Source organism: Microcaecilia unicolor, chromosome 3 (assembly GCF_901765095.1).
Source record: "Microcaecilia unicolor chromosome 3, aMicUni1.1, whole genome shotgun sequence".
Classification (NCBI taxonomy): Eukaryota; Metazoa; Chordata; class Amphibia; order Gymnophiona; family Siphonopidae; genus Microcaecilia; species Microcaecilia unicolor.
In genome coordinates this window covers 235,666,495-235,884,921 of record NC_044033.1, presented here as the reverse complement: position 1 = coordinate 235,884,921, position 218,427 = coordinate 235,666,495, and the positions used below count along the sequence as shown (strand labels likewise).

The following is a 218,427-nucleotide window of genomic DNA, read 5'->3' as shown; positions in this document are numbered from 1 at the left end:
GCCTTTATTTTTTCGATTATCGGCCGAGGGTGTACATCTCTGCTCAGCCAATAACCACGCCCAAGTCCTGCCCTCACCACGGCTCCGACATGCCCCCATAAACTTTGTTTGTACCTGCGACGGAGTGCAGTTAAAAACGCCTGAAATCGGCTTTTGATTATACCGATTTGGGCACTCGCGAGAGAAAGACGTCCATCTCCCGATTTAGGTCGGAATATAGGCGTTTTTCTCTTTTGATTATAAGCAGGATAGTGGTCAATAATAAAATTTTTGGTGACATATTTTTATTGGAATGACTGTGGATTGACTAGGTTTCTGAGACATCCTCTACTCAATGGGAAAACAATACAGTAACACTTGTGGACTAGTTAGGAAAGGCGGTGAGATTTTGTATTCTGATATATATATATATTTTTTTTTTCTTCTTCTTCTTTTGTATCTGGGGAAATGGAGGGCTATATGATTTGCTCATAGTTGGAAGGAGCTGTAGGGGGAACTGAACCTAGTTCTCCTGGTTCACAACACACTACACTAACCATTACACTGCTTCTTCACTCTAGGATTCATTAACTGTTAATATGAAAATTGAAATTTACTATTTACTGACAGCGGTTATGTGTGTATAAAAGAAGTGATGAGGCAGACAAAAAGTGGCTGACCAAAAGAAAGCCTGGTCCAAATCCTACTGCTGCTCCTTGTAACATAGTAGATGACAGCAATAAAGATCTGAATGGTTCATCCAGTCTGCCCAACAAGATAAACTCGTAGCCTAAGGTATGATGTGGTACTACATATGTATGCTTGATCTTCATTTGTCTTTGCCATTTTCAGAGCATGGACCGTAGAAATCTGCCTGGCACTAGCCTTGATCTCCAACTACTGAAGTTTTCATTGAAGCCCCACTCCAGTCCATTCAAATCTGTCAAACTACGATCAGGGCACAGATCGCAGAAGTCTGCATGGCACTGACTTTGCTTCCCAATTACTGGTGTTTTGCCGTCTTATCACTGTTAAGCTTGTTTAGTTCTATGGCTTCTGTATAGGATTCCTTTTTGTTTATCCAACACATTTTTGAATTCCTTTGTAATTTTCATTTTCACTAACTCCCGTGAGAGGGTATTCCATATATCTACCACCCTCACCATAAAAAAGTATTTCCTGACATTATTCCTGAATCGGCCCCAAACATTTACCCCTGGATTCTATATAGTGTGACTGGAGTTGCATGCAGAAATCAAGTCGTATTCTGATTTGCATGTGCAATTTGATTATCTTAACAAGCTAATCTGTGCCAATAATTGCCACTTACAGGTAATTATTGATATTAATTGGCATTAATTAGAATTTACACACAGAACTTGCTAAGCATATTCTATAAAGTTTTGTGCATAAATTCTAAGAAGCAGAATGGAAAAGGGCGTGTGGTCATTGGCGTAGACTGAGTGGGTTGTGGGTATTTCTAAAATCTATGTGCACTGATAGTCACCAGCATTTACACTTGGCATAAATACCTGTGACTAAATTTCATCACTTGGACAGGCGCTAGGAGTGTTCTATTAACTGCACATAACTATATATATATATTTTAATGCAACAGTACTTTGTATTCTATTAGGGTGTAAAAGTTATTTTCTGCCATTAGAGGACTGTATGCTGAAACTCAGTGCTCCGCTCTAACATATAGATTATTACATCTGCAAAACACTTTACAATAATAGTAAAAGTGCTAAAAAGAAAAGAACTTCATAATTTAGACAGAAAAGAAATAGAGAGAGTACGTGAAGAAAAAAGAAATAAAGCTGTAAAACATTGAGTCCCCAATACTCAAAAGCCACCACAAAAATCGTGTGCGTCTAGATCTGCAGTTGAAGTTACCGAATACTTAATAGTGAGCAATACTTAAAGGAAATCGGATGCAGATGAGATGCACAGAAATTCTGCAAGCGGCTTGGTAGGCAAAGCATCTAGCACAGGTGCACTACAGTGTCTCGGTAAGTGTTGATGTTATATGCATGCTCAGAGTGAAGACGCCAACCACATCATAGGCGTATGCTCTAGATATGCGTCCTACAACATGATATCATGGGGTGTCTGCTTGTTCTATGACAACAGTACTGTTGCATGTGACAAGCACAAACACACATATAATACATATACATGGCACATTTAACACATGCATACAAGCACAATTTAAAAAGGCATGCAGACTTTTCCACCAAGAAGTAACCCTCCTGCAATAACATCTCTAGACTCACTCACCCAATAGCAAGGAGGGTGTACTGGAACCCACTCACACAATAGTGAGGAAGTCATGCTGGAATAGAGCCAGGAAAAGCCCTGGTTAAAGTAAAGTACTTTCTGGAATCCCATGTTATCCTGCCACGCCACCCCCAGTGTTTCTGCTGGGCATCACTTGAGTGAACTGAGTGACACGGTAATGGAGCAAGGAGAATCTGGAGCATGTGGGACCATGGTCCAGGAGTCACAGTAGGACTGTGACAATTAGGCTAATTGCTGTCTAGGTTTGGCAGCCTAGGAGGCCCATCATTGGGTGGTTTCAACTTAACCGGCCAGCGCTGAAGTTCAACTTAGCTGGTTAAGTTGAAACCAGCCAAAAATAAATCGAATATTCATTGTTGATCCCTGGAAATGGCCCTACATTTAATATCCGAGCTCAGCGCCAACAGCAGGAGTTAACCCGGCTAACTCTCGTAGTCTGAATAATGACCCCATAATATTTAAATGTACTTTTGTGTATCTTTTATTGTTCTCTGCCCTTGATAAGAGCAGATTATAAATAATAATACATGAAATTAAATGAAATTTATGCAAGTAAATGACTTCTTAAAGAATACCAACTAGCAGAAAAAATAGAAAGCCATTATTTCGTAGTGCGTCTACTTTGGTGGGCATGCACATGATTGGGTGAGGTACCCGGGTACATGTATATATTTTGAATTCTGTCATTTACATATATAAATGCTAACATCCATATATAAACATTTATACCAGCTATAGGGCTGGTGTTAGTGATTGTGCCTTAAATGTGTTCATATTTTCGGCCATATAATTATAAGTAGAATATCTGAATATCAGGGAATTTTGGTGGCGGTCACTTCAGCTCATAGAACAGTTCTCCGCAGACATGTAACTTTATCCTAAGTTGGAGTTCCATCTTAATCAGTCAATTGTTCTACCAACATTCTTACCAAAGCCCCATGCCCAACCTGGCAAAAGTACAGTAGACACCTTGGAGTGCAAATGAGCCTTGGTCTTCTATATGGAGTGGACTACAACCCATAGACAGTCCATCAAGCTTTTTGTTTCTTTTGAGCCAAACATGATGGGGCAGCCATCATAAAATGTCTTTATCCAGTTGGCTAGAGAACTTCATCTCCTTCACTTACCTCCAGACTGGGCTGACTTTGGAGGATCATGTGACAGTTCACAGTGTCAGATCCTTGGGTAAGTTGGTAGCCCACTTGAGATTAGCCTCCATTGTGAAGATTTGCAAAGCAATGTGGTCTTCAGACCACACACTGACTTCTCATTACTGCTTTGAACAGAATACCTGACGTGACATTCTGTTTGGTCAGATAGTCCTGCAAATTGGTTTTGGTATCTAGAATCCAACTCCACCCTTTTAGGCCCATTTGAATCTCTTCCAGGCTGCACTTTCACAAAAGGCTGTATATAAGTTAAGGTTGATTGTGTTTTTGACTTTTCAGTGAGTCCAAGAAAAACAACAGATGCCGCTGTAGTACAGATGGAGATTTTATATGGCTTTGTGTTCAATTGGGCAAATATTGAAGAGTGTGATTACCCCTGATAAAGGCTAGTGCCAAAAACTGGCCAAGTAGGGTTTTGTTTGAGAACACTCAGTTGTTTCCTTCTTTCCTGGACAACTTCTGCTGTGAGAATGGATATCCTGCTTATCTTTGGAAAAAGCGAAGTTACTTACCTGTATCAGGTGTTCTTTGAGGATGGCAGGATAAGTATTCTCACATACTCTCCCTCCCCAAAAGTTGTTTTCTTCTATCTATATTTTAGTACTGATGATCCTGCTCTCACATGTAGAACAAGAAGGTACCCACACATGCGTGGTGAGGCACTGACAAAAGAAGTCATATTACGCTGGGCAGAATCTGCACCTGAGCTCTCTCAGATGGTGTCACTCACATGTGAGAATATACGTGTCCGCTGTCCTTGGAGAACGCATGCTACAGGTGAGCAACTTTCTTTTCCACCAGAGGCAAAGGAGAGAGAAGTGAATTACTGAGAGTGAAAAGTATTGTAGGTGGAAGGGGGAAATAGGATTTGAATGCTGGCTTCCCTAACTCTCATCCATCTCATCTAATGGCTAAATATTTGCCCCAGTGATTATTTTCTACATCTATTTATTTTTACAATTTATTGATTGTAAATTAATATTTGAATTCTGTAGTTTATCATAGTTAAAGGCACGGGGTTAATAATTTGGTTTAATTTTGCTGAATGTTGATGTACCTTAAGGAAAGTTTAAAGAAGAGGATGTGAAGTAAAATCAAGATATTCCCTGACCTGTGGATAATGGTATTTATCCTGGACAGGTCAGAAAACTCACTTGATTTCTCAGCTGGAATACCTTCAATGACAGCAGTCAGTAGTCCAGATGTTTTACAGATGTAGTTGGGGATCTCAGTGTCCATTCCTGACAATATATTCAAGGCAGCTCTATACATTAAGAATATATTGTAATAAGGGTCATAAACACAGAATACTAGTGTGAGGTTAGGTAACAGTTCTGAGCTGTTTTTAATTTCCTCCTTGGAGACACAAAGTCCAAGAAATTGTAATAATCCAAGGATACAGGACTTTAAAGACAATAAATATCAGATAATATAAAATTAGCATCAAACTGAAAGATACAGAGGTATTGCCATTTGTAGTAGACATGAGCAAAATAGGGTTAGGAGGGTTACAAATAATGTTCTTCTCGTGCATATTTGTCAAACAACAAGATGTGAAATTGTATGCTCCAGGTTAGGAAAAATTAAATGCATTTCTTTCCTCTCTCTCTCATTTTTCCCATATTTGCTCTGTTGTTCAGCAAGGCGAGGTGGCATGAGTGGAAGTTCCCAGTCCCCATTCCCTACCAAGAAAAATGGGGCCAGACCCATGGTGGAACTGCTGAAAGTGTTAGTTTCATGAAGATGTGTCCCAGAGTGAGAAGAGCAGACTCAAGGAGTAACAAAGGAAGGGATGAGCAAGAAATGAAAGAGAAAGGGAAGAGGAAAGGAGGTGAGATTAGAGAAGAGAGGGAGTAAATGTTGGAAGAGGGGAAGGGAGAAATAAGGACGAGAAGGAAAGCAGGAAGGGACAGATTTGTACTCTCAATTCCTTTCGCAATAGTCCCTTGTGGAGGAGTAGCCTAGTGGTTAGTGCACTTAACCCTCCATTGCCCCAGGTACAGTTATATACCTGTATACACTATGTAAACCGCTTTGAATGTAGTTGCAAAAGAAAACCACAGAAAGGCTGTATATCAAATCCCTTTTCCCATCCCATCCCATCCCCTTGAATGCCAGCCCTTCTTGCACTCATACTACAGCTGATACGATTAATGAGAGATCTAGGACAAGCAGCAGACTTCGCAGTGAAGAACAAAAAAAATGGTCTACTCAAGTGTAAGAAATTGTTCTAAACAAGGGAGTATCCACTTCTGAAAATTCTAGTTCATCTATGAAAGATGAGTTTTTTATTCCTATCTCCACAGAGCTGAAGGAAGAAAAAAAGCAATACAGGGTAAGGGGACAGGAGACGAGTAGAATGTACAGTAAAACTGCAGAAAGAAGTCCTTGGTTCCCTGCTAAAAATGGTATGGAGTAGCTTCTTGCTGATACAGATTCTGATAGATCCCCATTTCAGGGATTTCCATTAGAAACTTCAGATTTTCAGAGTGTCTTAGTTTATAGTTCTTTTGTGGTTTCTATGTTACCTTTACTGGCAGGCTGGCAAAAAGGACATACAGATTAAAACCAAAGGGAAGAAAAGAATGCCAAAATTTCAGATAGGACAGAACCATTCACAGAAGTTCATCCATCACCAAACCTGAAAGGTGGTGAATTGCAAACAAAGTGGTTCCATACCATTGCATCTTACAACCTATCAAGATAACAATACAGAAGATAAAGGTTTGCAGCCAGCATGCCAAATTGCCAAATGTCTTACCTGACAAGGGTCTACAAAATGTGGTTGAAAACATGCTAAGTGTTAAAGAAGAACCCACCACAGATAGAACAATATTGGAAGATTAAGAATGATGCATCTGGCAGCTACCGCCTCCCCCCCCCCCCCCCCCCTAAAAAAATGAAAGAAAGGCAGAGACGAAGTATCAGAAAACATCAGAGCTGTGAAGGCATTTTTATTTAAACATCTATTTGAAAAAGTGGAGGGATAGCACTGTATGTTAAGGAGGGCCTTGAATCAAATAGATGAAAATTCTGCAGGAAATAAAACACATCTTGGAATGCCTATGGATTGAAAGTCGATGTGTAAAGGGGAAAAGGATAGTGATAGGAGTGTACTACTACTACTATTTAGCATTTCTATAGCGCTACAAGGCATATGCAGTGCTGCACAAACATAGAAGAAAGACAGTCCCTGCTCAAAGAGCTTACAATCTAATAAACAAAAAATAAAGTAAGCAAATCAAATCAATTAATGTGTACAGGAAGGAGGAGAGGAGGGTAGGTGGAGGCGAGTGGTTACAAGTGGTTACGAGTCAAAAGCAAATGTTAAAGAGGTGGGCTTTCAGTCTAGATTTAAAGGTGGCCAAGGATGGGGCAAGACGTTTGGGCTCAGGAAGTTTATTCCAGGCGTAGGGTGCAGCGAGACAGAAGGCGCAAAGTCTGGAGTTGGCAGTAGTGGAGAAGGGAACAGATAAGAAGGATTCATCCATGGAGCGGAGTGCACGGGAAGGGGTGTAGAGAAGGACGAGTGTGGAGAGATACTGGGGAGCAGCAGAGTGAATACATTTATAGGTTAGTAGAAGAAGTTTGAACAGGATGCGAAAACGGATAGGGAGCCAGTGAAGCGACTTGAGGAGAGGGGTAGTATGAGTAAAGCGACCCTGGCGGAAGACGAGACGGGCAGCAGAGTTTTGAACCGATTGGAGAGGGGAGAGGTGACTAAGTGGGAGGCCAGCAAGAAGCAGATTGCAGTAGTCTAAACGAGAGGTGACAAGAGTGTGGATGAGGGTTTTGGTAGAGTGCTCAGAAAGAAAGGGGCGGATTTTACGGATCTTGTAAAGAAAGACACGACAGGTCTTGGCGGTCTGCTGGATATGAGTAGAGAACGAGAGAGAAGAGTCAAAGATGACGCCAAGGTTACGAGCTGAGGAGACAGGGAGAATGAGAGAGCCATCAACAGAAATAGAAAATGGGGGGAGTGGGAGGTGGGTTTGGGGGGAAAAATAAGAAGCTCGGTTTTGGTCATGTTTAATTTCAGGTGGCGTTGAGACATCCAGACAGCAATGTCAGACAAGCACGCTGAAACTTTGGTTTGGATTGCAAGGTGAGATATCAGGGGTAGAAAGGTAGATTTGGGAGTCATCAGCATAGAGATGGTAGGAAAAGCCATGGGATGAGATTAATGAACCAAGGGAAGAAGTGTAGATAGAAAAGAGGAGGGGACCAAGAACAGAACCCTGAGGTACGCCGACAGGCAGAGGGATAGAAGTAGAAGAGGATCCACCAGAGTGAACATTAAAAGGGCGGAGGGAGAGGTAGGAAGAGAACCAGGAAAGGACACAGCCCTGGAATCCAAGTGAGGACAGGGTATCGAGAAGTATGCTGTGATCAACAGTGTCAAAAGCAGCGGAAAGATCAAGAAGAATAAGGATGGAATATTGACCTCTTGATTTTGCCAATAAAAGGTCATTGGAGACTTTAGTAAGCGCAGTTTCGGTTGAGTGGAGAGAGCGAAAACCAGATTGTAGTAGGTCAAGAATAGCATGTGAGGAGAGAAAATCAAGGCAGCGGTGGTGAACAGCACGCTCAAGTAATTTGGAGAGAAAAGGGAGGAGGGAGATGGGTCGGTAATTAGAGGGACAAGTAGGGTTGAGTGAAGGCTTCTTAAGGAGAGGTGTGACCACAGCATGTTTAAAGGCAGTAGGGACAGTTGCAGTGGAAAGTGAGAGGTTGAGAATGTGACAGAAAAAAGGAATAAGAGCAGGTGAGATGGCATTATGAAGGTGGGTGGGAATGGGATCAGAGGAACAGGTGGTACATTTTGAGGAAGAAAGGAGAAGTGTAGTTTCCTCTATAGTAACTTCAGTAAAGGAGGAAAAGAGGAGAGAGGAAAGGAGGGGAAGGAGAGAGAGGGGAATGGACTAGTGGAGGGAGAGGTGGTGAGGTAGGGAATTCAAGGTTTATCTTTTGAACCTTGTTGTGAAAGAATTCAGCAAGGGTCTGAGGAGATAATGAAGGGGGAGTTGGGGGAGGGGGCACCTTGAGGAGAGAGTTCAATGTGGTGAAGAGAAGTCGAGGGTTAGAGCCAAGAGAATTGGTCAGTTGGATATAATAATCCTGTTTGGCGCGTAAAAGAGCAGATTGGAAGGAAGTCAGCATGAACTTAAAGTGTAAGAAATCAGAACCTGGCCAGGATGAACAGATAGCTGTAGAAATGTTATCAGAAATTAGGGAGGCTAACAAACTGGGCAACACAATAATAACGGGTGATTTCAATTACCACTTTTCCGTTAAGGAATCTGTAAAATCCAATATCAAAATTTATAATCAATTTTCTACTTTATATTCTGTATCTTTCGGGATGTCATTAAATTTCTCCAAAGAAAATGTCAAAAATAGTATCTGAGAAGTGGAGAAAAAAGACTTCAGTGGATATCGGAGTCACTCCTATTTGTAAGGACAACACCTTCAGAATTGTAGGAGGCTCTGTTCAATCATGAGTCATAAGAAAACTCCAGTACCCTGTGAATAATAATAAATGACAAATACCTTCTATAGATACAGAATGAAATAAGTGAAGCTAAATAATGATGCCATTTTTTTGAAAAGTGCCGTAGAGTGTGAAGCGGCGGTGTTGAAAAGTTGCTTGAGAGGAGAATTATCAGGTTCTTGAAAATTAAATTATTCACCTTTATTTCCCCTGATGCAGCCTAGAAAGGTGAAACAGGTTGCCCCTGTTACAGGAGCCAACAAGAGGAGGAAAAACTCTAGACCTAGTCCTTAGTGGAGCACGTGATCTGGTGCAGGAGGCAATGATGATGTGGCCGCTTGATAACAGTGAGCATAATATGATCAGATTTGATATTGGCTTTGGAGTAAGTACACACAGGAAATTAAAAACATTAGCATTTAACTTTTAAAAAAGAAAACTATGATAAAATGTGAAGAACGGTGAAAAAAAAACCTTAGAGGAGCAGCTGCGAAGGTCAAAAATTTATATCAGGTGTGGATGCTGTTCAAAAACAACATCCTTGAAGCCCAGGTCAAATAAATTCTCTGTATTAAAAAAGGAGGAAGGAAGACCAAATGACAGCTGGCATGATTAAACAGTGAGGTGAAGGAAGCTATTAGAGCTAAAAGAAAATCCTTCAGAAAATGGAAGAAGGATCCGACTGAAAATAAGAAGAAGCAACATAAGGAATGACAAGTCAAATGCAAGGCGCTGATAAGGAAGGCAAAGAGGGACTTTGAAAAAAAGATTGCATTGGATGCAAAAATACATAATAACATTTTTTAGGTATATTAAAAGCAAGAAGCGAGCAAAAAAATCAGTTGGTCAGCTAGATGACTGAGGAGTAAAAGGGGCACTCAGGGAAGACAAAGCCATGGTGAAGACATTAAATGAATTCTTTGCTTCAGTCTTCAACAAGGAAGATTTGGAAGAGATACCGGTGCCAGAGTATTCAAAGCTGATGAGTCAGAGAAACTGAATGAAATCTCTATAAATCTAGAAGATGTAATGGCACAATTTGACAAATCGAAGAGCAGCAAATCACCTGAACTGGATGATTTTCATCCCAGAGTACTGATAGAATTGAAAAATGAACTTGTAGAACTATTGTTAGCAATATGCAATTCATCTTTAAAATCAAGCATGGTTCTGGAAGATAGCTTTTCTGTGCTGTGGCCCCAGTGCCGCCAAGTTTTCAAAATGGCAGCCATTTTAAAAATACAGCGGCACTGCACGTGGCACAGAAGCGCAAAGGAAGACGGAAGAATGGCAGAGGGCAGGAAAGTATGGGATTCTTTCCTGTTCACGCAGCCTTAGAGGCCAGTACACCACCAGGGTGGCCTTAAATGATCAAGGTAGGTCTTCATCTTTGGAGGGCTTAAGTGTAGCACAGGGTAAGCATTGCAGTTTCTGGCGCCCCTTGAATGTTGGCACCCCCCTGCCATGCATACCATTCTTACCGCATTCTGCCGGCCCTGTATGCAGCTACTTTCTCTGTCTCTAGAGGGTTCACAATATAAGTTTTGCACCTGGGAAAATGGAATATTAACAGGCTCATTTTCAAAAGAGATAGACGTCCAAAAAGTGATACAAGTCAGCATTTGGACGTTTATCTCACACAAACATCCAAATCAGTGTATTATCAAAACCTCTTTTTGGACGTCTTTCTCTGAAGTCCCTCAGAAGGACATCCAAATCTCAAGGGGGCATGCCAGCGGTGTTTTCAAGGCAGGACTTGGGCATTCCTAAGATTTGGACATCTTTCAGCCTTAATGGAACAAAACAAAAACATTGAAGACTAAAACTTAGGTGTTTTGAGCTAGACCCTGTTTTTATAAAAAAAATAGCTGCAGTGGGAATTGAGCCCACTTCCCTGGGATCAAGGTCTGCTGTGCTAACCACTAGGCTATTCCTGTACTCCACACAAGAAGTGCCTCAAATGACCAGATGACCAGGGATCACCTTGCCTTACTCCCCCAAATCACACAACATTTTTCCAAACAGCATTTTCAAAAGGAAAAGATAGACTTTTGTTTTTTTAAATAGAAAATGACCTTTCCTGTTCTGATTTGGATGTTTTACAAAAACTTCCAAATTCAGACTTAGATGTCATATCCAAAAATGGCCCTTGTGCATTTGACTTGCCCAAAGTCATAAGGAGCAGAAGTGAGAGTTGAACCCATGTTGCCAAGATCAAAGCCTGTTGGAAGTCTTGTTTGAAAATGGACCACATAAAAGGACGTCCAAATCACAAGAGGTCCATAGCATTTTCCAACAGAAAAGATAAACGTCCATTTTCTTTTGAAAATGACCTTTTTTCCTGTTTGGAATTTGGACGTCTTTTTAAAATGTCCAAATTCTGATTTAGACGTTTCTTTTGAAAATGCCCCTCTAAGTGACTTGCCAGTGGTCACAAGGAGCTACAGTGGCTCATGGCTGAGGAAGGACAGCTGGCATTCTAAAACTACCGTTTTGGCCATTTGCAGGGAAACTGTTAAATGGGAAAGGTTGTGTATTGCTCTTTACTTTGAGCAGGCAATCATGAATCCCGCTTCTGTGCATACACCAGTATCCCTCTACCCCAGCAGCCATCTGACCCCGATATGAACAGAGGACTGAATTTACTAGTACAGCTCCGGATCCTAGCATTGCTCCCCTGCAGGTGTGCCGGAGAATATAACATAAAAACATAAGAGTAGACATGCTGGGTCAGACCAATGGTTCACCTAGCCCAGTATCCTGATTTCCAAACAGTGGCCAAGCTTCCATGTGCCTTTCCAGGGTCTCCTGCACTAGGACATTCTGAGCAGGCTCCTCTTCTGTGCATATGCTCCAGCTCCACTATTTACAGTGACTGCTAATTGGTGCTTTCTGATGTTCCAGGCTACCTCAACTAGACCCATGGTGCCACCTTGCACACCTCTGCAGTTACTTCCAGGTGTGGTCCTTTGTTCTGTATTTGGTGAAAGTCTGTCTGTGTTTTGTGTTTTAAGAAGTCATTTAAAGATATTTTATGTATGGTAATAATATTGGGTAGGGAGATCAGGGGAGGGGCAGGGAGGAGAGGGGATTAGATAGAGGGTCCCTTTCTTAATTTATGACCTGGGCTTCAGCTATTCTAACACCAGCTCTGGTTGTGATTAATGGAAAGAAAATGATCAGGTAAGACATATTTTTTCCATACACATTCTCCTAACACTTGTTTAAAAAGTGTTAACGTGTTAAAAAAACTTTTATTAACATAAATGTGTGAAACTTCCAAATACATTTCCTGAATTCATGGAAATAGTTTGCAAATGATGAATTAAAACCTCTGAATTCCCTAACTTGACAATACATTGCTCTTATAGTGCATGACATCAACAATTTAACTGGCTGAAATTAAGAGTTGGCACTGTTAACATAATCCATAGAGGCAAGACCATTATCTATATAGGTAGTAGGACTGAATCTACTGATAGGGTGGTGACCTCACTGATTTTACGTGTTTAACTTAGGCCAGGGGAATAAATCTGTATCAAGCAGATTTGTTTTAATTATTACAAAAGCCTTGTAGTTAAATGTGGGAAAGATGGGGTGCAGGATGGTAGTAATAGGGATCAGATGTGCAGCTATTCAAGGTGCTGGATTTCCAAGGAAGGAACCCACTAGATTGTCCTGGAGAGATGCCTTGTAATTAGTCACGCTCTAACAGGAATCTCAGATGTATGCAAGGCAGTAAAGACACAATAACTGCAGGGTCGCAGAGAGGGAGGGCAGGGGGGACAAAATTCCCGGGCCTCCAAGGGGGGCCTGGCGCCGGGGTCAGACCACCGGCGCTGCAGTCCCCGGTCTCACCTGCCTGCCCTCGGCTCCGTCGACAGCCCCCTCTATCTGACACCGGGCCCCCTGCATCAAAATCGGCAGCACCTTAGATCCGTTTGGAAAGGCAGATCACTTCCCTTCAGGCCTTCCCTGTGTCCCGCCCTCTCGGAAACCGTAAGTTACATCAGACGAGGGCAGGACACAGTGAGGGGAGGCCCGAAGGAAAGCGAACTGTCTTTCCAAACGAGCTGAGGCGCTGCCGATTTTAATGCAGGGGGCCCAGTGGTGGACGAAGGGAGGCTGTTGACGGAGCCAAGGGCAGGCAGGTGAGACTGTGGACTGCAGCGCCGGTGGCCTGGGAGCGGGGCAGCGGCCTTGCCCGGGCCCGGATTAGTCTCTCAGTGGCCCTGAATAACTGTGCAGAGTGTATGGGCTTTTTTCATCTTTTTCTGTTATCTTCACCTGTATTACAATATTGTGTTATACTGTGATCCACAAAAGCATGCCAATCAAATTAATATTTGTCTTTAAGTTAATGAAGCCAAAGGATCCATAAGGTTATATTTAAAAGAAACAATCTATATTTCAAGATAAATGAAGCTGTCAAGAGCAGATATCCCTTAAGGATGAACCTCTGAGCATCAGGGCCCAACAGAGACCACATGATATCCTCACAGGCATTGGAGCTCAGCTAGAAATAGAGTGGTCACCTCTCAATATACATTAAATTATGCAAGCTTTTGTTATCCTTTTTGTGTGTATATGCACAGGTCTACTTCACTGCAGTTTAATACTTAATGCTTTCTGCACATCACTCAAATATTTAGTTAGATAGCACCATCAGGAACCATACAGCATCCCACACCATGCCCAGCTGTTACATTTGGAGTGGGAAGAGTGAACGTTATCACAGTAGAAGCTGTTTCACAGCACTAAAAATGGAAGCTCATCTGGTTCTGATTGTGTTGATGCTTTGTGACATCCTGTGGAAGACGGCTGAGTGTCAGTGCACACTTGGAAACTACCGATCAACAGAGCTACGACCAGGCTACCAGAGGGATGGGGACATCATGATTGGGGGACTTGTAACTGTAGAAATCTCTTTTCCATTTCATCTTCCATCCTTCACAACTGTTCCCTCATTTGTTGTATCTAGCTAGTAAGTAGAATTATGGCTCAGTTTCTACATTAGACAGGCTTGTATTTTTTTTTTGTTAGTCACTGGCATGAACTGCAAATATAACCTGATTACAAGTTACCAATTCTCTCACATTAAGTATGAGTATTTTTCGTTGAAAAGTACCCTGGGGAAAAAGGACCTGCTAAGAATTTCATCTCTTTATCGATAAATATTTTCCCCATAAAATCATTGTAAAAATACACTACTGGATATGATGTTGTCTTTCTCAATCTCTCATATCTTTAGAGCAGATAAAATGTATTTTTTCATGTGTGTACTTCTTCCAATGAACAGATTGAAAAGTTTTCAGACAGCTTCAGATCCTGGGTAAACATATTGTGAAAAGTGACCTCCCCATGTTTTTCCAAAGCATGTTTGCATAATGTTGCTGTTTACTATTGAACTACTTTAAATATCCACCATACTCTCCAAGAAAGAAACAAAAAATCACATCTTTTCTTTTTTGAGGTTCTCCCCTTCTTAATTCCTTTGACATCCATTTAAAATTCAGCTTTTCATTTTTTTGAAAACATTACTTGTTTGTACCTTATTCATAGCATATAAGTATGTGAAAACTTGCATTGTATCTTCCTTTTGCTTTTCTTCTTATGTCGAGTCTGTCTTTATCTCCTTCAGCCCCTCTGTGTGTAACTTATTCTTCAGACAATACACCATTTTGCTTACTTTTGTATGAATTACCTCCATCCTTACTTTCCTTAAGTGCAGAAACTTGACAGCACATAACAAGTGAAGTGTTTGCCTGTATATCCCATGAAACTAAAAACACAGTATCTGTGCATTAAGATTTAGGGAAGTTATTCATGTGAACAGATTATTCAGGCACTGATTTAGTAACCAGAGGGTTTTCCTGTGAACTGTCTGCTATTCTCCAGAAAAGTCAAGTAGAGTTACCCATAAAAATAAATTGGATTACAAACTTTTGTATGAAATTTTAAATTAGTCAACTTCATTGAAGTTTAGTGGTCTTCTCCCACCTCATCTCCTCTTCCTCCTTGTTCTTACCCCTTCCTTTCTCTTCTTCCTCTTATGACCTCCCCCTTCCTTTCTCCTTGCCCTCTGGGACACATCTTCACATGTGGCTGATGTGAATTTCTAGTTGTTCCAACATGACTCTGGCCTCTTTTTTGTTGCTGGGGATTGGGGATTTCTACCTGTACTTCCAAGCATGCAATCTACCCTGATACCACTTCCTCATCCATCCTCCTTTGGTTCCTATATAATCTTGGGAGGAGAGTTTATTTTCAAAAGAGAAAAATGTCCAAAAGTGTCACAAAGCACCATTTGGATGGATTTTTTTCTCTAAATATCCAAATCGTTAAAAAAACCTGTTTTGTGGACATCTATCTATGCATTTCATCTGTAGTGTGTCCAAATAACAAGGGGGTGTCTAAGAGGTGTTTTAAAATTGAAATTAGGGTGTGCGTAATACTTGGATGTTTTATAACATAAAACCAAAACATCTAGGGTGAAATTTTCAACTATTTTGGTCTAGACCTGTTTTTTTTTATGAACAAGACACAAAAATGTGCCCTAAATGACCAGATGACCACTGGGCTCAGGGATTACCCCTCCCCTTACTACCCTAGAGGTCACTGACCCCCTCCCACTAATTAAAAAATATGAATAAAAATAGTACCAGCGGGCGGCCTGAAGGGAGTGCAGCGTGGCTGTTCAGCACAGACCGTTTCCTTGAGCAAGCTTACCTAAGGAATGCCGAAGAGAAAGGGCAAGCGGGCGCCTGGCTCTGTGGCGCCTGCAGGGCCTGCTTCAGGCACGATGGACCGCTTCGTTGTGGTGGGAGGAAGTCAGCAGAGTTCGGGTGCCTCGGTGTCGGGAGGGGCGGAGAGAGGTGAAGCGTCCCTGCCGCTGGAGACGGAGCTCAGCCCGGAGGTGCGGGATCCGCCTCCCATGCCTGCCTCGGTGCGAGATGCGGCCGGACAGGGTCTCCTGGCCTCCGAGGAGGGGGCGGAGGGCCCTGGGGCAGGACCCGGATCGGGTATGAGAGAACAGCATGCCCTGGAAGAGAGAAGGTTCAGCATGCCGGGAGGCGGTGCTCCGGGGGGAAGGCTGTTGGAGGAAGGGACCGGTCTCACCATGGGGTCTGTAAGGAGCGCTGCAGAATTATGTAAGTCTTCGCTTTTGCCTAAACCGCCGAATTTTACTTTGGAAACAATATGGGAGGCGTTATTGACATTGGAAACTTCTCTTTCTAAGAAGATGTTACTTTTGTCACAGACCTCGCAGCTCCCATTAGAGACTATTACTACTATGGGACGGCAATTGAAAGAGGTTGGAGAAAGATCTGAGGCCCATGAGTTGGCCATTAAGTCAGTTCAGTCGGTGCATGCTACCATTATTAAAGAGAATAAATGGTTGCATGGGAAGATTGAGGCCCTGGAAAACCGGCAGAGGGCTAATACTCTGCGCCTGATAAATTTCCCTAAACAACATTTGACTGCACCAATTCTGACTTTTAAAAAATACTTCTTGGAAGTGTTGAAGGTGCCGGAACCAGCCTGCCCGCCTATCTCGCAGATATACTATTTGCAACCTTTTAAACGGGTGGTGCAGGGGGAGCAGGCTGGTGTTGGGGAGTCTGCTGTGCGGTTCGACACCTTGGACTTTATTAGGGAGCTGGAGGGCGAGGAGGAGCGGCAGGAGCGCGCTACTCTTATTGTGACATTTATTTCTCATTTTGATAGAGACCGGATTTTGAAGTTGTTTTTTAAATCTCGGAAGGAAAAGTTTTTGAATGTTCAAGTTAGGATGTATCCTGATGTGACCAAGGTAACGCAGAAGAGGCGGCAAGCTTTTCTTAAGCTGCGCCCTACTGTGTTTCAGTTGGGGGGCCTTTTTTGGCTCAATTAGCCCTGTAAATGTGTGGTGAAGATGGAGGCTGTGAAGTATGTGTTTTTTGAACCCTTGCAGTTGAAGGCGTTCCTGGACTCCAGGGGGGGCGAGGGAGCCCCTTCTCTGTCACCTGGAGCAGAGATAAGATCTGCACCTCAGTTATAATAATCCTCTACAACTCCTTTTGAGTCGTTTTGTTTGTATCTCCCTAGTATGGGGGGGGGTTTGATTTCCTATTCTTTTCCCTGAATGGTGGCTTGGGTTGTTTAGGTGAGGACTAAGGAAGGAGGCGGGATTGTAATTGTATGATAGGTTATTTCCTGTTTATTATGTATGTACTGCTCTCCGTTGTTGTACAAGAGGTGTTCTTGGTGTGTATATGAAAATATAATAAATATATTGAAATATAAAAAAATAGTACCAGCTTCTATGACAGCCTTAGATGATATAGCATGGTCCATCAAGCAGCATACAGGTCCAAGGAGTAGTGTGGTTGGTGGTGGATGAAGTGCACTGTAGACAAGAGGCCCAGGCCTATACCTCTTACTACCTGTTATACTTGTGGTGGAAACTGTGAGCCCTCCAAACCTCACTAGAAACCTACTCTACCCATATATACGTGACCCCTTCACTCATAATGGCTATTGTACATAAGTACATAAGCACTGCCACGCTGGGAAAAGACCAAAGGTCCATCAAGCCCAGCACTTTGTCTCCGACAGCAGCCAATCCAGGCCCCAAGAACCTGGCAAAAATCCCATATTTAATAATGATCAATGGACTTTTCCTTCAGGAATCTGTCCAGACCCCCTTTAAACTCAGCAAGGCCAGTTGCTGTCACTACCTTTCCAGCAATGAGTTCTAGAGTCTAACTACGCGCTAAGTAAAGAAAAACTTTCTCCTATTTGTTTTAAACCTACCACATTCTAATTTCATCTTGTGTCCCCTGGTTCTATTATTGTTAGAAAGTGTAAACAAACGCTTCACATCTGTCCGCTCTACCCCACTCATTAATTTGTAGACCTCTATCACATCACCTCTCAGCCACCTTTTCTCCAGGCTAAAGAGTCCTAGCCGTCTTAACCTCTCCTCATAGGGTAGTTGGCCCATCCCTTTTATCATTTTTGCCGACCTTCTCTGCACCTTTTCCAATTCCTTTATATCTTTTTTGAGATGAGGCGACCAGAACTGAACACAATACTCCAGGTGCGGTCGCACCATGGAGCGATATAAATGCATTATAAAATCCGCATGCTTGTGTTCCATCCCTTTTCTAATAATACTCAGCATTCTGTTCGCCTTCTTAGCCTCCGCATCACATTGAACTGAAGATTTCAACGTCCTATCCACGATGACTCCCAGTGATGTACAGTTGGGAGTAGTGGGTTTTAGGTGGGTTTTATAGGGCTCAGCAGACAAGGTAAGGGAGCAATGATGAGATGTATATCTGGGAGCATTTATATGAAGTCCACTGCATTGCCCCCTGGGGTGCCCATTTGCTCTCCTGTCATATCTGAGGAACCAGTCTACTCAAAATGTTGGCCCCTCCTACATCCCAGTGGCATGATTTTGTCAATTTTTAACTTGTGCATTTTTTTTTTTGAAAATTGCCTGAAAAGATAAATGCATAAAGACAAAACTTTGTTAGAAACAGTTTTTTTTAGGAAAAAAAGGCAGATTTTTATCTTTTTTCAAAAATGAGTTTTCTCTTATTTGGAGTTGGTACGTTTAGCTCAAAACATCCAAAGTCTGACTCATATGAACTATCGAAAATGCCCCTCCATATTGTTGGTTCAGATGCATATGTATAGGCAGAGAGAGAGAGGTGCTAGAGTCTAGTGAAAATGGGTGTGTGAATGAGGGTACAATGTGCATTTACTTGCTATGACCTGATTCATGGCTAGAATGGAAAAAATATTAGAAATACAATTAATTTGTGGTGAACCTGGAGCATGCACGCGTTGGTCTTTGTCATCAGACCAATATGTAAAGCTTGTTACAAACAATGCTTCAAACCCTTATCCTAAACCTATTTTACTCTTGTCTAACACTAATGTATGTGATTCTGTATCTTATAGTTTGATGCTAATTTCATATTAAATGACATTTATTTCCTTAAAGTCCTGTACTATTGAAGTATTACAACTTCCTGGCCTTTGTGTCTGCGGTGGAGGAGATTAACAACAGCTCGGAGCTCTTACCCAACCTTACACTGGGGTTCCACATTTATGACCCTTATAACAACTTATTACTAATGTATACAGCTGCCATGAGCATATTTTCAGGAATGGACACTGAGATCCCAAATTACATCTGCAAAACATCTGGACCACTGGCTGCTGTTATTGAAGGTCTTCCAGCTGAGCTTTCGAGCCAGTTTTCCAGCCTCTCTAAGATATACCACTATCCACAGGTCAGGGAGCATCTTTGATTTCACTTCATTCAACCTTCCTTAAAGAACATCAACCTTTAGCAAAATTAAACCAAATTATTATCCTCTCACCCTTAACTGTGACAAACTAGAATTTAGATGATGATTCGGAGACAAAAGTTTGTAAAATGAACTACATGTTCAAACTTTAAGACCAATGTGATTAATATGTATGATGTATAATTTGAACTCATGAGTATAAAATTATTCTCAGTATAATAAGAAGTCTGAGAGGGAAATTTGTTGCAAGTTTCATTATAACTAATTTATTTTCTTGAATGAAACAAATCAACGTATCAGGTTGCATGATTCTACTTCTTGGAAACTGTCACGTGGGCAAGCTTGTGTGGTCTGGATCCCATTTATGGCAATTGGTTTAGGATGGGCTAGAGAGGGCTTGATAGAAATTCCAGTAATTTGGAATGTAAGAACAGGGCCAGACAGACTTTACTGTTGATATACCTAAAATGACAAAGTGGGCTTTGAAGGCAACTTCTGTACATGGAACCTAAGAACAGGGTTGGGCTAACTTCTATGGTCTGTGTCACAGAAATGCCAAGAGAGACAATAATCAAGTATATCATATTCATTTTTTTTTGTATAATCAGGAGTTGATAATGAATGTCATTTTTGGGCAGACTGGATGGACCATTCAGGTCTTTTTCTGCCATTATTAGTATTTTACTATACTACTGGCTTTATCATGTCACCTGTTTTCTCCTCCACTCTTTACAGTAGAATTAGGCTCTAAGTAGTTGATATATGAATAAAATGTGATCTTTTCATGATAAAGGTGATGATAAATTCCATCTTTTATTTTCAGCAGATTAGTTACACCTCAGGGAATCTTGTCATGAGCGACAAGGTTGAGTTTCCTTATTTCTACAGAACTGTACCTAGTGATCTGCACCTCTGTGCTGGGATAGTCAAACTACTGAAGCATTTTGGCTGGACCTGGGTCGGCATCATTGCATCTAGGGATGAGAACAGCATGAGGGCTGTGCAGATCCTGAGAGAAGGGATTGAGCAGAGTGGAGGTTGCATTGAATTCATAGAAACCTTTAGTCAGTCCAATACTCTGCTGTTTCAAGATATGAAAAATATTTCTGAGATCATCCATAAATCTTCAACTAAAGTGATTATTTTGTATTGTAATAAAGACTTCACAGAGGCTGTAAGTTATACATCCATTTGGGAAGCACCTGGAAAGGTCTGGATCATCACAGCTGAAATGGAATTTTTCTTGCCCTCATACTTTATTGATAGAAAAAATACCTTAGCTTTCACCGTGGGAAAGAAAATTATTCCAAATTTTCACAAATTTCTCCGTGAGGTTAATCCTTCAATATTTCCAAATGATTCATTCATAGAGATGTGGTGGAGGGACCTGTGTAACAACAAGTGCCTCAAAAGCATCCAAAGATCCTGCAGCAATGTTAAAACATCTGCCTACATCATACACTGTGACATCATAAACTCTGGGGACAGCTACAATGTATACAATGCTGTGTACAGCCTGGCATATGCACTGCATGACATGATCACTTCTAGATCTGGAAATACTACCATATGGAGTGGAGAAAGTGAGAGCTGTTCTGATGTTTTGCCATGGAAGGTAATATCCTATGTTAGAGGAATGTTATAGTCAGAAAGAAGAGATGCTATATGTTTACACAGTGTGAAAGGGAAGCACGATGCAGTGAAGTCTGTATATTCACACAGATGCTTCATGTCAAACATCATGGACATGCAGCTAATTGCAAAAAGTAAAGCATGGTTCTTTTATTTTTCAAGCTAGTAAATTGTAGAATTATATACCTGTACAAATTAAATTTGGATGATTTCTAGCTATATACAATTCCGTAATGGTTTGAAGACTTATCTTTTTAATAAGTATTTGAATGAATAATTTTGTAGGGCTTTCTTATTTCTATATGTGTTTTTTTTTGAAATTATGTAACCCGAATAGATTCTGTATTGATATTAGTGGGATATAAATACCTTGAATAGAATGAAATAGAGATATTATCTTAGAAATGTAAACAATCTAATAAGATGGCATTAAATCACCAGTTTGTTTCATGTTTTGCCTGCTCAGTTGTCATGTCCCCTACCTCAACGCAAGCGGTGTCCTCGGGCTATGCGGGGGCAGTGGCGTAGCCAGAAGTCAATTTTTGGGTGGGCCAACAGGTTGGATGGGTGGACACTAGACAGTGGTGTGCTGGTAAATGTTTTAACAACAGGCTCTCTCCCCGGTCCACCTCTGCACCCCCCCCCCCCCCCCCCCGTCCACCTGTGCACCTCCCCTCAAAATTGCAGAGCTGGCTATAGCCGGGGAGAGATCCTGGGGGGGGGGGGGGGGGGGGGGGGGGGCAATGCATTACTCTCTCCAGGAAAAAAAAGTTAAATGATCCCAGGTTCCAATTTAATTCATGTTTAATGTGGGATAAAATGCCATAAATAAGTAAATAAATAAATAAATATAAACTTTTAATGTTGAGCACCTGATTCTGAAAGTGGACATATTCCAAACACTATAATGAAAATAAAATGATTTTTTTTCTACCTTTGTTGTCTGGTGACTGTTTTTCTGATCATGCTGGCCCAGTATCCGATTCTGCTGCTATCTGTCCTCTTAACTCCGTTTCCAGGGCTTCCTTTCCATTTATTTCTTTACTTTCCTCCTTTCTTCTTCATTTCTTGCTCTATATCCATAAGTAAAAGCTGGGTCCTCCGCAGACTTGACTGTCCAGTGGATCCAGCTTCTGCCTATTTTCTTCATCCATGTGCAGTTTTTCTCCTCTCTTCCTTTTCCCTCATCTCATCTCCTTCCTCACTGTTCCATCCCCTCCATCCATGGCCAGCATTTCTTCTCTCCTTCCCTCTCTTCCATCCATGTCCAGCAACTCTCCTCTCCCCTGTCCTTCCCTCCATCCATGTCCAGCAACCCTCCTCTCCCCTGCCCTCCCCTTCATACACCCATGTCCAGTAACCTTCCTATCTCCTCTTTCCTCCCCTCCATCCACGCATGTCCAGCAACTCTCCTCTCCCCTCCAGCCATCCATACCTAGCAATTCTTTTCTCTCCCCTGCCCCCCTCTATCCATCCATACCCAGCAATTCTCTCTCTCTCCCCTTGTCCCCTCCATCCATCCATCCTCAACAATTCTCTTCCCTCCCCTGCCCCCCTCCATTCATCCATACCCAGCAATTCTCCTCTCTGCCCTTCCCCTATCCAGCCATATCCAGCAATTCTGTTCTTGCCCCTTCCCCCCTCTATCCATCTATACCATACCCAGCAATTCTCCTCTCTGCCCTGCCCCTATCCAGCCATACCCAGCAATTCTGTTCTTGCCCCTGCCCCCCTCTATCCATCTATACCATACCCAGCAATTCTCTTTTCTCCCCTGTCCCCTCCCTCCAGCCATCAGCGATTCTCCTCTCGCCCCTCCTGCTCCCATCCATGTCCTGCGATTCCACCTGCCCGCCCGGAGCCCTCTTCTCCCCCCCAAAAAAATTTACAGTGCAGGCTGAGCTCCGTTCACGCATCTGCCTCCCTCACTCTCACAGCAGCGCTTCCCAAATGCTGCCCACCGCCGCCACGATCGCAGGATTTACCTCCCTCCGTCTCAGCAGCAGTGGTAGCGAAACATACACGCTGCCTCTTTCTAACTCTATTTTTTTGCCTGCTGGAGAGAAAATTGTTGGTAGGGACCATTTGGTTTATAGTTCAGCAGATTCTGCCGCTTCTGGGTTAGAAGGAGGCAGCGTGTATGATTCGCTACCGCTGCTGCTGAGATGGAGGGAGGTAAATCCTGCGATCATGGTGGCGGTGGGCAGCGTTTGGGAAGCGCTGCCATGAGAGTGAGGGAGGCAGATGGGGGAACGGAGCACAGCCTGCTCCCTCCACTCCGCTGCCTCCACTGCTGGGTGGGCCTGAACCAAAACTGGGTGGGCACCCGTGGCTACGCCCCTGGTGCGGGGATCCCATCGACATGCACACTTGACTGGCACTGCCCTGAGCCATGTTTGTGCAGTCCTTCTCTGGGTTTGTTCAGAGAGTGGTGGTTGCAGGCTCCTTGATTGCTTTGCTTCCATGCACCTGGGTCTGCCCTCCCTCTGCCTGGCTTCCCTTGCTTCTCTCCTATTGGTCTTCTAGTTCCTCCTTCCCCTGCTCTTGTCCTATGGCTGTGCTCCTTCTCCCTGCTGGTTCCTGCTGATGTCAGACGCCAGCACTTTATCAGCTGAGCTTTTCCTGGACTCCATGCATTGGCTTCTACTTTGGTAGGTGTTACTTGCTCTATAATTTGCTTCTTATCTACTTGTCCCTCGTTGCTGACTTTGCCTGTACCTGGATTACTCTCTTGCCTGTTTTTTGCCTATTGACATTGCCTGTACCTGGATTACTCCCCTGCCTGCTGCCTGCCTGTTGACATTGCCTGTTCCTGGATTACTCCCCTGCCTGCTGCCTGCCTATTGACTTTGCCAGTACCTGGATCACTCTCTTGCCTGCTGCCTGCATGGCCAATACGTTCACCACCCCGCTTCCAGCTCCGTCTCGTAAGTCCTGCGGGCCGCCCGCACCTAGGGGCTCAACCTCTGGGAAACGGCGGTCAGCGCAGGTGAAACCCGGGGTTGTTTGGTCGCCAAGCAGAACCTGGTCTGAGTACCGGGCTCAGCAGCACTCTACTTGGTACAAGAACTCACCAGTCTGACATCAGTGATGTTAAGTTGAAGGACTATGTGTGCATGATCTGATAGTGGGATACTTTCAATACTGGAGTGGCATGTTTTATCTAAAAAGGAGTTGGATATAAAAAAATAATCTATTCTGGAATATGAATTGTGTGGTAGGGAATAAAATGGGTATTACCTCTAATTATTGTGCATAAAGTGCCAAGCATCTTGTACATGTAGCTGTATCATTACATCATGTAGAGGTGACCAAGCCTTAGATTCTTTTGAAAGGATATACAGATTTTCTATCGCTTTCAGGATTTTGAATTATATTAAAATTTTCCCCTATTCACTTTCATTAGATATTACCTCAACAGCAGTGTGAAAGAAATCAGGAATATCAGAATTAGGAGCATGTATGTTCATTATGATGAAGGGGTTGCCCCTGATAGTGACTACTCTATTTTTTTGCCTGCTGGAGAGAAAATTGTTGGTAGGGACCATTTGGTGTATAGCTCAGCAGATTCTGCCACATTTAAATCCTGAAAGAGTATAAAATCTGGTGACAATTTAGACACAGATAATGATTTTTTTTAATGGGGTTGTTCAGTCTAACATTCAGTGAAATGAAGGTGACAACCATTAATATAAAATATTATTGAGGATAACTCCACTCAGTTGTGTAGTTCTATAGAAAAATATGGGATATGATAGAAAAGCATACCTTAGCAGTTGAGAATATGAAAGAATATTTGTTAAAAATATAACAACATGCAATGAAGCAATATACAATGTATAAAGCATTAATTGATGAGACAAAGTGAAAAACAGCCACCTGAGACAGACCTCTATTAGATGGAATGACAGTGAAATAAATTCTTAATTAACATAACAATTACAATCTTAACAGTTTAGTTGAATGAGTGAATATGAATATTGGAAGAATTAAAAATGGAGCATATTTGCACCCATATTAAATTATAATAATTATAACATAATTGTGAATAGCACCTTATAATAATAAAGCAATTATAGTTGCAATGTATACTCTCCATTTACTAAGCTACATTAACAGCTACCACTCGGCAATGCCAACACAGCCCATTCAAAGTGAATGGGCTGTGTCGGCATTAGAACACCGCCAGCTACTAGCATGGCTTAGTAAACAGGAGGGTTAGATAGTTAATGAGATGTAGCATTATATAATATAATATAGAATGACAAATATAAACTATGCAATTAAACTTAGTGGGGAACCATAAAAATTCAGAGGAATCTATTTTAATTATATTTTTGGAAAAGTTATTCCTGATATCCTAGGTCTTCAATTTATTAAGGATTTTGAGCTGAACTGGGTACACTTTGTTTTTGTTTTTTTAAATGTATATTTATTCATGTCAATACGGTAGGTGCTTGCATAAGTTTACATATAGGTTTGTTTCAGTACATAGATCATCACCAGTTATAAACAAGTGTTACCCAGTCACCAGGAATATCGCAACCACGTATTGACTTTTATGTTTCTCACTCAACGAACCCAGCCAGTCTCTCTCTTGGCCCCTATCCACTACTCCAGTCATACCCACTTACTTACTTACATACGTGTATAATTACAAGGATCAACAGGCATTCCACCGTGCATTCATCCTCTCTCTTCCCCATTCATTTCCCTGCCCTCCCATCCCTCCCGCCCTCCCCGTCAGTTTGCAGTGTTTGAGAGTTGTGTTGGTTCAATATCTCAAGAAGTCGCTGCCAGACCGTCGCATACTGTCTGTGATTCACACTCAAGGCTCGTGCATAGGACTTATGTTCGAATTTAGCCACCTTGGTCACTCTTGAAACCCAACATGCAAAAGGAACAGGCTCCTCAGATGTCCAGAACCGCAAGATCGCTTTTTTAGCCACCAAGGTTGTTATGTAGGGGAAACGCCTTTGAGGCTGTGCCAACCCCTGTGACATCAGGAATGACTGCTCCCCAGGAGCAGTGTGGCATAAGACCACTCCAGGGTGAATCGGCATGCCTGATTAAGTACAGGGAATATTCTGTTCCAAATATCTAGTTTGGGACACTCGAGAAAGGCATGCAGGAGTGTCCCATAGCCATTTTGGCATCTCAGACATTGATTGGATCCCCACATTTTCATCTGGGCCCCCTTCGCCCTCAAAATATATGCTCTATGTATGATTTTGTATTGTGTCTCTTGCAGATCCGCCGACTTGACCATCTCATATAATGTGGCAAACAGTAAGTTTGAGTATTGGGTATTCCATCTCTGTATGACGGTGTCAACGGTGCTCTGTAGGGGTATTTCCCTGTGATCTAGCCTAAGCTGGTCTTGGCCTATACAAGCCTATGACATCTTGGTATAATAAGATGGCTGCTGCAACATCTATGTGTCAGCAAGATCCAGCTTCAGCTTGTGGAAAATCACTGACAGGCTTGCTAAAGCCAAGGACAGTCTGTGTTCTAAACACCCACTTCTATCACCCTGAGAACGGAGTAGGGAGGCAGACATGGCTCCAGAAGTTACCATTCTCCAAGGTCACAAAACAAAGAACTCTTCTTGCCATGTACTGAACTGGACAAGATCACAATTGGTTCCTACCGTCACCTGACCGAGAGGGATGGGGAAAGCGGGAACAGAAGTAAGTTAATGAGTCGGGAGACCCTTGGAAGAGGGGCAACTGGTAAGAGGACCTGAGAAATCCAGCAAGGCTCGGGGTGAGCTAGAGACTTTGTATGATACCAACCTCGTGACCTGCATCCTGGTGCAAATACCTGTGGCAGAGATATTGGCTCTGATAACCAAAGGAGTGACGGGAACCTACGTGGGCTAATAAAGACCTGCACTACCTAAGACACCGACAGCTAAAATAGCGTCTGGGGAGATTCTGCTCTGGTCTTATCTGAAGCCGTCATCACGACAGCGTGGTAAGATCACAGTGATATATTTCCTGGTCTGGGGTTAGGCAGTGGTTTTATCTAAGTACGACTGGTTTATGTCAGCTCTTGGTCAGGGAAAGCAGCTAATGTGTATTTTGCATAAGATGTGATAAGTTTCATAAGGATTATTAGGTTATCATTTGTACTGTTCTAATCATTACCGTACTTAGTCTCAGGATAATCAGAGTGTAGTTTAGACAATATATTTTGGTAGTGCTCATATCAGTAAGGGATATTTTATTGCATAAGCTAGCGCAGAGTATTTCTATTTTCTTATCCATAATAAAGCTAATATATATATATCTATCAGCTGTGTCTTTCTTTTTCACTCTACACACCAACACCTGGAGAGGTGCCAGAAGCAAGATTCCTGTATCTCACCCTAGACAGAGCTAGTGAGTCTGTTAGGCAGACTTATGCATCAGGGAATCTTGGTATAAGTAATCTGTGGGTACTTGTTGCCCTAGGTATTATTTATCTCACCCTACAGCTCTCCGGGCCTAATCATTTCAATACTTTATACCAGGTAGTCAATCTATTTCCCTCAGCTGTCATGTTCGTGATTATAGGGTCAACCGCCCCGTACGTCCCCTTCAACCCATATTTCGTTCTCACTTGCTGCCAGTAGTGTCTAGCCTGCAAATATGATAACGTGTCCATTTTGAAGGCCCCATTTCTCTTTTACTTGTGCAAAGGATAGGAACTGGTCTGTACCCAGCGCAAGCATTTTCCCCATACTAATGCATCCCATTTTCGCCCACTCGGGGAAGGGTAAGAGGCCCATACCAGGCTGGAAGTCCTCATTGACCTCCAAGCGCAAGAAGGGTGACGCATTTGGGCTTCGTTGTTGCCGAGTTCTCCACCAGCACCAGGCCACCCATATTGGTGCCAGGAAGCTTAGCTGCATATTATGTGGGGTGCCTAGCCCAGCAGGTGTGTGCAGGAGATTTATAAAAGAGTATGGCGCACTCTATCCCTCCAGCCATCCTTGGGGTGTGAACTGATGGGTCCCCGTAATGCCCTCTGAAACAATCCTCATTAATGTTGCCAAATTGTACAGCCGTAAGTCGGGGAGGTTGAGTCCACCCCCTTCTTATCCAAGGCCAATTTGGGATGCCCTATGCGTGCCCCTCGTCCCCTCCATGGAAAGGAGCATATTATGGACCTAAACAGTAATTCATCTTTCCTTTTAATCCAGATTGGGATAGCCTGTAATGGGTATAGTAATTTGGTCACCATCTTCGTCAAAGCCACTCTACCGAACAAGGATATTGGGAGATTTTTCCACCTGAAACACAATTTCCGTATTTTATCTATCGGTTCTAGGATGTTGCATCTATACATCTCTGCATGTCAGATGCTAAGGAAGATCCCCAGATAGCGTATAGGGTGCTTTACCGGAGGGATGGGCATGTCTTGAAGTCTAGGGTCTGGGAATCCCCTCCCAGTGGGAGGAGTTCCGATTTATCACAGTTAACCCGAAGTCTAGAGATATCCCCAAATTCCTTTACTAGAGTAAGCGCCTTCGGGAGGTGTGTTGTGGCATCCTTAAGATAGAGCAGTATATCATCTGCGAAAAGGTTAATATGGATATCCTACCTTCCCACCCGGTCCTTCTATTTGATCGCTTTGGCGGATTTTAGCAGCTAGGGGTTCAATGACCAGAAGAAATAGGATAGGTGATAGAGGACATCTCTGTCTCGTCCCTCGTTGTAGTTCGAAGCTCTTTGTCAATTTATTGTTTATCATTAACTGCGCCTGTGTGCGGGTATAGAGAGCCCCGACCCATGCCAGAATTGTGCCCTGGAGCCCGTATTTCCCCATAACCCACACTGCCATGATATACTATCGAATGCTTTCTCCATGTCTAGGCCTGCGATGGCTTCTAGTCCCCCCTCCCCCCAAATGTGTGTATTGCCGCCAGTGCACATATGAGGTTCATGGAGGCGTACCGGCCGGGTACAAAGCCCACCTGGTTCTCGTGTACAATGGATGGGAGAAAGGCGTTCAGTCGGTGAACCAGAATGACTGCCAACAGTTTGACATCTTGGTTAAGGAGAGATATGGGATGATAGGAACCCACCTGTGATGCGTCTTTCCCTGGCTTAGACAATAAAACGATGTGGGACAGATTTTGGTGTTGCCCCATCCCATCCTGTCCCACCGCATTGTATATGTTACTCAGGGGTTGTGCTATGAGATCGGCTAAAATATGATAGTATTCAGGCCCGAACCCAACAGGGCCCGGGACTTTAGTTAGCTTCAGCTGTTTAATGCCAAATCTGACCTCTTTTGTTGTTATTGGCCTATTTAGTGCCTGTACCTGTTCGACCTTTAGCCGTGGCAGATGCAAGTCTTTGAAAAATTCATCCCTCTTGTGTTCATCTAATTCCCTTTCTTTGTATAGAGAGCTGTAATATTGGACAAACTGGGCCATAATTCTGTGTTCTGAGGTGTATTGCCTACCTGCTCCATCTTTAATAGATGTGACAATTTGCCTCTACCTATACGGTCTTACCATGTTAGCCAGTAACTTCCCTGCCTTACTTCCCCACTGGAATAGTTTGTATCGCTAATAATATATATCCCTCTCAGCCCTAATACTCAGCAAATTATCAATCTGCCTTCTAACCTCCATCATGTTTTGCTTCAGGGCCCCATCTAGTCTGGAGACATGATGCCTCCTGAGAGCCTGGTAGTCCTGTGATAGCCTTAACAGTTCTGCCTCCTGTAGTTTTTTCTTTCTCGATGTGTAGGCTAGTATATGTCCCCTTAATACCGCCTTGGATGCTTCCCAGTATGTCACAAATCCCACATCCGTTGTGTCATTAGTGAAATGGTATTCTACCCATTTTTCTCTCAAATAGGTTTTGAACTGGGTATCATTATATAGCGCGGGCGAGAATTTCCAGACACTATCCATTGGGTCTCTCACAAATGATAGGCGAAGCATGATTGTTGAGTGATCAGATAGGGAATTATCTATGATTTGCCCCTCTCGCGCCACAGGGAAGAGTGGCTGTGATATTACTACTTCTACTACTACTTATCACTTCTATAGCGCTACAAGGCATACGCAGCGCTGTACACCATACACAAAAAGACAGTCCCTGCTAGAAAGTAGTCTAGTCTAGAGTATGCGTTATGAGGGTGAGAGTAGAAGGTGTAATCTGCATCGTGTGGGTGCAAAGTCCTCCATATGTCCACCAACCCCAGTTGAGTTAGCAAAAAATTGATTCCTTTGCTCCCCTGATCTCGACCCCCTCTTTTTGCTGGCTTACAGTCGATTGTGGGGTTTGCAAGAGTATTTAAGTCTCCTCCCAAAATAAGCTGATAATCCAGATGGGGTATCAGTTTAGCTACTATGTCTGAGAAGAATCCATGACTATATGTGTTAGGGCCGTAAACGTTGCACAAGTTAAGCTTCCAGCCCAGAGCTCTCCCAGCAGGATAACGTATCTTCCCTCTTTGTCTTGAATTATTTTGTGAGTGTGGAAGGGGAGCTGCTTATCTAGTAGTACAGCCACTCCTCGTTGTCTATTATGAGGAGGATACCACTTCTCCTACCAATCCCTGTTTCAGTTTATGATGTTCAGTAGTGGACAAATGAATTTACTGGAGGTAGGCTATATCCATATTTCTAGATTTCAACCACGTTAGTATTTTTGTGCATTAGACCGGCGAGTGTATGCCATCCACATTGAATGACACCAGTTTCAAGTTAACCATAACCAACATGCATCCTAATGATGTACAAGCTGACTTTGTTTGCCATCCAGCAGGTCTCCCAGCTAAACTGACTAGATTGTCCCTTATGTCCTCTAATACCCTGCAACCTTGCACAACAGCCACCTCTCCCTGCTTCTGTCTGATCTCGTTTCCTCCCCTGCAAACTCCTTCCCCCGTCCCCATCAGCCCTCCTGTAACAGAATCTTCGGCTAAGTAAATCAGGAGACAAGAGGCAAATGGTTCCGAAGACAAGGCAGCTTTATTGCTAGCAATGAACAGTACTGAGTTCAGCCTCAGGATACTGCGTCACGAGCGCCACATGACACTCGTTCTTATATATAATCTGTTTCCCTCTATATACTCCTGGCTGGCTCGCCAGAAAATGTAACAGAATCTTCGGCTAAGTAAATCAGGAGACAAGAGGCAAATGGTTCTGAAGACAAGGCAGCTTTATTGCTAGCAATGAACAGTACTGAGTTCAGCCTCAGGATACTGCGTCACGAGCGCCACATGACACTCGTTCTTATACAGATTACTGGTCATGCGCATAAAACGCACCATACATCATACATACACATGCGCAGTACAGACACATGCGCAATACATTAGTAGTTCTGTAGTTCTCACAGAGAAAAGATACGTCAGTTTCATAGCTTTCATAGAAATTGTTACTTTGCAAGAAATGTAACTTATTGCAGTGTTCCAGTACATTTACACAATACAGCCTCTATGCATGGATCACGAGACTGCGCTGGCAGAGCCAGCTGCCTTCCCTACAACCCTAAATTGCTGACTACTACAACTTGTTATCTAGCTGCTGGTTAACAAATACATACTACTAGTAAAAGTCTAAACTGCACAGGTTTAAGTCTTAGTCTAGGTTCATTATATAAAAGCTGAGGGTTTGGTACCCAGCAAAGGTGCAAGTGTGAATGCAGAATCCAAATATAAAATCCTGTTAGTGCAAAAGTCCACAAAAGTCCAGATAGAGTAAACAGTATGTAACGCTGTTCATCTAATGCGTCTGCATCCTGTCTCAAACAGTCATCTCTCTAGCTAGCAGGAGCTGACAGTTGATGGTTAAGGCATAATACAAGAAGATGCAAATGTTCAGTAACCATTCAAGTATAAAAGTATGCCACAAAGAAGGCAAAGTCCATAAGTTGTGTGCAAAGCTTGAGGTTGTCCTGTCAATCTAGTGATGGCTGCAGGCCGTGTACAGTATTCGCTTGTCCACTCCTACAATTCCCCCCTTTTGATACTTGAACATCCGTTCTGGTGGAGAGTATCACCTTCATGAGCCCTAAAAGGGAAGAGAGAGACAGGGACAGTTAGAAAAGGGAGGCAATAAGAGAGCCCTAGGCCCTTGCGCAGCCGTTGGTTACTTCGCCGGGGTCGAGACGGGGGGTCCCTAGTGGTTTCCCCCCCCTTTGTAGCCGGACTTGCGCTATCACAAGGGTGTCGGCCCGTCGATCGCCTCGGGAGAAGAGACTTCAGCTTCATCAACATCGGATTGCGGTATGGGGGAATACATCTGGAGGGCCATGATGTGGGCGGCTGCACGCCGATCGGCAATGGTTTCTATGGTGGAACGGAGACATCTGAAAACAAAGGGAAGAGACAAGGGTATTAATAAACAGGACAACAAGAACAGGCCCCCCATGACAAAAAGGCCCTTGAGGCTCCCAGAGGTAGGCAGCCAGTCGGTTAGGGAAGAAGTCCAATCCCAGGCACTGTTCCAGGTTTGGACAGGGACATGGGCCAGCTTCACCATTCGGTCGGTGATATCCTTGATGACGTGACTCTGGTCGTCGATCTGAAGGCAGCAATTGCTGAGGTTGAATTTGCCACACACCCCGCCCTCCTGGGCCAACAGGTAATGAAGGGCAAGGCGATTTTGGTACACCGCGGTGATCAGCTTGGTGTTCTGTCGTGCCAAGACGTTGAGAGCCAGGGCTGAGTCATTCGTGAGTATTTCAAGCACTGCCTGCAGACGGATGATGCGGTTCAGCATATAGATAGGGGTGCGGTATCCATACGTGCCATCCTCCGCCCAGGTGGCCGGACCATAATAATGAATTATGCGTTCCGGCGGCCACTCGTTGTCCTTCCAATCCCCTATCCGGACTTTGGTGCCACGGGTGGACCGTCTCCGTCTATTTCCGGGTCCCTGTTCCATGTAGAGGGGAATACCAAGTGTCTCGCCCACCCGAAGGGGCAGGAGGAAGAAACTGGGTCGGACTGTGCCCAGGACGCAGGTGCCAAACCAGCGGGCCGGGAGCTGTTCGTAGGCCCTGCGGCCGCATATGTAATAGTAGCCTTCCGGGGCTATCCATTTAAGGGAGGCGTTACCCCCGTGTGTCCACGTCGCATTCAGAGTGGGTTCAGTCCAAATGGGCATCGGTATGGGCAAGTCGTCAGTTTGCCACCAGGTGGTCCGGCTGCCATTATACTGAATGACTCCCGTGCAGGCCGGGTCACTGACAGGGACAGAGTACTGTTTGGAGGGAGCCCGGCTGACACACAGAGTGCCTATAATGTTCGTTCTCAATGCCCATTCGTAAGGGCGCGGACGTTGTGGAAAGGTGATGTTAGTGGTGTTCAGAGCATCCCACATATGCTGGTGGACTTCCTTCGCTTCCCAGGGCCATTGCTCACCCATGTCGGTGCCACCGCAGACAAAGCAGTTAGTAACTCCAAGGGAGAGGGCAATGTTCTCAGCCAGATTGAGGAACATGTTCCGGGCTTCTGGGGAAACAGGAAACTTAGTAGCTACTTCCTCTGCGCGAGCGATTTCATCGAATACCTCCTGGAATCCAACGATTGTGGTCTGATAGTGCATGGGAGGTTTCTCTTCAAGGCTCTGGCAGATGGTGATATAGGTAAGCGGATCCTTCCCGGCCCCGTCAATGCCAAGACCCCAGGTTTGTTTCCAGGGGATTCCGGGTCCTCAGAGGGGCCAATCCAGGAGCACAGTGTTGCCGGGACCCCGACGGAATTCACCCAGACCGGCGCATCCGGGATATCCGCCTCCCGTGTAGGCGCACACTCGCTCCCATCCCGAGGCCCGGGTGTCTGCCCCACATGGTATCCACGCCCAAGGGGAACCATATCTCCAATCTAACGTTAGGGAACAAACATACTTGTGGTTGTCTGCATAGGACTTTCGCCAGCTTTGGCTTCCGCACTTATGAGACCAGGGATGCTTATCCATGGCAGCACAAACGTCAAAGGTGAGGGTGGCCGTAGTTTGCACACCGGCAACAAGGACGCGGGTGGAGTTAACGTAATATAGGATGCCATCTCCCTGGACCCCGGTAGACGACGTGATGATCCGCCCTCGATATGCTTGGCCCGGATACTGAGGAAGACCCACACTCAGGGTGACATTATAGTATTTGGGGGCTGAGGGAGAATGGCAGACAGTGCGATTCTTGTTCTCAAGGCATCTGTGGAACTGCTGGGGACCATCCGGGGTAATAATGACACACGAAGCAAGGGGGTAACAATCCTTCTCCGGGGGCTGAGACTGGTGAATGAGGGTGGTAACTAGGTTATACCCTCCAGCCGTTCGGTGACGCACCAGGCGCAAACACTCGGTACAGTTCAGACTGAGGGCGACCGGCTCCACCGGGACTGAGCAAAGGTGGAGGATGCAGAATAGTTTGAACATCATGGTTGATGGATGAGGTATCCGAGCTGTTGCAGTAGGAAGAGGACGAGGCTTAAGATGACAGCTCCAATAAACAGTGAACCAAAGACGCAGTATGTCCAAGGGCTAAGCTTCTGACTAGGCATGGACCTGGTTCACTTCCTCTTCAGGGTTAATCGCAGTGGAGCGTCTGGGTGGCTGTGAGCTGTCCAAACTGTGGGTGAGCCGTCGGTAGGTGCAGCTGGCTTCAGCCTGGTCCAATGTATCCACACGGGGCTTCCTGCAATTTTAACAGCGGTTGGGGTGGTTAGGAGAACAAGGGAGGGCCCCTTCCACTTGGGCTTCAAGCAGTTAGATTCGTCCCATTCTTTCACCCATACTTCATCTCCCACCCGAAACTGGTGTGTAGGGCTGGTAAGGACTAGGGGGCCTACACTCTCTGTGTACTGTTGGATGTCCTGCACTACCTCGCGTAAAGCCCTGAGCTGTTTTACTAGGGAACTCTAACCCTGTATCTGCAGGGAGTCGGGGAAGGAAGGCAGAGGTGGTGGCCTAGCGTACATCATCTCATAAGGGGTGAGACCTGTAGCTTTTGGCGTGCACCTAAGATGCAGCAATGCTAGTGGGAGCAGGTCAGGCCATTTGGCTTTAGCTTCTTGGCATAGTTTAGCAAGCTGGTTCTTCAGGGATCGGTTGGCTCTCTCCACTACCCCGCTGCTCTGGGGTCTCCAGGCACAATGTAGCTTCCAATCGAGGCCCAGTCTAGTACTAAGTTGTTGGGTCACTTCACTGGCAAATGCAGGCCCATTATCAGAGTTGATCTGTTTAGGGAGCCCGTATCGAGGCAAGATGTGGTGAATGAGTAAGGAGGTAACTTCTTTAGCCATCTCTGTCCTAGTGGGTACGGCTTCAATCCATCCGGTATACGTACACACCGCCACGAGGACAGCTTTGTAGCCCCGGGCTGGGGGCATGTGCGTGAAATCTATCTGGCAGACGTGAAATGGGCTGGTGCCCCGAAGGATGTGACCAGGAGCAGGACCTGGTCCTGTCCGTGGGTTGTTCCGGGCACAAGTTGTGCATTGGCTGGAAGCATTCTTGGTCCAGAGGGATAGTTTGTTGACATAATAGGTCTCGAGCAGGCGACCCAAGGCGTCTCTCCCCAGGTGGGTGCGGTTGTGGGCTTCCCTGACCACCGTCCAGGCCAGGGCTTCGGGTATCCATATTCGGCCATCCTGTAGTACCCACCATCCATTTCGCGATTCCAGGCCCTCTTGCCGGGCCCACTCTGTTTCTTGTGGGGCATAGATGGGGGCTTCTGTGGGGAGATGGACGAAAAGCACGGGGTCAGAGGAATGAGGGAGCTGACTTGCCCTTTTTGCTGCATCGTCCGCCCGTTGATTTCCCCGGGCGATGGGGTCCGTCCGGCCTGTGTGAGCCCTGCAGTGTATCACAGCTACTTTCTTTGGTTTCCATACAGCTTCGAGTAGTTGGCAGATCTCCGTGGCATTTGCGAGCCCTTTTCCCTCAGCTGTTAAAAAACCTCTTTCTTTGTACAAGGCACCGTGTACCTGGAGGGTAAGGAAGGCATACTTGGAGTCAGTGTAAATATTCACAATCTTCCCTTCGGCCCAGAGGACAGCCCTAATGAGGGCGATCAATTCGGCTTTCTGGGCTGATGTTCCGGGTGGCAGGGCCATAGCCTCGATCACATGATCCTCTGATACAACGGCATAGCCAGCTTTCCGGATTCCTTCGATCACTTGGCTACTTCCGTCCGTGAACAAGGTGATTCCCCCTTGCCAGGGCTGATCTTTTAGGTCAGGTCTGCTGGAATGTACAGTGGCCATTACCTCTGCACAGTCATGGAATGGGGGTTCCGGGGCTGGGAGAAGGGTAGCAGGATTGAGGTTGGTGGTGTCCTGGATTTGCACCTCCGGGTTCTCGCACAGTAGGGCTTGGTACTTGACTAGTCGGGAGTTAGTCATCCATCGGGGCCCATGACTCTCGAGCAGGCCGCGGATGGTATGGGGCGTAGTCACAAGGAGCGTCTGGCCAAAGGTGAGCTTGTTGGCCTCGTGTATCAACAGGCATGCAGCCGCAATGCTTCGGAGACACCCCGGCCAACCTCTTGCCACATTGTCCATGCCCTTGGAAAGGTATGCTACAGGTCGTTGCCAGGTGCCAACCATTTGGGTGAGGACCCCAAGTGCCAATCCCTTCTTCTCGTCGACGAACAAGTGGAACGGTTTAGTCACATCTGGCAATACGAGCGCTGGTGGGGCCACAAGGGCCTCTTTGAGGTCCTGAAGAGCCTTCAGTTCGTGTTTCTCCCACTGGAGGGTCTGGCCCTCGAGTTCAGGTCCCTTCAGCTTGGTGTACAAGTCCTGGGTCAAAACAGCGAAGTTAATGATCCAGATCCGGCAGTATCCAGCTGCTCCTAGTAACGCACGCAGTTCTTTCTTATTTGCAGGAATGGGTTGGTTGCGGATAGCTTGGGTACGGGGTGTACCGAGCCTTCGGGTGCCTTCTCGGAGGCGAAATCCCAGATACTCGACTTCGATCTCACATATCTGGGCCTTTTTTCGGCTGGCTTGGTACCCTTGAGCTTCCAAGGTTTTCAAGAGGTAAAGGGTAGCTTCTGCACAATCCGTGCATGCTTCCCGGGCTACCAACAGGTCGTCCACGTACTGGACGACCGGCCCATACTCGTCCTGGTAGATCTTCAAGTCTTGGGCAAGTTGGTCACCGAAGAGGGTAGGTGAATTCTTGAATCCCTGGGGGAGCCGGGTCCATGTGAATTGCTGCTTACTCCCAGTCTGTAAGTCTTCCCACGTGAAGGCAAACAACTGCTGGCTAGCGGCAGCAAGAGGGATGGAGAAGAAAGCATCCTTCAGATCAATGACACTATACCACTTGGTTTGGGCTGGCACTTGGGCTAGAATGGAGTATGGGTTAGGTACAAGGGCAACTATGTCAGCCACCTGGTTGTTGACCTTCCTCAGGTCCTGGACGGGTCTGTACTCTGATGTTCCTGGCTTCTTAACGGGCAGCAGTGGGGTGTTCCAAGCAGATCTGGCCGGTTTAAGGACCCCTTGTTGAAGGAGTTTCTGTAGATGCGTTTGCATACTAGGGGATGTGGTACTGTCCTTGGTTGACAATCTGGGCATTTGGTTTGAGTTTGACCCAGATGGGGATGGCGTTGACAGCAAGTCTGCCGGGGTTCACTTCTGCCCACACGCTGGGCACCCCAGCCATGAGGGTTCTTCTCTGCCGTGCGAAAGGGGTATCCTGGCAATAGCGGCAGTCGTCAGGGCCAGCGAATAAGGGGACGTGCAGTCTCCATTCTTCTTGTACAGGGCAGATAAGTGTTACTGGCCGGTCTTCAAACTGGGCTTCTACTTCTCCCGTAGCCTTAAATCTTAGGGTGGCTTGGAGCTTGCACAGTAGGTCCCGACCAATGAGGGGGACTGGACATTTGGGGATGTCTATGAACTGGTGAGACATCATCGTCCCTCCGATTTGGACATGGCGTTCCTTTAGGAGCGGGGCAGTGAGGGATTTTCCAGAGGCTCCCACAATCGGTATGGTTTCCTTCATGGGAGGGGCTATGACAGTGGTGATGACAGATCGTTGGGCCCCTGTGTCTAATAGGACCTTCATTAGTTGTGTCCCCACTCGGATTTCCACCAGAGGGTCAGTGGGGACTCTGCCCTCCCGGTCACTTCATGCGGGATAGCCCCGGGCTGCGTCAAGGGCCATTTGCCATTCCTGTTGCTCAATGTGTCCCCGGCCGCGGCCTCGGCCTCGCTGTCCTTGCCTGGGGCCTCGTGGGCGGTCGACGTCCGCCCCCTCTCGATTCTGATCTCGTGGTTTCTCCGGGCAGTCCGCCCACCAGTGCCCTTCTTGTCGGCAGTTGGCACACTGGTTCCGTCCTATAGGGGATCGCGTTCCTCTACCCCTTCGGCACCTTCCTCTGCCGCGCGGTCTTGATCCCAGGCGCTCTTCCAGCACCGCGGCCAGTACGTCCGCATTCTCACGCATCCGTCTGCTTGCTTCTTTTCGAGCCTCGGATTTCTCCTCCTGATCGTGGTATCCGAACACACGATCGGCTATGGCCTTCAGTTGGCTTATACTCATCCCCTCAAATCCTTCAGTCTTCTGGAGTTTCTTTCTTATGTCCGGTGCTGACTGACTGACAAAGCTCATGACCACTGTGGGGACATTTTTTGGATCTTCGGGATTTATTGGGCTGTGTCTCCTAAACGCTTCCATCAGGCGTTCTAGGAAATCCCCTGGGCTCTCATGCTTTTGTTGGACAACGTTGTGAATTTTTCCCATATTAGTAATCTTCTGTTTGCCTTTTTGTAGGGCCGCTAGATAGGCCTGCTGGTATTGACGGGTGCGGTTTTGACCATCCTCCATCCGATAGTCCCAATCAGGACGTGCGGTGGGCACCTCCCTTCTTAAGCGGTCCTCGATCTGCGCTTCATCCGGGTGGGCTCTCCGGACCGCTTTCTCCATATTCTGTTGTAGCAGGCGGCGTTCTTCAGTGGTCAGGATGTGGGCACTCAACTGCCTGAGATCACCCCAGGTTGGGTTGTAGCTGTATATTATGCCCTCCACCAGTTCTACAAGTTGTTCGGGTTTTTGGTCATAGGAAGGCCCATGCACCTTCCAGTTATATAAGTCGGCACTAGAGAATGGGACGTGACTGTAGACTGTGGACTTGATGGGCTGGCCTCCCGGGGTCGGAGTGTATGTTGTTGATTGTCGGATCGGAAACAGGTCGGTGACATCCACGCTCTTGCTTGGAGGGAGGGTACTTATCGGGCTCGACTGGGAAAATCGGGTTATCGGTTTAGTAACCCTCTGGCTCTTCCTGGAGGTTCCGGGGCCCGTTGATTCGGGAGTACTTTGCCGGGAAGTTTCTTCCGTGTCCGACTCTGGGCCGGAGACCTCGGCGTTATTCTGGCCCTCTGTCAAGTTCGCGAGATTGGGATATATGGGGCTATAGGGAGGGGGCGCTGCCTCCTCCTCGTAGGCCTCTACCGTACTGAGTATAGGGGCCGTCGGAGGAACCTTTTCGGGATTCTGGGGGCCCTGAACTTTCCCTCGGATTTCTTTCGGAGGTCTTGGTCTTGGGAGGGTACTGGAAGTACTGGTAGTACGGGGCGTGGCCTCCGTGTTGGTAGTACAGGGCGTGGCTTCAGTGATGGGGGTGTTCCCTACGGCCTTCGCGACGGCCACGGTTACCGGGGAGTTGGGAATATTGGGCGTGGTATGGGCTTTCAGCTTGGTCTTGCGACCCTTCCTCTGACTTATCACCATAAGGGCGGCCTTTTCCACCTTGTGCTGGGCCCAGACCAGCGGGTTCCGGACTACATCAAGCCACCCCTCCACATATGGGATATCCTCGGGACAGCCTGGATTTCCCTCAACTATAACCACATTCATGACTGCCGTCACTTTCTCGTATTCGAATGACCCTTCCGGGTGGCCAATCGACAAATCTCCCTAACCCGGGCCACATAAACTGACATCGCTGTATCATCCCAGCTTTACTGCATTGTTCCTGGTCGAACACTTCGCTAAAGTGTTCCGTCATTAAGTCTAATGGAGTAGACCCACCCCCGCCCATCCTAACCTGAGTGCCAAAGGATAGGAGACAGACAAAGGGGGAAAGGGGTGGTGGAGGAGTAAGGGGTCTCGTTCCACCGGACACAAAAGGGTCAACAACCGGCCTGACCGGAATGCGGTCGCCCGATCCGAAACTGCAGGCCCACTCACTCAACTTTCATACTCCACAAGAAACCCTCCCGTTCGGTTCCTTCGCAGGGCCTAGTGGGTTTCGGGACCTAGTCCGTATTAACTGGCCAAGAGGGTGATCAAGCCTCTTCTTCGACCCTTTACCCAGAGTATACTCGCCTGTCCGCCGGAGAAGGAAAGAAAAAGAAAAGGTGCCTTGCCGGAACCACACGGCCCCACCGCCAGTCAGCCGGCGTCTATCAGCCCTCCTCCGGGAGATGGATGCTGAAATCAGCAGTGGCCACTTACCACCGTCTCGGAGGGGGGGGGGGGGGGGGCCGATCACCCGACCTGACCGTGGCGGGGGAGGGGAAGAATATAATCTGTTTCCCTCTATATACTCCTGGCTGGCTCGCCAGAAAATGTAACAGAATCTTCGGCTAAGTAAATCAGGAGACAAGAGGCAAATGGTTCTGAAGACAAGGCAGCTTTATTGCTAGCAATGAACAGTACTGAGTTCAGCCTCAGGATACTGCGTCACGAGCGCCACATGACACTCGTTCTTATACAGATTACTGGTCATGCGCATAAAACGCACCATACATCATACATACACATGCGCAGTACAGACACATGCGCAATACATTAGTAGTTCTGTAGTTCTCACAGAGAAAAGATACGTCAGTTTCATAGCTTTCATAGAAATTGTTACTTTGCAAGAAATGTAACTTATTGCAGTGTTCCAGTACATTTACACAATACAGCCTCTATGCATGGATCACGAGACTGCGCTGGCAGAGCCAGCTGCCTTCCCTACAACCCTAAATTGCTGACTACTACAACTTGTTATCTAGCTGCTGGTTAACAAATACATACTACTAGTAAAAGTCTAAACTGCACAGGTTTAAGTCTTAGTCTAGGTTCATTATATAAAAGCTGAGGGTTTGGTACCCAGCAAAGGTGCAAGTGTGAATGCAGAATCCAAATATAAAATCCTGTTAGTGCAAAAGTCCACAAAAGTCCAGATAGAGTAAACAGTATGTAACGCTGTTCATCTAATGCGTCTGCATCCTGTCTCAAACAGTCATCTCTCTAGCTAGCAGGAGCTGGCAGTTGATGGTTAAGGCACAATACAAGAAGATGCAAATGTTCAGTAACCATTCAAGTATAAAAGTATGCCACAAAGAAGGCAAAGTCCATAAGTTGTGTGCAAAGCTTGAGGTTGTCCTGTCAGTCTAGTGATGGCTGCAGGCCGTGAACAGTATTCGCTTGTCCACTCCTACACTCCCTCCCCTTGCAGCCCCACCCTCCACCCACTCATCCATCTCATTCACACCTCCCCTGCCCCTCCCTCCTCCCTCCTTCCCCTCACCCCTGCTCAGAAGCCCTACACATCCTTCCCCCTCCCTAAGAAACTCACCAGAACACTAGCCCCGCATCTAACCTGCTATCTAGTCAAAAACAGTAACTTTGACGTTTGCCACTTAACTCCGTATGAACCAAACTTTGGGGTTTCTTTCGAGTTTAAATCAAAAAAGTCCACATGCTCAAGCCAGCTTCCATGGCAGGGTCCGTCTTAGGTTCCAGCGTGAGGGGCACCCCTTTGTGTAGTGTGCTGTCGTCTCATCAGCCATCTTTGTCCTTCACACTCCGAAGTCCTAAGCATAAAGGGAACTTGTTGCATTTGGAATGTGCAACCGCTTCAACAATGTCCATCCGAGGTCGCATCTCGAAAGCATACACCCAAAGTACTCTGATCTATCCAGGCTCTGTGTCCGGTTCCTGTGCTTCTCCTCTGTTGAGGCGATTCAGGAATGCTCGCACATCTGCCACTTCCGTCAGCAACGTCGCCTGGCCCTCATGCCAAATCCGAAGTTTAGCTGAGTATAGGAGGGAAAAGCGTACCCCTTTCTTATATAGTGCGGTGCATGTTGGTGCCATCGCTTTGCGCAGCATTGCCACCCTTGTGGAGTAGTCATTAAATAGTATCAGACGCTGTCCCTCATATTCCAGAATTGATTTTGTGCGAAAGGCCTTCAACAGCTGTTCTTTCTCCAACCAGTTTATAAAGTGAGCAATTGCGGTCCTGGGCTTGTTCTTGCTCTCCCCTAGCAGTCCAATTCGATGTATTTGGTCGCATTGAAAAATCCTCTCACCCGTCTCCAGCCCCAAGTTTTCAGGCAGCCAGGAGCTGAAAAAATGGTGCAGGCCTTTATCATCCATCGACTCCGGGGGTCCCACAACTCTAAGGTTGTTTCTCCGGCTTCAATTTTCTTGCTCCTCTAGCCTTTCTCTGAGTGCCACCGTTTCTTTCTGTAAGCTCTTTTGGGCAGGGACTGTATATTCTTCATGTTCAATTGTGAAGCGCTGCGTACAACTGGTAGTGCTGTATAAATGATTTGTAGTAGTAGTAGTAGTAGTTCGGTGATTTGGGCCGCCATGTCATGTGATTCATCTTCCTGAGTCGACACCCGTTGCTCCACCGCAGATATTCGCCTGGCATGGGAGTCTAATTTCTCGTTGATTTCTTCTACCGTTGCTTGTATTTTATTCAGTCTGTCTTCTAAAGCCATGGTGACCGTTCGTGATATCTCCTGTGCCCATTCACCTGTTTGCTTCTCTGTCAGTGTTTGCCGGGGAAAGCTGTCCGCCATCTTAGGTGTGCTTATGCGGGAAGCGTCTTTTAGGCCCCACTGGTTCCTCGTGGGTGTTACTTCTGTACACCGCTTCTTTGGTCAACTTCAATGGTCTAGTAGTGATCTCCCAACTTTTCGTTCATCAGATCCGTGTCTGAGTCTGCAAACTACTTGGTTAATGGCAGGTTTGTGCAGATTCTTTGTGGAGCTCTTGTTTCTGCAGCTGCTCAGGTGGCAGGCATCATGTGACCCCCTGGGTACACTTTGTCCCAGCATGATAAGTTCCTAAGGCCTATTGTAATGAAAGTGCTGAGATATACACAAGGCACGGAGATTTTACAGCATGCCAGAATGAAAGCGCCATTGAAACACAAGGGCAATGTTCTACACTTTCACACACATTTGAACATGAATACCATGAAGATCAGAAATCAATTTCTTGCTTTCAGACTCAGACTTCAGGAGATAAATGCTCACTTTGCTCTTTTTTTTCCAGCACGAATGTGAATCTCTTACAACAAATGCACAAAGGAATTTATGCATCCCGACGCACTAGTATGGTATAATATTAAGATAAGTGTGGAGAAGGTTTATCAAAAGTGAAGATTCTAGACTTCAATAAAATAGCTTTGTTTAGATGGGGGATTACCTCAATGAATTATTGTCTGGATGGGAATATCTGAAGTAGTTGGAAAGCAGTGGTTAAAACTGAAAGGATCTATTGTAAGAGCTATTGTAAGGGCAACAAACCTTTTTGTAAGGAAAGTAAATAAAAGTAACAGTGCTGGGACTGCTGCTTTTTTTTTTCTTTTTAATTTTATATTATGTTTTTTATTAAAAGGTTTGTCATACAGATAATACAAAAGTAAACACAAAATCAAACAGAACCCCCCCCCCCGAAATAAACACAAAAAAGATCAGCATAACATAATCAGAGTTCCATGGCAATACCTGGAGACAAATAGCAGGGATACACAAGGTCAATGAGTGCTATGTGGCTCCTGACAAAAGAAGTCTAAATGAGCCCAGGTCCTCAAAACAGACTTAATGTTTCGACGCCTATGGGCCAAAATTGTTTCATATTTCCTGATCACGCATACATAACTCCACCATTCATTATAATTCAGGTACACACTATTTTTCCAATTGGAGACAATTAAATGCAAGGCAACAGCTAGCAGTATGTTGTACAATTTCTTATCAGACTCCAAAAGAGAGATAGTAGGACAAGAAGCTCGTAAGATCACAACCTCATAAGTGAGCACAGTGGACTCAGGCAAATGAAAGATAAGACACATTTTTGTCCAAATAAGTTGCCAGTAAGCTCTGACGTTTTTACAGAAGAAAACCATATGCGCCAGTGAACCATCTCTTTCCTGACAAGACCAGCAATTGAAGTTGACACTCTTAGTAATTCTGGCCACTCGAGCAGGAGTCCAATAGGCTTTGTGGAAGATGAAATATGAGGATTGGGATAATGCTGCTGACTTCGTGGGACACATGGAGTTAACCCAGAAAGTGGACCAATCAAATTCAGTCGCATCCAAACCAAATTCCGCTTCCCAAGACATCCTCAATGGAGCAACTGCATCGGCATATAGATCCTGAAGTTTTTTATATAGCAGAGATGCCTTCTTTCCACCTGATGTAATGGTGTGACAAAAAGAGATAAACTCTAAAGGATTCAACATAAGTGAATTGGAGACCTGACAGGTTGAAATATATGTGGAGATGTCCTTCCATGTGCCAGAATCTAGTAAAGAAACATTATACAATGCAGACAGAGCAGCAGGCGATAACAGAGTACCAGCAACATACAGTTGCGACAGCTGCCATACACCCCTCTCTTGCCATTCCGCTGTTTGAGACTGCAGGAGACCAGCTGGAAAACCAGAGTTATACCAGAGAGATATATCCTCCAAAGAGATAGCACAGATTCCAAGACCAGCTCTAAACGTACGGATATCAGAGGCAGAGGCTTTTAACAGCCGAATGTGTCTGGTATAGGGGTACAAATCTGCATACGGGAGAAGTGATAAAGGGCAAGGATGCACCAACGCTGCCTCAAAAATCTGCCACCGAGGCATGAGATGAGATAATTCCCTTTGGAACCACCTTAAAGACTGGGCAAGCCGAAAGGCCTTGTGATAGTATTTAAAATCAGGAACATTAAGACCTCCCAAGTGTTTCGGTAACTTAAGGTTCTTGAGCGCAATGCGGGGAGGCTTTTGCCTCCATAAAAACTTAATTAGGAGGGAATCAAGCTTGTTGTAGAGTGAGTTGGGAAAGGAGAGGGGGGTCATACTGAAAATGTAATTTAGCTTTGGAGCTAGAACCATCTTGATAGCCTCTACCCTCCCCCACCACATTAGATAAAGCGGAGACCATATATTTAGGATAGAAGCGGTTAAAGATAAGATTTGGTCCTTAATGAGGAACAGACTTTGATCGACAGATTTGGAATACCATACTCCTAAATACTTAAATTTGTGAGGCTCCCAGGAAAATGGGTATTGAGATACCTGAGATCTATGCACTAAGGAATTGAGCGGCATTATGGCTGACTTAGACCAGTTTATTTTATAACCAGACAGAGAGGAAAAAGAATTGATTACTTCCAAAACACTGGGAAGAGAATTTGGCGTGGTATATAGCAAAATATCATCAGCATAGATGGAAAGTTTAAACATCTCCCGTCCAACAGAGACACCAGAAATATGTGAATGAGCTTTAATAGCTATAGCTAGTGGCTCCAAGGCAATGTTAAAAAGGAGAGGTGACAATGGACAGCCTTGTTTAGTGCCTCTTCTGAGAGGAAAAAAGTGAGAATTCAAGTCTTTGCTTAAAGCCCACCTCTTCAATGCTGCGTTCGGCACCTAACCCTTAGCGTTCAGTGAATCCAGACTGCCCCAATTTGACTCCCCCTATCGGACCGACCGTTCACTTGTCCATTAGATTGTAAGCTCTTTGAGCAGGGACTGTCTCTCTTTGTTAAATTGTACAGCGCTGCGTAACCCTAGTAGCGCTCTAGAAATGTTAAGTAGTAGTAGTAGAATTATTACCGCTCACTGAGAACGAGGCCACCGGATTAGTATACAAAACTTTAATCATTTTAATAAAGGATGGGCTAAAATTAAACCAAGCCAAAACATGAAACAAATAAGGCCATTCAATTCTATCAAAGGCTTTCTCGGCGTCAAGTGAAACCGCTAGAAAAGGTTCACGAGAGCCCTCAACATGCGCCAGAATATTCCAGAAAAGTCTAGTTATCACTAGCTAATCTATCTACCGTGAACCCATTTTGATCCCTATGGATTATATCTGGAACAATATGTTGAAGGCGGAGAGCCAAATTTTTTGCATAAATTTTGTTATCTATGTTAATCAGAGAAATAGGTCTATAATTCTCAGCTTTGGATGGGTCTCTGTCTGGTTTGGGTATAACAACAATCGTGGATTGGTGGAAGGAGCCAGATTGACCCTCATACAATAAGAGAGAATTATAGAGGGCTTGCAGCTTGGGCGCCAGAAAATCTGCAAAAACCTCTGATAAAATTCTACAGTGAAACCATCATTTCCAGGCGACTTTCCAGGAGAAAGAGAATGAATGGTATCCTTATGGGAGAATGGTTGTTCTAAAGCATGATTTTGAGAGACATCTATAAGAGGCCTATCAAGATGGTTCCCAAATTCCCCAAAGGGCCCCGCAGAAAATTGAACTTCAGAGTCATATAATTTGTTGTAGTACAATTGGAATTGCTGGGCAATGGCATCATCTTTGACATGTATGACCTCCGAGGAGTCAACAATTTGCGAGATCCTATTCCCATTGGAGCCGACTCTGTGGGTGCTGTGGGTGCTTGAGCACCCCCAATATTGAGAAAATTCCTTGTATGTGTCCAGGGAGGGGTTATTTGCATTGGGCTTAGCACCCCCAATAATTTTGAAAAGTTGGCTCCTATGCCTATTCCTACTTCTTTTAGTTTTCAGGTACTGCGCAAGAAGGTGGCTTGCTTTATTACTCTCAGCATACAATGTGGATTTATGAGCATGAATGAGGTCCAGCGGCTCCTTTGAGAGAGTGGTATTTAAATCATATTTTAATTTCTGCAAACTCAAAAGAGTAGCCGGGTCATTATCTACAATAAACTGATTTTCCAACAGCTTAAGTTTGGCAGTTTTCTCCAACAGGTCCATTCTGCGCCTACGATTGGCCTTGCCAGAATAACTAATGATATGACCTCTGATAGTAGCCTTGAAGGCATCCCACCACAGGAGAGCTTTATGCTCCTCTAGGAGATTAAAATGAAAAAAGTCATCCATTTTGGATTGTATAAATTGAATAAAAACATCATCCTGCAACAGCATGGATTGAAATCTCCAAGACGATTTACTCTGGACTGGTAAGATATCAGCTAACTGAAGAGATACTGGCGAGTGATCAGAGAGAACTCTACTAAGTATCTCAGAATTACATACATGAGGTAGTAAATTGGTGGAGATTAAAAAGTAGTCAATCCGTGAAAAACTGCCATGAGGAGGAGAGTAAAAAGTGAAACCCAGACCTGTGGGATGGAAAACACGCCAAGGATCTAGAAGACCCAGGGTTGTCTTAAGGTCCTGGATCTTATAGAGAGCTTGGATTTTCTGTCCAGAAGAGGATCTTGCACTTGATTGAAATCACCACCAAGGAGGATATGGTCAGATCCAAAGGAAACAATCTCAGAGATTACACTGTGAAAAAACGAGGGAGTGTCGGAGTTTGGGGCATACAAGTTTCCTATTAACAACTGGGAATCCTGCAATTGTAGGTGCACCAATATCCATCTTCCCTCATTATCAGAGCATTGCTTTATAATGGAAAGGGAAAGTGATTTACGCGCTAGAATTGCAACCCCATTCTTTTTAAATGCAGCAGAGGAAGCAGCAACAAGAGAATAGAACTGATCCTGGAATCCAACTACATCCGAGGCCAAGAGATGAGTCTCTTGAACTGAACAATGTCAGCCTGCAGTCTCCCGAAGTACAACAATACCTTCTTACGTTTTATAGGATTGTTTAATCCTTGCACATTAAGAGAAATTATTTTCATTCAGAAAAAGAAAAGTGCAAGTGCAGTGGTAGAGAATATAAAAACTAGAACAGCAGCGGAGAATACTGCAGGGAGAGAAAAAAAAACTACTTATGACAAGAGAAAGAGGCAATGGAGTGACAAATGGTACCAATGGAAGTGCAACCTGCTAGAAAAATCAGGGACCAACAAAAGTACCATTGGGAATGCACATTAACACATTGAACATGCAGTGACTATGTTAATAAAACTATGTAAGCCACATTGAGCCTGCAAATAGGTGTGACAATGTGGGATACAAATGCAACGAATAAATAAATATTGCAGGAGAGAAAAATCCACCTGACAAAGCAACATGGATGACAACACAGGAAATGATACCCAAGAGGGCTCAGACCCTTGGAAAAAGGCACCATGGTAAGCACAGTATGGAAGAGAAAAGGCAAATCAGGCAAAGAGCCTCCAGCAGCACTGCAATAAAGACCCACATACTCAGTGTAGTGAGATGAGACATGAATAACGAGAGTGAAGTTACAAGTATGGGTGAGCATATGAAAACTCTAACTAAACCATCCACAACACCTGCAAGAAAAATAACACTCAAACAGAGAAAAGACTTGTAGTCACAGGTATTGCCATGGAAATTGCATAATAAAAACCATATGAAACATAATTCAAACAGAAAATAACCCCTGAGAACAGAACAAACAATAGAACAGTTGCAAGCAACCATATAATAACAAGAGATCATGGGAGTGGAAAGGAGAGCTGAAGACCACCCCTTCTACAAACAAGAAACTAAGAACTAACATCAAGCAGGAAAAATAAGCCAACAATGAGTAGAATATAGCTAAATAGATTCAGTTCTTCAATGAGTCCAGAAAGGAAGCCAAAAGCTGTGGGTCATCAAAACTTCTGGTGGTGTTGTGCACCGTCACTCGCATCCGTGCTGGGTAAAGAAGCCCATACTGCGCTCAGAGGGCTTTCAGACGATCCCTAAACTGCAGGAAAGCCTTTCTTCATTGAACCGTGGTTTTATTCAGGTCTGGAAAAATAAAAAGTTTCGCACCCTCATGGGCAAGTGGAGCCTTAAATTGAGCTCTCTGCAGGATAAGTAACGCTGTTGGGTACCGAACGAATTTAATCACTATAGGCCGTGGCGATTGTTGATGTGGCCGTTTAAAAGATGGCATTCGGTTGGCCTGTTCAATTTCCAACCGTTGTTCCGCATTAATGTCCAGCAGTTTCGGCAAAAAGGTTTCCAGGAAGGTGCTCAAATTGAGACCTTCTGAGTCTTCCAGCAAGCCAAGCAGCCTAATAGAGTTTCTTCGTAGCCTGTTATGAAGATCTTCGACCTCCCTTTTTAAGAGATCCATGTCCCGGGCTTTCTTTTGTAGATCGAGGATCAGATTTTCCTGCCGCTCGGTTTTGCTCTCGAGCACCGCGGTGCGAGTCTCCTGCTGCTTTTTAACATATTTATAAATGACCTAGAGATAGGAGTAACTAGTGACGTAATTAAATTTGCTGACGTCACAAAGTTATTCAAAGTCGTTAAATCGCAGAAGGATTGTGAAAAATTACCAGAGGACCAAAAGAGACTGGGAGGCTAGGCATCTAAATGGCAGATGATGTTTAATGCGAGCAAGTGGAAAGTGATGCATGTGGGAAAGAGTAACCCGAATTATAGCTACGTCATGCAAGATTCCACGTTAAGAGTCACTGACCAAGAAAGGGATCTAGGTGTCGTCGTTAATGATACGTTGAAATCTTCTGCTCAGTGTACTGCTATGACTAAGAAAGCAAATAGAATGTTAGGTATTATTAGGAAAGGAATAGAAAACAAAATGAGGATGTTACAATGCCTTTGTATCGCTCCATTGTGCGACCGCACCTCAAATATTGTGTTCAATTCTGGTTGCCGCATCTCAAAAAAGATATAATGGAATTAGAAAAGGTGTAGAGAAGGGCGACAAAAATGATAACGGGGATGGGATGACTTCCCTATGAGGGAAGGCTAAAGCGCCTAGGGTTCTTCAGCTTTGAGAAAAGGCAGCTGAGAGGAGATATGAAAGAGGTCTATAAAATAATGAGTGGAGTTGAATGGGTAGACATGAAGCATCTATTTACGCTTTTGAAAAATACTAGGACTAGGGGGCATATGATGAAGCTACAAAGTAGTAAATTTTAAATGAATCGGAGAAACCTTTTCTTCACTCAACGTGTAATTAAACTCTGGAATTCGTTGCCAGAGAATGTGGTAAAGGCATTTAGCTTAGGAGAGTTTAAAAAAGGTTTGGATGGCTTCCTAAAGGAAAAGTCCATAGACCATTATTAAATTGGACTTGGGGAAAATCCACTACTTCTGGGATACGCAATATAAAATGCTTTGTACATTTTTGGGAACTTGCCAGATATTTGTGACCTGGATTGGCCAATGTTGGAAACAGGATGCTGGGTTTGATGGACCTTTGATCTGTCCCAGTATGGCAATACTTATGTACTTAAGTACTTACATTAAACTATTAGAGCAAAAATAGCACTATTACAATTGTAGGATAGAGAAACAAAAGTAAAAGAAGAAATGTAGGCTAAACTTATCTGCTCACAGCTGACTGAGGTACCGCATTATGAATTAGTATTATTGAATTAGATCCAATACTCTGTAATGCTTTTCTATCATATATCTGGTCAGAACTATCATTTGCTTATTTATAAATTCCAGCTTAAATCTCATTATTTTGAATTAGGTAATGGCATGGGGTGACAGGGAGACTGGGAACTCAGCAGCCTCTTAATTTCTTGTGACCTTCTGCTTTTTTTTTGTATGAATTAGTACAGTTCTTTCGATTGATGGTATTTTTTTCAATGATTTTACTTTGGATTTCATGTTTTTATGTTAAGCTGTTAGACCTGCTTTTGATAAACAGCATAGCATATGGAAACAATAAACATAAGTCTTTTATTTAAATTAACCACCTTGTTTACTAAATCACAGTAGTGGGTGTAGCATGGCAATGCCGGCATAGTCCGTTCAAAGTGAATGGGCTGCGCCGGCATTAGCGCATGGCAGCCACTAACGCAGCTTAGTAAACAGCGGGGTAAATGTTTATTGAAATAAAGCAGTACACATTACCCCCCCAGATTCTATATATGGTGACTAAGTTTTATTTATTTATTTGGATTTATCACCTTTTTGAAGTAATTCACTAAAGGCAGTGTACAGTAAGAATAAATCAAACAAGAGCAATAGGCAATTACAGCAGTAAAAATATTCAAATAACAATACAAAGTATGGCATAATATACTACTTACAGTGTCAACACAATATGTAATAGAACATTTTAATTGACAGTGAAAGGTATAAGCAAACATGGAACATACAGATAGGTGGGAGAATAAGAAGAGTTAGATAGTAAGGTGACTAAGTTGCACATGAGGTCAGAGCAGTGGTGTGCTGGTAAATGTTTAACAACAGGCTCTCTCTCCGGTCCCCCTCTGCGCCCCCCATCCCCCTCTGCGCCCCCCGTCCCCCTCTGCACCCCCCCCCCCAAATTCCAGAGCTGGCTATAGCCGGGGAGAGAGCCTGGGGAGGGGGGTGGCAATGCATTACTCCAGGAAAAGAAAATTAAAATGATCCCAGGTTCCAATCTAATTCATGTTTAATGTGTGATAAAATGCCATAAATAAGTAAATAAATATAAACTTTTAATGTTGAGCACCTGATTCTCAAAGTGAACATATTCCAAACACTATAATGAAAATAAAATGATTTTTTCTACCTTTGTTGTCTGGTGACTGTTTTTCTGATCATGCTGGCCCAGTATCCGATTCTGCTGCTATCTGTCCTCTTAACTCCATTTCCAGGGATTCCTTTCCATTTATTTCTTTCCTTTCCTCCTTTCTTCTTCATTTCTGGTCCTCAGCTTCTGCCTATTTTCTTCATCCATGTGCAGTTTTTCTCCTCTCTTCCTTTTCCCTCATCTCATCTCCTTCCTCACTCTTCCCTCCCCTCCATTCATGTCCAGCATTTTTTCTCTCTCCCCTCCTCTCCTCTACCCTCCATCCACCCATGTCCAGCGACCCTTCTCTCCCCCTGCCCTGCATGCACCCATACCCAGTGACCCTCCTCTTCCCTGCCCTCCATGCACCCTACCACTACTACTACTATTTAGCATTTCTATAGCGCTACAAAGCATACGCAGAGCTGCAGAAACATAGAGCTTACAATCTAGTAGAAAAAAAATAAAGCAAACAAATCAGTTAATGTAGAGGAAAGAGGAGAGGAGGGTAGGTGGAGGCAAGTGGATTCAAGTGGTTACGAGTCAAAAGCAATGTTAAAGAGGTGGGCTTTCAATCTAGATTTAAAGATGGTCAAGGATGGGGCAAGACGTAGGGGCTCAGGAAGTCTATTCCAGGCATAGGGCGCAGCAAGACAAAAGGAGCGAAGTCTGGAGTTGGCAGTAGCGGAGAAGGGAACAGATAAGAAGGATTTATCCAGGGAACGGAGTGCACGGGAAGGGGTGTAGGGAAGGACGAGTGTGGAGAGATACTGGGGAGCAGCAGAGTGAGTACATTTATAGGTTAGTAGAAGAAGTTTGAACAGGATGCGAAAACGGATAGGGAGCCAGTGAAGTGACTTGAGGAGAGGGGTAGTATGAGTAAAGCGACCCTGGCGGAAGATGAGACGGGCAGTAGGGTTTTGAACCGACTGGAGAGGGGAGAGGTGACTAAATGGGAGGCCAGCAAGAAGCAGATTGCAGTAGTCCAAACGAGAGGTGACAAGGGTGTGGATGAGGGTTTTGGTAGAGTGCTCAGAAAGAAAGGGGCGGATTTTACGGATGTTGTAAAGAAAGAAACGACAGGTCTTGGCGATCTGCTGGATATGAGCAGAGAAGGAGAGAGAAAAGTCAAAGATAACCCCAAGGTTTTGAGCTGAGGAGACAGGGAGAATGAGAGAGCCATCAACAGAAATAGAAAATGGGGGGAGCGGGGACGTGGGTTTGGGGGAGAAAATGAGAAGCTCGGTTTTGGTCATATTTAATTTCAGGTGGCGTTGAGACATCCAGACAGCAATGTCAGACAAGCACGCTGAAAGTTTGGTTTGGGTGCAAGGTGAGATATCAGGGGTAGAAAGGTAGATTTGGGAGTCATCAGCATAGAGATGGTAGGAAAAGCCATGGGATGAGATTAATGAACCAAGGGAAGAAGTGTAGCTAGAAAAGAGGAGGGGACCAAGAACAGAACCCTGAGGTACGCCGACAGGCAGAGGGATAGAAGTAGAAGAGGATCCACCAGAGTGAACACTAAAGGTGCGGAGGGAGAGGTAGGAAGAGAACAAGGAAAGGACAGAGCCCTGGAATCCAAGTGAGGACAGGGAAACGAGAAGTATGCTGTGATCGACAGTGTCAAAAGCAGCGGAAAGATCAAGAAGAATGAGGATGGAATATTGATTGACCTCTGGATTTAGCCAGTAATAGGTCATTGGAGACTTTAGTAAGCGCAGTTTCGGTTGAGTGGAGAGGGCGAAATCCAGATTGTAGTGGGTCAAAAATAGCATGTGAGGAGAGAAAATCAAGGCAGCGGCGGTGAGCAGCACGCTCAAGTAATTTGGAGAGAAAGGGAAGGAGGGAGATGGGTCAGTAATTAGAGGGACAAGTAGGGTCGAGTGAAGGCTTCTTAAGGAGAGGTGTGACCTCAGCATGTTTAAAGGCAGCAGGGACAGTCACAGTGGAAAGTGAGAGGTTGAGAATGTGACAGATAAAAGGAGTAAGAGCAGGAGAGATGGCATTAAGAAGGTGGGTGGGAATGGGATCAGAGGAACAGGTGGTACATTTTGAGGAAGAAAGGAGAAGTGTAGTTTCCTCAATAGTAACTTCAGGAAAGAAGGAAAGGGAATGAGGGGAAGGAGAGAGAGGGGAACGGACTAGTGGAGGGAGAGGTGGCAAGGTAGAGAATGCAAGGTTTTTCTTTTGAACCTTGTTGTGAAAGAATTCAGCAAGGGTCTGAGGAGATAATGAAGGGGGAGTTGGGGGAGGGGGCACCTTGAGGAGAGAGTTCAATGTGGTGAAGAGAAGTTGAGGGTTAGAGCCAAGAGTCAGTTGGATATAATAATTCTGTTTGGCGGATAAAAGAGCAGATTGGAAGGAGGTCAGCATGAACTTAAAGTGTAAGAAATCAGCAAGGGCCCGAGATTTCCACCAGAGGCGTTCAGCGGAGCGGGTACAGGAACGTAGGTAGCAGATATTAGAAGTCAGCCAAGGTTGGGGTTTTGTACGCCTTATAGGGTGGGTCATCAAAGGTGCAAGAGTGTCTAAGGCAGATGATAGAATATTGTTGTAAGAAGAAATAGCCTCGTTGACAGACGTAGATGGTGCCATAGTTGAGAGGAGGTTTGAAACATGGGAGGATAGAGATGAAGGGTCAATACCATGAAAATCCTAGATAAATTACATAAGATAGGACGGGACTGGGAGGGAGGAGATTTAAGTGTGAAAGTTATAAGATGGTGGAAGAGCAGAGGCAAGGAAACTAGAGGGTGAACAGTTGGAGGAGAAGATAAGATCAAGACAGTGACCATTTTGATGAGTGGGGGAGGTGGAGCATAGTTGGAGGTTAAAGGAGGATGTTAATGCGAGTAACTTGGAAATATAAGAGTTAGAAGGATCATTAGCAGGAATATTAAAGTCACCAAGGATGAGAGAGGGGGAGGAAGAATCATGGAAGAAGGCAAGCAAGGCATCAAAGTCACTGAGAAAGGATGAAAGGGACTTATCAGGGGGACGATAAATGACCGCTATTCGAAGAGGCAGAGGAGAGAAAAGGCGGATAGAGTGGACGTCAAAAGAGGAAAAACAGTGAGATTGAGGTGGAAGAAGGGGTTGAAATCTGTAGGAGGGAGAGAGAAGTAATCCAACACCGCCCCGCGGCCAGCAGGGCGAGGAGTATGTGAAAAAAGATAACCGCCATAGCAGAGGGCTGCGACTGAAGCAGAGTCATCAGGGCAGAGCCAGGGTTCTGTTATGGCGAGGAGGTGACGTGAGATAAAGAGGTCATGAACATATGGGAGTTTGTTGGAGATAGAGCAGGCATTCCAAAGGGCGCAAGAGAAGGGCAGAGAAGAGGGGAGTAGAGGAATAGTGATGAGGTTAGAGAGGTCACGGTGAGATCTGTAGAGTTGGGATAATAGTTAGTGAGGAGGGCCAAGATTGGGATTTATGTCACCGGCTGAGAGTAAGAGAAGGAGTAAAAGAGAAAGGAGGAGAGTAGGAGAGGTGTGGCCATGAAGGTGTCGAAGGTGAGAGGTATTTAGGTGAAATGGGGAAGGCAAAATGGAAGGAAGAAAGTGATGAAGATTAAAAGCTAAGAGGGAGGAAGAGGGTAGGAGAGATGGTGAGGTGATAAAGTCGATGGATGGGCAGTGAGTTCCTGTAGTGGAGAGAAGTAGGGGGTGAGGGAAAAGATTAGGAAGGGACAGGGCAAGGAAGAGAATGTGTATAGGGGCCATAGCGTGATTCAGAATTAGGTATAATTGGGTGAGGTCAGTAGTGACTGGGAGAAAATAGATGTAAAGAGAAAAATGCAACGGCGCGCGGCACCAAGAGCGGAGGCCCTGAGTGGATCGGAGTGGACCTGGGAGTCACCACGGAGAAGGCTGTAAAGGATATGCAGATGAGCTGCAAGTCCTCCACAGCACCTGAAAGGCAGCCGGTGGTAAAGCTGGGCACCTCTCAGCTGAGGAAGGCTTACCAGGGGTTAGGCTGAAGCCAGCATTCCTACCCCTGAGGGTCGCCTGATCCTAGCCAAAACGCACGTGGAAACCCTGGCACTTGGAGCGAGGGCCCTGGGAAGATCAGGGTGGACCTGGGAGTCACCCCATATACAGCTGTGAGGAAATGCAGAAGGGCTGCAAGTCCTCCACAGCACCTGGTGGGAGCACTGGGCACCAAGAGCGGAGGCCCTGATTGGATCAGAGTGGACCTGGGAGTTACCCCGGAGAAGGCTGTAAAGGATATGTAGATGAGCTGCAAGTCCTCCACAGCACCTGAAAGGCAGCTGGTGGTAGAGCTGGGCACCTCTCAGCTGAGGAAGGCTTACCAGGGGTTAGGACGAAGCCAGCATTCCTCCCCCTGAGGGTCGCCATACCCGGCGACCCTCCTCTCCCCTGCCCTGCATACACCCATACCCTGTGACCCTCCTCTCCCCTGCCCTGCATGCACCCATACCCAGCGACCCTCCTCTCCTCTCCCCTGCCCTGCATGCACCCATACCCAGTGACACATCTTTCCCCTGCCCTCCATCCACCCATGTCCAGCAGTGACCCTGCTCTCCCCTGCCCTGCATGCACCCATACCCAGTGACCCTCCTTTCCCCTGCCCTCCATCCACCCATGTCCAGCAATGACCCTCCTGTCCCCTGCCCTCCATCCACCCATGTCCAGCAGTGACCCTCCTCTCACCTGCCCTGCATGCACCCATACCCAGCGACCCTTCTCTCCCCTCCATCCACCCATGCCCAGTGACTCCCTTCTCTCCCCTGCCACCCCTCCCGAGTTGTTCACCGGTGACTTCTCCTCTCTCCCTCCAGATCCATCCCTCACCGACCTGTCCTTGAATTCTTCAGGGCAGGCAGTCTTGCCTGCCCGCTACCAGTACTGACTCTCCCCTGCCAGTTCGTGCTTCAAAATGGCCGCAAGACTTCAGCAGAACCGGCAGGGGAGAGTCAGCGCTGGTAGCGGGCAGGAAAGACTGCCTGCCCCGAAGAATTAGAAGAGTCAGGTCGGTGACGTGAGGGATCGGAGCGGGCGATCGATTGATCGGGCGGGCGGAAGGAGAGCTGGCTCACACTAGGGAACAACCGGCTCGCACGTCGGTACAAAATTTAACAACCGGCTCTTGCGAGCCGGCTCCAGCACACCACTGGGTCAGAGAGATGGTTAGCATATAGATAGGTAAGAGAGTAAGAAAAGTTAGAAAATAAGGTGACTAATTTAAGGAGACGTGCATATGAGGTTAGAAAGATGGCTACATTTTATATCAGCTAGAATAGGAGTGGATAAACATGACCTGCTGCAGTATGTGTGTGAAACTAAATGTTAGTTACTTCATCCATTAAAGGCCTTGTCAAAGAGCCAAGCTTTCACTTGCTTCCTGAAGTAGAGATAGTCTTGGGTTATGCGGAGCCTTTCAGGCAGTGCATTCCAGAGTGTGGGGGCTGCTCCAGAGAAGGCTCGCTTGCAGGTATCATGGTTAGTGATAGTAATGGCGTGGTGTCCTTTGCGGTGTGTAGAGGATCATCCTATTCTTCACTCAGGCCAATTTCCTTTAAGGGCCTTGAAGATCGAAGATCAGACATAGAGTTTTAAATTTAGCCCTGTATTGTACTGGTAGCCAATGAAGTCTTTGTAAGAATAGTGTGATGTGGTTCCGTCACTTGCAACCTTCTATGAGTCTTGCTGCAGCATTCTGAATCAGTTGAAGCTGGTGCAGGCCCTTTGTAGTCAGACCATTGTATAGTGCATGGCAGTAATCCAGTCTTGATGTTATCATGGCATGCACAACTGCAATAAGAGTTACCTTCTCGATGTAAGGAGAGAGACAGCATAACCGTCGCTAATAGTAGAAGCAGCTCTTGAAAGTTGCTTGGATTTGGGGAATCAGAGTAAGTGTTGAATCTAATTGTATTCCAAGGTTCCTGAATTGTGATTTGAGGGGGAGTTCGTACTTTCCAAAAGAGATTTTGATGTCAGGTATGTATCCACTTGTGTTAGGGACAAAGAGAACCTCGGTTTTACTTGGTTTCAGGCAAGGTTTGTTGGGTTTAGCCCATTTTTGAATTGATATTAGACAGGTAATCAGTTTATTCAAGGCTGTGGGTAAGTCAGGTTCAATGGGTATGAGTAGCTGCACATCATCCACGTAGATGTAGAACTGAGTGTCCATTGACCGAATCAGCTTAGCAAGTGGCTTGAGGTAGATATTGAACAGAATAGGTGACAGAATCGATCCTTGTGATACCGCACAGGCCAGTGCCCATGTTGGCGATGAGTTGCTGCCAAACATTATGCATTGATGCCTGTCTGATAGATAGGATATGAACCAGCAAATACTGTTCTACTGATACCTGTTTCATTCAGTCGTGTTATCATGATATCATGATCCACAGTGTCAAAAGCTGCTGAGAAATCTAGAAGAACTTACATCGAAGCAAATTCTCTGTCTCGGTTTCTGTGAAAATCATCTAGCAGGAATACAAGAACTGTTTCTGTTCCATAACCAGGTTGGAATCCACATTGACACGTATCTAGCCAGTTTCTCTCTTCTAGCCACTCATTAAGTTGAACATAGACTGTTTGTTCTATAAGTTTCCCTAGAAATGGGATGTTGGATACTTTCAAGTTTGTCCTGGTTAAGGTTGTTTTTCTTTAGCAAAGGGTGAACCACTGCCCTTTTTAATGCTGTTGGTAGTTGCCCATTAGAAAGAGAGGCATTCATAATTTTTGTGGGGCTTTCTATGAGGCCTTTACTTGCTTGCTGCACTAGCTTTAATGGGCAGGGGTCAAGGGAGCAGGTAGTTGGTTGAAGGTCTCTTAGGATTTTGTCAAGGCTCTCTTCTGGCATTGGGTTAAAAGTGTCCCATCTGTCTCTGTCAGGAGGGAGTGAGTTTGTGCACTCCGGGTGGGATTGTCTGCAAATCCTGGTGAAGACTTTTAATTTTGTTGGCAAAGTATGCAGCAAAATCATTGCTGTTCAGTTTAGACTGGGCAGGCTGGTTCTGTTGTGGGGGTTGCAGTAGGCTGTTTACTATATTCAAGAACTGCTTGGTTGAATTGGCAGCCTGTGGAATGCATTGAGAGAAATATTGCTTTTTGGTTGCTGTTAAGCCTTGGCAGTACTTTGTCATGTGCTTCCTACAATTTAGCCTGTCTTCATCCAGGCGAGATTTACATGCAATTTTGGCAGTCGAGTTGTACACATATCTTAATTAACAATCATTCAGCACCAATAAATGGACCCTATCAAGAACTTAATGACACTAATTGCCAATAATTAGAATTTATGTGCACACTTGCTAAGCGTATTTTATAAAGTAATACTCATAAATTCTGGAATGTGGAAAACAACAAAGCAGATTAGTGGTAGATGTACACAATCTTTATTAATAGAATTGCATTAAAAACATAAATGCCTGACACAGGCTGTGTTTCGCCCAGCAGGGCTGCGTCAGGGGCTACTGAATGATCCTTACTATGAAATTCTTCTAAAAACATGTTTGTTCCAACAATGTTTATCAACTGTTCAGAAGTCAGAAAAAACCAGCTCAGATCAAATTTGTATAACTGAGAGACGACCCGTGATACAGCCAGCATTGTATGGTAGAAGATTTCCCTGGTGTATCCTGTTTGACTTTGCCACTTACACCTGTGTCGGGCATTTATTTTTTTAATGCGATTCTATTAATAAAGACTGTGTACATCTACCACTGATCTGCTTTGTTGTTTTCCACTTTGGAGTTTGCAAATCGTTTGCCTTGCTGATTTTTGGGATACTCATAAATTCTTCCATGCGGATCTCAAAAGGGGGATGAGCAAGGTTGTGTCATTGGCAGTCATGGGCATTCCTAAAATTTATGAGGGTCTTTTACTAAGGTATGCTCACGTTTTTGGCTTGTGCTAAAATTGTGGGTGCACTAAACGTTAGTGACACCAATGCATTCCTATGGGCATCTCTAACATTTAGCGCAACCACAATTTTATCGTATGCTAAAAACATGAGTGTTCGCCTTAGTAAAAGATTCCCTATATGCAGTGCTATAGAATATTCCTGCTCTGCGCCTTTAGGTGTAGGAATTTACTTGGCGTAAATAGTCATGCCTACATTTAGTCACAGGGAAAGGTATTAGGCATTGTCTAAAAACATGCTGAACTTTAGACAAAGTTATACATTTCTATTAGATATATTTTTTTCAGTGCTGATTTTTTAGGTGACAAAAATACAATCTAGCCCTACATGTATATTGTAAACACTGCCAATAGTAGTGACAAGGGACCCCTTTCAAAAACAAGCTCCACCCTAATGTTGCTTCAAAATGAAAACATGTCTGCTAAATCAGGAGCAGTTTGTATTGCTTGAAGTTAGGAGTGTATCCCTGCACTGAGCTTCACTAACAAAATGTTTTCTCTTTTTCATTAGCTTCATCATTATCTGAAGAACCTCCACTTTAAGAATGCTCTGGGGGAGGAAATCATTTTTGATGAGAATGGTGATCTCGCCATTGGTTATGATATTATAAGCCCAGTGTTTCTACCTGATGGGACACGGATTAAAGAAATTGTTGGAAGTTATAACCCTTATGCTCCACCAGAGCAGGAATTTACTATCTATGAAAAGGCGATGACGTGGGACAGCACATTCACCGAGGTCAGATTTCAATTCAATTTAAACTCCTTGCTCTTAGCAAGGATATGCAAAACAAAAATGTCCATTTTTAACTTTCCTGTGTGGTTTACTTTTTTATTCAGGTTTTTTTTTTTATTTCCATTTTTTTTAGTCACCTGTATTGTTTACTGGATTGATTGCCTTATTCAGGGTTTTGATTTTTCATTTTTGGGTCAATGTCATCAATAGTGCACCCTATTATATAATAATCTGCACTGTTATTCAAACAGTGCACAGTATTGGTCAAATAATGTGCCTTATCTCTCCAAATTATACAGTATAGACTAAGGGCCCTGTTTACTAAGCTGCGCTATAAGGATATAGGAGGGTGTCTCAAGCATTAGCACATGCTAATTTTTAGTGCGTGCTAAAAATGCTAGAGCACTTAGTAAACAGGCCCTACATTCAGTAAATTGTTTCATTGACACAGAAAAACGTATACATTGAGCTCTATTCTATAAAGGGTATTCACACATTATAGACCAGCTCTTAAGTGCCTGATCTGTGACAAATTTAATGCGCTTGCATTCTCAATATTGAACATATTCCTTGACTGTCCATGGTGTACAGTGCTGCGTATGCCTTGTAGCGCTATAGAAATGATAAGTAGTAGTAGTAGTAGGTGTAGCTGCCAGAGCTTAAATTAGATGTGAATTGGGCTTACTCTATAACCAGGTGTGTAATTCTTATGACTGCCCCAAAACTCCCCTAAGTACCCCCCTTGAAATTACATGCTACAGGAGTTACATGCACATTGCTATAGAATGTGATATACGCCCTACTTCCAATTTAGGCCAATAACTGATTGTTAGCCAATTATTGGTGCTGATTGGCTCAATAATCAATTAAACTGCACGTGCAAATTTGCTATGCGTGCTGATTTCATGTTCAACTGTAGTTGCCATATATATAATTCAAGGTATATGTACCTATTCAATAATATTATGTGCTATAGAGCAACAGTGCTCAATATTGAGCAATAGGGCACATTATTAAGCAATAGCATGGCCAATTTGAGCAAACGTTGGCTCTATTTGAACAATAATGCTCACTTTCAGTTATCTAGGCCCCAAATTATAGACAATTTGTATCACCCCTGAAGTTCTAGTGCCATTCATTGAGGGGCCCTTTTACTAAGGCACACCAAAAAGTGGCCTGCACTGGTATAGGCGCATATTTTGCAATGTGCAGATCAACTGTTCACCACACCTAGAAAAAAGGCATATTTTGGCATGCGTTGGTCACATGTAGGCGCCTATGCAGCTTAGCAAAAGGGCCCCTGAATGCATAGTGACCATAGCCTGGCTGAAACTGGTTTATAACCATGACCACAAAAGATGTGGAAGTTTGAAACCAGGTCATCAGATCTCGTACAAGATCCAAGATACTTGTATTTGTGGTCAACTATCTTACATCACAGACTGCCTTCAGTCAGGTCCAGGTCTGGAATGTGAAATCAGATCGAATTTCTCAACAATAGGTGTCTTGAGAGTCTTAAATGTCACGGTGAAGTGGAAGCTCTAGGATTACTTGGATCCAAGCAAGTAAACTAGCTGTGGTGCTCCATTGACAAATGTTTGATGGGCTAATATTACTCATCATTGGTAGCCACTGAGTATTAGTAGGACACAGAGAGGGTCATTTTCGATAGAAAGTCTAAATCAGAATTTGGACATTTTACAAAAACATCCAAATTCTGAACAGGAAAGAAGGTCATTTTCGAAAAAGAGAGATGTCTATCTTTTATGCTCGAAAATGCAATGAATGTCTTGTGAATTGGACAATTTGTGATATGGATGTCTTGTTTTTTGGTCCATTTTCGAACAAAAGACATCCAAATGCAAAACATCCAAAACAAAGAAGGAGTGGCTTAAAGGTTAGTGCAGCGGGCTTTGATACTGGAAGCATTGGTTCAATTTCCACTGCTCCTTGTGACTTTGGGCAAGTGAAATGCACAAGGGGCATTTTTGGATATGATATCTAAGTCCGAATTTGGACGTTTTTTGTAAAATGCCCAAAATCAGAACAGAAAAGGTCATTTTCTACAAAAAAAGTCCTGTTTGGAAAATTGTTTTGTGATTTGGGGGAGTAAGGGGAGGTGATCCCTAATTCCCTCCAGTGGTCATCTGGTCATTTGGGGTGCACCTTGTGAGGAGTAGCCTAGTGGTTAGAGCAGCAGACCTTGATCCTGGGGAAGTGGGTTCAATTCCGACTACAGCCATTTGTTATAAAAACATGTCTAGCTCAAAACATCTAAGTTTTAGTCTTGGACGTCTTTGTTTTGTTCCATTAAGGCTGAAAGATGTCTGTCTTAGGAATGCCCAAGTCCCGCGTTGAACACAGCCCTGGCATAGGCGCTGATTCCGTGGGTGCTGTGGGTGCTCGAGAATTCCAAATATTTTGACCCATCGGAAGTTCCCTTTCCCAGCCAGCCTGACCTGCCCGGTGCCCGCCCTCTTCTCCCACAACAGTCATAAGTACATACAGTGGTGGAAATAAGTATTTGATCCCTTGCTGATTTTGTAAGTTTGCCCACTGACAAAGACATGAGCAGCCCATAATTGAAGGGTAGGTTATTGGTAACAGTGAGAGATAGCACATCACAAATTAAATCCGGAAAATCACATTGTGGAAAGTATATGAATTTATTTGCATTCTGCAGAGGGAAATAAGTATTTGATCCCCCACCAACCAGTAAGAGATCTGGCCCCTACAGACCAGGTAGATGCTCCAAATCAACTCGTTACCTGCATGACAGACAGCTGTCGGCAATGGTCACCTGTATGAAAGACACCTGTCCACAGACTCAGTGAATCAGTCAGACTCTAACCTCTACAAAATGGCCAAGAGCAAGGAGCTGTCTAAGGATGTCAGGGACAAGATCATACACCTGCACAAGGCTGGAATGGGCTACAAAACCATCAGTAAGACGCTGGGCGAGAAGGAGACAACTGTTGGTGCCATAGTAAGAAAATGGAAGAAGTACAAAATGACTGTCAATCGACAAAGATCTGGGGCTCCACGCAAAATCTCACCTCGTGGGGTATCCTTGATCATGAGGAAGGTTAGAAATCAGCCTACAACTACAAGGGGGGAACTTGTCAATGATCTCAAGGCAGCTGGGACCACTGTCACCACGAAAACCATTGGTAACACATTACGACATAACGGATTGCAATCCTGCAGTGCCCGCAAGGTCCCCCTGCTCCGGAAGGCACATGTGACGGCCCGTCTGAAGTTTGCCAGTGAACACCTGGATGATGCCGAGAGTGATTGGGAGAAGGTGCTGTGGTCAGATGAGACAAAATTGAGCTCTTTGGCATGAACTCAACTCGCCGTGTTTGGAGGAAGAGAAATGCTGCCTATGACCCAAAGAACACCGTCCCCACTGTCAAGCATGGAGGTGGAAATGTTATGTTTTGGGGGTGTTTCTCTGCTAAGGGCACAGGACTACTTCACCGCATCAATGGAGAATGGATGGGGCCATGTACCGTACAATTCTGAGTGACAACCTCCTTCCCTCCGCCAGGGCCTTAAATTTGGGTCGTGGCTGGGTCTTCCAGCACGACAATGACCCAAAACATACAGCCAAGGCAACAAAGGAGTGGCTCAGGAAGAAGCACATTAGGGTCATGGAGTGGCCTAGCCAGTCACCAGACCTTAATCCCATTGAAAACTTATGGAGGGAGCTGAAGCTGCGAGTTGCCAAGCGACAGCCCAGAACTCTTAATGATTTAGAGATGATCTGCAAAGAGGAGTGGACCAAAATTCCTCCTGACATGTGTGCAAACCTCATCATCAACTACAGAAGACGTCTGACCGCTGTGCTTGCCAACAAGGGTTTTGCCACCAAGTATTAGGTCTTGTTTGCCAGAGGGATTAAATACTTATTTCCCTCTGCAGAATGCAAATAAATTCATATACTTTCCACAATGTGATTTTCCGGATTTAATTTGTGATGTGCTATCTCTCACTGTTACCAATAACCTACCCTTCAATTATGGGCTGCTCATGTCTTTGTCAGTGGGCAAACTTACAAAATCAGCAAGGGATCAAATACTTATTTCCACCACTGTATAAGTACATAAGTACTGCCATACTGGGAAAGACCAAAGGTCCATCAAGCCCAGCATCCTGTTTCCAACCATAGCCAATCCATGTCACAAATACCTGGCAAGATCCCAAAAACTCATCTTACCTCGGGGTCCCGGCAGCAGTAGTGAAAAGAGAGCAGGCTCGGTGCCTTCTCTTCTCTCTCAGCTCTGGTCCCGCCGTTGCGGAAACAGGAAATGAGGGTGGGACCAGAGCTGAGAGAGAAGGGAAGGCTGAAGCGCCGAGCCTGCTCGCTTTTCACTGCTGCTGCTGGGACCCTGAGGTAAGATGAGTTTTAAATTCTGGGCGGCACGCAGGAAGGCGAGGGCAGAGAACTGTGTGGGAGGTCAGGTAGAGGTTGGGACTGGCACTCGGAGGAGATGGGGGCCTGGAACTCGGAGGGAGGGAGGGCCTGGAACTTGGAGGGAGGGGGGCCTGGAACTCAGAGTAGAGGGAGGGGGGCCTGGAACTCGGAGGAGAGCGGGGACCGAAAAGGGGCAGGTGGTGTTTGGGGCGAGATACTGGACATGGAGGGGAGGGGGGAGCAGAAATCGTTGGACATGGAAGAGAGGGCAAGGGAGAGATGAGACTTGTTGGACATGAATGGAGGGAGGGGAAGGCAGGGGAGAGAGGAGAATTAGTGAATGCTACATACCTGTAGAAAGTATTCTCCGAGGACAGCAGGCTGATTGTTCTCACTGATGGGTGACGTCCACGGCAGCCCCTCCAATCGGAATCTTCACTAGCAAAGACGTTTGCTAGCCCTCGCGAGCCCATGCGCGACTGTCTTCCCGCCCGAACCGGCTCGTGTTCGTCAGTCCCGTATATAGCAAGACAAAGACAAGGGAAGACACAACTCCAAAGGAGAGGTGGGCGGGTTTGTGAGAACAATCAGCCTGCTGTCCTCGGAGAATACCTTCTACAGGTATGTAGCATTCGCTTTCTCCGAGGACAAGCAGGCTGCTTGTTCTCACTGATGGGGTATCCCTAGCCCCCAGGCTCACTCAAAACAACAAACATGGTCAATTGGGCCTCGCAACAGCGAGGACATAACTGAGATTGACCTAACAACTTATCCAACTAACAGAGAGTGTATCCTGGAACAGAATAAAAAATGGGCCTAGGGGGGTGGAGTTGGATTCTAAACCCCAAACAGATTCTGAAGCACCGTCTGCCCGAACCGACTGTCGCGTCGGGTATCCTGCTGCAGGCAGTAATGAGATGTGAATGTGTGGACAGATGACCACGTCGCAGCCTTGCAGATCTCTTCAATAGTGGCTGACTTCAAGTGGGCCACTGACGCTGCCATGGCTCTAACATTATGAGCCGTGACATGACCCTCAAAAGCCAGACCAGCCTGGGCATAAGTGAAGAAAATGCAGTCTGCTAGCCAATTTGACAAGGTGCGTTTCCCCACAGCCACTCCCCTCCTGTTGGGATCAAAAGAAACAAACATTTGGGCGGACTGTCTGTTGGGCTGTGTCCGCTCCAGATAGAAGGACAATGCTCTTTTGCAGTCCAATGTGTGCAGCTGACGTTCAGCAGGGCAGGAATGCGGACGGGGAAAGAATGTTGGCAAGACAATTGACTGGTTCAGATGGAACTCAGACACCACCTTCGGCAAGAACTTAGGGTGAGTGCGGAGGACTACTCTATTATGATGAAATTTAGTGTAAGGAGCAGTGCTTTTTTTGTGCCGGTACGCAACGGTACGGCGTACCGGCACCTTTTTTTGCCCGCCCCGCCCCCCCCCCCCCGCGACACTCCGGGCGAGTCCTGCACTTAGTTTTTTTTTTTTAAGACTCAGAACGCGCGAACGATGCAGCCGGCAGCGATTGAAAGAGGCTGTCTGGGCTGGCGTCTGCATCGGAGCTTCCCTCACCCTCTGCGAGTCCCGCGAAACAGGAAGTTGTAACAATGAAGGCGGGACTCGCAGAGGGTGAGGGAAGCTCCGACGCAGACGCCAGCCCAGACAGCCTCTTTCAATCGCTGCCAGCTGCATCGTTCGCATGTTCTGAGTCTTAAAAAAAAAAACTAAGTGCAGGACTCGTCCGGAGTGTCGCGGGGGGTGGGGGAAGAATTGGGGAGAGAGAGGGAAACCAACAGAGGGAAGGATTGGGGACAGAGAGAAAGAGGGAAACCAACAGAGGGAAGGATTGGGGAGAGAGGGAAAGAGGGAAACCAACAGAGGGAAGGATTGGGGAGAGAGGGAAAGAGGGAAACCAACAGAGGGAAGGATTGGGGAGAGAGGGAAAGAGGGAAACCAACAGAGGGAAGGATTGGGGAGAGAGGGAAAGAGGGAAACCAACAGAGGGAAGGATTGGGGAGACAGGGAAAGAGGGAAACCAACAGAGGGAAGGATTGGGGAAAGAGGGAAACCAACAGAGGGAAGGATTGGGGAGAGAGGGAAAGAGGGAAACCAACAGCGGGAAGGATTGGGGAGAGAGAGAAAGAGGGAAACCAACAGAGGGAAGGATTGGGGAGAGAGGGAAACCAACAGAGGGAAGGATTGGGGAGAGAGGGAAAGAGGGAAACCAACAGAGGGAAGGATTGGGGAGAGAGGGAAAGAGGGAAACCAACAGAGGGAAGGATTGGGGAGAGAGGGAAAGAGGGAAACCAACAGAGGGAAGGATTGGGGAAAGAGGAAAACCAACAGAGGGAAGGATTGGGGAAAGAGGGAAACCAACAGAGGGAAGGATTGGGGAGAGAGGGAAAGAGGGAAACCAACAGAGGGAAGGATTGGGGAGAGAGGGAAAGAGGGAAACCAACAGAGGGAAGGATTGGGAAGAGAGGGAAAGAGGGAAACCAACAGAGGGAAGGATTGGGGAAAGAGGGAAACCAACAGAGGGAAGGATTGGGGAGAGAGGGAAAGAGGGAAACCAACAGAGGGAAGGATTGGGGAGAGAGAGAAAGAGGGAAACCAACAGAGGGAAGGATTGGGGAGAGAGGGAAACCAACAGAGGGAAGGATTAGGGAGAGAGGGAAACCAACAGAGGGAAGGATTGGGGAGAGAGAGGGAACCAACAGAGGGAAGGATGGGGAGAGAGAGGGAAAAACAGATGGAAGGATTGGGGAGAGAGGGGAAAAACAGATGGAAGGATTGGGGAGAGGGGAAAACAGATGGAAGGATGGGGAGAGAGGGGAAAAACAGATGGAAGGATGGGGAGAGAGAGGGAAAACACAGATGGAAGGATTGGGGAGAGAGGGAAAACAGATGGAAGGATGGGGAGAGAGAGGGAAAACAGATGGAAGGATGGGGAGAGAGAGGGGGAAAAACAGATGGAAGGATGGGGAGAGAAAGGGGGAAAAACAGATGGAAGGATGGGGAGAGAGAGAGAGGGAAAACGGAAGGATGGGGAGAGAAAGAGGGAAGACGCTGGATGGAAGAATGCAGAAAGAAATAGGGGAGACACTGGAAGGATGGGGAGAGAAAGCAGAGCTGCTGGATGGAAAAGGGGAATAGAGAAAGACTGGAGAATAAGAGGAAGGGGCATGGGGAGAACAAGGGTGAGGAAAAGATGAAAAGCCACAGGTAGATGAAGGAAATTAAAGAATGGATAGTAAGAATGAATTAAATCTGGACAGAGAGAGAGCCTGAAAAATATTGAAGAAAGCAAAGAAAAAGGAGACAAAAATGACAAATGGCACAGAAGAGTTAAGCGAAAACAAAGGAAAGCAGAATCACAGACTGGGACCAATATGGAAAGAAAAACAGTCACCAGACAACAAAGGTAGAAAAAATCATTTTATTTTCATTTTAGTGTTTGTAATATGTCCAATTTGAGAATTTACATTGGCTGTCTTATTTTGCACTGGGTATACTGGAGCTGTAAGAGCTTATAGAGATTATTTATCATGAAAAAAAAATCACGTTATTTTTTTCTCCTATAGTACTATAATATTTTCAATGATGTCTGTTTATATGCGCCATGGCTGGTATAGGGGGTGTGGTTAATGTGGGTGTGGCTATCATAGGGGTGGAGCCATATGTGGTGACCCCGCCCATAATGAGTACCGGCACCTTTTTTTCTACAAAAAAAGCACTGGTAAGGAGCATGGGCTACCAGGGCCTGAAGCTCACTGACTCTACGAGCTGAAGTTACTGCCACCAAGAAAATGACCTTCCAGGTCAAGTACTTCAGATGGCATGAATTCAGTGGCTCAAAAGGAGGTTTCATCAGCTGGGTGAGAACGACATTGAGATCCCATGACGCTGTAGGAGGTTTGATGGGGGGCTTTGACAAAAGCAAACCTCTCATAAAGCGAACAACTAAAGGCTGTCCCGAGATCGGCTTACCTTCCACACGGTAATGGTATGCACTGATTGCGCTAAGGTGAACCCTTACAGAGTTGGTCTTGAGACCAGACTCAGACAGGTGTAGAAGGTGGTCAAGCAGGATCTGTGTAGGACAAGAGTGAGGATCTAAGGCCTCCTCCATAAAAAGGCAAACCTCCTCCATAAAAAGAAGTAACTCCTCTTAGTGGAATCTTTCCTGGAAGCAAGCAAGACAAAGGAGACACCCTCCGACAGACCCAAAGAGGCAAAGTCTACGCTCTCAACATCCAGGCCGTGAGAGCCAGAGACTGGAGGTTGGGATGCAGAAGCGCCCCTTCGTTATGGGTGATGAGGGTCGGAAAACACTCCAATCTCCACGGTTCTTCGGAGGACAACTCCAGAAGAAGAGGGAACAAGATCTGACGCGGCCAAAAAGGAGCAATCAGAATCATGGTGCCTCGGTCTTGCTTGAGTTTCAACAAAGTCTTCCCCACCAGAGGTATGGGAGGATAAGCATACAGGAGGCCGTCCCCCCAATCCAGGAGGAAGGCATCCGATGCCAGTCGGCCGTGGGCCTGAAGTCTGGAACAGAACTGAGGGACCTTGTGGTTGGCTTGAGATACGAAGAGATCTACCAAGGGGGTGCCCCACACCTGGAAGATCCGGCGCACTACTCTGGAGTTGAGCGACCACTCGTGAGGTTGCATAATCCTGCTCAACCTGTCGGCCAGACTGTTGTTTACGCCTGCCAGATATGTGGCTTGGAGAAACATGCTGTAACGGCGAGCCCACAGCCACATGCTGACGGCTTCCTGACACAGGGGGCGAGATCTGTGCCCCCCTGCTTGTTGATGTAATACATGGCAACCTGGTTGTCTGTCTGAATTTGGATAATTTGGTGGAACAGCTGATCTCTGAAAGCCTTCAGAGCGTTCCAGACCACTCGTAACTCCAGGAGATTGATCTGTAGACCTTGTTCCTGGAGGGACCAGCTTCCCTGGGTGTGAAGCCCATCGACATGAGCTCCCCACCCCAGGAGAGACGCATCCGTAGTCAGCACTTTTTGCGGCTGAGGAATTTGGAAAGGGCGTCCCAGAATCAAATTGGACCAAATCGTCCACCAGTGCAGGGATTTGAGAAAACTCGTGGACAGGTGGATCACGTCCTCTAGATCCCCAGCAGCCTGAAACCACTGGGAAGCTAGGGTCCATTGAGCAGATCACATGCGAAGACGAGCCATGGGAGTCACATGAACTGTGGAGGCCATGTGGCCGAGCAATCTCAACATCTGCCGAGCTGTGATCTGCTGGGACGCTCGCACCCGGGAGACGAGGAACAACAGATTGTTGGCCCTTGTCTCTGGAAGATAGGCACGAGCCGTCCGAGAATCCAGCAGAGCTCCTATGAATTCGAGTCTCTGTACTGGGAGAAGATGGGACTGAATAATTTATCACAAACCCCAGTAGCTCCAGGAGTCGAATAGTCATCTGCATGGACTGTAGAGCTCCTGCCTTGGATGTGTTCTTCACCAGCCAATCATCGAGATAAGGGAACACGTGCACTCCAAGCCTGTGGAGCGCTGCTGCTACCACAGCCAGGCACTTCGTGAACACCCTGGGCGCGGAGGAGAGCTCAAAGGGTAGCACACAGTACTGGAAGTGACGTGTTCCCAGATGGAATTGGAGATACTGTCTGTGAGCTGGCAGTATCGGAATATGCGTGTAAGCATCCTTTAAGTCCAGAGAGCATAGCCAATCTTTTTCCTGAATCATGGGAAGAAGGGTGCCCAGGGAAAGCATCCTGAACTTTTCCTTGACCAGATATTTGTTCAGGGCCCTTAGGTCTAGGATGGGACGCATCCCCCCTGTTTTCTTTTCCACAAGAAAGTACCTGGAATAGAATCCCAGCCCCTCTTGCCCCGGTGGCACGGGCTCGACCGCATTGGCGCTGAGAAGGGCAGAGAGTTCCTCTGCAAGTACCTGCTTGTGTTGGAAGCTGAAAGACTGAGCTCCCGGTGGGCAATTTGGAGGCATGGAGGCCAAATTGAGGGCGTATCCTTGCCGGACTATTTGAAGAACCCAACGGTCGGAGGTTATAAGAGGCCACCTTTGGTGAAAAACTTTCAACCTCCCCCTGACCGGCAGATCGTCCGGCACGGACACTTTGATATCGGCTATGCTCTGCTGGAGCCAGTCAAAAGCTTGCCCCCTGCTTTTGCTGGGGAGCTGTGGGGCCTTGCTGAGGCGCACGCTGCTGATGAGAGCGAGCGCGCTGGGGCTTAGCCTGGGCCGCAGGCTGTCGAGAGGGAGGATTGTACCTACACTTACCAGAAGAGTAGGGAACAGCCCTCCTTCCCCCATAAAAATGTCTACCTGATGATGTAGATGCTGAAGGCTGCCGGCGGGAGAATTTGTCGAAAGCGTTATCCCGCTGGTGGAGCTGTTCTACCACCTGTTCGACTTTTTCCCCAAAAATGTTATCCGCTCGGCAAGGGGAGTCCGCAATCCGCTGCTGGATCCTATTCTCCAGGTCGGAGGCACGCAGCCATGAGAGTCTGCGCATCACCACACCTTGAGCAGCGGCCCTGGACGCAACATCAAAGGTATCAAATACCCCTCTGGCCAGGAATTTCCTACATGCCTTCAGCTGCCTGACCACCTCCTGAAACGGCTTGGCTTGCTCAGAAGGGAGCTGGTCCACCAAGTCCGCCAGCTTCCGCACATTGTTCCGCATATGGATGCTCGTGTAGAGCTGGTATGATTGAATCTTGGCCACGAGCATGGAAGAATGATAGGCCTTCCTCCCAAAGGAGTCTAAGGTTCTGGGGTCTTTGCCCTGGAGCGCCGAAGCATACTCCCTAGAACTCTTAGCCTTCTTCAGGGCCAGATCCACTACACCAGAGTCGTGAGGCAACTGAGTGCGCATCAGCTCTGGGTCCCCATGGATCCGATACTGGGATTCGATGTTCTTGGGAATGTGGGGATTAGTTAGTGGCATGGTCCAGTTCGCCAGCAATGTCTTTTTTAGGTCATGATGCATGGGTACTGTGGACGCTTCCTTAGGTGGAAAAGGATAGTCCAAGAGCTCAAACCATCTCAGCCCTTGGCTCATCCACCACGACCACCGGGAAGGGGCCGGCCGTAGACATCTCCCGGACAAAGGCCGAGAAAGACAGACTCTCGGGAGGAGAAAGCTGCCTTTCAGGGGAGGGAGTGGGGTCAGAAGGAAGGCCATCAGACTCCTCGTCAGAGAAATATCTGATGTCCTCCTCCGCCTCCCACGAGGCCTCATCATTGGTATCAGACACAAGTTCACGAACCTGTGTCTGAAGCCGCGCCCGTCCCGACTCCGTGGAAACACGGCCACGGTGGGAGCGTCGAGAGGTGGACTTCCTGGCCGGCAGCGACGAAGCTCCCTCCGCCGACATCGTCGGGGAGTCCATCTGGGAGGCAGCCGAAGCCAGTATCGCAAGCGGTACCGGTACCAGGGACCTCACCCCGGGCAAAGGGCCAGCTGTCGCCTCACTCGACGGCACCGGTGGCGCAGGCACCCCCGGTACCGGAGAAGGGCATAACAGCTCTTCTAGGATGCCAGGAAGAACGTCCCGGACATTCTCGTGCAGAGCAGCCGGGGAGAAAGACTGAGAAGCCGGTGCAGGCGTCGAGGTCAGAATCTGTTCCGGGCTCGGAGGCGGTACCGGGCTGTCCGGGATAGAGCGCACCAACACCTCCTGGATGGAGGGTGAGCGGTCCTCCCGGTGCCGATGCCTGCTGGGTGCCGACTCCATCGGCGACCCAGAGCTCCCAGTACCAAGTCGGGAAGGTGACCGGTGACGATTCTTCTTCGACTTCTTCGAGCGAAGCATATCTCCGGAGCTCCCCGGTACCGATGAGGAGGACGTTGAATTCAGATGTCGCTTCCTCGGGACCGGGGCCGAAGATGGTCGATCCCGGGGGTGCTGTACCACAGGAGCCCTCAGGGCAGGAGGAGACCTACCCGAAGGCTCACCGCCACCAGCAGGGGAATGGACAGCCCTCACCTGCAATCCAGACGAAGCACCACCGTCCGATGACATCAGCACCAGCGGGGGTCCCGGTACCACCGACGCCGACGCACTCTTTCGAAGTCTCGGTACCGACGATGCAGGAGGAATACGCCTCGATGCCGTCGACGCCGATGCAATCCCCGAAGACTTCGGTGCTGCCAACGCCGATGCACACGACGAATCCCAAGATGCTGTTGCCGTCAAAGCGCTGGAGAACAGAACGTTCCACTGGGCTAATCTCTCTACCCGAGTCTTTTTTTGCAAAAGAGCACAAAGACTACAGGCCTGCGGGCGGTGCCCAGCCCCCAGACACTGAAGACACGAAGCGTGCCTATCAGTGAGCGAGATTATCCGGGCGCACTGGGTACACTTCTTGAAGCCGCTGGAAGGCTTCGATGACATGGGCGGAAAAATCGTGCTGGCGAAATCAAAATTCGCGATGATGACAATAGGCACCGAGAAAAAAAGGGAGAAAAACCCGTACGGGCGACCAACAAGGCCGCTCCCGAAAGCGAAAGGACACTTACACTGGGAAAAAGCTAGAAATACGGGAAAAAAGGGAACCTTCCTCTCTTTTTTTTTTTAAACAAACACAGAAAAGTAGAAACGCGAAAGACGCGCAAAGTCTTCTGAGGGGTACGAAACGGCGGCAAAACACAACCGTCCCGAGCGCGGACTAAAGAAGACTGATGAACACGAGCCGGTTCGGGCGGGAAGACGGTCGCGCATGCGCGGTGCGCATGAGCGCGCGAGGGCTAGCAAACGTCTTTGCTAGTGAAGATTCCGATTGGAGGGGGATGCCGTGGAGAATGCTGGGCATGGATGAGAGGGGAGGGTAGGGGAGAGAGGAGAATTGCTGGATATGAATGGAGGAGAGGGCAGGGGAGAAAGGAGAATTGCTTGATATGACAGGAGGGGCTCTTTGCATATGTATAACGATAGTGATATGCACCCTTTCAAAAGAGTACACACTCTTTTCATGATAATGCACCCATTCAAACCAAGAGTGTTGTCCTATTTGCACTTAGTGTACAGTATTCTGTAAGAGTGAACATTCAGTGATTTTGTTCTCATGACAACAGCATTGCCAAAAGAACCAAATGAAACAAACATAACTGTAAAAGACATGGAAAATGAAAGGAAACAAACACTTTTGGCTGCCCTTCCCTATTATGCAGTGCTCTAATGAGTATTCCGCCGCATTCTGTATAGATCGCTAATAGTTGGATATGCAAATTTGGGCATAGATAGCAAATTTGTGTATAAACTAATTAGCCAATTAAGCGATAACAAGCCCTTAGTTGGCAGTAATTAGGAGTAGCTTATGGATTTGCATTCTGCCCATTTCTGTAACATGCATGCCTGAATTTCACAGCATGCAACTCCAAAGGGAGTGTGGCCATGGGGAGGGAATGGACAGGTAAAGGGCAATCCCATAAGTTAGCTACAATGTTATAGAATACCTACATTTGCACACCTAATTGCCATCGGTTGGGTTCCAGTACCAACTTTTCAACAGGTGTAAATGCTCGCGCCCAAAGTTAGGTGTGAAAGTTTCTAGAGGAGATCCAGGAAACTATAGACCGGTGAGTCTGATGCTGGTGCCAGTCAAAATGGTAGAGACTATTATTAAGGTCAAAATTACACAGCATATTCAAAAGCATGGATTAATGAGACAAAGCCAACAAGGTTTTAGTGAAGGGAAATCTTGCCTCACCAATCTACTACATTTCTTTGAAGGGGTGAACAAACATGTGGATAAAGGGGAGCCAGTTGATATTGTGTATCTGGATTTTCAGAAGGTGTTTGACAAAGTACCTCATGAAAGACTCCAGAGGAAATTGGAGAGTCATGGGATAGGAGGTAGTGTTCTATTGTCGATTAAAAACTGGTTAAAAGATAGAAAACAGAGAGTAGAGTTAAATGGTTAGTATTCTCAATGGAGAAGGGTAGTTAGTGGAGTTCCCCAGGGCTCTGTGCTGGGTCCGCTGCTTTTTAACATATTTATAAATGACCTAGAGATGGGAGTAACTAGTGAGGTAATTACATTTGCTGATGACACAAAGTTATTCAAAGTCGTTAAATCACGGGAGGACTGTGAAAAATTAGAAGAGAATCTTACGAGACTGGGCGTCTAAATAGCAGATGACGTTTAATGTGAGCAAGTGCATAGTGATGCATGTGGAAAAGAGGAAACCCAAATTATAGCTACCTTATGCAAGGTTCCACGTTAGGAGTCACGGACCAAGAAAGGGATCTAGGTGTCGTTGTCGATGATACGTTGAAACCTTCTGCTCAGTGTGCTGCTGCGGCTAAGAAAGCAAATAGAATGTTAGGTATTATTAGGAAAGGAATGGAAAACAAAAATGAGGATGTTACAATGACGTTGTATTGCTCCATGGTGCGTCCGCACCTCGAATATTGTGTTCAATTCTGGTCGCCGCATCTCAAAAAAGATATAGTGGAATTAGAAAAGGTGCAGAGAAGGGCGACAAAAATGATAAAGGGGATTGGACGACTTCCCTATGAGGAAAGGCTAAAGCGGCTAGGGCTCTTCAGCTTGGAGAAAAGGCGGCTGAGGGGAGATATGATAGAGGTCTATAAAACAATGAGTAGAGTTGAATGGGTAGATGTGAAGATTCTGTTCACGCTTTCCAAAAATACTAGGACTAGGGGGCATGCGATGAAGCTACAATGTAGTAAATTTAAAACAAATCGGAGAAAATGTTTCTTCACTCAACTTGTAATTAAACTCTGGAATTCGTTGCCAGAGAATGTGGTAAAGGCGGTTAGCTTAGCGGAGTTTAAAAAAGGTTTGGACGGCTTCCTAAAGGAAAAGTCAATAGACCGTTATTAAATGGACGTGGGCACAATCCACTATTTCTGGGATAAGCAGTATAAAATGTTTTGTACCTTTTTTGGAATCTTGCCATTTGTGACCTGGATTGGCCACTGTTGGAAACAGGATTCTGGGCTCGATGGACCTTTGGTCTTTCCCAGTATGGCAATACTTATGTAGTAACCTAATATTCTCTAAAGGTCAATTTATGCAGAGCATCTGTTACAGAATACTGTAATAACACTCATTATTTCAGTGCCTATCTTTAAGAACATAAGAAAAGCAATACTGGGTCAGACCAATGGTCCGTCTAGCACAGTATCCCATTTCCAAACAGTGGCCAAGCCAGGTCACATGTACCTGTCAGAAACCCAATTAGCAACATTCCAAGCTACCCATCCAGGGCCAAGTAGTGGCTTCACCCATGTCTATCTCAATAGCAGAATATGGACCTTTCCTCCAGGAACTTGTCCAAACCTTTTTTAAACCCAGATACACTAACTGCAGCAATGAGCCCCAGAGCTAAATTATTCATTGAGTGAAAAATATGTCCTCCTTTTTGTTATAAAAGTATTTCCATGTAACTTCATTGAGTTTCCCCTGGTCTTTATAATTTTTGAAAAAATTTATCCCATTATGCGCAATTCTGGACCCCCACATCTCAAAAAACATATAGTAGAAAAGATTCAGAGCACTACAAACAAAATGATTATAACATTGCGCTTAAGTGCCTAATTTATGTCATATTTAAGGCACATGTATTATGCCTGCTGCATCCAGGTGTAGATACCAGAGCCTAAATTAGATGTGAATTGGGCTATTCTATAACTTGGTATGAATTGGGCTTATTCTATAACTAGATGTGTAACTCATAGGAATGCCCCAAAACTCTCCTAAGCAACCCCCCCCCCCCATGAAATTATATGCTTTAGGAGGTACATGCACATCATTATAGAATGTATTATATATTTCCAACTCCCAATTAAGGCCAATAATTGATTGTTAGCAGTCAATTATTGGTGCTGATTGGTTCATTAATCAAGTGGCATACGCAAATTGGCTATGCATGCTGATTTGCATGTGCAACTGTAGTTGCCATATATAGCATTCAGGGTATGTGTGCCTAGTCAATAATATTACGTGTTATAGAACAACAGTGCTTAATACTGAGTAATAGGGCACACTATTAAGTAAAAGCGTGGCCAATTTGAGCAATCATTGACTCTATTTGAACAACAATGCTCACTTAGTTATCTGGGCCCCAAATTATGGAACAATCTCCCACTCTATGTATGTAATCAGTTCTCTTTTCCTGCCTTCAAACAATCCCTGAAAGACTATCTGTTCTCTATGGCTTTCCCTCTCTCTTCTTGATGTCTTGATCAATCTCGCGTCCTTTCTCCCTGATCTTCCTTTCTACCTGTATCTTTGCTTTTTTATGAATTGTAAACCACTTCCTGTGTGTTCTAGACCATAGTGGTATATCAAATATGCTGAAATAAACAAACAAACAAACAGATGCTTATCATTCAATAAGCCAGTTGATAACAGAGTCTGATGCAGTGTACAAAGCCTCAAGACCACCAGGTAGACGTGTGAGTGGACGTGTATTTTTGATGTATTCCAATGTCTGGTAAACAGTACATAGACAGTCTGGATAATCTTTAAAGCTCTAGTGCTATTCATTGAATACATACTGACCATAGCCCGACTGAAACTGGTTTATAACTATGACCACAAATGATGTGGAAGGTTGAAACCAGGTCATCAGAACTTGTACAAGATCTGAGTAACATGTATTTGTGGTCAACTTTTGCACCACAGACTGCTTTCGGTCAGGTCTGAGTCTGGAATGTGAAATCAGATTGGATTTCTCCACAATAGGTGTCTTGAGAGTGAGTTGTAAATGTCATGGTGAAGTGGAAGCTGTAGGATTTCTTGGATCCAAGCCAGTAAACTACCTGTGGTGCTCCATTGACAAATGTTTGGTGGGCTAATATTACTCATCATTGGTAGCTACGGAGTATCAGTAGGACACAGAGAGGGACATAATCGAAAGGGGTGCCCAAGTTTTCCTGAGGACGTCCTTGTAGGACGTCCTGGCGAAGGGGTGGGGAAACCCGTATTATCGAAACAAGATGGGCGTCCATCTTTTGTTTCAATAATACAGTCGGGGACGCCCAAATCTTGACATTTAGGTGGTCCCAAGAGTTGGTCGTCCTTATACTTGGTCGTTTCTGATTTTTGGCGATAATGGAAACTAAGGATACCCATCTCAGAAATGACCAAATGCAAGCCCTTTGGTCATGGGAGGAGCCAGCATTCGTAGTGCACTGGTCCCCCTCACATGCCAGGACACCAACCGGGCACCCTAGGGGGCACCGCACTGGACTTCACAAATTGCTCCCAGGTACATAGCTCCTTTACCGTGTGTGCTGAGCCCAGCAAAACCCACTACCCACCACTGTACACCACTACCATCGCCCTTACAGGTGAAGGGGGACACCTAGATGTGGCTACAGTGGGTTTCTGGTGGGTTTTGGAGGGCTCACATTTACCACCACAAGTGTAACAGGTAGGGGGGATGGGCCTGGGTCCGCCTGCCTAAAGTGCACTGCACCCACTAAAACTGCTCCAGAGACCTGCATACTGCTGTCATGGAGCTGGGTATGATATTTGAGGCTGGCATAGAGGCTGGCAAAAAATATTAAAAAATTTTTTTTAGGGTGGGATGGGATTAGTGACCACTGAGGGAGTAAGGGGAGGTCATCCCCGATTTTCTCCGGTGGTCATCTGGTCAGTTCAATCACCTTTTTGTGGCTTGGTCGTAAGAAAAAAAGGACCAGGTAAAGTCGTCCAAGTGTTCGTCAGGGACGCCCTTTTTTCTCCATTATGGGTCAAGGACGCCCATGTGTTAGGCACAGCCAAGTCCCGCCTTCGCTACACCTCTGACACGCCACCGGGAACTTTGGTCGTCCCCTCGACGGAAAGCAGTTGGGGACGCCCAAAATCAGCTTTCCATTATACCGATTAGGGCGACCCTGTGAGAAGGACACCCATCTTGCGATTGTGTCGAAAATAAGCCTGTTTGTGGAATTTAGCAGTTGTACATCAAATTGGCACACTACTCCAGCAAAGTGTAACAGATAAACAGAGCACTTGTTCTCAAAGGGCTGGTCCAACGATTAGACATGACTAGCTAGACATCTAGGAAGTCAGCTTCTTCAGGGCAGCAAAAAACATGTGCAGTCAAAGCAAATTAATAGGTTCTGACAGCTAAGAAAACTAAAAAGCAAATTTGTTAAAAAAGGGGTACATTTAGGATACTGACTCCCAAAATTAGGCCCATAAATCCTTTGATAATTACCCTATCAAATTCTACACAAGGAAGGGCTGCATTTCAGTATGCATGGATAGGCTGTTGTTTGCATGTGGCTAACGACAGAGATGTGCATTCCTTTCAAAAGAGTACACACTCTTTTCCTGATAATACCATTGAAAGAATTGTGGAAAAGAGTGTGCATGATTTCAACATAAGTGTTGTCCTATTTGCAAATAGTTTGCAGTCTTCTATATGTCACGATTGTGGCTGTGACCCCTCCCAGACTTACCTTATTTCTGGGGGTCAGCTTCTGTGCTGGCTTCTATTTCTTCTCTCTGTCCTTTCTGAGCTAGCTCTGTCTCTCTGTGCTGGCTGCTTCCAGCAGCATGACTCTAATTGCTTCACTATACTGCAGCTGTGTGGGTTAAGCCTCTCTGTGTTTCAGTATGCTGGCTGCCTGTGTCTGGTAGTTGTGACATCATCAGGCAGGGCCTTGATAAGGAAGTGGTGTTCTTCTCTTCAGGGCAGTGTTGCCAGGTGGGCGGTTTTACCGCCCAATTGGGCGGTTTTCCGCGACCCGCCGCGGGAAATTTTTGCCCGCGGCGGGTTGCGGTTTTTTGGGCTGGTTTTTGTGCTTCGGGCGGTTTTTTCGGCCGCGGGGGGGGCGGGGTTAGTGACGTTTTTGGGTGGGGTTAATGACGTTTTGGGCGGGGTTAGTGACGTGGGAGGCGGGGCCGATGACGTGGGAGGCGGGGCCGATGACGGGGAGGCGGGGCCGATGACGGGGAGGCGGGGCCGATGACGTAAGAGGCGGGGCCGATGACGGGGAGGCGGGGCCGGTGACGTGGGAGGCGGGGCCGGTGACGGCGGGGGCGGGGTTTATGACGGCGGGGGCGGGGGTGATGACGCGGGGGTGGAGGTGTCAGGGGCGGGGTTTGTGTTTGGGCGGTTTTTGGGCTGTTTTTTGGGCTCCAGTGGGCTGGAAAAAAATTTTCCACCTGGCAACCCTGCTTCAGGGCCTTTGCAACGCTTGCTATAGGTCCAGGTTAGACGGGTTACCATATGGCTCCAGAAAAAGGAGGACGGATTGAGCCAGCCGGGTTTTACTTCCATTGCTTTCCATTGAAAACAATGGAAGTAAAACCCGGCTGGCTCAATTACTTCCATTGAAAGCAATGGAAGTAAAACCCGGCTGGCTCAATCCGTCCTCCTTTTTCTGGAGCCATATGGTAACCCTAAGGTGTTGGTACAGTGTGCACCTTTGACTTATGTGTTTAGCTTCCCTGCTTTTTCCTTGTGGCTCCCCTGCTTTCCCTTTTGGTGCTGGTAGAAGCACTTCTGTTTTGCTGTTAGAGGTACTTCTGGTTTTGGTGCTGTTGGAAGCACTTCTGCTTACTGCAGTTAGAGGTACTTCTGGGTGTGGTGCTGTTAGAAGCACTTCTGTTAGTGGAGTGCTGAGGAGCACTCCTGGTAGTTTGGTGCTTAGGAGCATCTTTGTTAGTCTCTGTGTTTAGCTTCTCTGCTTTCTCCTTGTGGCTCCCCTGTTTTCCCTTTTTGGTGCTGTTAGAAGCACTTCTGTTAGTGTAGTGCTCAGGAGCACTTCTGTTAGTGTAGTGCTTAGGAGTACTCCTGGTTGTGTAGTGCTTAGGAGCACTTCTGGCTGTGTAGTTCTTAGGAGCACTTCTGGTTGTATAGTGCTTAGTAGCACTTCTGTTGGTTTAGTGCTTAGGAGCACTTCTGTTAGTTTGGTGCTTATAACTTATATGGGTCAGGGGGTGACCAAGGAATTGTGTGTGTTCCTGGATTGGTGGGGATACAAATCAAATTTGTAGTGATCGAGAATTTCTGGCCCTTAGCCCTATCTCTGAATGTACATTTTCTTGTCCTGTTCCCTTCAGTTCTCTGTGAATCCAGGCAATTTTTGTACACTGCCTTGCTGTTTTGTACTGAAGGGTGATCAAAGCAAATAAATTAAACTATTTGCCAATACTTTAAAAATTAACAGCATTAGCTAAGGGATAGATTTACTAATGTGCACCAAAGTAAATAGGGCCCATTGCATAATGTAGAACTTCTGGTAAATAAATGTGTGTTAGTGTTTGCTGATGCTATAATGCATTTTGGTATTGGTAATTCTAACCCTAAATTTCATAAAAACAACTGATATACTGACATTTGAGAACAATTGACATAACAATTTACAGCATCAGAAGAGAGAAGGACAGTAACAGACTACAAACTCATAACAGAATCATAACTAGAAATTGCATGTACGATACAAGAAAGAGAAGGGCGGGGAATGAGTAGAACCACATCAATATTGGAAAGACAAGGCAATTAAAAACAGCAGCACAAGTCCAGTCCATGCTCTTTCAGTTTGCAGAAGGAACAACCACAATGTTAGTATGAAATGATCTTTGCCCCTGGTACAAAATAAGTACCTGAATATATGTAAACCGCTTTGAATGTAGTTTAAAAAAAACTCAGAAAGGCGGTATATCAAGTCCCCTTTTCCTTTAAAAACATTGAAGACAGTATGGAATAAGTAATATGTGAAAGTAAAGAGGCTGATTAGTGTAGGAGGTCTGATGGGCCAACATAAAAATGTTGAATTTAATCGTACTGGTCATCAGGAACCAGTGCTGTTCAGTAAGTAAAAGGGTAGCATGATCTGACCTCAGTATTCTGTAGCAGTTGAATACATCTTAAAACATAAAGCGGAACACCATCTGAAACAGTTACAGTAATTTAATTTAATTTTGGCATTTATAATCCGCTTAACCATCAAGTTCAAGGTGAAGGACAATCACACATTATAAGCAGGTACTTTCTCTGTCCCTAGAGGGCTCTAAGTGGTTTAAAATCATGCATGGATAAAGGTCTCGAGTGCTCTAGAGACCAGAAAAGGCAAGTTTAGCTTCATTTGTCTTTATTTGAAATTTCATAAATAAAAAATTTTCTAAAAATGGAATAATCTTTTCAATGGGGTGGAGCTAGGATGGGGGCGGAGCTAGGGTGGGTGGGGCTAGGATGGGGCCCCACCAAATTGGTCTGCATAGGCCCCGCACTTGCTAAGACCGGCCCTGGCCATACTAGCAGAGGAAGTGACGTCAGAGCTTTGAATGGCTGCCTTGATCTTTAGCTCCCGCTCCTCCTTGCTAATAATCAGCATCATTGGACATTAGCTGCCACTTTTGTGCCAATTTCGAGCACGGGAAAAAAATAGTGTTTCCTATGGACAATCATGAGTAAGCTGCCTTCATCGGGGCGCAAGGATCCTGAGCGCTTTTCAACTCGCTCTATGGGTAAGGCCTCTCAGCGCCATGTTTCTCCGGCTCTCCCTTCTCGCTCCGATTCGGATTCTGCAGTTTCAATAGCAGATGCATGTACGTCGCAGTCCAAACACGTTTCATCAAAATCTTTGCAACAGTTCTTAGTAAATATCCAAACCGAGATAAAAGCCTCTAAAGATAAATTTTGGATAAAATAGATGTCTTGAGCGTCGACCTTAAAGAATTGGGTGGGCACGTGGAGGAGTTGGAGGCTCGTGCCTTAGACCAGTCGGAACAGATGGCTAACGCAGAAGCTTGCCTGGGAAGATTTGAAGATCGGATGAAAGATTTACAGTACAAAATGGACGACCTTGAAAATCGTGGGCGGCGTAACAATTTGCGATTTCGAGGTGTCCGATAACGGGGCCGTGGAGAACGTATCAGTAATAGTTTGATCACTGTGTGAGCAATTGCTGGGAGAAAGAGGGGGCGCTGCTTCTATTGTGATAGAGAGAGCAGATCGCACTTTGGGGAAACCCTGAGAAAATCAACCCAGAGATATTGTGGTCAGATTTGCTAACTTCACTGATAAAGAAAATCTTCTTCAGAAAGCTCGAAATTTCCCCAATTTGAAGTTTAACAAAACTAAGGTTTTAGTATACCAAGATTTGTCATCATTTACTCTATCTCTATGGCAGGCTATGAAACCTGTTCTGGACATTTTGTCTAAGGAGTAAGTTAACTATCATTGGGCCTTTCCATTTGATTTATGTTTTTCAATACAGGGGAAGGCGTATAGACCCCGAAAGCTGGAGGAAGCTTGTAAACTTTTGCAGGACACCAACATGACTGAATCTCTTTTACCCAAACACTTTATGGCTCCAAGCACCAAGGAGAGGCTTCAGCAGTGGCAGAGGGTATCTCCGAAGAGAAAGAAAAAGCTGTAGAAGGCCCGACTTGGACTTAAAATCTTTTGATCTGTTCGTTGCCTTTAGTTGGAGCCTTTCCCATTGCTGGATTTGGACTTGTAACTGTACTACAAAGGTTTTTTTTTGTTTTGGTGGGGTAGCGCGCTGTAAGATTGTCTGAAAGGGGGCTTGTGGGGTACAATGGTGGCTGGATAGAAGTGAGTGGGGTGAGTAGCGGGGTTTGGGTGGTTCATTCGGAGCGTGGCTTGTTTTCTCCTTGAACTTCCCACTCAGGTTTCCCTCTGTTGTGGATGTCTGCTTGGTGGTTAGGGTGGATTAGGGGGCAGGGGGTTGTTGGGATTGGAAGGGGAGGGTGGGTTAGAAATAGTACGAGATGTGTGAGTTGCGAGAGGACTTGGGGGCAGGGGGGGTTGGGAGGATGGGAGAGCATTAGCAGGTGTTGACACAGGGTCCGTTAGGCTAGTTTGGATGTGTTTAGGTTTGTCAGCTGGTGATTCACAACAGAATTTACCCTTATCTTTATTGTAAATGACAGCATTAAAGGTTTTTTCATATAATGTTAAGGGGTTGAATTCTCCCCAGAAACGCCAAAAATTGTTTAAGGAACTTTTGCATCATGGCCCTCAGGTTGTGTTTCTGCAGGAGACCCACTTCAGGAGAGACCACGAGTGGTTGCTGGCTCATCCTCGTTATCCCCATGTGTTCTGTGCCTCGGCAAGCGATGGCTCAAAGAAAAGAGATGTTGCGATTTTACTGCACTCTTCTTTACAGGTGACGGTGGAGCACATAAAACGGGATCCTGCAGGTAGATTTTTGCTTTTGACACTGAATATAGATTCTAACCCAGTAGTGCTGGCCTCAATCTATGCGCCAAATCAATCTCAAGAGGTGTTTTTTCAAACTATTTGCTCAAAGATTCCTGTTACGCAAGCAGCTCACCTGATTGTTGTGGGAGATTTTAATTCTACCATTCACCTGACAATGGATACATCTGGACCTCCTGTGGCAAATGATTATAAGATTTCAGGTGCTTTCGCTGAGTTGGTAAGAGACCTGGGTGTAAGTGATCCCTGGCGGCTATGACACCCGGGTGTTCGGGACTACACCTTCTATTCACATTCCCATGATACCTATTCCAGGATAGATTATATTTTCATAGATATTCGTCTGGCCGAAGGGAGCCTTGAAACGGGAATGGGACCCATTAAAATATCTGATCATGCACCGGTCTGGGCGGCCTTCCCTTCGTTTGGTGATGAAGGTAACGATACAAGATGGACTCTTAATACTTCTGTTACCACCCCTCTCGGCTGGACTGTAGTGATGTGCTCCCAGATACCTGATGGTTGTAGTCGTGGCGAATATCCAGGGAACACACACTCACAGCCGAGGGAGTGGAACAAATAAACTAACCTCGTCCTTTACTCTCAAAAGAATAAAGGAGGAAAAGAAGCTAAATTTAGGATTTCTGAACTGGAAGAACCGCACCTTTAGGTTTACAAATTATCTTTTTCTTTATTGAATACAAATGCAAGCAAATTTTCATTCAAATAAACTCAAATTAGTGTGAGGCTTAATAGAATTGCCATAACATATTCAACATTCAAATGTAGTTATACATGTATACCCTTAACTTTTTCTGTTTCTTTCAACAAAATCACCTAAAAAGGCAGAAAAGGACCTTTTCAGATAAATATTTAAATTGTCTTAAAATCAGATATTTGTTTTCATACTCTTTCCTTGCTATTGATGTCAGAATTTGAGTCTTTATAGGTATTATGGATGTTTGTACAAGGATCTCACTTGAACCCAGAACACTTAAGCATGTCAGGAAAACATGGATTTTTTATATTTGATGTTGTTCTGTTCTTTAGTTTTCTCTTAAAATGTTGTAAACCAAAAAAAAAACGTATATGTCCTTCAACACCCTTTGCCAAAGTCACTTAGCTGTGGTTGAATTTATTTAGGTGAGGTCTTTCTTGCATTGGAGCTCAGCTGGAAATCCGGCAGAGGTTAATTCACCGATCTCTTCTCCCTAAACTTCACTTATAAAGAAAATAACTGGGTGCAAAACCTTACAACTCCCTGTTTGTCCAGGAACTGGTGACAATTAATCAGTTCTCAATACTGAGGCCAAACTTTCTAATTGAAATAAAATAAGATAAAGGAGGACTCACTTCACAGCCTATTTCTCACTGTTAATTCCCTATTCTAGGGTTGCAGAAGACTTATACACTACATTCAGGGATCTCACACAGTAACCCATTCCATATTGAAATGGTAATTCAACATTCCCTCTCACAGACTTCACATATAAACATAACATTTCCCTGCACAGCCTGTATCAGATCAATCTGGAGAATAGAGCACACTCAGACAACAGCAGTGCTGGATTTTCTTTATTCTGAACTCAGATTCCAAACCTTGCTTGCACTGAACTCAGAACTCTCACAAACAACACACCTTCCCCACGGGATGGTGTAAAAGCCAGATCTGCGGGATCCCCGGGATCTTCCGGATCCACGTACGACCTTAAAAACGGAGCTCGTGGAGCGCGTCTGTGTTTTGACGGTGGTGCGCGTCTGTGTTTTGACAGCCGCTCCGCTGCTGTTTACAGTATGCAGATCCCGAGGATCCCGCTGTATCCGGTTTTTACACCGTCTTCACCCTTTACGGAGGTCTGGCAGCAGCGCCACAATCCTGCAGGAGGATGACTTCACGGGGCTGGAGGCCCTGCACGCCCCGCACTCTCCCCAGCACTTCCAGGGGCACATGGCCAGTCCTAGGGCGCGTCACTGACTGATCGGCTGCTGCACCTAAACAAAACCTGCACCAGTGGCAGCAACTTAAACTTTCATACTCCCAGCTAAGCTTAAGCTGCTTGCCCCTAATCCCCAAATCATTAGAACAGGGTGATCCAGCCCTGTTTTTTTCACACTTGCACGCAGGGAAATGTAGTTCCTATTTGCCAGCGGCATAGGAGCCAACTTTTTAAAATTATTGGGGGTGCTAAGCCCAATGGAAATAACCCCTCCCTGGACACATATAAGGAATTTTCTCAATATAGTTCCGATCCACTCAGGGGCCTCCGCTGGCCATTGGAGCCGACTGTGTGGATGCTGTGGTTGCTTGAGCACCCACAGAGTCGACTCCAATGGCCAGCGGAGGTCCCTGAGTGGATCGGAACTACATTTCCCTGCGTGCAAGTGCGAAAAACCAGACCTGGAGCTCCATATTCAGACGGATTGGGTGGGGTGGAGAAACTCTTATTGCTCCCCCACCCAAAGAAAACACCCATACCAAAAATTCTGAATCACCCCCCCCCCCCCCAAAAAAAAAAAAAATAGAGGCAAGCATTTAAAACAAAAAAAAAAAAACAACAAATCGTTGCACTCTGCCTCCTGTATGCACACACACCAAAGCACATTTTCAGAAGTATTATTACCTGACTTGTCACATACGTGTGCACAGGAAAATAGTAATGTTGTATTATGAAAACGCAAGACTTTCCTACAATTACTATATTCTTGCAAAATGTCTATCTTCCTACTGTTTCAATTATTGCAATCACATACATTTGCATGTTTCCTTAAAAAGAAAAAAAAAAGCTTTGTTTCCCTTTCCCCGTGAAACTTTTAACATTTTGTTAACCAGGAGCACTCCCGCAAACTATGAAACCAAAGGCACACTAAGTAAACTTTTCTCTCTAAATGGGCTAATAGCCCCAAATGCAGTCCAGTGGTTTTCTTATATTTTGTTCTTCTGATGTCTTATACTGTGCCACAACTGAAAACTCTTCTCTCCTTGAGGTTACATGAGGGAACATGGGATAAGTTTATCTGGTCCACAGGAGAGTTGAAGCTGGTCCCCCAACAGCAGCCATGTCAAAAACAATAGCAAAGTAGATTTGCATTTATTTGGGCCTTCCGATCCAAAAAGACCAGGATCCTGCTGTATGTGGCCCGTCTAATTGAAAATATACCAGGATCCTGCTGTTTGTGGCCCCTGAGATCGCATAAAAAGACCAGGATCCTGCAGTATGTGGCCTTGGAAATGAAAAATACACCAGGATCTAGAGGTGTGCTGTCCCTCTGATCAGAAATACACCAGGATCCTGGTATATTTCGCCCTCCTGCACGAAATACACAAGGATCCTGCTGTTTGTGGCCCCTGAGATTGCATAAAAAGATCAGGATCCAGCAGTATGCGGCCCTGCAGATCAAAAATACACCAGGATCTAGAGGTATGCTGTCCATCTGAACCCAAATACACCAAGATCCTGGTCTTTTCGTCCTCCTGCGCGAAATAAACAAGGATCCTGGTACTTGTGGCCCTTGACATTGCAAAATACACCAGGATCTGGCCGTGTGCGGCCTTGGAGATCAAAAATACACCAGGATCTAGAGGTATGCTGTCCATCTGAACCCAAATACACCAAGATCCTGGTCTTTTTCGCCCTCCTGCGCGAAATAAACAAGGATCCTGGTACTTGTAGCCCCTGACATTGCAAAATACACCAGGATCTGGCCGTGTACGGCCTTGGAGATCAAAAATACACCAGGATCTAGAGGTATGCTGTCCATCTGAACCCAAATACACCAAGATCCTGGTCTTTTTCGCCCTCCTGCGCGAAATAAGCAAGGATCCTGGTACCTGTGGCCCCTGACATTGCAAAATAGACCAGGATCTGGCTGTGTGCGGCCTTGGAGATCAAAAATACACCAGGATCTAGAGGTATGCTGTCCATCTGAACCCAAATACACCAAGATCCTGGTCTTTTTCGTCCTCCTGCGCGAAATAAGCAAGGATCCTGGTACTTGTGGCCCCTGACATTGCAAAATACACCAGGATCTGGCCGTGTGCAGCCTTGGAGATCAAAAATACACCAGGATCTAGAGGTATGCTGTCCATCTGAACCCAAATACACCAGGATCTTGGTCTCCTTGGCCCATCTGATGAGAAACAGAGCTCAGTCTAGATGTATGCTGCCCCTCATACAATGAATACAGCTGGATTTAGGTGTGAGCAGCCCTTCCAGAAAATTGTACACATATACTACTACTACTACTACTACTACTACTTAACATTTCTAGAGCGCTACTAGGGTTACGCAGCGCTGTACAGATTAACATAAATTGACATAAAGGACAGTCCCTGCTCCAAGGAGCTTACAATCTAAAGGGCGAAATGTCAAGTAGGGGCAAGTCCAGGTTTCCTGAATAGAGGTATGATGGTTAGGTGCCAAAGGCGACATTGAAGAGGTGGGTTTTCAGCAAGGCTTTGAAGATGGGCAGGGAGGGGGCTTGGCTTACGGGCTCAGGGAGATTATTCCAGGCATGGGGTGAGGCGTAGCAGAAAGGGCGGAGCCTGGAGTTGGCGGTGGTGGAGAAGGGTACTGACAGGAGGGATTTGTCTTGAGAACGGAGGTTACGGGTAGGAATGTAAGTGGAGATGAGGGTAGAGAGGTAGGGAGGGGCTGTAGATCGAGTGCATTTGTAGGTTAAAAGGAGAAGCTTAAACTGTATGCGGTACCTGACCGGAAGCCAGTGAAGTGAGGAGAGGGGTGATATGAGTGTACCGGTTCAGGCGGAAGATAAGACGTGCAGCAGAGTTTTGAATGGACTGAAGGGGGGATAGGTGGCAAATTGGGAGGCCGGTGAGGAGTAGGTTGCAGTAGTCAAGGCGAGAGGTAATGAGAGAATGGATGAGAGTTCGGGTGGTGTGCTCAGACAGGAAGGGGCGAATTTTGCTGATGTTATAGAGGAAGAAGCGACAGGTCTTGGCTATCTGCTGGATATGCGCAGAGAAGGAGAGAGAGGAGTCAAAGATGACTCCGAGGTTGCGGGCAGATGAGACGGGGACGATGAGGGTGTTATCAACAGAGATAGAGAGTGGAGGGAGAGGAGAAGTGGGTTTGGGAGGGAAGACAATAAGCTCGGTCTTGGCCATGTTCAAGTGGCGGTTGGACATCCAGGTCACAATGTCGGCTAAGCAGGACGATACTTTAGCCTGGGTTTCTGCAGTGATGTCTGGTGTGGAGAGATAAAGCTGGGTGTCATCGGCATAAAAATGATATTGGAACCTATGGGAGGAGATTAGGGAACCCAGGGAGGAGGTGTAGATTGAGGTAAGAAGGGGTCCAAGGACAGATCCCTGAGGAACTCCAACAGACAGCGGGATGGGGGTGGAGGAAGAACCCTGAGAATGTACTCTGAAGGTACGGTGGGAGAGATAAGAGGAGAACCAGGAGAGGACAGAGCCCTGGAACCCAAGTGAGGACAGTGTGGCGAGAAGTAAGTTATGATTGACAGTGTCAAAAGCGGCGGATAGGTCGAGGAGGATAAGGATGGAGTAGTGACCTTTGGATTTGGCAAGGAACAGGTCGTTGCAGACTTTAGATAGTGCCATTTCCGTCGAGTGTAGGGGGCGAAAGCCGGATTGAAGTGGATCGAGGATGGCGTGAGAGGATAGAAAATCGAGGCAGCGGCTGTGAACGGCGCGTTCAAGTATCTTGGAGAGGAAGGGTAGGCGGGAAATGGGGCGGTAGTTGGAGGGACAGGTAGGGTCAACTGATGGTTTTTTGAGGAGTGGTGTGACTACAGCATGCTTGAAGGTGTCAGGGACAGTTGCAGTGGAGAGAGAGAGGTTGAGGATATGACAGATGGGGGGGTGACCGTAGGAGTGATGGTGTTAAGTAAGTTGGTGGGGATGGGGTCTGAGGAACAGGTGGTGCATTTCGAAGAGAAGAGAAGATAGGCGTTTTCCTCTTCGGTGATATCAGGAAAAGAGGAGAAGGAGGCCTGGGTTGGTTGGTTGAGGGAGTGTGTTGTAGGGTGAGGAGGAGGAGAAGATGGTTTGGAGGTGAATTCGAGGTTGATTTTCTGCACCTTGTCGCGAAAGTAGTCCGCCAGTGCTTGAGGAGAGAGTGAGGGGGGGGGGTGGGAGCAGAGGGCACTTTGAGGAGGGAGTTAAGGGTGGCGAAGAGACGACGGGGGTTAGAACTGAGGGAGTTGGTCAATTGGGTGTAATAGTCCTGTTTGGCGAGGAATAGGGAGGACTGGAAGGAGGATAACATGAATTTATAATGAATGAAATCGGTGTGGGTGCGAGATTTCCTCCAGAGGCGTTCAGCCGATCGGGTGCAGGAGCGAAGGTATCGGGTGCAAGGGGTCAGCCAGGGCTGGGGATTAGTACGCCTCATGGGACGGGAGATGGACGGTGCAAGGGCATCGAGAGCAGAGGAGAGGGTGGCATTGTATGTGGAGACAGCCTTGTCGACAGTCTCGGAGGACATGATAGAAGGGAGGAGATCAGAGATAGTAGAGGATAAGGTGGGAGGGTCGACCGCCTGGAGATTCCTAGAAGTATTGGTTAGTATTGGGCGGGACTGAGGGGGAGGGTGATGAAGTGTGAAGGTGATCAGGTGATGCAAACAGAGTTTCTGCTGTGTGTAGCAGGTACAGTAATTTTTAATGCTGTTTTGCTGATTTAAAAATTTTATGTTATATGTTCATAGGAGAAGCTTTAAAATAAAATACAATTTTGTCAAATTTTAAAAAATGACACACATAGGCATTAAAACTTTTGCAAGTATTTTTATAGAGGACTCTCTTTATTGTCATCATAAAGAAAAAGGCAGGCATCTAGCGCTCCAATGAAAACCACAATGCAGCACTGGAAATAACAAAGCAGCTTCGGCAGTACTGACAAATATATTTTGAAAATAACCCTCCCTCCTTCACAGACCCTTGAAAATCCACCAGCCCCCTACAACTCCTCTTAGACCTTCTTCCCTCCCTCCCTCCCCCCACCCCCATCCCCTTACAAGAGAGAAGGCAAATCTACTTTGGTATTGTTTTTGACAAATGGAGATGGCTGCTGCAGGGGGACCGGCTTCAACTTCATAGTCATACCGTCTCAGGTGGACCAGATAAGCTCATCCTATGTCCCCTAATTTAACCTCAAGGTGATAGCGATAAGAGTTTTCATTTTGGCACAGTATAAGTCATCACAAGAACAAAATATAAGAAAACCAAAGGATTGCATAAAGAGCTTATAGCCCATATTTTTATTTGGAGTTATAAAACCACTTGCCCCTGAAACATGTTCCAAAACAGAATAATCCATTTGTGTATCTAAAAAACATAGTAACATAGTAAATGACGGCAGAAAAAGACCTGCATTGTCCATCCAGTCTGCCCAACAAGACAAACTCATATGTGCTACTTTTTGTGTACCTGTCCTCTTCAGGGCACAGAACGTATAAGTCTGCCCAGCACTATCCTCGCCTCCCACCACTGGCTGGCTCTGCCACCCAATCTCGGCTAAGCTCCTTAGGATCCATTCCTTCTGAACAGGATTCCTTTATGTTTATCCCACGCGTGTTTGAATTCTGTTACCGTTTTCATTTCCACCACCTCCCGCGGGAGGGCATTCCAAGCATCCACTACTCTCTCCGTGAAAAAATACTTCCTGACATTTTTCTTGAGTCTGCCCCCCTTCAATCTCATTTCATGTCCTCTTGTTCTACCGCCTTTGCACCTCCGGAAAAGGTTCGTTTGCAGATTAATACTTTTCAAATATTTGAACGTCTGTATCATATCACCCCTGTTTCTCCTTTCTTCCAGAGTGTACATGTTCAGGTCATCAAGTCTCTCCTCATACGTCTTGTAACGCAAATCCCTTACCATTCTCGTAGCTTTTCTTTGCACCGCTTCACAGTGGCGTACCAAGGGGGGGCGGTGGGGGCGGTCCGCCCCAGGTGCCAGTGGGTGGGGGGTGCTCCGCTCCCGCCGCCTCCCGTGGCTGTTCCCGCGGCGCCGCACATTTAAAAAACCCGCGAAGCAGCGTCGCAGGCAGCGCCTCGTGCCCTGCTTGTAAAAAAAAAAAATCAAATCAAATCTCCTTCCTCCTTCTCCTCCTCGTCTTGACGTTTGACGTCGACTCGGGCCTTCCAATCAATTTGATTGGAAGGCCCTTGTCGACTTCAAGACGAGGAGAAGGAAGGAGATTTGATTTTTTTTTACAAGCAGGGCACGAGGCGCTGCCTGCGACGCTGCTTCGCCGGTTTTAACGGGACTGAGGTGGGGAAGGAGAGGGGCGAAAGGGACTGGGGTGGGGGTCTCAGACAGGGGAGGGGAGAAGGGGACTGGGGTTGGGGTCTCAGACAGGAGAAGGGGAGGGGAGAAGGGGACTGGGGTGGGGGTGTTCAGAGGGGAGAAGGGGGCTGGAAAGGGGGGCTGAAAAAAGGGGCAGAGAGAGAGAGAGAGGGGACAGATCCTAGATGGAAGGGGGAGCGAGAGGGAGGGCAGACTCTGGATGGATGGGAGAGGGAGGGGGCCGGAGGGCAAATGGTGGATTGAAGGGGCAGAGAGAAAGGGCAGGCAGTGGATGGAAGGGACGGCAGAGAGGGCAGACACTGGATGGCAGAGAGAGAGAGAGAGTGAAGACAGATGCTGGATGGAAGGAAGACGGTGAAAAGAAGATGAGGAAAGCAGAAACCAGAGACAACAAACTGTAAATAAAATATATTTTTTTATTTTTTTTGCTTTAGGATAAAGTATTGTAGATGTGTTAAATGTTTATAATAGAACATGTAAATAAGGTAACCTTTTTATTGGACTAATTTTAATATATTTTGACTAACTTTCGGAGAACAAAACCCCCTTCCTCAGGTCAGGATAGGATACTGTAACAGCACTATACTGTACTGACCCGAGGACGGAGGTTTTGGCCTCTGAAAGCTAAATGTATTAGTCCAATAAAATGGTATTATTTTACTTTCTATATTTGTTTTATTTCTATTTGTTAATTTGTAAAGTGGTGATTGGTACTTGTTAGTTTTTTTCAAATTTACATCTACTGTCTTTATATTTTGCACAGTACTAGGGGACAGTTTCTGTTTCTGTGGTGTTGCATTGTATGGAGAGTCTGGCATTGGGGGTTCAGTTTAATTTTTGTCTACATAGAAAGTTTATGATTACTTATTCTATAGTGGATTAGGGTGTATCTGTGTTTGTGAAAAAGACATGGCTTTCAGTTGGCATTGACTGTGCAGGATCTACGATCTGTACTATTCTGTCTGGTTTCGTTTTACAATAGGTGAATTGATGTTCTAGTGCTCACTGTAGTGTTTAAGATGCTTTCCTTTTCCTTGTGTGACTCGTAGAAATGACTGCTTATGGTATGGTAGAATTGCTCTATAGGTCCTGAGTGTTTTGTATTCTCGGCATGCCTAGTACTGGATTTGGGGGGGGGGGGGGAGGCGTGTTAAAAAATGACCGGCCCCGGGTGTCAACTACCCTAGGTACGCCACTGCTGCTTCAATTCTTTTTACATCCTTCGCAAGGTACGGCCTCCAAAACTGAACACAATACTCTAGGTGGGGCCTCACCAACGACTTATACAGGGGCATCAACACCTCCTTTCTTCTGCTGGTCACACCTCTCTCTATACAGCCTAACAACCTTCTAGCTACGGCCACCGCCTTGTCACACTGTTTCGTCGCCTTCAGATCCTCAGATACTATCACCCCAAGATCCCTCTCCCTGTCCGTACCTATCAGATTCTCCCCGCCTAACACATACATCTCCCGAGGGTTTCTATTCCCTAAGTGCATCACTTTGCATTTCTTCGCATTGAATTTTAATTGCCAAACCTTAGACCATTCTTCTAGCTTCCTCAGATCCTTTTTCATGTTTTCCACTCCCTCCCGGGTGTCCACTCTGTTGCAGATCTTAGTATCATCCGCAAATAGGCAAACTTTACCTTCTAACCCTTCGGCAATGTCACTCACAAATATATTGAACAGAATCGGTCCCAGCACCGATCCCTCAGGCACTCCACTACTCACCTTTCCCTCCGAGCGAATTCCATTCACCACCACCCTCTGGCTTCTGTCCGTCAACCAGTTCCTAATCCAGTTCACCACTTCGGGCCCTATCTTCAGCCCTTCCAGTTTATTTAAGAGCCTCCTGTGGGGAACCGTGTCAAAAGCTTTGCTGAAATCTAAGTAGATTACGTCCATAGCTCGTCTCTGATTCAATTCTCCTGTCACCCAATCAAAGAACTCAATGAGATTCATTTGGCACGATTTCCCTTTGGTAAAACCATGTTGTCTCGGATCTTGCAACTTATTGGCTTCCAGGAAATTAACTATTCTTTCCTTCAGCATCGCTTCCATTACTTTTCCAATAATCGAAGTGAGGCTTACCGGCCTGTAGTTTCCAGCTTCTTCCCTATCACCACTCTTGTGAAGAGGGACCACCTCCGCCGTTCTCCAATCCTTCGGAACCTCTCCCGTCTGCAAGGATATATTAAACAAATCTTTAAGAGGACCCGCCAGAACCTCTCTGAGCTCCCTCAATATCCTGGGGTGGATCCCATCCGGTCCCATGGCTTTATCTACCTTTAGCTTTTCAAGCTGTTCATACACACTCACTTCCGTGAACGGTGCTCTATCCACGTCAATCTCATTTATACTTTTTGCAGTCCATCGCGGTCCTTCTCCAGGATTTTCTTCTGTGAAAACGGAACAAAAGTATCTATTTAGCAAATTTGCTTTTTCTTCATCATTATCCACATAGCGGTTCGCAGTATCTTTTAGTCTCACAATTCCCTTTTTAGTCATTCTCCTTTCACTTATATACCTGAAGAAATTTTTGTCACCCCTCCTTACATTTCTAGCCATTTGTTCTTCCGCTTGCACTTTCGCCAGACGTATCTCTCTCTTGGCTTCTTTCAGTTTCATCCTGTATTCCTCCTTGTATTCCTTTTCTTTAGTTTTTGTGTATTTCTGGAACGCCAACTCTTTAGCCTTTATTTTCTCAGCCACTTGCTTGGAGAAAGGCAAACTTCTACAAATATATTCCATCGTCTTTATAAACACCAGGCTTCTCAAGGCAGATTACAACCAGTTAAGATGAACCCATCAGGAAACAGAATATTCTCCGAGGACAAGCAGACTGACTGCTTGTTCTCACTGATGGGTTGACGTCCGACGGCAGCCCCAGGTCCGGAAATCTTCCTAGCAACAAAGCTTGCTAGAGCCCTTGCACGCACGTGCGTGCACCACGCATGTGCAGCCGTCTTCCTGCCCGTAGCGCGAGCGTACAGACTAAGTCTCTTTTTTTCCGCGGTCAGGGTGGCTGTTTTTCAGCTGCTATGCGCCTCAGAAGAGAGCCCTCTTCAGCGATTTAGCGTTTTTCGCTTTTTTCTTGTTTCTTGTGCGAGTGCACTTGCGTTCGTTTTCTTAAAAAAAAAAAAAAAAAGAACCCAAAACAAACTTTCCTTTAATTCTTAGTTTGTCCCTGTAAGTTTTCTTTCGTTTTCAGGTGCAGCCTTGTTGGCCGCCCGTATGGTTTTTCTCCCTTTTTTGTGCCCTTCTTTGGCACCATCGCGGGTTTTGATTTCGCCGCCGCTGTTTTTCTGTCGATGACATTGAAGATTGCCAGCAGCTTCAAGAAGTGCACGCAGTGCAGCCGGGCAACCTCAGTCATTGATCCACAAGTCGTGTATTCAGTGTCTTGGGGCTGGTCATCGCCCCAACGCCTGTACTCTGTGTCTTAGCCTTAAAAAGCGGACACAGGTGTTGAGATTAGCCCAGTGGGAACGTCTGTTTCGAGCTGTGCCCGGTCCTTTGGAGTTGACGTTGGCAGCGGTACCGAGGTCTTCGGGGACAGTGTCGATGGCGGCACCGGAGAGTGCATTGACGTCAGGAGCGCAGGTAATGGCTGTCCAGAGACCATCTCACGCTGGCAGCAGTGAACCATTGAGTGGGTCTCCACCTGCCTCAAGAGCGCCTGCGGTACAGGCCCATCGGGACCGACCTCTTTCGGACCCGACCCCAAGGAGGCGTGTGGATTCCACGTCCTCCTCATCAGTACCGGGGGGGGGGGGGGGGGGGTACCGGTGACGTGCTTCCCGTCACGGTACCGAGAGCTGCGGGACGCCGAAGGATTCGGCACCCGTGAAGCGTCGACGCTGGGAGGACCTCTCACCCTCCATTCAGGAGGTGTCGATGCTGTTGGATTATTTGTAGTAAATAATTAGCAGATTTTAGTACACACAGCTTCAGCTTTAGAAATGTTAATTTCTTTCTTCATCTCTCTCTCATTCACCCCAGAATAATTCACTGCTGAGTCACTTTAAAGTTGAAGTAACAAAACATCTGTTTACTCACAGTTTGTAGTTAGATTATAATCAGACAGGCTTATATATACATAATACTATACATTTGTATTATCAGCTCCTTCCATGTGCTTAGATGGTAATGGATGCTCACACCACCATAGATCCTCTCAGGTTAGGAGAGATCATGAGCTCCATGTGCTCCATGTGCTGCATCTGCTGTGTCTAACCCCCACAGGAAGTTGCATAGCTGTGTGACCTCTCTAAGTAATTCACATCAGAGGTCACAGAGTAATCACAGAGAAATAATAGGTGACAGGCAATGCATGTAAAATACAATACATTCCAACAAACCCCTTCTCATGCATAACTGTCATGCAATTATTTATTCATACAAAGTCCAAGCTTTATACGCAGATCCTCAAAACGTTCTCTGGGTAACGGTTTGGTCATGATGTCAGCTGTCATCTCACTGGTGTGACAATAGTGTAGACTGATGACCCCTTCTTTCGCCAACTCTCGCACGTTGTGATATTTCGTTGCGATGTGCTTGGTGCGTGACTGAACCTTGTCATTCTGTGACAGTCGGATGCAGCTCTGATTATCTTCCATTATCTGGATTGGTCTCTTTTCAGCTATTCCGAAATCCAGCAAAAGTTTTTCAATCCACATCAGTTCTCTGCACGCTTCCGATACAGCCACATATTCAGCTTCTGTAGAAGACAAACTCACAATACTTTGTTTATGACTGGCCCATGAAATTTGTACATTTCCATACATAAACACATATCCACTTGTGGATTTATAATCAGAATGATCCCCTGCCCAATCTGAATCACAGTAACATATTAGTTTTGGATTACTATTGGCTGAAATCTTTAATTTACAATCAATGGTACCCTTTAAATACCTTACCATCCTTTTAACTGCAGTCCAATCTGATTTGGTAGGTGAGCTGACCCTTCTGCTCAAAATTCCTACTGCATTTGCTATATCAGCCCTGTATGTGGTAGTTAGATATAAAAGCTTACCTATGGCTGATCTATATTGGATGTTATCTGGTAAAGGTTCTCTTACTGTTTCATCCTTCAGAAAATCAGTGATCATGGGAGTGCTTACAACTTGGGCATCTTGCATACCTAAACTTTCAATAAGCTCATTTATTTTCTGCTTCTGGCTTAGAAGATAAGAACCATCATTTTGTTTCTCAATTTCTATACCAAGATAGTATGACACATTTCCAAGTTCTTTTATCTCAACATTCAGGTTTAAATATTTTACAATGTCCTTGTACTCTTGCTCACTTTCGCTTGCAATGAGCAGATCATCAACAAAAGCTAAAATGTATGCATATTGTCCATTTGTGCACCTTGTGTACAAGCATTTATCTGCTTCACCTTGCTTAAATCCTAAATTTGTCAATATTTCATGCAATTTGTCATTCCAACATTTTGCACTTTGCTTTAATCCATAAAGACCTTTGTTTAATTTACACACTAGCTGTCTTTGTTTTGTATTTATGAAACCTGTTGGCTGTTCCATGTACAAGTCTTCAGTTATATCTCCATGAAGAAATGCTGTTTTCACATCAATGTGGTTGACTTGCATGCCTTTTGAGACTGCAATGCTCAGAAGTGTTCTAATTGTCGTGTGTTTCACTACAGGTGCAAACACTTCATCAAAATCTTCTCCATATTTTTGAAGATATCCCTTTGCGACTAATCTGGCTTTATACCTTTCCACTTTTCCTTGTGCATTCCTTTTTAACTTGAATACCCATTTGCATCCTATAGCTTTCTTGCCAGGAGGTAATTTTGTAAGAATCCAAGTATTATTTTTATCCAATGCATCAATTTCTTCTTGTGCAGCTTTATGCCATTCAGCAGCTTCTTCTGCTGGCATTTTCTCAATCTCATCCCATGTTAAGGGCTCTTGAGCTTCTGCTGACTTTGTTAGGTAAGACAGTCTTGGGGGTGGAACACCTTTGTTTTCCCTGGATGAGCGTCTGACAACAGGTTGGTCTGACCTTTCCGCATCCTCTAAATCTGAGAGTCCTTCTCCAATTGATTCCCCTTCTCCAACTGTACTGTCTTCTTCAATGATCCTTTCTGTGTCTGCTTCCTCTGCCTGTTCCTCGTTAGATACAGGTGAGTTGCTTTCAGACATCTGCCTTGGTATGGCATTTATATACACTGGCATGTCTATTATGGTTCTAGTTTCATATTCTGGATGATAAGGCTCATCTGGGATAATCCAGCCTTTATCAACCCTTTTGTTTTCATCAAAATATGTAACATGTCTTATGCCAACAATGCCAGTTTTCAGATTCAAAATTCTATATCCTTTGTGTCCTGGAGCATAGCCAACTAAAATGCCCCTTTCTGTTGTGGAATCCAGCTTATGCCTTCTTTGTTTTGGTACATGAGCATATGCTGTACTTCCAAATGTTCTTATGTGTGACAGGTTTGGCTTCCTACCATGCCATGTCTCATGTGGTGTGCGCTCAGCGCCTTTAGTTGGCATTCTGTTTTGTAGGTACACTGCTGTGAGAATGGCTTCCCCCCATAGTCTTTTAGGGAGATTGCTATCTGACAGCATACATCTGGTCATTTCCACAAGTGACCTAAATTTTCTCTCTGCAACAGAATTTTGCTCTGGTGTATAAGCTACTGTTGTGATATGCTGAATGCCTTCTTGTTCTAGAAATGTGCGCATGCTTTGTGAAGTGAACTCACCACCATTGTCGGTCTGAAGAACCTTTGGTTTTCTTTCAAATTTATTGCTCACCATGGTTACGTATTTCTTCAGCATGTCTGTGACTTGACTTTTTTCTTTCAGCAAATAGGCCACACAGTATCTAGAGAAATCATCCAAGAATATTAGCACAAATCTGTTATTTCCCAATGATGGGATATTAAACGGTCCACATAAGTCACTGTGTATTAAGTCCAGCACTTTATTACTCCTATTTCCTGTGTATGCAGGAAATGAGGGTCTCACACCTTTTTGAGTAACACAGTCTATGCATTTCTCCATTTTACCAGCATCTGCACTGATTTGAATGCCAGTGGCTAGTTGCTTACTGTAAAGATCCTGGATCACCTTAAAATCACGATGTCCCAGGCGGCGGTGCCAGATTTCCAGACTACATTTACCATCATTCTTCCTTACTTGCGCCATATGTGAGGCTTCACCTGAAATGCTCAGTTTATAAACATCATTATGCATAAAAGCTTCAGCATACACTTCATCATTTTTAGAGATTGTGCACTTACTGTTTTCAAAATGAATCACAAATCCCTTCTTATCTAATGTAGATACACTAAGCATATTGCAAACTGCTTGGGGAATATACAAGACATCACTTACAGGAATTTCTGTAACTTCATTAGACACTTTGCATTTTAAGAATCCAATCCCATTTGCTTGGATCTTAGCAGTCCCTGCGTTTGCAGTTTTAAGAATACCTTCTTCTGGACACATTTCCTGAAAGAAATTCTTACAATTGGTTAAATGGCATGTGCTCCCCGAATCCAAAATCCAAGTACTTTCATTTGAATTATTATTTACCATAGTCAAAGATTTTTCTGCCATTAGAAAGCCCTTGTGTTTATCTTTGTCCTTCATACATTTCCTGGTTTGAAAATTCTTTAGTTCCATTGGCTTAGGTGAGCTAGAGGGAGTGTTTTGTGTTTCCTTACACCATTTAGATACATGTCCCTCCTTTCCACATGAGTAGCAAATCAGCTTGCCCTTGGGTGGAGTTTTCCCATAGCTCCGCCTTCCTCTGTTCTTTGCCAAGAAATTTGTTTCATTTCTCTCTGACTTGCTTTGAGAACACATCTCCTCAGAATCATTTATTATGCATTCCTGCCTTAGTTTTGATGTTGCCTGTTCAAAAGATTGCCCTTCAATGGCCTCATTTACAGACCTAAAAACATCAAACTTCTTTGATAGTGAGGTAAAAAGAAATGCTCTTTTCAATGCATCACACATGGGAATTCCAGAAAGTTCTAGCTTTTGAAATGAAGACATAAGATGCATAATGTGATCATTACATTTACTTTTATCCCTTAATTTGGTTTCATTCAACTCTGCCAACCAAATTGGTTGCTGCTTTGCATATGTAGTTGCATACATAGTTCTCAGTTTATATAAAATGTCCTTTGGTGTATCTTTTCCCTCCACTAATATGGCTTGTTTCTCTGAGAGAGCTTCCAAAAGCATGCACTTCACATAATAGTTTGCATTGTCCCATTCAGCCATATTTTCAGCTGTTCTGTCTTGGTCTAAGCATATATTTAATCTTTTTGCTCGAAGGAGACATATGAATCTTAGTTCCCACTGCTGATAATTAAACTCAGTTAATCTAGGCACCTTGAGAGAATAGAAAAATGGTGAATTTCCTCCCTCAGCCATTTTCTTAGCCTTCTGTCTGCTGTGTGGGGGGAGAGAGAGACAGACTGAATCTTTCCTTTAAAACTTAAGAGAAAAAATGTGGCCTTTTTTTCTGCCTGGTAATATTTCTCTTCTTTTTCAATTCCTGGCCCCTGGGCCCATAACCCTTTTGTTGGATTATTTGTAGTAAATAATTAGCAGATTTTAGTACACACAGCTTCAGCTTTAGAAATGTTAATTTCTTTCTTCATCTCTCTCTCATTCACCCCAGAATAATTCACTGCTGAGTCACTTTAAAGTTGAAGTAACAAAACATCTGTTTACTCACAGTTTGTAGTTAGATTATAATCAGACAGGCTTATATATACATAATACTATACATTTGTATTATCAGCTCCTTCCATGTGCTTAGATGGTAATGGATGCTCACACCACCATAGATCCTCTCAGGTTAGGAGAGATCATGAGCTCCATGTGCTCCATGTGCTGCATCTGCTGTGTCTAACCCCCACAGGAAGTTGCATAGCTGTGTGACCTCTCTAAGTAATTCACATCAGAGGTCACAGAGTAATCACAGAGAAATAATAGGTGACAGGCAATGCATGTAAAATACAATACATTCCAACAGATGCGCCAGTCTCTGGTCAGCCCGGTACCGCCTCCTCGCCCTAGGCAGATTCTGGCTTCGTCTCCTGTACCGATCCCACAGCCTTGCTCGACAGACACTCTAGACGAGCGACTCCGAGCCATTCTTCCAGGGATTCCTTATCATCAGCAGCAGATGAATCCATTATGAATGGGATGTATCAAAGCAATCCCTAGATAGGGTGGGAACAGGCCACACCACGCGCAAGCACTTGTGTTGCAAAACGCGCATCCCTCCTGGTGGCCACATCCAGCCTGTAATGTCGGGCAAATGAGAGCTTAGAGGCCCACGTTGCTGCACTACATATCTCTTGAAGAGAGAGTGCTCCCGTTTCAGCCCAAGAAGAGGAAATCGCTCTTGTGGAATGTGCCTTAAAGGCGTCAGGCGGAGGCTGGCCACACAGCAGATATGCAGAAAAAATAGCTTCCTTAAGCCAACGGGCTAGTGTAGCTTTAGACGCTGGAGACCCTCTGCGAGGACCTGACAAAAAACAAAACGGTGATCCGAGGTTCTGAAAGCATTTGACATTCGCAGATATTGCAACAGAGCCCTGCGTACATCCAGAAGTTGCAACTGCCCAAAGGATTCCGGAAACTCCTCCCTAGAAAAGGAAGGCAAGAAAATAGGCTGGTTTAGGTGAAACGCTGAAACCACCTTAGGCAGGAAGAAAGGCACAGTACGTAATTTTGACTCCGGACTCTGAGAACTGCAGAAATGGGTCTCGACAGGTCAGCACCTGGAGCTCAGACACCCGTCTCGCTGATGTAATGGCCACCAAAAAGACCGTCTTTAGAGTCACATCCTTCTCCAAAGCTTGCCTAAGTAGCTTGAAGGGCGAACACTGAAGAGCCTTTAATACTAGCCCCAGGTTCCAGGCCGGACAAGAGGCCCGCACGAGAGGACGGAGCCGAAGCACTCCTCTAAAAAAAATGTGCAATGTTCGGATAAGCAGCCAGGGAGAGGCCAGCCACATTCCCACGAAAACATGCCAAGGCTGCCACTTGAACACGCAGGAAATTATAGGCCAAGCCTTTTTATAAACCATCCTGCAAAAAGTCAAGTATCGGCGAGACAGAAGCCTGCATGGGTGTGATGGCTTTAGAAGCACACCCAGCCTCAAACTGGCGCCAGATCCGAGCATAAGCAATGGAAGTGGAACGCTTGCGGGCCTGCAAGAGAGTGAAGATAACCTTGTTTGAATAGCCCTTGTCTCTCAATTGTGCCCTCTCAATAGCAATGCCGTAAAACCAAAGCGGCAGGGATCCTCCATTGTCACCGGACACTGTGACAACAGGTTCGGTACCAGAGGCAAAGGAAGGGGAGCCTCCACCAGAATCCGCCGGAGGTCCGCATACCACGGCCGCCTGGGCCAATCCGGGGCAATGAGGACCACCACTCCTTGATGTAGCCGAATTCGCAGGAGGACTCGCCCTAGGCATCCAACTTCGCCAAGCGAGGATCTCTCCGTCTGCTGAAAAAGCACGGGACTTTGGCATTTGCACTTGACGCCATAACATCTGCTATGGGCGTCCCTCATTTGGGACAGATCTGAAAGAACACTTCGTCTGCCAGTTCCCACTCCGCTGGGTCAACTTGATGCCTGCTTAGATAATCAGCTTGCACGTTGCTCTGACCTGCAATGTAAGCTGCTGACAGAAACTGCCATGTGAGTCTGTGCTGATAATCCTGAGACAATGGAGACCATCGTTGAAGCAGGGAAAACTGCAGAGGTGTTATGTGCGCTCTCGCCCATGGCACCACTTCCAAGGTGGCCATCATCAACCTCAACAGCTGGACCAGGGCCCAAGCTCGTGGCCAGGAATCCTCAGGAGCAGACGGACCTGATTCTGAAGCTTGCACCGCCTTTGATCGGGTAGAAAGACAAACCCCAAGGCTGTGTCGAACCGGACCCCCAAATCTTCTAAAGAGGGGGTCAGGTGACTTTTGGGTATACTGATGACCCAGCCCAGAGATTGCAGTACTGAGACCACTCTGGCTGTTACATGATGAGCCAGTCATCGAGGTGCGGGTGAACCCGGATACCCTCTCGCCGGAGAAAGGCAGCTACTACCACCATTACCTTGGAAAAGGTTCGGGGAGCTGTGGCGAGGCCAAAAGGCAAGGCCCGAAACTGGAAATGCTTTCCCAACACCACAAACCGGAGAAACGGTTGGTACGGGGGCCAAATAGGAATGTGCAAGTAAGCTTCTTTCAGGTCCAGAGACATGAGAAATTCTCCTGGCTGTACCGCCACAATGACGGAGCGCAGGGTATCCATGCGAAAATGTCGCACTCTGAGAGCCTCGGTGACTGACCTTAAGTCAAGGATCGGTCGGAAAGACCCGCCTTTTCGAGGCACCACAAAGTAAATGGAGTAGCGACCGCAGTCGCGTTCGGCAGGAGGCACAGGGATCACCGCTCCAAGGTGCAACAAGACTTGTAAGGTCTCCCCTACCGCCGCCCGTTTGATGGCAGTACCGCATCGGGACTCCACAAACACGTCTATCACCGGGGCGCTGAATTCCAATCGGTACCCTTCTCTGATCAGGTCCAAGACCCACTGATCTGAGGAAATCTTGGTGCATTCCTCGAGAGAGAGGGAAACCCATCCTCCTACTGCAGGAATCGAGGAATGGGCCGGTGCGCCATCATTGAGAGGGCCACCGTTGCACTCCAGGCCGAGAACCGGCCGCTGTGGAACGCTTGTCTGAGTGAAAGGAGTTCCTCTGCTGAAAACGGGCACGTTGAGAAACCCCAGCAGAGCACCCCGGGTGATACATGCGAGCTTCACAGAAGCGAGGTCTTGAAGAGAAGGGCCACACAGCACCCTTGGAAGAAGGCCGCGGCCTATCCTCGGGTAAGCGCTGGGGTTAAGTGTCCCCCCAGGGCTTTCACAATCTTCTCCAGCTCCTCTCCGAATAACAGGTGGCCCCGAAAGGGAAGTTTCACCCGCCTGTGCTTAGAGGCCATATCAGCCGCCCAATGCCGTAGCCATAGAAGGCGGCGGGCCACAACCGCCCCAGACATCTGTTTAGCCGAAGCCCTGATCAGATCAAAGAGGGCATAAGCTAAAAATGACAGGGCCGACTCCATCCACGGTGCAACCTCAGAGTGGGACTCCGCACCATCCGTGGGCTGTGCCACTTCCTGTTGTAACCAAGAGAGGCAGGCCCGGGCAGCATAAGAACTGCATATACAGTAGATGCCCTTAAGGCAAGGCCCGAGATTTCAAATGACTGTTTCAATGTGGATATAAGCCACCGGTCCTGAATGTCTTTCAGGGCAACCCCGCCCTCTACGGGGAGGGTGGTCTTTTTAGTCACCGCTGTGACCAGTGCGTCCACTTTAGGCATCCCCAAAGGGGCCAAGTGCTCCTCACTTAGAGGGAAAAGCTGACCCATAGCCCTGGCCACTTTCAAAGGCCCTTCGGGTTCAGACCAATGAGCTGAAATAAGCTCTTGGATGGAGTCATGCACAGGAAAGGCTCAAGCAGGCTTCTTAGTACTCACCATCCTCAGATCCCCAGAGGAGGCCTCGCCCTTGGCAGGATCATCAATAAGAGGGCCTGCAAGGCGGCAGAAATGAGCGCTGGCAGCTCATCGCGGTGGAAAATCCTCACCACACTGGGATCATCCAGATCGTGGCAAACCAGTACTTTCCTCTGGCTCTTCAGACCAAGAGGCCCTGCAAGAACCCTCAGAATCCCCACAGCCCGACCGGGGGGGGGGGGGGGGGGGGGGGGGGAGGAGGGAAGTGCACACTCTCCGATGGGGAATTTACCCGTCAATGTTTTGCGTCCTTCCAACGCTCGGGGGAATCAGCCAGCCCCAGGATATCAACACCCGGGGGGAAACCAGGTAGCATCGCAGTGGCAGACACATGCGGCAGAGCTCTTTTCAGCATTAAAAGCACAAACTCCGAGGAAAAACACTCACCCTGACCCTCCGTCTCCGAATCAGGAGAAACGGGAACTGGAGCTCCTCTGGTAGCCTCTAACCGAGGCGTCCCCCTGCCCTCAGACCAGGGGCGTGTCTGAGGTTCGGCGGTAGGGGGGCAGGGGCTAGAGTGAGGGGGCACATTATAGCCCCCCCGGCCGCCGCCCCCCCTACTGCCGTTAACCCTCCCCCGCCGTCAACCCTTTCCCCGCCTACCGCCGTCACCTACCCCCGCGGTCCGCTTCCTCCTGCCGGTTTTTTTAAATATTTACTTCAGCTGGCGGGGGACCCCAACCACTGCCAGCCCAGCCGAGGTCTTGTTTAAGTTCTTCATCCTCGTGCTGTGAAAGCTGCATCCTTCTAGTTGGACGTTGTACTTCAGACTTCAGACTCCATCCAAAAACCGGTAGGAGGAAGCAGACCTCGGGGGTAGGTGACGGCGGTAGGCGGGGAAAGGGTTGACGGCGGTAGGCGGGGGAGGGTTAACAGCGGTAGGGGGGTCCAGGGTGAAATCTGCGGGGGCCCAGGCCCCTGTGGCCCCACGCAGATATGCCCCTGCCTCAGACTCCTCAGCATTTTTAATACAAATTACTTAACCTTCACCACTCAAAGTCTGCAATGCAAGTCAGCCCCCGACCACAACAAACCCACAAAAACCTCCATCCCCATCAAACGGAGTAAAGTGGTGGGGCGTCAGGTTGGACTCGTGGATCCCTTCAGTTCCCGATTCACAAACTGCAGAGCCAATTGGTCAGATGTGAAGGAGCATGTGAAATACAGCATTTCCCCTCATGCTGTATTTTCAAAGCAGCTGGGTATGGTAGCATAAAGCGGGCTTTCTTGTCTATCAGCGCTGTGCAGATCGGGTGGAATTTCCGCCTTTTTTCTTGTACGCTAGCTGAATAGTCCTGAAAAATTCTGATCTGGTCCCCTGCGTAGGTTAAGGACTCTCTTTTCAATCGATAGCCCTGCAGGATTTCTTCCTTATGGATATAATTATGAACTTTAATGATGACCACTCTCGGGCGCTGGCTGTTCTGCTGTGGCCTCCCAGTCCTTTGCGCCCTTTCAATGCAGAAAGGTCCTCTGCTGTTGTCGGATAGCGCAAATCCCTTTGGGAGCCATTCCTCGAGTACAGTACCCAGGTTCTTGTCTGGAATAGTTTCAGGCAGTCCTACCAGTCTAAGGTTGCTGCGCTGTTTTCCAGCTCATCCATTTTTTCTGCTTGGTGAGCCAGTGTAGCTTTGAGGCCTTTTACTTCCGGTTCCCACCGCTGCCATGAATCCTCCAAATCGGACACCTGTTTTTCTGCCTCCGCGGTACAACTCACAAGGTCTGCTAGCAATCCATCAAATTTCACCAGCCACCCCTCCAGTGCGGCGAAGCGCGGTTCCAGCACTGTGCTCACCGCGGAAGCAAACTGTGTCAGCCTCACTGCGCGGAGACCAGGCCGCCATCTTAGAATTGCTCCCAGGTGCCGCCATTTCTCGCTTTTCGCGCTTTTTCTCGTCGTTCCGGATGGCATGGATACGAGGAACTGTTCCATGCAAACTTTACTGATCCGGAGGAGTCCAGGTACCTTGTTGTGGCGTGTTTGAAGGTTTGTGGCGGGCAAGGATCGAGTGGGAACCTCGGAGGAGTTCTAAAACATGTCTACTGCTCCCTCCGCATCACGTGACCTCATGCTCCCTGGATTTAAAGGATGCTTATACCCACATCCCAATACTGCCAGCTCACAGGCAGTATCTTCGATTCCATCTGGGAACACAGCATTTTCAGTATTGTATGCTACCCTTTGGGCTCGCCTCTGTGCCATGAGTGTTTACAAAATGCCTAGTAGTGGTTGCGGCATCGCTGCCGAAGCTGGGAGTGCATATGTTCCCGTATCTCGACGATTGGCTGGTGAAGAGCACCTCGGAGGCAGGAGCTCTACAGTCCATGCAGGCGACTATTCAACTTCTGGAGCTACTGGGGTTTGTGATAAATTACCCGAAGTCCGAAAGCGGAGGTGGAGGTGGAAATTCACCGGGCTATCACAGGAAGACGAGTGAATCGGGCCCTTCCACGAGGCCGCCACCCGAGCACTATCCCAGGATCAACCCGACTCAGGCCTACTGACCAGCGTCCGGCGATCTCGCCCCAACCTGAACTACAAAAGGTACGCCGCTTAGGACAGGGGAACAAGCGAGAGGCCCGTCGAGATCAGACCGACACTGAAGCTGATTGTCCGGTTAGAGGCACAGCGCGAATCACCGATCGGGTTGCCTGTAAAAAAAAAAAACCCTGTTAACTCGAGGAGGTGGAATATCCCCTCCGGACGGGACTGTAGTCCCACGTAAGATGAACGCAGGCTGAACACGAAGACCCGGGAGCACCGAAGCCACGTGGAAGACGGGTGCTGGTGCTGGAGCCAAGACCGGGATCACGCCGACCACACCGCCTCTTCCCTCGATCTACACCCGCACTGCACCGTCCCACACAAATCCATCCAGCGCTGAACGCCACAGAAACAAACGCCGCTCCCTAATCACTGCCCAATCACCTGAACTTGCAAAGGAGCGAGGAGATCTGGCAACGGACAACGGAGAAAGTTGAGACCAGCACGGCGGGAAGACGATCAAAGTAAACGGGCAAAGAGCACCACGATCACCAACACAGCACGTAATAACTAAAATAACTGCTGCTTAGCTTGCTTTAATTGCATGTACTGCTTCCAACTTAATTTAAAAGACTATTCTTTGCTTTGTTTGCTTAAATTGAAAGCTCTAATGTAAGTGCCTTGCTTCGCTTTAAAGACAAGCTAAAGACATAGCTCTACACTTGCACTGCTAACAGCTTAATTTAAATGCAATTTATATAGCTTTGTACTTGCACTGAGAACAGCTTAACTTAAATGCAATTATCTCACTTGATCAGTATGAAATATTGATAAGCTTAAAAGCAACTGTAAGCTTACCTCGCTTTAAATGTAATTCACTTAATGTTTGCCACAGAGTCTTAAACACAGAGATGAACACCAATATAACACTTTTAACCATTCATTGTCTCACCCTACTCTTACACGTAAACACAATCCACAACCAAGACAACAATAACCCCATAGCTCACACATCACACAGCACTCACATACACACAATGCCCACTCTAAAGAACATACATTACAACCCACCCATAACACACCAACCCTATGTACAACCTAATAATAACTCACCAAACCAAAGACAAAATAACCAACCAAAAGGAAAAATCTCTGAAAATGAATACCACCAACAAAAAGAGGAAAGTAACAGAAACAATAAATACAACCACCGAAGAAACAGACAACTAATAAAAATAAACACATTGAACCACCCCACAGAACCACACCGCTCAATCCAATTAGGATACATCAATGCAAGATCAGCAGTAAGCAACTCAGTAGATATACTAGACTGGATCACCACAGATAAGTTAGACCTTCTATTCATCACAGAAACCTGGTTCCAGAGCCCCACAGACCCCGCCATCCTAGAAGCATGCCCACCAGAATACAAAATCACCCACTGGACAAGAAATGGAAAAAAAAGAGGAGGCGGAATAGCTATAATTTACAAACAGGAATTCACCCTCACAATCACGGGTGAATCTACCTTACCACAACTTGAACTTGCCTCGACAAGAATTAATCATCCAAACCTAATAGCACACCTTAATGCAGTCCTATTCTATAGACCACCGGGAAAATGGCAAGACTCCCAAACACAACTCATGGACTTCATCTCGAATACATGTGTATCTGCCTCAAACATCCTTATAATAGGAGACATCAACCTACACCTTGAAGATGACACCTCAACAAGCACACGAGAATGCAAAGAATTCCTAAAACTATGGGATCTACACGCACCATACAAGCAACCAACACACAAAAAAGGACACACACTAGACATAATAACACACAAATTTGACCCGGACCAAACTATCATACTTACTGACACTAGATGGACACCCACACTATGGTCAGACCACCATAAAGCAAATGTCTCTCTCTACTGGCGAAAAACACACATAAACACAATCAATAAACATGAGCGAACAACATACACCACGAGAGGAAAAATAGACCCCACAACATTCTGGCAACAGATCTACCAGAACGAATGGACAACAAGTGCTAGCACCATCCAATTCCTCCAAGAATGGGACGATCTATGCACAACAACATTAGACAAAATCGCCCCAATCCAAACTAGAACATCACACAGAAAAAAAGCAAATCCATGGTTCACCGAAGAGCTGAAAAAACTTAAAACACAAGTCAGGAAACTAGAACGCGCATGGAACAAAAAGAGAGATGAACAAACACTAAATGCCTGGAAACTACTTCGGAGGAAATACAAATACACCATAAGACAGACTAAAAGATCACACTACAAAACAATAATAGGACCAAACTACAAAGACACACATAAACTCTTCTACCTTGTGAACAAACTTCTAGACACCACACCAGTTACAAACAACAGCAAAGACATACCAGATGTTGACAACCTTGCGAAATACTTCAAAGAGAAAATCATACAACTACGACTTAAGATACCCACCAGCCCTATCGAATACATCACACTTCTAGACTGCCTAGACCCAGAAGCCGGAACATACCCAGCAGACAGAACCTGGACCGAATTCGAGTTAATATCAGAAGATCTCATCTCGGAAACTCTAAAAAGATACGCCAAATCCCACTGCAAACTAGACATATGCCCAAACAACCTTATGAAATCAGCTCCTCTACAATTCATAATAGACCTAACGAACCACGTAAACTTCATGCTACAAAACGGACTTTTCCCTAAAGAAAAAGGAAAAATCTTACTCACCCCAATACCTAAAGACGCAAAGAAAAACGCAAGCGAACTAACCAACTACAGACCAGTTGCATCCATACCACTAATAACCAAAATAACCGAAGGAATGGTAACTAAACAACTCACAGATTATATAAACAAACACTCAATACTGCATGATGCCCAATCAGGATTCCGGTCGAATCACAGCACAGAAACAGTATTGATTACCCTCATGACTAAATTTAAACAAACGATTGCAACCGGCAACAATATACTCCTCCTACAATTCGACATGTCAAGTGCCTTCGACATGGTCGACCACGGAATCCTATTACACATACTTGAATACTTTGGTATTGGAGGAAATGTCCTAAACTGGTTCAAGGGGTTCCTAACTCAACGATCATATCAAGTCACATCAAATTCAACCACGTCTGCTGCTTGGACACCCGAATGCGGAGTACCACAAGGATCACCCCTCTCACCAACCATTTTCAACCTAATGATGATCCCCCTGGCGAAACTCCTATCGAACCACAACCTCAACCCATATATTTACGCGGATGATGTAACTATATACATCCCTTTCAAACAAGACATTAAAGAAATCTCCAATGAAATCAACCTAAGTCTACACATCATGAACACCTGGTCAGATGCTTTTCGCTTGAAACTAAATGCAGAAAAAACTCAATGCCTGATACTCACGTCCCAGTACAACACGAAAGAATTCACCGCTTTAAACACACCAAAACTAAACCTTCCAATCTCAGAAACGTTAAAAATCCTTGGAGTCACTATTGACCGCCACCTAACACTCGAAACTCAAGCAAACAAGACAACCAAAAAGATGTTCTACTGCATGTGGAAACTGAAAAGAATAAGACAATTCTTCCCAAGATCCGTCTTTCGTAGCCTGGTGCAATCCCTCGTTCTCAGCCATCTGGATTACTGCAACTCACTATACGCAGGTTGCAAAAAGCAAATACTGAGAAAACTCCAAACAGCCCAAAATACAGCAGCCAGACTCATCTTAGGAAAACCAAAGTATGAAAGTGCAAAACCCTTACGAGAGAAGCTACACTGGCTCCCACTTAAAGAACGCATTACTTTTAAAGTGTGCACATTAGTCCACAAAATCATTCACGGTGAAGCCCCAGCCTACATGTCGGATTTAATAGACTTACCACCAAGAAACGCCAAAAGATCATCCCGAACTTTCCTCAACCTCCACTTCCCTAATTGCAAGGGCCTGAAATACAAAACACTGCACGCGTCAACCTTTTCCTACATGAGCACGCAGTACTGGAATTCATTGCCACGCAACCTGAAAACGATCCACGAGCAAAAAACCTTCCGCAAACTACTGAAGACCCACCTCTTTGAGAAAATTTACGGTAAGAACCAAAACACATAAAACCGCACTCACTGCATCACTACAGCCACTATGAATTCCCATCCCCTACCTCACCGTCTCATCCCCCGCAAACTTACCACACTCATACCTTACTCACAGAAAATGTATACCAAATGCTTGCCTGTTATTATATACCGCCCCTCCTGTTTCCCGCTGGTTCCCTCCAATGTATCACCCCTTTTAGTTTCCCATTCTTTCCTTCCAATGTCTCAATGATCTTTTCCATTTATATTCCTTGCTACAAGACTTGTCTCGCATAACGCTTCATAATGTAATCCATAACTGAGCTGTAACAAAATGTACTTCCAGTTTTCACAACGTATTGTAAGCCACACTGAACCCGCAAAAAGGTGGGAAAATGTGGGGTACAAATGCAATAAATAAATAAATAAATCTCCGCCCAGTCCAGTCACTCGAATTCATAGGAGCTCTGCTGAATTCACAGACGGCCCATGCCTATCTCCCCAAAGCGCGGGCGGAGAATCTCCTGTCCCTCGCCTCACGGGCCAGAGCGTCTCAGCAGATCACAGCTCGGCAGATGTTGAGACTCCTGGGCCATATGGCCTCTACAGTCCATGTGACTCCCATGGTTCGTCTTCACATGAGATCAGCTCAATGGACCCTAGCTTCCCAGTGGTATCAGGCTGCGGAGAATCTAGAGGATGCAATCCAACTGCCCACCAGTTTTCGCAATTCACTCCACTGGTGGATGATTCGGTCCAATTTGACTTTGGGACGCCCTTTCCAAATTCCTCAGCCGCAAAAAGTGCTAATGACGGATGCAGCTCTCCTGGGGTGGGGAGCCATTGTCGATGGGCTTCACACTCAAGGACTATGGTCCCTCCAGGAATCAGGTCTGCAGATCAACCTCCTGGAGTTGAGAGTTGTCTGGAATGTGCTATGGGCTTTCAGATATCGGCTGTCCTTTGAAGTTATCCAAATTCGGACAGACAATCAGGTTGCAATGTATTACATCAACAAGCAGGGGGGCACCGGATCTCGCCCCCTGTGTCAGGAAGCCATCGGGATGTGGCGCTGTGCTCGCCGGCACAGCATGCTTCTCCAAGCCACATACCTGGCAGGTGTAAACAACAGTCTGGCCGACAGGTTGAGCAGAAATATGCAACCACACGAATGGTCGCTCAATTTGAGCGTGGAATGCAAGATCTTCCGGGAGTGGGGCACCCCCTCGGTGGATGTTTTCGCCACTCAGGCCAACCACAAGCTGCCTCAGTTCTGTTCCAGGCTTCAGGCCCACGACAGGCTAGCGTCGGACGCCTTCCTCCTGCATTGGGGGAACGGCCTTCTGTACGTGTATCCTCCCATACCTTTGCTGGGGAAGACTTTGCTGAAACTCAAGCAGGACCACGGCACCATGATTCTGATTGCGCTCTTTTGGCCCCATCAGATCTGGTTCCCTCTTCTTCTGGAGTTGTCTTCAGAAGAACCGTGGAGATCGGAGTGTTTTCCAACCCTCATCACTCAGAACGATCTGAAGTACTTGACCTGGAAGGTCATTTTCTTGGTGGCTGTTACTTCAGCTCGTAGAGTCAGTGAGCTTCAAGCTTTGGTAGCCCATGCTCCCTATATCAAATTCCATCATAACAGAGTAGTCCTCCGCACTCACCCTAAGTTCCTGCCGAAGGTGGTGTCAGAGTTGCATCTGAACCAGTCAATTGTCTTGCCAACATTTTTTCCCCGTCCGCATACCCGCCCTGCTGAACGTCAGTTGCACACATTGGACTGCAACAGAGCATTGGCCTTCTATCTGGAGCGGACAAGCCCCCACAGACAGTCCGCCCAAATGTTTGTTTCTTTTGACCCCAATAGAAAGGGGGTTGCTGTCGGGAAATGCACCATCTCAAATTGGCTAGCAGATTGCATTTCCTTCACTTATGCCCAAGCTGGGCTGACTCTTGTTGAGAATTGGGGGGTCCCGAGCCCCCTCCAAGAAGGCTAGAGTGACCTTAATCTGACTCCATCTCTAAATAACACTAGTACTGGGGTAATCAGGGAGTTATTGCCTCTAAGGGAGACGTTAGGTCTAAGGAAAAGATACCAGCCTTATGACAAACTAGATTTAGATTACAAGTTATACAATGCAGCGAATGATAGCCTGATGTAGCAAAAGCATTTATACTTACAGCCTTTCATCATTAAGTGAAGCCCACAAATCATCATTTGGAATGAGGAGTTTATTTGCTAAGGTATAAGTCAAATCAGTGATTGACAACAGGCATGTACAATCAATTAATTATAGGAATATAATAAGCTGCAAACTGGGGTTAATTATTTGCTAATCTTTTATAATTTCTTTTACCAATTAGAGGTTTTACAAGGGAAAGCAATTAGGTAATTTGTCAATTCTGCTGGACACATTGGTTTCCCTTGGAGAGAGAGTGCCAACCCTTGTCTCTCTAACTTAAACCAGGAAATACCCTGAATTTTATAGGTGCCCTCAGGATATGGATAATATGACAGTAGATATACCTGATTGGATCTATGCTAATGTCATGGTTGTCACTGATTGGCTCATGCTTATGAGTAGCTTCTATCTTGCTAACATGGTTTTATCTTTAGCTCGCTTCTTAAGCAAGACCCTGCTCACAGGAAAGTCTCCCTCCTCTCTTGGACAGCTCCCTTTTTGTAAACACTTCCCTAGATACGGACATCCAAACATCAAAACATGGACATCTCTGTCTTATATCATCTTGTGATCTGACTTAGGATTTTAGCCATCAATTCCTTGATCTTGGCTTTTGCACTGCTTTTGAATGTCACACTAAATTCTAATGAGGCCTAGTCAGTGCCTTTTAGCAGTTTAAGCTGTTTAAGGTATGTAAATTGACCCACCACTATTCCAGTGGATGGATCCCAAGCGGGGACACATATTAACTTACAGGAAAAGCATGTCCTTGCTCAGCCAGTCATAGATTTTTAAACCAAGCTGGTATTTTTACAGCCTGAGTCCTAAAATCTGGCCTTCCAACCTTCCGGTGGGCATCCAGTGAGGGCCTCTTGCTGTACTATAATTATACACTCTGGAGGGTCATGTCACAGCTCATAGTGTTCGAGCCATGGCAGCGTCAGTGGCCCACTTTGAAGTCAGCCACTACTGAAGAGATTTGCAAGGCTGCGACGTGATCATCAGTCCACACATTCACATCTCATTACTGCCTCCAGCAGGATACCAGACGTGACAGTTGGTTTGGGCAGTCGGTGCTGAAGAATCTGTTCGGGGGTTTAGAATCCAACTCCACCCCCCTAGGCCCTGTTTTATTCTGTTCAGGCTGCACTCTCAGTTAGTTGTTCTTCGTAAGTCAATTATTGTTATGTCCTCGCCGTTGCAAGGCCCAATTGACCCTGTTTGTTGTTTTGAGTGAGCCTGGGTGCTAGGATTACCTTAATGTGAGAACAAGCAGCCTGCTTGTCCTTGGAGAAAGCGAAAAATACATACCTGTAGCAGGTATTCTCCAAGGACAGCAGACTGATTGTTCTCACCAACCCTCCTTCCTCCCCTTTAGAGTTGTACTTCTTCCTCTAATTTTGCTATTCACTTAACTGAGCGGGAGCGGTCGCGCACGGGCGGGAAGACAGCCGCACATACGCAGTGGGCGTGCCCCGCGAGTGGGACCTCCCGCGAGACTTTTGAAGTTTGCTAGGGAAACTCTTCCGGTTGGAGGGGGCTGCCGTGGACATCACCCACATGTGAGAACAATCAGCCAGCTGTCCTCGGAGAATACCTGCTACAGATATGTATCTTTCGCTTTATTCAATATCACAATTCCTCCTGTACAGTCACATAACAACATTTTAGGGTGAATAGTGTTCACAATTATCGAACAGATAGAGATAAGAGATTTCTGTTTTGGTACAGTATAAATCATGACACGAACAGAACATAAGAAAACCTATGGACTGCATTAGGGGCTTCTAGCTCATTTAGGCCCTCATGATCCAAAGCCCCGCGCTGTTCCGAACAGCGCAGGGCTTTACTGCATAGATGATCAAAGATAATGCATGCAAATCTAAGCAGCGCAATTATCTTTGATTATCATGTAGAAGTGCAGGCGAATTTTGCCGAGCATGCGCTCAGCACAATCCTCCCGCACTTGTTTGACAGGTCTGGGCTGTCAAAAGGCCAAACCTGTCAAACAGCCTGCCCCGAGGCCCGAACAATGGGGGCTGGAGGTCCGGTGGGTCCCCAGCCCCCCCCAAACCCCAAGAAAACGTTGTGGCCGCCGGCGGCCAAACCCTCTCCCACCCAGCGACGGGGGGGGGAGGGGGGGAGGGGGGGGCTGGAGGTCCGGTGGACCTCCGGTCCCCCCGACGATCCCACCCCCTCCATGTTCAGGGAGGGCTGGAGATCCGGTGGGTCTCCAGCCCCCCCCCAAACCCCCAGAAATTGTGAAGTGGCTGCCTCCGGCCAAATGCTCTCCCACCCTGCGTATCCCTTACATGGTCTGTTGCCCCGCCCAGCGCATCCCAGGATGCAATGAGCAGGGCTGGGTGCCACCATTTTGCGGCGGCGGCGTCGACTGGAAGAGGAGGGAGGCAGGCTGCGTCCCTCCTCCAACGAAAGGTAGGGGGGCCGGGAGGGGGGTTGTCACCACGGACCACCAGGGATTGAAAGGAGAACGCTGGGGGGGGGGGGGGAGGAGTTGGGTTGGGCTGGAGGTCCACCAGACCTCCAGCCCCCACCCCCTGTCACTGGGTGGGAGAGCGTTTGGCCGGAGGCAGCCACTTCACAATTTCTGGGGGGTTTGGGGGGGCTGGAGACCCACCGGATCTCCAGCCCCCCCTTCGCGTTTGCTTTGGGGGGGAACGGGGGCCTGCCAGCATACAACTGCATGCTGGACAGGGCTCACCATTCCTCCCCAATGATCCGCAAAATATAATGCCAGCTCGGAGCTGGCGTTGATTTTGCCGCGGCCAGCGACCCAATCTTTGGTGCGCTGGACGCTGATCATTGGGGGATGAATGCATTAAGCGCTGATTAGCATGCATTTGCAAGCTACTTGCGCTAAGAGCCCTGAAGTGCATTGTTTCAGGCGCTTGAGGGCTCTGATCATGGGTCGGCAGCAAACTCCGGCGCTAGTATGGCGTTAACAGCCTCTAGCGCCGGAGTTTGCTTTTGATCATGAGGGCCTTAGTTATGTTTAAGCAAAAGAGATCTGCATGAAATAAAATATTTATTTTTCTTTTGAGTTATAAAACCACTTGTCCCTGAAATATGCCTAAAAATAGAATAATCCATTTGTATATCTAAAATGTCAACATCTACATGACAGATGAGATGAAGATGTGATTCCATGTGCTCCAATTAAAGGAGAGTTTTTTATTCCATCTTTATAACACCAGGCTTCCCAAGGCAGATTCCAACAACAATTAAGATGAACCAATCAGGAAACAGGAGTTCTATGAAATTTGGCCATCTGTATCCAACTGGATTAGGTTTAGAATATACAGATGGACCATGCATAAGCATAACCAGTCCGTTATTTCTAATAATCTTTATTTATTTATTTATTTATTATTTATTTATTTGTTGCATTTGTATCCCACATTTTCCCACCTCTTTGCAGGCTCAATGTGGCTTACAATACGTCATGAGTAGTGGAAATGCATGAGAAAGTATACATTTTGCAAGTTTTGTCAATTGCTATTGTTTTGGTGAACTAAAACGGCGGCATGCTCAGTCTAGTCCAGGCAAGCTCCACCTACTGGCTTTAGTGGTCTACATAGGAAGAACCCGTATCCTGTTTTATTCAACCTCCGAGAAAAACAGATCCTGCTAAGTCCCGCCCCCTGTGACATGACGTTACCTTCCTGCGGAGAGGAACCAGTACGGGGGCTCGCCCCTTTTAAGGTGGACACGATTGTGCGCAAATGGGAGGGTCAGGGAGAATAATCAATAATCTCTAGCGCTAAATACAATCAACAGAGAAAACCAAAAAAAATTCGTCGAATAGATGTAAAATGTCCGTATGTAAATGACTGCCCGCAAAAAATGAACTTTTAAAAGCTTTCTGATCGAATCCAGGAAGATCCCAAGGATCCCAAGGATCCCAAGGATTTTCATTATCCGTTTTTTACCTTTTGCTGGTTCGGGCAAAGGGTAAAAAACGGATAAAATGGGATCCTCGGGATCTTCCCGGATTCGATCAAAAAACTTTTAAAAGTTCATTTTTTGGGGGCAGTCGTTTAGATACGGACATTTTACATCTATTCGCCAAATTTTTTTGTGTTTTCTCTGTTGATTGTATTTAGTGCTGGACATTATTGATTATTCTCCCTGACCCTCCCATTTGTGCACAATCTCGTCCACCTTAAAAGGGGCGAGCCCCCGTACTGCCGTAAATTTGATTGGTTCCTCTCCAGAGTTTTTTACCTTTTGCCGGTTCGGGAGGGTCAGGGAGAATAATCAATAATGTCCAGCGCTAAATACAATCAACAGAGAAAACAAAAAAAAATTTGGCGAATAGATGTAAAATGTCCGTATCTAAACGACGTCAAAAAAAAAAAAGAACTTTTAAAAGTTTTCTGATCGAATCCGGGAAGATCCCGAGAATCCCGCGTTATCCGTTTTTTACCTTTTGCCGGTTCTTCGTATAAAAGTATATGAAGATTTTGACTGAATAAATATGCAGGAAAGTAAAGGTTAAATTATTTGAATATACATACAAAGAACCTCCATAATACCTGCACTAGATACAGACATTTTACAGCTGCTTTGTTCAACATATTTTCTGTTTAAAAGCTCGCTGCAACTTTTAAATGCCTTACAAGGTGGAGGAGAAAAGACAAAATTGAATATCACAAAACAACTTCAAAAATTATTGTAGCTAGTAGAAACATCAATTATAAATTCTGTAGTTTGTGCTCATTTTTATTCAGTGTTCTATACCATACAGATGGCAGATTTCAGTGAGAATATTCTTTTTCCTGATCGGTTCATCTTAACTGATTGTAATATGCCGTGTGAAGCCTGAGGTTTATAAAGACGATGGAATATGTGGGTAAGTCACGCCCCCCTGGCCACGCCCCCTGTGACGTGACGTTGTCCTCTGGAGAGGAACCAATGAAATTTACGGCAGTACGGGGGCTCGCCCCTTTTAAGGTGGACGAGATTGTGCGCAAATGGGAGGGTCAGGGAGAATAATCAATAATCTGTAGCGCTAAATAGAATCAACAGAGAAAAGAAAAAAAAAATTCGTGGAATACATGTAAAATGTCCGTATCTAAACGACTGCCGAAAAAAAAATGAACTTTGAAAAGGTTTGTGATCGAATTCGGGAAGATCCCGAGGATCCCGCTGTATCCGGTTTTTACACCATGCCCCTTCCCCACAGACACAGCTTAATGGCTTCTTTTTTTCAAAAATCCAATTCACCTCTCAGTCCTTCCCCTGTGTCACACTTTAAATCCTTACACACTTTTAGGCTTTCTCATGTAGTACAATTCCCACCACAAATCAAAGCCTCTCTCACCCTAAAATGGTAGGCAGCCATGTGTCCTTTTGCATACAGACTCTCATGCCACCTTCCAGGACCTTAAATTCCCTTAGAACTTAACCATTCCATGCAGTGGCGTAGCCAAGGGTGGGCTTGGGTGGGCCCAGGCCCACCCACTTTGAGCTCAGGCCCACCAGTAGCAGCATAGCTATGATATGGCCGGCAGAGATTCCCAAGCTGAAAACTCCGAACAACTGTCCCTCTTTCATACCTTATAAATAGCAGATCTTCGCCTGCAGGAAGCAGCGACTAATACATACTACTTACACCAGCCCCACAGCCTTCCCTCTGATGTATTCCCGCCTATGCGCAAACAGGAAGCTGCATCAGTGGGAAGGATGTGGGGCCTACATGAGTAGTGTGTATTAGTTGCTCCTCACTGAAAATCTGAAATTTAAAAGGTGTGCAGGAGAGGAGGGATATTTGAGAGACCATATGGCATGCAGGCGAGAGGAGAGACCAAATCACCTATGGGATGGGGTGGGGCTCTTCTGCCCACCCATCTTGGGCCCAGGCCCACCCAAAATTGGGTGTCTGGCTACGCCCCTGATTCCATGCACTGCATGCAGAAACATATCTCTGTTTCACTCCAAACCAAATTAAATATGGTTTAAACTTTCTCACAGCTTTCTATTAGTACTGCTTTCTCACCCAGAACATCAGTTTACCTCACATGTATTCAGAAACACAACCATGGAAAAGGCAGTCTGGTTCATTTAAGTACTCACTTCTCAGCTCAAATCATCTCATTTTCATTCACTTTTACTATCCAAGTACCCTTTTCCAAGTCACATTTCACTTTAAACTCATAAAATCCATGCCTTAATTCTTACTTTTCATACACTCAGCATACGGTTTCTCTGTCTCACTCTCCATGTTCAGCCAGCCTTTTTCTCTGCTCACCCAGTCCCCCTACCAACTCACCCCCCCCTAGAGGTTCTGACATCACTCAACCAATCAGCTTGTCAGAGAAAGACAGTTTTTTTTCCTCTGATCTGTTTTGAATCTCCCTCCCCCATAGAAGTTACTGCAAAACTTCCTATATAGAGAATTTCTTTTTTTTTGAAAATATCTTTATTATTAGAAGAAAAGACATGTAACATTTGAACATCACATTCCGGCTCAATGAAGCCAACTATTTCCAATATTTCCAATATCTAGCAGCCGATAATAACCTATGAATACAATGAATACATTGACTACATGTGTCAGCTAACAAACCTTATTGTATAACCTTAACATAATACAACTTTCACAATGAGGCCATTTTAAACATAAATATATCTCCTCTGCCCTTCCCTCTAACTTTTTAGTTTATACCCGTCTAACCCCCACCCCGAGAATTTCTAGGTCAAATTTTAACCTGAAACAGCAAGGAACATTTTATAGTACAATCCCCACTTAATTATGGTTTATTCTTTGAAAAATAAAACCATATTTAAGAAACATCTCACACTTTCTTCAGTGAACTCCATTAACAATTCCCAAACTAAACTTTAAACCTTTTCCAGCCAGAACCATCCACCAAAACCCTGGAAAAGCCCCCCCCCCCCCAGGAAAAAACATTTAATATATGTTACCATATATTATTTGTTTTCTGGAATGCAGTGATTATTATAAAAATGGTCTTGCTTTTATTTTTTTATATTACTATTTCACAGATATATATTGAATACTGAGGTAGGGGCTGCCTTCATGACTGTCCAGAGTCAGTCTAAATGTGCCAGCATTGTCCAGTCCAACATACTATTAGCAACCAAGTTCATACAAACTTAATTATGTCCAATATGGGGGGGGGGGGGTTCCTTAAGACCACAGAGGAGGGTCCCTAAGACCACAGAGAGGGGGGGAAGGGGGTCCTCAGACCACAGGGGAGGGGGTCCTGAGACCTAACGGGGGACAGGGGAGGACACTCACTCTCACATACGCACTCGCACACACTCTCTCACAGACACACACCCATTCTCACTCTGTCACACACACACACTTACACATTCACTCTCTCTCACACAGTCACTATCACAGACACTCTCTCAAACATACACACTCCGCGGAAAACCTTGCTAGCGCCCGTTTCATTTGAGCCAGAAACGGGCCTTTTTTACTAGTGTTACCATATATTACACTTCTTTGCTGCGGGAACCTGAGTTACTTGCTGGGTATAGAAATGCATTGAAAGATCACTTGCAGCATAATGTGGAGGAGTAGCCTAGTGGTTAGGGTGGTGGACTCTGGTCCTGGGGAACTAGGGAACTGAGTTCAATTCCCACTTCAGGCACAGGCAGCTCCTTGTGACTCTGGGCAAGTCACTTAACCCTCCATTGCCCCAGGTACAAATAAGTACCTGTATATAATATGTAAGCCGCATTGAGCCTGCCATGAGTGGGGAAAGCACGGGGTACAAATGTAACTAAAAATAAATTTGTACTGGGTTTCTTCTCTAGGGGTAGTATGGGACATGCTGAAGGCTGTTACTCGGGGATATTTTATTCAAAAAGTGAGCCAAAAGGCACGATTACGGAAAGCAGAAATAACTGACTGCTTGTCTCAACTTCACACTTTGGAAAAACAACACAAAACCACTGGTTCGGATCATACTCTCAGGGAGTTACAGGCCGCGCGATTGCGTTTAGATGGTTTTTATTCTGAGCAGCTTCAGTTTCTTAACCAGCATCAATCACAGACCCATTATAGCCACAGTAATAAACCGGGGCGTCAGCTTTTCAGTTAAGTCAGAAGAGAGTGAACAGGACGATCTTTAAAACAGATAATGGAAAAGGTTCCTTTCTCACTACATCTCCTCGTCTTCGCCATCGTTTTCAGGATTTCTTCCATACTCTCTATTCAGTTGACACATCTTTTTCCTCTGCTCGTATTGATGAATATTTAGCAGCTCGATCTCTGCCTACTTTATCCCCTGAACAAGTAGCTTTGTTAGAGGGCCAGATTACATTAGAGGAGGTACATAAGGTTATCAAACAGCTTCCAGGAGGTAAGTCCCCTGGACTAGACGGGTTTCCGAACGAGTTTTATAAGACTTTCGTAGGGGAATTATCTCCACTTCTATTAGATATCCTTAATGAAGTGCGAGAGGGTAATCCACTCCCGAGTTCTATGATGGAAGCATGGATAGCGGTGATTCCCAAGCCAGGTAAGGATAAGTCCAACTGTGCATCATACTATCCAATCTTGGTTCTCAATTCTGATGTTAAAATTATGGCAAAGGTTTTGGCAAATAGAATAGCTTCGGTGCTGACGGTCCTGGTGCATCCAGATCAGGTTAGATTTGTTCCAGGCCGACAAGCTATGGATAATATTCATCGGGTGCTTAACTTATTACATCTTGCCCATCAGGAGGAGTTTTCCTTTTGCCTACTAGGACTGGACGCAGAAAAGGCCTTTGACAGAGTCCATTGGCCTTTTATGGATAACGTATTGGAAAAATTTGGGTTTGGCTCTCATTTTAGGGGTTGGATTCAGGCACTTTATGCATCCCCGTCTGCATGTGTGCAGATTAATGGCGGTAATTCTTCACTATTTCCTCTTGGGAGGGGGACGCGGCAGGGCTGTCCTCTTTCGCTGATGCTTTTTGCTCTAGTAATGGAACCATTAGCTGAGCAGTTGCGTTCTAATATTAATGTAACAGGGATCTCAGTGGAAGGAAATGAGTACAAAGTGTCACTATTTGCGAATGATATATTGCTTTCTCTAAGCCTTTAATTTCGTTCACCAACCTGCTACAAGTTTTAAGTGAATAATCTATGGTTTCTAGTTTTAAACTCAATATGGGTAAATCGGAGGTTATGCCAGTCGGCATATCACCAAACTTGTTGGCTTCTCTTAAAGATAAATTCCCTTTTCGCTGGGTTACCAGAGGACTGAAATACTTGGGTGTAGTTCTTACTCCTCAATTCGTTGATTTATTTTCTGCAAACTACCCTCCTCTTCTGAAAGAAATTTATAGAGATTTGGATCGTTGGGACCGGATGGGTCTGTCTTGGTTTGAACGTATAGCTACTTTAAAAATGAATGTCCTCCCTCGATTGATGTACTTATTTCAGGTCCTTCCCTTGAGATTGTCTCGATCCTTTCTTTCTGATATGCAAAGGCGATTAAACTTGTACTTTTGGCATAATAAATGGCCTAGATTGCCGCGTTCTCTTCTCTACTAGGACACGGTGAAGGGGGGTTTGGGAGTGCCTAATGTTGTTTGGTATTATAGGGCGGCCCAGGCCCGTTCTGACCTAGAGTGGCACCAGAACTCTCATCAGAAACTTTGGGTTAGACTGGAGCAGGAGGCTGTGGCTCTCTCTCTCCTTAGTAGGCTCATGTGGATCCCTAGGAAGTTCTGTAGAATTCCTTTGTGCATTTGCCCCTCGATTTCATCCACCTTATATTACTGAGATGTCATGTTTTCTAAGCCCGAAATGGTGCTATCACCTATTTGGATGAACCCAATGACTCCTCCGGGCATGGGTCAGGGGCTTTTTGCCCGATGAGCTTCGCTAGGTCTTACAAGTTAGGGTCAATTGTATGAGGGAGATGCCCTTAAATAGTTCGACATTATGGCGAAAGAGTTCTCCATTTTGCCGCAGGAGTTCTATGCCTATACTCAGCTGAGACATTTTTTATCCTCTCCCACAATTAAGACCCAGATACGTATAGAAAATCCTTATTTGGAAGATTTTTGTGAGGATTCTAGGGGCACAAAGGGCTTGATTTCTGGCTTGTATAAATATTTGAGATCATTGGCTAAATTTGCCTGTGCGCACCGTATAAGGTGGCAGGAGGAGTTGGGGATTGAAATCAATGAGGATGACTGGTCTCTCCTGGAGCGGGCTTCTCTAAAGGTCTCTATCTCTGTTCCTATAAAAGAAAATTGTATCAAGGTGCTGTACAGATGGTACCTGACGCCAGCATACCTTAGTCAAATTTATTCTCAAGTGTCAGCTTCATGCTGGAGGGGATGTGGGGCTAAGGGGACTATGGGTCACCTTTGGTGGACATGTGGGAAGGCTAGGGCCTATTGGAAGGGAATATAATATAGAGTACAGAGATGGATAGAGAGACCACTTAGCTGGTCTCCGCTTTATTTCTTGTTTTGCAAACAGCCCCCGGCCCTAAACAAGTCCCAATCCTTACTAGTGAGACATGCGATGTCTGCGGCTCGTGTGATATTAGCTGTGCACTGGAAGCAACCTTCAGTCCCTCCTATTACTAAATTATTAAACAAACTATGGTACATTTGTGAGATGGATAGACTTTGGGCAATCAAATGTCACACTCTAGCCAAATGGGAGGCTATTTGGAACCCCTTTTTGAGGTACTGTGCTTGCTGCCTGAGTTGATGTGTGGTGTAGTTGGATCCTGTGTAGTTGTGGATTTACGTGGGTTGGGGGGAGGGGGGAGGATTAGGGGGGATGGGTACATGAAAACTGTTAAAACACTTTGAAGTTGCACTTACTTTGTTTTACTTCAAGAAAAAATACTGTGTTATTCTGTGGGGGTATGGCACTCCTGGAACTTTTGGTAGTGTTGGCTAGATATGTTATTGCATATATGTTCTGGTTTGCTGTACTCTGTGAAGATGTCTTGACAATTGTTTAATAAAGACTTCATACAAATTAAAAAAAAAAAAAAGAACAGCCATACTGGGTCAGACCAATGGTCCATGTAGCCCAGTATCCTGCTTCCAACAGTGGTCAATTCAGGTCACGAATACCTTGCAGCAGGGGCGTATCTGCGTGAAGCCACAGGGGCCTGGGCCCCCGCAGATTTCGCCCTGGCCCCCCTCCCCGCCGTCAACCCTCCCTCGCTGCTTACTTTTACCCCAACCCCCGCCAGCCGAGGTCCGACCCGCAGTCTTCATATTTCGTCTTCCTCCGACTCCTCTGTGGCCATGCTGTAAGTAACGCTGCTGATTCTCTTCCCAAAGACTGCTTCAAAACATTCCATCATGACTTCTACCTCCTAATATCATCCATTATCCTTTCATTAATGTTTTTAGTCTCATGCATTAATCCAATGGTCTCTAATGTTTCTTAAACCTCACATGAACAATATTTGCTTTTTCCTCACCTAAAATGTAAACCACACTGAACCCTGGAAAGGGGGTAACAGTGGTATGCAAGAATTTATTTGAATTTAATTGAATTTTCATTTACTATGTTACTATGGCTGCTTAAAGATATGTTAATTTATCTGCATATTTTCATGCTATATTCAATAGTAACATTTATACTTATGATTTATTTACCACTATTTTGAGGGCATTCACTCAAGGTAGTGTACAGTAAGATAAGCCAAACATAAGCAATAGACAATTACAGTAGTAAAAATATTCAAACAACAATATAAAGTATGGTATACTAAGCTACATTATAATAAAAAAAGAAGAAAAAAGCTCTCATAATAGCTATGGCACAGAAAAAAGTACTTGAATCTATCCCCCTAACAAGCAGGAAACAGACCTGTGTCTAAATTTGTGGTAAATACACGCCTTGATACAGCGATGTTTTGTGAAACTGAGGCCTGAGTCGGTGTGCTTGGAACCCATGACACTTCTTTATCTATACCTGCATGCTTAAAAGTTAATTTCAACTTGTTATTATTAGTTCTTTTGATATGGATCCGCTCCTTTTTTGATTCTGTGGATTCTTTTAGTATCCTTTACCTTTTGAAACACAAGGGTTTTTCTGTCTGTGATGAGAACCCCCTCCGATGTTAGAAGAGCACTACGACTCTCAATGTGAAGCCTTATATATATAGTGAGATAGATTCAAGTACTTTTTTCTGTGCCACAGCTATTATGAGAGCTTTTTTCTTGTTTTTTTGATTACTTGATAGTATTGCTGTCTTTCTCTTTTGTGATATAATACTAAGCTACATTGCAAAGTCAACAAAATATGCAATAAATCATTTTAATAGGATAGGGTGTCAGCAAAGACAGAACATATAGATAGGGAAAGGGAAATGGGACTTGATATACTGCCTTTCTGAGGTTTTTGCAACTACATTAAAAGCAGTTTACATATATTCAGATACTTATTTTATACCAGGAGCAATGGAGGGTTCAGTAACTCACCCAGAATCACAAGGAGCTGCAGTGGGAATCAAACAACTCCCCCCTCCCAGGCTCAAAGTCCACTGCACTAACCAATAGGCTACTAAGATAGAGTAACAGGAGTAAGAAAATAAGATACCAATTTAGAGAAAGTGACAAATGAGGTCAGAAAGTGCTTTAATATTATCATAGCAAGGGTTGGAGTGGAAAAACAGTGACTAGAAAGTTAGTTGCTTCTTCCATTAAAGGCCTGGTTGAAACACCAACTTTTTACCTGCTCCTTGAAGCAAAGCCTTTCAGAGTGGAGAAGGCTCAATTGCAGGTGTCACATCATGGGATCTCCTTAGGAGAGGGTGTGGTTAAGGATACTCCTTGGGAGGACCTTAGTGACCTTGGAGGAGTGTAGAGGAAGATCCTGTTCTGCAAGTGCTCCGGGCCATTTCTTTTAAGGGTTCTGAAGATCAGAGTTTTAAATTTGGCCTTGTGTTGGACTGGTAGCCAGTGAAATTTATGCAAAAATGGTGTATTGTTGTCATATCACTATATAATTTAGCTTGCTGAATATGACGGCCTAACTTTATATAGATAAGTTAATAATATAAAGTTAGACTTGCTATTTCTGCAGTGTAATTTCATATCAATGGATATGTTATCTAGACAGTAGCTGAATGGTGTTGCTATTTGTGTAACATTAGACCCTGTTCCTGAAACAACCTTGCTGCATCCTTCAGATATCTAAATAAATTTGGGTTATACGAAGCCTTAAATGGCCATAATATATCCATTTCACAAGGTAACAAGTTTAAACAACAAACACCTATTGAACCTGAATGAAACTCACTCTGTATAAAGGTGATAGCTAAATGATTAAAGAGTAAGCAAACAATGGTGAGCAGATCCATTCGGTAAATGTTCAGTGTTAGAGGTAGAAAAGAAGGCAACAAAGACATCAACCAAAAGTCCTTTTCTCACAGCGCAAGTCTTACGAGGAGAGGGATCATTTCCCAATCAGCCTGAATGACTGATTCCAGGTCAAACTTATTTCATATTATTTATATTTCCAGTCAAAATAGAGCACATACTGACCGCTATATTCTACCAAATAGCTTGGTAAAGAGCTCAAAAACTAAAAGGGAAAACTGGCTCATATTTAGACAGAAAAGTAACACTGCATTTGCAAAGTCATAATCCAGTATTATGTCAAGTCATTCAGATTTTTTCTCAATCTTCAGATACCTCCAGAGTCCAGATGTAGCCCGAGTTGCCTTCCTGGTTTCAGGAAATTAACTAGGGAAGGAGAGCCTGTCTGCTGCTATGACTGCATCCCCTGTCCAGAGGGAGAGGTCTCCAACCAAACTGGTGAGCAAATTCATATTTTAATGTGCCAAGCCCATGGGCACTGTTTAGTCTCTATCAGGACTATATTCACAAGTATGTGAGTACATAAGTATTGCCATACTGGGACAGACCAAAGGTCCATCAAGCCCAGCATCCTGTTTCCAACAGTGGCCAATCCAGGTCACAAATACCTGGCAAGATCCCCAAAAAGTACAAAACATTCTATACTGCTTATCCCAGAAATAGATTTTCACCAAGTCTATTTAATAATGGTCTATGGACTTTGCCTTTAGGAAGCCATCCAAACCTTTTTTAAACTCTGCTAAGCTAACCGCCATTACCACATTCTCTGGCAACGAATGCCAGAGTTTAATTACAAGTTGAGTGAAGAACAATTTTCTCAGATTCTTTTTAAGTTTACTTCATTGTAGCTTCATCACATGCCCCCTAGTCCTAGTATTTTTGGAAAGCGTAAACAGACGCTTCACATCTACCCGTTCAACTCCACTCATTATTTTATAGACTTTTCTCATATCTCCTCTCAGATGCCTTTTCTCCAAACTGAAGAGCCCCAGCTGCTTTAGCCTTTCCTCATAGGGAAGTCATCCCATCCCCTTTATAATTTTCGTCACCCTTCTCGGTACCTTTTCTAATTCCACTATATCTTTTTTTAGATGCGGCGACCAGAATTGAACACAATATTCAAGGTGTGGTCGCACCATGGAGCGATACAAAGGCATTATAACATCCTCATTTTTGTTTTCCATTCCTTTCCTAATAATACCTAACATTCTATTTGCTTTTTTAGCCCCAGCAGCACACTGAGCAGAAGGTTTCAACGTATCATCGACAATGACACCTAAATCCCTTTCTTGGTCTGTGACTCCTAACGTGGAGCCTTGCATGACGTAGCTATAATTCAGGTTCCTCTTTCCCATATGCATCACTTTGCACTTGCTCACATTAAACGTCATCTGCCATTTAGATGCCCAGTTTCGTAAGGTCCTCTTGTAATTTTTCACAATCCCCCCGTAATTTAACGACTTTGAATAACTTTGTGTCATCAGCAAATTTAATTACCTCACTAAATAAATATGTTAAAAAACAGCGGTCCCAGCACAGACCTCTGGGGAACCCCACTAACTACCCTTCTCCATTGAGAATACTGACCATTTAACCCTACTCTCTGTTTTCTATCTTTTAACCAGTTTTTAATCCACAATAGAACACTATCTCCTATCCCATGACTCTCCAATTTCCTCTGAAGTCTTTCATGAGGTACTTTGTCAAACACCTTCTGAAAATCCAAATACACAATATCAACCGGCTCACCTTTATCCACGTTTGTTCACCCCTTTAAAGAAATGTAGTAGATTGGTGAGGCAAGATTTTCCTTCACTAAATCCGTGTTGACTTTCACGTCTCATTAATCCATGCTTTTGAATAAACTGTGTAATTTTGTTCTTTATAATAGTCTCTACCATTTTGCCTCGCACAGACGTCAGACTCACCGGTTTATAATTTCCTGGATCTCCTCTGGAACCTTTTTTTTAAAATCGGCGTTACATTGGCCACCCTCCAATCTTCTGGTACCATGCTCGATTTTAAGGATAGATTACATATTACTAACAATAGCTCATTTTTAAGTTTTATCAGTAATCTGGGATGAATACCATCCTGTCCAGGAGATTTACTACTCTTCAGTTTGTAGAACTGCCCCAGTACATCCTCCAGGTTTACAGAGAATTCATTAAGTTTCTCCGACTCGTCAGCTTCGAATACCATTTCCGGCACTGGTAGCTCACCCAAATCTTCCTCGGTGAAGACCAAAGCAAAGAATTCATTTAATCTCTCTGCTACGGCTTTATCTTCCCCGATCGCCCCTTTTACTCCTCGGTCATCTAGCGGTCTAACTGATTCTTTTGCCGGCTTCCTGTTTTTAATATACCTAAAAACTTTTTACTATGTGTTTTTGCTCGAATGCAATCTTTTTTTCGAAGTCCAGCCTAGTGGTTAGTGCAGCGGACTTTGATCCTGGGGAACTGGGTTTGATTCCCACTCCAGCTCCTTGTGACTGTGGGCAAGTCACTTAACCCTTCATTGCCCCAGGTACAAAATAAGTACCTGTATATATGTAAACTGCTTTGAATGTAGTTGCAAAATACCACAGAAAGGCAGTATATCAAGTCCCATTTCCATTTCCCTTTATCAGCGCTTTGCATTTGACTTGACATTCCTTATGCTGTTTCTTATTATTTTCATTCAGTTCCTTCTTCTATTTTCTGAAGGATTTTCTTTTAGCTCTAATAGCTTCCTTCACCTCACTTTTTAACCACACCGGCTGTCGTTTGGTCTTCAGTCCTCCTTTTTTAATACACAGAATATATTTGGCCTGAGCTTCCAGGATGGTGTTTTTGAACAGCATCCATGCCTGATGTAAATTTTTCACCCTCGCAGCCACTCCTCTAAGTTTTTTTTTTACCGTTCTTTTCATTTTATCATAGTCTCCTTTTAAAAGTTAAACGCTAACGTATTTGATTTCCTATGTATACTTACTTCAAAGCTAATATCAAATCCAATCATAATTATGATCAATATTATCAAGCGGCCCCAGCACCTTTACATCCTGCACCAGATCATGCGCTCCACTAAGGACTAGGTCTATAATTTTTCCTTCTCTCGTCGGCTCCTGTACGAGCTGCTCCATAAAGCAGTCCTTGATTTCATCAAGGAATTTTACCTCCCTAGCATGCCCCGATGTTACATTTACCCAGTCAATATCAGGGTAATTGAAATCACCCATTATTATTGTGTTGCCCAGTTTGTTTGCGCCCCTAATTTCCTTTAACATTTCTGCATCCATCTGTTCATCCTGGCAGGTGGACGGTAGTACACTACTATCACTATCATTTTCCCCTTTACACATGGAATTTCAATCCACAGTGATTCCAAGAAGTGTTTTGTTTCCTGCAGAATTTTCAATCTATTTGATTCAAGGCTCTCCTTAATATACAATGCTACTCCTCCACCAATTCGATCCACGCTATCACTACGATATAATTTGTACCCCGGTATGACAGTGTCCCACTGGTTATCCTCCTTAGATCAAGTCTCAGAGATGCCTATTATATCTAATTTTTCATTTAGTGCAATATATTCTAACTCTCCCACCTTATTTCTTAGGCTCATGGCATTCGCATATAGACATTTCAAACTATGTTTGTTGTTCCTATTTACATCATACTCAGTACTTGACAGTAATAATTTGCAATCTTTTGCCTCCTTTTTATTTTTATTTAAGGACACCTGCAGGCTTATTTTCGAAAGTGATCGCCGGCCATTTCCCGACATAAATCGGGAGATGGCCGGTGATCTCTCAAAAGCGGCGAAATTGGTATAATGGAAAGCGGCCTTTTTGAAAGCATCGCTGCTTTCCCGTTGCCTCGCCGGCAAAAGTTCAAGGGGGCATGTCGGTGGCGTAGCGAAGGCGGGACATGGGCGGGCATGGGCGTGGCTACCAGATGGCCGGCTTTCATGGATATTGGAAAAAAAAAGCGGCATTAAGCAGTATTTCGCCGGGTTTACTTGGTCCTTTAATTTTCATGACCAAGCTTCAAAAAGGTGCCCCAATTGACCAGATGACCACCAGAGGGAATGGAGGATGACCTCCCTATAGTCCCCCAGTGGTCACCAACCCCCTCCCACACTAAAAAAATAAAAATAAAACACTTTTTTGCCAGCCTCTATGCCAGCCTGAAATGTCATACCCAGCTCCCTGACAGCAGTATGCAGGTCCCTGGAGCACTTTTTAATGGGTGCAGTGCACTCCAGGCAGGCAGACCCGGGTCCATCCCTCCCCACCTGTTACACTTGTGGTGCTAAGTGTTGAGACCTCCAACCCCCCCCCCCCCCAACTCATAGTACCCACATGTAGGTGCCCCCTTCAGCCATAAGGGCTATGGTAATGGTGTAGAGTTGTGGGGAGTGGGTTTGGGGGGGATTTGGGGGGATCAGCACCCAAGGTAAGGGAGCTATGCACCTGGGAGCTATTTGTATTTTGTTTTTTAATTTTTAGAAGTGCCCCCTTGGGGGCTCGGTTGGTGTCCTGGCATGTCAGGGGGACCAGTGCACTACAAATGCTGGCTCCTCCCACGACCAAATGCCTTGGATTTCGCGGGTTTGAGATGGCCAGCATTTTTTTCCATTATCGCTGAAAAACAAAACCGGCGATCTCAAAGCTGGTGAACTCTGGCATTTGGTCTGGCTAAACCGTATTATCAAAAAAAAAGATGGCCGGCCATTTTTTTTCGATAATACGGTTCCGGCCAGCTGTTGCGCCGCTGCCAAAATAGATCGCCGGTGATCTATTTTGCCAGCGACGTTCGATTATGCCCCTACTGATCTACTATGGTCTCTTTTGCAATCTCAATATCAGGATACCCTATCTTCCCTGTTTCGGTAATATCTTTGAAAGATACCTTATCCCGAACCATGCGCTTTTGAGCGACTGTCAGCCTTCCCCCTGTTTCTAGTTTAAAAGCTGCTCTATCACTTTTTTAAATGCCTTTATTGAAGACCCAACATGGGCTAGCAAATATGTATCCATTCCTGCTTTTTCCAAAACATCACCAGAATTGAGACATCCTGATCTGGATGTCTAAATTGCAATCTCAGTATTCTATATAAAATGGGTCTTCACATGGCCTAGTGGAATACCTTATGTCTAATCCAAAAATATGAGCTGGATACTGCCAGCAAAACTAATCAGAACCTGATTGGATAAGATGTATGGAATCCTTTAAAAGCATCCATTTCAGGTACTTCTAACAAGTAATCCCAAAAAGCACACAGAGAAGTGGTTAGCAATATATAGAATAGCAAAAGAGGAAAATGAATGAAGAAACATGAAATAATATTTGTTCAATGCAGATATATAAAAACAGCACATAATTTTCTTCTAACCAACCAACATGACCATGTTTCACCCTATCAAAGACTGCATCAGGGGCTTAACATAAAACTGTACAATGAAAACATAAAAGTCCATCAAATAATATGATTTAACAAGAAAACTACAACTTAATACACTCTAAGAGCTAGATTCTACATAAGGTGCCTGAAAATTCCATGCAGAAAAAAAAATATACCTAGACATATTCTCTAATGTATACCTACATTTTAAGAATAGGTTTAAATTTCCATGCGGTATATAGAATACACTGACCAAGAGTCTACGCGACTAAACTTAGTCATGGTCAGTTACAGTAACTAAAACCTTGTGTAAATCCCAAGTGGGAAATGCCCATGACTTGCCTATTCCAGCCTATTCCACACCCAATTTTCAACCATGTGACTTAGAATTTAAGTGCACAACATTACAGAATACACATTGACAGTAGTGCACGGAAATTCAAATTTATGCCAATTAGTGCTGATAATTGCTTCTTAACATCCAATTGACAGCGCTGATTAGCTAGTTAACCAATTAAGTTATGTGCATTGTTATAGAATATGCATCAATTACTACACGGAAATTAAGGCATGAGATATAGAATCTGGCAGTTAGGGGGCCAAACTCTATAAATGGTGCTTTAAGTATTGGCACTGAAAAACCATGCGATTGACGTGATTCTATAAACTATGCCTAAAGTTAGGCATAGTTTATGGAATTTGCTCACGTGCCATTCTTACAACTAAAATTTAGGTGCACACATTTAGGCCACCTAAAACCATGCCTAAAAGCCTGCGCCTAGCATAGGTGGTGATCGGGTGTATTCCATAATAGTGTGCATAGTTTTTTGAAACACCCACATCCTGCCCATTCCACGCCCATGGCCATGCCCCCTTTTCAGCTGCGTGCAGGGCCGGTCTTAGGCCGAGGCGACCGAGGCGGCCGCATAGGGCCCCGCGCTTAGGGGGGCCCCTCGCGGTGCGCCTCAGTCAGCCTTGACCTAGTTCCGCCCGGGGATCGCCGCCACTCATCCGAACTGCCCGCCCTCTTCTCTCCCCCACGATCGATCATCGATCCCTTTCCTTTTTTGCTTTTAAATTTACCTCCAGTCCGGCAGCGTCAGTGAAAGCGCTCCCAGCCAGTAAAAGCGCTTCTCTTCGCTGTGTCCCGCCTTCTTCTGACATCATGACGTCAGAAGAAGGCGGGACACAGCGAAGAGAAGTGCTTTTACTGGCTGGGAGCGCTTTCACTGACGCTGCCGGACTGGAGGTAAATTTAAAAGCAAAAAAGGAAAGGGATCGATGATCGATCGTGGGGGAGAGAAGAGGGCGGGCAGGGGAAAGAGGGACATGGATGGGATGGCAGGGCTCAGGGAGAGAGGGGAATTGCTGGATACATGGGTGAATGGAGGGGGGCAGGGGAGAGAGGAACAGATGGGAGGGCAGGGCCCAGGGAGAGGAGAAATTGCTGGAAATGGAGGGGAAGGGAGAGCGAGAGGGGACAATTACTGGATGTGGATGGAGGAGGGAAGGGCAGAGAGGGCCAAGGATGGACTTGGATACATGGGTGAATGGAGGGGGGCAGGGGAGAGAGGAACAGATGGGAGGGCAGGGCCCAGGGAGAGGAGAAATTGCTAGAAATGGAGGGGAGGGGAGAGAGGAGAATTGCTGGATGTGGATGGAGGAGGGAAGGGCAGAGAGGGCCAAGGATGGACTTGGATGGGATGGCAGTGCTCAGGGAGAGGAGAAATTGCTGGAAATGGAGGAGAGGGGATAATTGCTGGATGTGGATGGAGGAGGGAAGGGCAGAGAGGGCCAAGGATGGACTTGGATGGGATGGCAGGGCCCAGGGAGAGGAGAAATTGCTGGAAATGGAGGGGAGGGGAGAGAGGAGAATTGCTGGATGTGGATGGAGGAGGGAAGGGCAGAGAGGGCCAAGGATGGACTTGGATGGGATGGCTGGGCCCAGAGAGAGGAGAAATTGCTGGAAATGGAGGGTAGGGGAGAGAGGAGAATTGCTGGATGTGGATGGAGGAGGGAAGGGTAGAGAGGGCCAAGGATGGACTTGGATGGGATGGCAGGGCCCAGGGAGAGGAGAAATTGATGGAAATGGAGTGGAGGGGAGAGAGGAGAAATGCTGGATGTGGATGGAGGGCAAATTGTTGAATTTAAGGGCTGGATCGGAACACTTTGAAGGCAGATGCTGAAACTGGAGAAAGGATAGGGACAGGGGGCTACAGATGGTAGACAGAACACATAAGGACACAGGAGGATGGTGGACATGGTGAGAGAAAAAATATCAAACGGAAAGACACTGCATAAAACAGAAGACACTGGGACCAAAGCGAATAGGAAAACTAAATGATCAGACAACAAAGGTAGAAAAAAAGTATTTTATTCAGAATTTATTAATTGGAATATGTCAGCTTTTAGAAATGTGCATCTGTGATATTTTGCATGTAAGTTTCAATTTTTCTAGTATTGCTGCATGCTGAGTCTGACTTCTTGAGGTAACTTTCCATTCAGTATTTTGCCTTCATATTTGTTGTGTCATGTGTTTTTCATGTGTGATCAAGGTACAGTATCCTGCTAGCGTGTAGTATTTGCAGCCCTTTTTTTTTTCACAAGGTAGTGTATTGGTGTTATAGAGCCTGGTGTAATTACAGTTCTGCCTTTCCATGCATAAGGTTGTAGCTCGTCCTGTCCTTGGAATTAGTGCTGTTATGGTTTGGTAAGGTTCTGACTGTGTTTTTGCACAAGTTTGTGTATAGTGTTTTGCAGTGGAGAGATTGTGTGTCCGCACCTCTGACCCCCCGGGGTTATGAGAATTTGAACTACTAATTGTGGACTTGAACTGAATAATTTCTTGGGAGGGGGGGTTCATGATAGCATTGTGCTTATTATTTCAATCAGTTTTTCTGTATAAGTTTAGCTTCATTTGTCTTTATTTGAAATTTCATAAATAAAAAATTTTCTAAAAATTGAATAATCTTATCAATGGGCGGGGGCAGGGCTAGGATAGGGGCAGGGCTAGGATGGGGCCCCACCAAATTGGTCTGCATAGGGCCCCGCACTTGCTAAGACCGGCCCTGGCTGCGTGCATTAGAATTTATGTATTCTATATTTTAGAATAAGTCTAGAAAATTGTACATGTAAATTCTAATTAACTGCTAATTGGTTAACTACCAATTATCAGAACTGATTGGCTTGTTAATCAATTAACCAAATTGGCGCACACAACTTAAGGCGCCCTTTATAGAAATTTGAGGGAGGGTGTATTAAATTATAGTTCTTTTTATTAAATCACTAGAAAAAAAGGCCCGTTTCTGACACAAATGAAACGGGCGCTAGCAAGGTTTTCCTCGGAGTGTGTATGTTTGAGAGAGTGACTGTGTGTGAGAGAGAGAGAGAGTGAATGTGTGAGCGTGTGTGTGTGACAGAGAGAGAGTGAGTGTGGGTGCGAGTGTGTCTGTGAGAGAGTGTGTGTGTGAGAATGAGAGTGTGTGCGAGTGTGTATGTGAGCCACAGTGAAGTGTGTTTCACACAGATACAGTGTGTGTGAGAGAGAGTGTGTGTGTGTGAGACACAGAGTGTGAGAGAGTATGTGTGTGATACATGCAGACTCTCTGCATGTATCACACACACCCTGGGGGGAGGGGGGAGGGGCGGCGACCTAGGGGGGGGGGGCGTGGTGAAGGGCTGAAACTGCTCCTCCAACGTTCCAATGTTACGAACGCAGCCAGAGACATTGGAACGTTGGGAATGCAAGATGAACATTCGATGAGCCTTGAGCCGGGCCCGCACTGCTGTTGCTTGGGATCTTTGGATGACGTCATCCGAGGCTTCAGTCCTAGGCACAGCCAATCAGAATGGAGGCACGGGCCCAGGCAGCTTCATGGAACGTTCATGGTGCAAATTATTATATAGGATACTATCTGATGGCATTTTATGTATTCATTATACAGTTTTATGTTAACCCCCTGTCGCAGCTCTTGTTAGGGTGAAATATGGCCATGTTGGGCGGTTAGAGGAAAATTGTATGCTGTTTTTATGTATCTGCATTAAATAAATATTATTTCATTTTTCTATGTGGGTCTGCTCCTCGTTTGCTCTTCTAAAAGATAATGCATGAATTCATCTCCAATAAGCTCATTGTTCATTACTCTTTAGTGTTTGATACTGTCTGTCAGTTTGAAGCAAGTCTTATTATAAGGAAAAACCATTGTCCTATAACTGATGCTATTTATGAGTTATTGGGACAATATTTTTCATTCTTAGATATGGATGCTTGTATGAAATGCCCAGAGGAACAATGGCCCAATCAGAAGAAAGATGTCTGCATCCCGAAAGTGATAACTTTCCTGACCTATGAAGAACCTTTGGGGATAACTTTGACTTTCATCTGCATTTTCTTCATTTTCATTAATACTGTCATCTTGGGGATTTTTATTCATTACAAGAACACCCCCATAGTGAAAGCAAACAACCAAGAACTCAGTTACATTCTCCTCATCTCACTCATGCTCTGCTTCCTCTGCTCCTTGGTTTTCATCGGCCATCCTGACAAAGTGACCTGTATTCTCCGACAGACTGCCTTTGGGATCAGTTTCTCCATCGCTCTCTCCTCAGTATTGGCCAAAACCATCACTGTGGTCACAGCATTTCATGCCACCAAGCCTGGAAGCAAGCTCCGGAAATGGATGGGTCCAAGGGTCTCACTTTCTATAGTCCTTTCCTGTTCCCTTATTCAGACTGTTCTGTGTCTTGTCTGGTTGTTCACTGCTCCTCCATTCCCATACCTTAATAAGAATTCAGAAATTGGAACAATACTAACTGAATGTAATGAAGGATCAATAGTTGCTTTTTACTGTGTCTTGGGTTACCTGGGACTTTTGGCTGCTATCAGCTTCATCGTAGCTTTCCTAGCTAGAAATCTGCCTGACAGGTTCAATGAGGCCAAGTATATCACCTTCAGCATGCTGGTGTTCTGCAGTGTCTGGGTCTCCTTCATCCCAACATACCTGAGCACCAAGGGCAAATACATGGTGGCAGTGGAGATATTTGCTATCCTGGCCTCCAGTACTGGACTTCTGGGCTGTATCTTTTTCCCTAAGTGTTACATTATTCTGTTAAGACCTGAAAGGAACAGCAGAGAATGCTTATCAAAATACAAGAATTATTAATATTTGTTTAAAGGATGGATTAATTTAAATATCGTTATCTTTTGTTGGGAAGTCGAAGTTGAATGTCTTTTTTTTTACCCAGAAACTACATCATTGGTTGAGACCATCCTAAATTTCACATATGTTATATTATAGATAAAATTAGATATTATACACAGTTTGAATATAAAATTAAGAAGATAATAGTGGTCAATAATAAAAGTTTTGGTGACATATTTTTATTGGAATGACTTTGTGTATTGAATAGGTTTCTGAGACATCCTCCACTCAATGGGAAAACAATACAGTAACACTTGGGGGCTAGTTAGGAAAGGGGGTGAGATTATATATATATTTCTTCTTTTGTATCTGGGGAAATGGAGGGCTATGTGATTTGCTCCTAGTTGGAAGGAGCTGACATTCTAAAATGACCATTTTGGCCATTAGCAGGGTAACTTTTAAATGGGAAAGGATGTGCATTGCTTTCTACTTTGAGCAGGCGATCATGAATCCCACTTCTGCGCACCCCAGCAGCCATCTGACCCCAATATGAACAGGGGACTGAATATAACATAAGAATATAAGAGTAGACATGCTGGATCAGACCAATGGTCCATCTAGCCCAGTATCCTGATTTTCAAACAGTGGCCAAGCTTCCATGTGCTTTTCCAGGGTCTCCTGCACTAGGACACTCTGAGCAGGCTCCTCTTCAATGCATATTGTAGCTGGGTCACCCATCCAGGACCCAGCCAGGCTTGATCCTGCTTAGCTGCTTCCTCCTCCACATGACTGTTGCCTTCACTCCACAGCAATCTGGCTCCTCTGAGCCTTGGCTCCAGGCCCTGCGAACTCCCAGGACTTCCTCCTCCCTCCGTTTCTTTCACAGAGGCACATTCAAAGCCCAATGTTTATAAGTAAGAGTTTTTATTTTCTTGCTTCAAATCATACAAAACATCCTTCACTCCAGGTTGTTTAGGCCAGCAGCCCAGAGCACAATTCAGGTTCAACACAGTCAAATTCAGGTTCAAAACAGTCCATATAACTTCAAATTCAGGTTCAAAACAGTCCATATAACTTCACCACTTTAGCTCAGATTACGTCACTTAGGGAACAGTACATTATCAGAGGGAAAAACCCAATAGCTGAGTAGGTTGCAGCCCAGACCTTTTGAGTATGCAACAGTCTACACAGTCTTTCTTGCACCTACTTACAGCATGGTTACATAGCTTTCTTCCCACCTGGTTCAGGCTGGAGTTTCAATTGTGCCCAGCTCTCTTTCTCTCCCACAGACTGCACCTGTTTCCTCTTTAGTAGAGAGTTCCCCCAGTGCCTTAGCCTCTCTCCTCCGGTCTTCCACCAGTCTCTCCAAGGTACAGCTAGCCACCCTCTTACAGCAGCTTTTTGGGTTTGAGCCAGGGTTCCAATCTCCATCTGTTCCTCCCCTAGCCCTTCAGTAATCTCCATTTTATCCTCCTCTCCAACTTCCCCCGCCCCCCATCTCTCCAGCTGGCCCTCATCACCTTCCTCAGAGACCATTTCCCAATCTTCTATCTCCTCCCCTAACTCTTGCACAGCCGGGTGGGGAAGAGAAGGATTCTGGGACTGGTAGTTCCTCCCCTTCTTCCTTAACCCAGCCAACCTCTCTGCCTCCGGTAGCCCAGCTTTCTGAATGTGGGTGTTGTGCACATGAAATCTGCCCCGTTGGGATTCCCCGGCTCCCTGTATCCCCTTTCTTCACGCCTTCCCGGATCCCCTTTCACCTGCACTCTCACAATATGCACTAGCTCCACTATTCACAGTGACTGTCCCGCCCTCGCGGAAACCGTAAGTTACATCAGACGAGGGCAGGACACAGTGAGGGGAGGCCCAAAGGAAAGCAATATGTCTTTCCAAACGAGCTGAGGCGCTGCCGATTTTAATGCAGGGGGCCCAGTGGTGGATGGAGGGGGACTGTTGACGGAGCCGAGGGCAGGCAGGTGAGACAGTGGACTGCAGCGCCGGTGGCCTGGGAGCGGGCAGGCGACGGCGGAGGGTGGCCTCGTCCGGGCCCGGCTTAGTCTCTCGGTGGCCCTGAATAACTGTGCAGAGTGTATGGGCTTTTTTCATCTTTTTCTGTTATCTTCACCTGTATTACAATATTGTGTTATACTGTGATCCACAAAAGCATGCCAATCAAATTAATATTTGTCTTTAAGTTAATGAAGACAAAGGATCCATAAGGTTATATTTAAAAGAAACAACCTATATTTCAAGATAAATGAAGCTGTCAAGAGCAGATATCCCTTAAGGATGAACCTCTGAGCATCAGGGCCCAACAGAGACCACATGATATCCTCACAGGCATTGGAGCTCAGCTAGAAATAGAGTGGTCACCTCTCAATATACATTAAATTATGCAAGCTTTTGTTATCCTTTTTGTGTGTATATGCACAGGTCTACTTCACTGCAGTTTAATACTTAATGTTTTCTGCCCATCATTCAAATATTTAGTTAGATAGCACCATCAGGAACCATACAGCATCCCACACCATGCCCAGCTGTTACATTTGGAGTGGGAAGAGTGAACGTTATCACAGTAGAAGCTGTTTCACAGCACTAAAAATGGAAGCTCATCTGTTTCTGATTGTGTTGATGCTTTGTGACATCCTGTGGAAGACGGCTGAGTGTCAGTGCACACTTGGAAACTACCTTTCAACAGAGCTACGACCAGGCTACCATAGGGATGGGGACATCATGATTGGGGGACTTGTAACTGTAGAAATCTCTTATCCATTTCATCTTCCATCCTTCACAACTCTTCCCTCATTTGTTGTCTCTACCTAGTAAGTAGAATTATGGCTCAGTTCCTACATGAGACAGGCTTGTATTTTTTTTTTTGTCACTGGCATGAACTGCAAATATAACCTGATTACAATTTACCAATTCTCTCACATTAAGTATGAGTATTTTCTGTTGAAAAGTACCCTGGGGAAAAAGGACCTGCTAAGAATTTCATCTCTTTATCGATAAATATTTTTCCCATAAAATCATTGTAAAAATACACAACTGGATATGATGTTGTCTCTCTCAATCTCTCATACCTTTAGGCAGTGCATTTTTCTAGCGAAAAAGGTGCCGGTACTCAAATGCCAGGTCACCCTTCAGGGGTGGGGTGATCACTGAGGGACCCACCCCACAATAGCCAGGCCCCCTGCAACCAGTCACAGAATCTATAACAAGGCAGAATTGGTGTGTAGAGCCTGAGCTCTTTCAATAAAACTTGGGGACCAGGGGTCAATTTTAGCAGATAATGGAAAAGGTGCTGGTACTCAGTACCCCCAAGTACCCCTTCAAAAAAAGCACTGCCTTTAGGGCAGATAAAAATGTACTTTTCCCTGTGTCTACTTCTTCCAGGGAACAGAGTGAAAAGTTTTCAGACAGCTTCAGATCCTGGGTAAACATATTGTGAAAAGTGACCTCCCCATGTTTTTCCAAAGCATGTTTTCATTTTGCTGCTGTTTACTATTGAACTACTTTAAATATCCACTATACTCTCCAAGAAAGAAACAAAAAATCACATATTTTGTTTTTTGAGGTTCTCCCCTTCTTAATTCAGCTTTTCATTTTTTTTGAAAATACTACTTGTTTGTACCTTATTCATAGCATATAAGTATGTGAAAACTTGCATTATATCTTCCTTTTGCTTTTCTTCTTATGTCGAGTGTGTCTTTATCTCCTTCAGCCCCTCTGTGTGTAACTTATTCTTCAGACAATACACCATTTTGCTTACTTTTGTATGAATTACCTCCATCCTAAGTCTCCTTTAGTGCAGAAACTTGACAGCACATAACAAGTGAAGTGTTTGCCTGTATATCCCATGAAACTAAAAACACAGTATCTGTGCATTAAGATTTAGGGAAGTTATTCATGTGAACAGAATATTCAGGCACTGATTTAGTAACCAGAGGGTTTTCCTGTGAACTGTCTGCTATTCTCCAGAAAAGTCAAGTAGAGTTACCCATAAAAATAAATTGGATTACAAACTTTTGTATGAAATTTTAAAATAGTCAACTTCATTGAAGTTTAGTGGTCTTCTCCCACCTCACCCCCTCTTCCTCCTTGTTCTTACCCCTTCCTTTCTCTTCTTCCTCTTATGACCCCCTCCACTTGCACTCTGGGACACATCTTCACCTGTGGCTGATGTGAACTTCTGCTAAAATTTCTAGCTGTTCCATCATGACTCTGGCCTCTTTTTTGTTGCTGGGGATATGGGATTTCCACCTGTACTTCCACCCTGATACCACTTCCTCATCCATCCTCCTTTGGTTCCTGTATAATCTTGGGAGGAGAGTTTATGGGGCTCATTTTCAAAAGAGAAAAATGTCCAAAAGTGTCACAAAGAACCATTTGTATGGATTTTTTTCTCTAAATATCCAAATCGTTAAAAAAAACAAACCTGTTTTGCGGACATCTATCTATGCATTTCATCTGCAGTGTGTCCAAATAACAAGGGGGTGTCTAAGAGGTGTTTTAAAATTGAAATTAGGGTGTGCGTAATACTTGGATGTTTTATAACTATAATGGAATAAAACCAAAACATCTAGGGTGAAAGTTTCAACTATTTTGGTCTAGACCTGTTTTTTTTTAATGAACAAGACACAAAAATGTGCCCTAAATGACCAGATGACCACTGGGCTCAGGGATTACCCCTCCCCTTACTACCCTAGAGGTCACTGACCCCCCCTCCCACTAATAAAAATATATGAATAAAAATAGTACTCACCAGCTTCTATGACAGCCTCAGATGATATAGCAAGGTCCATCAGAGCAGCATACAGGTCCCAGGAGTAGTGTGGTTGGTGGTGGATGAAGTACAATGTAGACAGGTGCCCCAGGCCTATTCCTCTTACTACCTGTTATGCTTGTGGTGGAAACTGTGAGCCCTCCAAAACTCACTAGAAACCCACTGTACCCATATATACGTGACCCCTTCACTCATAATGGCTATTGTACATAAGTACATAAGCACTGCCACACTGGGAAAAGACCAAAGGTCCATCAAGCCCAGCACTCTGTCTCTGACAGCGGCCAATCCAGGCCCCAAGAACCTGGCAAAAAACCCACATTTAATAACGATCAATGGACTTTTCCTTCAGGAATCTGTCCAGACCCCCTTTAAACTCAGCAAGGCCAGTTGCCGTCACTACCTTCTCCGGCAATGAGTTCCAGAGTGTAACTACGCGCTAAGTAAAGAAAAACTTTCTCCTATTTGTTTTAAAACTACCACATTCTAATTTCATCTTGTGTCCCCTGGTTCTATTATTGTTAGAAAGCATAAACAAACGCTTCACATCTGTCCGCTCTACCCCACTCATTATTTTGTACACCTCTATCATATCACCCCTCAGCTGCCTTTTCTCCAGGCTAAAGAGTCCTAGCCGTCTTAACCTCTCCTCATAGGGTAGTTGGCCCATCCCTTTTATCATTTTTGTCGACCTTCTCTGCACCTTCTCCAATTCCTTTATATCTTTTTTGAGATGAGGCGACCAGAACTGAACACAATACTCCAGGTGCGGTCGCACCATGGAGCGATATAACGGCATTATAAAATCCGCATGCCAGGGGCGTATCTGAGGTTCGGCGGTAGAGGGGGCAGGGGCTAGAGTGAGGGGGCACATTATAGCCCCCCCCCCGGCCGCCGCCGCCAACCCTCCCTCCCTCCCCCGCCTACCGCCGTCACCTACCCCCGAGGTCCGCTTCCTCCTGCCGGCTTTTTAAAATATTGCTTCAGCAGGCGGGGGACCCCAACCCCCCGCCAGCCCAGCCGCGGTCTTCTTTAACTTCTTCATCCTCGTCGTGCTGTGAAAGCTGCATGCATCCTTAGTTCCAGTTGGACGGAGCCTGACGTCGCAGTACATTGACGTTACAACGTGCTGCGACGTCAGACTCCGTCCAACTGGAACTAAGGATGCATGCAGCTTTCACAGCACGACAAGGATGAAGAAGTTAAAGAAGACGCGGCTGGGCTGGCGGGGAGCTGGGGTCCCCTGCCAGCTGAAGCAATATTTTAAAAAGCCGGCAGGAGGAAGCGAACCTCGGGGGTAGGTGACGGCGGTAGGCAGGGGAGGGAGGGAGGGTTAACGGCGGTAGGGGGGTCCAGGCCGAAATCTGCGGGGGCCCAGGCCCCTGTGGCCCCACGCAGATACGCTCCTGCCGCATGCTTGTTTTCCACCCCTTTTCTAATAATACTCAGCATTCTATTTGCCTTCTTAGCCGCCGTAGCACATTGAGCTGAAGATTTCAACGTCCTATCCACGATGACTCCTAGTGGTGTACAGTTGGGAGTAGTGGGTTTTAGGTGGGTTTTATAGGGCTCAGCAGACAAGGTAAGGGAGCAATGATGAGATGTATATCTGGGAGCATTTATATGAAGTCCACTGCATTGCCCCCTGGGGTGCCCATTTGCTCTCCTATCATATCTGAGGAACCAGTCTACTCAAAATGTTGGCCCCTCCTACATCCCAGTGGCATGATTTTGTTAATTTTTAACTTGTGCATTTTTTTTTTGAAAATTGCCTAAAAAGATAAATGCATAAAGACAAAACTTTGTTAGAAACAGTTTTTTTTAGGAAAAAAAGGCAGATTTTTATCTTTTTTCAAAAATGAGTTTTCTCTTATTTGGAGTTGGTACGTTTAACTCAAAACATCCAAAGTCTGACTCATATGAACTATCGAAAATGCCCCTCCATATTGTTGGTTCAGATGCATATGTATAGGCAGAGAGAGAGAGGTGCTAGAGTCTAGTGAATATGGGTGTGTGAATGAGGGTACAATGTGCATTTACTTGCTATGACCTGATTCATGGCTAGAATAGAAAAGATATTAGAAATGCAATTAATTTGTGGTGAACCTGGAGCATGTACGCTTTGGTCTTTGTCATCAGACCAATATGTAAAGCTTGTTACAAACAATGCTTCAAACCCTTATCCTAAACCTATTTTACTCTTGTCTAACACTAATGTATGTGTTTCTGTATCTTATAGTTTGATGCTAATTTCATATTAAATGACATTTATTTCCTTAAAGTCCTTTACTATTGAAGTATTACAACTTCCTGGCCTTTGTGTCTGCGGTGGAGGAGATTAACAACAGCTCGGAGCTCTTACCCAACCTTACACTGGGATTCCACATTTATGACCCTTATAACAACTTATTACTAATGTATACAGCTGCCATGAGCATATTTTCAGGAATGGACACTAAGATCCCAAATTACATCTGCAAAACATCTGGACCACTGGCTGCTGTTATTGAAGGTCTTCCAGCTGAGCTTTCAAGCCAGTTTTCCAGCCTCTCTAAGATATACCACTATCCACAGGTCAGGGAGCATCTTTGATTTCACTTCATTCACTCTTCTATAAACCTTCCTTAAAGAACATCAACCTTTAGCAAAATTAAATCAAATTATTATCCTCTCACCCTTAACTGTGACAAACTGTAGAATTTAGGTGATGACTCAGAGACAAAAGTTTGTAAAATGAACTACATGGTTCAAACTTTAAGACCAATGTGATTAATATGTATGATGTATAATTTGAACTCATGAGTATAAAATTATTAATTCTCACTATAATAAGAAGTCTGAGAGGGAAATTTGTTGCAAGTTTCATTATAACTAATGTAATCTCCTGAATGAAACAAATCAACGTATCAGGTTGCATGATTCTACTTCCTGGAAACAAGGTGAATTGCTGTAACTCAGCAGTTCTGAACCAGTGTGTCGGGCCAGAACCCAAAGCAGCTTTATTTTCCTTCCCCATCCTCCCTGCCATGGATCAAGAGCCTCAACTCTTCTGACCTCAGCTCCTTCCCTCTCTCCCATGACTCCTGCCCCCCCCCCCCCCCTTCACCAGCCCCCTCCACTGGTGGTCACTCTTCACCTCTTTGCCGGTAACAGAAGTCATAGTGAACAGCCTTGGCCAACCCAGAGCCTTTTCCTCTGCAGCTGTCCCTATTCAGTAATATGTAAAACAACCTTTCACCCTTAAATTGTATGGCAATCTTGATGTACAGAAGCTGATGGAGAGAATAGCAATGTATTGCCCCTGCCTTGTGAAGAAATTAATAAACAAAGGATATGTGGAGTTTGAGTTTCTGGAGGAAGGTCCCAGGGTGGGGCTCTTATTTCAGAATTTCATCAGTAGTAGCTACAGAGGTCACATGGGGGAAAGCTCCCTTTTACTCAGCAGTGTCCCAGAGAAGGGAAAATGGTAAAACTAGAGAACATGAATTGAGGTAGTGGGATGGTAGACTTAGGAGTAATGTCAGAAAATTATTTTTCACAGAGATGCCTGGAATGCTATCCCGAGGGAGGTAGACTACTACTACTACTACTACTATTTAGCATTTCTATAGCGCTACAAAGCATACACAGCGCTGCACAAACATAGAAGAAAGACAGTCCCTGCTCAAAGAGCTTACAATCTAATAGACAAAAAATAAATAAAGTAAGCAAATCAAATCAATTAATGTGAACGGGAAGGAAGAGAGGAGGGTAGGTGGAGGCGAGTGGTTACGAGTCAAAAGCAATGTTAAAGAGGTGGGCTTTCAGTCTAGATTTAAAGGTGGCCAAGGATGGGGCAAGACGTTTGGGCTCAGGAAGTTTATTCCAGGCGTAGGGTGCAGCGAGACAAAAGGTGCGAAGTCTGGAGTTGGCAGTAGTGGAGAAGGGAACAGATAAGAAGGATTTATCCATGGAGCGGAGTGCACGGGAAGGGGTGTAGGGATGGACGAGTGTGGAGAGATACTGGGGAGCAGCAGAGTGAGTACATTTATAGGTTAGTAGAAGAAGTTTGAACAGGATGCGAAAACGGATAGGGAGCCAGTGAAGGGTCTTGAGGAGAGGGGTAGTATGAGTAAAGCGACCCTGGCGGAAGATGAGACGGGCAGCAGAGTTTTGAACTGACTGGAGAGGGGAGAGGTGACTAAGTGGGAGGCCAGCAAGAAGCAGATTGCAGTAGTCTAAACGAGAGGTGACAAGGGTGTGGATGAGGGTTTTGGTAGAGTGCTCGGAAAGAAAGGGGCGGATTTTACGGATGTTGTAAAGAAAGAAACGACAGATCTTGGCAATCTGCTGGATATGAGCAGAGAAGGAGAGAGAAGAGTCAAAGATGACCCCAAGGTTTCGAGCTGAGGAGACAGGGAGAATGAGAGAGCCATCAACAGAAATAGAAAACGGGGGGAGCGGGGAGGTGGGTTTGGGGGGGGAAATGAGAAGCTCGGTTTTGGTCACATTTAATTTCAGGTGGCGTTGAGACATCCAGACAGCAATGTCAGACAAGCACGCTGAAACTTTGGTTTGGATGCAAGGTGAGATATCAGGGGTAGAAAGGTAGATTTGGGAGTCATCAGCATAGAGATGGTAGGAAAAGCCATGGGATGAGATTAATGAACCAAGGGAAGAAGTGTAGATAGAAAAGAGGAGGGGACCAAGAACAGAACCCTGAGGTACGCCGACAGGCAGAGGGTTAGAAGTAGAAGAGGATCCACCAGAGTGAACACTAAAGGTGCGGAGGGAGAAGTAGGAAGAGAACCAGGAAAGGACAGAGCCCTGGAATCCAAGTGAGGACAGGGTATCGAGAAGTATGCTGTGATCGACAGTGTCAAAAGCAGCGGAAAGATCAAGAAGAATGAGGATGGAATATTGACCTCTGGATTTAGCCAGTAATAGGTCATTGGAGATTTTAGTAAGCGCAGTTTCGGTTGAGTGGAGAGAGCGAAAACCAGATTGCAGTGGGTCAAGAATAGCATGTGAGGAGAGAAAATCAAGGCAGCGGCGGTGAACAGCACGCTCAAGTAATTTGGAGAGAAAAGGAAGGAGGGAGATGGGTCGGTAATTAGAGGGACAAGTAGGGTCGAGTGAAGGCTTCTTAAGGAGAGGTGTGACCACAGCATGTTTAAAGGCAGCAGGGACAGTCGCAGTGGAAAGTGAGAGGTTGAGAATGTGACAGATAAAAGGAATAAGAGCAGGAGAGATGGCATTAAGAAGGTGGGTGGGAATGGGATCAGAGGAACAGGTGGTACATTTTGAGGAAGAAAGGAGAAGTGTAGTTTCCTCAATAGTAACTTCAGGAAAGGAGGAAAGGGAATGAGGGGAAGGAGAGAGAGAGGGGAACGGACTAGTGGAGGGAGAGGTGGTGAGGTAGAGAAAGCAAGGTTTATATTTTGAACCTTGTTGTGAAAGAATTCAGCAAGGGTCTGAGGAGATAATGAAGGGGGAGTTGGGGGAGGGGGCACCTTGAGGAGAGAGTTCAATGTGTTGAAGAGAAGTCGAGGATTAGAGCCAAGAGAGTTGGTCAGTTGGATATAATAATCCTGTTTGGCACGTAAAAGAGCAGATTGGAAGGAGGTCAGCATGAACTTAAAGTGTAAGAAATCAGCAAGGGCCCGAGATTTCCGCCAGAGGCGTTCGGCGGAGCGGGTACAGGAACGTAGGTAGTGGATATTAGAAGTCAGCCAAGGTTGGGGTTTTGTACGCCTTACAGGGCGGGTCATCAAAGGTGCAAGAGTGTCTAAGGCAGAGGATAGAGTATTGTTGTAAGAAGAAACAGCCTCATTGACAGACGTGGATGGTGCCACAGTAGAGAGGAGGTTTGAAACATGGGAGGATAGAGATGAAGGGTCAATATCGTGAAGATTCCTAGATAAATTAGATAAGATAGGACGGGACTAGGAGGGAGGAGATTTAAGTGTGAAAGTTATAAGATGGTGATCAGAGGAGGGAAGATCAGAGGCAAGGAAGCTAGAAGGTGAACAGTTGGAGGAGAAGATGAGATCAAGACAGTGACCATTTTGATGAGTGGGGGAAGTGGAGCATAGTTGGAGATTAAAGGAGATGAAAAAAATGGTGACAGGATTCAAAAAGGCATGGGATGAACACAGAGCATCTTTAATTAGAAAAGTGATGGTATAAAAATCATAATTTAAATAGCTGTATGTGTTTTTATGTCACGTGGTGCTTAGATGGGAACTCTGACTATGAAGAGCTAAGGGGCAAGCATGTATGGTCTGGATCCTGTTTATGGCAAATCGGTTTAATATGGGCTGGATAGGGCTTTGATAGAAATTCCAGTAATTTAGCATATGAGGACAGGGCCAGGCAGTCTTTACTGTTGGTGTCCCGCAAATCACAAGACAGATTTGGACAGGCAGGAGTGGGCTTTGACGGCAACTTCAGTAGTTGAAACCTATAAGACTTCTATGGTCTATGTCACAGAAATGCCAAGAGAGACAATAATCAAGTATATCACATTCATTTTTTTTTGTATAATCAGGAGTTGATAATGAACGTGATTTTTGGGCAGACTGGATGGACCATTCAGGTCTTTTTCTGCCATCATTAATATGTTAACTATACTACTGGCTTATCATCTCATCTGTTTTCTCCTCCACTCTTTACAGTATGATTAGGCTCTAAGTAGTTGATATATGAATAAAATGTGATCTTTTCATGATAAAGGTGATGATAAATTCCATCTTTTATTTTCAGCAGATCAGTTACACCTCAGGGAATCTTGTCATGAGCGACAAGGTTGAGTTTCCTTATTTCTACCAAACTGTACCCAGTGATCTGCACCTCTGTGCTGGGATAGTCAAACTATTGAAGCATTTTGGCTGGACCTGGGTTGGTATCATTGCATCTAGTGATGAGAACAGCATGAGGGCTGTGCAGATCCTGACAAAAGGGATTGAGCAGAGTGAAGGTTGCATTGAATTCATAGAAACCTTTAGTCAGTCCAGTTCTCTGCTATTTCAAGGTATGAAAAATATTTCTCAGATCATCCATAAATCTTCAACTAAAGTGATTATTTTGTACTGTAGTAAAGACTACACAGAGATGGTAAGTCATACATCCATTTGGGAAGCAACTGGAAAGGTCTGGATCATCACAACTGAATGGGAATTTGCCTTGCCCTCATACTTTATTGATAGAAAAAACACCTTAGCTTTCACCGTGGGAAAGAAAATTATTCCAAATTTTCACAACTTCGTCCGTGAAGTGAATCATGCCATTTTTCCAAATGATTCATTCAAATCGATGTGGTGGAAGGACCTGTGTAACAAACAGTGCCCCAAAAGCATCCAAAGATCCTGCAGTAGTGATGAACCATCTTTTTTCCTTTTACACTGTGACATCATAAACTCTGGGGACAGCTATAATGTATACAATGCTGTGTACAGCTTGGCACATGCACTGCATAACATGATCACTTCTAGATCTCGAAATACCACCATATGGAGTGGAGAAAGTGAGAGCTTTTCTGATTTTTTGCCATGGAAGGTAATTTCCTATGTTAGATGAACATTATTGTCAGAAAGAAGAGATGCTATATGTTCGCACAGTGTGAAAGGGCAGCAGGATGCATTGATGTCTGTATACTCACATAGATACTTATTGTCAAGCATCATGGACATGCAGCTAATTGCAAAGAGAAAAGCATGGTTCTTTTATTTTTTAAGCTGGTAAATTGTAGAATTCTATACCAGTACAAATTAAATGTGGGTGATTTCTAGCTATATATAATTCTTTCTAGCTATATATAATTCCGTAATGGTTCAAAGACATCTTTTTAATAAGTATTTGAATGAATAATTTTGTAGGGCTTTCTTGTTTCTATATGTGTGTTTTTGAAATTATGTAACCCGAATAGATTCAATATAGATATTAGTGGAATATACTGTAAATACCTTGAATAGAATGAAATAGAGATAAAATCTTAGAAATTTAAACAATCTAATAAGATGGCATTAAATCACCAGTTTGTCTTATGTTTTGCCTGCTCAGTGATGTTAAGTTGAAGGACTATCAGGCTTATTTTCGAAAGAGAAGGGCGCCCATCTTACACAAATCGGGAGATGGGTGTCCTTCTCCCAGGGTCGCCCAAATTGGCATAATTGAAAGCTGATTTTGTGCATCCCCAACTGCAATCCATCGTGGGGATGACCAAAGTTCCCTGGGGCGTGCCTAAAAGATGGTCGTCCTCGACCGATAATGGAAAAAAGAAGGGCGTCCCTGACGAGAACTTGGACGACTTTACTTGGTCCCTTTTTTCTTACTACTGAGCCTCAAAAAGGTGCCCGAACTGACGAGATGACCACTGAAGGGAATCATGGATGACCTCCCCTGACTCCCCCAGTGGACAGTAACCCCCTTCCACCCTCAAAAAACAACTTAAAAAAAATTTTTTGTAGCCTCTATGCCATAGTAACATAGTAGATGACGGCAGAAAAAGACCTGCATGGTCCATCTAGTCTGCCCAAGATAAACTCATATCTTGAATTTGTACCTGTCTTTTTCAGGGCACAGACCGTATAAGTCTGCCCAGCAGTATTTCCCGCCTCCCAACCACCAGTCCCGTCTCCCATCACCGGCTCTGGTACAGACCGTATAAGTCTGCCCTCCCCTATCCTAGCCTCCCAACCACCAACCCCTCTTCCCCCCACCTGCTCCGCCACCCAATTTCAGCTAAGCTTCTGAGGATCCATTCCTGCTGCACAGGATTCCTTTATGCATATCCCACGTATGTTTGAATTCCGTTACCGTTTTCATCTCCACCACCTCCCGCGGGAGGGCATTCCAAGCATCCACCACCCTCTCCGTGAAAAAATACTTCCTGACATCTTTTTTGAGTCTGCCCCCCTTCAATCTCATTTCATGTCCTCTCGTTCTACCGCCTTCCCATCTCCGGAAAAGATTTGTTTGCGGATTAATACCTTTCAAGTATTTGAACGTCTGTATCATATCACCCCTGTTCCTCCTTTCCTCCAGGGTATACATGTTCAGGTCAGCAAGTCTTTGGTCATACGTCTTGGAACGCAAATCCCATACCATTCTCGTAGCTTTTCTTTGCACCGCTTCCATTTTTTTAACATCCTTTGCAAGGCACGGCCTCCAAAACTGAACACAATACTCCAGGTGGGGCCTCACCAACGACTTGTACAGGGGCATCAACACTTCCTTTCTTCTGCTGATTACACCTCTCTCTATACAGCCTAGCAACCTTCTCGCTACGGCCACCGCCTTGTCACACTGTTTCGTCGCCTTCAGATCCTCAGATACTATCACCCCAAGATCCCTCTCCCTGTCCGTACCTATCAGATTCTCCCCGCCTAACACATACATCTCCCGAGGGTTTCTATTCCCTAAGTGCATCACTTTGCATTTCTTCGCATTGAATTTTAATTGCCAAACCTTAGACCATTCTTCTATCTTCCTCAGATCCTTTTTCATGTTTTCCACTCCCTCCGTGGTGTCCACTCTGTTACAGATCTTAGTATCATCCGCAAATAGGCAAACTTTACCTTCTAACCCTTCTGCAATGTCACTCACAAATATATTGAACAGAATCGGCCCCAGCACCGATCCCTGAGGCACTCCACTACTCACCTTTCCCTCCTCCGAGCGAACTCCATTTACCACCACCCTCTGTCGTCTGTCCATCAACCAGTTCCTAATCCAGTTCATCACTTCGGGACCTATCTTCAGCCCATCTAGTTTATTTAAGAGCCTCCTGTGAGGAACCGTGTCAAAAGCTTTGCTAAAATCTAAGTAGATTACGTCTATAGCACGTCGATGATTCAATTCTCCAGTTACCCAATCAAAGAATTCAATGAGATTCGTTTGGCACGATTTCCCTCTGGTAAAACCATGTTGTCTCGGATCTTGCAGCTTGTTGGCTTCTAGGAAATTCACTATCCTTTCCTTCAGCATGGCTTCCATTACTTTTCCAATAACCGAAGTGAGGCTTACCGGCCTGTAGTTTCCAGCTTCTTCCCTATCACCACTTTTGTGAAGAGGTACCACCTCCGCCGTTCTCCAGTCCCTCGCAACCTCTCCCGTCTCCAAGGATTTATTAAACAAATCTTTAAGAGGACCCGCCAGGACCTCTCTGAGCTCCCTCAATATTCTGGGGTGGATCCCGTCCGGTCCCATGGCTTTGTCCACCTTTAGCTTTCCAAGTTGTTGATACACACTCTCTTCCATGAACGGTGCTATATCCATTCCATTCTCAGGTGTACTTTTGCCAGTCCCTCGCGGTCCTTCTCCAGGATTTTCTTCAGTGAAAACCGAACAAAAGTATCTATTTAGCAAATTGGCTTTTTCTTCATCATTATCTACATAGCGGTTCGCTGTATCTTTTAGTCTCACAATTCCCTTTTTAGTTATTCTTCTTTCACTAATATACCTGAAGAAATTTTTGTCGCCCCTCCTTACATTTCTAGCCATTTCTTCTTCCGCTTGCGCCTTCGCCAGATGTACCTCTCTCTTGGTTTCTTTCAGTTTCATCCGGTATTCCTCCCCGTGTTCCGGCCTCAAATGTTATACTCAGGTCCATCGCAGCGGTCTGCAAGTCCCTGGATCAGTTTTAGTGGGTGCAGTGGCCCCTAGGGTGCCCAGTTGGTGTCCTGGCATGTGAGGGGGACCAGTGCACTATGAATGCTGGCTCCTCCCATGATCAAATGGCTTGGATTTGGTCATTTCTGAGATGGGTGTCCTCGCTTTCCATTATCGCCGAAAATCAGAAACGACCAAGTCCTGGGACAACCATCTCTGTTGGGGAGGACCATCTCTAAGGTAGACCTAAATTTTCAGATTTGGGCGTCCCCGACCGTATTATCGAAACGAAAGATGGACGCCCATCTTGTTTCAATAATATGGGTTTCCCTGCCCCTTGCTGGAGCCGTCCTGCGAGGACGTCCCCAGGAAAACTTGGGCGTCCCTTTTGATTATGCCCTTTCACGTGTGCATGATCAGATATTGGGATACTTTCAATACTGGAGTGGCATGTTTTATCTAAAAAGGAGCTGGATATAAAAAAAATAATCTATTCTGGAATATGAATTGTGTGGTAGGGAATAAAATGGGTATTACCTCTAATTATTTATTTATTTATAGTACTTGTATCCCACATTTTCCCACCTATTTGCAGGCTCAATGTGGCTTACAAAGACCTGTTATGGCATTTGAGGATAAGAGGTACAATTGGTGTTACAAAGAAATCAAGGATGACAGGAAAGATCTAAGCAAACTGTTATAGAATTTAACTTTCAGAGTAAGGGTGGAGTGGTGAGGTGTGTAATTAATCTATGTGTTGACATGGTAGGCCTTGTTGAAGAGATAGGTTTTCAGAGATTTGCGGAAATTGGTTATTTCATTGATTGTTTTCACATTAGTTGGTAGTGTATTCCACATCTGCGTGCTAATGTATGAAAAGCTGGTTGCATGTGCTAATTTGTATTTTATTCCTTTACAGCTGGGGAAGTGGAGATTAAGAAATGAGCAGGCTGATCTTTTAGCATTTCTGGGAGGCAGGTGCACGAGGTCTAGCATGTAGGTCGGGGCATCTCCGTGAATGATTTTATGAACAATCATGCAGATCTTGAACGTAGCGCGTTCTTTAAGCGGGAGCCAGTGAAGTTTCTCTCTTAGGGGTGTTGCACTTTCGTATTTTGCTTTTCCGAATATGAGTCTGGCTGCGGTGTTCTGGGCTGTTTGGAGTTTCTTGATGATCTGTTCTTTGCAACCAGTGTAAAGTGCGTTACAATTGTCTAGGTGACTTACCACCATTGATTGTACCAGGCTATGAAAGATGGATCTCGGGAAGAAGGGTTTTACTCTTTTGAGTTTCCACATAGAGTAGAACATCTTCTTGGTTGTGTTCTTCACGTGGGTTTTGAGTGTGAGATTTTGATCAATGGCGACTCCAAGAATTTTCAGGTTGTTTGAGACAGGGAGGGAGACGTTTGGTGTGGTTATGGTGGTTAATTTACTTGTGTTGTGTTGTGTTGTGTTGTGTTGTGTTGTGTTGCGAAGAGACGGGGCATCCCATATTATTGAAACAAGATGGGTGTCCATCTTTTGTTTCGATAATACAGTCGGGGATGCCCAAATCTCATACTGGGAAAAGACCAAGGGTCCATCGAGCCCAGCATCTTGTCCACGACAGCAGCCAATCCAGGCCAAAGGCACCTGGCAAGCTTCCCAAACATACAAACATTCTATACATGTTATTCCTGGGATTTTGGATTTTTCCAAGTCCGTTTAGTAGCGGTTTATGGACTTGTCCTTTAGGAAACCACTTTTTAAACTCTGCTAAGCTAACCGCCTTCACCACATTTTCCGGCAATGAATTCCAGAGTTTAATTACACGTTGGGTGAAGAAAAATTTTCTCCGATTTGTTTTAAATTTACTACACTGTAGATTAATCGCATGCCCCCCTAGTCCTAGTATTTTTGGAAAGTGTGAACAGACACTTCACATCCATCTGTTCCACTCCACTCATTATTTTATATACCTCTATCATGTCTCCCCTCAGCCGTCTCTTCTCCAAGCTGAATAGCCCCAGCCTCCTTAGTCTTTCTTCATAGGGAAGTCGTCCCATCCCCGCTATCATTTTAGTCGCCCTTCGCTGCACCTTTTCCAATTCTACTATATCTTTCTTGAGATGCGGCGACCAGAATTGAACACAATACTCAAGGTGCAGTCGCACCATGGAGCGATACAACGGCATTATAAAATCCTCACACATGTTTTCCATACCTTTCCTAATAATACCCAACATTCTATTCGCTTTCCTAGCCACAGCAGCACACTGAGCAGAAGGTTTCAGTGTGTTATCGACGACGACACCCAGATCCCTTTCTTGGTCCATAACTCCTAACGTGGAACCTTGCATGACGTAGCTATAATTCGGGTTCTTTTTTCCCACATGCATCACCTTGCACTTGCTCACATTAAACATCATCTGCCATTTAGCCACCCAGTCCCCCTGTCTTGTAAGGTCCTCTTGTAATTTTTCACAATCCTGTCGCGAGTTAACGACTTTGAATAACTTTGTGTCATCAGCAAATTTAATTACCTCGCTAGTTACTCCCATCTCTAAATCATTTATAAATATATTAAAAAGCAGCGGACCTAGCACAGATACACAATATCAACCGGCTCCCCTTTGTCCACATGTTTGTTTACTCCTTCAAAGAATTGAAGTAAATTGGTCAGGCAAGATTTCCCCACACAAAAGCCGTGCTGACTCGGTCTCAGTAATCCATGTCCTCGGATGTGCTCTGTAATTTTGTTTTTAATAATAGCCTCTACCATTTTCCCCGGCACCGACGTCAGACTCACCGGTCTATAATTTCCCGGATCTCCCCTGGAGCCTTTTTTAAAAATGGGCGTTACATTGGCCACCCTCCAATCTTCCGGTACCACGCTCGACTTTAAGGATAAGTTGCATATCACTAGGAGTAGCTCCGCAAGCTCATTTTTCAGTTCTATCAGTACTCTAGGATGAATACCATCCGGTCCAGGAGATTTGCTACTCTTCAGTTTGCCGAACTGCCCCATTACGTCCTACAGGTTTACCCTGAAGTCAGTAAGTTTCTCCGACTCGTCCGATTGAAATACCATTTCCGACACCGGTATCCCACCCAAATCTTCCTCGGTGAAGACCGAAGCAAAGAATTCATTCAGTCTCTCCGCTACGTCTTTGTCTTCCTTGATCGCCCCTTTTACCCCTCGGTCATCCAGCGGCCCAATCGATTCTTTTGCCGGCTTCCTGCTTTTAATATACCGAAAAAAAATTTTACTATGTTTTTTTGCCTCTAATGCTATCTTTTTTTCGTAATCCCTCTTGGCCTTCTTTATCTGCGCCTTGCATTTGCTTTGACACTCCTTATGGGCGACCTCGATTTTTGCCGATAATGGAAACCAAGGACGCCCATCTCAAAGACGACCAAATCCAAGCCATTTGGTAGTGGGAGGAGCCAGCATTCATACTGCACTGGTCCCCCTCATATGCCAGGACACCAACCGCGCACCCTAGGGGGCACTGCAGTGGACTTCACAAATTGCTCCCAAGTGCATAGCTTCCTTGCCTTGGGTGCTGAGCCCCCCAACCCCCCTAAAACCCAATCCACACCTGTACAACACTACCATAGCCCTAAGGGGTGAAGGGGGGCACTTACAACTGAGTACAGTAGGTTTCGGTGGGTTTTGAAGGGCTCACATTTACCATCACAAGTGTAACAGGTAAGGGGGGATGGGCCTGGGTCTGCCTGCCTGAAGTGCACTGCACCCACTAAAAACTGCTCCAGGGACCTGCATACTGCTGTCATGGAGCTGGGTATGACATTTGAGGCTGGCATAGAGGCTGGAAAAAATGTTTTTAAATGTTGTTTTTGGGGGGTGGGAGGGGGGTTGGTGACCACTGGGGGAGTAAGGGGAGGTCATCCCCGATTCCCTCTGGTGGTCATCTGGTCAGTTCGGGCACCTTTTCGCGGTTTGGTCGTGAAACAAATAGGACCAAGTAAAGTTGGACAAATGCTCGTCAGGGATGCCCTTCTTTTTTCCATTATCGGCCGACGATGCCCATCTCTTAAGCACGCCCCCGTCCCAGCTTTGGTACGGTGCTGACACGCCCCGTGAACTTTGGTCGTCCCCATGACGGAAAGCAGTTGAGGATGCCAATAATCGGCTTTCGATTATACCGATTTGGGCGACCCGGAGAGAAGGACGCCCATCTCCCAATTTGTGTCGGAAGATGGGCGTCCTTCTCTTTCGATTATGCCCCTGATAGTATACTACTCACAGTGTCAACACAATACGTAATAGAACATTTTAATTGACAGTGAAAGGTATAAGCAAACATGGAACATACAGATAAGGTGGGAGAATAAGAAGAGATAGAAAGTAAGGTAACAAAGTTGCACATGAGGTTAGAGAGATGGTTAGCATATAGATAAGTAAGAGAGTAAGAAAAGATAGAAAATAAGGTGACTAATTTAAGGAGATGTGCATATGAGGTTAGAAAGATGGTTACATTTTATATCAGCTAGAATAGGAGTAGATAAACATGACCTGCTGCAGTATGTGTGTGAGACTAAATTTTTGTTACTTCTTCCATTAAAGGCCTGGTCAAAGAGCCAAGCTTTCACTTGCTTCCTGACTTAGAGATAGTCTTGTGTTATGCGGAGCCTTTCAGGCAGTGCATTCCAGAGAGTGGGGACTGCTCCAGAGAAGGCTCGCTTGCAGATATCATGGTTAGTGATAGTAATGGCTTAGTGTCCTTTGCGGTGTGTAGAGAATCATCCTATTCTTAAGGTACTCAGGGCCATTTCCTTTAAGGGCCTTGAAGTTCAGGCATAGAGTTTTAAATTTAGCACTGTGTTGTACTGGTAGCCAATGAAGTTTTTGTAAGAATAGTGTGATGTGGTCCCATCACTTGCAACATTCTATGAGTCTTCCTACAGCATTCTGAATCAGTTGAAGCTGGTGCAGGCCCTTTGTAGTCAGACCATTGTATAGTGCATTGCAGTAATCCAGTCTCGATGTTATCATGGCATGCACAACTGCAATAAGATTTACCTTCTTGATGTAAGGAGAGAGACAGCATAACCATCACTAATAGTAGAAGCAGCTCTTCAAGGTTACTTGGCTTTGGGGAATCAGAGTAAGTATTGAATCTAATTGTATTCCAAGGTTCCTGACTTGTGATTTTGTCAAGGCTCTCCTCTGGCATTGGGTTAAAAGTGTCCCATCTGTCTCTGTCAGGAGCAGAGGCATAGCCAGGTTTTGATCTCAGGGGGAGCAGGCTTTTATAAAATAGGCACCGGTTGGTGTCAGCTAGACAGCAGTGTCTGTGTTGTTGCTCAGGGGCTGTGGCGGGCAACAATTAATACAGACTGCCTCGGTTAAGTCCTGCCTACAAGGAAACAGTAAGTTACATCTGGAGGCAAAACACAGAAGAGGTCCCTGGACTGGCCACAGCAGGCAACCTGTCTTCTTAACTTCAAATAAAAATATTCAAATTGTGACCATCACCTTAGGAATAGCACAGCCAGTCCTTCCACTGCTAGACACCTTGTTTAAATCAAGATGGACTTTTGTTTGTGTAGTGACTCTACAGGAAGTCAAGAACACTAGTCTTGAGCATTTTTATTTTGGGTGGCCCTTGCCCCAGAGCCTACTTTCAAATAGGGCTAGACATTTTGTGAAATAACACAAACCCCTGCAAATAGACACCCAAAACCTATAAACTTACCACACCATAACAGCCCTAACCCATCTATGAAAAGAAAGTGCTAGAAAAATTACAGTGGAACCTTGAGAAGTGTTCCCTAGGTGATCCTGGAGTACACCCTTGCCATTCAGGTTTTCAGGCTATCCACAATGAACCTACATGAAAAAGATTTGCATGTAATGGAGGCAGTATATGCAAATCAATGTCATGCATATTTATTGTGGATATCCTGAAAACCTGACTGGCAAGGGGTTACTCCAGAACTGCCCTAGAACACAATACTTACCACACCATAACAACCCTAACCCACCTATCAGAAGACAGTGATATATATATATATATATATATATATATATATATATATATATATTACACTGGGCTCTTTTCCAGGTTGCCTTTCCATATCTTCTCTCGCCTCTTGTCTTCTTCCTTTCCTTCTCTACATCTGTCTCCAAGTGCACCATCCTTTTTTTCCTCTGCACCACTATTTGTCCTGTCCAGCATCTCCCTTCTGTGTCCCTTGTCCCTATCCTGCCCCCAAGTTTAGCATCTGCCCTTTCTGAGTCCCCATCTCCCCCCTTTTTCAGCACAAGCCTACCTGGTCTTCTTATCTCCCCCTTTCTAGCATCTGCCATCCTGGTGTCCCCACCTCTCTCTTTTTCTAACATTATCCTGTGTCCCCATCTCCCCCGCGCTAACACTACTACTATTTAACATTTCTAGAGCGCTACTAGGGTTACACAGCGCTGTACAGTTTAACAAAAAGGACAGTCCCTGCTCAAAACAGCTTACAATCTAATGGGCGAAATGTCAAGTTGGAGCAGTCTAGATTTCCTGAATAGAGGTATGGTGGTTAGGTGCCAAAAGCGACATTGAAGAGGTGGGCTTTGAGCAAGGCTTTGAAGATGGGTAGGGAGGGGGCCTGGCGTATGGGCTCAGGGAGTTTATTCCAGGCATGGGGTTAATAGGAGAAGCTTGAACTATATGTGGCACCTGATCGGAAGCCAGTGAAGTGACTTGAGGAGAGGGGTGATATGAGTATATCGGTCCAGGCGGAAGATAAGGCATGCGGCAGAGTTCTGAACAGACTGAAGGGGGGATAGATGGCAAAGTGGGAGGCCAGTGAGGAGTAGGTTGCAGTAGTCAAGGCGAGAGGTAATGAGAGAGTGGATGAGAGTTCGGGTGGTGTGCTCAGAGAGGAAAGGGCGAATTTTGCTAATGCTATAGAAGAAGAAGCGACAGGTCTTGGCTATCTGCTGGATATGTGCAGAGAAGGAGAGGGAGGAGTCGAAGATGACTCCGAGGTTGCGGGCAGATGAGACGGGGACGATGAGTGTGTTATCAACTGAGATAGAGAGTGGAGGGAGAGGAGAAGTGGGTTTGGGAGGGAAGACAATAAGCTCGGTCTTGGCCATGTTCAGTTTCAAGTGGCGGTTGGACATCCAGGCAGCAATGTCGGATAAGCAGGACGATACTTTGGCCTGGGTTTCTGCAGTGATGTCTGGTGTGGAGAGGTAGAGTTGGGTGTCATCAACATAAAGATGATCATGAGAGGAGATTAGGGAGCCCAGGGAAGAGGTGTAGATTGAAAAAAGAAGGGGTCCAAGGACAGATCCCTGAGGAACTCCAACAGAGAGAGGGATGGGGGTGGAGGAAGAACCATGAGAGTGTACTCTGAAGGTACGGTGGGAGAGATAAGAGGAGAACCAGGAGAGGACAGAGCCCTGGGACCCAAATGAGGACAGTGTGGCGAGAAGTAAGTTGTGAATGACAGTGTCAAAAGCGGCGGATAGGTCGAGGAGGATGAGGATGGAGTTGTGACCTTTGGATTTGGCAAGGAACAATTCATTGCAGACTTTAGATAGTGCCATTTCTGTCGAGTGTAGGGGGCGAAAGCCGGATTGAAGCGGATCGAGGATGGCATGAGAGGAGAGAAAATCAAGGCAGCGGCTGTGAACGGCACGTTCAAGTATCTTGGACAGGAAGGGTAGGAGGGAAATGGGGGTTGGAGGGACAGGTAGGGTCAAGTGATGGTTTTTTGAGGAGTGGTGTGACTACAGCATGTTTGAAGGTGTCAGGGACAGTTGCAGTGGCGAGAGAGAGGTTGAGGATATGACAGATGGAGGGGGTGACAGTAGGAGTGATGGTGTTAAGTAAGTTGGTGGGGATGTGGTCAGGAGAGCAGGTGGTGCATTTCGAGGAGGAGAGAAGATGGGCAGTTTCCTCTTCGGTGATATCAGGAAAAGAGGAGAAGGAGGCCTGGGTTGGTTGGTTGAGGGAGTATAGGGTGAAGAGGAGGAGATGGTTTGGTGGTGAATTTGAGGTTGATCTTCTGCACCTTGTCGCGGAAGTAGTCAGCCAGTGATTGAGGAGAGAGTGAGGGGGGGTGGGAGCAGAGGGCACTTTGAGGAGGGAGTTAAGGGTGGTAAAGAGACGACGAGGGTTAGAGCTGAGGTAATTAGTCAATTGGGTGTAATAGTCCTGTTTGGCGAGGAATAGGGAGGACTGGAAGGAGGATAGCATGAATTCGAAATCAGTATGGGTGCGAGATTTCCTCCAGAGGCGTTCAGCCGATCGGGCGCAGGAGCGAAGGTATCGGGTGCAAGGGGTCAGCCAGGGCTGGGGATTAGTACGCCTTGTGGGACGGGAGATGGACGGTGCAAGGGCGTCCAGAGCAGAGGAGAGAGTGGTATTGTAAGTGGAGACAGCCTTGTCGACAGACTCGGAGGACATGATGGAAGGGAGGAGATCAGAGATACTAGAGGATAAGGTGGGAGGGTCGACGGCCTGGAGATTCCTGGAAGTAGTGGTTAGTGTTGGGCGGGACAGAGGGGGAGGGTGATGAAGTGTGAAGGTGATCAGGTGATGGTCAGAGAGAGGAAGAGCTGAGGCGCAGAAATTGGAGGGTGAGCAGGTAGAAGAGAGGACGAGGTCAAGACAGTGGCCAGAATGGTGAGTAGGGATGGTGGAGCTCAGTTGGAGGATGAAAGAGGAGGTTAGCGTGAGGAACTGAGAAGCGCATGAGTCGGATGGGTTATCAGTGTGTATGTTAAAGTCTCCAAGAATGAGGCATGGGGATGAGGGCTCAAGAAAAACGGAGAGCCAGGCATCGAAGTCGGTAAGGAAGGAAGGGAGGGGACTTATCAGGGGGGCGGTAAATGACTGCAACTCTGAGTGGCAGCGGGTAGAATAGATGGATGGAGTGGACTTCAAAGGATGAGAAGCAGTGAGACTGCGGTAGGAGGAGAGGTTGAAAACTGCAGGACGGCAAACGTAGTAGCCCAACGCCACCACCGCGGCCAACTGGGTGAGGAGAATGGGAGAAAAGATAACCTCCGTGGCAAAGGGCCTGTTCGACTTTACCACTTACACCTTTGTCGGGCATTTATGTTTTTAATGCGATTCTATTAATAAAGACTGTGTACATCTACCACTGATCTGCTTTGTTGTTTTCCACTTTGGAGTTTGCGGATCGTTTACCTTGCTGATTTTTTGGATACTCATAAATTCTTCCATGCGGATCTCAAAAGGGGGATGAGCAAGGTTGTGTCATTGGCAGTTATGGGCATTCCTAAAATTTATGAGGATCTTTTACTAAGGCATGCTCATGTTTTTGGCGCGTGCTTAAATTGTGGGCACACTAAACATTAGAGAGGCCAATGCATTCCTATGGACATCTCTAACGTTTAGCACGCCCACAATTTTAGCGCGTGCTAAAAACTTGAGTGCGCCTTAGTAAAAGATTCCCTATATGCAGTGTTATAGAATATTCCTGCTCTGCGCCTTTAGGTGTAGGAATTTACTTGGCGTAAATGGTCATGCCTACATTTAGTCACAGGGAAAGGTATCAGGCATTGTCTAAAAATGTGCTGAACTTTAGACAAAGTTATAAACTTCTATTAGATATATTTTTTCAGTGCTGATTTTTTATGTGACATAAATACAATCTAGCCCTACATGTACGTATATTGTAAACACTGCCAATAGTAGTGACAAGGGACCCCTTTCAAAAACAAGCTCCACCCTAATGTTGCTTCAAAATGAAAACATGTCTGCTAAATCAGGAGCAGTTTTGTAAGGCTTTAAGTTAGGAATGTATCCCTGCACTGAGCTTCACTAACAAAATGTTTTCTCTTTTTCATTAGCTTCATCATTATCTGAAGAACCTTCACTTTAAGAATGCTCTGGGCGAGGAAATCTTTTTTGATGAGAATGGTGATCTTGCCATTGGTTATGATATTATAAGCCCAGTGCTTCTACCTGATGGGACACGGATTAATGAAATTGTTGGAAGTTATAACCCTTATGCTCCAGCAGAGCAGGAATTTACTATCTATGAAAAGGTGATGACGTGGGACAGCACATTCACCAAGGTCAGATTTCAATTCAATTTAAACTTCTTGCTCTTAGCAAGGATATGCAGAACAAAAATGTCAATTTTCAACTTTCCTGTGTGGTTTACCTGTTTTTTTATTCAGATTTTTTTTTTCATTTCCATTTTTTAGTCCATTTGTTATAAAAACATATCTAGCTCAAAACGTCTTTGTTTTGTTCCATTAAGGCTGAAAGACGTCTAAGTCTTAGGAATGCCCAAGTCCCGCTTTGAACACAGCCCTGGCATAGGCACCGACTCCGTGGATGCTCGAGCATCCCCAATATTTTGACCCGTCGGAAGTTCCGTTCCCAGCCAGCCTGACCTGTCCGGTGCCTGCCCTCTTCTCCCAAAACAGTCATAAGTACATATAAGTACTGTATATAAGTATTGCAATACTGGGAAAGACCAAAGGTCCATCAAGCCCAGCATCCTGTTTCCAACAGTGGCCAATCCAGGTCACAAATACCTGGCAAGATCCCAAAAACTCATCTTGCCTCAGGGTCCCGGCGGCAGTAGTGAAAAGTGAGAAGGCTCGGCGCTTCAGCCTTCCCTTCTCTCTGAGCTCTGGTCCTGCCCTTGCGGAAACAGGAAATGAGGGTAGGACCACAGCTGAGAGAGAAGGGAAGGCTGAAGCGCCGAGCCAGCTCGCTTTCCACTGCTGCTGCCGGGACCCCGATGTAAGATGAGTTTTAAATTCTGGGCGGCACACAGGAAGGCAAGGGCGGAGGACTGTTGTGGGAGAAGAGGTCAGGCTGGGGTTGGGACTGGCACTCGGAGGAGAGGGGGGCCTGGAACTCAGAGGGAGGCAGGGCCTGGAACTCGGAGGAGAGGGGGGCCTGGACCTCAAAGGAGAGGAGGGGGTCTGGAACTCGGAGGAGAGGGGGGGGCTGAAAAGGGGCAGGTGGTGTTTGGGGTGAGTTACTGGACATGGAGGGGAGGGAGGATAAATTGTTGGACATGGAAAAGAGGGCAGGGGAGAGATGAGACTTGATGGACATGGATGAAGGGAGGGGAGGGCAGGGGAGAGAGGAGAATTCGCTGGACATGGATGAGAGGGTAGGGTAGGGGAGAGAGGATAATTGCTGTATATGAGAGGAGGGGGAAAGGGGGAGAGGAGAGTAGGGGGAGAGGAGGGGAGAGGGGGGGAGGGGGAATGCACCACCTGTAAAAAAAAAAATTCAGCACCTCCAATCATTTTGAAAAGTTGGCTCCTATGAGCCCTGGCACACCCCCTTGAGATTTAGACATCCTTCTGACAGAATTCAGAGAAAGACGTCTAAAAATAGGTTTCAAAAATACTGATTTGGATGTCTTTGTGAGATAAACGTCCAAATGCATACTTATGTCACTTTTTGAATGTTTTTCTCTTTTGAAAATGAGCACGAGAGTGTCAAAAATGATCTATTTTGTGGAATTTAGCAGTTGTACATCAAATTGGCCCATTACTCCAGGAGAGCGAAACAGGTCAACAGAGCACTTGTTCTCAAAGGGCTGGTCCAACCATAAGACATGACTAGCTAGACATCTAGGAACCCAACTTCTTCAGGGCAGCAAACAACAGGTGCAAAGCAAAACAATAGGTTCTGACAGCCAAGAAAACTGAAAGAAACAGCACATGTGTTAAAAAGGGGTACATTTAGGATACTAACTCCCAAAATTAGGCCCATAAATCCTTTAATAATTACCCTTATTAAATTCTACACAAGGGAGCTGCTATTCGGTATTGGTATATGGGCTGTTTGCATATGGATAACGATAGTGATATGCACCCTCTCAAAAGAGTACACACTCTTTTCTTGATAATGCACCCATTCAAACCAAGAGTGTTGTCCTATTTGCAAATAGTGTACAGTATTCTGTAAGAGTGAACATTCAGTGATTTTGTTCTCATGATAACAGCATTGCCAAAAGAAAATAAATGAAATAAACATTCCTGTAAATGACATGGAAAATGAAAGGAAACAAACACTTTTGGCTGTCCTTCCCTATTATACAGTGCTCTAATGAGTATTCTGCCGCATTCTGTATAGATCGCTAATAGCTGGATATGCAAACTTGGGCATAGATAGCAAATCTGTATATAAACTAATTAGACAATTAAGCATTAACAAGCCCTTAATTGGCAGTAATTAGGAGTTGCTTATGGATCCGCATTCTGCCCATTTCTGTAACATGCATGCTTGAATTTCATAGCGTGCAACTCCAAAGGGCGTGTGGCCATGGGAAGGGCTTGGACAGGTAAGGAGCAATCCCATAAGTTAGCTGCAATGTTATAGAATACCTACATTTGCATGCTTAATTGCCATCGGTTGAGTTCCAGAACTTATACCAACTTTTCAACAGGTGTAAATGCTCGCTCCCAAAGTTAGGTGTGAAATGTACACTAACCTAATATTCTCTAAAGGTCAATACATGCAGAGCATCCTTTACATGTCCAAGTAACCCAGTATCGTGCTTCCAACAGTGGTCAATTCAGGCCACGAATACCTTGCAGAATCCCAAATTGTAGCAACATTTTATGACACCCATCCAGGGACAAGTAGTGGCTTCACCCATGTCTATCTCAATAGCAAAATATAGACCTTTCCTCCAGGAACTTGTCCAAACCTTTTTTAAACTCAGATACATTAACTGCACTTACCACATCCTCCATAATGAGCTCCATAGCTTAACTATTCATTGACTGAAAAATATTTCCTCCTTTATGAAATCCATCATCAATATTTTTGACCAATGGTCAAATCTTTACAGTCGATTCTGAAACCAGAGTACTAGGGGTCTTGCCTGGCTCTTCATTCGCCTTCGCTTCCCATATTAATCAGATATCAAAGAAAACACTATTCAAAATGAGACAGCTACATCTAGTCAGATCATTGTTTGACCAAAAAGCCTTCACACTACTAGTCCAAATATTAGTCCTACCTAACTTGGATTACTGTAACATTCTATTTCTTGGTACTAAGTGTCAATATCAGAAAAAAACTCAAATCAGAACACAGCTGCTAGACTAATATACAGATTGAATAGATATACCAATCTTTCAACTCATCTATACAAACTGCACTGGCTTCCCATAGTAGAAAGACTCAGTTTCAAAGCTGCTTGTTTAGTTTTTCAAATCCTTCGCGGCATCAATTGAACTGCTGACTTAGTCCACTTCGCTACATCTGATCCAGTCTAACAGACTGAAGCAAAAACTAATGCTACCATCACCATTCCAAAAGACAATTAGAAATCAGAAGATTTTCAGCTCTCAATTCCCTGTTCTTGGAGTCAAAATATGGAACTCACTATATATTCCCATCAGAACAGAAAACAGCTACCTCAACTTCAGGAAGTGGCTAAAAAACTTTCTCTTCCCAAAGACTGCTTCAAAACATTCCATCGTGACTTCTACCTCCTAGTATCATCCATTATCCTTTCATTAATGTTTTAGTCTCATGCATTAATCCAATGGTCTCTAATGTTTCTTAAACCTCACATTAACAATATTTGCTTTTTCCTCACCTAAAATGTAATCCGCACTGAACCCTGGAAAGGGGATAACAGTGATATACAAGAATTGATTTGAATTTAATTGAATTTTCATTTACTATGTTACTATCGGTCTTATTTTCGAATGTGTTCAGCGCCCATATTTTGACCCAAATCGGGAGATGGGCGCCCATATCGCAAAGGCGCCCAAATCAGTATAATCGAAAGCCAATTTTGGGCGCCTCCAACTGCAGTCTGTCGCGGGAACGAACAAAGTTGACGGGGGCATGCTCGAGGCGTGGTGAAGGCGGGACTGGGGAGTGTTTATCGGCCGAGGAGAGATGGGTGCCTTTGGCCGATAATCGAACAAAAAGGGCGGCAGAAGCGAGAATTTGGGTCGCTTTTGCTGGACCCTTTTTTTCATGACCCAAGTCCCAAAAAAGTGCACCAACTGGCCAGATGACCACTGGAGGGAATCGGGGATGACCTCCCCTGACTCCCCCAGTGGTCACGAAGATCCTCCCACCACAAAAAAAGAACTTTTAAAACTTTTTTTGACAGCCTGTATGCGAGCCTCAAATGTCATACCCAGCTCCCTGACAGCAGTATGCAGGTCCCTGGAGCAGTTGTTAGTGGGTGCAGTGGACGTCAGGCAGGCAGACCCAGGCCCATCCCCCCCTACCTGTTCCACTTGTGCTGGTTAGTTGAGCCCTCCAACCCCCCCCCCCAAAACCCACTGTACCCACATGTAGGTGCCCCCTGCACCCCTTAGGGCTATGGTAATGATGTAGACTTGTGGGCAGTGGGTTTTGGGGGGCTCAGCACACAAGGGAAGGGTGCTATGCACATGGGAGCTATTTTAATTTTTTTTTTTAATTTGTAAAAGTGCCCCCTAGGGTGCCCAGTTGGTGTCCTGGCATGTGAGGGGGACCAGTGCACTACAAATCCTGGCCCCTCCCATGACCCAATGCCTTGGATTTGCTCGTTTTTGAGCTGGGCGCCTTCGGTTTCCATTATCGCTGAGAACCGATAGCGCCCAGCTCAAAAACGCCCAAATCCTAGGCATTTGCCCCGCACAACCCGTATTATCGAAAAAAGATGGGCGCCCATATTTTTTCGAAAATACGGTTTGTCCCGCCCCTTCGCATGGCCGCCCATGGAGATGGACACCCACTTTCGATTATGCCCCTCCACGAGTGCTTAAAGATATGCTAATTTATCTGCATATTTTCATGCTATATTCAATAGTAACATTTATACTTATGATTTAATTACCACCTTTTTGAGGACATTCACTCTCACCGACCTTATTCAACTTAATGATGATACCCTTGGCCAAACTACTATCAAACCAAAACCTCAACCCATACATACAGTATACCACCTTTTTGAGGGCATTCACTCTCACCGACCTTATTCAACCTAATGATGATACCCTTGGCCAAACTACTATCAAACCAAAACCTCAACCCATACATATACGCAGACGACGTAACGATCTACATCCCATTTAAACAAGATTTAAAGGAACATCAACCAAAGCCTACATATCATGCATTCATGGGTGGATGCATTTCAACTGAAACTCAATGCAGAAAAAACCCAATGCCTAATCCTCACCTCTCAACATAATATGAACAACTTTACCACCATTAACACACCAAAATTGAACCTTCCAATTTTGGATACCCTAAAAATTCTTGGAGTTACCATTGATCGACACCTAACTCTTCAGAGTCAAGCGAAAAACACAACCAAGAAGATGTTCCACTCAATGTGGAAACTAAAAAGAGTAAGACCTTTCTTCCCAAGGACCGTCTTCTGCAACCTGGTACAATCAATGGTACTCAGTCATCTAGACTACTGCAACGCACTATATGCTGGCTGCAAAGAACAAATAATTAAGAAACTTCAGACAGCTCAGAACACTGCAGCTACAGTCATATTCGGAAAAACAAAATATGAAAGTGCGAAACCACTAAGAGAAAAGCTACACTGGTTCCCACTTAAAGAACGCATCACGTTCAAAATATGTACCTTAGTTCACAAAATCATTCACGGAGATGCCCCAGCCTACATGTCAGACCTGATAGACTTACCACCCAGGAATGCTAAAAAAATCATCCCGCACATTCCTCAATCTTCACTTCCCCAACTGTAAAGGTCTAAAATACAAACTAACGCATGGGTCAATCTTTTCCTACTTGAGCACACAATTCTGGAACGCACTGCCGCGCAGCCTGAAAACAATCCATGAATTAACTAACTTCCGCAAACTACTGAAGACCCATCTCTTCAACAAAGCATACCACAAAGATCAACAAATGTGAACTCCTACACATATATCCAGAATTGTCTTATAATATTTGCTTGCTACACTACTATCATGTTTCATCATTATCATGTTACCCAATATCCTTATGTAATACTAAATGTATATTCTCTTATATATTTCCACCATTCATGATGTATTGTAAGTCACATTGAGCCTGCAAAGAGGTGGGAAAATGTGGGATACAAATGCAATAAATAAATAAATAAATAAATAAGGTAGTGTACAGTAAGATACGCCAAACATAAGCAATAGACAATTACAGTAGTAAAAATATTCAAACAACAATATAAAGTATGGTATACTAAGCTACATTACAATCCAGCTTATAATCGAAAGACAAAAACGCCTATATTGCGACCTAAATCGGGAGATAGACATTTATCTCCCAAAAACGATTAAATCAATATAATGGAAACCAAAGTTTCAGTGCGTCCATGTCGCTCCTACGTTTACTTAAAAACGCCCAAATAAGGGGCGTGTCGGGGGCGTGTTAGGGGCGGTGATACGACGTGGTCGTGTACAACGTATAACAGATAGTGAAATGGCTCTGGTTGAGCGGGAAGACGGGCGTAATATGTTGGACCCGAAATAAAAGCGACCAGAGCAAGGGGGAAATCGTCTTTAGACCCATTACCGATTGTGTGTAGTTGGAGAGTGGCGAGATCGTTGGTGGAAGAGCTGAATTGGTGGTTGCAGAGAGAAAGCCGAGCGTGCTGAGTACCTGTGACGTTCGTCTGTGTGCCCTGCCTCTTTTGTGTCTTACCCTTTGACCTTTCCCTACTCCTACTCCTTTGCTCCATCGCCCCCTTCCCCTCCCCCTATCCCTCCCCATTCACTGTTCCCACGTGTATACTCTATTCCCTGACCTCCATTTGTCTCTGTGTTCTTGTACTGTTTGGCGAGTGAGTGGCCAGAGGGCGTGGTGGCTGGAAGTGAGAGATCTGTGTGTGCTGGTGTTTGACTACTAGTCCTAATACTTGCACTGGTGGTGGGGATATGGATGCACTTAATGCACTTGTGGCATGCATGCTACACGAAGAGGCCACCCACCGCAGGAGGTATTCACGGCCCCGAGTGTTTAGGCCCCGCACCACCTTCCTACAACTCACTGACCAGCAGTGTCTAACAAGGTTCAGGTTTGATAGGGCCACCATTCTTCAGCTGTGTGAGCAGCTGAAACCCCTCCTTCAGCCCCAGACACGTAGGAATAACCCCATCCCTGCCCACCTCAAAATCACTTCCTCTCTCTCTGTCCTGGCCACTGGGAGTTTTCAATCCATATTAGCTGCTAACACAGGGCTCACCCAGGCTTCTATTTCACACTGTCTCACCCAGTTCCTGGATGCCTTTCTAACTCACACCTCACACTACATCACTTTCCCCACCACCCCCCAGGCCCTGCACAACAACATGGCTGCCTTCTATGCTCTTGCTAGATTCCCCTTGGTCATCGGTGTGATAGACTGCACACACGTAGCCCTCAGACCCCCCCCCCCCCCCCCCCCCCCCCCGGCCACACGAAGCCACCTACAGAAATAGGAAGGCATTTCATTCTATGAACATGCAAGTTGTATGTGATGCCCAGGGGGAGATATTAGACGTGTGTGCCAGGTACCCCGGGTCCACCCACGATGCCTACATCCTACAGCACTCGGGCATCTTCCGCAGGTTCGAGCGAGGGGAGTTCATTGGTGGATGGCTACTAGGTAAGTGCAACATGCATGTACCCATACTATACCTCCTCCACTGGGCAACCCTCCGCTCTGGCTTCTTCCACCTTACTCCACAACCCACTATCCAAATCCCCCCCCCCCCCCCCCCCGTACCTGCTCCAAGCAATACACACTCATCTATCTCATTCTGCTTTTCTCCAAAGGTGACCGAGGCTACCCGCAGAGGACATGGCTCATGACCCCCCTGATCCACCCACAACCAGGGGCAGAAGAAACCTACAACAGGAGACATCGCAGCACCCGGGGGATCATTGAGCGGACCTTTGGTTTGTTGAAAAACCGGTTCCGCTGTCTGGACCGGTCTGGAAGAGAGCTGCTCTACAGTCCAGAAAAGGTGGCCAAGATCTTTGTGGGGTGCTGCATGTTGCACAATTTGGCCCAGCGCAGAGGACAGGCCCTCCCAGAGGAGCCACAGCCACCACCAGAAGAGCCCCCAGATGAGCAGGAAGAGGAGCCCCCTCCACCCTCAGCCCACAGAGCAGAGCTCAACGCTTACCAGCTTGGCATAAGAGCAAGACAAAGACTCATTGAAACAAGTTTTAGGTGAAAGTAAGTGTACATTTATTTATTTATATTAATTGCACGTGTTCCTGTGTTCACGCCGACCACCACCACCCCCCTCCCACCCTCACCATCCCCCTCCCACCCCCACCACCCACCCCTCCCACCAACCCTCACCCTACAGCATGTGCCATCACTTTCCCCTTCCCTTCCCCCATCCCCTCCTACCCCTCCCACGGCCTTCCTTTGCAGCTGGTGCTGCACGGGAAGTCTGTTCACACTCTTCAGAGGTGCTGCTCCCAGTGTCCTCCTCCGTAACCCCACAGCAGCCTGCGGCTTCGGCTGCACTGTGGAAATCCGGCCACCTTTTTGGCTGTAGGCTGGCCACAGGACCCAGAATGGGAGCAGGTTTGGTGGGTGCTGCAGGAGTGGGTGCGGAGGTGGATGATCGCAACGCCCACCTCTTAGCTGGTGGTTGGTGGTCAGTGGAGGAGGAAGTTGATGGCAGGCCCTGCTCCAGCAGCACGGCTGGAGTAGGTGCTGTGACCTGAGGGCGCAGGCGTTCAATGCTCTGCTCCAGCCGTTTGAGTTGCTGGAGCACCTGGTGGGCTAGGTGTTGTGCGTGGAGCACCTCCTGGTGGCCTTCGCGTTGCGCCTGGAGGAGTTCCTGTTGGGCTTGCTGCTGTGCCTCCAGTGCTTGCCGCTGCAGGTCTAGTTTCTGCTGCCGGTACTCCTCCAAGCGCACGTTGTGGCATAGCAACTCTGTGGCCAGCCGCAGGAGTTGCCTCCTTTGGCTGGATGGCCTCTGGCGAGGAGCTGGCCCCCTATATGCATCCTCCTCCTCCTCACCAAAGTCATCCAGTGCTGGAGGTGCGGCCTCTGCTGGTGGTGCTGGTGGAGGATGAGCCTGTACTGCAGGTTCTGCTGCTGCAGGTGGTGGAGGCAGAGGCTGGACTGGTGCAGGTGGTGGAGGCAGAGGCTGGACAGCTGGTGCTGCAGGTGGTGGAGGCAGAGGCTGGACGGCTGGTGCTGCAGGTGGTGGAGGCAGAGGCTGGACTGCTGGTGCTGCAGGGGGTGGAGGCAGAGGCTGGACTGCTGGTGTAGGGCGTTGGCCTTGCAGGCCACTAGGGCCAGCCTCCTCTGAGTCATCACCTGTATAGCACAAGAGTGAGGAACTGTGTTGGTGCAAATAACACACTTTTGTCTTTCAGCATTCATATACATTGGCATGTCCCCCAACCTGATGACCCAGCAAAGAGATGGTGAGGAGGAATGGAATTGACACCGGTGCGAAAGAGAGAGCCCCACAGGCAGCTGGGTAGAGGTGGTGGACGATCAGCCAAGAGAAGGACACCGCTCACAACATTGTGGACAAGCTGTTTGTTGTATAATTGTTAAATTGAAGAACATTTCAGCATGTGTTGTGTTACTACTGACTTGCTAAACTGCACAGAACTGCTTTATGACCCCCATTACAGGCTCCTTCAGTTGAATGCATGTGGCCCACACTCACTAGAGCACAGAGGTGACAGAAGGAAATAGGCACAGTTTGGTTATGGGAAAATAGGAGGGAGTAGTAGGGAAGGAAGGCCTCCAAAGTTGTGCCACAGTAGTAACCTACACACACCCATAGGAGCCAACTGGAAAGTATTATTGGGGGTGCTAAGCCCAGTGCACAAAACTCCTCCCTGCACAGCTACATGATCTTTCCTCAATATTGGGGGTGCTGAAACACCCACCGAGTCTGCTCCTATAACACACATGAACACTACCACTACTCAAATAGAGCTTACAATTAAATTAAGATGCGTACACAGGACAAGTAAGAGGAAACCCAATGACAATGGTAGGGATAGGGAGTAAGGGTACAGAGCTAGTGAGTAGGGGTTAGCAGGTCACAACACCATCATAAAGGTGGCCTGTTATTGTACATAAAGACAGCCAGAGACACTCCCCCCCCCCCCACCTCCCTCCTCCTGCCCCCCACTCCTCACCTCCCTCCCCCTGGCCCCAACTTCTATAACACAAGTGTACTGCAGCACAACAGATACCCCAACTGCATAATGAAACACCTACCTGAGTCCTCAGCCTGGGCCGAGGTGTCGAGGGAGCCAATCCCGTGGATGCCCTCCTGGGGTAGGAGGGAGTGCACCATCAGCTCCATGGGGGTGAGGTTGGCTGTGTCATATCCTGGGGGATTGCTCCCGCCTTCCTCCTGACATCCCTCCTCAGCTTCCGCCACTTTCTCTTGCAATCCTCCACGTCTCTCCCAGAATGGTACACAGCATTCAGGCTGTCCCGTACTGCCTCCCATTCCCGCTGCTTCGTGGTTGCAGCCAGCCTCTGCCTTGTGGGAGCAAACAGATTCCGGTGCCGTTGTTGTATCTCCTGCACCAGGAGCTCCACTTCACCGTCGGTAAAATTACCCTTCCAGGTTGGGGGCTGATGCGGCGGCATTGTACCAATGGGGTTTTCGAAAATACGGAGTGGGCATTTATATAGTCGCCAAACGCCCATTGACACAGGGGAATAGGCGTGTCTGATATGGGCGGGTTTTTTTCAATTATACACATAATTCCTAAGCGTGCCCAGCTCAGATAGTGATTTGGAGCACATGATTTCGATTATGGGTAGATAATTATGGGCGTCCCCACCTGCCTTCCCTTTCTCCATTGCCATCTAACCCGCCATTTCCTGCACTGGGACCTTGCCGGTTGTTCTTAAGAATCGTTTATAGGGTTTTACCCTCACTTATAATAAGGTTTGTGTTTGGCAATGTATGTTTGGGTACACCTGTGTATTTGGGGGTGGGGGGGTGGGATTATTGCTGGCCCTCAGCCACCACGCCTTCCGTTTCCACTCTTCCACATCCCGTGAGGCTCCCTTACTTTCTCCCATTCTCTCTGCCTGCTTGTAACAGGCAGTCTGTGGGGGCGACGAAATTCCTACACTCGCCCCAAATCAAGCACCCCTCGGTAAGGGACATTTCAATGAGGGACATGTGCAGCCAGATGATAAAAGGCGCACTACACAGTCTTGAAACAGACGTTCATGGTAAGCTCTCATTTGTCTGCCACCTCTTCTCTTTGTGCTCATAGTCAAGGAGTGTGCATTCACTGTATGTAGTCTGGAGTCAACTCTTAGCTAGCTCTCTTTTCACCAGGTTCCTGTGCACTGTACTGTGGGGTTGGCGGTCCTCAGTGGTGTGGGCCAGCTGTTGGAGCTGCTGTATTGGTTCCCGGTAGGTTCCATCTTCCTTGTTTATGTGGTGAACCCCAGTCCCCATTTATGAAGTGGCCACCCATTCTGAAGGTCCATAGGAGGGGGAGGGGGAATGATATATGCAATGGATGTGTTTAGCACATTATGGAACACCTTCCTAAATTCCTCCATAGGTAGGGAACAAGAACATTTTTCATAATTGGTAGCCTGGAAAATATGCTCAAGGTGGCTACAGGTACTGCCACTGAGGCCTTAAGACGTGGTGGTGAGGGAGAGGGTTCTGTGTACAGGTCACAACCCAAAGTACCTGCAGGTGGCTACAGCCTGGTGGCTGCTGTGGCCTAGTGGTTAGAGCACCAGCCTTATAATCACAAGGTTGCCAGTTCAATTCCCACCTAAGGCAAGTCACTTCACTGTCAGTTGGCTCAGGGACAAACTTTGAGACAGACCCGGAATACCTGAATGTAACACACCTTGATCTACTACTGGAGAAAGTGTGATCACAGCTGCAAATAATGAGCACCATTTTTATTTGTGCCCTTCTGTAACACAAGTATTACATTGCAACTGTGATGAAGTAACCATCCATCTAATGGGTTTCCCATTGTTTCCCCTTTTCACCTCAGCACTATATACCATAGCTGATGTATTGAATGTGAAAATATGAGCCAGCTGTTTGTAGGTCCTTCTTGGGCCCCCCCTCCCCCCCCCCACCAATGTGGCTTGTGGGTAAGGATGTCTGGCCATCAGACAGCAAACACTGTGTATGTGCTACCTGGGGTTATGTGGACGTGTCTACTTGGGAGATCACACGTGCTACACAATTAATCTCTTATTGATGGCACTCTGTGTTGTGGGTCAGTATGGTGGAGGGGACGGAGGGAAAGAGGCTGGCTGGCCATTTGTGTTCATGAACACTAATATCCATCCAACCTCCCCGGCCCACCTCCCCTGCACATATGGCCATGCAGGTTGGAATGAACAGGTGGCCTTCTGTATGGCCAACTTTCTCACACATACATCAACTTTCTCATTCACACTGCACATTTCATGCTATGCATATTGCTGCCTGCTTCCTCTCAACTCAACAGCACCATTTGCTTATATGTAATGCACAAGGGAGACAAACACACAGACACCCTGATAGTTAAAGTGTAACAAAAACATTTATTTCCCCCCCACCCCCACCCCTACAAAACAACCCCGAACAATGCCCTCCTCCCCCCCACAACTCCCCACAACCCCAACAATTCCCCCCCTCCACACAGAACCCCAACAATTCCCTCCCCCCCCCACACCCCCAACAATCCCCCCCAATTTAAGTCAAGGGCGGGCACGCCCTCTGAGTAAGGCCCTCTGTAGCAGGGCAATGAGCAGCCCCAGCAGTACCCTTAGTGGGCCCTGGAGCTGCTCATTGCCCTGCCGTAGGGCTCGGACCTCCTGCAGCAGCTGGTGCTGGCCATCTACCAGCTGCTGCAGGAGGCGCATCATGGCACCTGCGCCTAGGGCTGCTGGAGGTGGGCCACGGGCTGGAGCTGGCCCAGGGGACGGAGCAGACCCAGGGGAAGGCGGTGGGGTAGGTGATGGAGCTCCCGCAGGGGATGGGGATGGCCGAGGGGAGGGAGAGGGCTCTGCTGGTGGTACAGGTGGGGAGGGGGCCTCCATATAGTCCTCATCTATTACGAGGACCCCCTCCTCCGAGCCCGACGACTCCTCCTCCTCCGCCTCCTGTGCTGGGGCCGCCGCCTCCTCCTCCTCCTCCTCCTCTAGGTGGCTTTCCTGGCCTGGATCCTGCTCCTGCTCCTCCTCCTCCTCCTCCTCCAGGTGGCTTTCCTGGCCTGGATCCTGCTCCTGCTCCTCCTCCTCCTGCAGGTGGTGGCCCTCCTCCTCATCAGCGCGCTCGGCTTGCTGCTGGTGGAGCCCTGTGTATGTAAAAGGAGTGTGATTGAGATCAGCACATACAACATGGCTTGCATAGTGCAGTAGCTGGGTGGCCTGAGATGGGGGATGGGCCACGGTGTGGTAAGGCGTGGCCTATGCCCATGGGGAATGAGTTGCATCAGATGACATGACAAAGAACCCTGGAACCTCCTCTGACACACACCACACAGGACATGTTGCCATACCACATTCATTGCTGACCAGCATGTTTGCATTGTGAGATGCGACAAGGGGTTGATGGGCAGTTGTTGTTGGTTTTATTGGTGGGGGGGGGGGGGGGCAGTGGGAACGGTGTTGAGCACAAAACGTTTATGTGAGTTAGGCCATGACATCCACTAAAAGTAGGGCCTCAGGCAGGTCTACCAGGACACACTAATCAGCCACCCCAGAAAGGGGAATAGTAAAGTGAGGCATATCATCTCATTCATCTCAGGGGGATGGTCGGAAGTTGCAGCCACACTCATGGGAGGACCCCTGCAACCTGCATTCTTGATCTGGGACAGATATGTTATTACTTACTAGTTGGCTATTAGCCACATGGGAATTGATATTGTACAGCACATTCGCATTATTCAAGACGTGTATTTACAAATCTGTAAAGGTGTCCTGTTTTTGAATATTTACGCCGAGCCCTGAGGTGCCGTCGCACCGCCCGGATGAGCTCGAGCCTCTCACGCCGCACACGGCGGAACCGCCTCCTCAGGGACTCAAGGTCCCGGTGCACTCCGAAGCGTCTGTAAGATATAAGTTTGTAGAGCAGGGGTCAGGGGGGGATGGTCCTTTTTGTCCTCTGCACACATTGATTTGTTATTCAAATAGCAGAGAGAGAGGGTCAACAGTGATGGGGGGGGGGGGGGCACCTCCATTGGTACTGAATCATAGGAGCCACCTTTTTACCATTTTGGGGGGGGGTGCAACCCCCAGTGGAGATTACCCCTCCCTCCATACATACAAGGCATTTATTTTATATTGGGGGTGCTCAAGCACCCACAGCAGCCACCGAGTTGGTTCCTATGCAAATGATGCCATAGAGGTGGCCATGAGGCCAGAAAGTACCGTTTGTATGCATTATAATGTATGCTTGTAAAACTACTTTCTATGTGTTATCATTACCATGTTATAAAGTACGGTATACGTTTAATTGGTATCATGTTTCCACTATTCGGATGTGTTGTAAGCCACATAGAGGCTGCAAAGAGGGGTTGGAAATGTGGCCTTCACAGGCAAGAAATACATAAAGCGAATGCTACATACCTGTAGAGGGTATTCTCCGAGGACAGCAGGCTGATTGTTCTCACTGATGGGTGACGTCCACGGCAGCCCCTCCAATCGGAACACTTTTCTAGCAAAGTCCTTTGCTAGTCCTCACGCGCCGATGCGCACCGCGCATGCGCGGCCGTCTTCCCGCCCGAACCGTCTCGTGCCGGCCAGTCTCATATGTAGCAAGACAAAGAGAAGGGAAGACACAACTCCAAAGGGGAGGCGGGCGGGTTTGTGAGAACAATCAGCCTGCTGTCCTCGGAGAATACCCTCTACAGGTACGTAGCATTCGCTTTCTCCGAGGGCAAGCAGGCTGCTTGTTCTCACTGATGGGGTATCCCTAGCCCCCAGGCTCACTCAAAACAACAACCATGGTCAATTGGGCCTCGCAACGGCGAGGACAGAACTGAGATTGACCTAAAAAATTTACCAACTAACTGAGAGTGCAGCCTGGAACAGAACAAACATGGGCCTAGGGGGGTGGAGTTGGATTCTAAACCCCGAACAGATTCTGAAGCACTGACTGCCCGAACCGACTGTCACATCGGGTATCCTGCTGCAGGCAGTAATGAGATGTGAATTTGTGGACAGATGACCACGTCGCAGCTTTGCAGATCTCTTCAATAGTGGCTGACTTCAAGTGGGCTACCGACGCTGCCATGGCTCTAACATTATGAGCCGTGACATGACCCTCAAGAGCCAGCCCAGCCTGGGCGTAAGTGAAGGAAATGCAATCTGCTAGCCAATTGGATATGGTGCGTTTTCCCACAGCCACTCCCCTCCTGTTGGGATCAAAAGAAACAAACAATTGGGTGGACTGTCTGTTGAGCTGTGTCCGCTCCAGATAGAAGGCCAATGCTCTCTTGCAGTCCAATGTGTGCAGCTGACGTTCAGCAGGGCAGGAATGAGGACGGGGAAAGAATGTTGGCAAGACAATTGACTGGTTCAGATGGAACTCCGACACAACCTTTGGCAAGAACTTAGGGTGAGTGCGGAGGACTACTCTGTTATGATGAAATTTGGTGTAAGGGGCCTGGGCTACCAGGGCCTGAAGCTCACTGACTCTACGAGCTGAAGTAACTGCCACCAAGAAAATGACCTTCCAGGTCAAGTACTTCAGATGGCAGGAATTCAGTGGCTCAAAAGGAGGTTTCATCAGCTGGGTGAGAACGACATTGAGATCCCATGACACTGTAGGAGGCTTGACAGGGGGCTTTGACAAAAGCAAACCTCTCATGAAGCAAACAACTAAAGGCTGTCCTGAGATCGGCTTACCTTCCACACGGTAATGGTATGCACTGATTGCACTAAGGTGAACCCTTACAGAGTTGGTCTTGAGACCAGACTCAGACAAGTGCAGAAGGTATTCAAGCAGGGTCTGTGTAGGACAAGAGCGAGGATCTAGGGCCTTGCTGTCACACCAGATGGCAAACCTCCTCCACAGAAAGAAGTAACTCCTCTTAGTGGAATCTTTCCTGGAAGCAAGCAAGATGCGGGAGACACCCTCTGACAGACCCAAAGAGGCAAAGTCTACGCTCTCAACATCCAGGCCGTGAGAGCCAGAGACCGGAGGTTGGGATGCAGAAGCGCCCCTTCGTCCTGTGTGATGAGGGTCGGAAAACACTCCAATCTCCACGGTTCTTCGGAGGACAACTCCAGAAGAAGAGGGAACAAGATCTGATGCGGCCAAAAAGGAGCAATCAGAATCATGGTGCCTCGGTCTTGCTTGAGTTTCAACAAAGTCTTCCCCACCAGAGGTATGGGAGGATAAGCATACAGCAGACCTTCCCCCCAGTCCAGGAGGAAGGCATCCGATGCCAGTCTGCCGTGGGCCTGAAGCCTGGAACAGAACTGAGGGACTTTGTGGTTGGCTCGAGATGCGAAGAGATCTACCAAGGGGGTGCCCCACACCTGGAAGATCTGTCGCACTACACGGGAATTGAGCGACCACTCGTGAGGTTGCATAATCCTGCTCAACCTGTCGGCCAGACTGTTGTTTACGCCTGCCAGATATGTGGCTTGGAGCAACATGCCGTGACGGCGAGTCCAGAGCCACATGCTGACGGCTTCCTGACACAGGGGGCGAGATCCGGTGCCCCCTGCTTGTTGACGTAATACATGGCAACCTGATTGTCTGTCTGAATTTGGATAATTTGATGGGACAGCCGATCTCTGAAAGCCTTCAGAGCGTTCCAGATCGCTCGTAACTCCAGAAGATTGATCTGCAGATCGCGTTCCTGGAGGGACCAGCTTCCTTGGGTGTGAAGCCCATCGACATGAGCTCCCCATCCCAGGAGAGACGCATCCGTGGTCAGCACTTTTTGTGGCTGAGGAATTTGGAAAGGACGTCCCAGAGTCAAATTGGACCAAATTGTCCACCAATACAGGGATTCGAGAAAACTCGTGGACAGGTGGATCACGTCTTCTAGATCCCCAGCAGCCTGAAACCACTGGGAAGCTAGGGTCCATTGAGCAGATCTCATGTGAAGGCGGGCCATGGGAGTCACATGAACTGTGGAGGCCATGTGGCCCAGCAATCTCAACATCTGCCGAGCTGTGATCTGCTGGGACGCTCGTACCCGCGAGACGAGGGACAACAAATTGTTGGCTCTCGTCTCTGGGAGATAGGCGCGAGCCGTCCGAGAATCCAGCAGAGCTCCTATGAATTTGAGTTTCTGCACTGGGAGAAGGTGGGACTTTGGATAATTTATCACAAACCCCAGTAGCTCCAGGAGGCGAATAGTCATCTGCATGGACTGCAGGGCTCCTGCCTCGGATGTGTTCTTCACCAGCCAATCGTCGAGATATGGGAACACGTGTACCCCCAGTCTGCGAAGTGCCGCTGCTACTACAGCCAAGCACTTGGTGAACACTCTGGGCGCAGAGGCGAGCCCAAAGGGTAGCACACAGTACTGGAAGTGACGTGTGCCCAGCTGAAATCGCAGATACTGTCTGTGAGCTGGCAGTATCGGGATGTGCGTGTAGGCGTCCTTCAAGTCCAGAGAGCATAGCCAATCGTTTTCCTGAATCATGGGGAGAAAGGTGCCCAGGGAAAGCATCCTGAACTTTTCTTTGACCAGATATTTGTTCAGGGCCCTTAGGTCTAGGATGGGATGCATCCCCCCTGTTTTCTTTTCCACAAGGAAGTACCTGGAATAGAATCCCAGCCCTTCTTGCCCGGATGGCACGGGCTCGACCGCATTGGCGCTGAGAAGGGCGGAGAGTTCCTCTGCAAGTACCTGCTTGTGCTGGAAGCTGTAAGACTGAGCTCCCGGTGGACAATTTGGAGGTTTTGAGGCCAAATTGAGGGTGTATCCTTGCCAGACTATTTGAAGAACCCACTGATCGGAGGTTATGAGAGGCCACCTTTGGTGAAAAGCTTTCAACCTCCCTCCAACTGGCAGGTCGCCCGGCACTGACACTTGGATGGCGGCTATGCTCTGCTGGAGCCAGTCAAAAGCTCGTCCCTTGCTTTTGCTGGGGAGCCGAGGGGCCTTGCTGAGGCGCACGCTGCTGACGAGAGCGAGCGCGCTGGGGCTTAGCCTGGGCCGCAGGCTGTCGAGAAGGAGGATTGTACCTACGCTTGCCAGAAGAGTAGGGAACAGTCTTCCTTCCCCCGAAAAATCTTCTACCTGTAGAGGTAGAGGCTGAAGGCTGCCGGCGGGAGAACTTGTCGAATGCGGTGTCCCGCTGGTGGAGCTGCTCTACCACCTGCTCGACTTTTTCTCCAAAAATATTATCCGCACGGCAAGGCGAGTCCGCAATCCGCTGCTGGAATCTATTCTCCAAGTCGGAGGCACGCAGCCATGAGAGTCTGCGCATCACCACACCTTGAGCAGCGGCCCTGGACGCAACATCAAAGGTGTCATACACCCCTCTGGCCAGGAATTTTCTGCACGCCTTCAGCTGCCTGACCACCTCCTGAAATGGCTTGGCTTGCTCAGGGGGGAGCGTGTCCACCAAGCCCGCCAACTGCCGCACATTGTTCCGCATGTGTATGCTCGTGTAGAGCTGGTAGGACTGAATTTTGGCCACGAGCATAGAAGAATGGTAGGCCTTCCTCCCAAAGGAGTCCAAGGTTCTAGAGTCCTTGCCCGGGGGCGCCGAAGCATGTTCTCTAGAACTCTTGGCCTTCTTTAGGGCCAAATCCACAACTCCAGAGTCGTGAGGCAACTGAGTGCGCATCAGCTCTGGGTCCCCATGGATCCGGTACTGGGACTCGATCTTCTTGGGAATGTGGGGATTAGTTAATGGCTTGGTCCAGTTCGCCAGCAATGTCTTTTTGAGGACATGATGCATGGGTACTGTGGACGCTTCCTTAGGTGGAAAAGGATAGTCCAGGAGCTCAAACATTTCAGCCCTGGGTTCGTCCTCCACAACCACCGGGAAGGGGATGGCCGTAGACATCTCCCGGACAAAGGAAGCGAAAGACAGGCTCTCAGGAGGAGAAAGCTGTCTTTCAGGAGAGGGAGTGGGATCGGAAGGAAGACCCTCAGACTCCTCGTCAGAGAAATATCTGATGTCTTCTTCCTCTTCCCACGAGGCCTCACCATCGGTGTCAGACACAAGTTCACGGACCTGTGTCTGCAACCGTGCCCGGCTCGACTCAGTGGAACCACGGCCATGGTGGGAGCGTCGAGAGGTAGACTCCCTCGCCCGCACCGGCGAAGCTCCCTCCGCCGACGTAGTTGGGGAGCCTTCCTGGGAGGCTACCGCAGTCGGTACCGCAAGCGGCACCGATGTCGGAGGCCTCACCCCGGACAATGGGCCGGCCGGCGCTTCGCTCGACGGTACCGGTGGCGCAAGCACCCCCGGTACCGGAGGGGAAGGGCACAACAGCTCTCCCAGGATCTCTGGGAGAACGGCCCGGAGGCTCTCGTGCAGAGCGGCTGTAGAAAAAGACATAGAAGCCGATGCAGGAGTCAATGTCAGAACCTGTTCCGGGCGTGGAGGCTGTTCCGGGCTGTCCAAAGGGGAGCGCATCGACACCTCTTGAACAGAGGGCGAGCGGTCCTCTCGGTGCCGATGCTTACTGGGTGCCGACTCCCTCGGCGACCCAGAGCTCTCGGTGCCGACACGGGAAGGGGACCGGTGACGATGCTTCTTCGATTTTTTGGAACGAAGCACATCACTGGTGCTTCCCGGCACCGACGAGGAGGACGTAGAATCCAGCCGTCTCTTCCTCGGGGCCGAGGCCGAAGAGGGTCGGTCTCGGGGGGGCTGTACCGCAGGAGCCCTCAGGGTAGAGGGAGACCCACCCGAAGGCTCACCGCCACCAGCAGGGGAATGGACAGCCCTCACCTGCACTCCAGACGAAGCACCACCGTCCGACGACATCAGCAGACGAGGAGGTCTCGATACCACCGACACCGACGCAGCCCTCCGATGTCGCCCCGATGCAGAGGGCCGATGCCTCGATGCACTCGATGCAATCGGGGGCGAGGATGAAGGTCCGGGCGCCGACGACGTCGAGGCAGTCGATACTCCCGATGCCGATGCCGACGAAGAGCCCGAGAACAAAATGTTCCACTGGGCTAACCTCGCTACCTGAGTCCGCTTTTGTAAGAGGGAACACAGACTACAGGCCTGAGGGCAGTGCCCAGCCCCCAGACACTGAAGACAGGACGCGTGCCTGTCAGTGAGCGAGATTACCCGGGCGCACTGGGTGCACTTCTTGAAGCCGCTGGAAGACTTCGATGTCATGGGCGGAAAAATCGCGCCGGCGAGATCAAAACTCAAAATGGCGAAAATGGCACCACAAAAATAGGGGGAAGAAAAACTTCGACCGAGGCCGAAATAGGGCCTACCCCGACTACGAAAGAAAACTTACTGGGGCAAAAAACTCGAAGTACGGGAAGGGAGAAAACCAAAAGGCCTCCTCCTGACACCTTTTTTCTTCTTCTTTTTTTTTAAAAGAACGAGTCGAAGAACGACGCGCGAGGTCAACTTTGGGGCGCGAACGGCGAAACACGACCGTACCGAGCGCGGACAAAAGAAGACTGGCCGGCACGAGCCGGTTCGGGCGGGAAGACGGCCGCGCATGCGCGGTGCGCATCGGCGCGCGAGGACTAGCAAAGGACTTTGCTAGAAAAGTGTTCCGATTGGAGGGGCTGCCGTGGACGTCACCCATCAGTGAGAACAAGCAGCCTGCTTGTCCTCGGAGAAATAACGAAATACATTCTTGTAGGGATGTGGGAATGGTCGTCCTTTCAATAACATACATTTTATTAGTGATTGTGCATGTTCCTATATTACTCATTATCCTTGCATGCACACTCCAGTTACTGGTGGTAACATTGATGACGGAGCTGTTATATGTGTAGGTACAGGAGGGGGGGGGGTGGCCCATAACCTTACCTTTCAAGCCTGTCCCTAATGCGGGACCAGGCTCGCATGGCCTGGAGCCTGGGGGGCAGGTGGTGGTGCTGGACGAAGAGCCTGTGCCGGTGCCTTAGGCACAGGCGCACCAGCAGCAGGCTCTCCTCCTGGCCGAAGTTCGGCTCACGTCGCTGCGCCATTTTTCCACGTGTTGGAAAACAAGTGCCTTATATAGACGACCTTGCGTGAGGGATGTCGTTTCATGCACAGCTCCATATATGGATGACCATCCCATATATGGCCCTATCAGCACGTGGACGCCGTCGTAAGCATAGACGTCTTTGACGTGCACATGCCTGGTTATGTGTGCGGAACGTGCCTTATATAGATGAGTATGAAGCACCCCACCCGGCCCTTTTCACATATACACAATATGCATATAGCTGCATGTTCAGTAGGTGTACAGTGCATGCAGGTCCGGACATGCAAATGGGCACATATGAGGAAAATATGGGTGGAGCAGCATGATTTTTCTGTAGTTGACGCATATACGCGTTCCTCATATTTTCCCGTACCTGGATGGCCAGAACAACATGTACTGTACTTGCGGTACACCTATGTACATTCTTTTACACATTTTCTGATTTGGTCGTTTGCACCTGCAATAATCGACCGTGTTAGGGCGCCCAATTTAGTCACGCTTATGCGCTCCTCATTTGATTGTTTTGCTACAGGGATAATCGATTATCGAAAAACGCCCATACTATTTTTCGATTTTACATGTCTAATTTTGGACGGTTTCTTAAGAACGTCCTAATTCGTACTTGGACGATCTTTCGATTATGCCCCTCCACATCAACAAAATATGCAATAAATCATTTTAATAGACAGTACAGGGTGTCAGCAAAGATGAAACATATAGATAGATAAGATAGAGTAACAGGAGTAAGAAAATAAGATACCAATTTATAGAAAGAGACGAGGTCAGAAAGTTCTTGAATATTATCATTGCAAGGGTTGGAGTGAATGACTAGCAAGTTAGTTGCTTCTTCCATTAAAGGCCTGGTTGAAACACCAACTTTTTACCTGCTCCTTGAAGCAAAGCCTTTCAGGAAATACATTCCAGAGTGGAGAAGGCTTACTTGCAGGTGTCACATCATGTGATCCCCTTTGGAGAGGGTGTGGTTAGGGATACTCCTTGGGAGGAACTTGGAAGAGTGTAGAGGAAGATCCTGTTCTGCAAGTGCTCAGGGCCATTTCTTTTAAGGGTCCTGAAGATCAGAGTTTTAAATTTGGCCTTGTGTTGGACTGGTAGCCAGTGAAGTTTATGCAAAAATGGTGTATTGTAGTCATATCACTATATAATTTAGCTTGCTGAATATGACGGCCTAACTTTATATAGATAAGTTAATAACATAAAGTTAGACTTGCTATTTCTGCAGTGTAATTTCATATCAATGGATTTGTTATCTAGACAGTAGCTGAATGGTGTTGCTATTTGTGTAACATTAGACCCTGTTCCTGAAACAACCTTGCTGCATCCTTCAGATATTAAGATAAATTTGGGTTATATGAAGCCTTAAATGGCCATAACGTATCCATTTCACAAGGTAACAAGTTTAAACAACAAACACCTATTGTACATGAATGAAACTCACTCTGGATAAAGGTGATAGTTAAATGATTAAAGAGTAAGCAAACAATGGTGAGCAGATCCATTAGGTAAATGTTCAGTGTTAGAGGTAGAAAAGAAGCCAACAAAGACATCAACTAAAAGTCCTTTTCTCATTGTGCAAGTCTTACGAGGAGAGGGATAATTTCCCAATCAGCCTGAACGACTGATTCCAGGTCAAACTTATTTCATATCTATCTATATAATTCACAACCCCAACATTCTAAATGAAGCCACCACCGAAAGTTGAAGCGTCGAGATCAGCTTTGCCCACCGGAAGTTGAGGCGTCGAGATAGTCGCTTTCCCCATCAGTGTGTGCCCCGCCCTCGCGTCACTATGTGATGACGACGATGGCGGAGCACTGACACTGCATGAAATGGAGTGTCAGCAGCAATCTCCTACATAAATGATGAGTGACCAACGTGCCCATGCGTCAGTACACGCCGTGATCACCAACGTTGACTGCACAACAAACTCCACCCCCGGACTCACCAAACGATCCCGCCCCCCTCACAAACAACCTCCACCCACAAAACACTCCAGCCTCCCTCAAAAAACCCTGCAAAAACCCGCAAAGCCTCCGTGAAGGACAAAATACATTCCCTACCCCCGTGACCATAAACTATCCTTGCCGCCGCTCACTCCTCCCTCCGTGATGGACACCATACTCCCACCCCTCCTCACAAACAAACCACCCATCCAGACTCAATAAACGATACCGCCCCCCTCACAAACAATCTCCACCCACCCAGACCCACCAAACAATCCCGTCCCCCCCTCACAAACAACCTCCACCCACCCGGACCCACCAAACAATCCCACCCCCCTCACAAACAACCTCCACCCACCCAGACCCGCAAAACTCTACAGGCACCTTCACAAACGACATCCAACAACCCGCAACTCTCCGTGAATCAATTGCCCTACCCCCGTGTCCGGCAACCATCATCGCCGCCACTCACTCATCCTTCCATGACGGACAGCATTCACTGACATGTCAGCATCTCTTGCCTCTGTCTTAAAGCGCGGCAGAACGATGCAACGCTTTAACACGGAAACCTTACATGCTGACATGTCCGTTTAGGAGGACCCGGCACGGAAGAAGGAGGGTTCCAGGACATCGGGGGAGGGCAAGGGAGACAGGAAAGCTCTTGCATAGCGGTGAGGCAAAGAGACTCAAACTTTCACTCGCGCGCGCACACGCACAAACACACACACACACAAGCTGACACACATTAGCTCTGTCTGCTAACCTCCCCCCCCCCCACAGAGGCAAGGAACACCCCCTCTACGACTTTGCAACCCCCCTCTCTGTCATTCTGACGCACACATACACACTCGCTCCCACACTCCCAGTTACCCCCCCCCCCTCATGCAGGCTCTGCCCATTAGGGCTGTCTCTGTGACACAGACACACACACTCATGCAGGCTTCCAGTTTGCCAGCCCCGCCATCCCTCTGTCAATGTCACACTGATACAGCACACCTCTCAACCCCTACCACTTCACCACCCCCGCCCCCCCTCATTCTCACACATACACACAATCTCTCCAACTTTGCCAATCCCACCCCCCGTCACTCTCACACACACTGTCTCACAGACACACACACTGATGTAGCTCAACCCCCCCTCTGTCATTCTGACACACACACACACTCCCAGTTACCCCCCCTCACTTACACATATACACACGATCTGTCTCTGTGACACACGCACACACTCATGCAGGCTTCCAGTTTGCCAGCCCTGCCATCCCTCTGTCAATGTCACACTGATACAGCACACCTCTGAATCCCACACCAAACCCCCCCACAACCCCTACCAATCCACCACCCCTGCCCCTCTCTCAATCTGACACATACACACACTCTCTAAAAAATAAATTTCACACACACACACACACACTCTCTCACTGTGACACACACACGCCACACCCTACAAACTAGCCAACCTGGCACAACAACACCCCCCCTTCCCCCGGCACCCCCCCCCCCCCCCAACCACCATCTCACAACGCAACCCCAACCGTTCACTTACACTGCAGCACCGACAACACAAACAGCGCTGACAGAAGAAATCCATTTGGATGGCCATGCTCCTGCTCTCCGTATGTAAGTCACCCCCCCCAAAAAAAAAAACAAGCTAGCGCCCGTTTCATTGCTCTGAGAAACAGGCCTTCTTTACTAGTTATTTATATTTCCAATCAAAATAGAGCACATACTGACCGCTATATTCTACCAAATAGCTTGGTAAAGAGCTCAAATACTAAATGGGAAAACTGGCTCATATTTAGACAGAAAAGTAACACTGCATTTGCAAAGTCATAATCCAGTATTATGTCAAGTTATTCAGATTTTTTCTCATTCCTCAGATACCTCCAGAGTCCAGATGCAGCCCGAGTTGCCTTCCTGGTTTCAGGAAATTAACTAAGGAAGGAGAGCCTGTCTGCTGCTATGACTGCATCCCCTGTCCAGAGGGAGAGGTCTCCAACCAAACTGGTGAGTGAATTCATATTTTAATGTGCCACGCTCATGGGTACTGTTTAGTCACTATCAGGCCTATATTCACAAGTACATAAGTATTGCCATACTGGGAAAGACCAAAGGTCCATCAAACCCTGCATCCTGTTTCCAACAGTGGTCAATCCAGGTCACAAATACCTGGCAAGATTCCAAAAAAAGTATAAAACATTTTATACTGCTTATCCACAAACTAGTGGATTTTCCCCAAGTCCATTTAATAACGGTCTATGGACGTTTCCTTTAGGAAGCCATCCAAACCTTTTAAAAACTCCGTTAAACTAACCGCCTTTACCACATTCTCTGGCAAGAATTCCAGAGTTTAATTACATGATAGACCTGATAGACTTACCACCCAGGAATGCTAAAAAATCATCTTGCACATTCCTTAATCTTCATTTCCCCAACTGTAAAGGTCTAAAATACAAACTAACGCACGCATCAACCTTTTCCTATATGAGCACACAACTCTGGAACGCGCTGCCGCGCAACCTAAAAACGATCTATGAACTAACCAGCTTCTGCAAACTACTGAAGACCCATCTCTTCAACAAGACATATCACAAAGATCAACACATGTGAAATCCCCCACATGTATCCAGAACTGTCTTATAATGTTTTCTTGTTATATCACTATTATGCTTTATCACTATCATGTAACCCAAAATCCTTCTGTAATACCAAATGTCTATTCTCTTCTTATTTCCACTATTCATGATGTACTGTAAGCCACATTGAGCCTGCAAAGAGGTGGGAAAATGTGGGATACAAATGCAACAAATAAATAAATGACGAGTGAAGAAAAATTTTCTCCGATTCGTTTTAAATTTACTACATTGTAGCATCATCGCATGCCCCCTAGTCCTGGCATTTCTGGAAAGCGTAAACAGACGCTTCACATCTACCCGATCAACTCCACTCATTATTTTATAGACCTCTATCATATCTCCCCTCAGCTGCCTTTTCTCCAAGCTGAAGAGCCCTAGCCGCTTCAGCCTTTCCTCATAGGGAAATCGTCCCATCCCCTTTATCATTTTCGTCACCCTTCTCTGCACCTTTTCTAATTCCACTATATCTTTTAAGAGATGCGGCAACCAGAATTGAACACAATATTCGAGGTGCTGTCGCACCATGGAGCAATACAAAGGCATTATAACATCCTCATTTTTGTTTTCCATTCCTTTCCTAATAATACCTAACATTCTATTTGCTTTCTTAGCCGCAGCAGCACATGAGCAGAAGGTTTCAACATATCATTAACGACGACACCTAGATCCCATTCTTGGTCCATGACTCCTAACGTGGAACCTTAAATGACGTAGCTATAATTCGGGTTCCTCTTTCCCACATGCATCACTTTGCACTTGCTCATATTAAAGGGCATCTGCCATTTAGACGCCCAGTCTCTCTGTCTCGTAAGGTCCTCTTGTAATTTTTCACAATCCTCCCGTGATTTAACGACTTTGAATAACTTTGTGTCATCAGCAAATTTAATTACCTCACTAGTTACTCCCATCTCTAGGTCATTTATTAATATGTTAAAAAGCAGCAGTCCGAGCACAGACCCTTGTCTGTTTGTTTTTGGGATTGCAATCTTGAAACCGCTGGGATAATTTCCCTGGCGGATATCTCGGGAGCTGTGCTGGAATAGTACTGCTGACGTACCTCAGGTCGGATGGTACACCTGGAGGATTACAGGGAGTTGTACCTAAGTGGAATATCATAGAAAACTTGGGCCGGAGGCCAGAGTTTTCCTGAGAGAAGCAGAGGGAACCTTTCACACAGGGCCGCCCAAATCAGCATAATCGAAAGCCCATTTTGGGCGTCCTCAACTGCTTTCCGTCGCGGGGACGACCAAAGTTCCCAGGGGCATGTCGGCAGTGTATCAAAGGCGGGACGGGGACGTGCTTAACAGATGGGCGTCCTCGGCCGATAATGGAAAAAGGAAGGGCGTCCCTAACGAGCATTTGGCCGACTTTACTTGGTCCTTTTTTTTCATGACCAAGTCTCGAAAAGGTGCCTGAACTGACCACTGGAGGGAATCAGGGATGACTTCCCCTTACTCCCCCAGTGGTCACCAACCCCCTCCCACCCCCCCAAAAATTAAAAAAGCATTTTTTTCCAGCCTCTATGCCAGCCTCAAATGTCATACCCAGCTCCATGTCAGCAGTATGCAGGTCCCTGGAGCAGTTTTAGTAGGTACTGCAGTGTACTTCAGGTAGGCAGACCCTGGCCCATCCCCCCCACCTATTACACTTGTGGTGGTAAATGTGAGCCCTCCAAAACCCACCCGAAACACACTGTACCCACATGTAGGTGCCCCCCTTCATCCCTAAGGGCTATGGTAGTGGAGTACAGTTGTGGGGAGTAGGTTTTAGGGGGGGTTTGGGGGTCTCAGCACCGAAGGTAAGGGAGCTATGCACCTGGGAGCAGTTTCTGAAGTCCACTGCATTGCCCCCTTGAGTGCCGGGTTGGTGTCCTGGCATGTAAGGGGGACCAGTGCACTATGAATGCTGGCTCTCCCCACGACCAAATGCCTTGGATTTGGTCGTTTTTGAGATGGGCGTACTCGGTTTCCATTATCGCCGAAAACCGAGGTCGCCCATCTTGTAAGGTTGACCATCTCAACATTTAGGTCGACAATCTCTTAGGTCCACCTAAATGTTGAGATTTGGGCTTCCCCGACCGTATTATCGAAACAAAAAATGTACGCCCATCTTGTTTCGATAATACGGGATGCCCCGCCCCTTCACGGGGACGTCCTCAGAGATGGGCGCCCTTAGAGATGGTCGTCCCCATTCAATTATCCCCCTCTATGGCAACTAGTTAATGATGCTTGCTTTTCTCTCTCCCTCTCTTTTTTTATTTCCCCCTTAATACTAAACTAGATCCTGATTGCTTTTCCCTCTCTCTCTCTCTTTTTATTCCCCCGGGAAGACTAAACCAGATCCTGCAGTTCCTGCTAGATTCTATTAATTCTGTGGTACAAAGTTTTTAAAACTAAGTGGAAAAGACTATGGAGATTAGTTGATAAAATTGCTTTTTATATTTTTATTTTGCCTAACACTAACCTACAATTTCTCCATAGGTGCCCCTTATAAGAGGCTTGGGGAGGCTAAGCCTCCCCAGGCCAATCGTGGACTTCCCTTGGCTGCTCTTAAATGCTGCAGTGACCGGCGGTTTCTGCCTCCTCCCCCTCCCGCGCGAGTCTTGCACCGCCGCCACCGCCACCGCCCCCATCCCCCATCCATCCGCGTGGTCACTCCGTCTCCGGCCTGAGGCGTTCTTCCTCCGATGCCGGCGAATTGGCGATGCACATAGCCAGCCTTAATCTGCCTGCGTCGGAGCCTCTCCCTCGGACGCATCCCGCCTCCTCTCATTCAACTTCCTGTCTTACGCAGAGGCAGAACGCGTCCGAGGGAGAGGCTCCGACGCAGGCAGATTAAGGCTGGCTATGTGCATCGCCGATTCGCGGCATTGGAGGAAGAACGCCTCAGGCTTTAATAGCGATCGAGCACGCGGATGGGTGAGAGCGAAGAGACGGGGGGGGGGAGCGAAACCACGGATGGCTGGAGGGGGGGCAGGGGAGAGAAGAGTCACTGCTAGATCAGAGCTGGCAGGAGAGTAGAAGCGAGATCGATTCAAGGGACATGTTGTGCACAGAGGAATGGGGGAGGAGAGATTGGGGAACATTCTGGGCATGGACAGTGGAAAGGAAGATTGGGGAACATGGAAGGGGAGATTGTGGGACATGCTGGGCATGGAGAAATGTGAGAAAGGAAATGGGAGGTTCATGCTGGGCATGGAGGAGGGTAGAAAAAGGGTGATTAGGGTGACATGCTGGGCACAGAGGAGTGAAGGTGGGAGGAAAGATCAGGGGGTGGTGCTGGAGAGGAGGGAAGGTGGAAAGAGAAATCAGGGAGATGCTGGTTAGGAAGGAAGGTGGAAGAGAATACCAGGAAGAGATGCTGGGCAAGAAGGAAGGGGAAAGAGAAAACCAGGAAGAGATGCTGGGCAAGAAGGAAGGGAAGAAAGGAGAGATGCTTGGCATCAATGGAAAGGAGAGAGGGGAGATGTTAGAAATGGGTGGGGAAAGAGATGCAGAGCTAAAAAGAGGGAGCTGGAAGACTAGAGGATGAGAAAGAGGGATAAAGTTTCAGAGACAAAAAATGTATTGGGGGAAGATGAGCATGAAAAAAATCAATGTCTGAGTGGAAGAAATTGAGAAAATATAACATGGCAAATGAACAGGAGGCCCTGGACAGTGATCTAAGGGATACAGAGAGAGAATGAGACTACTATGCTTAGAAAAATAGCATTACCAGGCATAAAGGTAGAAAAATAATTTTATTTTCCATTTATTGATTGAAATTTGTCAGCTTTGGGAATTAAAATCTGCTATCTGTATATTTTACATTGTACATAAGGAAGGTTGCTGGAAATGGGTGGATGGAGGGGAGAGTGAGGAAGGAGATGAGATGAGGGAAAAGGAAGAGAGAAAAACTGCACATGGAGGAAGAAAATAGGCAGAAGCTGGATACACTGGACTGTCAAGTCTGTGGAGGACCCAGCTTTTACTTATGGATGTAGGGCAAGAAATCAAGAAGAAAGGCGGAAAGTAAAGAAATAAATGGAAAGGAAGCCCTGGAAATGGAGTTAAGAGGACAGATAGCAGCAGAATCGGATACTGGGCCAGCATGATCAGAAAAACAAAGTCACCAGACAACAAAGGTAGAAAATATCATTTTATTTTCATTATAGTGTTTGGAATAAGTCCACTTTGAGAATTAGGTGCTCAACATTAAAAGTTTATATTTATTTACTTATTTATGGCATTTTATCCCACATTAAACATGAATTAGGGTGTTTTGTGGCTCTACACGTATCATGATATTATGATCCCTTGTTTCATATTGTTGATGGTCTGCATTTTCCATATGGGTGGTATATTGGTGTATTAGGTTCTGCCCAGTGTAATATTTATGGTACAGTAAGGTTCTGAGTGTGTTTTTGCACAAAGTTGTGCATAGTGTTTTGCAGTTGAGCGATTGAGGTTAGTATATGCTTTGAGCAACCACTTTATTCTTTGACATATGATACATAGCTTATATCTAAATTTAATAAAAGGTACTAATTGTGACTTTTATTTTTATTTTTTTTCTGTGTGGTATCAGACAATTATGATTGAAGCTCCACCCCTGGCCCCACCCCTAACCCCGCCCCCTTTAGCCTCCCCAAACAGTTGGGCCACCGACCGCCTATGAATTTCTCCTTTAAACCCAAATCTTTAAGTTCCCAAAGCACAAAGTAAAATAGCGTTCACTTACCAGAGAAATGTCCTCTTCTCTCAGAACTTCTCAGTTTTCCAAAACATCACTAGAATTGAGCCATCCTGATCTGGATGTCTAAATTGCAATCTCAGTATTCTATGTAAAATGGGTCTTCACATGGCCTAGTGGAATACCTTATGTCTAATCCAAAAATATGAGCTGGATACTGCCAGCAAAACTAATCACATCCGTATTGGATAAAACGTATGGAATCCTTTAAAAGCATCCATTTCAGGTACTACGAACAAGTAATCCCAAAAAGCACACAGACAAGTGGTTCACAATATATAGAACAGCAAAAGAGGAGCAGAACCATGAAGAAAAATGAAATAATATTTGTTCAATGCAGATATATAAAAACAGCACATAATTTTCTTCTAACCAACCAACATGACCATGTTTCACCCTATCAAGGACTACATCAGGGGCTTAACATAAAACTGTACAATGAAAACATAAAAGTCCATCAAATAATATGATTTAACAAGAAAACTACAACTTAATACACTCTAAGAGCTAGATTCTACATAAGGTGACTGAAAATTCCATGCAGAAAAAAAATACACCTAGGCGTATTCTCTAATGTATGCCTACATATCAAGAATAGGTTTAAATTTCCATGCGGTATATAGAATACACTGACCAAGAGTCTTCGCGACTAAACTTAGTCACGGTCAGTTACAGTAACTAAAACCTTGTGTAAATCCCAAGTGGAAAATGTCCATGTCCTGCCTATTCCACACCCAATTTTCAACCATGTGACTTAGAATTTAAGTGCACAACATTACAGAATACGCATGGACAGTAGTGCACGGAAATTCAAATTTATGCCAATTAGTGCTGATAATTGCTTCTTAACATCCAATGACAGCGCTGATTAGCTAGTTAACCAATTAAGTTATGTACATTGTTATAGAATACGCATCAATTTCCACACGGAAATTAAGGCATGAAATATAGAATCTGGCAGTTAGGGGGCCAAACTCTATAAATGGTGCTTTAAGTATCGGCAATGAAAAACCATGCGATTGGTGTGATTCTATAAACTATGCCTACAGTTAGGCGTAGTTTATGGAATATGCTCCTATGCCATTCTTACAACTAAAATTTAGGTGCACACATTTAGACCACCTAAAACCATGCCTAAAAACCTGCGCCTAATTGGTTGTTAACTAGCAATTATCAGCACTGATTGGCTTGTTAATCAATTAACCAAATTAGCGAACACAACTGAAAGTGCCCTTTATAGAAATTTGAGGGAGGGTGTATTAAGTTATAGTTCTTTTTGCTTAATCATATTGATGGCATTTTATGTATTTACTAGTAAAAAAGGCCCGTTTCTGACACAAATGAAACGGGCGCTAGCAAGGTTTTCCTCGGAGTGTGTATGTTTGGGAGAGTGTATGTGAGAGTGACTGTTTGAGAGTCAGAGTGAAAGTGTGATTGTGTGAGAGAGAGCGTGAGTCTGGGTGTGAGTGTGTTTGTGAGAGAGTGTGTGTGTGAGAATGAGAGTGTGTGCAAGTGTGTATGTGAGACACAGTGTGAGTGAGAGTGTGTGTGTGTGGGCGAGAGAGAGAGTGTGTGTGAGACACAGATTCTCTGTTTGAGTGAGTGTATGAGACCAAGCGAGTGTGTGAGTGACTGTGTGGCACATAGAGAGTGAATGTGATACAGTGTGAGACAGAGTGTGTGAGAGTGAGAGTCAGAAAGACATTGTATATGAGAGAGAGAGTGTGAGCCGTGCCCTCCCAATCCATGGCCATCTGTCCCCTGCCCCCTCCATTCATCCTTTTCCAGCAATTCCCCTCTGTCCCTGAGCCCTGCCCTCCCAATCCATGGCCATCCATGTTTGTCTGTCACCTGCCCCCTCCATTCATCCCTATCCTGCATTTCCCCTCTCTGCCTGAGGCCTGCTCTGCAATCCATATCCATCCATGCCCATCTGTCCCCTCCATTCATCCCTATCCAGCAATTCCCCTCTCCTGCCCTTCCAATCCATGCCCATCCATGCTCATCTGTCACCTGGCCCCTCCATTTTTCCCTATCCAGCATTTCCCCTCTCTGCCTGAGGCCTGCTCTGCAATCCATTTCCATCCATGCCCATCTGTCCCCTCCATTCATCCCTATCCAGCAATTCCCCTCTCCCTGAGTCCTGCCCTTCCAATCCATGCCCATCCATGCTCCTCTGTCACCTGGCCCCTCCATTTTTCCCTATCCAGCATTTCCCTCTCTGCCTGAGGCCTGCTCTGCAATCCATATCCATCCATGCCCATCTGTCCCCTCCATTCATCCCTATCCAGCAATTCCCCTCTCCCTGAGTCCTGCCCTTGCAATCCATGCCCATCCATGCTCATCTGTCACCTGGCCCCTCCATTTTTCCCTATCCAGCAATTTCCCTCTCTCCCTGAGTCCTGCCCTCCCAATCCATGCCCATCCATGCTCCTCTGTCCCCTGCCGCCTCCATTCATCCTTTTCCAGCAAGTCCCCTCTCGCCCTTCCATGTTCCCCCCCCCCCTCGCATCCATGCTACGCTCTCTCCCATATCCCAGCCTGGCCCGCCCTCTTCTCCCCCCCCCTTCGCATCCATGCCCCCCCCCCTTCGCATCCTTGCCTCGCATCCATGCCCCCCCCCTTCGCATCCATGCATCCTTTTTTTTTTTTTTTTATTCTTTTTAACTTTACCTCCGTGGCGGTTCGTGCAGCGAAGCGTCAGGGAAGGAGGCGGCGCTCCCGACGTCTAGCTTTCCCTTCGCTGTGTTCCGCCTTGTTTTGAAGGCGGAACACAGCGAAGGGAAGGCTAGACGTCGGGAGCGCCGCCTCCTTCCCTGACGTTTCGCTTCCGGATTTGTTTGTTTTGTCGCGAGGGCGGGGCAGAGACGGCAGGCTGAACCCTTCAGCCTCAGCCTGGGAGTGACGTCAGATGGCTTCAAGGCTTCAGGCTTCAAGGCTTCAAGGCTTCAAGTTTCCGGCTTCACAGAACTGAGGCTTCCGGCTTCAAGTTTCCGGCTTCACAGAACGTGGCTTCAGAACGTTGAGGGTGCGTTTTATTATATTAGATTTTACAGTTTTATGTTAACCCCCTGTTGCAGCTCTTGTTAGGGTGAAATGTGGCCATGTTGGGCGGTTAGAGGAAAATTGTATGCTGTTTTTATGTATCTGCATAAAATAAATATTATTTCAATTTTCTATGTGGGTCTGCTCCTCTTTTGCTCTTCTAAAAGATAATACATGATTCACTTCCAGTACACTCATTGTTCATTACTGTTTAGTGTTTGATACTGTCTGTCAATTTGAAACAAGTCTTATTATAAGGAAAAAGTACTGTCCTATAACTGATGCTATTTATGAGATATTGGGACAATATTTTTTATTCTTAGATATGGATGCTTGTATGAAATGCCCAGAGGACCAATGGCCCAATCAGAAGAAAGATGCCTGCATCCTGAAAGTGATAACCTTCCTGACCTATGAAGAACCTTTGGGGATAACTTTGACTTTCATCTGCATTTTCTTAATTCTCATTAATACTGTCATCTTGGGGATTTTTATTCATTACAAAGCCACCCCCATAGTGAAAGCAAACAACCGAGAACTCAGTTACATTCTCCTCATCTCACTCATGCTCTGCTTCCTCTGCTCCTTGGTTTTCATCGGCCATCCTGACAAAGTGACCTGTATTCTCCGACAGACTGCCTTTGGGATCAGTTTCTCCATTGCTCTATCCTCAGTATTGGCCAAAACCATCACTGTGATCATAGCCTTTCATGCCATGAAGCCTGGAAGCAAGCTCCGGAAATTGATGGGTTCCAAGGTCTCACTTTCTATAGTTCTTTTCTGCTCCCTTATACAAACTGTTCTGTGTGTTGTCTGGTTGTTCACTGCTCCCCCGTTCCCATATCTTAATAAGAATTCAGAAATTGGAACAATACTAACTGAATGTAATGAAGGATCAATAGTTGCTTTTTACTGTGTTTTGGGTTACCTGGGATTTTTGGCAGCTATCAGCTTCATCGTAGCTTTCCTAGCAAGAAATCTGCCTGATAGTTTCAATGAGGCCAAGTACATCACCTTCAGCATGCTGGTGTTCTGCAGTGTCTGGGTCTCCTTCATCCCAACATACCTGAGTACCAAGGGCAAATACACGGTGGCAGTGGAGATATTTGCTATTCTGGCCTCCAGTGCTGGACTTCTGGGCTGTATCTTTTTCCCTAAGTGTTACGTGATTCTGTTGAGACCTGAAAGGAACAGCAGAAAATGCTTATCAAAATATAAGAATTATTAATATTTGCTTAAAGGATGGATTAATTTAAATATTGTTATCTTTTGTTGGGAAGTCGAAGTTGAATGTCTTTTTTTTTGACCCAGAAACTGCATCATTGGTTGAGGCCATCCTAAATTTCACATATGTAATATTATAGATAAAATTAAATATTGTACACAGTTTGTATATAAAATTAAGATGTGGTGGGGCATTTTCGAAAGGGACGTCCAAGTTGCGATTTGGACGTCCTCACGATACATCCAATTCCAGGGGCGGGGAAACCCGTATTTTCGTAAAAAGATGGATGTCCATCTTTCATTTCAAAAATACCATCAGAGACATCCAAATCCTTAAATTTGGTCATCCCTAGATTTGGACGTCCCTAGATATGGACGTTTCCGACTTTCGGCAATTTTCAAAACCAAAGACGTCTATGTCAGAAATGTCCAAATGCAAGCCAATTGGTCATGGGAGGAGCCAGAATTTGTAGTACAGTGGTCCCCCTGACATGTCAGGACACCAACCGGGCACCCAAGGGGGCACTGCAGTGCAGTAGCATAGTCAGAGCTCAATTTCTGGGTGGGCCTGGAGGTGGACTGGGTGAGCACAGGCCTCGTTTTCATCTCAGCTCAATATAGCCCCCCACCCTTAAATGGTAAAAAGAATGCCTTGGCTGGCAGGGATCTCAAATTTCTGCCAGCTGAAGACTGCTCTCCGAAGCCCCCAAACAGTTTCAAACCCGTGGCAGTCAGCAGCACACTTCCATCCCTTAAATTATGGGACTAGAATGAGAAGCAGTTTGCCAACTGTGTGACACTAACTTTGTTAGTGTGATGTGGTAATTGTCAAAAAGTCATCATAGGCACTGGATTTCATAAATTGCACCCAGGTACATAGCTCCCTTACCGTGTGTGCTGAGCCCTCGTGGACCTGAGTATGACATCTGAGGTTGGCATAGAGGCTGGCACGACATCTTTTTAAAGATGTTTTTTGAGGGTGGGCAGGGGTTAGTGACCACTGGGGGAGTAAGGAGAGATCATCCCCGATTCCCTTCGGTGGTCATCTGGTCATTTTGGACACCTTTTTGTACCTTATTCCTAAGAAAAACATGTCCGGGTGAAAATGTCCAAGTGTTCATCAGGGACGTCCTTGTTTTTTTTCACTTATGGGTCAAGGATGTCCAAGTGTTAGGCAAGCCCAAGTCCCGCCTTAGCTACGCCTCCGATACGCCCCCTTGAACTTTGAACGTCCTTGCGACGGACTGCAGTTGGAGATGTCCTAAATCGGGTTTCGATTATACTGATTTGGACGTTTCTGTGAGAAGGACGTCCATCTTCTGATTTATCTCAGAAGATGGCCATCCTTCTCTTCTGAAAATGAGTCCCACAGTGGTCAATAATAAAATTTTTGGTGACATACTGTTATTGGAATAACTTAGTGTATTGAATAGGTTTCTGAGTCGTCCTCCACTCAATGGGAAAACAATACAGTAACACTTGGGGGCTAGTTAGGAAAGGGGGTGAAATTTTATATTCTGATATATATATATTCTTCTTTTGTATCTGGGGAAATGGAGGGCTATGTGACTTGCTCATAGTTTGAAGGAGCTGTAGGGGGAATTGAACCCAGTTCTTCTGGTTCATAGCACACTACACTAACCATTAAGCTGCTTCTTCACTCTACAATTCATTAATTGTTAACATGAAAATAGAAATTTACTATTTATTGACAGCGGTTGTGTGTATATAAAAGAAGTGATGAGGCAGACATAAAGTGGTTATAGTATAGGCTGACCACAAGAAAGCCTGGTCCAAATCCTACTGCTGCTCCTTGTAACGATAGTAACATACTAGATGAGAGCAATAAAGATCTGTATGGTTCATCCAGTCTGCCCAACAAGATAAACTCATAGCATAAGGTATGATGTGATACTACATATGTATGCTTGATATTCATTTGTCTTTGCCATTTTCAGGGCATGGACTGTAGAAATCTGCCTGGCACTAGCCTTGATCTCCAACTACTGAAGTTGTCATTTAAGCCCCACTCCAGTGCATTCAAATCTGTCAAACTACGATCAGGGCACAGACCACAGAAATCTGCATGGCCCTGGCTTTGCTTCCCAATTACTGGTGTTTTGCCATCTTATCACTGTTAAGCTTGTTTAGTTCTATGCCTTCTATTTAGGATTCCTTTGTGTTTATCCCACACATTTTTGAATTCCATTGTAATTTTCATTTTCACAAACTCCCGTGGGAGGGTATTCCATGCTCCCCATCAGAGAAAGAATACATTTTAAAGTCCACACTCTGATTCATAAGATTATATATGGAGACTCCCCTAACTACATGAATAACCTCATCGACCTCCCAACCAGAAATAGTTCATCATCTTCTCGTACTTACCTTAATTTACACCTTCCCAACTGCAAAGGTATTAAATACAAGACCTCCTATGCATCAAGTTTCTCCTTTTTGGGCAGCCAGCTTTGGAACGCTCTGCCACGATCCATCCGAACAATCAACGACCATTTACCCTTCAGAAAAATGTTGAAGACCCATCTCTTCAAGAAAGCTTACCCTAACGACCCAACTTAACTTTCAGCCCACCCACATGATTCTGTCATTACGATAATCATACCTCAGACCAGTTTCTCCCAATCTCCTTCGCTCATTCCTCAATCTTTTCTTCTCCATCCTTCTTACTCCTTACCCCTCCCAACCTCTTTCCCTTTTGCTCTTCCTATCTTCGTTTACCTCTCCATGTTCAATCCACATATCTTCATAACCCTACTATTACTATGCTTTACTCAACTTGTTATATCCTCCTGCAAGACTATGGAGTTCTATTTACTATGTAAGCCGCATTGAACCTGCTATTTGTGGGAAAGTGCGGGGTACAGATGTAATAGTAATAATATATCTACCACCCTCACCATAAAAAGTATTTCCTGACATTATTCCTGAATCGGCCCCAAACATTTACCCCCAGATTCTATATAGTGCGACTGGAATTGCATGCAGCAATCAAGTCGTATTCTGATTTACGCATGCAATTTGATTATCTTAACAAGATAACCGGTGCTGATAATTGCCATTTTAGAGGTAATTATCGACACTAATTGGCATGAATTAGAATTTACACATAGAACTTGCTAATTGTATTCTATAGAGTTCTGTGCATAAATTCTAAGATGCAGAACAGAAAAGGGAATGTGGTCATTGGCATAGAATGGGTATGTTGTAGGCATTTCTAAAATCTATGTTCACTGTTATGGGATACACCCGCTCCTCATCAAATTTAGTCACCAGCATTTACACATAGACAGGTGCTGAATAGTAAAAGTGCTGAAAAGAAAAGAACTTCATAATTTAGACAGAAAAGAAATAGAAAGAATACGTGAAGAAAAAAAGAAATAAAGCTGTAAAACATTTTGTCCCCAATACTCAAAAGTCACCACAAAAATCGTGTGCGTCTAGATCTGAAGTTGAAGTTACCGAATACTTAATAGTGAGCAATGCTTAAAGGAAATCGGATGCAGATGAGATGCACAGAAATTCTGCAAGCAGCTTGGTAGGCAAAGCATTTAGCACAGTGTCTCGGTAAGTGTTGATGTTATATGCATGCTCAGAGTGAAGACGCCAACCGCATCATAGGCGCATGCTCTAGATATGCGTCCTACAACATGATATCATGGGGTGTCTTTTTGTTCTATGACAACAGTACTGTTGCATGTGACAAACACACACACACACATATAATACACACACACACACATTTAACACACGCATTGTGAAGTCCTTCCTTCAGCTCACAGGTCAAGGAATGGTTTCTGGCAGACCCAGGCTCCCCTCCAGATCAGGTTAAGCATCACAGTTCTCCCTTCCAGATCCAGTTAAACACCACACTGTAATCCAACTTGGTTTTAAAGCCCAAAATCCACAAAAAAGGAAAAAAAAAAACTCCAGCTCTCTCGGTTACCAGCTCCACCTGAGCCAGGTGCCGGCCTGCTTAGTTCAAATGTAAGAAAAGAAAAAAAAAAACCTACTCAGTTCATCACTTCAGCTCAGCACAGTCCCACCAGTCAGCTGAAGTGCAATCCACAACTCTCCAGAAAAAGGAAAAAATATAGGCCAAAGCATTCAGTTCACTTATTTCATCAAACACTAATGCAAAAGTTCAAAGTAAAGTCTCTCAGTCTTTCACCAAAACACTGTAATGGTCCTGCACACTCTGCAGGACTAGCAGAGCACCACCCTCTTCACAGTATTAACCTCTGTGACCACCCACACTCTGCCATCCAGTGCTAAAAAGGTTACCTTTTAGGTGTTTGCCTCCCAGTCCATATGTGCTAGATCCTCTGAGCAGGGCCTTTCAGCAGGGAACTCTCTCCCTTCCTCTATACAGTCCATGGGCTCTGCTCCCTCCTTCCACTCTCCACCTCTCTCTTCACTGCTCACCCTTCTCAGGGACTCAAGCTCCCCTCCCCCCTCGCAGCTGGGAGGTATCTTATACTGATTTACATACCCAAGGGAATTGTGCTTCACCTTTCAGTGGCCCCCTGCTGGTGACTGACTTCAATAGCTGTCCTTTTTCCAGAGCTGCATCCCTTCCAGTTATTCTCTGGAATCCCTACCGGGATTGGCTGTCTGCCCTTCTCTTTAAGCCTCCTGGAGAACTCTGGGTAAGGTAGTTCAGGACCTGCCTGCCCTTGGCTGGAATCACTGTGCTTAGCCCTATCACAGCATGCAAGCACTACTTAAAAAGGCAAGCAGACTACTCCACCGAGAAGTCACCCTCCTGCAATAACATCTCTAGACCTGCTGGAAAATTTTGCATGTTAAAGATAGGTGCTTCTTTCTGTGTATTCCACGGAAATGTCCATGCATCACTTGGAATGCTCATTTTAATCCTAATGATCTCATTGTAATCAGGGGCGTAGCTACGGGTGGGCCTGGATGGGCCCAGGCCCACCCGCCCGCCCAGAAGCAGATCCTTACCGTGACCATCTCCCACCCATGCCGCAGCGCTTTATTTAATGTTCTCGGCGCTGCTGTTACAGTTTCCCACCCCCGCGGCGGCGCTTTACACTTTACCTAACAGCAACGCTACAGATGCAGCGCTGACGTCCGACGTCCTGCTCCGGGGCCTTCCACGCTGATGTAACTTCCTGTTACGGAGGCGGGACGCGGAAGGCCCCAGAGCAGGACGTCGGACGTCAGCGCTGCATCTGTAGCGTTGCTGTTAGGTAAAGTGTAAAGCGCCGCCGCGGGGGTGGGAAACTGTAACAGCAGTGCCGACAACATTAAATGAAGCGCTGCGGCAGGGGTGGGAGAGGGTGAGGAAGTCAGTGGGGTGCTGCGTGCTGGCCCAGTAAGGGGAGGCAGGGAGGGGAGGGAACAGAAGGGTGCTGGACTTGCCAGGGGCAGAGGGTTGGAGGGAAGGGAGAGAGGTTTTGGGATTTGCAGAGAGGAGGTTGGAAGGAAGGGCAGAGGTTTTGGAATTTGCAGAGGGGAGGTTGGAGGGAAGGGAAGAGGTTTTGGATTTGCAGAGGGGAGGTTGGAAGGAAGGAGAGAGGTTTTGGGATTTGCAGAGGGGAGGTTGGAAGGAAGGGGATAGGTTTTGGAATTTGCAGAGGGGAGGTTGGAGGGAAGGGAGAGAAGTTTTGGGATTTGCAGAGGGGAGGTTGGAAGCAAGGGGAGAGGTTTTCGGATTTGCAGAGGGGAGGTTGGAAGGAAGGGAAGAGGTTTTGGATTTGCAGAGGGGAGGTTGGAAGGAAGGAAAGAGGTTTTGGGATTTGCAGAGGGGAGGTTGGAAGGAAGGGGAGAGGTTTTGGGATTTGCAGAGGGGAGGTTGGAAGGAAGGGGATAGGTTTTGGAATTTGCAGAGGGGAGGTTGGAGGGAAGGGAGAGAAGTTTTGGGATTTGCAGAGGGGAGGTTGGAAGGAAGGGAAGAGGTTTGGGATTTGCAGAGGGGAGGTTGGAAGGAAGGAAAGAGGTTTTGGGATTTGCAGAGGGGAGGTTGGAGGGAAGGGAGAGAAGTTTTGGGATTTGCAGAGGGGAGGTTGGAAGGAAGGGAAGAGGTTTGGGATTTGCAGAGGGGAGGTTGGAAGGAAGGAAAGAGGTTTTGGGATTTGCAGAGGGGAGGTTGGAAGGAAGGGGAGAGGTTTTGGATATATAGGGGGGAGGAAGGAAGGGGAGAGGTGCTGGATATGCAGAGGGGGTGGAGGGAAAGGGGAGAACTGCTGGATATGCAGAGGGTTGAAGTGAAGGGGAGAGGTGCTGGACATGTATGGGGGCTGGATGAAAGGGAAAGAGGTGCTGAACATGTAGGGGGGCTGGATGAAAGGGAGAGAGATGCTGGACGTGTGGGGGGGGGGGGGCTGAAGGAGAGGTGCTGGATATGCAGATGATGATATGCAGAGGGAAGGGAGAGAGATGCAGGGAGAAAGAGCCAGATGCATAAGGGGAAGGAAAGAGAGGAAGAGAAGCTGGTTGGGGGTGGGATCAGAGAGGAGAGGGATACATTGGTGTGGAGGAGGGAGAAAGGGGACCTAGGGAAGTATACAGATACAGAAGGGAGATGATGGGCATTAGGTGGGAGCATAGGGACAGGGACACAAATGTGAGATGCTGTATGGGGATGGCACATGGGCACAGAGGGGTAATGCCTGACCAAGGGGGGGGGGGGAAACGGGGATATGGAATAGAGATAAAATGCTGGACACTGGAGAGGGGGGTATATGGACATGGAGGGGGGGGGAGAGATACCAGACAAGGGAGAGAATAGGAACGCAGAAGGGATATGCTGGGCATGGGGTGCATAGGTGCACAGAGGAATGATGATGGATGAGGGGATATGAACACAGGGGAGATAATGAACAAGGAAATATAGGAAAACAGAGATGGGAGATGGATGATGGACATGAAGAAAGAAGAAATGTCAAATAGGAGACCCTGGCAAGTGAGTTAAGAGAAGACAGAGGGAAGCAGAAACCAGAGACTGGGACCAATATGATTTGAGAAAAAATGACCAGACAACAAAAAGGTATAAAAAATATTTTATTTTCAATGTTGTGAATATAATATGTTGGATTTGGAATGTACATCTTGCCAAAGTTGATGGTAAACATGGCTGGGGTCCAGGAAAGGAATCTAGGAAAGGACGCCAAAGTCCATTACCAGGCTGCGCCTTCAGCTTCCAGCATGCAGGCTTTCTCTGGCCAAAGAACCAAGCACAATTGCCCTAGTTGCATCCCCTAACACCATCCCTGGCATGTGCCATCTTTATATATTGCACAGGAGCAAATGCCTTTCTTTCTTGTTTCTCTGGTGTTGTACTACATGCAAGGTCTAGTTTCTTGGGGTTTCCATTTAATTTATATCTCTAGAGTTTGTGGTCACTTATTCTGTATTTGGCATTTGTGTCTTGTGTGTGTGACTGAGGTATTCTGTTAGCATGAAGTTTCCATGTAGCATTCTGTAGTAATTTGGCTTGTTCAGCTTTCCTGATAAATATATTTGTATTTTAGGGCCCTACTATAATATTTAAGGCACTTCTTTTTCATACAGTAGGTAGGATCTTTGTTTTTGGAAGTTAGTGTTGGCATGGTAGATTTGCTCTAGGTTCTGAGTGACTTTTGTTTTATAGATTTTTTTAAAGTTAATTTATAATATGTCTGTAATTGAGATTACACTAGAAAACAAAATTTCTTTATATGATGAGTTTTATGGAGAATTGTCCTTGCTGTGCTCTGTATCCATTGTTGGTGGACGGCCAGGAGGTTCTCTGGATGCAGAATGTGTTTGGCTTCAATACCATATATGTGTTGGAGGACCATGGCTCAGTGGGGCTGAATAGTGCAGTCTATTGTACTTCCCTTAGCTCTAAATTGGCCTGCAGCCATTGAAGCCTGCACTGCAACCCTCATTGAAGTTATGGGGAGTGGGGTAGGGACAGAGCATGGGTGCATCAGGTTTGCTGTTTTTTTCTTTTTCAAAAAAGTTGGCAACTCTAGTGCCCACCCATTCAACCTGTTGGCCCACCCAAAAATTGCCTTCTGGCTACGCCACTGATTGTAATACATTTGCATAGGATTATTGGTAGCTGCTATGGCAGTGATGGCGAACCTTTCAGAGACCGAGTGCCCAAACAGCAACTCAAAATCTAATTATTTATCGCAAAGTGCCGGTAAACATTATGGGTGGGGTCACCACATATGACTCCACCCCTATGATAGCCACATCCCTTACACCAGCCATGGCGCATATAAACAGACATCATTGAAAATATTATACTAGTATAGGAGAAAAAAATAACATGATTTTCTTTCATTATAAATCATTTCTGTAAGCTGTTACAGCTCCAGTATACCCAGTGCAAAATAAGGCAACAGATGTAAATTCTCAAATTGGACATATTCCAAACAATAAAATGAAAATAAAATGATTTTTTTCTACCTTTGTTGTCTGGTGATTTTGTTTTTCTACTCATATTGGTCCTTGTCGCTGATTCTGCTGCTCTCTTAACTCTCTTAACTCCGTTTCTAGGGCTTCTTTTCCATTTATTTCTTTACTTTCCTCCTTTCTTCTTCATTTCTTGCCCTCCATCCATGTCCAGCAACCCTCCTCTCCCCCCTCCAGCCACAAATGTCTAGCCACCTTCCTCTCCCCCCTGCCTGCCCTCCCTCCCAGCACCAGGCAGCCCTCCCTCCCTCCCACCAAGCACCAGACCGCCCTCCCACCCAGCAAGCAGCAGCAGCACCCAGCATCAGGACTCCCTCCCACCCAGCACCCAGCAGCACCCAGCATCCGGCCTCCCTCCCAGCACCAAGCACCAGGCCTCCCTTCCAGCACCAAGCACCAGGCCTTCCTCCTCCCCAGCACCAAGCACCAGGCCTCCCTCCCAGCACCAAGCACCAGGCCTCCATCCCTCCCTCCCACCCACCCAGCAGCAGGCATCCCTCCCATCCACCCAGCACCCAGCATCAGGCCTCCCTCCCACCCAGCAGCAGCAGCAGGCCTCCCTCCCACCCAACACACAGCAGCAGCACCCAGCATCAGGCCTCCCTCCCACCCAGCACCCAGCAGCACCCAGCATTAGGCCTCCCTCCCTCCCAGCACCAAGCACCAGGCCTCCCTCCCTCCCTCTGGTAACCAAATTAATGGAAAGCATGGTGACCAAGCAACTCATCAATTACTTAAATAAATTCTCAATTCTTCATGAATCTCAATCAGGATTTCGGTCTAATCACAGCACCGAAACAGTTTTAACTACTCTTCTAAACAAATTTAAACAAACAATTGCAACAGGGAACAACATACTTCTACTACAATTCGACATGTCCAGTGCATTCGACATGTTTAGCCATAAAATATTATTAAACATCCTAGAATACTTCGGAGTTGGAGGGAACGTGCTTAACTGGTTCAGAGGATTCTTAACCACAAGAGCATACCAAGTGAAATCTAATTCGAGTACATCAGCTTCATGGACACCTGAATGCAGTGTGCCCCAAGGATCCCCACTCTCGCCGACCATCTTTAACCTAATGATGACACCCCCTGGCTAAATCGTTATTCAATCAAGGCCTTAACCCTTACATATACGCAGACGACGTCACGATCTACATTCCATTCAAACATGACTTAAAGGAAATCACTGATGTCATCAACCACAGCTTCCAAATCATGCACTCTTGGGCGTATGCATTTCAATTAAAACTTAACGCAGAAAAAACGCAATGTCTTATACTCACATCTCAAACAAATAAATTCACCACTATAACCACACCAAACTTCTCCCTCCCCGTGACAGACACCCTGAAAATTCTTGGAGTTACCTTTGATCGAAATCTCACACTTGAAAACCATGAGAAAAATACAACAAGGAAGATGTTCCACTCTATGTGGAAACTAAAAAGAGTAAAACCTTTCTTCCTAGAAAACATTTTTCAGAACCTGGTACAGTCAATGGTGCTAAGTCATCTAGACTACTGCAACGCACTATATGTTGGCTGTAAAGAGGAACTCATCAAGATACTTCAAATAGCCCGAAACACAGCTGCCAGACTCATATTTGGCAATACAAAATACGAAAGTGCCAAACCCCTAAGAGAAAAGTTACACTGGCTTCCACTTAAAGAACGTATTGCGTTTAAGGTCTGTACGCTGGTTCACAAAATCATCCACAGAGATGCTCTGGCCTACATGATAGACCTTATTGACTTGCCATCCAGAAATGCTAAAAGATCAGCACGCACATCCCTAAATCTTCACTTCCCCAGTTGTAAAGGACTAAAATATAAACTAACACATGCATCTAGCTTCTCCTATATGAGCACACAGCTGTGGAATGCACTGCCAAGGGACCTGAAAATAACTCACAATCTAAACAACTTTCGTAAATCACTGAAGACCTATCTCTTCAACAAGGCATACCACAATGACCCAGAATAGGAACTGTAATACATCACCACCTACTTAAAATCCAGAATGTTTTCTCCCTATGCCTACTGTGTGGTTCTTCTAGTTCATCTATACTCCCTGTATTATACCAATTGCATCTTTACTATGAAACGTTATTTTATCTGCTTAATCTACCAGGTCATCAATATCCTTTACTTAACACCAATAGTTTCTTTTACTCTGGAATGACGATCCACTATGTTATCCACATATCTATTATGCCATCCATGTTCTCTATGTAATATCAATTGTACCTTTTTCACTCTGGAATGGCAAAAAGGTGGGAAAATGTGGGATACAAATGCAGCAAATAAATAAATAAATACTGGAACCCACTCATACAATACTGGAACCCACTCATACAATATCAAGGAGGAACCCACTCATACTCTACTGGAACCAACTCACACAATAGCAAGGAGGTGAACTGGAACCCACTCATACAATACTGGAACCCACTCACAAATTAGCAAGGATGAGTACTGGCACTCACACAATACTTGAACCCATTCACACAATAGCAAGCAAGGCATACTGGAATCCACTCACCCAATAGCAGGGAAGACGTACTGGAACCCACTCACACAATAGCAAGGAAGACATACTGGAACCCACTCACACAATAGTGAGGAAGTCATTCTGGAATAGGAAAAGGGAGACAGCCAAAGGCAGTCACGAGCCTCAAACACAGCCAAAAGCTAATGACGCAGAAGTCCCGAATCATAGCCCTGGTTAAGGTAAAGTACTTCCTGGAATCCCACATTATCCTGCCACGCAACCCCCAGTGTTTCTGCTGGGCATCACTTGAGTGAACTGAGTGACATGGTAATGGAACAAGGAGAGTCTGGAGCATATGGGACCATGACCCAGGAGTCATAGTAGGATTGACAATTAGGCTCACTGCCGGCTTAGTTTGGCAGCCTAGGAGGCCCATCTTTGGGCAGTTTCCACTTAACCGGCCAGCGCTGAATATCGACTTAGCTGGTTAAGTTGAAACCAGCCAAAAATAAATCAAATATTCATTGCTGATCACTGGAAACAGCCCTACATTTTTAATATCCGAGCTCAGCGCCAACAGCAGGAGTCAGCCCGACTAACTCCGGTAATCTAAATAATGACTCCATAGTATTATTGTTCTGTGCCCTTGATAAGAGCAGATTATAAATAATAATACATGAAATCAAATGAAATTTATGCAAGTAAATGACTTCTTAAAGAATACCAACTAACAGAAAAAATAGAAAGCCATAATTTTATAGTGCATCTACTGTGGTGGGCATGCACATGATTGGGGGAGGTACCCGGGTACATGTATACATTTTGAATTCTGTCATTTACATATATAAATGCTAACATCCATATATAAACATTTATACCAGCTATAGGGCTGGTGTTAGTGATTGTGCCTTAAATGTGTTCATATTTTCGGCCATATAATTATAAGTAGAATATCTGAATATCAGGAAAATTTTGGTGGCAGTCACTTCAGCTCATAGTCAGAACAGTTCTCCGCAGACATGTAACTTTTATCCTAATGTAGTGTTGGAGTTCCATCTTAATCAGTCAATCGTTCTACCAACATTCTTCCCAAAGCCTCATGCCCAACCTGGCAAAAGTACAGTAGACACCTTGGACTGCAAATGAGCCTTGGCCTTCTATATGGAGTGGACTATAACCCATAGAGAGTACATCAAGCTTTTTGTTTCTTTTGAGCCAAACACGATGGGGGCAGCTATCATTAAATGTTCTTTATCCAGTTGGCTAGAGAACTTCATCTCCTTCACTTACCTCCAGAATGGGCTTACTTTGGAGGGTCATGTGACAACTCACAGTGTCAGATCCATGGGTAAGTTGGTAGCCCACTTGAGATTAGCCTCCATTATGGAGATTTGCAATGCAGTGATGTGGTCTTTAGACCACACATTCACTTCTCGTTACTGCTTTGAACAGAATACCTGACGTGACATTCTGTTTGGTCAGATAGTCCTGCAAATTCTTTTTGGTATCTAGAATCCAACTCCATCCTTTTAGGCCCATTTGAATCTCTTCCAGGCTGCATTTTCACAAAAGGCTGTATGTAAGTTAAGGTTAATTATGTTTTTGACTTTTCAATGAGTCCAAGAAAAACAACTGATGCCTCTGCAGTACAGAGGTAGATTTTATATGGATTTGTGTTCAATTGGGCAAATATTGAAGAGTAAGATGACACCCGATGAAAACTAGTGGCAAAAATTAGCCAAGTAGGGTTTTGTTTGAGAACCCTCAGTTGTTTCCTTCTTTTCTGGACCACCTCTGCTGTGAGAATGTATATCCTGCTTATCCTTGGAAAAAGCGGTTATTTACCTGTATCAGGTATTCTTCGAGGATGGCAGGATAAGTATTCTCACATACCCTCCCTCCCCAGAAGTTGTTTTTTTAAATCTATATTTTAGTACTGATGATCCCGCTCTCACATGTAGAACAGGAAGGTACCCACACATGCATGGTGAGGCACTGACAAAAGAAGTCATGCTACGCTGGGCAGAATCTGCACCTGAGCTCTCTTAGATGGTGTCACTCACATGTGAGAATACGTGTCATGCTGTCCTTGGAGAACACATGCTACAGGTGAGCAATTTTCTTTTCTACCAGAGGCAAAGGAGAGTGAAGTGAATTATTGAGAGTCAAAAGTATTGTAGGTGGAAGGGGGAAATAGGATTTGAATGCTGGCTTCCCTAACTCTCATCCATCTCGTCTAATGGCTAAATACTTGCCCCAATGATTATTTTCTTCCATGTATTTATTTTTACAACTTATTGATTGTAAATTAATATTTGAATTCTGTAGTTTATCATAGTTAAGGGTTATTGGTTAATAATTTGGTTTAATTTTGCTGAATGTTGATGTTCCTTAAAGAAAGTTTATAGAAGAGGATGTGAAGTAAAGTCAAGGTATTTCCTGACCTGTAGGTAATGGTATATCCTGGACAGGCCAAAAAACTCACTTCATTTCTCAGCTGGAAGACCTTCACTGACAGTAGCCAGTAGTCCAGAAGTTTTGCAGCTGGAGTTTGGGATCTCAGTGTCCATTCCTGACAATATATTCAAGGCAGCTCTATACTTTGTTATAAGGGTCATAAACTTAGAACCCTAGTGTGAGGTTGGGTAAGAGCTGTGAGCTGTTTTTAATTTCCTCCTTGGAGACAAAAAGTCCAAGAAATTGTAATAATTCAAGGATACAGGACTTTAAAGTCAATAAATGTCAGATAATATAAAATTAGCATCAAACTAAAAGATACAGAGGTATTGCCATTTGTAGTAGACATGAGCAAAATAGGGTTAGGAGGGTTAGAAATAATGCTCTTCTCATGTATATTTGTCAAACAACAAGATGGAAAATTGTATGCTCCAGGTTAGGAAAAATTAAATGCATTTCTTTCTTCTCTCTCTCACTTTTCCCATATTTGCTCTATCGTTCAGCAAGGCAAGGTGGCATGAGTGGAAGTTCCCAGTCCCCATTCCCTACCAAAATAAATGAGGCTGACCCATGGTGGAACTGCTGAAAGTGTTAGCAGAAGTTCATGAAGATGTGTCCCATTGGGAAGTCTCAAGGAGTAACAAAGGAAGGGATGGGCAAAGAATGGAAGGGAAGAGGAAAGGAGGTGAGATTGGAGGAGTAAATGTTGGATGAGGGGAAAGGAGAAAGAAGGAGGAGAAGGAAGATCTTACCAAGTCAAAGAGACTACACATATATCATCCCCATGGTCATCGGAATGCGGAGTACCACAGGGATCTCCACTTTCCCCGATACTTTTCAACCTCATGATGATTCCCCTAGCCAGATTACTAACCAAACATGGCCTTAACCCCTTCATCTACACTGACGACATTACCATATTTATCCCCTTTAAATCCAATTTATCAGAAATCTCCGATAAAATAATTACTTGCATGACCACTCTAACCTCTTGGGCTAACGCTTTTAAGATGAAATTAAACAAAGAGAAAACACAGTGCCTAGTCCTTTCATCTCAATACTCTCCACTCCTCCCATCTACCCTTAGCACCCCTGACGTTAAACTCTCCATATCAGATAACCTAAAAATTCTTGGAGTAACAATAGACAACCATTTATTATTCGAAAACCACGCTAAATCCATCACGAAGAAAATGTTCAACATGATGTGGATACTGAAACGAGTGAAATCATATCTTCCTTTGGACACTTTCCGGAACCTGGCACAATCCACTGTACTTACCCATGTAGACTATTGCAATAGTGTTTTCATAGGATATAAGACCCAAATCCTAAAAAAACTTCAGACTACCCAAAACATAGCAGCCAGACTTATTTTTGGCAAGTCAAGTGCTACATCTCTTCGGAAAAAGCTTCATTGGCTCCCCATCAGAGAAAGAATAAATTTCAAAGTCCATACACTGATTCATAAGATCATTTACGGAGAATCCCCTAGCTGCATGAATAACCTGGTTGACCTCCCAATCAGAAACAGATCAATGTCTTCACGTACTTACCTCAATTTACACCTTCTCAACTGCAAAGGAACTAAATATAAAACCTACTATGCATCCAGCTTCTCCTTTTTAGGCAGCCAACTTTGGAACGCTCTACCAAAATCCATCCGAACAATCAACGAATATCTACCCTTTAGAAAAATGTTGAAAGCCCATTCCTTCAAGCAAGCTTACCCAAATGACACGACTTAAACTTACTAGCCCCCGCACAACTCCTGCTTTGACGATGATTATATCTTAGACCATGTCTCTTCTTTACCGTCCTCCCTACACCACACCCCTCCCAATCTCTCTTTTTCTTCAGCTTATCCTACCTTTGTTGCACCTTTCCATGTTTAATCCACATATTCTTAAGGCCTTTCCATCACTATGTTCACTACTATTTGTAATGTTCTTCTTACAAGTCTTTGCAATTCTACTTACTATTTACTATGTAAGCCGCATTGAACCTGCTATGTGTGGGAAAGTGTGGGGTACAAATGTAGCAAAATAAAATAAAATCACCAAACCCGAAAGGCAGTGAATTGCAAACAACGTGGTTTCATACCATTGCATCTTACAACCTATCAAGGTAACAAGACAACAACCACCTCAATACAGAAGATAAAGATTTTCAGCCAGCATGCCGAATTGCCAAATGCCTTACCTGACAAGGGTCTACAAAATGTGGTTGGTAACATGCTAAATGTTAAAGAAGAACCTAGCACAGAGAGAACAATACTGGAAGAATAAGAATGCTGCATCTGGCAGCTACCGCCTCCCCCACCCTATAAAAAAGAAAGAAAGGCAGAGACTAAGTATCAGAAAACATCAGAGCTGTGGAGGCATTTTTATTTAAACATCTATTGGAGAAAATTGGAGGGGTAGCACTGTATGTTAAGGAGGGTTTTGAATCAAATAGATTGAAAATTCTGCAGGAAACAAAACACATCTTGGAATCCCTATGGATTGAAAGTCCATGTGTAAAGGGGAAAAGGATAGTGATAGGAGTGTACTACCGTCTACCTGGCCAGGATGAACAGACAGCTGTAGAAATGTTATCAGAAATTAGGGAGGCTAACAAACTGGGCAACACAATAATATTGGGTAATTTCAATTACACCGATATTGACTGGGTAAATGTAACATCAGGGCATGATAGGGAGGTAAAATTCCTTGACAAAATCAAGGACTGCTTTATAGAGCAGCTGGTACAGGAGCCAACAAGAGGAGGTAAAAATCTAGACCTACTCCTTAGTGGAGTACATGATTTGGTGCAGGAGGCAATGGTGCTGTGGCCGCTTGATAACAGTGATCATAATATGGTCAGATTTGATATCGGCACTGGAGTAAGTACAAACAGGAAATTCAAAACATTAGCATTTAACTTTCAAAAAGGAGACTATGATAAAATGTGAAGAACGGTGGAAAAAAAGGTTAAAAATGTACATCAGGTGTGGATACTGTTCAAAAATGCCATCCTAGAAGCCCAGGCCAAATATATTCCCTGTATTAAAAAAGGAGGAAGGATGACCAAACGACAGCCAGCATGGTTAAAAAGTGAGGTAAAGGAGGCTATTGGAGCTAAAAAGGAATCCTTCAAAAAATGGAAGAAGGAACCGACTGAAGAAAATAGGAAGCGGCATAAGGAATGTGAAATCAGATGCAAACCGCTGATAAGAAAGGCAAAGAGGGATTTTGAAAGACAGATAGCATTAGAGGCGAAAACTGATAGTAAAAGTTTTTTAGATACATTAAAAGCAGGAAGCCAGCAAGAGAATTGGTTGGCCCACTGGATGACCAGGGTGTAAAAGGGGCGATCAGTGAAGATAAAGAAATAGCAGGAAAACTAAATGAGCTCTTTGCTTTGGTCTTCACCGAGGAAGATTTGGGTGGGATACTGGTGCCGGACAGGGTATTCGAGGCTGACAAGTTGGAAAAACTTAATGAAATCTCTGTAAACCTGGAAGACGTAATGGAGCAGTTCTGCAAACTGAAGAGTAGCAAATCTCCTGGAGCGGATGGTATTCATCCCAGGGTACTGATAGAACTAAAAAATAAGCTGGCAGAGCTACTGTTAGTGATTTGAAATTTATCCTTACAATCGAGCGTGGTACCGGAAGATTGGAGGGTGGCCAATGTAACGCCGATATTTTAAAAAGGTTCCAGAGGAGATCTGGTAAATTATAGAGCGGTGAGTTTGAAGTCAGTGCCAGGCAAAATGGTAGAGACTATTATCAAGAACAAAATTACAGAACACATTCAAAAGCATGGACTAATGGGACAAAGTCAACATGGATTTAGTGAAGGGAAGTCTTGCCTCACCAATCTGCTGCATTTCTTTGAAGGGGTAAACAAACATGTAGACAAAGGTGAGCTGGTTGATATTGTGTATCTGGATTTTCAGAAGGCGTTTGATAAAGTCCCTCATGAAAGACTACAGAGGAAATTAGAGGGACATGGGATCAGAGGTAGTGTCTTACTGTGGATTAAAAACTGGTTGAAAGATAGGAAACAGAAAGTAGGGTTAAAAGGTCAATATTCGCAATGGAGAAGGGTAGTTAGTGGGGTCCCTCAGGGATCTGTGCTGGGACCTCTGCTTTTTAACATATTCATAAATGACCTAGAGATGGGGGTAACTAGTGAGGTAATCAAATTTGCCGATGACTCAAAGTTATTAAAAGTCGTCAAATCGCATGAAGATTGTGAAAAATTACAAGAGGACCTCACGAGACTGGGAGACTGGGCATCTAGATGGCAGATGACGTTTAATGTGTGCAAGTGCAAAGTGATGCATGTGGGAAAGAGGAACCCAAACTATAACTATGTCATGCAAGGTTCTGCGTTAGGAGTCACGGACCAAGAAAGGGATCTAGGTGTCATCGTTGATGATACGTTGAAATCTTCTGCTCAATGTGCTGCTGCGGCTAAGAAAGCAAATAGAATGTTGGGTATTATTAGGAAAGGGATGGAAAACAAAAATGAGGATATTATTCTGCCATTGTATCGCTCCATGGTGCGACTGCACCTCGAGTATTGTGTTCAATTCTGGTCACCGCACCTCAAAAAAGATATAGTGGAATTAGAAAATGTGCAGAGAAGGGCGACAAAGATGATACAGGGGATGGGATGACTTCCCTATGAGGAAAGGCTGAAGAGGCTGGGGCTCTTCAGCTTGGAGAAAAGGTGGCTGAGGGGAGATATGATAGAGGTCTATAAGATAATGAGTGGAATGGAAAGGGGTGATGTGGAGTGTCTGTTTATGCTTTCCAAAAATACTAGGACAAGGGGGCATGTGATGAAGCTGCAGTGTAGTAAATTTAAGACGAATCGGAGGAAACGTTTCTTCACTCAACGTGTAGTTAGACTCTGGAATTCATTGCCGGAAATAGTGGTTAAGGCGGTTAACTTAGTGGAGTTTAAAAAGGGGTTGGACAGCTTCCTGGAGGAAAAGGCAATAGAATGTTATTGAATGGACGTGGGAACAATTTACTATTTCTAGGATGAGCGGGACAAATTGTTTGTTCTTTTGGCCGCTGTCGGAGACAGGGTGCTGGGCTCGATGGACCATTGGTCTGTCCCGGCATAGCGATGCTTATGTCTAAGCTGTTCAATGTGAAAGGACATGCACTGCTTTTTACTTTGAGCAGGCAATCATGAATCATGCTTCTGTGCACACATCAGTATCTCTCTACCCCAGCAGCCATCTGACCCCGATATGAACAGGGGACTGAATTTACTAGTACAACTCAGAATCCTAGTACAGCTCTCTTGCAGTTGTGCTGGAGAATATAACATAAAAACACTTGGAAACTACGGTGCAGGTAAACTGTTATACATTTATAAATAGGAGGAAAAACCTCAAGAAGCTCCTTTCCCCCTAAATAAGCGGGTGAAAGGGCTAGGGCTTCTTCATCGTCGGAAAAAACCTCCAAAAACTTTAATTTCAAGCATTCATCAAAATTGGATTTTTCACTATTTCTCTAAAATTGCAGATGTTTGAAAAATATGTACTGAAACTCGAGAAGGTAAACTCGAGTTTCAGTAGATATTTTTCAAACATGCTTGAAATTAGTTTTGGAGGTTTTTTCCGATGATGAAGAAGCCCTAGCGCTTTCACTCGCTTATTTAGGGGGGGAAGGAGCTTCTTGAGGTTTTTCCTCCTATTTATAAATGTATAACAGTTTACCTGCACCATAGTTTCCAAGTGTTTATATTTTTTGGATGTTCCTTGTTTTGGAAACTTTCCCTTTATTTTCTATTTAGCTGGAGTCTATGAGAATATAAGATAAAAACATAAGAGTAGACATGCTGGGTCAGACCAATGGTTCACCTAGTACAGTATCCTGATTTCCAAACAGTGGCCAAGCTTCCATGTGCCTTTCCAGGGTCTCCTGCACTAGGACACTGTGAGCAGGCTCCTCTTCTGTGCATATGCTCTAGCTCCACTGTTCACAGGCACTGCTAAATGGTGCTTTCTGATGTTCCAGGACACCTCAACTAGACCCATGGTGCCACTTTTCAAACCTCTGCAGTTACTTCCAGGACTGCTCCTTTATTCTGTATTTGGTGAAAGTCTGTCTGTGTTTTGTGTTTTTAGAAAAGTATCAAACATATAAATGGCAAGTGACCGACTCACCCGCAAATGCACAGTAGAGACATCCCTCTCTGTCCCACCCCCGCGTCAAGACATGATGACGTCAGAGGACGGAACAGAGAGGGAAAGAAATGCTGCGCTGAGGAGTGGACCTGGAACACGGAAGGGGAGGGAGGGAACCACCGAGGTCGCTACCGCTCCCTACTACTACTACTTATCATTTCTGTAGTGCTACTAGACGTACGCAGCACTGTACACTTGAACATGAAGAGACAGTCCCTGCTCGACAGAGCTTACAATCTAATTAAGACAGACAAACAGGACAAATAAGAGATAAGGGAATATTAAAGTGAGGATGATGAAACAAGGGTTCTGAACAAGTGACTAAAGGTTAGGAGTTAAAAGCAGCATCAAAAAGGTGGGCTTTTAGCTTAGATTTGAAGATGGCCAGAGATGGAGCTTGACTTACCGGCTCAGGAAGTCTATTCCAGGCATATGGTGCAGCAAGATAAAAGGAACGGAGTCTGGAGTTAGCGGTGGAGGAGAAGGGTGCAGATAAGAGAGATTTACCCAGTGAACAGAATTCCCGGGGAGGAATGTAGGGAGAGATGAGAGTGGAGAGGTACTGAGGAGCTGCAGAGTGAATGCACTTATAGGTCAATAAGAGGAGTTTGAACTGTATGCGGAAATGGATAGGAAGCCAGTGAAGTGACTTGAGGAGAGGGCTAATATGAGCATAACGACCCTGGCGGAATATTAGTTGTGCAGCAGAATTTTGAACAGATTGAAGAGGAGAGAGATGGCTAAGTGGGAGACCTGTGAATAGCAAGTTGCAATAGTCTAAGCGAGAGGTGATAAGAGCGTGGATGAGGGTTCTGGTAGTGTGCGGGGGGGGGGGGGGGGGGGCAAATGTTTAAACTGTGATCTAGAACAGATTGTAATACTGCTCAGTGTGTATATGGAATCTGCTGCCCATGTGGTCTGTGGTATGTTGGTCACACCATTAGAAAAATTAAGAGCAGAACTGCACAACATTTAAGTAATATCTGCCTTAGCAAGCAAGAGGCTCTGCTGGTAGCGCATTGGAGCATGGTAGGACATGCGCTTCAGGATTTGCGGTTTGTTGTATTGTTTAAGGCTCGAGAGAGCATTAGAGGGGGTAATGTGCCTTTAAAGCTCCTACGTCGGGAGCAGCGTATGATTTTTACGTGGGACACGATCGAGCCAGCTGGTTTGAACAGGGAGGTTGAGTGGTTGGCCATTTAAGGAAGGGGCGGGGTTTATATGATTTAAGTTAAAGAGAAGTGCAGGTACCCATACGCATGCGCTGGTGTTTTGACGCTGGGGAGCGAATGCAGGCGAATGGGGCTGAGCCTTCCCACACAGTACCTACGAGCTGTGCGAACCATGTAAAAGTGAGTAACTTTTATTATGAAGTGTGAGTTAAAAGTGTGATGTTTAAGAAGGACCTGAAGGATCTTCAACATGCTTTATTGTACTTTCTATTTAGGAATCCGACTCCTGATGACGCTCTAGTAGCGAAACACAGGCTGTGTAGGGTCTGGGTCAGAAGTATGGTGAA

The 218,427-nt window shown here is 45.7% G+C and overlaps 2 protein-coding genes across 2 annotated transcripts; both read left to right on the top strand.

Annotated features, from left to right (window-relative positions):
* The first annotated feature begins 20,100 nt into the window (after positions 1–20,100).
* LOC115464451 (vomeronasal type-2 receptor 116-like) lies at positions 20,101–137,313 on the top strand. The gene is made up of 4 exons (XM_030194831.1): positions 20,101–20,862; positions 59,892–60,119; positions 127,075–127,201; positions 136,409–137,313. The coding sequence occupies exons 1-4, from the start codon at positions 20,101–20,103 to the stop codon at positions 137,311–137,313; spliced, it is 2,022 nt and encodes a 673-aa protein (XP_030050691.1).
* Positions 137,314–139,821: 2,508 nt separating this feature from the next.
* LOC115464450 (vomeronasal type-2 receptor 26-like) lies at positions 139,822–197,313 on the top strand. The gene is made up of 6 exons (XM_030194830.1): positions 139,822–140,114; positions 144,358–144,649; positions 148,820–149,611; positions 162,495–162,722; positions 187,554–187,680; positions 196,409–197,313. Exons 1-6 carry the CDS (start codon positions 139,822–139,824, stop codon positions 197,311–197,313), a joined length of 2,637 nt encoding a protein of 878 aa, XP_030050690.1.
* Positions 197,314–218,427: the final 21,114 nt, after the last annotated feature.

Bases quoted from the DNA above. Each gene is read 5' to 3' on its own strand.
- LOC115464451 (XM_030194831.1), top strand. From the start codon at position 20,101: ATGAGCGACAAGGTTGAGTTTCCTTATTTCTACAGAACTGTACCTAGT. The intron at 60,120-127,074 runs GTCAGATTTCAA...CTCAATCTTCAG, and splicing joins GGGACAGCACATTCACCGAG to ATACCTCCAGAGTCCAGATG. The intron at 127,202-136,408 runs GTGAGCAAATTC...TTTCATTCTTAG, and splicing joins AGAGGTCTCCAACCAAACTG to ATATGGATGCTTGTATGAAA.
- LOC115464450 (XM_030194830.1), top strand. From the start codon at position 139,822: ATGCCCAGCTGTTACATTTGGAGTGGGAAGAGTGAACGTTATCACAGT. The intron at 149,612-162,494 runs GTAATTTCCTAT...CTTTTTCATTAG, and splicing joins CTGATTTTTTGCCATGGAAG to CTTCATCATTATCTGAAGAA. The intron at 187,681-196,408 runs GTGAGTGAATTC...TTTTATTCTTAG, and splicing joins AGAGGTCTCCAACCAAACTG to ATATGGATGCTTGTATGAAA.